Consider the following 288,358-nt stretch of genomic DNA (forward strand, 5'->3'; position numbering starts at 1 on the left):
GTAATAGTTGCCCAAGTTTCCCTTGCTGCAATGCTTACAACTATCATCCAGACCGCTTTTCCTTTTCATTGACTATGTTCATTATTTTTTTTACTGCTGTAGTTTCTATTTTTAATGTCGATGATCGATATAATTCATTAATATAATCAATGAATTGGTAATATTTGTAATGTTTTTTCAATGTAGTGTATGGTATTTGATAAATCTTTAGGTAATAAACTACAATTTCAATTAAATGTACAGTAATACGGCACATAAAGCTGATGTACTGAGAACAAATGAACTTATCCAGCTGCCCACATAGATGATGGAAAGACTAGCACTATTACTACAGTTTAGTGATGAGCGAGTATACTCGTTGCTCGGGTGACCTCCGAGTATTTATGACTGCTCGGAGATTTAGTTTTCATCGTGGCAGGTGAATGATTTACAGCTATTAGCCAGGCTAAGTACATGTGGGGGTTGCCTGGTTGCTAGGGAATCCCCCACATGTAATCAAGCTGTCTAGTAGCCGCAAAGAAAACTAAATCTCCGAGCAGTCACAAATACTCGGAGACCACCCGAGCAACGAGTATACTCGCTCATCACTACTCCAGTTTTTAAACTACAATTTCATTAGAACAATGGCCACTTCCAAGCACACACAATAAGAACATCAGCATTCACTAATGTTCGACGTGAACAATGCCCTACAATGTAATTGCAGGGTGAAGAATTATGACGGACCATGAAAAAAAAAAAAAGCCACATGGCAGCAGGCAGTTCTTCCTCCTTTACCAAACTTTATAAATGGCAGCCTTCATGTCAGCAGGAAGCATTGTCCTGGTGGACAGCGTGTGATTCCTTCCAATGATGGGGTTTACTCCATTATAACAAATAGGGCTCGTGTGGGGCTGCTTGGACATGGAAAAGCAGATTCTTTCAGTTCTAACGAGTAGTGATGAGCGAACGTGCTCAGATAAGGTGTTAACAAGTACGCTCGTGTGCTATCCGAGTGTCTTCGGCATGCTCGAATACTATGTTCAAGTCCCCGTGGCTGCATGATCTGCAGCTGTTAGACACCGCAACACATGCCGGGTTTTCCACATGCAGACGTGGAGACGCCAACATATTATTCAAGACACTCGTGTTATCTGAGCTTGCTCATGTGCTAACCACCTTGTCTGAGCTTTTTCACTCATCCCCTTTACCAGTCTTTTCCATGAATATCGCATAACTGCATATCAAAAAACATGTACTTATTAAAAGTGAATGCAATTAAGATGACTGGCCATTAGTTGGTTCAATTCACATAGTAGTATAGTGGCCATGTCATTTCTGTGGGTCTCTTGACCCAAAAGCACAGCAGCTTATTTCCCAATGATGCTGTATGTAACAGTCAAGAGACAGTGATTGTATTATAGAGGAGACAAACCTAGCCACTTGAATTGGCCCTCACAAAATGTGGACACCACTTTTAGGGCCATTCATTGCAAGTAAAAATCCCTTCATTTGGCTTTAGATATTTTTAACTGGGAATGTGCCAAAAACCTACAGCAGAAGCATGAAAATAAATCTTGGTAAAGAAAAAGTGGAGGAGTTTCACATCTTCCATTTTCCAAGGGGTCTTGAAAAAAGAATAGCTGGAATCGGAGTTGTTGAATTTTGTTAAAAAACAAACAAACAAAAACAACAAGACAAAACTATCAGCTAAGTTCAACGAGTGGAAGAGATGTGGGCAACTTGTGGGCCACTTTCCTTTGCATTGGTTTTGATACATTTTAATGATGTTCACATGCTCGCTTGGGATATGATATATTCGTGCCGATTTGTAATAACCAATAGACGTCTGTCCAAAGAGATCAAACAACAAAATGATCATGACAGATTTCGCTGTTCATGTGTTTTTATTTAAGTCTTGAAATTAACGTAAAAAAAAAAAAAATCTCATGAATCATGAATACCAGAGTTTGTTACATAATGGTTTCTGCATTATTTTACATAATTCTGTTGATAAATGTATATGTATAGCTTTACAGTATACCTGAATAAAAGCATTAAATGCCTGGCACACCATTGTTGATATACAGGTTTGTTTCTTTTGCTACCTGCTGAATAAATTTCTTGAATGTCTAAGCCTGTAATGTAATCTTTTTTTTCTATACATAGAGTAAAGGCAAAAAAAAAACAACAAAAAAACAACATGTAAAAGCAGAACTACTCGATAGTGGAGAGACGTTATTTCCACGGAGGTCAAAAACATAATGCGACTGTCCCTTTAGTATAAAAATGTATTGATCTTAAAAGAAAGCTTGTTTGCTAAATGTAAACTGTACTGTGCAGAAAGCGTAAAAGCTGCTTACATTGGGAAGCATTAAATATACTTATTTTAAACAGTAACTAAACTTATTTCATTTTTTTATATAACAAAAATTTTCAGCATGGAAAGTTATTAGACTTTGGAAAAAACACTGTATTAGGGAATTTGCCTACATTCTTGTATAAAAATTAGATGTGAGTGGCTACTAATCCCCTGCAAAATATGCCAGTCTACTGATGTCAGTATGTACTCATTTGGAGTACAGATGATGGCAGTGAAAGGGTCTGGGGATAAGCTGCTGCAGGACATTGTTCTGATAAGCAGAATAGTAAAATGAGGAGAGGTGCTGATCCTTTCACTGCCAGCATCTGTTCTCCAAATGAGTATTTACTGATCTCAATGACGCATAATGCAGGCAAATGGGTTTGGAACAAACAGAAGTTTGGAAGCCAGTTACATGCAAGGCTTTTTGTTTGCTTGTTTCATTACAGGAATGAAGACAAATTCCCTAATAACGTGATTTGCAAAATGTCATAACTTTCCACGTTGAACAAAATTATTAAAATAAATAAATGACTAGAAGTCAAGTTATTCTTTAAAGTCTAATATTTCGGAATTTGGCAGCAAAATCGAGCCTTCACCAACAGTGTAGGCAGCAAGCGGGATGTAATATTTTGTAACCAATAAATAATTTGATTTAGTCTGAATGATTAAGGCAAGGAGAACTTAAACATAAAATGTTAAAATGTGACAGCTGTAAAATCCTGCTCTTCTGTTTAAAATACCCAGCTAGGCATGCAAAAATCATACCCATCCAAATACCTCACACTATGAAGCACAAAGGTGAATTGGCAGATATACACAGACTGACAGATGCCTTACAGTAACAAATACCATGCGTTAGAAAAAAAAAAAATCATACACAACTCTAAATATCCCCAATTTATAAGACTTCTGTATAAAATAGTTTAGTTATGGGTGCGATTTTTAGAAAATACTGAATTCTGGTGGATACATGACTGGGATCCAGTTTTCTGTAAAAGATGCACAATGGGTCCATCCCAACAACTTCATCAGCTGTAAATACAAAAAGAAAAAAGTCAACCTTCCAACTAAATGAAAAAAAAAATAAAAATGTATCTTTATTTCAATATTTCTTCAAAGTATGCATTCATGAAGAGAAGAATGTGCATTAATGAAATGGAAAGGTTCCCCTCAATAGACAATTTACCAGTTCATGACTCGTACATGTTTACAAGTACATAACATATGTGTCAGTACATTTTTAAGAAACATTTTCCCTCTAATATTCAAAAACTGGAGATCAATGTGTCAAATGTCACGTTAAAGGGGTTATCCGCTACTAGGACGACCCCTTATTGATCAAAATGTTTGGCCCCCATAAAATAATAAAGCCTCTGTCCCTTCTCGCACTGATGCCGTTTCTGTGGTGTTAGCACTCGCGGTCCGATATGTGGATGTTGTGACACCGGCGTCCAATCAGTGGCGGTGTCACTGTCCTGGACAAATCAAATCAGCTGCAGCCCGGACTTCCTCTTCATGTTTGACTTCCTCTCCCTGCTCAGTTCAACAGGAGGCGGGGACAGTGACACCAGCACTGATTGGGCGCCGAAGTCACATGCCACAACAACAGGACGGGAGCCCTGGGTGATGGCGTGCCAACACAGCGGGAACAGTGCCGGCACAGAAGGAGAGCATAACTTTATTATTTTATGGGGACCAAGCGAGGGGTATGAGAAGAAGTTGTCCAAGTAGTGGACAACTTCTTAAATATAGATTTTTTTTAGTAAATTGTAACTTTTTATGCAGGATTAAGATGGTTGCAGTATAAAATTTTGCTACATTGTGTTACTGAAAAACTGATCTAAACCTATTGGAAAGGTAGCTTTAACTCACCTGGACACAGTTTTTCCAGTTTTCTTTAGTTGGCTTCTCCTCTGCAAGCTTTGTTGCTGATTTTATACCTCGCCCATATAATTTATTTGCCAAGGCATGTTTATAGACAAATGGCAAAACCTACAGCAGAAATGAAACAGAAAACTATTGAGATTTTGTAAAAAAGACGATCTGTATAATTAGAGCACAAAGACAAGCTCATTTAACAGGACTAGTTATCGTTTTAGTTTTTTTTTACCGTGTTCACTAAATGCCAAAACTGACCTGCCATTATGGTTCTCCAGGTCATTACGAGTTCATACACACCAAACATGTATAGGCTCTTTTTTTATTTAAGTGGTGAAAAAAAAAAAAAAGGTTCATCTTCCGAGACTCGTAGCGTCTCTGTTTTTCGGGATCTGGGGCAGAGTGAGGGCTGCTTTTTTGGGCGCCAAGCTGATTTTTTTTACTGATACCATTTGGGGGGTAGATATGATGTTTTGATCAACCGTTATTGCATTTGAATGCAATGTTGCAGAGACTTTTTCGTTATGCTGTTTACAGATCAGATTAATTATTTTTATATATTGATAGATCAGGTGATTCTGAATGCAGCGATACCAAATGTGTCTTTTTATTGTTTTATTTTGAATGGGGGGTGATTTAAACTTATGTTTTTATTTTAATATTTTTAAAAACTTTTTTTTTTCTCTTTACTCTGGCTTTAATAGTCTCCATGGGAGGCTAGAAGCCGCAATCATCCGATCGCTTGTGCCAACACAGAGCAGGGCTGCAGATCTGCTTTGTGTGGCAAAAATGCTCACTTGCTATGAGCCTGACCCCTGTGCAACGCTCTTAGCACTGCGACAAAGACAAGCATAGGGGTCTCATGCAGACCCCGGGTTGTCATGTCAACCCATCGGCGAGCCACGCTCATGTGACACAGGCGGCGATGGGCGGGATTAGTGACGTGCTTCTGGCACGATCACGTTAAATGCCACTGTCAGAGATTGACAGCATCATTTAACAGATTAACAGCCATGAGTGGATTGCGATTCCACCCGCAGCTGTTAGGGGCTTATGTCAGCTGTCATGTGCCAGAAAAGATGTGGGCCCAGTGCCGAAGCCCACATCAAAGGGGGAAACCTGACATGTACGGCACATGTCGTGAAGGGCTTAAGAAGCTGCACTGAACTGCAGCTATATCAAGAATTTTTACTCTAACACTATTTTCAAACACTCAGTGTCGGAGCATGGGACACTGAAGTGATTAAGTACAGGTTGTCCAGCAGTGGGCAGCCCTTTAAAAATAAATGTGTAAACTGCAGTCCCAAGAGCAGTTATCAAACCTGGGGTCATGCAGTTTGTAAATATAAAGACTTGGGGTCAAACTACAATATACAAATACGTGAAGGGACAGTATAGAAATCTTTCTAATCTTTACACTCCTAGGCATACAATGATGACAAGGGGGTATTCTCTACGCCTAGAGGAAAGGAGGTTTAATCATCACTATTGCAGACAGCGATTCCTTACTGTAAGGCTGTGTGCACACGTTCCGGATTTTTCACGTTTCTTCGCTATAAAAACGTGATAAAACCGCAAAAAAAAAAAAAAAAAAATAGCTCACATTAAGCATCATATTGAAAGAATGCAATGCACATTTTGTATGCACATGCTGCGTTTTTTTCCTGAACGGAAACGCAATCCGGAAAAAAACGCAGCATGTTCATTAGTTTGCGGAATCGTGGGGATTCCACACACATAGGAATGCATTGATCCACTTACTTCCCGCATGGGGCTATACCCACCATGCAGGAAGTAAGCGGATCATGTGTGGATGGTACCCAGGGTGGAGGAGAGGAGACTCTCCTCCACGGAATGGGCACCATATAATTGTAAAAAAAAAAAAAAAAAAATGAAAAATTAAAAATCGTGATATACTCACGTTCCGATGGCCCCTGGAGTCCTCCCGTCTCAGCGGTGCACGCGGCGGCTGGGATGCTGTGTGCGAAGGACCTGCAAAGACGTCGCGGTCACGTGACCGTGACGTCACCCCAGGTCCTTCGCAAACAGCATCCCAGCCGCCGCGTGCACCGCTGAGGAGATCGGGTGACATCGGAAGGTGAGAATAACTATTTTTTTAATTATTTTTAACATTAGCTCTTTTTACTATTGATGCTGCTATGCAGCATCAATAGTAAAAAGTTGGTCACCTTTGTCAAACACTATGTTTGACAAGTGTGACCAACCTGTCAATCAGTTTTCCAAGCGATGCTACAGATCACTTGGAAAACGCTAGCATTCCGCAAGCTAATTACGCTTGGAAAACGCTAGTGTTTAGCAGGAATACGCATGCCAATTCCGCATGCGATATACCCGCGGCAGGAGTTGCGGAATTGCTGCGGAAATTTCCGCGGCAATTCCGCAACGTGTGCACTTAGCCTAAGAGCTGTGAGATTATTGAACTTTCTACCACATGGTGCTGTAATGATCTGATTCACTAAACAAGTTTAAGGAGGAGCTGGCTAGCATTCTTCATGAATATAATATTACAGGATGTTTGTACTAAATTAAGTAATGGAGCATTGAACCAGGAAACCAGTCTGATTGCCATACATTTGTTGGGAAGGACTTTTTCCTATAATATGGAGATATTAGCATCTGCTCAAGGGTCTTTTTGCCTTCAACATGTTAGAGTATAGGTTGAACTCAATGGCTTGGAGTCTTAACCTTAAATCTTTTGCTTATTTGCTGTAACACAGGGTTCACAGAGGAACAACCATTAAATAGTCCCATTAATGATTAGGAACCCTCCAAGCAGCAGCATCGCTGCTTCCATATCACTATGATGGAGACTGTATTTGTCCATGAGTTACATTTGCTAATTACCTTCGAGTCATATATATCAGCCCATTTAACAAGTTCCCAATAAGTTTCATTTAAGGCTTCTAAAGCAATGTCAAGATCCTCTTCTTTCCCATCAGCATCACATGAAGCAGCACCCTCCTTAGACTGAATGTGGAGCACTTTATCTGCCAAGGCGATGCCTTTTTTACACAGAGCATCAATTAGGGTAGTTTTCTGCTTGTCCATGTCACTGGAAAAAAATACATAAAAGGAAGTTTGTAACAAATATTTATTCAAAGCAAAAAGAAAAAAAAGAAGCAGTCAAGGGTAAGCTTTAAAAACTATAAATCGCTTCAGAGAAAATGGATTTCATGTAATGCATCTTGCAGAAATGTTTGCTACAGTTTTTTTGGACAGCTGGTCAATGTAGTCTATTATATCCCCGATTATAGGTCATTTAGAAGTTTGGTTTATTTCTTTTGCTGGTCTACATTAAATTTTAACGAACCATTAAAATGACATAGGTCAACAGAAAGTGCAAGGAAATATGGACTCAAAAGCTTCTAGAAATGATTTCTAACAAAAGCGGATTTACATTTTTTTGGAACAAAAGCCTGATAACGTTGATTCCAAACCACAGAACTAATGCTCACCATGCAAATCTCTAGTTTACAATCACGGTTTAAATTAAGTTACCAACTTGACAATAACCTAGCTGAGCCTAGGAAAGACAAGTACAAGTCGCATTATAACTATTCTAGAGTTTATTTTATAAATAAAAAAAAAGAAAAATAATTTGCTATTGATTTTTCTTGATTATGGTATTTTCTATGTTAAAAGTTTAAAAAAAAATTTGGTCACAGGTTGCATTTCTTTCCTTTCCCCCATGACAGCACCAAAACAGAGGGGATCTGCTCATAAAGGACAGGATACCTACTAAATAAAAGGGCGGAACCTCTCCCCGGCATCAACATGTCCTCTCCTTTAACCTTCTATAAGCGCTATAGGCTTGATCTGCCCTCCTGTGCTGACCTATTCTTTTGGAGAAGGGTTCTACAGGTGGTGGCTGCTCCCTAGGGTGGATTTAGTTTCTGTAAATCTGTTGTCTTGTCTCCTGTCCTTGACGAGTGGATCCCCTCGTGTGGTGCTGTCGTGCGCTCTGGAAAATCCCATTACTGGTAAGTAATCTTATCTTTTATGGTTACTGTATACCTAATTGCAAAGCAGCTGTTCATTTTATAAGAAAGACAAAATCAATTATACAAAGTTAAATTATTTAATTTGAGAAAGCTAAAAAAAAAATCATTAAAAATGTAAGAAAAATAATCAAAACTTAGACTAAATAATAGAAAAAAAAAATAGAACAGGACAAGTAGCAGTTTTTAAAATATCTTTAAAGGAGCCCTCCTCCCATCAAAGTTTCTATCCTTTTAATATATTGTAATCATATTAGTCTACATTCACACTAGCGTTCGGCGCCGCAGCGTCGCCGCATGCGTCATGCGCCCCTATATTTAACATGGGGGCGCATGGACATGCGTTGTGCTGCGTTTTGCGACGCATGCGGTTTTTTGGCCGCAAGCGTTGGGCGCAGATAACGCAACAAGTTGCATTTTTTTTGCGTCCAACTTTTGGCAAAAAAGGACGCATGCGTCGCAAAACGCAGCGTTTTAGCGTGCGTTTTGTTGCGTTTTTGTTTGCGTTGTGCGCCGCAGCTATGTGAACGTAGCCTTATATGGCACTGTGTACTTACAATTTCTCATTTTGCGTTTCTACCCAGATAATTTTTCTCTTTTCTCTGCTCTATGTAGAAAAAGGAAATCTCTATTCCCTGCATGAATCATTCTGCTTTACAATTCCTGACCCAGCTGCTCTGCCCCATTCCCCTGCCATAGACTTTTGCAGTGATTCATGAATTGTGCAGAAAAAAAATTGACCTACTTCTACATAGAGCTTATATGGTTTCATCTAGTCAGTTTTTAATCACTTTATGTCACAAACCTAATGGAAAAAAGAAGAATTATATGGATAGAAAAGCATAATGAGCAATTGTAAGCACATAGCAATGCAACATGAAGATTGCAAGATATTAAGAGGATAAAGCCGTTGATGGGAGAAGTGCTTCTTTAAAACCAGTCTACTCTGAAGCCCCTTGGGAATTGGAAATTGCAGAACACACCTGTTTACACCAATTCTAGCCATCACATCTGGCTGACGTGGTAAAATAGTACCAGATAACTGTGAGCCCATACTTGGGGGCCATCTGGGAGCACAATTCTACAGATGGACAGTGAATGTTTTGTAAGGAATCAACAAGTTCAAAATGTAACAAGTTTAATGTCTAAACTGCTCACAAACCAAATACCCAGAACAAACAGTCTTGGAACTACAGAAACTGCTCCGTATACAGATGTCCTTTTGCATACAGATAGTACAAAAAGGTCAATAAAGCAAAATATTTACTGGTTAGGTACTTTTTTATAGTGGCGGAATCTGGTCTTGGATCGGTCTTCATGGCAACAAAAAATGCAAGAGCGGTCTGGTCGATTCTAGAGATGACCTCATCAGCAGCAAAAACAATCTCATTGAGCAGTTTGATGCGCTCCTGAAAGAAAATAAAAACGTAACACATTAGAAAGAAAATGTTAAAGTCTCTAAAAAGTGAAACATTACCAGATTTGTGGCTAGATAGAATTTGAGTTACATTAAAATTCTGATCAACTGTGAACCTTAAGTCAGCCACTTAACATTATACAATAGTATATATGGTAGAGTACGTAATGGCTCACTACATTGTCATGCAAAGAAAAAAAATCTTGTGAAGATGGTCAGATTAAAAGTGGCCAGGCTTTGCTCTTGTTTTATTCTTGCTGTACCAGAGTATGTTTTTAATATTTTTACATGGTCTTTGCCAAGGTTTCTGTGTTCACTATGCAGAGCAACCCAAAGACAAGACCCCGGAAAGTTTTGAGAGCAAGGCCCTTGGTAAAGACCAAAAAAAAAGTAGAACTAAACAAATGCAGAAAAGGAAAACAAAAAAAAAGGCGCGTACTTAGTGGAGCAGCAGGAATATTACAAGAGCATAAATTGGCCACTTTTGATCAGGAGGCCGGTTGTTTTTAAATGGATATTTTAACCAATGAAATGTCATAAATGCGATGCGGTAATACCACCAGTGCCAGTAATCTATATCTACATGCACATGTAGTGGATAACGATATGTTACAGGATGTGTACATTTAGGATGCAAAATTGTGGGGGGGAATGGTCACATGCATAGTAAATATTACATGACACAGGTACATGCAGGATTTTCCAACTTCATTTTAGAAGGGATTTAGGGGCATGTTCACACTAAAGGTGAAAAAAAAAAAAAATCTTACTGTATGAAACTGATCAGCAGCAACGATATACAGATGTATATACAGTTGTTGTGACATTGTAGCAATCGATCTTAACTAGTTTAAAATAAAAAGTGGATGGCACAAAAAATGTCTTCATGGGTAGGAAAATGAGCCAGGGTGTCGCTTTTAAAATGTAACTTCATTATTGAATGGTCAGCACTCAGACCCCCACTGAAACTTCTGACAATTCTATAACACGTCAAGAGGTTTCTAAAAAAGCCAAGTGCAGAATAAAAGTGAAACGCCCAAAAAGATGAACAGATATTCTATGCAATGCTTTTGGCAGGACCTGAGAGGGGCGATGCAGGACACAGGAATTGAACGACCACCAGAGAAAACATTAGTCTCACACTGACTGCGAAGGTGATGGAGCAGATATAAGACAAGTGGATCAGCTGTGCCTGGAGGGTTTCTACCGACCAGAAAGTGACCAAACATAAAAGACATAAAAGAGCAAGAACAGAAAGAACACTGAAGAAATCCTGCAGAAATGAATGGAATGGTTACCATTACTGGATATTTTACAGTGAAGTGGACACTTTAATAGTGCTATCAAAGCTGTAAATGCGCTCATTTTATTTTCTAAAATTTTCCTCTCCCAATATTGTGAATATACCACTCATACTTTTTCTGCCTTAAAACGACCTGAGCGTATGATCATGTAAAACCATTAACTGGGAATAGGTTAGTAAAAGCGGAGTTCCATTCTCTGACAGTACCGTCCGTATGAAGAAGAACTTACCTTTATTTTACCCCTCTTCTATAGATTTGCAAAAAAAACAATATGGGTATTTAATATTAAGTACTGCTATAGGAGAGGGCAAGACTATAAATCAGACTTCGTCTGAAGAAAAAAATGCAAAAAATGATCATGGGACAGTTTTTTCTGTTCCTCAGATAGACCAAATCATGGCATTCTTAATTGTAGGCAGCGATCCTGTACGCAACAGGCCGGGCAACACCAAATTCACCAGTCCATGAGACAAAGACCACACTTGGACGGCAACACCCACCACAACAAGTGAGTCTTCTGCCCCAAGCAGACTGCCCATACCACAGAAGCTCAGGAGAGCCAACGGGCAAGTAAAATAGCTTGTTTCATTGGTGTGAAAATTTGGCCTTACCCTGTAAAAAATTTACAAGTCTCTAAATTTTATACAAATTTACTTTGTACTCACTCATATTTTTGACCAACAGGCAACTTCTATAAAAAGGAGGTGCACAACCTCGCTCAGCTATGGAATATTAAACATTTTTGATGGTGTTGAGGAAGAAAAAGAATGTCTAATTATAAATTCATAGACATGGAGGAAAAAAATAAATAAATTAAAAAATTTACAACCGCTACTAAATAAGAACAGATTAAAACAACCAATGCCCCCCCACCCACAAAAAAAAAAAAAGAAAAAAAAAAAAAAGTCAGTGCCAGTAATATTGTGACCTAAATGTGACAACTTGTGTAACTCATCGGACAAAGACATGCTCCTTTTTACCACCACTGTACTGTATGGTCAAGTTGGGCCCTTCAGTGCAAAAGCCAACATATTGATGTATAAATAAGGGTGGTTCAAAGCCAGATAGCTCTAAATACAGACTGGAATAAAATAACAAAAAAGTGTGAGGGAGAGGAGAATGGGGCAGTTTAATTTAAAACACATCTAAAAAAAAAAAAAAAAATTACATCCATAGGGAAGGTGCCTGCGTGGTTTTTTTTTACCTCTAGAAGTAGTGGTTTGACTGAGCAATGGATTGTCCTCCAATAAAAATAAGATATTGTATCTTTACAAAAATGTATCATGAGAAACGCAGCATAGAGGGCAAATGCACCTTACCTTGTCAGAGTCCAGCTGATGAAGCCTTGCCACGTACAGGGGAAGATGATTGGGAAAGGATTCTTTGAGTTCGCTGAAGAGGTCATTGCTTTCAAGTCTGCAGTAACAGGAAATTTTCATTATGCCACAACAACAGCACCGAGCCGACCATAGTACACACATATACAGTACAATATCAGAACTAGAATAACAGAGCGCTGGTCCTTATACGCAGACAAGCTAACCCCTCGCTGTGTGTCAGCCTCAGTTTCCTGCACACCAAAGCATGGTGGACACTGACTTGCAGGCAAACATGCCCCACAGGGTGTATGTTAACAATGGGATGGCTGTGCAGTCTGTCCAGCCGACTGGATTAAACAAGCGGCACCACTCCAAGGAGAACGTTAAGGGTATGTGCACACGTAATCTGGAGGACTGCGGATTTTCCTGCGGATTTATCGCGGTTTCTATTGCGGTTTCCGCTGCAGGTTTACAACCTGCAGTTTTCTATTGGAGCAGGTGTAAACCCGCAGCGGAATCCGCACAAAGAATTGACATGCTGCGGAATGTAAACCGCTGTGTTTCTGCGAGGTTTTTTCCGCAGCATGTGCACTGCGGATTTCGTTTCCCATAGGTTTACATTATACTGTAAACGCATGGGAAACTGCTGCGGATCCGCAGCAAAATCCGCAGCGTGTGCACATACCCTAATATGTAGACAATGAACACAATGGCAGATGATGTGCCTGGTCTTGGAGCCCTCCGAGTCACAGGTCTATCCAAATGAATGGAGCTGCAGTATTAGGCTCAACCACTATAAAATGTAATGCGCTGTGCCTGATAGAGAAGGGACATGGCCCAAACACTACCAAAACCGCCATAATCCATGACTGGATATCCAAGCATCTGTAATTGATGGGCAATATTAAGAATAGTAACAAAAACAAGTGCCGAGTGCCAAGTTCCTTTACTACAATATTAAGAATAGGCCACCTGTATAATATTCTGTATTACGGTGTTAACCCACTTTGTCATCCATTGTATCTTCAAATCTCGGAGAGCTTCGGCAAACTCCTCTTTCACATCCTTTTCTTTCTCCGCTTCTTTTTCCTTATCCTTATTGCCATTCTTTGGTTTATTTACCGATGGTATCAAGTGATAATGAACGGAAACCACATCCTGCAAAACAACAAAGCCATGTTACATGTTACATTTTTTACAGAAAGATATCCTGGTGATACACTGTATATCTATAGAGTTGTAAAGGTTATTCTTGGGCTCACGAGGAAACACATACTTTTGGGATAACCAAGGCATAACAGTGTCAAATGCAGTAGTCATTAAAAAAACAGCAACGCAAAAATATTGATGGCAAAAGATGAGAATAAATTTAAAAAAAAAAGCTCACTTTATTATATACAAAGTGCATCTAATCCATAAGGAGTGTGTGCTACATTGGTATTTTCTACACTATAGGCACAGCTTACAACAGCTCTAAAGACACGATAAATCCAAAGTATCACACAGAGATCATGTCTACATGCAGAGTGCAAAACCAACAGAGGAATCCAGTGCTGACAGCTTTACAGTCACCGTACAGAAGTCACAACCAAACACTACGGCCTCATGGCTGCACATCAATCACAGAGTGATCACACAAACAGGAAAAGTAATCTGATGGAACTACACAAAGTATAAGGGCTTGTGCACACGCTGCGGATTCCATTGTGGAATTTTCCGCAGCGGATTTGATAAATCCGCAGTGCAGAACCGCTGCGGTTTTTACTGCGGATTTATCGCAGTTTCTATTGCAGTTTCCTCTGCGGGTTTTCACCTGCAGATTTCTATTGGAGCAGGTGTAAACCCGCAGTGGAACCCGCACAAAGAATTGACATGCTGTGGAAAATAAACCACTGCGTTTCCGCGTGTTTTTTTCCACAGCATGTGCACTGCGGATTTCACTTCCCATAGCTTTACATGGTACTGTAAATGCATGGGAAACCTCTGCGGATCCGCAGCTGCGGAAACGCAGCGGATCCGCAGAAAAATCCGCAGCGTGTGCACATACCCTAACGTGTGGAGGTAGTACTCCATGGGGGAAGCAAAACAGCCAGAACTTTAGTTGGGGAAGTAGTGCAAAGGCTGTTTAGGTGCTTGGGGGGAAAAGAAAAAAAAAAGTTACATTTTTTATTATTAGAGATCCGATGTACCAAATCTAGTGTAAAGTCAAATAATAATCAGCCCAGACGTGCACGGGCATAGTCTATGCACTTGGAGTAGGCAGACCTGCATCAATGATGCCCCAAATGCGCTTGCAACCTGATTTACATATGATTTCTGTGCTACATTTCTCATGACACATTGGATCTCTACAAAACAAAAAACAGGATTTTTGGTTGCTTACCGTAAAATCTGTTTCTTGGAGCCTCCATTGGGGGACACAGGAACCATGGGTGTATGCTGCTGCCACTAGGAGGCTGACACTATGCAAATAAAAAAAGTTAGCTCCTCCTCTGCAGTGTACACCCCACCGACTGGCATTATACTCTTCAGTTAGTGAGAAAGCAGTAGGAAATAAGTAACAAGGTTGAAAAACCATAACCACAAACTTGAGAATTGTAAACATGAGAACAGTCATAAAACATGTAACAGAAACATTGGGAGGGAGCTGTGTCCCCCAATGGAGGCTCCAAGAAACAGATTTTACGGTAAGCAACCAAAAATCCTGTTTTCTTTATCGCCTCTCATTGGGGGACACAGGAACCATGGGACGTCCCAAAGCAGTCCCAAGGGCGGGAAAAACAGACTTCCATCAGGTCAGATGACTCACCACTGCCGCCTGCAAGATCCTTCTGCCTAGGCTGGCATCCGCCGAAGCGTAGGTATGGACCTTGTAAAATTTGGCGAACGTGTGGATGGAAGACCAAGTTGCCGCTTTGCAAAGCTGTAGGGCGGAAGCCCTGTGGCGCACCGCCCAGGAGGCGCCGACTGCCCGGGTAGAGTGAGCCTTAATCCCAGGAGGGGGCACTCTGTTCTTGACCCGGTAAGCCTCCAAAATTGCCATTCTGATCCAGCGAGCAATAGTCGCCTTAGAAGCCGGTTGGCCTCTGCGCGTGCCATCAGGAATGACGAAAAAGGAATCAGTCTTTCGAAAAGGAGATTTTTGTTTACTTACCGTAAAATCTTTTTCTCCGAGCCACTCATTGGGGGACACAGGACCATGGGTGTATGCTTGCTGCCACTAGGAGGACACTAAGTAGACAGAAAGATTAACTCCTCCTCTGCAGTATACACCCCTTCACTGGATACAATTTCAACCAGTTCGGTAGTAAAGCAGTAGGAGCATGAACAAAGACAACTATGTCAAAACCAAAGAAGTAACAACAAGCCAAAACAGGCTAACAGGGTGGGTGCTGTGTCCCCCAATGAGTGGCTCGGAGAAAAAGATTTTACGGTAAGTAAACAAAAATCTCCTTTTCTCCTACGCCTCATTGGGGGACACAGGACCATGGGACGTACAAAAGCAGTCCCTGGGTGGGGAGCAATATGCTAATACCCCATGTACCACTGGCTTACGGCTCAAGGAACTGCCGCTTGCAGAATGCGCCTACCAAGGGCGGCGTCTGCAGAAGAGATAGAATGAATGTGGTAATGCTTGGTAAAAGTGTGAAAGCTGGACCACGTCGCAGCCTTGCAGACCTGCTGTGCTGACGCCTGGTGTCGAATGGCCCACGAGGCGCCCACCGACCGAGTAGAATGAGCCTTGATCCCAGCTGGGATAGGAACACCTTTGACACGATAGGATTCTTGAATGGCTGACCGAATCCATTTTGCCAGAGTGGCTTTTGAAGCAGGAGAACCCTTCCTGGGCCCCTCTGGAAGTACGAACAGGACGTCTGACGTGCGGAAGGGAGCCGTCCTTGAGACGTACCGACGAAGAGCCCTCACCACATCAAGAGTGTGTAGAGCCTTTTCGATGCGATGGACAGGTGCCGGGCAGAACGAAGGCAGAACAATCTCCTCATTGAGGTGGAAAGAGGAGACGACCTTGGGTAAAAAGGTCGGAGAGGTCCTCAATACCGCCTTGTCCGGATGAAAAATTAGAAAGGGAGGACGGCAGGAGAGCGCAGCCAACTCCGAGACCCTTCTGATGGACGTGACGGCTACTAGGAAGACTACCTTCCAAGAAAGGAAGGTCAAGGAAACGTCCTGTAACGGTTCGAAGGGAGACTCCTGAAGAGCTCCGAGAACTAGGTTGAGATCCCACGGATCCAAGGGTGACTTGTAGGGAGGCGCCACACGGGAAACTCCCTGGAAGAAAGTTTTCACCGGCAACCTATTCGCAATCTTCCGCTGGAAAAGGACTGACAATGCCGAAACCTGACCCTTTAGGGAGCTAAGGGCAAGTCCCGACTCTAATCCGGACTGAAGAAACTCCAGTATGGAAGGAATAGAAAAAACTAGAGGAGATCGTCCCTGTGCCTCGCACCATGAGAAAAAAATTCGCCAGGTACGGTGGTAACTACGCATGGAAACAGGTTTCCTAGCTCTGATCATGGTGGAGGACACTCTGGGAGAGAAACCCGCTTGGCCTAGAATCCAGGACTCAACGGCCAGGCCGTCAGACAGGGCCCTTGAGTTCTGGTGGTAAATCGGGCCCTGTGAAAGAAGATCCGCGCGATCTGGAAGCCGCCAGGGGACGTCGGCTACTAGCTGAACCAGCTCGGCGTACCATGCCCGACGCGGCCAGTCTGGCGCGACGAGAATCACTGGTACCCCCTCTGCCCTGATCTTTTTGATGACCCTCGGTAGTAGGGGAAGAGGAGGAAAAATGTACGGGAAGCGGAATTGGTGCCAAGGCAGGACCAGGGCGTCTACTCCGAGGGCCCGTGGGTCGAGGGACCGAGCAAAGAACTGAGGAACCTTGTTGTTCATCCTGGAAGCCATGAGATCCACATCCGGGGTCCCCCAGCGATGGCAAATCTGCTGGAAGACCTCCGGGTGTAGGGACCACTCTCCGGAGGCGATGCCCTGGCGGCTGAGGAAGTCCGCCGCCCAATTTTCCACACCTGGAATGTGGATCGCCGAGATGGGCGAATGGTTCGACTCCGCCCAATGGAGGATGTGAGACACCTCGAGCATGGCCGTCCTGCTGCGAGTTCTGCCCTGACGGTTGATGTACGCCACTGCCGTGGCGTTGTCGGACTGGATTCTGACTGGATGACCTGCCAGAAGTCGGTGAAACTGGAACAAAGCTAGCCTGATAGCTCGAATCTCGAGGATATTGATGGCAAGGCGAGACTCTTGAATGGACCACCGCCCCTGGGCTGTGTGATGTTTGAAGACCGCTCCCCAGCCTATGAGACTGGCATCGGTGGTCACCACCAGCCACCGTACTGGGAGAAAGGACCTTCCCTGGGATAGGGAGGACTTCAGCGTCCACCACCTGAGGGTCTTCCTGACCCGAGGGGACAGGATGAAACGGCGGTCGAGGGAGGAAGGTTTGCCGTCCCAAGCCGACAGTAGCGCATGCTGCAGGGGACGGAGGTGAAACTGCGCAAATGGGACCGCTTCCATGGTCGCTACCATCTGCCCGAGAACTCGCATGCTGGCGCGAATGGAGGGGGATACTGGACGAGAAAGACGCTGGGCTCCCTGCTGCAAGGCCAAAGCCTTGTCTTGAGGGAGTATGACCAGACCGCGGGAAGTGTCCAGTATCATCCCCAGGAAGGAGATTTGTTGAGCCGGAATTGGAAAAGATTTTTCGAAGTTTATCTTCCATCCCAGGCGAGAAAGAGTATCCACCGTGAGAGCGACGGACTCTTCGCACGCTGGGTAGGAAGGACCCTTTATCAGTAGGTCGTCCAAGTACGGAATTACCACCACTCCCCTGGAATGAAGAATGGCCATGGCAGCCGCCATGACCTTCGTGAAAACTCTGGGAGCGGTGGCGAGACCGAAGGGCAAGGCCACAAATTGGAAGTGTTCCCCGCAAAAGGCGAAGCGAAGGAACTGCTGATGCGGAGGGAAGATCGGTATGTGCAGGTAGGCATCCTTGATGTCTATGGATGCCAGGAATTCTCCCTTTTCCATAGACGCGACCACAGAACGGAGGGATTCCATCCTGAAGTGTCGGATCTGTATGAATCTGTTTAGTAGCTTTAGGTCTAGGATCGGCCGTAGTGATCCGTCCTTCTTTGGGACCACGAACAGATTCGAATAGAAACCCTTGAATCTTTGTTCTAGGGGGACCGGAATAATGACTCCGTCCCTTTGTAGTGCCCGAATTGCCTGGAGAAACGCTGTGGCCTTTGACCTTTGAGGGCAAGACTGGAAGAAGCGTGTAGGGGGGGGGAGGAAAATTCTATTTTGTATCCGGTGGACACCAGTTCTCTGACCCACTCGTCGGAAACGACTGAGAGCCAGGCTTGACGGAACAAGAGTAGACGTCCGCCTACTTTGTTGGAGTCCACCGGATGATGCAAGAAGTCATTGGGCGGAGGATCCATGGGATGCGGATCCCTTAGATCCGGGAGGTTTAGGCCTGGGTCTCCAGTTACGATTACGTCTGTAAGAGACCTGGGTGCCTCGGCCACCGCGCGAACCTCGTCCTGATGCGGGGGTAGGGGATGTGGAAGACCAGCTGGTATTGGGCCGAAAAGGCCGAAATGGAGGTTGCTGTTGGTACCGAAAGGGCCGGGTAGGCTTTTGCTGGGGGAGAAATTTACTTTTCCCTCCGGTAGCATCCGAGATCATTTGGTCCAATTTTTCTCCAAATAACCGACCAGCCTGGTAAGGCAGGGCTGTTAGAGAACGTTTAGAAGCCGAATCTGCTCGCCAATCCCTGAGCCACAGGGCTCTCCTGATGGAGATTGCATTGGCGGCTGCCTGTGCAGCGCAATTGGCTGCGTCCATAGAGGCGTTGACTATGAAGTCTCCGGCTTGCGCTATCTGGTTAACCAGGATGCTGGCTTCTGGAGGTAAATCACTGGCTTGGATGTTAGAGGAAAGAGTCTCGGTCCAAGAGACCATAGCCTTAGCCACCCAAGAGGCGGCGAAGGATGGGAAGAGACGCTCCTGTGGCCTCGAAGGCGGAACGAGCCAGGTAATCAATCTGGCGATCGGAGGGATTCTTAACGGAGGAACCGTCCGAAAGAGACAGGATGGTCTTGGACGCGAGGTGTGACACAGCAGGGTCCACCGAGGGAGACTGCAGCCAGTCTTTGACTAATTCCCGAGCAAAAGGGTATTTGGCCTCGATGGACTTTTGTCCTATGAAGCGTTTATCTGGGCGATCCCTATGTTTTTGTACAATCTCTTTAAAGTGAGGGTGAGTGACAAAAACCTTTTTAACACGTTTAGTTTTTTTGAAAGACACCACATGTTCGGGTTCCGAAGCGGAGTCCTCAGTCACCTTCAGGGTCTGGTTTACCGCCTCAATGAGAGAGTCGAGAGACTCTTGGAAGGAGGGGGGGTCCTGAACGTAGGAAATGTCGGACTCATATTCAGAGTCATCCGAGTTTGGGGAAGGGGACCTGGAAGCGGAGCTTGCAGGTACTGAAGGGCCTGCTAGCTCATGGTCAGGGGATGAAACGTGAACACGTTTTCTCGAGCCCCGGGTAGAAAGTGACCGGGTACGCCCCCTGCTGGTAGACGAATCCATACCGTCGTCTGAATCCTCCACGGTCCGACCTGGAGGGGGGCCCCGGAGGGAGTCAATTGCCCTGGCTAGGGAAGCCACAGATCGTGACAGAGAGGTTGCCCACTCAGGGGGACTAGGCTCTACCGGGTCGACGGCTGCGGCATCGGCAAGGGGCGGCTGCACAGAGGGCGAAACGCAATCTGCACACAAAGGGCTAGTGTGGGCTCGGGGCAGGGCCGCATTGCAAGTGGCACATACAGTGAAAAACACTGTGTGCTTCTTGTTACCCTTTTTTGTCTCCTTGGATTGAGACATAGTGCCTTGGGGACAGAGCGGGCAGTATACGCAGAGAAGGGGTTAAGCTTTCTTGAAACAGCTTACCCACGGTCCTGTGTGTCCCCAGAGAGAGATATGGCGGTTCTTTGTCCAGAAGCTCTCCTTGGAGCGCAGTGGAAGCGAGGGCTCCGTGCAGGGAAAGAGGAAATATGGCCCCCGAGATTTGGAGGGCGCCTCTCGTCCCAGGCGAGAAGCGCCGATGCAGGGGGCGGAGCTACGGCCGTGGGAGGAGATTTTCCCCACTGCGGCCTACTCCGGCTGAAGAAGCCGGGGACTAAATTTTTGGGGCCTGCCGACGATGTGCGGCGGCGGCCGCGACGGAGCGCCGCCGAGCACCACCGACCCCCGGTCGGCGGTGCCTCTCCCTGGGGACCCGGACCGCATCGCTACCGCTAAGGGGGAGCAGGGGGGAGTCCCCTGAAGGTACTTACAGCCACCATAGTCCCGGTTCTCACAGGTCTGCGGGTGCTTCTGTGAGGATGTGAACTCAATCCATGCACCCTGGATGGGGATGGAGAGGCCCCTGATGCATCAAGCTGCTGTAGCAGAGGGGGCTGCGGCACAACATCCCCTCCGGACTGCATTCTTCTCCAGATTACATTGCTGTAATGCAGGGTCCTGGAGGGGGTTGGGGGAAATCGGGACCAAGAGGAACCGTTGCCCTGGCGCAAACTTTTCGTGCGCCATACGTCGCAGGAGAGGGACGGGGAGGTATACTCGCCGTGCTCGCCTGTTGTTAGTTCGGGGGAGAGCGGACCCTATGAAAAAAAAGGACCCGTCGCCCCCTTCACTCCGTTAAATAAAAAATTAAAAATTTACATAAAATTAAAAAATCAAAAATTAAAATAAAGTTGGGGTCTGGGAAAAAAGACCCAAGTGCCTCCTAAGACACTAAGCAAGAACTGGTTGAAATTGTATCCAGTGAAGGGGTGTATACTGCAGAGGAGGAGTTAATCTGTCTACTTAGTGTCCTCCTAGTGGCAGCAAGCATACACCCATGGTCCTGTGTCCCCCAATGAGGCGTAGGAGAAAAGTGGAGGTTCTATCCAGGTAGATCCTCACAGCCCTGACAAGGCCCAGCTTGTTCAAAGAGCGCTCCAGAGGATGAGTCGGAGCTGGACAAAAGGAAGGTAAAATGATGTCCTCGTTGAGGTGGAAGGTTGAAACCACCTTAGGAAGAAAAGAAGGTGGAGGCCGGAAGACCACCTTATCCTGGTGAATGACCAAAAACGGAGGTCGGCAAGACAGAGCCGCCAATTCGGAAACGCGGCGAATAGACGTGATGGCCACAAGAAAGGACACCTACCAAGATAGAACTGATAGAAGGGGCTCAAAGGGAGAAACCCTCAGGACGTCCAGTACCAGGTTCAAATCCCATGCATCCACAGGGGCCCTGTACGGTGGGACAGTGTGGGCCACTCCTTGAAGGAAGGTCTTAACCTGTGGCCGAGAAGCTAAAGTCTTCTGAAAGAGGATGGAAAGTGCAGAAACCTGGCCCTTCAGGGAGCTAAGAGCCAGGCCCGAATCCAGTCCTGCCTGAAGGAAGGCCAAAAGAGAAGGCAGGGAAAAGGTCATAGATGGAACGCGGTTGGACTCGCACCAACGGAAGTAAGCCTTCCAGGTACGGTAGTAGATCCTGGAAGACGAAGGCTTCCGAGCCTGAATCATGGTGTGAATCACCCGGTCTGAAAGGCCGGACGCTCTTAGAACCGCGGTCTCAACAGCCACGCCGTTAAACTGAGCAACCGAGAATTCGGGTGGCAGATCGGACCCTGAGACAGCAGATCGGGCCTGTCTGGAAGGCGCCAGGGAGCGTCCGCGAGAAGGTTGATGAGCTCTGCGAACCAAGCTCTCCTGGGCCAATCCGGGGCGATCAGGATGACCGGCACCCCTTCCGCTTTGATCTTCAACAGCTTGGGAAGAAGTGGAAGGGGTGGGAACAGGTAAGGCAGCCCGAACTGTGACCAAGGGCTGGCCAGAGCGTCGACGCCCACTGCGAGAGGATCGCGAGACCTGGAGACGAACTGCGGAACCTTCCTGTTCATTCGAGACGCCGTGAGGTCCACGTCCGGAGTCCCCCATCGAAGACAAATCTGATGGAAGACCTCCGGATGCAAGGACCATTCCCCTGCCGAGAGGCCCTCGCGGCTGAGGAAGTCGGCGGCCCAGTTGTCCACGCCGGGGATATGCACCGCGGATATCACCGGAACTGTAGCCTCTGCCCAAAGGAGGATCTTGGATACCTCGGCAAGGGCCAAGGAGCTCCGGGTCCCCCCCTGATGGTTGACATATGCCACGGCCGTGGCATTGTCCGTCTGGACCCGGACTGGCAGGCCCCTGAGAATAGTTTCCCAGTGGCGGAGGGACAGAAAAATGGCCCGAATTTCGAGGACATTGATTGGCAGAGACGACTCCTGCGACGACCAACGGCCCTGGACAGTCAGGTGGCGAAACACCGCACCCCAGCCGAGCAGGCTGGCGTCCGTCGTCACCACCTGCCAGTGAACTGGAAGGAAGGACCTGCCCTGGGAGACAAGAGGTGACGTCAGCCACCAGTTGAGAGACCGTTTGACCCGAGAAGAGAGACGGATTGGCCGATCCAGCGAGAAGACAGACCTGTCCCATTGAGACAGAATGGCTTGCTGGAGGGGTCGCGAGTGAAATTGGGCGAAGGGAATCGCTTCCAATGTTGCTACCATCCTCCCCAGAGCCCTCATGGCCGAACGGAGGGAGGGAGGCCGAGGACCCTGGAGCAAGCGCATGTCCCAACAAAGGGTGGATTTCTTGTCTTTGGGAAGGAAGACTCTGGTCTGACGAGTGTCGAAAAGCATGCCCAGAAAGATGATGCGCTGAGAAGGGATAAGGCAGGACTTCTTCCGGTTGACCAGCCACCCGAAACGGACTAAGGTGTCGATAACAATAGACAGGCTTTCGTGAGCCTGAGCAAAGGATGGAGCCTTGATGAGGATGTCGTCGAGGTAAGGAAAAAGGACCAGGCCTCTGACTCTCAAGATGGCCATCAGTGCCGCCATGATCTTTGTGAACACCCTTGGAGCGGTTGCGAGGCCGAACGGCAGGGCGACGAACTGAAAATGTTCCCGGAGCACTGCAAAGCGCAGGAAACGGTGATGTCCGGGAAATATCGGGACATGGAGGTAGGCGTCCTGGATGTCGATTGAGTACAGAAATTCCTGGGCCTCCATGGAAGCAATTACTGAACGAAGAGATTCCATCCTGAAGCGTCTCAGATGAACTCTCCTGTTCAGCAATTTGAGGTCCAGAATGGGACGAACCTTGCCGTCCTTTTTTGGTAACACAAAAAGGTTCGAGTAGAAACCCGTGAAACGTTCTTTTTCTGGTACGGGAACGATAACCCCGGCTTTGAGAAGAGAAGCGATGGCTGCAAAGAAGCCCGGAACTAAAGCGGGATCTCTTGGAGGACGGGATTCGAAGAAACGATCCCGGGGTCGTGAAACGAACTCTATCTTGTATCCCGAGGATACAACTTCCCTGACCCATGCGTCCTCTACTGCGGAAAGCCAGGCGTCCCTGAAAAAGAGAAGACGGCCGCCCAACCTGGGAGTTGGGCTGGAGTCTTGCTGAGAGTCATGCAGAGGTGGATCTTCCGGTCCTGGGCCTGGAAGATCTACCCTGGGAGTAGCGAGGACGCCAGGACGGAGTGGGCCTAAAGGACACCACCTTCTTCTCTTGACGTGCCTGAGGCCTCTGTTGCTGCTGGGCAAAAGAGTTTGACGCCGCGAAGCGTCGAAAAGGCCGAAAGGATCGAAACTGCCGTCTAGGAGGAGGGTGACGAGGCTTAGCCTGGGGGAGAAGAGAACTTGTACCCCCAGTGGCGTCCTTAATGATTTGGTCCAGCTGGGGACCAAAGAGACGAGAGCCCTGGAAGGGCAGACTGGTAAGGGACTTTTTGGAAGATAAGTCCGCCTGCCAGGCCTTGAGCCAAACGGTCCGGCGGATGGCAACAGCATTGCTGGAAGCCTGAGCCGCACTAGACGCGGTATCCAGGGAGGCGGAGACCAGGTATTCACCAGCGTGGGAAATCTGGTTGGCAAGCTCCGCTAGTTGCGCGGGAGGCGCCCCGTCCAGGATACCTCGATGGAGATCTTTGGCCCATTTGGAAATAGATTTTGAGACCCAAGTGGAAGCAAAAGCTGGGCATAGAGCCGCTGCAGCCGCTTCAAAGGCTGACTTCGCAAAGGATTCTATAACTCTCCGCCGGACAGTGGAAGCACCGTGTTGGTGGATAGCCTGGAAACAGGGGGATCCAACGAGGGAGAGACCGTCCAATTGGCGGTAAGTTCTGGAGGAAAAGGATATAACACACCCAGGCGTTTTCCCCTCTGAAAACGTCTGGTCGGGTTCTCTCTCTCTCTGGCCAAGATTTCCACGAATTCAGGATGAGGAGCAAAAAACTTGGAAGGTGGTTTGGCCCGTCTAAACAAAACCGCCTGATCTGCGGGTTCTGTAGAGAGATCCTTGATGCCACAGGTTTGGTTTATTGCCCCAATGAGATTCTGGACCATATCCCTCATGGTGGCGATTTGGTTAGAATCCAGCTCCGAAAAATCCTCCGAGGGCGCATCAGAGAGAGCCTCGCCTGACTCGGGAGGAGGATCGGGGGGACACCGACCGCAGGGGAGGGCCGTGTGGCGAGATAGAACGAGAAGAGGACTCAGACCGACATTCCTGCCTGGACCTTTTGTGGCTTATCAAAGAGGGCTCGTGCGGCGGTTCCTGGGACCCGCTGGCTACTGCTGGAGTCTGCAGGGGTAACCGATCCAGTACGGACACCAGGGTTTGAGACACCCGTGTCAAATCGGCCACGGATTGAGACAGAGAGGAGGCCCAGCCTGGGATGGGGGTATCACTCTCGGGCGGATCAGCCGGGGGATCCTGGGCGGTGGGAACAATCGGGTTGCTGCAGGCCTGACAGAGCGGAGAAGACTGACCTGAGGGAAGTTTGTTGTTACAGGACGAACATGCAAAGTACTTGTCTATGGTAGAAGAGGAAGAGGAAGGAGGACGAGAGCGGCCCCCTTTAGAATTAGACATTCTGGAAAAGGTCCCTGAAGAAAATGCCAGCAGGTTAGGGGACAGTGGGGCAGAGGGGGGTGTCAGTCTGCAGTGCAGCTACTCACGGACCCGGTCCTGGGAGATGTCCGCTTGTCAGTGGAGAACTCCTGCCGCAGATCGTGCTGTGCCCACAGAAGAGATGTGGTGGCGAAGATGTGGAGCGTGCTGCGTGAGCTCCTGCCAGATCGTGCTGTGCCCTGCTGCGAAAAGGTGCGTACACCAGACGAGTGTCCCTGGAGGAAGGGGGCGGAGCCAGACACGGAGGCGCCGGTGGGCAGGGCACATATGTCGGGCGGGAAAAAGCCCGCCCGCAGAAGCGGAAGTGGGGGAGAGTAAAGACCGGAAGTAGGCCCCGGCCGAAGCCGGGGCCTAAATTAGGAGCCGGCGGCCGAGGAAGGAGCCGCGGCGCCTGCACGTCCGAAGTCCCCAAAGGAGTGCCACAAGGCCGGAAGTAGGCCCCGGCTGAAGCCGGGGCCTAAATTAGGAGCCGGCGGCCGAGGAGAGTCGCGGCGCCGAAATGGTGCGCCGCAAGGGAAAACAGGCGGCGCCGCAGCCCACAGGCTGTGCCGCTGAAGGGGCGCCGCAGTGAGCGACAACCTGTGGTGCCAGAGCAGCGCGCCGCAGGGAGGAGCGGCGCAACAGCCTGCAGGGCTGCCGCGCTGTGGAAGTGCCCCATGATAAACCGCAGCGCCGGGTAGTGCGCCGCAGAGAAACGCACGGCAGCCTTAGAGCTGTCCACAGGGGATAGGAGCGCGGCAGCCTTTAAGGGCCCAGTCATAATGCTGCTTGGTGGAAGAAATGCGCGTGCCTACGGAGGTCACTGCGCGAAAAATCAATCCCGGCCGCGCCGCTGCATGTCAGGTATGAGAGGGTTGCCGTCAGGGAGCCCCTAACAAGACACCCCCATGAAAAATCTGGGATGGGATGGAGGAAATACTCACCTAAAACATCCCACGCCGATACTAACCTGAAGAGAAGGTATGAGACATCCAGGGAGCTGATGGACGTCCTCGTCTCCGCAACCGACAGGCTCTGGTGGGCGAGTGGGTGGGGGACGGAGCCAGGACCGGACTTCTGAGCACGCTTGTGTGCTAGGATCTTGGTCCTGGTGAGTGATCTCTGAGGATACGGGGTGGCAGTACACGCCGTACTCATAGTCCGCTTTGTGGGACTACAGGTGTGACTGTTCACCCTGTATCCCTTCCGGAAAACCTGAAAAGAAACGACGCACATTGAGGTAGATAAGGGTCTAATGAAAGACCCGTGTCCACCTCCTACTGACACTAAGCTAAACTGAAGAGTATAATGCCAGTCGGTGGGGTGTACACTGCAGAGGAGGAGCTAACTTTTTTATTTGCATAGTGTCAGCCTCCTAGTGGCAGCAGCATACACCCATGGTTCCTGTGTCCCCCAATGAGAGGCGATAAAGAAATGCATATTTCTACAAATGTAAAAATGTGCACACGAGAAATGTACTAAGTCCTATGCACATCAGGCGGAGCAGGTCAATGCTCTGACTGCTTCTTTTAAGTGCATTGACTGCGCTTCCAGCCTGATTTGCATATGGCTTCTAGTTTAGTTTTCTCATGACTGGTAATTTGCATATGCACAGAAAAAAAATAAATCATTTTTACTGTGTAATAAGCGCCTAAACAGTCAAACCACTACTTCCATATGTAAAAACACGCCAACAGGTTCTCTTCAGTACAGCGCACAGCACTGCCTGCAATAGTATAATTTAAAGGGAATCTGTCACCCCCCAGGACAGACCATATATGACCTATTAATATGGGCATACAGGTAATAGAAATGTTACACTAGTCCTACCTGTATGCCTCATTAACGGTCTTGTTGTGGAGAAATGTTATATTCTATCTTTATGCTACTGATTTCTCCCAGGCTCCGGGGCTGTAAGAATTCCCTGCCTCCTGTCTTCATTGTAATACTACCCTACTCCCTTGCATGTCAGTTATGGCCCCAGAATCCTGTGCTCTGCACTCCCTCCACAATACATACCTCATCCTCCCTACTGTGAGCACTGCATTCAGGGATCTTCTGCACAGGTGAGACACTGACCGCCGGTGTGCGCGACAATAAGGTGCTCTCCCCGCATAGTCATCGCTAGGAATAATGTGTACATAGCAATGACTGTTTAGGGAGGAAGTGGGGAGTGTACCATATTGGCGCACACGCCGGAAGTCGCCTGCGCAGAAGATCCCTGAATGCAGTGCACACAGAAGGAAGGAGGAGGTATGTATTTCTGGGGCCGTAACTGACGTGCATGGGAGAGGGTAAGTATTATAATGAAGACAGGGATTTATTCCAGGCACCGCACGCCCCGGAACCTGGAAGAAACCAGCAGCATAAAGACAGAATATAACATTTCTCAGCAGCAAGACCATTAATATGAGGCATGCAGGTAGGACTAGTGTAACATTTCTATTACCTGTGTGCCCATATTCATAGGTCACATACGTCCCAGGGTGTGACAGATTCCCTTTAAACATGCAAATAACCTCTTCATAAAAGAGAGCAAACAGGAATTTCCATTAAAGGGATCCTCTCAGCAGGACTGTGCACAGTAAACTACAGACAATGTCAGGTAAAATGATACCTTGGCTGATGGAATCTGTCTTGTGGTTGTTCTTTTTAATCTTTATTTTCAGTTTTGAGTTAATGATATGCCCGTGCTCCGGGGCGGCCTGTGGGGGGGGTCTTTATGAGGTGCTCTGATTAGCTGTTCAATATGAAGACTGCTGACAGGTGACTGATCCCTCACTGACCTGCCCCCTAGTTTACAGAATGAATATCTGCACATACTAAAGAAATGTATGTACAGTATTGTACAGGTATTCATTATGCAAACTAGGGGATTGGTCAGTGAGGGATCAGTCACCTGTCAGAAGCCATACTGGTGAATACCTAATCAGAGCTCCACATGAAGACCCCCACCACACAGGCCGCCCCGGAGCACGAGCATATCATTAACTCAAAACTGAAAATAAAGATTAAACAACAACCACAACACGAATTTCGTCACCCAAGGTATCATTTTACTCAGTATAACGGCGCCGACCTGACGCTGTGTGTAGGTTACTGTGCACAATCCTGCTGACAGATTACCTTTAAGGAGCAATCCTAAAAGTCAAAATCAACCCTTTAAATAGGGCCTTGCCACATGATCTATTATAACAAACCATACCAGAAAATCCTTCATTAGTGCAAAGCAGGAGTGCTGGGTAAGAGGCCTTTAAAGAGAAAATATGTCACCAGATTTTTGCTATCCCATACAAGAGCAGCATGATGTAGTGGCCGAGACCCCATTTGCAGCGATGTGTCACTTACTGGGCTGCTTGCTGCAGTTTATTTCAAATGGATTTCTCTGCTGCAGATGTACCAATTTTCTGAATGCGGAGCTTTGCATAACCCTGCCCACATCACTGATTGGCAGCTTTCGGTGTATACTGTGCATAAGCAGAGATCATTGGTGTAGGCATGGTTCAACTACCCAGCAGAAGGCCAAGTACTCCTCTAGAGTTAATTTCCTGCTGATATACCAAAAATTTTATTAAAAACTACCAGTACACTAAGCAGCCCAGTGACATATTGCTGGAATCAGGGTCTCTGCCCCTACATTAAGCTGTTCTTAAATTCAGAAGCAAAAACTTGGTAACAGATTCCCTTTAAAAGGAGCTCTAAGGGGCGGGGAAAAAAAAACAAAAACTGGACAAGAACTGTAGTGACATCTATTGGAAGTAGTAATACTAAAAGTCACTATCAATCCTTTGAAAGGATCTTACCACATGATGTAGGAAAGCATTGTATGGCTTAGAAGTCTTGCTCTCCACAAGGAGAAACGTAACCCTTACAACACTATAGATGTGTTTCCATTCAGCACTTATCACCATAAGGATTTCTTTCGTCTTACCTATCAGTATGCGATTTATGCCATATGCACTGATCCTTAGTTTAGGGGCATATGTAACAGAAAGCCCCATAAAAAAGCACAAGGGGCAATAAAACAGGTGATGGCTCTCTAGACAAAGGCAGGATGGCATTTACCGCTACCTATTCCCCTATTCAGCTGATTTGACTGAGAAGGGATTATTCAGTGCAGGGAAACAACGGACAATGAAATGATCAATAGACAAAACACAACGTTATCAAGGGAGATTTTCATATTTAGAGCGGATTTATAAAGCATGTCTGAATATCAGCTAATCCTGGCTAGATTAACAGGAAAGTGGGAAAAAGGTTATAAGGACCGGGCATATGGCATTATGGAGAACTTCAGAAATCAATCATATAATAGAAGATCAAAACATATCTGTCCTACACCTGCTGTGCGACACTTCCAGATTAACAGTATATGCATCATCATGAAGTTAAGAGGAACCAACATCAGTACCTTTTTATATTTTCCTTGGCGTTTTGCTGCAGACTGCCCCTGGGAGTTAGAACAACATACTGTAAGAATACATGCACTCTACAAGGAACGGAAAAACCCTCTCACTTCTTATTAACAGAGGTGCGAGATCTGCTACCCTGAATACTTGACAGTTTAATGTCTACATAGTTATGCCTTGCATATTAGTGGGGTTGTCAGATACAACACAAATCAGAATGATGGGGACATTGTGGCTTGGGCCCACATTAATTTCAAGCATAAGGAAATAGAAAGTGGTCCCGCCATCCATACTTGGGACTAGTTTGGGATGCATTACCGTAGCTGGACCCCACCAATATGACCTGCCGGAATGAGCTACTTACTAACAAGATTCAAACAAACACGGAGCATTAACTTCTTGGGTCTTATATATATCAGAGAAGACGTTTCCTATTTCGTACTCGCCAATATTTTCTGGCTTTAAAAACAGTCAAGATTATTGTACCGAACCAGTTATTAGTACCAATATTGGTAAGTAGAGACAAAACGTATCCTTGTTTAAAAAGGACTTAATCTTTGTCTGTATAATCACTACGATGCCAGTCTTTACAATCCAAGGTCTGCGCATGGGCATAGCTGTAGGAGGTGCAGAAGTAGCAGGAAAAACGTGGGCCCCACTAACACATTCGGATACCAGTATTATTAATCATACATTGTAGCTGAAGGGCTGCGTTACAGATTTTACATTGAGACCTTTAAATTGCATCTCTGCATGTCACTGACAATTTTAAGAAATTACAATTTTGCATGTGTCAGCCATAAAAACAAAACAAAAAAACAGATAGCCTAATGGTGAATCAAGCTGGACTACACACAAGAATCCTCAAAAAGCCAAGTATAATTATTTCTAGAACAGTTTGGTAGAGTTAGACTAATAACATGCACAGTGCTAATTGGCTAGTGCTGAATAAATGTGGCGTATCTGGATACAATTGGAAAAGGCATTTGACATTGTCCATCATAGACATTGGATGTGCAACATAAAAAGAAGCCATCATTAGAAAATGGCATTGTATAAATCAGGTATATATGATACATGCATAAAAAAAAAAAAGTGGTCATTTCTTATCACAGCCTTTATATGGGGAGGGGGGTTACTGGTAACCTTCACACTGACTAGAAAGGCTTTCTTAGGGTAGGTTCCCATTGCGTTTTAGTGTGAGCGCTAACGGACAGCGTTGCACTGCGAAATTAACGCAGCTCAACGCGTCCGTTAGCGCTCCCATTGCCGGCAATGTTAAAGCGCATTGCTAGCGCGTGTCATTTTCGGCACGCGCTACCGATGTGCCGTTCTTTTGTAGCGCGCCTCGGACGCTGCTTGCAGCGTCCGCGGCACGCCCGAGGTCCGTTCCCCGCTCTCGCAGATCGGGGATCTGCGCTAGCGGGGACGTTTAACGCAACCCCTTAAAAGACATTGCGTTAGCGCAATCCGCTAGCGCTTAGCGCTAAACGGATTGCCCTAACGCAATGGGAACCTAGCCTTAGACTCATTTCTTCCTCATCATCAGGGGCAGGATTACAATGGCAGGTACGGTAACACCATCCAGCGCTGCGGATTCAGTAAGCCAAACCTCCGACCCCACAGCAGCACTGGTCACTACTGAGCATGTGAATAAACTGCAGCACAGAATCAGCTCAACTAAAAGCCGAGATCTTTAGATTAGGAGCAGAAATTTATAGGACATTTCAAAACTTTCACAAATATCTTATGCACGTCCTGCATTGTACTACTGTACCCAATTTATTATAGAGTGGGTTCATTTTATACCAACGCCAACAAAATGTACTCAGACTCCACAGCCCTGCCTCTATACACAGCTGATAACACAGGATCCACCAATCACAATAGGCGGTGTTTTCTGAAGCTACAGAAAGTTGGAGTCTATAAAAGCCCCTGTGGCCATTGTGACAATTGTAAGATTTCATTTTTTTTCCCATTCAGATTGTGAGACGTGTAAAAAAATAAATAAAAATACACTTGACACAAAATCCTGATTTATATACTAGATTATTCTCCAATAGCTTCTCTTTAAGGGTCTATTATAGTTTAGAAAGTAGGTTACAATTAAGTGGATGACTGGCTCCAGGACCATATAACTTGTCATTCATGCACTGTCTTGCTCTCGGTCTATGATGAGGAACATGTTTGTGCTTCGGGCAGGCCTGTGAGCAGGGCTTTCCTTGGTTTCTCTGGCTTAGAGCAGGAAGATAAAACTCTGCCTATATTCCTGCCCCAGATCACAAGCATATCATTAACTGAAAACTAACACTAATTACACAAGAAACACAAGAAGGATGTCTTCACTCCAGGTATAATTTTAATCAGTATAACGGAGCCAACATGACAATGCCTGTAGTTTACTCAGCAAAATCCTGCTGACAGGCTCGCTCTAAGGGCCCCTTCACACTGGTCGATTCTGCTACGATTACGACGCATTTGCGTCATATTCGACATCGCAGTACGAGCTCGTAGCCAGCGGTCACACTCTACGATGTTAACGCTTTTTCTGACGTAGTTGCGATGTGAACGTCACGCGTCGCAATCGTACGCTACCCTTCACACCGCCATAGTCCTACGACTCCGAGCGTGACGTATTACCAGCATGGGCGTGCTAAAACGTCACGCCCAATCAGGAGACAGGTATGCGGAAGCCCAACCCACGTAGTCGCATTACGAGCTCGTATGACCGCCGTCACATACTACGATTTCGACCGCCACAGCGAGACATTTACGACGAAAGAAAGTTCTGCTCTTTCTTTCACATCGTACGATGCTGGGCTGCGTCGCAAATCGTAACGCCATGTCACACTTTGCAACCTCGGAACGAGGACGGATAAACGTCACAAATCGAACGCTCGTTCAGACTTTGATTGCACAGTGTGAAGGGGCCCTAAGTCTGGACCACTGTATTATACAGATTATTTCAAATGCCCTATGGAGAAACCTGGCACAGCTGAGCGGCAGGTGGGACCTGGCATTGGTTGCTACAATTTCTCGAAGAAAAGTAATGGAAAATGGAAACAAATAACTCAGACACTTGACCACAATTTGCTGAAATTACAAGCAAGGTCTTTATAACTATAGTGCCATAAATACATTAATAAATCTACTCCATTGTGGGTATCCACTCGGTAAACCGGATTTAAACAGAAAACACGTCAGGCTACGTAACCAAACACTAATTTACAATAGCAGTGTGTCCCAATTCGTGGTTCAGAAGACATGTGGGGTTCTTTGAATGCGGCTCTCCATGTGTTCTAGAAACCTTTCTACGTGAACTAAGGGGGCCACTGAGCTAGAGGCACTAAATATGGTAAAGTCACTGAGATGGATCCAGGAAGAGCGGCAGAGACGAAGAAAAAGAAAGAAGAAGAGAATGCTATCAGCGCGGCGTCAGTGACTGCTCGGTACATGCACAGCCCTGCGGTGCATCAGTATAGAGCTGGCTGTCAGTCAGTGCCGATTACAGCCAATGCTCACTATATACTGAGCGGTGACTGATGCCTCTATGACTGAAAGCTACAGGCTGCCAGGAGGAATAAAGTTAATTTCTTCCTGGTGATCAGGCTAAGGCTAGTTGTGCGGACGCCACATTGTAAGGCTAGTTTCACATTAGCGTTTAACCGGGCAGCCGTAGGCGGAGCTGAACGAAGAAGCGCGGCAGTGGGCGGGGCTTCATGGAGGAAGTCCACATTCCTCCGCAGCCCGGATAAACGCTAGTGTGAAACTAGCCTTACATTGTGGCGTCCGCACAGCTTTAGAACGCCATCAACCTGCAGATTATAGTATTTTTTTGACATGACAAGTTCCCTTTAAAAAGGATGAATTAATGTTTGTTGAATGATTATTCTGAAGACTTAGCCATGCACATCTTAATTAGCCATTGCAGTTGTTCACAGTGGCCATACATGTTCAGTTACACAGGGAGATATAGATCACAGGAAGCAAAATTTGTAAAAAGGCGCTATGCCCTTTAACAGCGGTTAGCCAAATGAGTTAGGCTAGTCTCCCCCCTTCCCCTATGCACAAGAATGCTCGATTTGGCAGAGCATGCAGGGGGTTTTATTAGGAAGAGTGGAGTGAGCTGCTATAAACATGTCTAGTAGTTGATTATCCAACATAAGAACAAGAAAATCATGAAGAGTCTGTAGACCCCAATAATCACTGGATAGTCAGCAGGCCGACCCATAAAATAGGGATTTTTGTGTACTCACCATAAAATCCTTTTCTCCGAGTCAATCATTGGGGGACACAGAACCATGGGTGTTATGCTGCCGCCACTAGGAGGACACTAAGTTAGCATAGAAAGATTAACTCCTCCCCTGCAGTATACACCCTCTCACTGGTCAATATTCAACCAGTTCGGTAGAAAAGCAGTAGGAGTATTAAACGAAAGACAATAAAAGTATATCAAACCCAAAGAAGTAACGACAAGCCAATAGGCTAACAGGGTGGGTGCTGTGTCCCCCAATGATAGGCTGAGAGAAAAGGATTTTACGGTGAGTACACAAAAATCCCTATTTCTCCTACGCCTCATTGGGGGACACAGGACCATGGGACGTCCTATGGGTGGGGAGCAACATAGCTGCTAATACCCCATGTACCCTAGGCTTACAGCTAAGGTACTGCCAACTGCAGAATGCGCCTGCCAAGGGCAGCGTCTGCAGAGGATAGAGAATGAATGTGGTAGTCTTTTGTAAAAGTATGCAAGCTGGACCAAGTCGCAGCTTTGCAGACCTGTTGTGCTGACGCCTGGTGCCGAGTGGCCCACTGACCGAGTAGAATGGGCCTTAATCCCTGTTGGGTTAGGAGCACCTCTGACACGATAGGATTCCTGAATAGCCGATCAAATCCATTTGGCTAGAGAAGGCTTGGAAGCGGGTAAGCCCTTCCTTTGTCCCTCTGGAAGTACGAATAGGACATCCGACTTGCGGAAGGGAGCCGTCCGTGAGCTGTACAGTCGAAGGGCCCTGACCACATCCAGAGTGTGCATAGCTTTCTCAATGCGATGGACCGCTGCCGGACAGAATGAAGGCAGAATAATCTCCTCATTGAGATGGAAGGAGGAAACGACTTTGGGTAGAAAGGAGGGAGAAGTCCTCAAGACTGCCTTTATCTGGGTGAAAAATCAGAAACGGGGGTCGGCAGGAGAGAGCCGCCAACTCAGAGACTCGCCTGATAAACGCAATAGCCAATAGAAAAACTACCTTCCAGGAAAGGAAGGTCAGAGAAACATCCTGCAGTGGCTCGAAAGGAGCCTCCTGAAGAGCTCCAAGGACCAAATTAAGGTCCCATGGATCCAAAGGCATTTTATAGGGAGGCGCCACACGGGAAACTCCCTGAATGAACGTCTTAACCGGTAATTTGGTGGCAATTTTCCGTTGAAATAGGACTGACAATGCTGACACTTGTCCTTTGAGGGAGCCAAGTGCGAGACCCAACTCTAGTCCTGATTGGAGAAATTCCAATATGGAAGGGATGGAAAATACCAGAGGAGATCGTCCAAGGGCGTTGCACCACGCAAAGAAGATTCGCCAGGTATGGTGATAAATGCGCATGGACATGGGCTTTCTAGCACTAATCATGGTGGAGGACACATCAAGGGAGAATCCAGCTTGGGCTAGAATCCAGGATTCAATGGCCATGCCATCAAAGACAGGGCCCCGGAGTTCTGGTGGTAAATCGGGCCCTGGGAGAGGAGATCCATGCGATCTGGAAGCCGCCAGGGGACGTCGGCGACCAGCTGAACCAGTTCCGCGTGCCATGCCCGGCGTGGCCAGTCCGGCGCAACTAGGATCACTGGTACCCCCTCTGCCCTGATCTTCTTGATGACCCTCGGTAATGGGAAGAGGAGGAAAAATGTACAGAAGGCGGAATTGATGCCACGGTAGGACCAAGGCATCTGCTCTGATGGCGCGTGGATCAAGTGATCGGGCAATGAACTGGGGGACCTTGTTGTTTAACCTTGAGGCCATGAGGTCCACATCCGGGGTCCCCCAATGATGGCAAATCTGCTGGAAAACTTCTTGGTGGAGGGATCACTCGCCCGAGGAGAGACCCTGGCGACTGAGGAAGTCCGCTGCCCAATTCTCCACACCTGGTATGTGGATCGCCGAGATTGGTGAATGGTTGTGCTTGGCCCAGCGGAGGATGTGGGTCATCTCGAGCATGGCCGTCTTGCTGCGGGTACCCCCTTGATGGTTGATGTACGCCACTGCTGTGGCGTTGTCGGACTGGATTCTGATGGGGTGACCTGCAAGGAGATGGTGAAAACTGAGCAATGCTAGTCTGATCGCTCGTATCTCCAGGATATTGATGGGGAGATGCAACTCTCGAGTGGACCACCGCCCCTGAGCTGTGTGGTGACTGAAGACTGTACCCCAGCCCAAAAGGCTGGCATCAGTGGTCACCACCCGCCAGCGCACTGGGAGAAAAGACTTTCCCTGGTTCAGGGAGGACTTCAGCGTCCACCACCTGAGGGTCTGCCTGACCTGCCAAGACAGGCTGAAGCGGCGGTCGAGAGGACGGGTTCCCGTTCCATACCGACAGCAGAGCATGTTGTAAGGGACGGAGGTGGAACTGCGCGAACGGAACTGCTTCCATGGCTGCTACCATTTTCCCGAGAATGTGCATGCTGAAACGAATGGAGTCAGAAACTGGGCGGGAAAGACTCCGTGCTCCCTACTGCAAGGCCAAGGCCTTTTCTGAAGGGAGAATGACCAAGCCGTGGGAAGTGTCCAGGGTCATTGCCAAGAAGGAAATCCTCTGAGCCGAGACCGGGGAAGATTTTTCGAAGTTTATCTGCCATCCCAGCCGAGAAAGAGTATCCACCCTTATTGTTGGCGGACTCCTCGCAGGCTGGATATGACGGGCCTTTTATCAGCATGTCGTCCAGGTACGGAAGTACCACCACTTCCCGAGCATGAAGGATAGCCATGACCTTGGTGAAAACTCTGGTAGCGGTGGCAAGGCCGAAAGGTAAGGCCACAAACTGGAAGTGTTCCTCGCGAAAAGCGAAGCGGAGGAACTGCTGATGAGTAAAAATTGGGATGTGGAGGTAAGCATCCTTGATGTCTACGGATGCTAGGAACTCCCTTTTCCATGGATGCGACGACAGAGCGGAGAGATTCCATTCTGAAGCATCAAATTTTTACAAAGTGGTTCAGAAGCTTTAGGTCCAGTATCGGTCGTAGCGATCCATCCTTCTTTGGGACCACAAATAGGTTCGAGTAAAACCCCTTGAACCTTTGGTCTAGGGGAACCGGAATGATGATTCCGTCCCCTTGTAGTGCTCTTATGGCCTGGAGAAAAGCCATTGTCTTTGTTTTGGAAGTTTTAAGAAAACTCGATTTTATATCCGGAGGGCACCAGTTCTCTGACCCACTCGTCGTGGACGACCGAGAGCCAGGCTTGTCGGAAGGAAAGTAAATGGCGGCCTACTTTGTCAATGTCATCCGGATGTTGCAACGAGTCATTGAGTGGAAGATCTAAGGGATCTGGGTCCCTTAGATCCAGATGATCTCGGTCTGGGTTTCCAGCTACGGTTAGGTCTGTATGAGACCTGGGAACCTCTATCCCCGCGAACCTCGTCCTGATCCGGAAGAGGTAGACGACCAAATGGGATTGTTGCGAAAGGGCCAGAATTGAGGTTGTTGTTGAAGCCGAAACAGCTGGCAAGGCTTTTGTTGAGGAAGAAATTTACTCTTTCCCCCGGTGGCGTTAGAGATAATTTGGTCCAGCTTTTCTCCGAATAAGCGACCAGCTTGGTATGGCAGAGATGTCAATGATTTTTTGGAAGCCGAATCTGCTCGCCAATCTCTGAGCCATAGGGCTCTTCTGATGGAGATTGCATTTGCGGCTGCTTGTGCAGCGCAATTGGCCACGTCTATTGAGGCGTTAACTACGATGTCCCTGGCTTGAGCTATCTGGTTAGCCAGGTTGGTCGCCTCTGGAGAGAGATTACTGTCGTGGATGGTTGAGGTTAGTCCCTCAGCCCAAGCGACCATAGCCTTAGCCACCCATGTAGCGGCGAAAGATGGAAAGAGTGACGCTCCTGTCGCCTCGAAGACAGAGAGAGCCAGGTAGTCAATTTGGCGGTCAGAGGGGTTTTTGACTGAAGAACCATCAGACAAAGAAAGGAGCATCTTGGAGGCGAGATGCTATACCGCAGGGTCCACAGACGGAGACTGCAGCCAGTCCTTCATTAGTTCCTAAGCGAAGGGGTATTTGGAGTCAATGGGCTTTTGACCCGTGAAACGTTTATCAGGCTGGTCCCTGTGTTTCTGGACAATGTCCTTAAATTCAGGATGAGTGACGAATACTTTTTGAGTGGATACGGATTCCTTGTCCACCTTCAAGGTCTTGTTAACCACCTCAATAAGAGAATCAAGCGTCTCTTGAGAAGTCGAGGAATCCCGGACTAAAGATGCATCAGACTTACATTCAGAGTCATGCGCATTGCGGTTCTCAGGAGAAGGGGATCGAGAAATTGAGCTCGCGGAAGCTGAAGCACAAGCGCGGCCATAGTCAGGGGATGCGACATAGGTCTGTTTTCTTGAGCTCTGAGCTCTTAGGGACAGAGAACGCCCCCTGCTGGTGGACAGATCCGTACAGTCGCCAGAGTCCTCTGCGGCAGGCAACATGGCGTTCTGACTTAAAGAGGGACCCCGAAGGGAATCTATTGCCTTGGCCAGGGAAGCCATAGAACGTGACAGAGAAGCGGCCCACTCAGGGGGACTAGGCTCTGCAGGGTCAGAGGCGGCTGCGGGAGGCGGCTGCACACAGGCCGGATCACAATCTGCACATAATGGGGTATTGTGAGCTCGGGGCAAGGCAGTGTTACAAGTGGCACATGAGGTAAAAAATAGAATTATTCTTACCGTTAATTCGGTTTCTAGGAACTTTCCACGACGGCATATGGAGGTTGCCTCTTTGCCCTAATGGGGAACAGGAAATGGAGAGGTTAAAAGGCCCTCCCACCTCCCTCTCACCAGTGACTTATAACTGAAAACCATAGCACCGGTTTACCTTGAATCCCAGAATTAAATCCAGGAGTATAGGGAGGGAACTAGCGCCGTCGTGGAAGGTTCCTAGAAACCGAATTAACGGTAAGAATAATTCTATTTTCTCTAGTCACCTTCCACGACGGCATATGGAGGAATACCAACTAATTTGGCACTAGGGAGGGACAACGGCCTGGAGTACTTTCCGGCCGAAGACTAAATCTTTGTTGGGCATTATATCCAGTCTGTAATGTCTGGAGAAAGTATGCAATGAAGACCATGTGGCTGCCCTGCAGATTTGCTCTGCTGATGCACCTGCTCTTTCTGCCCAGGAGACTGAGGTTGATCTAGTGGAATGAGCCTTGATTCCTACTGGAGGAGTTTTGTCCTGAGCCAGGTATGCTTCTGCTATTGCTCTCTTAATCCAGTTGGCAATAGTACTTTTGGCTACCTTTTTTCCTTTGTTCTGTCCTGATGGATGGACAAATAGATTGTGGTCGATTCTGTAAGAACTGGTTTGTTCTAAGTAAAATAAGACAACGCGCCTGACGTCCAGCATATGGAATTTCTCTTCCTTTGGATTTGCAGGATTTTGGCAAAAAGAAGGTAGAATAATTTCCTGGGAGCGATGGAAATCTGATACGACCTTTGGAAGAAAGGAAGGGTCTAGGCGTAGTATTATAGAGTCATCTCGGATGGACAGGTATGGCTCTCTTATTGAGAGGGCTTGCAACTTTCCCACCCTCCTTGCTGATGTAATAGCCACTAGAAAAATTGTTTTATAGATTAGATTTTTCTGGGAGCAGGAGGATAATGGTTCAAAGGGGGGACCCGTGAGCCCCTGTAACACCAGGTTGAGATCCCACAGTGGTACTGTTATTTGCTTCTTTGGATTCATTCTGGAAGCCGATATCATGAATCTTTTTACCCAGCGATGATTTGCCAGATCTTGATCAAATATTGAGCTGAGGGCGGACACCTGGACTTTTAAGGTGCTAGGTCTGAGGCCTATTTCTAAGCCCTTTTGTAAAAAATCTAGAATTTTTGAAATGTTCGGGTTGAAGGGATCTGGCACCTCAGGAAGACAAAAGGATGAAAATTTCTTCCAGATTTTATTATATATTGCAATGGTTACCGGTTTCCTAGATTTTTGAAGTGTGGAAACCACTGCATCTGATAGTCCTCTGGCTCTTAATATTTGGGCTTCAGTAGCCATGCCGCCAGATTCCACTTGTGGGCATCTAGGAGATGGATTGGTCCCTGAGAAAGAAGGTCTTCTTCCATCGGAAAGTGGAACGGCCCATCCACCTGAAGGTCCACTATCAGGTTGTACCAACTCCTCTTGGGCCACAGCGGAGCTACCAATATGGTAGGCGTTTGTTCTTCTCGCACTTTCTGTAAGACTTTCGCCAGTATTGGGATTGGTGGAAACGCATAAGCCAGCCGGAAATTCCACTTCTGGACCAGTGCATCCACACCTTTGGAGCCGTCCCTGGGGTTCAGAGAGAAGAATGCTTCGACTTTCGCATTTCGGCTGGATGCAAAGAGGTCGATTTCTGGGAGACCCCATTTGTTCACCAGCATCTCGAAACCTCGGTTGCTCAGGCACCATTCCCCCGGATGTATGTCCTGGCGACTTAGATAGTCTGCCTGAATGTTGGACGAGCCTTTCAGGTGAACCGCTGTCAGAGATAAGAGATGTCTTTCTGCCCAGGAGCATAGTCGGGCAGATATATTTTTCAGGCAATTGTTTTTTGAACTGCCCTGATGTCTGATGTGGGCCACCGTGGTCACATTGTCCGAATATATCCGAACGTGATGTCCCTTGATCAGATGACCTCCTACTAGTAGGGCTTCTTCTACAGCTTTTAGCTCTCTGTAGTTGGAAGATTTCTTGCTTGTTGACTGGTCCCAGAGACCTTGGAAAGGGGTGTGATCTATCATGGCCCCCCAGCCTCTCTGGCTGGCGTCTGTTGTAACTGAGGTCAGTGGGACTTGCGTCCAGCTGACCCCTTTTTGTAAATTTTTTGGGGACATCCACCATGCCAGGGAGGCTTTGACAAGGCCTGGCGTGTACAGTCTTTTGTTCAAAGAACTGGGAAGGCCGTCCCAATTCTGCAGGATATGTGCCTGAAGAATTCTGGAATGGGCCTGGGCCCATGGTACCGATTGAATGCAGGCTGTCATCGAGCCTACAAGAGACATGCCTTCTCTGATTGTAGGGGATCTGGTGTCCCTGAACGTTTTGACCTTTGATAAAAGGGTTAGACGGTGTTCTGATGGGAGGAAGGACATCTGTCTTGTAGAGTCCAGGAGGACTCCCAGGAATTTCCTGCATTTGGAGGGTCGTAGGTGAGATTTTTCCAGATTCGGCACCCACCCAAGAGATGTCAGGATTTCGAGAGTCTTGGATACATGAGATTCCAGGCCCTGTTTGGTAGGCGCTATTAACAGAAGGTCGTCTAGATACGGCACTATACAGACGCCTTGCCTCCGGATAAAGGAGACTACTTCCCCCATTATTTTGGAAAATACCCTTGGAGCAGAGGAGATTCCAAATGGGAGGACGTTGAATTGATAATGCTCTATCAGATGTCCTCTCTGTACAGCAAATTTGAGGTAATGGCGATGTCTTGGGTGAATGTGGATGTGAAAGTAGGCATCTTTCAGATCGAGAGTGGCCATGAAGGAGTGTGGACCTATCAAGGGAATGGCATTCTTCACTGATTCCATCTTGAATCTTCGGTACTTGATATGCCGATTGAGATTCTTTAGATTTATAATAACACGGGACTCGCCCGATGGTTTGGGAACCAGGAATAGGCGAGAGTAATGCCCCCGATCCCTCTCCCATTCTGGTATTTGGGATATCGCACCCGACATCTTTAGGGTCCTGAGACCGGACTCCAGATTGGATTGATCTTTCAGGGAAGGTAGGGAGGTGACTTTTAGACCCCGTGGGGGGGGGGGGGGAAATGAATTCTATTAGGAGACCCTCTTTGATGACATTGAGGATCCAGGGGCAAGAGGTGATGTTTTGCCACTGGGAGTAAAAATTTGAAAGTCTCCCCCCCACCGGATCGGAGTCACCGTTTTTCCTGTTGAGATTGCTGTTGTTGTTGTTGAGGGATAAGGATGTTTCTCCCTCCTCCCTTCGGGTAACTCCACCTCCCGGACTTGCCTTTTCCTCTCTGAGAGGTTTGGGCCTGAAAGGGACGAAAAAACTTCTTTTTGGGAGTTTTTTGTTCTGGGAGGGCTTTCTTTTTATCGGTAGCTTTCTCCAAGATGTCGTCAAGAGCAGGCCCGAAAACGTAGTTACCTTTAAATGGTATGGCGCATAATTTAGCCTTAGAGGTGATATCACCAGACCACATTTTTAACCACAGCGCCCTTCTGGCCGAGTTAGTTTGTACTAACGACCTTGCAGCAATTCTGATAGTTTCCATCGAAGAATCTGCTAGGAAACCCGTGGCTCTAAGGAGACTAGGAAGGGAGTCTAATAATTCAGCTCTTGAAGTGCCCTGGGATATGTGAGACTCCAGTTCACCTATCCAGCGGAATAGAGCTCTAGCCACGCATGTTGATGCGATATTAGCTTTGAGGGCTACCGAGGAGGTCTCCCATGATTTCTTTAATAGACTCTATCTTCCTGTCCATCGGATCCTTTAATTGTGACGAGTCTTCGAATGGAAGAGCCGTTCTTTTAGCCACTCTTGCTACCTGAGAGTCAACTTTAGGGACATCCCATTTGGTCAATTCGCCTTCTAAGGGGAATCTACGCTTCATCTCGGATGGAGTACTGAGGCGTTTTTCAGGTAATTCCCACTCTTGGTCAATCATATCAGAGATATTCTGGTGGATTGGAAACCCCACCCGTTTACCCTTAGTTATGCCACCAAACATCTGGTCCTGTATGGACTGGGGTTCCGGCTCCTCCTCCAGCCCCATAGTACTGCGTACTGCAGCTACTAAGTCCTCAACCCAGTCTGAAGAAAAGAGATATTTTCTGGCCTCCGATGTAATAGAGGATGCAGATTCCTCCTGACGACCTGAGGATGAGGCATAAGAGAGGTCTGACTCAGATTCAGAATCCTCTTCCTGGATCTTCCTTTTTTTGGCTGGAGAGGGTGGCGGAGGGGGTGGAGGGGTAAAGGCTGCTAGGGAGGATTGCACCTCTTGCTTGACCAGGGATCGGATTTCCTCTAGTAAAGAAGGTTGCTCTGCCCTGACAACTTTGTCAGTACAGGTCCTGCAGAGTTTTTTCTCCCATGAAGGTGGCAGCTTAATATTACAGATGGCTCACTTCTTTTTAACGGTAGTTTTGGGGGTAGACCTTTCTCCCTGCAATGAGAGGGGAGAGAGAGAGAGAATGACCAAGGATACCCCAAAGTTACTATCTAAGGACCCCTGTCTCTGCGGCACTTACTGTGGCAGGGGCAGCGCTGGGCTCTGCAAGCGCAGGGCAGGTACTGCTCTCCATGATAGGAACGGTCTTACCTGCGACGTTTTCTGGCAGGTTTTATACACAGCGGTATGCACCTGCCCCCAGCGATGTGGATACACCTCCTCCTCCCCTCCATGGTCCAGGCGTGGAGGACGCCGTCCTGCACGAGACGCCGCCGGCGGAAGTGCCTCCAGGGAGCGCAGAAAGGACCGGAAGTGATGCGCGCGACCACTTCCGGGTTGCCAGCGGCATGTTTGGAGGGGAAGGAGACCGGAGAGCTCCAGGAGGACTCCGGTTGGGAACACTAGCCTGCTTTGCCCTCACGGGGGCGCGGGAAGGCTAGGCACAGGTCCCGAGGACACCGCAGCGCGGTGCGACGGGAGCAGCATAGGCGGGGAGGTAAGATACGACCCCATGCTGCCCGGTTATACACAAGCCGACGCTTGTGAGATGCAGTAGTTACCGGCCACCACTGCATACGAAGTAAACCTCTCCTGTCCCATGGGGAACAGGAAAAGACACTGGTGAGAGGGAGGTGGGAGGGCCTTTTAACCTCTCCATTTCCTGTTCCCCATTAGGGCAAAGAGGCAACCTCCATATGCCGTCGTGGAAGGTGACTAGAGAAAACAGTGTGCTTTTTGTTAACCTTTTTGGCTTCTTTAGGGTGAGGCAGTGTGTCTTTAAAGATAAGGGCCAGATAGGCAGGGTATGCGCTTGCAGGGAATGGTTAAGCTCTCCTGGCACAGCTTACCCACGGTCCTGTGCCTGTGTCCCCAGAGAGGAATAGGAGAAGATCGGCGCCTAGAGAGCTGTCAGGTCAGCATTTTCGTCCGGTTTCCCCGCAGAAGTGGAGTCCCAAGATGGCCCCCGAGATTAGCAGGGCGCTTCTCGTTCCAAACGAGAAGTGCCTAGATAGTGGGCGGAGCTTCGACTGTGGGCGGGTAATTAACCCGCAGCCTAGTCCAGCTGAAAAGCAGGGGGCTAAATTTGTGAAGCCTGCCGGCGCTGAACGGCAGCAGACCGCGACGGAGCGCTGGCTGTCCGCCGCTGGGGTCCGACCAGCGGCTCCCCTCCCCGGGGACCAGGACCGCACCTTCCCACGCAGGCAGCGTGAGGAAGGGAACTACTCACCGCCACCGCTGCAGGGATGCAGCGCCTCCTTTGCGATGCATCCTTCCTGAGTCGGGTGATGGAGAGGATCCTCCGGCCATCTTAATCCTGTGCCTGCCGCAAGGGATTTGCAGCTTTCGTGGGGACTGCATGACGCCATCAGGTGGGGGCCTTAGTGATATGTGGTAGGGCCCAGGAGAGGAACATAAGAGCCAGAACTCTATGTGCTCGCCATCTTACAGGGGGGAGATCGGGACCGTAAAGGAACCTTCGCTCAAGCACAGATTAGGAGTGCCCCAGTCGTCGCAGGAGAGGGTACGGGGATACGGGGAAGTATACTCCGAGTGCTCGCCTGTTGATGGTTCGGGGGAGAACGGACCCTTGAAAGGAATCAGGAGAAATTTACAGAAAAGAAAATAAAAACGTTGGGGTCTGAAACTGACCCAAGTGCCTCCTACAGACGCTAAGCAAGAACTGGCTGAATACTGACCAGTGAGGCTGTATACTGCAGGGGAGGAGTTAATCTTTCTATGTTAACTTAGTGTCCTCCTAGTGGCGGCAGCATAACACCCATGGTCCTGTGTCCCCCCATGAGGCGTAAGAGAAATGAAGGTTTGGCCTAGTTTACTATGAACGGAGGCCCAGCTTCACAACAGGTTTTCTTCTTAAGCAAGATATCAAAAGACTACAGTGGATGTGTCAGCAGAATTCACAATGAAAACTACATACAGTAGTCTCACGTTTGTTCCTTACTACAGGAAACCAATGTCTAAGAAAGCCCCAGAAAAATGTGTAAAGATTGCAAGATTTCCATTATTAATTTCAGTCATTCCATACAAACATGGAAAAAAAAAGGGAAATAATTCATGTAAAACAAAAATCTGATTTATACAATAAATATAAATAGTTTAAAATAAGATAGAATACTATTGCAGTGCTATACAAATGATTTGTACTATGCACAGTGTGCACTGTATACTACGTACCCCGAAGTGGAGGACTGACTTGGCCATGCGCTCAGGAAGATTAACAGCTCGGGCTGATGGCATAGTTGTGCTGCTAGCCCCAACTCTGCGCTCTCTCACAGTTAGCAGGGGCAGCAAAGGAGTGTAGGGACAATTGAGCAGGAAGGATTCCGCGGTATGGCCAGCTTCATTGCAGCACCTCTGGTACAATGCAGGTGGGGCCGGTAACAAGTAAACTATACAATTCAGTAATTCTCTCTGCTCTTAAAGTATTTTAAATAAGAGGTTAAATGCAAAGTTGCTCGTTTTACAAACAATTTGCAATTGTATCCATTTAACAAGTGGAGAATAACCCTTTAAAAAAAAAGATCTCTCACATCTGATGAGACTGGAGTACTTTTACTTATTTTTAATAGTACTCCAAATCTATTAAAAATAAAAACATGTGCATTTGTCAGTAAATGCAAACCGAGCCAAAGACCAGGAAACAATCTACCATTGGATATAATGACTTCACAGTAGGCCTTTTCAGGAAGTCTGCCCTATACATTTTACACTATTTGTCCCCCACAAATCACTAAATGATCCCTGGAGAACATTTTTTTATTACGCTTTTGTTCCACTGTAGCTTCAATATCCAAAGGAGCCCAAAATTCCAGGGAACAACAGCTCCCTATAGTCACAGGAAAAGATGATCTGGATCTGCTATGACTCAGCAGCTCAACTACGCAGGGGTTGAGTCCTGGCATCGTGATCACTAGGTCCTACCAGTGCGGCTGGAACTTTTATTCTCTGCATAGAGCAGTATTTCCCAAACTCCAGTCCTCACGGACCCCAACAGGTCATGTTTTCAGGATTTCCATAGTGCTGCAGTGAGAGAACGAACTCCTGATACTTCCATCACCTGTGCACTACTAAGGAAATCCTGAAAACATAACCTGAACCTGTTGGGGTCCGGGAGGACTGGAGTTTGTGAAACACTGGCATATACGGTAGCTTACAGAGCTGGCAAATCCTGCTCCTCAAGACTGCAGCAGCTTTACCCCCACCATAACTTTACAATGATGTGGAGTTACGCCCAGGTCCATGGGTAGTACATTTTTTCCAATTACTACATCTTTGATGGTTTGTATCCTATATCTTGTTTTGGAATCTACTGGATATCACAAATGACACATTGCTGCAGTAGTACAATCCTAAACTTAAGAAATGTGGAGAGTTCACGGAAAAAAAGACAATTTTTGTACAACTCTGTATTACATTTAAAGGGAGAGTGTTGCCAAGTCTTTGCTACCTTGAGAGAAGCATGATGTAGGGACAGATACCAGAATTCCAACAATGTATAAGTTACTGGGCTGCTTACTGCAGTTTGAGTAGTGTCAGCGTTATCGGCTGCAAAAGTAGGTGTTCTCTGAATGCTGAGCTCTGTATAACCCTGGCCCCACCCGTTTCTACCTATGCACAGCATACACAGCTGCTGTGATGGGGGCAGGGTTATACAGCGCTCAAGAATATGGAGGACTACTATGGAGAACTTCCTGGCAGCAGGTTCACTTGGCCTCTAGTGATAATCTCCTGCTGATAAAACACTGGATTTTATATAAACTATACTGAGCAGTCCAGTAAGTGACATCACTGGAATCTGGGTCTCTGCCCCTGAACCGTACTGCTCTCAGATTAGGTGGAAACTAACCTAGAGACAGATACGCTTTAAGATGAAGGTAACAGTAGAATTTCAGAGATACAGGATACTTTTAAGATTCAGCAGATTGAATGCAGAAATCTATCTTGCATTTTACAATCTAAGGTATCAGTGGAAAGATGCTATGCTTCCTTTGCCATTAGGACAACCCCTTGCAAAGTCCTATTGAGACATGTAGATATCATAGAGGGAAGTCACTTGCTTGGGACATTTTATGAGCAGAGCAGACCCATTCTAAGAGCACCTCATGTTTTTGATGCACTTTAGCCAAGCATTTATTACATGAAGAGCCAATGACCTAAATGGCTGCCATGGTACACTACGTTTCCTGGCATATTTGGTACAAGTGAAATGCATGACTATCCCCAGCATTATCTGCTCTTTAGGGGTATGTGTCAGCTGCAATTTAAATGGGGATTTGCACAATAAGGTGACCCCTTTAATTAAAGAGAATAAATAGCCGTCTAAACTTAGTCTGTGTCACAGCTAACCCACATACTTGTGTTAACTCACGCCAGGAAGGTGCTGCATCACTCTCCAACAATATTACTAGAAGTGCAGCGATTACTACATAAAATAGGTATTATTGTAATATTGGACATAGTCGTTTCAAAGCAAAAGTCTAAGTCCAAAACATACTAACCAGTTGCCTTACAACTATGCAAAAAGAAATGGATGGAAAGAGCAAGGCTGGCATGGTTATATTGAATGAAGGAGGCAAAAATACTTCTCATAAGGGCAATACTATATGAAGTGCAAAGGAAGCTAAAAGCAAGTGACGGATCATCAGTGGAGGTATAAAAAGGAGATACGAAATACTTACAGCTTTCTTGCCCAGCTCTGTCTTAGACAGTGTCAGCGTGCCACTTAGATAGCAGCCTGGACCAGCGCCCTTGGGTATTCTGTTAAACAGATTCATAGAATGACAGTGGTTCTCAAAGGAACTGGAAATACCAAATATATTTCATGGATTCCTTTAAGCAAGGCCAACCATGACGTTAAAGAGCACAATATACAACAATACCTAGAGGCACAGAAATGGGTTTAGCTTTTAACATTGAATTTGCTGATTGTTAATTTTGCCAAAGAAAAGTTTCAATGACTGATCTAAATACTGACAACAACCTGTATGACAGAGATCTTAGTAATTTGCAGAACTAAATTACCATATTATATATATATATTAAAAAAAATCTCATCACATCCAGTGCAGCCAACGCCTTGGGTTAAGAAAGCGAGGGTATGTGGTCACTTCTCCTTTCCCAGTGAAGCGAGAGCTCCATCCGAGATCCTGTGCAGGTCTTTGGTAATTACGGCATACAGAGTGACTATACAATGGGTGTTCCAGATGGGAATACCTCTTCAAAATCTACATTCACCTTTGGACCAAGCGCAGACATTTTCTCCACATACCCAAACAATAATTCCGAATATAAAAGTAGGTTGAATGTTTCCACAAGTTACTTACTTATCATCAGGTAGCATTGTAATAAAGAAAGGCTGGCTGTGCTTTGGAGCCAAGGTTATAGTGTTTGCCTTTTTCTTCCCTAAGAGGGCCATGCTGTGACTTTCATATATATCTAGACTCAATGTGTTTGCCATCCTGTGAGAAATCACAAAGGGAAGATCCTTCAAACGCTCCAGCTCATTTAAATGCTCATGACGAACCTGCATCCTTATAGTATAATCTCCCTTTTCAAGCTTCACAGAGTACTGAAAGAAAAAACAATAAAAGACATTAATCTCTATGAAACAACACAATGGTGCAATGCATCACGACGACATACAGGCGGTGAACGGCTGCCCTCACCTCACCATAACTGCGTGGAATGGGGTCCCATGATATCTTTAACTTACAAGCTATGATTGGAATTTTTGAAGTCACAAAATATCTTAAATGGGTTGTCCGCTACAGGACAAGACCCTCCTAAAGGCTTCAGAACCCTATATAAAATGTAAAAAAAAAAAAATCCACATAGCCCTAGTTACGTTGTCAGTGGAGAGGTGATGAAAATGCTTCATTTGTCAGTGAATTCTGACCAAGCCATGCATTTGAATGAGTAAATAAATGTGGGTCCCATCTATTATACATTAGTGGTGTATCCTGTCAGTAGGCCATAAATGTACAAGAGGAATGGGAATGAGCTCCTCAAATACGAGTCAAAACTATTTATGAGGCCAGAATAAGTAACATCCCAAGTGTCACAGAAATCCTATGCAAAACCAAAGAAATGAGCTGGAACAAATGTTGGTATTAGGCTACGTTCACATTTGCGACGTGCGCCGCAGCGTCGGGCGCTGCAGCGTCGCCGCATGCGTCATGCGCCCCTATATTTAACATGGGGACGCATGGACATGCGTTGTGTTGCGTTTTGTGATGCATGCGTCTTTTTGGGCGCACGCGTCAGGGCGCAGAGGACGCAGCAAGTTGCATTTTTTTTGCATCCAAAATCATACAAAAAAAGGACGCATGCGTCACAAAACAATGCGTTTTGCATGTGTTGTGGGTTGCGTCGCCGATGCGTCGCCGACGCAACACACAACAACGCAAATGTGAACGTAGCCTAAGTGCAATGTGTAGGGGTACACTCTCACACTGGCCATATAGCAAACGGAACCTAAGATGAAAACAAAATTGAGCCAATACCCTGCAGTAAGTCAATAGTAATAGTGCAGATAAATAACAGGGCACTGGGTTAACACTATTTTGATCAAAACAGTGTAAAAGCCGTCCTACCACGTCAAGGTGTTCCAATCGATTGCACCTTGTCGTGGTGTTAACCAATACCCGGTGTTATGTATAGGAAACATTACTATTTATTTCCTTACTATAGGGTATTTGCTCATTTTGTTTTTATCTTAGGTTCAGAAATCCTATGCAGTATATATAGCCAAAACATTTTTAGCCTTCATTTCTTCTTCTACAGGACAACACACATCATTTCAAGATAGTACACTACCTGATGGGGGTATGCATCTCCTGAGCCCATGTGTCTTTTGTTCTGGTCATAAATAATCCAAAGCTGGCTATCATATTCCGATTCATACAACAGCTCACAGAGTAAGGGGCAGCTCGGTGTTACTTCTCCACATTTAGGCTTTCAAATGGAAAAAAAAATGAATAATTTCTATATTTCCTCCGTATTTAAGCTTTAAATAAAAGAATTGCAAAGAAAGGATTTGAATATTTATGTTGCATTGTTTCATTCACTTTTCACATTACATACTTCCGTCATGTAGTGGTACTGAAAGTTTTAAAGGAACATAACTAAGATTTCCATTTCAAAGGCATGTTTCTTGTGTTTTATGGTTTGTTTGTTTTTAAAAAAAAAACAAACATTTTTCTGTACGACTTCTGGAGACTTCCCAAATGCCACCAGACAAAAATGTTACAAAAAAATAAAGGATCAGTTGTGTCACCAGTTTCATTCTGGTGCATAAGTCCCCAACGTGTCTCACCGCTTTCTGCCAACTTGGTGCATAAACATAAGGACAACTATGAAGAGCACGATTCCAGATGGCGACTTGTGAGCCATCCTGCACAGATGGGCAGTTTTGGATGTTCATGTACTGTGGGGGACAGGCTAATTATGGGTATCTGGAGAATATCATCCTATGCACAGAGGTGTTGAAGCTGGATGAAATTGATTGTTGTCACTACTTCCCAAGACAATCCCAAATGGGGTTAAAGCGGGTACCCATGTAAGTATACCATCTATATGGGCGGGGGCACAAGGTGCTTTTCATGGGGACGCTTTGCCTGTCATTATACCAGTAATCGGGTCACTGATTGTGGCTCATGACCATTTCTCACAACTAAATGTGGCACTCAAGGAAAGAGGTTGGTGACAACTGGACTGCTTGAGTGTGTTTTTCTATGCTGAAAAAGTCATCACGTAGGGACAGACATATGAGGGTGTCACACATGAATAATTATACTAGAGGAACAATGTTGTAATAACCTTACAGCCATGACAAAATCCATTTTTTTTGTATTTTTCCACAGTCCAGGTGCTGTAAATGCCAACAGTAATACAGCACCAGGAGGTGCAAACATAGAAAAATGATCACTATTAAAAATGCTCATAGGAAACCCATGGTTGTGAAGAGAGGTCTATAAGTTAACAAAACACGATCTAACAGGTATTTCAAAGTATTAAAACTCACCTGATGAAAGTTATATGTTAAAACAATTTCATATAGTTGGCGGTTATTTGGCAAAACATCGCGGGCACCCAGTGGTCTTGTCTTGGCACTTACGGGCCTGCATGATATAACAGATTTTTTATACGTGCATGTAGATCCCCACAGTACACATATACTGTAATCTTTCTATAGCATATACCATTACTCCCCCTATGCAAATTGATGCTTTATAAAAACTGCCAAAGCCTGTTGTGAATGAAAGCACACTGCACAATATACACTGCTTCTATGTGAGGCTACCACCAGCCTTTGTTGTGCCCCGCCAGCCCATGTGACACTTGGCCACCTGCAGTCACTGGACATTATTAATGGAGGATCTAGCCAGTTAACCAGTTCACAATCAGGCACATTTTTGGGTCAATTTTTACATACTGTTGTAAAAGTGGAAAGAAAAAGCCCACTTAACTTTTTACCTACAACCACAAGGGAAGTCTAAAATATATATTTTTTATTCAATTGACACACTGTCCCAAATTACCGTAGGTCATAAAGGGCCTTTGGGAAATAATTTTAGTTATCCAAAACAAATATATGAGAAATATGGCCAAGAAAACATATAAAAACACTTGATAGTTTATGCCTACCGTTTGGTGGGCTAAGTGGTAAGGGTCAAAATAAACCCTCCCCATAGAACAACACAACCACCCAAGTAGCAGATAAGCTGAGCAATACCCACTGAGACAAAATTATATTGCCACTCAAAATAAAAGTGAAACCTAAAATGTTGTAAAGAGAATTCAAAAAAGCAAAATGGTAGATCAGTGGCATATAAAATGTACTTAGCAGTGGTCCATAAGTGTGGGAGACCTCACACATATCACTGGTGTATGAGCAGCTGACTTCAGGGGTATTTACATTCCTAAATATTTAAATACCCCTGAGGAAGCAATGTTAGAATTGCTATTGTTAAGTCAACTTGCATCAAAAAAGCGGCAATACAAAAGGAATACAAAGTCACATAGAGCGCAAAATGACACTAAAAGTGAAAAGTAAACCCTCATACAGCTCAAAAAAAAAAAAAAAAAATTTTGTCTACCAGAATCTGCCAATTTTTTTTTCTTTTTCTGTCTAAGAAATTTTAATGTGCAAGCTTAGGAAAACAAAACAAATGTGTTATCTTGTAAACAGAACAAAAATATTAGATCACTTAAACCGTAAATTCAATATAAAAAAATAATCTAATTGGGAGAGAGAAAAAAAAAAAAAGGATTTTTTCTTTTCACTTTGTGTCAGATCATGTGCAGCATAGAATAAAAATTTTTATTCTGTAACATATGCATTTTTAAAATTGAGTAATTTATGTGGAAGGGGTTAATATAGAGGCCCTTTGAGGACTGATTTGGACCCTAAATATCAGGTTTCTGATAGAGCTGTTAAACTTAAAAGCTGTCTCGTACCAAAAAAGTAAAAGGACATACAAAATACGATGGCAAAATAAAGTAGACATATGAGACATGTTAATAGTTATTCAGGACAGATATTAACCCCCTTTTTTTTTTCCCCACACACAAGAACTTTATTTCAAACTAGCTGAGGAGCCCGGTGTTGCCCAGGCATCATAACTAACTGTGGTTAGTAAAAGCACCTCACATCTCTAATTTTCACCTCACAGCTGTCATTTTCCCCTCAGTATATACCTGTATGTCATCTCCCCTGTATATAGTATATACCTGTATGTCATCTCCTCCTGTATATAGCTGTATGTCATCTCCTGTATATAGTATATACCTGTATGTCATGTCCTCCTGTATATAGCGGTATGTCATCCTCCTGTATATAGCTGTATGTCATATCCTCCTGTATATAGTATGTACCTGTATGTCATCCCCTCCTGCATATAGTATATACCTGTGTGTCATCTCCCCTGTATATAGTATATACCTGTGTGTCATCTCCCCTGTATATAGTATATATCTGTATGTCATCTCCTCCTGTATATAGTATATACCTGTATGTCATCTCCTCCTGTATATAGTATATACCTGTATGTCATCTCCTCCTGTATATAGTATATACCTGTAGGTCATCTCCTCCTGTATATAGTATATACCTGTATGTCATCTCCTCCTGTATATAGTATATACCTGTATGTTATCTCCCCTGTATATAGTATATACCTGTCATCTCCTCCTGTATATAGTATATACCTGTAGGTCATCTCCTCCTGTATATAGTATATACCTGTATGTTATCTCCCCTGTATATAGTATATACCTGTCATCTCCTCCTGTATATAGTATATACCTGTAGGTCATCTCCTCCTGTATATAGTATATACTTGTATGTCATCTCCTCCTGTATATAGTATATACCTGTATGTTATCTCCCCTGTATATAGTATATACCTGTCATCTCCTCCTGTATATAGTATATACCTGTATGTCATCTCCTCCTGTATATAGTATATACCTGTATGTTATCTCCCCTGTATATAGTATATACCTGTCATCTCCTCCTGTATATAGTATATACCTGTAGGTCATCTCCTCCTGTATATAGTATATACCTGTATGTTATCTCCCCTGTATATAGTATATACCTGTCATCTCCTCCTGTATATAGTATATACCTGTAGGTCATCTCCTCCTGTATATAGTATATACTTGTATGTCATCTCCTCCTGTATATAGTATATACCTGTATGTTATCTCCCCTGTATATAGTATATACCTGTCATCTCCTCCTGTATATAGTATATACCTGTATGTCATCTCCTCCTGTATATAGTATATACCTGTATGTCATCTCCTCCTGTATATAGTATATACCTGTATGTTATCTGCCCTGTATATAGTATATAACGGCGGCAGTTAAGGGGCCTTATTCCTCCTGCACTTCAGGCTCCTCCTTTATACACAGTATTTTTCTGCAGCACAGCTTTTCTTTTTTAGGGTATGTGCACACATTCAGGATTTCTTGCAGAAATTTCCTGACAAAAACCGGACATTTCTGCCAAAAATCCGCATGCGTTTTTTTGCGCGTTTTTTTTCGGAGCTTTCCCAATGCATTAAATAGCGGGAAAAACGCAAAAAATCCTGAACGTGTGCACATACCCTTATAGTCGCCTCCTCCAGCAGCACCGCACACTCCTATTCCATATGCAATTGGAAACAGTTGATCCCGAGAGAAATTGCACTAATTGCAATAAAGCGTATCGTATACACAGCCTACTTCTGTAGCACCACACTTTTCTCCTATAGACCTCGTTCACACATTATTTAGTTAGTATTTTTACCTTCCTATTTGTGAGCTAAAACTTGGGAGTAAAACAAAATCAGAGGAAAAGCATATTAGAAACACATCACCACTTCTGTTTTTTTCTCCCATTCCTGGTTTTGGCTTATAAATACTGAGGTAAAATACTGACCAAACCCTGAACGTGTGAATGTGGCCTTATACACAGCCTCCACCTGCAGCGCCTCAGTCTTCTCTATACACAGCCTCATACTGCAGCAGCACTGCTATCATTTACCTCCTCACATCTCTATCCATGAGGCTCCTCCCTTTCCCTCGATGTCATACGTCACAGGAGCAACTCCATTCAAGACACGACAGCTAGATGTGGCCTGTGCCAGCTATGCGGTGTGGGCATGGCTTGATACATACACACTCAAATATACTCGTTTTCCGAGCATGCTCGGGTGATCACCGAGTATTTATGGCGTGCTCGGAGATTATGTTTTAGTCGCGGCAGCTGCATGATTTGCGGCTGCTTCACAGCCTGAATACATGTCAGGATTCCCTAACAAACAGGCAACCCCCACATGTATTCAGGCTGTCAAGTAGCCGCAAACCATGCAGCGGTGGCAACTCAAACAATCTCCGAGCACGCCATAAATACTCAAGAGACCACCCAAGCATGCTCGCAAAACCTGAATAATGAGCACACTCGCTTATCACTAGTCTCCATTTTTCGTGATCTGGCGTTGGGTGAGGGCTTATTTTTGGCATGCGGAGCTGACTTTTTAGTGATACCATTTTGGTGTAGGTACAATCTTTTAATCGCCCGTTATTGCAATGCAACGGCGACCCAAAAAAACGCAATTGAAGTTTTGAATTTTTTTCTTGTTAAGACGTTTAGCGATCGCGTTAATTCTTTTTTAATATGGATAGATTGGGCGATTCTGAACGCGGCGATATCAAATATGTGTATATTTTAATTTCACTTAGACACAAATGTGATGCAAGATTACAACAGTAAATAGGTTTATTTTGATTTTATACGCCACCTTAAGGTTTGCACCCAATTCTTTAAACTTATGCTGGGAGACAGATCTTCATACTTCACTGTAGACTGCACATCAAAACGGGTGATCCCTTCAGATGCATGCTGGCAAGAAAACACAAAAAGAAATTGTACAACAGCAGTGATGTCTGTGGTGGGAATACCTCCTCGACCCCTTCATCCAGAGATGGCTTTCACCTTCCTGACCAGACCAAATATTACAATTCTGACCAATGCCACTTTACGGAGGTAATTACTCGGAAATGCTTCAATGGCCCCCACTGTTTAGGAGACTGGTTTTTCGTGACACGTATTTCATTGTAGTGGTAAATTTTGGCTGATATGATCTGTGTTTTTGAAATTATTATAACATTTGAAAAAAATGGAACGTCACAATTTGCAATATTTTAATTTTTTGTATCTTTAAAAGCAGGTAGTTTCACCACACAAAATAGATCATAAATAACTAACCATATGTCTACTTTAGATCAGCATCATTATGTAAACAATTTTCTTTGTTCGGTTAAAAATTAATCAACAATTTTTCTAACAAAGTACAAAACTAATTTTTTTGAAAGACCACATCACATATGAAGTGACTAAGGGGTTTGTGTGACAGAAAATACCCAAAACTGACACCATTTCAAAAACTTTTAAAGTGCTCAAAACCACATACAAGAAGTTTATTAACCCTTTAGGTGCTTCAAAGGAATTAAAATAATGTAGAAGAAAAAAGAAAAAAAAACATTTAATTTTTCTCAGAAAAAAAAAAAACCCACAATGTTGCTAGAGCCCCAATTTTTTTTTCTTTTTTCACAAGGCTAAAAGGAACAAAAATGGACCCCAAAATTTGAGTACACCAATATCCTATCTGTGGTGAAAGACTACTGTTTGGGCGCACGGCAGGGCTCAGAAGGGAAGGAGTGCCAATTCAATTCTAGAGTGCAATTTTTGCTTTAATTGATTGAGGATGTTATGTCACATTTGTCAAAGCAGCAGAAACCCTCAAAAGTGACACCATTTTTTAAATTACCCCTCTAAAAATTCATCTAGTGGTGTAGTGAGCATTTTTTTAACCCTCATGCAATTCACAGAACCATCATTTGGCTGAGTAAATGAAAAATACTTTTTTACCACTAAAGGAGGGATTTTTGGTTCTTTCCGTAAAATCTCTTTCTTGGAGCCTTCATTGGGGGACACAGGTTACCATGGGGTGTATGCTGCTGACTGTAAGAGGCTGACACTATGCAAATAAGGAAAAAAATAACTTCTCCTCGGCAGCATACACCCACCGACAGGCACAAGTCAACTCAGTTGGTGCTAAAGCAGTAGTAGGAGCAAGTATAAACAAACAACCAAAAACAACGGCACATTGGCCAACACGGTGCAACATAAAGGGAGGGTACTGTGTCCCCCAATGAAGGCTCCAAGAAAGATTTAACGGTAAGAACCAAAAATCCCTCTTTCTTTCTCACTTTATTGGGGGACACAGGTTACCAAGGGATGTCCAAAAGCAGTCCCACAGATGGGGAAAATATTCAGAGAGAAGGAGACTTAGGTCGGCCGGTGGGAAACCGCTGCCTGCAGCATCTTCCTACCCAGACCTGCTTCAGCAGAAGCCCGAGTATGCACCTTGTAAAACCTTACGAAAGTGTGAAGGGACGACCAGGCTGCGGCCTTGCAAATCTGCAAAGCCGAAGCCTGGTGACTAACGGCCCAGGAAGCTCCCACAGCCCGGGTAGAGTGAGCCCTCTCCCCCAGAGGAGGCTGTTTGTTTTGAACACGGTATGCCTCCAGAACCGCCAAACGAATCCAACAAGCAATTGTGGATTTAGAGGCGGGGAGCCCCTTCCGAAGACCTTGAGAGACGACAAACAGAGGATCGGACTGGCGAAAAGAAGCAGTTCTGGAAAGATAGACTCTGATAGCCCTGACCAAATCCAGTTTTTGGAGAGATTTCTCCAAGGGATTAACCAGGGAATGGCACAAGAAAAGGACGATATCCTCGTTTATGTGAAAAAAGTCGAAACTACCTTTGGTAGAAAGGAAGGAACAGGTCGAAGGACCACTTTATCATGGTGCAGAATCAGGAAACGAGAACGGCAGGACAATGCCGCTAACTCGGAGACTCTCCTAATAGAGGTGATGGCGACCAGAAAGGCCACTTTCCATGAAAGAAGGGAGAAAAATGTCCAGAAGTAGTTCAAAAGGCGCGCGCTGGAGGTCGCCAAGAACAAGGTTGAGATCCCATGGATCGACCGGAGAATGGTAAGTAGGCACTATGTGGGCGACGCCCTGAAGGAAGGTCTTCACCTGGGGAAGGAAAGCCAGATCCCTTTGGAAGAGAAAGGAAAGAGCGGACACCTGACCCTTTAGGGTACTTAGGGAAAGGCCCGAATCGAGACCCATTTGAAGGAAACCAAGGACTGAAGGAAGGGAAAAAGACATAGGGAACTAACTGCTGTCTTCGCACCATCGGAAAAAGGCCTTCCAACACTTATGATAGATGTGTGAAGATGTCGGTTTTCTAGCCTTTATCATGGTCTGTATGACGCTGTGAGAAAAACCTGCGTCCCTTAGGACCGCGGCCTCAACGGCCATACCATTAAATTCAGAGACCAAGAATTCGGGTGGAAGAGGGGCCCTTGCGATATAAGATCTGGACGGTCTGGGAGCCTCCAGGGGATGTCCGACAGCATGTTCACTAGCTCCGCATACCAGGCTCTGAGGCCAATCCGGAGCCACTAACAGAACGGGGACTCCCTCTGCCTTAACCTTTTTTTTTTTACGATCCTTGGAATCAAGGGAAGAGGCGGAAACAGATAAGGCATCTGGAACTGGGACCACGAGATCACAAGTGCGTCGCAACCGACGGCCATCGGGTCCCGGGACCTGGATACGTACTGTGGAACCTTGTGGTTTGTTCGGGAAGCCATTAGGTCGACATCCGGAATGCCCCACCTCTGACAAATTTGGTTGAAGACAGTGGGGTGGAAAGACCACTCGCCTGACACGAGCCCCTGACAGCTGAGAAAATCGGCTTCCCAATTGTCCACCCCTGGAATGTGGACATGGTTTTCTGCCCACCGCAGAATCTTCGCCACCTCCCTCATGACCTGCTAGCTGCAGGTCCCGCTCTGGTGGTTTATGTAAGCCACAGCCGTGGCGTTGTCCGACTGAATGCGGACCGGTTTTCCCGTGAGGAGGGACTTCCAGCGGAGGAGGGCCAGAAAGATTGCCCTGATCTCCAAGAGATTGATCGGGAGAAGGGCCTCGAACATTCCAGCGACCGTGCGCTGTGAGATGGAGAAAGACAGCACCCCACCCCTGAAGACTGGCGTTAGTGGTGATGACCTGCAGCGGAGGGAGAAATGACCTCCTGCGCAAGATGGAGGTGGATAGTGTCCACCAAGTGAGAGACTGCCACACATGGAGAGGTAGGCAAACTGGGCGATCCAGGGAAAGTGGGCTCCTGTCCCAGGCAGACAGGAGGAAGGCCAGCAGGAGAGGGTGAGAATGAAACGGAGCATAAAGTACTGCTTCCACGGAAGCGACCATCGTCCCTAGTACTCTCATGCAGAGCCGTAGAGGAAGGAGGACAGGGCGCTTTAGGGCTTTGATGCCCTGCCGTAGAGAAAGGAACTTCTCCTTTGGGATGAGGACCTGGGCTTGAATGGTGTCGAATTCCATGCCCAGGAACTCGAGGCGTTGAGTTGGAATTAAGGTCGACTTGTCTTTGTTGATTATCCAACCGAGTTGGATCAGCGTGTCCAGAGTGATCCCGGCGAGACGGACCCTTGACCAGGAGGTAATCGAGATAGGGGATTCTCATTCCCTTTGATCGAAGGATGGCCATGACCACCGCCATTACTTTCGTGAAGACCCTGGGGATGGATGACAGGCCAAACGGGAGAGCTGTGAACTGGTAATGTTGCTCCTGGATCGCGAAACGAAGGAACCTCTGATGCTGTACACAAACAGGAATGTGTAGGTACGCATCCTGAATGTCCACAGAGCACAGATATTCCACCGGTTCCATGGAAGTGATCACTGAGCGCAGGGAATCCATCTTTAAAGGGCCACTGTCACCCCCTCCAGCCGTTATAAACTAAAAGAGCCACCTTGTGCAGCAGTAATGCAGCAGTCTATCAAGGTGGCTCTTTTAGTTTTTGATTCATTTATTACCTCAATAAAGCGTTTTAAAAATTGGCCACAAATACCAAATATTGTACCAGGAGGCGGTCCGAAGCGTCCTCTATGAATCTCCCAACTGCCGTCACTCTTCTCTTCAGGGGCGATGGTCGCCGCCCCCTGAGCGCTGTTATCTTCTGAAATCCGGCGCCTGCGCTGTGCGTGCCTGCCTGGGGCCTGCGCAGTGTACTTTGTCAGTCACAGCTCAGATGCCGGGTGCCTGACTGCGCCTGTGCGGGCAGTGCGGCCACCCTGTTACTGAATCCCCGCCCCGCACTGTGTTATTCATTATGCACAGTGCGGGGCTGGCATTCCTGGGCATGCGCACTGCGCTGTTCAGGCGCTCCCCCATCTCGGACGCTCTCCCATCTCTGACGCTCCCCCGCCTTCCCAGGAACCCCAGCCCCGCACTGTGCATAATGAATAACAGTGCGGGGCGGGGATTCAGCAGCAGGGTGGGCGCACTGCCCGCACAGGCGCAGTCAGGCACCCGGCATCTGAGCTTTGACTGACAAAGAACACTGCGCAGGCCCCAGGCAGGCACGCACAGCGCAGGCGCCGGATTTAAGAAGAAACAGCGCTCAGGGGGCGGCGACCATCGCCCCTGAAGAGAAGAGTGACGGCAGTTGGGAGATTCATAGAGGACGATTCGGACCGCCTCCTGGTACAATATCTGGTATTTGTGGCCAATTTTTAAAACGCTTTATTGAGGTAATAAATGAATCAAAAACTAAAAGAGCCACCTTGTTAGACTGCTGCATTACTGCTGCACAAGGTGGCTCTTTTAGTTTATAACGGCTGGAGGGGGTGACAGTGGCCCTTTAAGTGTCGAATCCGAAGGTGGCGGTTCAACTGCTTGAGATCCAAAATCGAACGGAGTGAGTAGTCTATTTTTTTTGGAACTACGAACAGATTTGAGTAAAAATCCGAAAACCGCTTGTGGTAAGGAACTGGGACGATTACCCATGAGGCGAGGAGGGAAGCGATGGTCTGGAGAATCCTTGGGTGGACGAGAGAGGAAGAAATGTCTTCCTGGGGGCAAAGAAAATTCTATTTTGTAGCCTGATGTGACAATATCCCTGACCCAGGCGTGGTCGACCACCAATAACCAAGCCTCCGTGAACAGAAGAAGCCGGCCTCCCACCCTGGAAAGATTTCCAGGTGGGGGTGACTCGTCATTTTGAAAGAAAATCTGTGGCTGCGAGATCCGGAGGGTTTAGAGATGCGGCTCTTAGGCCTCCAGTGAGGGGTAGGCATGAAAGACTGTTTTCTTCTTTCCCCTTGAGCGGAAGAACAGTCCTGCTGAGAGGAACCGCTTGAGGAAGAGAAAGGCCGGAAGGGGCGAAAGGACTGGGGTCACTTTCTATTGAAGGGGCGCCTAGGTTTGAATTGAGGTAGAGAGGTGCTCTAACCACCAGTGGCGTCCGAGATGATCTGGTCCAGCTTTGTGCCAAAGAGCCTGGAGCCCTGGAACGGTAGGCTAGTGAGATTTTTTTTAGAAGCGGGGTCTGCGTTCCACGCCTTCGGCCAAAGGACCCGTCGAATTGCAATGATGTTGCTGTTTGCTCTTGCGGAGCAAGCGGCTGCATCCAAGGAGGCATTTAAGAGATATTTCCTTGCGTGGGCAATCTGGTCCGCTAAATCTGCTAGCTCCTTTGACGGAGCCGAAGCTACAATTCCCCTGTGAAGTATCTTGGCCCAGGCAGATACGACTTTCGCCACCCAAGAGTAGGCGAAATTGGGGCAGCGAGGCTCCGGACGCCTCAAAGGCTGATTTGGTTAAAGCCTCAATTTGTCTGTCCGTAGCGTACTTGAGAGACGCCGCATCAGGAATGGACAGAACTGTCTGCGAGAATAATCTTTATACCGGTGGATCTACCTTAGGGGATTCCAACCATTTGCTGACAAGGTCTGAACTTAAAGGGTATAAAATGTCCAGACGCTTTCTTCCTGGAAAACGTTTTCCAGGTTGTTCCCAGTGTCTAGAGGTAGTATTCTCAAACTCTCTGTGATAGGGAAAAACTCTGGAGGGCCGTTTCACTCGTTTGAATGAAAGGGAGTAGTCCTGGGTAGCCGCGTCTTCCTCCTTAAGTTCGAGGGTTTGAATAATAGCCGAAATAAGGCTACCATATCTTGTGTCCCAGAGGTCTGATCTGCATCAGAGTCAGAGTCCGACTTTGAAACTATGTCAGACCCGATGTCCGCCTCCGAGGAGGGGGAACGGGTAGAGAGGGGTATTCAAGCTGACACAGCGGGGTCCGGTGAACTGGATGAGGAGCTAGACAGAGTCCTCTTCCTGGATCTTTTCTCTAATCTGTCCCTGTAAGAGTCGTGGTCAGATGCATGCGAATCACCACGGGAGACGTTCGTGGCACTGGTGGCAGCAGATAGAAGTGGCATGCGTTCCAGGCCCTGTACCATGGACTGCGACACTTTAGTCAGATCTAAGACTGATTGAGACATGACAACAGCCCACTCCGGGGGAGTGCACTCAATCCGAGCATTAGGGATTTCCCGAGGGATGGACATCATGGAAGGACTGCAGGACGGGCAAAAGGGCAACGGCTGGCCTGAAGCCCACTTTCTCTTACAGCGGGCACAAGCGTAGTGGGTCACCGTAGGATTGTAGCCGGAGGTCCCTGCGGGTTGGACATAGGTAGAGCCTGTGTGACAACTGCAGCAGGACGCTAAAAAAGCGATACTGCTGAGGGGAGCTAAGCCGAAATAAAGTGGCCAGGGGTGGAGTGTGCAGAGCCTACTAGACACCCAGCGATCATGCAGCGGCAGCGCAGGTAGCCGTGTCACCCTGGAGCTCGGCTGCCAAGATGGACGCTGTGTTCCCTGTGGCCACGCGACGCGCTGAAACGAGCGGTGGGCGGGGTTATCATCCTGAGGATACAGGAATGGCAGAGCCTCCCTGTAATTGGCCTGATCGTCCAGGCATGCAGAAAGATAGCGTTACCGGCCAAAGAAAGTGAAACCTGCATTCTGATAAGCTGACATGCCTGAGGGGGCGTGTCCAGCCTGAGAGTGAGCCCAACGCCAGTGCCGGGACAAACACACAGGCAAGGGGGGTGTGCCCGGTGCTGGAAAATTGAAGTGCTGTGGTGATTGGCTAGACCAGCAAAGGGGGACGTGGCCTAAACGGAAAACAGCCGATGGAAGAAGGATGCAAAATGTCGGGTACAGCGCGCTACAGAAGAAAAAGGGCCCGAAACTTGAAAAAGTGTTGTGAAAGGAGGAGAAGAGGGGGCTGCAGGGGCCTGTATACAGGTGAGCAGGGGAGGAGGGGGTCATACTACCTTGCTTGTGAATCTGGTTCCTCTTCATGGATGAGGATCGCGCCAGAAGCCCTCGGGAGAGAGGGTCCTGGGAGAGAAGATCCTCCTTCCCACACAGTCACCGGACGGCGCAGAAGACGGCATCAACCCCTTCCGAGAAGTGGGGGCGGTCACCGCACCGTCTTCCTCTCAGCCCTCTCCGAGGAGAGGGGTGAGGAGGGGAAAAGGCGAGGACTGGCCACCAAGAGTCACCCTGAAACACCCGTAAGAGTGACAGGGGACAGAGTCCCGCCAGCGGGTCAGAGAGTGGGCGATGTGGGTAATACACTGCTCTCTCGGCCGCGTAAACTTGGGAAAACCAGGGTGAGAAGCTGCACCCTGTTACCCGAAGAAATTAATCAGAAAGAGAGGGAAAATGATTAATAAACAGACAAAAACCCTGTAAAAGAAAATAATGTGAATCTGGTGTTAGATCCAGGTCCGCCTCCTACAGACACATGTATACCTGTGTATACTGCCGAGGAGGCAGTTATTTTTTCCTTACTTGCATAGTGTCAGCCTCCTAGCAACCGCAGCATACACCCCATGGTAACCTGTGTCCCCCAATGAAGCGAAAAAAATGTCGTTTTGCGGCTGCCCCAATTTTAATAAATGCTAATAGATGAAATTGCATAATTTCTTCTGAGCCCAGGTGTCAGCCACCGACAACAGGCATCTTGGAAGAGAAGGTGTCGGGCCTTCCAGCCTGGAGAGATTCCCGGGTGGGGGCGATCGGTCACGCCGAGGAGTACATGTTGAGGGCTTGGAGACCCTGAGGGCTTGGAGGAGCGACTCTTTGGATGCCAGTGAGGAGCTGGCTTGAAGGACGGTTTCTTCCTTTCCCTTTGGGCGGAAGAGCAGTCCTACTGGAAGTCCCTGAAGGAAAGAAGAGCGAAAAGGAACTAAACTGGAGTGATCTCTTCCTATTGAAAGGCCGTTTAGGTTTAGACTGGGGAAGGGAAGTGCTGTTGCCACCGGAAGCATCAGAGATTATTTGATCCCATTTGGATCCATGCAGTCTAGAGCCTTGGAAGGAGAGATTAGTGAGGGATTAGACAGTGGATCCGCATTCCAGGCTTTAAACCAGAAAATGCGGCGTATAGCAACAATGTTGCTGATAGCCCGGGCGGAACAACTGGCCACATCCAAGAAAGCTGTCAGGAGACATTTGTCAGCATGGGCGGCAATCTGGTCTGCCAAGTCTGCCAGCTCATCCGGAGAAGATGCCACTAGGATACCCTGATGAAGCATTCTTGCCCAGGCAGACATGGACTTTGCCACCCAGGTAGAGGCAAAAATGGGACAGAGGGAGACGCTAGCTGCTTCATAGGCTGACTTAGCCAAGGATTCAATGTGGCTATCCGTAGAGTCCTTGAGAAAAGCTACGTCCGGCAGAGACAAAACTGTCTTGGCAGACGAGAATTCGTCTGATCAACCATTAGGGGACTCTGTCTTTGTATTAACAAGGTCTGGACTAAAGGGATAAAGAATATCTAGCTGCTTCCTTCCTGGAAAGCACTTTTCAGGGTGTCCCCAGTGCTTAGACACGATTGCTTCAAATTCCCTATGGTTGAAAAAGGTCCGGGAAGGACGTTTCACTCGTTTGAAAGAAATCTTGTTCTCTTTCAGATTAAGACTTTGGCTAATCGTGCCAAGATAATGCAATTGGCCATATCCTGCAATTTTGAGCTCTGTTCCGTATCAGACTCAGACTCTGACTGGGAATTAACATCCGACCCAAAAGCCACCTCCGAAGAGGGGGCATGAGATAAGGAAGGCATCCTGGAGGATGCAGAGGGGCCCAGGAAACTGGACGAGGAACTGGAAAGAGCCCGCTTTGTTGACTTTGTACCCGATGTGACTCTGTGAAAGTCATGGTCAGGTGTGTGAATCACCGTGAGAGATGTACGGAGCACTGGTGGTGGCGGACAGGTGTGGTAGTTGCTTTAGGACCTGGACCAGGAACTGTGACACCTTTGTCAGGTTGGAGACCGATTGGGACATAGAAACAGCCGACTCCGGAGGAAGGGGCGTGCTCTCATCCCGGCTGGTTGGGGGCTCCTGTGGTGCAGACATGGTAGAAGTACTGCAGGACTGATAGAAAGGAGAAGGCTGACCAGATGACCAATTTTTTTGCAGAAGGCACAGGCGTAATGAATAATAGTAGGCAAAGAGACCTCTCTAGGGTTGGGCATAAGTTGAGCCTTAGTGATAGTGCTGTGGAGGGCTATATGCTAGAGCAGAGGAAAGAGGGGGGAAAAAAAAAAAAAAGGGCAGAGCCTACCCGATGTCAAAGACGACCCAGCAGATGACAGTGTGGCTGGCTGTGTACCCCTGTTGCAGGTGTCCGCAGGTCAGATGAGAACACAGGGTATGGAAGTGTGTCATACAGGCACTTCAATCTGCTGAGGCAAAAGCCCTGATTGAGCATCGGCTGTGCTGTGTTACAGCAAGTACGATGCACTGCGGTGGGCGTGGCTGATCTGTCGGTAAAAAAAATGTAAGTATCCCTCCGATTGGATGGTCTGCCAGGGAGGTATACAGCCAATAAGAGTGATAAGTGCAAAAACACGCCGAGTAGATGTGCGCTGCGATGTGAGGGGCGTGGCCCAGTCTGAGCAGCACAGGAGAGAGGCAAGCTCTCTTACTGGGCCAAAAGAGAGCGATTTGAAAACATCAGCAGTGAATGGCCAAAGGAAGCCGGGAAGAGGTGCGGCCAGAAAAAAAGGGGGTGTGGCCACAAAACCCGAGACCGGCCAGGAAGAAATGGCCGCGGCGGTGAGGGATCACCCTATGCACTAATGCCACCCTGTCCTGTGCGGTGGCAGTTGGAGGGACAGTAACCCTTCCCAGACCTGCCAAGTGCAGCTGCTAGAGAAAAAAGGGGGAACCTACCTGCAAGGCGAGTCCGGGTCCCTCTTCACCGATGAGGATGCCTTCAGGAGCCCTCGGGTGGATGTGGGTCACTGGTATAAGCGATCCAGACAGTGCAGAAGACAGTGCCAACTCCTTACAAGAAGGGGGAAGGCCACCACCGGTGACCACCTACTTCCTCCTAACTCTCTCCGAAGAGAAGGGTGGGGTGGAGAAAAGGCTAGGACCGGCCACCGGTAATTACCCTGAAGCACCTGTGTAAGGTGTCAGGGGATTAGGTCCTGCCTTGTGGGTCAAGGCGTGAGCGATGTGTGCGACACCACATTACTCTCTCTTTTGCATAAGTACGGGAAAACAAAGTGAGAAAATACACCGCTACCCTAAGGAAAAAGAACCCAAAAAACAAAGGGAAAAAAGACTAAAAATACAACAGGTGACCTGAAAGAAACAAGCGGATCTGGGATCAGATTCAGGTCTGCCTCCTACTGACACCAAGCTGATGTGCTTTGTGCCAGTCGGTGGGTGTATACTGCTGAGGAGCTATTTTCCTTTTTTTGCCTAGTGTCAGCCTCCTAGCGACAGCAGCATACACCCATGATTACCTTTGTCCCCCAATGAAGCGATAGAGAGGAAAAAAAAAAGTGTGCCGACTGTTTCAATAATTTCTCTCTTTTTTGACATAATAGAAAGGTCAGATGAGAGAGATACGATGTCTCTGAGACACCCCGGTAATCGGCAACTATTAGAAATTTGATGAGAAGGGGGCCCACTGCCTCTCCATTTGTAAGAGAATGCCTAATTTGATTTCCTTTGCTTTTCTATGGACTCATCACACTTCCCACCCCCTAACAAATGTCCTCCTGTAGTATTCTTTAACTGTTTTGCTTTCTTCTTACTAATCTATTTGTAACCTGCCTGAAGGAGCCACTGTGCTCTGAAAGCCTGCAAACATATACTATTTTCTGGTTAGCCAATAAAGGTATCACTCCCAGAATACTTTTGTCGTCATTGGGCAGTAAAGTATTCACACCTAAATTTTACCCAAATTTAATTTTTCTTTCATAAATAAACACAAGTCATATCAAATAAGTAACACCACTATCATGAAGTATAATATGTTACGAAAAAACAAACTCAATCAGTGGGATCCGTTGAAGCGTTGCAGAGTTATAACCTCAAAGTGATAGTGGTCAGAATGGTAAAAATTGGCTTAGTAATTAAGGTTTAAATTGGCTCAGTCATTAAGGGGATAAAATGTCAAATTAGTATAAGCATACGGGCAATATTATGGAGGTGTATTAATTTATTGCCAATGTCAAACTTACAATATTTAGCTGTGTCAATCCACAAGCAACTCCATGAAAAGAAATGGAATAGTCAATATTGACATCACTGAGACTTGCCCACCAACGTGCAATGCAAAATTCAATGGTCCTGCCACCCTGCAGTGCAAAGAAAAAAAAAATAGTCAACAAACAATTTAAAGAAAGGTATAATAAACAATACTTAAAAGGCATTGAACAGTTTCAGAAAACTTTGCTGCAGAAGCTAATAAAAAAAAAAAACCTCCAAAACAAAACAGAACATCATAACATGACTTGCACGCTTCTACTCCAGAGCCAGGACATCACTGCAGCCAATGAGCTCAGTGGTTCATGCCGTCTACATCGCTGAGGCACTGAGCTCACCGATTAGCTGCAGCGCTGTCAACTTGAGCTACCGCAGCCTAAAAGAGGATTTCTGAAAGGCAAAAAAAACACTTTAAATCAGGTTTACACGCTAAAGAATTAAAGTATTATAAAAATAAGAATAAATAAATATTACAATTGGACACTAGGCTAGACACAATCCTCCAACCATTCACATTTTCTATAGCTTACTTGACAGCTTTACTGTGCAGACTGAGGACCAAACAGCAAAGGGCAGGGTATTTATAAATACAGGATAGAAAAGGATACTCCGAGCTAAAGAATAGTACATGTCACTACCCCGACACTCACTAGTCTTGAGATAGGAGGATGTAACCTTATTGTTAAAATCCATGACATATCTTAGGCAATTTGAGCTGGCACGAAGTCTATAGAGAAAGGATACAAGGCCCCTACTTGAAAGCACACACACTACAAGTGTAAGAACGTATTAAACAGTATGCAATTAATTTGCCAAGGATGATACCTCCATTTTAAATCAAATGTGAAAGCGCACCAGATTTAGGCTTTTTTTATTTCAGAAATTACATTTTCTGAGAACATAAAGCGGGAATATCCCACTTAAGCAGAAGTAGGTTGGGGGCAAAAAGGAGATTTTTGTTTACTTACCGTAAAATCTTTTTCTCCGAGCCAATCATTGGGGGACACAGACCGTGGGTGTTATGCTGCTGCCACTAGGAGGACACTAAGTGATACAAAGAAAGTTAGCTCCTCCCCTGCAGTATACACCCTCCTGCTGGCCCTCAGCTAACCAGTTCGGTGCAAAAAGCAGTAGGAGAGCAGTAACAACATATTAGCTTACAGCATGTCATATTATATATGAGAGTATAGCATATCGGATTGTAAAAACAAGCATAAGCCAATACTAGGGTGGGAGCTGTGTCCCCCAATGATTGGCTCGGAGAAAAAGATTTTACGGTAAGTAAACAAAAATCTCCTTTTCTCCTACGCCTCATTGGGGGACACAGACCGTGGGACGTACCAAAGCAGTCCCTGGGTGGGGACAACATCAGATCAGGCTCTGTGTAACCGCTACTTACAAGTGCGCCACCGCGGCCTGCAGAGTCCGCCTGCCCAGAGTCACATCTGTGGAAGTCTGGGAATTATAATGCTTCAAGAATGCATGCGGACTGGACGAATCCGCAAGCTTGCAGGCGTGTCTTGTTGACGCCTGGTGCCTGGAACCCACGATAGACGGGGAGATAGGCTGTCATCTAACACGGAAGGACTACTGGATGGTGAAAGAATACACCAGGCTAAATGGCCGATGGAGACGGCCAAACCCTTCCTGTAAAAGTCAGGAAGCCTTCCTCTTACCGGTAGGAAACCCAAGATACAGTGTCCAACCTTCGGAAGGACGCCGTCCTCAAGACATACCTACTCAGAGCACTTGCTCTGTCCGGAATATGGGGACCTCATTCCATTTTGTGGAGTGATGCCAAAAGAGATGAGGGAGGAACTATGCCCTCATGACAGTAGTAATACAATACCACCGAATACCACCTTGGTAACTAGGGACAGGGAAGGCTTGAGGACAACCTTGAAGGAAATAAGAGAAAAAAGACTGAAAAAGACCCGTTAGCACCGAAGACTCGTCAGGATGAGGATATCGCCGAGAGAAAAGGGGGGCAACCTTCCCTAAGAGAATAGATCCCAGTGATCTAACGGTATGCAAAAGGGAAGAATTACATGTGAAAAACATCCTGCGAGGTGGTCCCTACTTGCAGTTTTGTTGCAGAAATACAGAAAGCTACCAGCTCCGCAAGCGAACTGACGTGGTCAGTACGGATTTCCGAGGATCACTGGGGCCCTTTCTGCTTCTGAAAAGCTTTCGGAAGTGGAAACTGGTACCACGGAATAACCGGAGCATGCAGTGCGAAGGCTCCTGGATCTCGAGGCCGAACAACCAACTCCAGTACACCGGCGATCAGTCAGGACGCCATCCGAGCTACAACTGTAGAGCTCCAGTGAAGGCGGGTCTGATGGAATACTTCCGGTGAAGTTCCCACTCACTTGAGGTGAAACCCTGACGGCTAAATATGTTCGCAGCCCAGAGTTCTACTTCTGGGATATGAACTGCCAAGATCACCGAGTGATAGATCTCGGCCCATGTGAGGTACTTTGGCCATGGTGCTTGAACGTGGGTACTCGCTAGATGATTGACGTATGACAGACGTGGCGTTGTCCAATTGAATTCGGATGGGTTGACCCGCCATAAGGAGTGGACCTACTATAGGACTACCCCTGAGATCTCCAGAGCAATGATCGGGAGAAGAGGACTGGCATTGGAAGTTACTAGTAACCATGGAACCGGGAGAAAAAACTCCGGATGAAGAAGGAGCTCAGAGACTATCGTCTGAAAAGCTGCTTGACTTGCTGAAAACTAACGAAGCAAAGGAAACTGTTTCCATTGTCGTCTCCGTTGTTTTTTTTTTTTTTTTTTTTGGAACCCTCCCAGTAAATCAAATGAAATGAGGGGGGGGAGTGAGCAAGAGCGCGAGCTCCCTGTTGAAAAACCATGACCTTGTCTGGAGGGAGATTTACCACCCTTCTGGAAGAATACTGGATCATCCTCAAAAAAGGATATCTGCTGGGCTGGAAATGAGGAGTAGTCTAAGTCTAGCCACCAGCCCAGGTGAGAGGGTATCGCAAGTGATATAGACGACTTAGGGTAGTCCTGCAAGGGTGGGTAAACAGTCGGTCAAACAGGATAGGACGATCACGCCTCTAGGTGCAAGATGACAGCCACCATGACCCTTGCGAACACCCTGGATGCGGTAGCAAGGCCGAAGAACAAGGTCGTGACCTAAATGCTGTTCACGAATGGAAAAGCAAAAGGAATTTTCGAAGAGGTTAGGCATCCCGAATGTCGATGGATGCCCGAAATTGCACCTTTTTTGTTGAAGTAATGGCTGAGCGGATGAAACTCCATTAGAAGAACCTTGTGAAAAGATTGTTAGAAGTTTGAGGTCCGGAATCGGTCCTTCTTATCGTTCCACCTCTTAGTAACCAAGATCCCTTAGATCTAGACTGTCCTGGACAACCCTTTCATTGTTGGTCGGGGCTGCGGAAACGTACGATTGTTCGTTAGTCTCCCGCTCAAAAATATGATTGACCAGCTGAACTGTCTTCAGGAAAGGGATCAGGAAAGGGATACTGGTGTGAATCGAAGTAGTTAAGGGCTCTAGCATCCATGCGGCGGATAGGGAGATTAAAGGGCTGGACCCGTAGCTGCCAAACGGAACAAACCAGATGTGCTATTTGACAGATCGTGGCATTTTTAATTGAGGACATATCGGGCAGGGATACTGGTAGGTAAACCACAGGAGATTGTACCCGGTTAATCTGCCGAGTGGCAGAATGCGCCGCTGCTTCCAGCAGGTCATTGCAGAGTTAAAAATTAGGAGCCTCGATCCACCATCCTCTTAACAAGGAAGTGGAGAGGGAAATACGCCTACTTGCATCTTCTGTTAAATAGTGGTGATGCAGAGGGGGGTGCTCAGACGCCCGAAAAAAGGGATGCCTCTGTACATCCACAGAGTGCAAGTCTCCGGGTGGACAGAACAGGCTGTCTGGCGTTAGGCCTGGACCTTCGAGTGCCCGTCTGTTGATGGTGTGGGGAGACCGGCGCCCTTTAAAGTGCCTGTCGCCGTTAAAAATCAGACCAGGCATAGCGTCCCGCGTAGAGGCTTCTGTCCAGTGAATCGCATATCCGGACTGGATGGCAAAAGCTCTACGAGGGAGTTTAGGCTGAGGGAACTAGTTACACTGGGATAAACTGGGATCAGCGGCAGAGGGCTCCTCATTTATGACCAGTTTCGGATTGGTCATGGTGCCCTCAAGACCAGGGAATACTGGTCGTGTGCCGTTAAGACCAGGGAAAACTGGTCGTGTGCCTTTAAGACCAGGGAATACTGGTCGTGTGCCTTTAAGACCAGGGAATACTGGTCGTCTGCCTTTAAGACCAGGGATTACTGGTCTGTGCCTTTAAAACCCAGAAATTCTGGTCACGCGCCCTTAAGACCAGGGAATACTGGTCACATGCCTGTAAGACCAGGGAATACTGGTCACGTGCCTTTAAGACCAGGGGATACTGGTCACGTACCCTTAAGACCAGGGGATACTGGTCACGTACCCTTAAGACCAGGGAATACTGGTCACGTGCCTTTAAGACCAGGGAATACTGGTCACGTGCCTTTAAGACCAGGAAATACTGGTCACGTGCCTTTAAGACCAGGAAATACTGGTCACGTGCCTTTAAGACCAGAGAATACTGGTCGTGTGACTTTAAGACCAGGAATACTGGTCATGCGGGTTAGGTAAAATCTCGCAGCGAGCGAGAGCGCCAATTTAGGGGGCGGAGCTACAGGCACGACATGGGCGGAGCCTCGAAACTTCCATGATAGGCCCCAGCCGGGGCGTAAATTTCTGCAGCCGGCGTCAGCGTAAAAGTTAGGGGTGGTCACCCGTTGCTCGAGAAAATTGAGCGCTTCTGCGTCAGGCGCTAAGCGCCAGGAAAAAAGGCTAAGCCGCCTTGAGGCGACACAGTGCGCTTCTGTACTACACATCGGCCGAAGCCGGGAGCAAAATTTGTTAGCCGACTGGAGCGTTACCTCAGGGAGGTGGCCACAGGGAAGTCTGAGACTGCCTGTCAATATCCCGCTGCAGAAGCCCATTGCTGGCAGAATCCACTTACCAACGGTGCGCGTCCCGGCATGGAGCCGCCGCGGATGTCGGGTATTGCAGCGTGGACGGTGCAGGGATAGAGAGATAAACCTCAATCCATCATCCCTTTGTTAAGGAGGTGGAGAGGAACCGTCCGCCTCCTTGTCCGCTTTCACAGTGGTGGAGGAGGCTGCCCGGACCATGGAGGGGGGCTTCTGTACATCCACGAAGTTCAGCCCATCGGGACCATGAAAGCACCTCCGCTCCTGAAAAGGATTTCAACTGCGGCCTAGTCCGGCTGCAAAAGCCGGGGACTAAATTTATGGAGCCTGCCGGTGGAGCGCGTCGGCGGGCCGCGCGCCGAATGATTGCCGCTGGCGTACTGGCCAGTGGCACCCCCAGGACCGCATCTTCCAGGCAGGCAGCGTGAGGAAGCATGGCCCCCGAGATCTGCAGGGCGCCTCTCGTCCCAGACGAGAAGCGCCGATCTAGGGGGGCGGGGTTACGGCCGTGGGAGGGATCTGCCCACTGCGGCCTACTCCAGCTGAAAAGCCGGGGGCTAAATTTCCAGCCTGCCTGGGGATGCGCGGCGGCCGCAACAGAGCGACGCTAACCGCCGCAGTTCCCGACCGCCGGCGCCTGTCCCCAGGGGCTCTGCCGCAAGTACTGCCGGCGCCTACCCCATAGAGGCCACTGCGGCCTACTCCGGCTGAAGAAGCCGGGGCCTAAATTTATGGGCCCTGCCGACGATGTGCGGCGGCGGCCGCGACGGAGCGCCGCCGAGCACCACCGACCACCGGTCGGCGGTGCCTCTCCCTGGGGACCCAGACTGCATCGCTGCCGCTGAGGGGGAGCAGGGGGGAGTCCCCAGAAGGTACTTACAGCCGCCATCCCGGATCTCACAGGTCTGCTGGGCGCTTCTGTGAGTCTGTAAGCTCAATCCATGCACCCTGGATGGGGATGGAGAGGCCCCTGATGCATCTCTGTAGCAGAGGGGGGCTGCGGCACAACATCCCCTCCGGACTGCCTACGTCTCCAAATTACATCGCTGTAATGCAGGGTCCTGGAGGGGGTTGGGGGAAATCGGGACCAAAAAAGGAACCGTTGCCCTGGCGCAAACTTTTTTCGTGCGCCATACGTCGCAGGAGAGGGACGGGGAGGTATACTCGCCGTGCTCGCCTGTTGTTGGTTCGGGGGAGAGCGGACCTTATGAAAAAAAGGACCCGTCGCCCCCTTCACTCCGTTAAATAAAAAATTAAAAATTTACATAAAATTAAAAAATCAAAAATTAAAACAAAGATGGGGTCTGGGAAAAAAGACCCAAGTGCCTCCTAAGACACTAAGCAAGAACTGGTTAGCTGAGGGCCAGCAGGAGGGTGTATACTGCAGGGGAGGAGCTAACTTTCTTTGTATCACTTAGTGTCCTCCTAGTGGCAGCAGCATAACACCCACGGTCTGTGTCCCCCAATGAGGCGTAGGAGAAATAAGGCTTCATGCATAAAGCGGTATTATTCCTCTACACACCTTAGAGTACATGGAGTCTCAATTCTTTATGGATGATCGGCTGCTTTGGTTGTGTTCAAGCCTGTCAGCAGGATTGTGCACAGTAACGTACAGACAGTGTCAGGTCGGCGCCGTTATACTGAATAAAATGATACCTTGGATGATGAAATCCGTCTAGTGGTTGTTGTTTAATCTTCATTTTCAGTGTTGAGTTAATGAGATTCTCGTGCTTCGGGCGGCCTGTGTGTGGGTCTTTATGTGGTGCACTGCTTAGATATTCATCTGTATGGCTTAGTGACCTGTCCCCTATTTTACACACTGCATATACTATTGTGGGGTTAGAAAAATGTAAATGTAACATCTATCGCGTTCTAATAGAGGCTACTGGGCAAGCACCGCCGCTGGTGCTATTTTGCTGCAGTCACATTCTTTTTTCTCCAGCAAAATGATGCAGGCGCCCGAGCTGTAGCATCTATTGGAACGCACACAATAGTAAAGGCAAATAGGCATGTAAAGGCACAAAGCATAAATGCATAAAGGCATGAACCACGCTAGAGCGCAGGTGCCGCTGCCATTTTGTTGAATCTCAAAAAAAATTTTTCCGAACCCCTGAGGGATCAGTGAACTGTAAGAATCCATACAATATGTAACCAGAGCACCACATAACACCCCCCCACACACACACAGGCTGCCCCAGAGCACGAGAATCTCATTAACTGAAAACTACAACTACAGATTAAACTACCACAAGACGGATTTCATCAACCAAGGTGTCATTGTTATCAGTAACACGGTGCTGACCTGACACGGTCTGCAGGTTACTGCGCACAATCCTGCTGACAAGTTCCCTTTAATATACAATAATGCACATTACAGTCGCTCACTACCCTGGGATCCCATCTTAGAACCAAAGACTTGTCCATATGGAGTATTCAGAATTACTGTACTTTTACATTAATGTTGAATTTAATTTGAAAATATTTACATAAAATGTATTAATCTGCTATAATGAAAGCCCAAAACACAACTCACCAGCACCGGAAATGCTTCTGTCACAGATCCATTCTCAGGCAAAGATGTGAATTTGTAAAACTCATGACTTCTGTAAGCCTTCTGCTTCACCAGCTGAACTGCATGAAGAACAAACTTGGAAGCAACATCTGCAGAGCGAGAATTCACTGTAACCTCTGGTAGACATAGGGAAAAAAAAAAAAATTACCAAACCTTTGAAATAAAAATGTTCAAAGCGCCTCCATTATATATGTCCTCCTGAATCTACAAGACATTAATAGTTTACATATTTTAACTTACCAGCCCACGTGGAACCTTGAGGAACTTCAATAAAATGGCGCTGAATCTGACCAGGTTTGAACCTAATATCTTTGCACTCCATGTCGTATGAAGAATCACTGAGCCTGAGAAATGTAAAGAAGAAGTCACAACACCGTACATAACCTCCATGGGATACAATGAGAATTAGGACTCAAAATGAGAAATAGGGATTTTTGTGTACTTACCGTAAAATCCTTTTCTCCGAGCCATTCATTGGGGGACACAGACCATGGGTGTATGCTGCTGCCACCAGGAGGCTGACACTAAGTATTACAAAGAAAGTTAGCTCCTCCCCTGCAGTATACACCCCTCTGCTTGCTCCCAGCTAACCAGTTCGGTGCAAAAGCAGTAGGAGATCAATAACATATAAGCGTATAGCATGTCACATCATATATGAGAGTATAACATATCAAATGATAAAAACAAATACAACTAATAATAGGGAGGGAGCTGTGTCCCCCAATGAATGGCTCGGAGAAAAGGATTTTACGGTAAGTACACAAAAATCCCTATTTCTCCTTCGCCTCATTGGGGGACACAGACCATGGGACGTCCCAAAGCAGTCCCTGGGTGGGGACAACATCAGATCAGGCCGTGTAACCGCTACTTACAAGTGCGCCAAGGCGGCCTGCAAAGTCCGCCTGCCCAGACTCACATCTGAGGAAGTGTGTGAATTATAGTGCTTCAAGAATGCATGCGGACCTGAGACAGGGAGATAGGCTGACATCTAGCACGGAAGGACTCCTGGATGGTGAAAAGAATCCACCAGGCTAACGTGGCCGATGAACCCGGCTAAACCCTTCCTGTGACCATCGGGAAGCCTACTTACCATCGAGAAGCCCAAGCAAAGTGTCCAACCTTTGGAAGGACGCCGTCCTCGATAGGTACCCACTTGGAGCACTCACTTCTTCCAGATTATGGAGAACCCATTCCGATGTGTGGACTGGAGCCGAAAGATGAGAGGACGATGCCCCTGCAACAGTGGGAATACAAAACCACCTTGGCAACGAGGGAATGGGATGGCTTGAGGGCAACGATGCATAGATGGTAATAAGGAAAAAAGACTGAAAGGAACAGAGTGGGAAGCTCTGAAGACTCATCAGGATGACAAGAACGCATAGAAGAAAGGGGAGTGATGTTCCCTTATCGTAAAGTCTTTCTGGATCGAAAAAGGAGTGTACTGTAAGATCCCCAGGACCATTAAGGTCCCCCAGATCTAACGGTACGCGGTAGGGAAGAACTACAGGTGGAGACTCCCTGCGAGAAGGTCCATATTTCCAATTTTGACGAAATAAGACGGAGAAATACTAGTACCGCAAGCGAGAAAACCTGACATGGTCAGTGCGGGTCTCCCAGGATCACTGGGGGCCTTTTTCGCTTCCAAAAAGGTCTCAGACGTAGTGGAAGAGGAGTTATGGAAATTGGTACCGTGGAAGAAACGGAGTATGCACTGCGATGGACTTGGATCTTGCAGCCAAACCATGAACTGGAGTACATAGGCGTTCAGCTTGGACGCCATCCGACCTACATCTGGAGTACTCCAGTGAAGGCAGATGTGAAGGAAGACTTCCGAGTGAAGTTCCCACTCACTTGAGGAGAAAACCCTGACGGCTGAATATGTCAGCCGCCCAGTGTTCTACTCCAGGGACATGTACTGTTGAGATCACCGAATGATAGATCTCGGCCCATCAGAGAGTGCGAGGTACCTCGGCCATGGCGCTTGACTGTGGGTACCTGCGAGATGATTGACGTATGGCACAGCCGTGGCATTATCCAAATTGAAGACGGATGGTTGACCCGCCTAAGGGCAGTGGACCTGCTGTGGGATTGGCCGTACTGTTCAGATCCCCAGAGAAATGATCGGGAGAAGAAGACGGGCATTGGTATCCCTAATAACCATTGGACCAGAAGAAGGCTCTGGATGAGGAAGGAGCTTAGAAACTACCTTTTGAAAGCCTGATTGACTTGCTGAAAACGAGCGGAGCAAAAGAAAACTACTTCCGTTTTCATCTTATTGCTCGGAACCCTCCTAGCTAATTGAATGAACCGAGGGAATGAGTGATCAAGTGCACAAGCTCCGTGTTGAAGGGCCACGACCTTGACTCGAGAGAGAGAATTACCATCCTTCTTGTGCAGGATCATCGTCAAAGAGGATCTGCTGGGCTGGGAATGAGGAAAAAACTTGTCTAAGTTTAGCTGCTAGCCCAAGAGAGAGGGTATTGCAAGTGATATAGACGACTTAGCGTAGTCCTTGTAGAGCGGCTAGAGAGTCGACCGAGTAGGGCAGGACGACCATGTTTCTAAGGTGCAGGAAGCGCATGACAACCGTCATGACCCTTGCGACCACTCTGGTGTGGTAGCCAGGCAGAAGGGCCAGGTCGTGAAAATACTGTTCGCGAATGGAAAGGCGAAGAGATTATAGTAGAGAGGAGAAATAGGTATGTGAGGGAAGAATCCCGGATGACGATGGATGCCAGAAAACAACCACGTTTTTCTGTTGAAGTAGTGGCTGAGCGGAGGAACTCCATCCGAAAAAAGAGAGGGCCCTGTCAAAGGTTGTTAGAAGTTTGGGGTCCAGAAATGGAGATACTTTTCATTCCCTCCATTTTGGAACCAAGATCCCTCAGATCTAGACTGTCCTGGCCAATGCTTCCACTGCTGGTTGAGCTTGAAGAAGAGATACGATCCCTTGCTAGTCTTTCGCTCAGAAGATTTGATTGGCCAGCTATACTGTGGAACGAAGTAGATAAGGTCTGGGACCCGGAGACTTTCATTCTCTCCCTTTGGTCAAGCAACCCATGTGGCGGCTAAGGAAGGGTAGAGCGCTAAACCCGAAACCACAGGACGGAACTAACTAGACCTGCTATCCGACCGTCTGTGGAATCTTAATTGATGATACACCGGCCAGGATACTGGTAGGAATACCGCAAGAAATTCTGCCCGGCGAGTCTGACAAGTGACAGAATGCGGGACTGTAACCAGCAGGTCTCTGCCATCGTGCAGAGAAGAAAATAAGGAAAAAAAATAATAAATAAAAAATAAAAAACCTCGATCCACCATCTCTTAACAGGGAAGTGGAGAGGAATCGTCCACTTTCTTGCATCTGATACAAAGGGGGGAAAAACCTTCTTGTTGGGACGCCACAAATGTGTGCCTCAGTACATCCCCAGAATTGAGGTTTCCGAGTGGACAGGGCAGGTTGTGGCGATAGACCTGGATGCAGAAGAAGATACATGGAGGCGACACTCCGTGTGCTCGTCTGTTGAAGGTGTGGGGGGAAATCGGAGCCCTTAAAGGGACCCGTCGCCCATAAAATTCCGACCAGGTATGGTATCCTACTTAGAGGTCATCCAGTGCATCACCGTCAAATGTTGATGGAGATTTTCTAGAACCTGTACGTTTTTCTAGAATACTTGCGGCCCCTGCTAGCCGACGGCTCCTATTGTAGGAAAGGGAGCATGTGAGTGCTCCAGAGCTCAGTTAGGGTGACCAGCTTAGGATAGATGTCTTTAGAAATATAGCAGCTGACCGACAGCACAGCAGATAAGTGGATGCACGTCCTAATTCCACTGGACCCCCATGGAAGATACACATACCATATAGAAAAGGAAGGACAGCATCCAGTCCAGGTGAAAGTGTTCAAAAACGAATTTCTTTATTAGCCACGATGCATCGTGGCTAATAAAGAAATTCGTTTTTGAACACTTTCACCTGGACTGGATGCTGTCCTTCCTTTTCTATATAGGATAGATGATGTGCCCTTAAGACCAGTAAATACTGGTCATGCGCTTTTAAGGCTAGGGGTTACTGGCCATGAGCCTTTAAGACCAGGGAATACTGGTCTTGTGCCTTTTGTAAGATGAAATACTGTTCATGTGCCTTTAAAAGCAGGGCATGCTGAAATCCAGGAGATAATGGTCATGTGCCCTTAAAACCAGGGTATGCTGGTCATTTGCGTTTAAGACCAGGGCGTACTGGTCCTGAGCCTTTAAGTCCAGGGCATAATGGTCACGTGCCTTAAAGACCTGGGCATACTGGTCGTGTGCCTTTAAGACCAGGGCATACTGGATATTGCGTTTAAGACCAGGGGATACTGGTCACGTGCCCTTAAGACCAGGGCATACTGGTCATGGCCTTGAAAAACCAGGACGTACTAGTTATGTGCCTTTAAGACCAGGGCATACTGGTTATTGCGTTTAAGACCAGGGGATACTGGTCACGTGCCCTTAAGACCAGGGCATACTGGTCATGGCCTTGAAAAACCCAGGACGTACTAGTCATGTGTCTATAAGACCGGGGCATACTGATTATAGCGTTTAAGACCAGGGGATACTGGTCACGTGCCTTTAAGACCAGGGCATACTGGTCATGTGCTTTTAAGACCAGGGTATACTGGACACGTGTCTTTAAGACCAGGGAATACTGGTCACGAGTCTATAAGACCAGGGCATGCTGGTCACGTGCCTTTAAGACCAGGAATACTGGTCATGAGAGGAATGTAGGAACAAGTGCCTTAAAGACCAGCAAAGCTGGTAATGTGCCTTTAAGAACAAAAAAGCTGGTCATGCTCCTTTAAGACCAGGGAAGCTGGTCATGTGTCTTTAAGACGAGGGCACACTTGCCATGTGCCTTTAAGGCCAGGGCCTACTGGCCTGATTAAGTACTAAGGAAAAGGAGACCGGCTTCTGGCAGAGCAGAGAATGCTGGGGATGTGACCCTTTTAAAACTAGGGGACCCTTAAGACCAGGGAATGCTGGTCCTGGGTTTAATAAAAAGGCATGGAAAGCTGGGGATGCACCTATGGGCCCAGCGACTACCGAGGCAGAGTAGCAAATACCAGGGAATGAGTCACCAGGGAATGAGTCACCAGGGAATGAGTCACCAGGGAATGAGTCATGAGAGCTTCGTTGCTGGGAACTCACAGCTCTCCGTTTGCAAGCCTGCATACTGTACTATACATTCTGTAGTGTGCAGGAGCACCAGAAAATTGCAGCCTTAAGTACATAAAAAAACAGGGAAAGCTAGTCCCTTAATGCTGCCGGGATGCGTGCCAGGGGGGGGGGCCGATTCACCTTACTCAGGTTCTGAGTCCCCCGACTGGAATAGCGCTGACTTCAGCGCTGAAAAACCGCCGGCCGCAGCCCCCTCCAGAAGAAATAGTGACCGCAATGGAGGAGGAAGATGGCCGCCGAGATCTCGTCTGGAACGAGAAGCGCCTGAATAGGGGGGGCGGAGCCGCTAGAAGGGAGCAAGCGGTGGGCGGGGCCTCCCGGGCTGCGGCCTAAATAGGGCCGAAGCCGGGGACTAAAGTTATGGCTTCGGCCGGCGCGCACCCGCAGACTGAGGGGAAAAGTGCCGCGAAGCTCTGTGGGGACCCAGTCGCTATGGAGCCCTCCTCTGACCGTCGGAACACCCAAATCTCACGGAGCACTTACCCCAATATGGAGGGGGACCATGGCAGATGCTGCAGGTAGGAGCTGTGCCCGGGTAGATAGGACGATGCAGGGTTGGGGAGCCTCCATCCACCATCCCTGCAGAAGAGGGGTGGAGAGGAACCGTCTGCCTCCTTCCATCATCCGCTTTTTCAGTGGTGATGCAGTGGGGGCTGCTCGGACGCCACGCTGGAAGGTGCCTCTGTACAGCCGAGGGTAAAACCTGGTGGACAGGGCTGAATGTCCGGCAATAGGCCTGGCTGCAGAAGAGGATACTGAAGGTAAAACTCCAGTGCTCGTCTGATAAGGGAGGGGGGAGATCGGTGCCCTTGAAGGGGCCCGTCGCCCCTAGAATCAGCTCAGGCAGTGGCTTCCCACGTCGCAGGAGAGGATACGGAGAGGTAAAACTCCCGTGCTCGCCTGTTGATGGTTCGAGGAGATCGGAACATGAAAGAATCCGTCGCCCCATTCGACCGTAGTAAAAAGTAAAAAACGGAAAAAAAGAGTTCTTTGGGTCTGAATAGCAGACCCGTCCGTGTGCCTCCTACGGACACTAAGCAAGAACTGGTTAGCTGGGAGCCAGCAGAGGGGTGTAAACTGCAGGGGAGGAGCTAACTTTCTTTGTAATACTTAGTGTCAGCCTCCTGGTGGCAGCAGCATACACCCATGGTCTGTGTCCCCCAATGAGGCGAAGGAGAAATATTTGCTTATTTTTCTGTTGCACTTGAAAAAAGTGCAACTTCTTCCCAGAGCCATAACTATTATTTTTCCGTTCCCATAAAACTAAGAGGGCTTGATTTTTTGTGGGACGAGTTGTACTTTTGAATGACATAATTGATTTTACCATATAGTGTACTGGAAAATGGGAAAAAAAGTACAAAGAAAAGTTAAATTCCACAATTCTATTGAGTTTTTATATTTGCCATGTTCACTATATGGTAAATCTGACCTGGGAATGTGATTCTTCAGGTCATTACGAGTTCACAGATGCCAAACGTGTATAAATTCTTTTTTATTTAAGTGGTGAAAAAAAAATTCAAAGTTTGTAAGAAGAAAAAATAGTCGCCATTTTCTGACACCCGGAGCGTCTCCATTTTTCGAGATCTGGAACTGGGTGAAGGCTTATTTTTTGCATGCCAAGATGGCATTTTTATTGATATAATTTTGGGGTAGGTATAATGTTTTGATTGCCGGTAACTGCAATGTTGGGAGTGACCAAAAAAAAAATATCTAAAACTAGAGTTTGGATTTTTTTTTCTGGTTACACAGTTTATTGATTGAAATAATTTACTTTATATTTTGACAGATTGAACATTTCAGAACCAAATGTGCATTTTTTATTGTTTTATTTTGAATGGACCAAAAGGCAGGTGATTTGAAATTATATGGTTTTTAGTTTTAGGTTTGTTTTTTGTTTTTTTATTTTTCTTTACTTGCTTCACTAGTACCCTTAAGAGAGTTGAAGTGATTTTCCAATCACTTGTGCTATAAATAGCAGGGTTATTGTAGAATAAATGCTGATCTATGAACGCCAGCAGTGAGCAGGCATTCAAGGAGGTTATCAATGACAGGCATGGGTTTCTTCTGCAGACCGAGCGCTGTCATGACAACCCATTGGCGCCCCGTGATCACATGACATGGGGTTGGCGCCCTGTGATCACACGACATGAGGCACCGATGGAAAGTCTTATGACACTTCTGGTTTGTACGAGATTAAAAGATTGACAGGCATTTAACATGTTAACAGCTGTGGGTGGATCAGAGGCACGTGTGGAGCCCCTAAAGGCAGGGAGACGACCTTAGAAATTCCTATAGCATACAAGCCATGAGTTATTGTTAATACCACTCACTTTGCTGGAATGACTACGGTTACTGGAACTCTGAATAACGGACCAGAATTTGGAGAAGATACATCATAACCACAAATCTGCAAATAAAAAAAAGTTATCAGTTAATGAGCAACATGCTGAATACTTTGTACACAAGAATGGACACTTTTTGGCAATATTCCAACTGAAGGGTAATGTGGAATAGGTTGTCCCCTTTCAGAAAAAAAAATTGGTCCAGGCTTTAATCACCCTCTCTGGGTCCACTACCGAGTCTCCTGCACTGCCACCAGTATCTGCAGCACTGAAATCACGTAGCTTTAGCACCGCAGCCAAAATGAAATATTGGGCGCAGGGACAGAGACCCAGCACTGGACTCTATCAGGGTGAGAAAAGACTTGTTTGTTTGTTTTTAATAACAAGTAGCTCCGGGGCCAAGGATTTTCTGAATAGGGACAACCCCAATTTAAAAAAAAAAAAAAAAAAGGAGTGGAGATTTTTTTTTTTTTTTTCTTATAAATACTGCGGAGCTTCTGGCCCAAGGGAAAATTTCTTCCAGCACAGTTTCACACCAAATGTTAGAGCGGTCATCACGTAACTGCTCATAATGGAATTTACAGCAATTTTGAGTCTCATGCAGACTGGCCTCTTTTCCTGCTTATATAGAATACTGAGAGGCTGGAAACGTAGCTAGTCGGCAAGTGACCATAAGTGCGCAAAGGATTGGGTGGGCAAATGATGACCACTCAAGCGGAATCCTAATAGTGTGACTATTACTTAAGAGTCAGCATGAGGAGTATCTTCAGTGTGCTTCGAGTCCCCACTGTTGTGTGTCACGTGGGGGTTCCCACAGCTGTGAGACATGCAGCCGTGGGGACTCCAACATAGTCTTCGGTGTGCTCTAATACTATCAGCACACGAGCATGCTGGGATCACACCTCATCTGAGCACGCTCGATCATCACTAATCAGCACCAGTCTGTTGCAAGCAGCAGCCCGACGAGCCAGGTTCTCAGCACAGAAAGATGACATTACTTTTCCATGAGACGTCCAGCTGTGACTAATCAGCGTTTGTCACACAGGTGCCGTGAAGAAAAAAAAAAAAAAAAAAGCACAGTAAATGTACAGACCCCCCCGCTTGGGCTACTTTCACACTAGCGTCGTACGATGCACGTCGCAATGCGACATACCGACGCATACTGTGAAAGCGCCGCACAACGGGGGCAGCGGATGCAGTTTTTCAACGCATCCGCTGCCCCATTGTGAGCTCCGGGGAGGAGGGGGCGGAGCTCCGGCCGTGCATGCGCGGTCGGAAATGATGGACACGACGCACCAAAAAAAACGTTACATGCAACATATTTTTGTGCCGATGGTCCAACACAACCATCGCACGACGGTTGCGACGTGTGGCAATGCATCGCTAATGTTAGTCTATGGAGAAAAAAAACACATCCTGCAAGCAATTTTGCAGGATGCATTTTTTCTCCAAAACGACGCATTGCGACGTGCGTCGTACAACGCTAGTGTGAAAGAGGCCTTAAAACTTTGTACCCAGTACCGCCATGTAGAATCGTGTCCTCCACCCTCTCTCAGCCAGTAGTCACAGCAAGCCCCATCATCCATATAATCCCATCATTGCAATAGATTCAACCTCCCACCCAAGACATCAATCAGGTGTCCTTTTTCCATATTTATGTTCCATTTTTTTTTTTTTTTTTTTTTTACACCCATTATAGTCTAACATGCGTGTTAGTTTGTGGATGGAGCGTCAGCATTGGGGAGAGAAAAAAAAAAGTCAATTTTTCATCTGACTCATGGATCTAATGCCTCTACTCAAATCTATAGGTCTGTGAAGAGAAACAAAGCATATGGATGCCGTCTATGTGCTACCTATTGCTTGCCATTAACCCCTCGCCACTAGTGTCAATTTTTTATTTTTTTTCTCCCCTTATTCAAAGAGCCATAAAAATAATTTTTTTTCTGTCTTCAAACATATGATGGCTTGCTTTTTGTGGGGCGAGTAGTACTTTTAAATGGACACCACTCGTTTCATCACTTAAAAAGTAGTGGAAAACGAAAAAAAAAATAAAAAAATTTAAGTGCGGTAAAATTGTGAAAAAAAAATCCCAATAATTCTGATATTGTTTTTTGGGAATTGCCATAAAGGAGCACAATGTGTGCTAAAAATGATCAGCATTACGATTATCCTCATTAGTACGATTATTATGGTGATACTAAACTGCAAGCTTTTTTTTTTTTGCTATTTTAGAGGTTAACAAAAAACAAAAAACAGAAATTTGAAAGAAAAAAAGTTTTTTTTATTGGCTTGCAATTTTTTGAGACCCGTAACGTTTTCACTTTTCGGTTGACTGTGTGACCACTCACTTTCAGAATTGGCGAGAACTGTAATACAAATTGTGGGATAGATATGACATTTTGATCGCCTCTTGTAACATTTATTGTGAATAGCAGAGATAAAAAAAAAAAAAAATTAGCGGTTTGAATTTTTTTTGTTTATGATGTTTACTAATTGGGTTAATTATTTTTACATTTTGATAGATCAGACTTTTCTGGACATGGTGAATTATTTCTTTTAGGGAACTTGAAACTGCCATTGTCTGATCGCTTGTGCTGCATACGGAAATACCACAGTATTGCTAAATATAGCAAACCCAGGCTTGATATTAAGGGAGCTCGGTAATGTAGGTATGGAGGGTTCTTGAACTCCCGGCTGTCAAAGCAACATATGCAATTGCGTCACAGGAGTGTGGATGGTCGTATAGAATGATGTGCCCCCACACCGGCACACTGATAATGCCATTGTATGACAGCTGTATTTAACAGGTTAACAGTTGTGGGCTTTACTCGTGGCAAGTCCTGGTCGTAACACAGCAATTATTTGCCGGTATTGAGCTTTCAATACATCTGTGCCATATGGAAAATAAAAAACCTGAACATTATAATTGTTACTGGGGGGTGGGAGGGATTTGCATTTTTACCTCAGTGTAATGCACCCCTTCACGTAAACCACGAGGATCCACGCGGACATTAATATGTCTGCACTGGTTCATGAGCTCCAAGTGACTGGGATACTGAAGCCAGGAGGCATTCGACACAAGCGCCAAGTGAAGCTGAAGAGAAATCCTTTCAGAGTTATCTGTCAGAGGAAAAAAAAAAACATTTATAGGGACAAGCAGAATTTGCAGTCTGAGAAGCAATGCTATATTTCCAATATGGCCCTGTGAGCCCTTCTTACCGGTGTTTTCTGGGAACACTGGCTCAATGCCGACACCATGGTCTGATGGGGCAGCTACCTGGACTGGATCCCTGAGGTAAATTCCACGGCCATTTCCCACAGTAACTGTGAAGCCTATCTTACTCGTTAGCGAATCATTCTGCATGAGGTAGTCATAAGCTTTGTCAACCTGGAAAGAGATTATTAGTCCACATAGCCTTCAGGGACATTTTATTTTAGTTAAAATGCCTCTTTTTGAAGCAACAGTAATGTTTTGCAGTTGGGTTTCATTACAATGTTTGCACTGTCTGACTTTTACTGGCTTTTTGTTTCACTTCATACACAATTGTGATGTGGTCTGTGGTAATTAATCAATGGAGAAGGACTCAGAGACGGATTAAAAAGTTACCCATTCTACAGTCATTCAATCTGGCTGAGCTCACGGACAGATTCTCAGGTAATTCATCCTGTACCCAGCAATATAGAAGCTTCAGAAAGCAAACAGTGCAACAATTTTTAACCCCTTTCTGACATTAGACGTACTATCCCGTTGAGGTGGGGGTGGGCCCGTATAACTACTGACGGGATAGTATGTCATATGTGATCGGCCGCGCTCACGGGGGGAGCGCGGCCGAGTGTCAGCTGACTATCGCAGCTGACATCCGGCACTATGTGCCAGGAGCCGTCACGGACCGCCCCCGGAACATTAACCCCCGGCACACTGCGATCAAACATGATCGCAGTGTTCCGGCGGTATAGGGAAGCATCGCGCAAGGAGGGGGCTCCCTGTGTGCTTCCCTGACACCCCCGGAGCAACGCGATGTGATCGCGTTGCTCCGAGGGTCTCTTACCTCCTCCTCGCTGCAGCAGGCCCGGACTCAAAATGGCCGCGGCATCCAGGTCCTGCAGGGAGGTGGCTTCACAGCGCCTGCTCAGAGCAACACGCGATCAAAAAGACGGATATAAATAACCATGGTACCGCTGAAAACGTCATCTTGTCCCGCAAAAAACGAGCCACCATACAGCATCATCAAAGAAAAAATAAAAAAGTTAGTCCTCAGAATAAAGCGATGCAAAAATAATTATTTCTTCTATAAAATAGTTTTTATCGTATAAAAGCGACAAAACATAAAAAAATATAAATGAGGTATCGCTGTAATCGTACTGACCCGAAGAATAAAACTTTTTTATCCATTTTACCAAACGCGGAACGGTATAAACGCCTCCCCCAAAAGAAATTCATGAATAGCTGATTTTTGGTCATTCTGCCTCACAAAAATCGGAATAAAAAGCGATCAAAAAATGTCACGTGCCCGAAAATATTACCAATAAAAATGTCAACTCATCCTGCAAAAAACAAGACCTCACATGACTCTGTGGACCAAAATATAGAAAAATTATAGCTCTCAAAATGTGGTAACGCAAAAAATATTTTTTACAATAAAAAGCGTCTTTCAGTGTGTGACGGCTGCCAATCATAAAAATCCGCTAAAAAAAAAAACGCTATAAAAGTAAATCAAACCCCACTTCATCACCCCCTTAGTTAAAAAAAAATTAAAAAATTTAAAAAATGTATTTATTTCTATTTTCCCATTAGGGTTAGGGTTAAGGCTACAGTTAGGGTTGGGGCTAAAGTTAGGGTTAGGGTTTGGATTACATTTACGGTTGGGAATAGGGTTGGGATTAGGGTTAGGGGTGTGTCAGGGTTAGGGGTGTGATTAGGGTTACCGTTGGGATTAGGGTTAGGGAGGTGTTTGGATTAGTGTTTCAGTTATAATTGGGGGGTTTCCACTGTTTAGGCACATCAGCGGCTCTCCAAACGGGACATGGCGTCCGATCTCAATTCCAGCCAATTCTGCGTTGAAAAAGTAAAACAGTGCTCCTTCCGAGCTCTCCCGTGCGCCCAAACAGGGGATTACCCCAAAATATGGGGTATCAGCGTACTCAGGACACATTGGACAACAACTTTTGGGGTCCAATTTCTCCTGTTACCCTTGGGAAAATACAAAACTGGGGGCTAAAAGATAAATTTTTGTGGAAAAAAAAAGTTTTTTTATTTTCACGGCTCTGCGTTATAAACTGTAGTGAAACACTTGGGGGTTCAAAGCTCTCAACACATCTAGATGAGTTCCTTATGGGGTCTACTTTCCAAAATGGTGTCACTTGTGGGGGGTTTCAATGTTTAGGCACATCAGTGGCTCTCCAAACGCAACACAGCGTCCCATCTCAATTCCTGTCAATTTTGCATTGAAAAGTCAAACGGCGCTCCTTCCCTTCCGAGCTCTCCCATGCGACCAAACAGTGGTTTACCCCCTCATACGGGGTATCAGCGTACTAAGGACAAATTGTACAACAATTTTTGGGGTCCAATTTCTTCTCTTACCCTTGGGAAAATACAAAACTGGGGGCTAAAATATTTTCGTGGAAAAAAATATATTTTTTATTTTCACGGCTCTGCATTATAAACTGTAGTGAAACACTTGGGGGTTCAAAGTTCTCACAACACATCTAGATAAGTTCCTTGGGGGGTCTAGTTTCCAATATGGGGTCACTTGTGGGGGGTTTCTACTGTTTAGGTACATTAGGGGCTCTGCAAACGCAATGTGACGCCTGCAGATCAATCCATCTAAGTCTGCATTCCAAATGACGCTCCTTCCCTTCCTAGCTCTGCCATGCGCTCAAACGGTGGTTCCCCCCCACATATGGGGTATCAGCGTACTTAGGACAAATTGTACAACAATTTTTGGGGTCCAATTTCTTCTCTTACCCTTGGGAAAATAAAAAATTGGGGGCGAAAATATCATTTTTGTGAAAAAAATATGATTTTTTATTTTTACGGCTCTGCATTATAAACTTCTGTGAATCACTTAATGGGTCAAAGTGCTCACCACACATCTAGATGAGTTCCTTAGGGGGTCTACTTTCCAAAATGGTGTCACTTTTGGGGGGGGGGGGGGGTTTCAATGTTTAGGCACATCAGGCGCTCTCCCAACGCAACATGGCATCCCATCTCAATTCCAGTCAATTTTACATTGAAAAGTCAAATGGCGCTCCTTCGCTTCCGAGCTCTGCCATGCACCCAAACAGTGGTTTACCCCACATATGGGGTATCGGCGTACTCAGGACAAATTGTACAACAACCTTTGGGGTCCATTTTCCCCTGTTACCCTTGGTAAAATAAAACAAATTGGAGCTGAAGTAAATTGTGTGAAAAAAAGTTAAATGTTCATTTTTATTTAAACATTCCAAAAATTCCTGTGAAACACCTGAAGGGTTAATAAATTTCTTGAATGTGGTTTTGAGCACCTTGAGGGGTGCAGGTTTTAGAATGGTGTCACACTTCGCTATTTTCTATCATATAGACCCGTCAAAGTGACTTCAAATGAGATGTGGTCCCTAAAAAAATGGTGTTGTAAAAATGAGAAATTGCTGGTCAACTTTTAACTCTTATAACTCCCTAACAAAAAAAAAATTTGGTTCAAAAATTATGCTGATGGAAAGTAGACATGTGGGAAATGTTACTTATTAAGTATTTTGTGTGACATATCTCTGATTTAATTGCATAAAAATTCAAAGTTGGAAAATTGCGAAATTTTCGCCAAATTTCCGTTTTTTTCACAAATAAACGCAGGTAATATCAAAGAAATTTTACCACAATCATGAAGTACAATATGTCATGAGAAAATGTCATAATCACCGGGATCCGTTGAAGCGTTCCAGAGTTCTAACCTCATAAAGGGACAGTGGTCAGAATTGTAAAAATTGGCCCGGTCATTAACGTGCAAACCACCCTTGGGGGTAAAGGGGTTAAATGAAGCCCAATGCAAAAATGATTTTTTATTCCAAATACATTTGGATGAAGAAAAAAAATAAATAAAGGAAGAAGTGTCCCCAAAGTGGACAATCCCTTTAAGTACACTCCCCCACAATAACCATAAACCTTCACAAACCTGAATAATTCCATGCCCTTGCGCAAACACTTCAATGTTTTCTGCCTTCATAGCAGTGTTTTCAAGAGCTCTTCTGACCGAGTGTACAGTGTATGGGACTCCATTTGCTTTTAGACCTAAATTAAGGTGGGAAATTTAACAAAGAAAACAAAAAAAGTGCAATAGTCCAACATACAGCCTTACGTGAGGAGCACAGACTTCGAGGAATCTCAGAATAAGCAGGCCTAAATTTACCTGATAAAATGAGAGCAATGCCTCCACAAGCATTGGGAGAAGACATGGACGTTCCATTCATCAGCTGGGTGCCACGCAGGGTCCAATTCGGAACAGATGCTATGGCTCCTCCTGGCGCACTTATACTGACTGCAAGGCATCCATCAGTACTGATTATTCAAGAAAAAGCACAAGGTCAAGTTATTTCTTTAAAAGCAAAATTATAGGACGCTAGGTATGTTGTGCAGCTCTAAAGTTGGACAACGTCAAGGGAAGCCACCTTGGATGTCTCCATCTAGACCTCCAGAGGCACGAACTTTACTCTCATAAGTGTTGGTAACCCCTTTTTCATTTTGACAAGTCAGTAGTTTTATTAACTATTAACTGGCAGTCTTATTCCACTAACCCATGCCTGCAAACTGACATACAGTTATGTCGCAGGGATAACATGAGCACAAAGAGTTGTGCCTGGAACCAGACCCAGCTGCCACTGTCAGTAGTGACAATGGCAAGTGAAGAGTTAAGACAAACTGAGATCACTACCTTTGTCACACCCACAGCATTATCACGAGGTGCCAGTGGTTACTAGGGCAAAAAAGAAGACTTACAATAGCCTCTTTGCCTACCATATGTCTTATTGAATGAGATCCTGCAGAGGGTGGCAACAGACTGATAATGCCATGTACACCCTTAGCGATTAAAGAATCACATGATTGAGTCCCCACACATACATACATACATAGTGGGGAAAATAAGTGCTTGATACACTGCCGATTTTGCAAGTTTTCCCACCTAAAAAGAATGGAGAGGTCTGCAATTTTTATCGTAGGTACACCAGAAAAATCACATTATATGATTTTATCCGCTTTCCCACCTAAACGTATATAAGTGAAAGGTCGCCTCCACGTATTTGCTGCGCGTTCAGACGATGAGCCCACAACTTTTCTGCCACATATCAGCTGACTAAATTAGCTGACATGTGCCCCTAACAGCCGCAGGTGGTATCGCGATCCACCCGCAGCTGTTAACATGTTAAATGCCGCTGTCAGTCTCTGACAGAAGCACTTAACATGCTTGTGCCTGAAGGGCTTCGCTAATCATGCCCACTGGCGCCCGTGTCACATGACCGTGGGTCGCTGATGGGTTTGCATGACAACCCCGGGTGTGAAGGAGAACCCTGTGGTTGTCATTGCCGAATCACTATAAACACCCGCCGCCCAGCAATGTTAGCAAGTGAGCATTTCTGCTACACAAAGCAGTGGGATGGGCTACAGGACAATAAGCAAGCAGCTTGGTGAAAAGGCAGCAACTGTCAATCTTCCTAGGTCTCGGGCTTCATGCAAGATCTCGCCTTCTGGGGTAAGGATGATTCTCCGTAAGGTCAGGAATCAGCCCAGAACTACATGGGAAAACCTGGTCAATGACCTGAAGAGAACTGGGTCAACAGTCTCAAACATTACAGTTAGTAACACTATGCCGTCATGGATTAAAATCCTGCAGGGAACGCAAGGTCCACGCCAGCACATGTCCAGGCCCGTTTGAAGTTCGCCAATGACCATCTGGATGATCCAGAGGTATGGGAGAATGTCTTGTGGTCAGATGAGACCAAAATAGAACTTTTTGGTATCAACTTCAAATCCGCCATATTTGGAGGAAGAAGAAAGGACGAGTACAACCCCAAGAACACCGTTCCAACCATTAAGCATGGTGGATTAAACAACATAATTTGGGGTTGTTTTTCTACAAAGGGGACAGGACGACTGCACCGTATTGAAGAGAGGATAGTTGGGGTCATGTATCGCAAGATTTTGGCCATTAACCTCCTTCCCTCAGTAACAGCATTGAAGATGGGTCATGGCTGGGTCTTCCAACAGAACAATGACCCGAAACACACAGCTAGGGAAACTAAGGAGTGGCTAAGTAAGAAGCATTTCAAGGTCCTGGAGTGGCCAAGACATTCTCCGACCTGAACCTAATAGAAAATCTTTGGAGTGAGCCAAAAATCAATGTTCCCTAGCGATAGCCCTGAAAGATCTGGAGAAGATCTGTATGGAGGAGTGGACCAAAATCGCTGCTGCAGTGTGTGCAAATTGGTCAAAAACTACAGGAAACGTCTGACCTCTAATTGCAAACAAAAGGTTTCTCTACCAAATATTAAAGTTATGTTTTTCTATAGTATCAAATACTTATTTTGTGCAATAAAATGCATATTAATTACATAAAAATCATATGTGATTTTTTAAGATTCTGTCTCACAAATGAAAGACCTCTCCATTCTTTGTAGATGGAAAAGCTTGCAAAAATCGGCAGCGTATGATGAAATATTGATCTTCTCAACTGTGTATGTATATATATTTATGTATATAATCATAAAGTGTTGGAAGGGACCTCAAATGGTCATCGTGTCCAAATTATTAAGATTTTTTATTTTATATATATAAAGAAAAAAAAAAAATCACATACTCTACAATGTGCACAAAAACAAAAATGACGTCTTTACAAACCTCCTAAATCTCATAATCTAAGTGAAGATTGAAAACAATGAGAATCTTACCTAGGACCTCTTGAAGACCAAGTATATTGATTAGCAGGTAGTTTTTCGCGGAGGGAATATTCGGCAACCATCATATCTGGAGAAACATATGCCCCAACACCTGAAGCGAGAATGAAACAATAGGCATGAGTCCACAATCATCGATAAATTATTGCACACTAAAATCACTTAATCCAGTACATTAGTTCTCCATTATTAGTCTCATTTAATAAATCATCAAAATGAAAAAAAAAAAAGTTTAGTTTTTTTTTGCTGGGCCAGAGAGCGCATACAATGGGTGTACAGCACAGACCAAAGGTTTGGACATACCTTCTCATTTAAAGATTTTTCTGTATTTTCATGACTATGAAAAATGTAAATTCACACTGAAGGCATCAAAACTATGAATTAACACATGTGGAATTATATACTTAACAAAAAAGTGTGAAACAACTGAAATTATGACTGATATTCTAGGTTCTTCAAAGTAGCCACCTTTTGCTTTGATGACTGCTTTGCACACTCTTGGCATTCTCTTGATGAGCTTCAAGAGGTAGTCACCGGGAATGGTTTTCACTTCACAGGTGTGCCCTGTCTGGTTTAATAAGTGGGATTTCTTGCCTTATAAATGAGGTTGGGACCATCAGTTGTGTTGAGCAGAAGTCTGGTGGATACACAGCTGATAGTCCTACTGAATAGACTGTTAGAATTTGTATTATGGCAAGAAAAAAGCAGCTAAGTAAAGAAAAACAAGTGGCCATCATTACTTTAAGAAATGAAGCTCAGTTAGTCCGAAAAATTGGGAAAACTTTGAAAGTGTCCCCAAGTGCAGTTGCAAAAACCATCAAGCGCTACAAAGAAATTGGCTCACATGAGGACCGCCCCAGGAAAGGAATACCAAGAGTCACCTCTGCTTCTGAGGAGAAGTTTATCCGAGTCACCAGCCTCAGAAATTGCAGGTTACCAGCAGCTCAGATTAGAGACCAGGTCAATGCCACACAGAGTTCTAGCAGCAGACACATCTCTACGACAACTGTTAAGAGGAGACTTTGTGCAGCAGGCCTTCATGGTAAAATAGCTGCTAGGAAACCACTGCTAAGGACAAGCAACAAGCAGAAGAGACTTGTTTGGGCTAAAGAACCCAAGGAATGGACATTAGACCAGTGGAAATCTGTGCTTTGGTCTGACGAGTCCAAATTTGAGATCTTTGGTTCCAACCACCGTGTCTTTGTGCGATGCAGAAAAGGTGAACGGATGGACTCTACATGCCTGGTTCCCACCGTGAAGCATGGAGGAGGAGGTGTGATGGTGTGGGGGTGCTTTGCTGGTGACACTGTTGGGGATTTATTCAAAATTGAAGGCATACCGAACCAGCATGGCTACCACAGCATCTTGCAGCGGCATGCTATTCCATCCGGTTTGCGTTTAGTTGGATCATCATTTATTTTTCAACAGGACAGTGACCCCCAAACACACCTCCAGGCTGTGTAAGGGCCATTTGACCAAGAAGGAGAGTGATGGGGTGATACGCCAGATGACCTGGCCTCCACAGTCACCAGACCTGAACCCAATCAAGATGGTTTGGGGTGAGCTGGACCGCAGAGTGAAGGCAAAGGGCCAACAAGTGCTAAGCATCTCAGGGAACTCCTTCAAGATTGTTGGAAGACCATTCCCGGTGACTACCTCTTGAAGCTCATCAAGAGAATGCCAAGAGTGTGCAAAGCAGTCATCAAAGCCAAACGTGGCTACTTTGAAGAACCTAGAATATAAGACATAACAAAAAAGTGTGAAACAACTGAAATTAAGTAAATTAAGTATATAATTCCACGTGTCAATTCATAGTTTTGATGCCTTCAGTGTGAATTTACAATTTTCATAGTCATGAAAATACAGAAAAATCTTTAAATGAAGGCGTGTCCAAACTTTTGGTCTGTACTGTATAACGAATCACAATCTCACCTATGACACTAGAGGTAGTTCCTCCCGGACAGCCAACGGTGGACAGACATGGGCCATTATTGCCAGCACTTGAGACATATATGATGTTGTTTTTCCATACTGCTTCATTAATTGCTTCACAGATTCTCCTATATATATAAAAAAAAAAAATCCAAAAAGACAAAGCACTGAGAGAAGGTCTAAAGTTTATATCGGAAAGTCTATTTGTGTATTGTTTCTGTACAAGGGTCAGTAAAGAGGCACAGACGTACCCAGAGTTTGGCCAGTGTGTCGCTTCACCGTAGCTGTAATTGACAAGGTCACATTTATATTTTATTGCTTCAATCATCTGTGAAATAAATACCAGAATTTATGTTCAATATTACAAAACTAATTACATGCTGATGACAGAATTGTAAAAACAAAAGATTAGGTCATACGCATGGCCAGATACTATGGAAATAAAAATTGTTTAAGCGGGCACCATCCATACAATTACTCTACTGGGATCACCTAATGCATAACAATATAAATATATCACAAGAAAAAGAAAGTATATGCAAAACAACCAGGGATCACCAAGAAAATTCAAAAGTTTAAAAAGGAGATTTTTGTGTACTCACCATAAAATCTTTTTCTCCGAGCCAATCATTGGGGGACACAGGACCATGGGTGTTATGCTGCTGCCACTAGGACGACACTAAGTAGATAAAAAAGATTAACTCCTCCTCTGCAGTATACACCCCTTCACTGGATACAATTTCAACCAGTTCAGTAGTAAAGCAGGAGCATGAACCAAAGACAAACTATGTCAAAAAACCAAGAAGTAACAACAAGCCAAACAGGCTAACAGGGTGGGTGCTGTGTCCCCCAATGATTGGCTCGGAGAAAAAGATTTTACGGTGAGTACACAAAAATCTCCTTTTCTCCTACGCCTCATTGGGGGACACAGGACCATGGGACGTACAAAAGCAGTCCCTGGGTGGGGAGCAATATGCTAATACCCCATGTACCACTGGCTTGCGGCTAAGGAACTGCCGCTTGCAGAATGCGCCTGCCAAGGGCGGCGTCTGCAGAAGAGAGAGAATGAATGTGGTAATGCTTGGTAAAAGTGTGCAAACTGGACCATGTTGCAGCCTTGCAGACATGCAGTGCTGACGCCTGGTGCCGAACAGCCCACGAGGCGCCCACCGACCGGGTAGAATGGGCCTTGATCCCAGCTGGGATAGGAACGCCTTTGGCACGATAGGATTCTTCAATGGTCGAACGAATCCATTTAGCTAGAGTAGCTTTGGAAGCAGGAGAACCCTTCCTGGGCCCCTCTGGAAGTACAAACAGGACATCCGATGTGCGGAAGGGAGCCGTCCGCGAGACTTACCGACGAAGAGCCCTTACCACATCAAGAGTGTGTAGAGCCTTTTCAATGCGATGGACTGGTGCCGGACAGAACGAAGGCAGAACAATCTCCTCATTGAGGTGGAAAGAAGAAACGACCTTGGGCAAAAAAGCGGGAGAGGTCCTCAATACTGCCTTGTCCGGATGAAAATTTAGAAACGGAGGGCGGCAGGAGAGTGCAGCCAACTCCGAAACCAGTCTGATGGACGTAATGGCTACTAGGAAAACTACCTTCCAGGAGAGGAAGGTCAGGGAAACGTCCTGTAGCGGTTCGAAGGGAGTCTCCTGGAGAGCTCCGAGAACTAAATTAAGATCCCACGGATCCAAGGGCATCTTGTAGGGAGGCGCCACGTGGCGCCACGTGGGAGACTCCCAGGAAAAAAGTCTTCACCGGCAACCTATTGGCAATCTTACGCTGGAAAAGGACTGACCATGCCGAAACCTGACCCTTTAGAGAGCTAAGGGCAAGTCCCGACTCTAGTCCAGACTGAAGAAACTCCAGTATGGTAGGAATAGAAAATACCAGAGGAGATCGCTCCTGTGCGTCGCACCATGAGAAGAAAATTCGCCAGGTACGGTGGTAACTGCGCATGGAGACAGGTTTCCTAGCCCTGATCATGGTGGAAGATACCTTGGGAGTGAAACCCGCTTGGCCTAGAATCCAGGATTCAACAGCCAGGCCGTCAAAGACAGGGCCCCTGAATTCTCGTGGTAAATCGGGCCCTGTGAGAGAAGATCCACGCGATCTGGAAGACGCCAGGGGGCGTCGGCGACCAGCTGAACCAGTTCCGCGTACCATGCCCGGCGCGGCCAGTCCGGTGCGACTAGAATCACTGGTACCCCCTCTGCCCTGATCTTCTTGATGACCCTCGGTAGCAGAGGAAGAGGGGGAAAAATGTATGGGAGGCGGAACTGGTGCCAAGGCAAGACCAGGGCGTCTGCTCCGATGGCCCGTGGGTCGAGTGACCGAGCAAGGAACTGTGGAACTTTGTTGTTCAATCTGGATGCCATGAGATCCACATCCGGGGTCCCCCAGCGAAGACAGATCTGCTGGAAAACTTCCGGGTGAAGGGACCTCTCGCCCGAGGCGAGGCCCTGGCGGCTAAGGAAGTCCGCCGCCCAATTCTCCACCCCTGGAATGTGGATCGCCGAGATGGGCGAATGATTGGATTCCGCCCAGTGCAGGATGTGGGACACCTCGAGCATAGCAGTCTTGCTGCGGGTTCCCCCTTGAAGGTTGATGTACGCCACGGCCGTGGCGTTGTCGGACTGAATTCTGACTGGGTGACCCGCCAGAAGGTGGTGAAACTGGAACAATGCTAGTCTGATAGCTCGTATCTCCAGGAGATTGATGGGAAGGCGAGACTCTCGAGCGGACCACCGCCCCTGAGCTGTGTGATGTTTGAAAACCGCCCACCAGCCTATGAGGCTGGCATCGGTGGTCACCACAAGCCACTGCATAGGGAGAAAAGATCTTCCCTGGGTTAGGGAGGACTTCAACGTCCACCACCTGAGGGTCCTTCTGACCCGTGGGGGCAGGATGAAGCGGCGGTCGAGGGAGGACGGATTGCCGTCCCACGCCGACAGTAGCGCATGCTGGAGGGGACGGAGGTGAAATTGTGCGAACGGAACCTCTTCCATGGCAGCTACCATCCGCCCGAGAACGCGCATGCTGAATCGGATGGAGTGGGAGACTTGGCGGGAAAGACCCTGAGCACCCTGCTGCAAGGCCAAGGCCTTGTCGTGAGGGAGGATGACCAGACCGCGAGAAGTGTCCAAAACCATCCCAAGAAAAGAGATCCGCTGAGCCGGAATCGGAGAGGATTTCTCGAAGTTTATCTTCCAACCCAGGCGAGAAAGAGTATCCACCTAAGGAGCGACGGACTCTACGCAGGCTGGGTAAGAAGGACCTTTTATCAGTAGGTCATCCAGGTACGGAAGTACCACCACTCCCCTGGAATGAAGAATGGCCATGGCAGCCGCCATGACCTTCGTGAAGACCCTGGGAGCAGTGGCGAGACCGAAAGGCAATGCCACAAATTGGAAGTGCTCTCCGTGACATGCGAAGCGGAGGAACTGTTGATGCGGAGGGAAAATTGGGATGTGGAGGTAAGCATCCTTGATGTCTATGGACGCCAGGAATTCTCCTTTTTCCATGGACGCGACCGCAGATCGGAGGGATTCCATCCTGAAGTGACGGATTTTTACAAATTTGTTTAGCAATTTTAGGTCCAGAATCGGACGGAGCGATCCGTCCTTCTTTGGGACCACGAATAGGCTCGAGTAGAACCCTTTGAACCTTTGGTCTAGGGGAACCGGAATGATGACTCCGTCCCCTAGAAGTGCCCGTATGGCCTGAAGAGGGGCTGTTGAGTTTGATTTTGGAGGGCAAGACTGGAAGAAGCGTGTCGGGGGGGGAGAAAATTCTATTTTGTATCCGGTGGATACCAGTTCCCTGACCCATTCGTTGGAAACGACTGAGAGCCAGGCCTGGCGGAACAAAAGTAAATGCCCTCCTACCCTGTTGGTGCCCCCCGGAAGGCGCAAGGAGTCATTGCGTGGAGGATCTATGGGATGTGGATCCCTTAGGCCCGGGTGGTCTCGGTCTGGGTTTCCAATTACAGTTAGGTCTGTAAGAGACCTGGGAGCCTCGGCCACCGCGCGGGCCTTGCCCTGATGCGGAGGTAGAGGGAGTGGAAGACCAGTTGGTATTGTTACGAAAAGGCTGAAATCGGGATTGTTGTTGATACCGAAACGGCCGGGTAGGCTTTTGTTGGGGAAGAAATTTGCTTTTTCCCCCGGTGGCATCCGAGATCATTTGGTCTATCTTTTCTCCAAACAAACGACCAGCCTGGTAGGGCAGAGATGTCAAAGAGCGTTTGGAGGCAGAATCTGCTCGCCAATCCCTGAGCCACAGGGCTCTTCTAATGGAGATTGCATTCGCGGCTGCCTGTGCCGCGCAATTGGCTGCGTCTATTGAGGCATTGACTACGAAGTCCCCCGCCTGGGCTATCTGGTTAGCCAGGTTGACCGCTTCTGAAGGTAAGTCACTAACTTGCATGGTTGCGGAAAGCGACTCGGCCCAAGCGACCATAGCCTTAGCCACCCAGGAGGCAGCGAAGGATGGAAAGAGGGAGGCTCCTGTGGCCTCGAAGACGGAGCAAGCCAGATAATCAATCTGGCGGTCAGAGGGGTTCTTAACAGTGGAGCCGTCTGACAGGGATAGGATGGTTTTGGAAGCGAGGTGTGACACAGCAGGGTCGACTGAGGAGGACTGCAGCCAGTCCTTGATTAGGTCCTGAGAAAAAAGATATTTGGCCTCTATGGGCTTTTGACCCATGAAGCGTTTATCGGGACGATCCCTATGTTTTTGTACAATTTCCTTGAACTCAGGATGAGTGACGAAAAACTTTTGGACACGTTTAGTCTTTTTGAACGACACCACGTGTTCGGGGGTAGGTACGGATTCCTCGTTCACCTTCAGGGTCTGGTTAACCACCTCTATGAGAGAGTCGAGTGTCTCTTGAGAGGGGGAAAAATCCTGAACGTAGGAATCGTCGGACTCATTCAGAATCGTTCGGGTTGTCTGGAGAAGGGGACCGGGAAGCGGAGGTCGCCGACGCTGAAAAACCAACTTGCCCGTGGTCAGGGGATGGAACATGGACCCGTTTTCTAGAACCCCGAGAAGGAGGAGATAGAGTACGCCCCCCTGCTGGCGGACGGATCCGTACCGTCTCCCGAATCCACCGCGGGCTGACCTGAAGGGGGGCCCCGGAGGGAATCAACCGCCCTAACTAGTAAATCCATAGATCGTGTCAGTGAAGCTGCCCACTCATGGAAACTAGGCTCCACAGGGTCGGCGGCAACGGCGGCGGTATCGGCGGGAGGCGCCTGCACAGAGGCCGGGACACAATCCGCACACAAAGGACTAGTGTGAGCTCGGGGCAGGGCCGCATTGCAAGTGGCACATACAGTGAAAAATACTGTGTGCTTCTTGTTACCCCTTTTAGTCTCCTTGGATTGAGACATAGTGTCTTTGGAGACAGAGCGGGCAGTATACGCAGGGAAGGGGTTAAGCTTTCTTGAAGCAGCTTACCCACGGTCCTGTGCCTGTGTCCCCGGGGAGGAATTAGCCGTGGCGGTTCTCTGGAGTGCAGTGGACTCCTTGCAGGGAGAGAGGAACAATATGGCCCCCGAGATCTGCAGGGCGCCTCTCGTCCCAGACGAGAAGCGCCGATATAGGGGGCGGGGTTACGGCCGTGGGAGGGATCTGCCCACTGCGGCCTACTCCGGCTGAAAAGCCGGGGGCTAAATTTTCGGCCTGCCCGGCGATGCGCGGCGGCCGCCGCAACAGAGCGACGCTAACCGCCGCAGTCTCCCGACCGTCGGCGCCTCTCCCCAGGGACTCTGCCGCAAGATAGGGACCACTGCGGCCTACACCGGCTGAGAAGCCGGGGGCTAAATTTCCGGCCTGCCCGACGATGCGGCGGCCGCAAGAGTACCGGAGCGCAGGAGGAACTCCTGTGTACTCACAGTGCGGCCTCCATGGCTGCCGGTGCAGGTCCCCCTGTCCCTAAGCGCTCCCTCCATCCTCGGATCCTCTTCTGGAACTGGTACGTTCCCTTTGTGCAACGCCGTGTAAAGTGGGCCTTGTATGTCGGGCCCCCGGAGAGGTACAGTAGAGCAGGCTCTATGTACTCGCCGTCTTGTAGGGGGAAGGGAGATCGGGACCAAAGATGGCAGACCGTCGCCCCAGAAGAGAATTGGCGTGCTCCCGCGTCGCAGGAGAGGGACGGGGAGGTACACTCGCCGTGCTCGCCTGTTGCTGGTTCGGGGGAGAGCGGGCCCTATAAAAGGGATCCGTCGCCCCTTCACTCCGTTGAATAAAAAATAAAAATTTACGGAAAAATAAAAATTAAAATAAGAAAATTGGGGTCTGAAAGACCCAAGTGCCTCCTACAGACACTAAGCAAGAACTGGTTGAAATTGTAGCCAGTGAAGGGGTGTATACTGCAGAGAAGGAGTTAATCTTTTTTATCTACTTAGTGTCCTCCTAGTGGCAGCAGCATAACACCCATGGTCCTGTGTCCCCCAATGAGGCGTAGGAGAAAATTCTTTATTTTTAATAAGGTTACAAAACCAAAGGCAAATAATTAAAAACGTTAAAAATCCACTAGGGATAAATCGCACAGAAGAGATCCAAAAAACATTATAAAAACTGCGCATGCGCTCCTCCTGTACAAAGATGGCGGGGTCAGTGAATCATTCGGTTGATCCCGGCGGCGGTGAGTTCGCGACGGTGTCCCGCTGGTGGTACTGAGCAAAAGTCTGGTACCACCAGCAGTTTCGATATTGACAAACCCATCACTTGGGTGTCCCAATATGGAGGCCGGTGAACTTCCGCCGCTTGGAAATCTGGGATCCGGACACATCTGGACGGAACAGGATGTGAAGACACTACAAGGTAAGTACACTGCTCAAAAAAAATAAAGGGAACACTTAAACAACAGAATATAACTCCAAGTAAATCAAACTTCTGTGAAATCAAACTGTCCACTTAGGAAGCAACACTGTTTGTCAATCAATTTCACATGCTGTTGTGCAAATGGAATAGACAACAGATGGAAATTATTGGCAATTATCAAGACACTCAATAAAAGAGTGGTTTTGCAGGTGGGGACCACAGAACACATCTCAGTACCAATGCTTTCTGGCTGATGTTTTGGTCAGTTTTGAATGTTGGTTGTGCTTTCACACTCGTGGTAGCCTGAGATGGACTCTACACCTCACACAAGTGGCTCAGGTAGTGCAGCTCATCCAGGATGGCACATCAATGCGAGATGTGGCAAGAAGGTTTGCTGTATCTGTCAGCACAGTGTCCAGTGGCTACCAGGAGACAGGCCAGTACACCAGGAGACATGGAGGGGGGCCGTAGGAGGGCAACAACCCAGCAGCAGGACCGCTACCTCAGCCTTTGTGTAAAGAGGAACAGGAGAAGCACTGCCAGAGCCCTGCAAAATGACCTCTAGCAGGCCACAAATGTGCATGCATCTGCACAAACGGTTAGAAACCGACTCCATGAGGATGGTCTGAGTGCCCGACGTCCACAGATGGGGGTTGTGCTCACAGCACAACAACGTGCAGGACACTTGGCATTTGCCACAGAACACCAGGATTGGCAAATTCGCCACTGGCGCCCTGTGCTCTTCACAAATGAAAGCAGGTTCACACTGAGCACATGTGACAGATGTGACAGAGTCTGGAGATGCCGTGGAGAGCGATCTGTTGCCTGCAACATCCTTCAGCATGACCAGTTTGGCAGTGGGTCAGTAATGGTGTGAGGTGGCATTTCTTTGGAGGGCCGCACAGCCCTCCATGTGCTCGCTAGAGGTAGCCTGACTGCCATTAGATACCGAGATGAGATTCTCAGACCCTTTGTGAGACCATATGCTGGTGTGGTTGGCCCTGGGTTCCTCCTAATGCAGGACAATGCCAGACCTCATGTGGCTGGAGTGTGTCATTAGTTCCTGCAAGATGAAGGCATTGAAGCTATGGACTGGCCCACCCGTTCCCCAGACCTGAATCCGATTGAACACATGTGGGACATCAAGTCTCGCACCATCAACAACTTCACGTTGCACCACAGACTGTCCAGGAGTTGGCAGATACTTTATTCCAGGTCTGAGAGGAGATCCCTCAGGAGACCATCCGCCACCTCATCAGGAGCATGCTCAGGTGTTGTAGGGAGGCCATACAGGCACGTGGAGGCCACACACACTACTGAGCATCATTTCCTTGTCTTGAGGCATTTCCACTGAAGTTTGATCAGCCCGTAACTTCATTTTCCACTTTGATTTTGAGAATCATTCCAACTCCAGACCTCCGTGGGATATTAGTTGCGATTTACGTTGATAATTTTTAGGTTTTATTGTTCTCAACACATTCCACAATGTAATGAATAAAGATTTACAACTGGAATATTTCATTCAGTGATATCTAGGATGTGGGGTTTTAGTGTTCCCTTTATTATTTTGAGCAGTGTATATAGATAGAGATAAACATACCGTAAATGGTACATGGAGACCCAGTAGAACTTAACACAATAATATGAAGAGGGAAGGTACGAAATAGTAATATATGGGAGCAAAATACTTCACCCTAATTCAGTCACATAGTCGCCCCCCTTGAGCAAGCAGTCCGGCTAAGTAGATACAAGGATTAAGTGACTGCAGATTTTCTACCATGCATGACTAAGTGCTGATATGTATTTTTACAGTGATAGCAGCATGGGTACAACAGACAGCCCATAATGTGTCTGATTGGTATTTGATATTGATTTAGCAAGTTTTTGTCAATAGTCCACGACCTGTTGTGTATTATACACTATATAATGTTTTTGGGATCTCTTCTGTGCTATTTATTCCTAGTGGACTTTTAATGTTTATAATTATTTGCCTTTGGTTTTGTTACACTATTAAAAATAAAGAATTTTGGCACTTTTGAATTTTCTTGGTGATCCCTGGTGGTTTTGCATATACTTTCTTTCCCCATCGCTTCAATGGGGACACAGGAACCATGGGGTGTATGCTGCTGCCATTAGGAGGCTGACACTATGCACAAAAAATGTTAGCTCCTCCTCTGTAGTATACACCCCACCGACTGGCATTCTGATATTCAGTTTAGCTTAGTGTCAGTAGGAGGTGGACACGGGTCTTTAATTAGTCCCATATCTACCTCAGTGTGCGTCGTTCCTTTTCTGGTACCGCTGAGGAATACAGGGTGAACAGTCACTACTGTAATCCCACAAAGAGACTGAGTACGGCGTGTACTGCCACCCCGTATCCTCATATGTCTGGCCGGCAGGACCAAGACCCCTAACACAGAAGCATGTTCAGGAGATACGGACCGGTCCTAGCCCCGTCTCCCACCCACTCGCCCACCAGAGCCTGTTGGTTTGAGGAGACGAAGATGTCCAACAACAGGTTTTTTTCTGCAGGACGTCCCTTACATTCCTTGGATGATGAGGTAAGCATACAGATGATGAAAGGTGAGTGAGTATTTTCCCCCCTTTCATCTAGTATCCTCATAACATAGTTACATAGTTATTAAGGTTAAAGGAAGACTTTAAGTCCATCTAGTTCAACCCATAGCCTAACCTAACATGCCCTAACATGTTGATCCAGAGGAAGGCAAAAAAACCATGTGGCAAAGAGTAAGCTCCACATTGGGGAAAAAAATTCCTTTTTGACTCCACATACGGCAGTCAGACTAGTTCACAGGATCAACACCCTAACAAGGAATCTAGTGTATATACCCTGTAACATTATACTTTTCAAGAAAGGTATCCAGTCCCCTCTTAAATTTAAGTAATGAATCACTCATTACAACATCATACGGCAGAGAGTTCCATAGTCTCACTGCTCTTAGGGTATGTGCACACGATGCAGATTTAGTGCAGAATTGGTGCAGATCTGCAGATTTTTCTGCAGCAGAAACGCTGCAGAACTGCACTGTGATTTACAGTACAATGTAAATCAATGTGAAAAAAAAAAAGCTGTGCACATGGTGCAGAAAAATCTGCGCAGAAACGCTTCAGATTTCAAAGAAGTGCATGTCACTTCTTTTGTGCAGTTCTGCAGCGTTTCTGCACCCCTCTATTATAGAAATAAAATCTGCACAAAAAAACGCATAAAAAAAACGCAGCTGCGGATTCTGCCAGGAGATGCAGATTTTGTGCAGAACATTCTGCACCTCTTTTCTTACGTGTGCACATAGCCTAACAATAAAGAATCCACGTCTGTTATTATGCTTAAACCTTCTTTCCTCCAGACGTAGAGGATGCCCCCTTGTCTTTGTCTCAGATCTACGATTAAAAAGATCATCAGAAAGGTCTTTGTACTGTCCCCTCATATATTTATACATTAAAATAAGATCACCCCTTAGCCTTCATTTTTCCAAACTAAATAGCCCCAAGTGTAATAACCTATCTTAGCATTGCAGACCCCCCAGTCCCCTAATAACCTTGGTCGCTCTTCTCTGCACCCGCTCTAGTTCAGCTATGTCTTTCTAAGGCTACGTTCACATTTGCATTGTGCGCCGCAGCGTCGGCGACGCAATGCACAACGCAAACAAAAACGCAGCAAAACGCATGCACAACGCTGCGTTTTGCGACGCATGCGTCCTTTTTTTGGTTGATTTTGGACACAGCAAAAATGCAACTTGCTGCGTCCTCTGCGCCCGGACGCGTGCGCCGCAGTGACGCATGAGTCACAAAACGCAAGTGCAACGCATGTCCATGCGCCCCCATGTTAAATATAGGGGCGCATGACGCATGCGGCGACGCTGCGGCGCCCGACGCTGCGGCGCAGACCGCAAATGTGAACGTAGACTTATACACCGGAGACCAGAACTGTGCACAGTATTCTAAGTGTGGTCGAACTAGTGACTTGTATATAGGTAAAATTATGTTCTCCTCATGAGCATCTATGCCTCTTTTAATACATCCCATTATTTTATTTGCCTTTGTAGCAGCTGCCCGACACTGGCCACTGAATATGAGTTTGTCATCCACCCATACACCCAGGTCTTTTTCATTGACGGTTTTGCCCAGTGTTTTAGAATTACGCACATAGTTATACATCTTATTACTTCTACCCAAGTCCATGACCTTACATTTATCCCCATTAAAGCTCATTTGCCATTTATCAGCCCAAGCTTCTAGTTTACATGAATCATCCTGTAATATAAAATTGTCCTTCTAAGAGTGGGACTCTGGGTTTTTTTGTATGGAAAAGGCACTGTGTGTCTCAGTTTGGGGGTCCAGGGCTCTTACCTCACCCTGGATCTCTTTTGCAGCTTCCCTTGTGCAGATAGCTCCCCGTTTCTCAGGATGAGTCCACCAGGGAGAGGGTAATCGCTGCGGTAGCGCCGAGGCCTTCTAGGGCCTCTGCGCCGCTTCTCCCCTCCCGGCAGATGCCAGCCTAGGCAGAAGGATGTTGCAGGCGGCAGTGGTGAGTTCTCCGACCTGACGAAGTCCGTCTTTCCCTCCCCAGGGACTGCTTTGGGACGTCCCATGGTTCCTATGTCCCCCCAATGAAGCAATGGAGAAAACAGGATTTTTGGTTGCTTACCGTAAAATCTGTTTCTCTGAGCCTTCATTGGGGGACAACACCCTCTCATGTTGATCCGTTCTTTTGTTTTTCTGTGTTCTTTAATTAGTTTTTCTGTGTTCTATCACTACAGTTAAAGTTGAGTTCTTTCAACTTTGTTGTTTCTCCTACTGCTTTCTCACTAACTGAAGTATACACCCTATGGTTCCTGTGTCCCCCAAAAAAGGCTCCGGCGGAGCCCGCATGAAAGCAGGGGATCTGACCTCGGACTTACTATCCCGTCCGAGGTCAGAAAGGGGTTAAAGAGAAAGGAAAAAAAAAAAAAAAACCTTTTGATCGCTTCCTTTCAAAGGCCAGTGAACCATCAGTAAAACAGAGGCAAGTGGCCCGAATTAAACTACATTGTGTACCCTTTAAAAAAAAAAAAAAAAAAAATCAACTTCCATAGCCGCCAAGCAAACCAAGCCATCCTGTCAGAGACTACAAGGAAACCTTTTGGCTATATGGGTTCTTACAGTCACATAACAGTAACCAAGACATTGTTCCAACATTAGCTTTGACAGAATAGAATCCATACCGCTCTTATAAGCCCTGTGCCTGTCTCCATTGTGCTCAGTCTTGTGTCACCAATCTTTATTGCTAGAATCTGAGCTCCAGGAGCAACACCGTTTCTTTCGGGTTCATCAGGAAAATACCCGGCAGCAATACTGGCCACGTGTGTTCCATGAGCACCTGTAATACACAATGACCCATTCATCAGCAGGCCTGAAAACTACTTTGTGGTCCATGTCACATACACAAATGAAACTACAAGCATCAGTGGTTACTATGGACAATTGCTGTTTTGTTGGACTGAGCTGGGGCTAGTTCAATCGTGTACGAGTAGCCAGGGTCTGTTCTGTTTAGATAGCTCCTGAACAAGGCTAAGGATTTAAGTTTACAAGTATTTTAGTGCTGTGGAAAGTAATACAAACTGCATGCGTTTGGATCAAAACTGCATTGCCTGTGTGAATGCTACCTAAGGTGTCATGCCTAGCACCTACCAGACAGAGTGATACCCTACAATACATACACATGGTACTGTGGAGATTTAAGCAGGTGTGAAAAAAATGCTACAAAGTGAGAATGCTTTCAAGTGTGGAAGTGTTAGTTTATTTTTAACGCAAATCAAAATGTAAAGTGAATGAACAAAAGTGAAATCCTAATCTATTCCATAATTGGTGGGGGGTTTTTTTTACCAAGCTGACTAAATGATAAAAATGACCTGCCATTATGATTCTCCAGGTCATTACGAGTTCATAGACACCAAACATGTCTAGGTTCTTTTTTTAACTGGTTGAAAAAAAATTCCAACGTTTGTTAAATAATTAGTGTCATTTTCCAAGACCAGTAGTGTCTCCATTTTTCATGATCTGGGGTTGGGTGATGGCTTATTTTTTGCATGCCCAGCTGACTTTTTAAATGATGCCATTTTGGTGCAGATACTGTCTTTTGACCGTCCGTTATTGCATTTTAATACAGTGTTGCAGTGACCAAAAAAAAAAAAAAGTAGTTCTAGCGATTTAGTGATCAGGTATTTCTTTTTTTAATATTTTTTTTTCACTTTTGGAATGCTTCAATAGTCTCCATGGGAGAATAGAAGGTGTCATAACCCGATCGGCTCTGCTACATACAGGCGATGATCAGATTGCCTGTATGTAGCAGAATTGCTGGCTTGCTATGAGCGCTGACCACCAGGTGGCGCTCATAGCAATCTGGCATTGACAACCATAGAGGTCTGCTGGAGATGAGCAATGAGCATGTTGTAGCAAGTTGATCGCTCTGGTGACCCGGATGTCACCATGACAACATCGGGTCGCCACGGCAACGATCAGTCCCCGGTGATTACGTCGCTGGGTCGCCGATCAGAGCAGAGGTGGCACCCTCCCTCTGCTTGCCTGCTAAATACTATGATCGATTTTGATTGCAATATAAAGGGGGTTGAAGTGCACGGAGTGGTGCGGGCGGGCAATTGTGCGCACAGCCCGTGAGTGGGAGATCGCCATGATTATCTATACGTCAAAAGTCAGCAAATACCAGCAGACCATGAAGTATGGATACGTTCCATGTCGGTAAGGGGTAAAGAACTTTCATATGTAGGATGAAACAATGACGTACATCACCCCCTGCTTGGTGGAATTCATTACTTATGCACCTAACTATAAGGGTATGTGCACACGTTGCAGATTTCCTGCAGATCTGCAGCTTTGTTTTGAGCGCAGAAACGCTGCAGATCTGCAAGTGATTTACAGCACAATGTAAATCAATGGCAAAAAAAGCTGTGCTAATGGTGTGAAAAAATCTGTACCGAAAACACAGCAGATTAAAAAAAAGGACCATGTCAATTCTTTTTGCAGATCTGCTGCGTTTCTGCACCCATTCCATAAAAGAAATCTGCAGGGGGAAAAAAAGGAAGAAATCTGCACAAAAATCTGCAATGTGTGCACGTACCAAAAAAAAGGCGCAGATTCTGACTTGCGTTTTCTGCCAAGAAATACAGAATCTGCACACAAAATTCCACAGTCAAATCTGCAACATGTGCATTATACTACATAACCCTCAAGTTTGTGCAAGTGTACCTAGAAGAATTTAAGAGAAAGATTGTCACACCAAATATTGATTTGAATTTCTCTAAAGCATGACAAAGGCGCAGAAAGTCAGATTCCAGTTGTGTTCCTGCATTATTTGCTGTAGTTTTGACAATCACCTGCTGATAAAGCATTGTTTTTATTGCTAGAGGACTAGTAAACCTGCTGCCATGTAGTCATCTATATTCATGAGCTGTGTGAACTTCGACCCTGATTGGCAGCTTTTTTGTACACTGGATAGGCAGAGAACTGCCAATCAGTGGTGAGGGCAGGGTTATACAGAGAACTTGTACATCTGAAGCAGATAAAACGGGGATTTTAGCAAAACTGCAGCCCAGTAAAGTATATATCTCTGGAATTGTGGTTTCTGCCCTTATATTATTCTGCTGATAGATCAGTAATAAATCCCCGATGACAGATTTATCTGGGAGCCTCAAGATGTCACTATGAATAAGGAAAACTATGATGATAACTTACCACCACTTGTTACAATGGAAAGCAGGTTGCCATCATCATAAATGTTGACGGAGTAATTCAGCATTTCTGTTGTGCCAAATGATGCGTACTCCTGGGCTTCTCTGTAATTTCCCAGCACAGTGCAGGTATCCAGATCTCCACTCTCACTGGTGTCCATACATGCTCTGCAAGAGGGAATAAGTGTGAACACTCTTACAACTGGGCATGTAGCTGTGTTCAGAATCAGCCAATCAAATCTAAACTCATTTTAAATAGTACACAGCTGCCATCATATAAATGGATTCTGATTAACCCCATATAAAAGTTTAGCTGTTCTGTTAGGATTCGCTTGACATTTTCTTAGTTGCATTTTACAGCAATAGCCATGGTTAATTAACAGCATACAACGCAGCAAAGGGATCTCATTGTTTAAAGTTGTCAGAAGTGTACAACTTTTTTTTTTTAAAGAATTAGGTATACCATGGGACAATGAAGATGGTCAAGAAAGTGCTTAAGTTTGGCACAACAGTAACATTACCTAGACCTGGAAGGTCCTCAGAAATTGATAAAAAGACAAAATGAAAATTGGTACGGAAGGCTGCCAAGAGGCCTACAGCAACATTATAGGAGCTGCAGGAATCTGGCAAGTGCTGGCTGCATACTGCATGAAACTATAATATTTTATATTCTTTTTATGTCTGGCCTGTCGGGTAAGGTGACAAGATGAAGGCGCTCCCCCCCTTCACATAGACAAACATTCATGCCTGACTAACTATATTTAGCCAAAGCAATGCGGGAAGAAGTTTTCAGGTCTAATGAAACCAAGATTTAACTTTTTGACCATAATTACAAGAAGTATGTTTGGCGCAAAGACACCATTACACATCCCAAAAAGGACACCATACCCACAGCGAAGCATGGAGGAGGCAGCTTCATGCTTTGGGTTTTTTCTCTCAAAAGCAAAGCAGGAATTGGGGCTTTAAGCAAGGTGGAGAGAATTCTGAACAGTTTTAAATATCAATTTTTTAACATAACAGTCAGGTTTTTGCTAAAAACTAGAAGATGAACTTCACCTTTCAGAATGGCGATGTCCCTAAGAATATCTCCAAATCAACAAATGAATGGCTTTGCCAGAAGATCAAAGTTTTGGAATCGCCCAACCAGAATCCAATTGAAAATGTGCGGGTGACCTGAAGAGGGTTATACACTTGAAATCTGACAGATTTGGAGAGCTACTGCAAGGAGTAGTGGGCAAAGATTGCCAATTCTTGATATGCCACACTCCTATCCAAAGAGGTTGAATGCTGTCATAAATTCAAAAACTTTTTCAACAAAGTGTTAGTTTTTAGTTCATTATTTTTCCCCACTATGAAACATTTCAGTATGTTTTTCAATTGAATTGTATAGTTTATATGACATTAAAGGTGCAACTTATGGGGCCATCATAAACTTTATGGAGCATTATATGGGGTTCCTGATTCAATATGGATATTCAAAAACACTTAACCTACTGATGTCTCAATTAATTTTACTTTTATTGGTATCTATTTTTACTTTTGACATTTACCGGTAGCTGCTGCATTTCCCACCCTAGGCTTATACTCGAGTCATTAAGTTTTCCCAGTTTTTGTGTGGCAAAATTAGGGGGGTCAGCTTATACTCAGGTCGGCTTATACTCGAGTATATACGGTAATGTAGAGAAGGCATGACTTACCTCCATGTCTCCCCATCGTGCCACACTAAGCAATCATATACAGGGCCAGGATCCCCAAATTTTTTTTCAAATATGTTTAGTATTTCAACTTGGCTTTGAATATCTTCTTTAATCAATTTTCCCATCTATTTAAAAAAGGAATAGTCATTAAAAGTTAGGGAGGTACAAAAAAGTCAAATGGTAATGTATTTGAGGAGGAAAGAAAGTTGGAAATATTAAATACCAAAGTCTGAGTATTAGAACTCGAGTCTATGTCATCCTGCTTCCTGCAAGCTTCTGCTAGAACAGCTCTGTGGACGGGATCCCATAACTTCTCCTTCCGCTCTTTCTATATATGGAGACACAACATTAATGTTAGACAGTAAAATGATGGACTACCTAATGGATTTATATTACCGTGAAGATCTGCACAGAAATCACTGAAAACTCTGTCCTATTGTCATATGAAATAAATGCACAGGTCACATAACTTATCATCCATAGCTTATACTTCACAATGCATGTCCCAAATAACCGAATGCAAGTTTTCTGTGCAAACATTTACCATCATTATCAATGATTACCTGTAGTCGTTCTTTTAGTGCCTTTGGATAAAAATCAAAACCATTCTTAATGCCTATGTGATATCTGCCAGATGGATTTTGCCAGTTTGTGGGAACCTACAGTTAAAAAACACAAAAGGAGTGTCTTGTTTTGCCAATTATCCAAAAATAACAAAGAGCAATGATTAACATCAATTTACTGGAAGGTTTTTAAGAAAGTCGATGATTGGATTGCATCTGCTAGTTGTGGGGTCTGTAAGAAAAAACTCCGACTCCTCAATTTCCCTGACTCCAACCCCACAGCACTAGTCACTACTGAGCATGTATATAAAGTGCAGCACAGCTTCAGCTCAGCTACAACTCCACAGCACTGGTCACTACTGAGCATGTACAGGTCCTTCTCAAAAAATTAGCATATAGTGTTAAATTTCATTATTTACCATAATGTAATGATTACAATTAAACTTTCATATATTATAGATTCATTATCCACCAACTGAAATTTGTCAGGTCTTTTATTGTTTTAATACTGATGATTTTGGCATACAACTCCTGATAACCCAAAAAACCTGTCTCAATAAATTAGCATATTTCACCCGACCAATCAAATAAAAGTGTTTTTTAATACCAAACAAAAAAACCATCAAATAATAATGTTCAGTTATGCACTCAATACTTGGTCGGGAATCCTTTGGCAGAAATGACTGCTTCAATGCGGCGTGGCATGGAGGCAATCAGCCTGTGACACTGCTGAGATGTTATGGAGGCCCAGGATGCTTCAATAGCGGCCTTAAGCTCATCCAGAGTGTTGGGTCTTGCGTCTCTCAACTTTCTCTTCACAATATCCCACAGATTCTCTATGGGGTTCAGGTCAGGAGAGTTGGCAGGCCAATTGAGCACAGTAATACCATGGTCAGTAAACCATTTACCAGTGGTTTTGGCACTGTGAGCAGGTGCCAGGTCGTGCTGAAAAATGAAATCTTCATCTCCATCACTGACTGTGGGTACTTGACACTGGACTTCAGGCATTTTGGCATTTCCTTCTCCCCAGTCTTCCTCCAGACTCTGGCACCTTGATTTCCGAATGACATGCAAAATTTGCTTTCATCAGAAAAAAGTACTTGGGACCACTTAGCAACAGTCCAGTGCTGCTTCTCTGTAGCCCAGGTCAGGCGCTTCTGCCGCTGTTTATGGTTCAAAAGTGGCTTTACCTGAGGAATGCGGCACCTGTAGCCCATTTCCTGCACACGCCTGTGCACGGTGGCTCTGGATGTTTCCACACCAGACTCAGTCCACTGCTTCCTCAGGTTCCCCAAGGTCTGGAATCGGTCCTTCTCCACAATCTTCCTCAGGGTCCGGTCACCTCTTCTCGTTTTACAGCGTTTTCTGCCACATTGTTTCCTTCCAACAGACTTACCATTGAGGTGCCTTGATACAGCACTCTGGGAACAGCCTATTTGTTGAGAAATTTCTTTCTGGGTCTTACCCTCTTGCTTGAGGGTGTCAATGATGGCCTTCTTGACATCTGTCAGGTCGCTAGTCTTACCCATGATGGGGGTTTTGAGTAATGAACCAGGCAGGGAGTTTTTAAAAGCCTCAGGTATCTTTTGCATGTGTTTAGAGTTAATTAGTTGATTCAGAAGATTAGGGTAATAGGTCATTTAGAGAACCTTTTCTTGATATGCTAATTTATTGAGACAGGTTTTTTGGGTTATCAGGAGTTGTATGCCAAAATCATCAGTATTAAAACAATAAAAGACCTGACAAATTTCAGTTGGTGGATAATGAATCTATATATGAAAGTTTAATTGTAATCATTACATTATGGTAAATAATGAAATTTAACACTATATGCTAATTTTTTGAGAAGGACCTGTATATAAAGTGCAGCACAGATTCATCTCTTCTACGACCCCACAGCACTGGTCACTACTGAGCATGTATATAAAGTGCAGCACAGATTCATCTCATCTACGACCTCACAGCACTGGTCACTACTGAACATCTACATAAAGTGCAGCACAGATTCATCTTAGCTAAAAGCCGAGATCCTTAGATCAGGAACAGAACAGACATTTATAGGACATTTCAGAACTTTATACAATTCTTATGGAAACATTTACAGCAATGAACTACTGAACCCAATTATATATTCATATATATTTTATACTGACTCCACAGCCCTGAGTATAGCACCACTTTAAATATATGTACACATCCGAGATTTTTATATCTTTGTCGTTATTGTTTATTTGATTTCTAAAATGCAAAGTAAATCAACTTTCTAAATAGTCTTCATTAGTGAGGTTTTTCGGAAAAAGCATGAATTATCAGCAGTCACTAATTGATTGCATCTTGCAGAGCCCTAGATGTGTGCAAAATGCACAGTCAGGATTCTTCTCTGTTTGCCTGCTGGACACGTGGTCATGTTACAATCACAAGCTGACTGGCTCCTCTACATAAATCTGAGAGCAGGAAATATAGCTAGTCAGCAAGTGACTGTAGGTAATCACAGCTGTCCAGATGGCAAACAGGCAGTGTTTGTATGCAAAAACCAGAAGTGGAACTTGCAGAGAATAACTTTAAATGAAAGATTGACACCTGTTTTGTGTTTTGGAGATACTCCTGGCTTAAGGTACCGTCACACTAGGCGATATCGCCAGCGATCCGTGACGTTGCAGCGTCCTGCATAGCGATATCGCTATGTTTGGCACGCAGCAGCGATCTGGATCCTGCTGGGATATCGCTGGTTGCAGGGAGAGTGGACGAACTTTCTTTCGTCGCAACTCTCCCGCTGACACCGCTGGATCGCCGTGTGTGACGCCGATCCAGCGATGTCTTCACTGGTATCCATGGTAAACATCGGGTTACTAAGCGCAGGGCCGCGCTTAGTAACCCGATATTTACCATGGATACCATGGTAAAAGTAAAAAAAAAAAAAAACTACTTACTCACCGTCTGTTGTCCGTCATGTCCCCTGGAGCTTGCCGTACTGACTGTCTCAGCGCCGTCCGGCCGTAAAGCAGAGCCCAGCGGTGAACCTGCAGTAACAGCGGTTCACCGCTGGGCACCGCTGTTACGGCCGGCCGGCGCTGAGACACAGTCAGTGCGGCAAGCGCCGAGGGACATGAAGGACGACAGAAGGTGCGTATGTAGTGTTTTGTTGTTTTTTTTACATGGGGACTTCGGCATCGCTGAAGACAGTTTCAGCGATGCCGAAGTCGCTTGGTCGCTGGAGAGAGCTGTCTGTGTGACAGCTCCCCAGCGACCACACAGCAACTTACCAGCGATCACGTCGCTGGTCGCGATCGCTGGTAAGTTGCTTAGTGTAACGGCACCTTTAGGCATACAAATACTGATGTGTGAATGAGGCCTTAGAGTGACTACAGAAAGTAATGCCTGGCAAACACCTTCAGAAATTTTCTACCATTTTGCCATAGCTGAGATGTAGATCTACACTGGTTCAGCTGCATAGAAATACATGCAGCCACACATTCTGGTCCTGAGTGCCGGGTATTGAGGCACAAGTCACTCGCAAGTGTGACCCCGGCCAAACACAGACTTTGCACTAAAGTCAATGAGAGACAGACACGTCTCCCAATCATTATAATCAGAGTATCCATGCCTCCTGTCCAGTGTGGCCCCAGACTGTGCCATAATTGTATAGGCTAAGAAAGGCTGGATTTTAGATTCCCTTTAAGGGGATGTCTACAAGTGTGTGCCTGTTCTATAGATAAACCCAGCCTTCATTTCAGCTGCAGCTGGTATTTGACTGAAATATACAATAGTGCTTTATGACATCTGACGATAAAGACACTCACCTTTAAATTCCTACCAGACAGACCGGCTATCACCCCTTCTTTGGGTTCCACTACGGTGCTGGTGTTGACATCACCACTTCCGGTTGTATCTATAATGTCTATAATCTTTGGCTTTCCATCTGATGCTTGCTATAAAGAAGAAAAATGGATTATTTAAAAAAACATTTCCACAGAATAGGGTTTGCTGAGGCGCTCAGACACTATGGAGCGTATAAGCTTCAGAATCCGTAGACATCAATACTCCAGTAGAAAATATGTCTGGATTGTCCTCTCCTTAAATGCTGTTCTAGTTTCTAATGAACTTATCTCAGCATTATATGACTACCTAATGGGATTATTCCTGTAAATGCCTGCATCCCTGTCCTTGTGAAAAGGGATAACTTACTGATCTCTGGGGGTCTGAAAGATAGTAACTACAGCAATCACAGAAAAGAGGTTCCAAAATCATGAGCACCAGGCTCTGCCTTGGATGCAGTGTGCTGCTATATGACTACTGAGCAGTCTATGGGAGTGCTGGAAATAGACGATTAATGGAACGGATCAGGCATGAGCAGCTCTGCTCCTTCCAAAATGGGGCTCTACACATCCTCACTCCCATCTTTCCAGGCCCCATTCTCAGGATCACCACGCACCCAGTAATGAGTAAGATATCCCCTACCCGAGGGCTTCTCATACGGTGAGGTGACCCCAGACGCTAGCCAGAAATCAATGTTATCATATTATAGGTTGCACAGTTCTTTCCATTCTTAGAGCAATCTTTAGTTTGATAACATAAAGGAAGCATTTTCTTATTATAACATTATATTGGGTGTTGATTTATAAAACAAACTTTAATTGCCATAAATAGTACAAAAATATATATCAAAACATTACATTATTTAATGACTAGAGCACAGGATGAATGTCCCAGGAATGCTGGAAAAGCGCCCCATCCCCCCACTCCCCCAGATGCAAATACCCTTGTAATGGTATGCATAAGGAAAAGCACCTACACTATCCAACCAAGGTCACCCCAAAACAGTGGGATTCTATAGTAATGCCATTAAGTATGGTGGTGGAAAGAGGGTGCTAGCACTTACCACTACACAGAGGTAGGAGGGGGCGGTTGGGCGATGGACCATAAATAGTTGCAGAGAAATAAAACGGATTGCATACAGATGTCATACGGATGTAAAACGAATGGTGCGATTAAAAATCGCATTGCACTCGCATTACACTCGCATGACAATCGCATACGCTACATCCCTTTTTTCGGTCCAGATTACGGACCGATTTGTCTCTCGCCAGTGGAAATGAGCCCTTACTGCCAGAATTGGAGGAGAACAAGCGATGATTTTACTTCAGGAGAAATTGTTTTGCTTTTCATATTAACAGGTTATTCCCTGTCACCCTTTCCATTAAATTTCTCCTGCACCTGCAATTTGGTGAAAAAAACAAAAAAACAAAACACTGTACTCACCTTCCCCAGGTCCTCTGACAAGTCTCCCCCACTGTTCCTGGTGTCCGACAATGGCCCTGATACAGTGGCTGAGCTCACAATCAACCGTCACCCCGAGAAGGTAATAACAGCGCTGCAGCCAATGCCAGAAACAGCGGGGACAGAAGGGCGCACAATGGGGTTTGTGGCTTGTTTGTTTTGTGAAAGAAAATTTCAATCAGAAGATGATTTTACCAGGAAGAAAACAACCCCTTTAGGGGAAAGCAAGCTTCTCCTGTGGAGACAGACGAGGGTCCTACTGCTGACACCCCCACACCATCCCAACATTCTGGATATAGGAACCCGCAGGAATGGAGGCTCAGGACTTGCGCACACAGCCTCCGGGAGGGACGCACACAGCCTCCGGGAGGGACGCACACAGCCTCCGGGAGGGACGCACACAGCCTCCGGGAGGGACGCACACAGCCTCCGGGAGGGACGCACACAGCCTCCGGGAGGGACGCACACAGCCTCCGGGAGGGACGCACACAGCCTCCGGGAGGGACGCACACAGCCTCCGGGAGGGACGCACACAGCCTCCGGGAGGGACGCACACAGCCTCCGGGAGGGACGCACACAGCCTCCGGGAGGGACGCACACAGCCTCCGGGAGGGACGCACACAGCCTCCGGGAGGGACGCACACAGCCTCCGGGAGGGACGCACACAGCCTCCGGGAGGGACGCACACAGCCTCCGGGAGGGACGCACACAGCCTCCGGGAGGGACGCACACAGCCTCCGGGAGGGACGCACACAGCAGCAATACGCAAAATGCTCGTGTGTGTGACCCTTCTGCACCTCAGATCTTAGGCTAGTTTCACATTTGCGGTTAAGTCCGCAGCGTATCGTCCGCAACCACATGCAAAAACGCATGCAAACGTCTGATAACGCAGCGTTTTTTATCCGCATCAGCTTACACATGATGGTTAAAAAAAACGCAGCGTTTGCATGCGTTTGCGCTTTTTATGTGCATGCGTTTGATATTTCCAGGAGGGTGTGTCTTTAATGGGCATGTGTAATCAGTTCCTGGACATGCGCAGTCCGTAGTACGCAAGCGCATGCGTACACAAAGACATGTGTACGCATGCGTTCCTATAGACAGTAATGTGATTTTTTGCCGCATTCCTTGTGCCAACAACCGCATACGTTTCTAGGCGGCAAATTGACGCCTCTAAAATTACTACATGTTGCGTTTACAGCGCCAAACCGCAGACGACGAAACAAGGCATGCGTCAAACGCAACCGATCGCAGACACATGCGTCCCTAATGTTAAATATAAGAATACACGACGCATGTGGATATTTGCGGAACAAACACTGCGGACACAACCGCAAATGTGAAACCGGCCTTATCTGGACGCATTTATCAGAGGTGACAATATATAGTATGAAACACTGCCGGATCTGTCCATACTACAGCACCACAGTGTCCGATATCCTCACCATAGGGTGCAGTCTGCCCACTGGGATAATCCCCGGCCGCCAGCTGTAGATTAGAGGGGTTAGACGAGGGTACAGGTTGGCTAAAGAGGAGCACTTGAGGACCAAGTGGCACCAATTGTCACTTCACAGGTGCCAGGCGTGCCCCCCAGGGCAGGGGCGGAGCGCAGACGTGCCCCCCTAGGGCAGGGCGCAGGTGTTCCCCCCCCAGGGCAGAGCACAGGTGCCAGGCGTTCCCCCCCCCCCCAGGGCAGGGGCAGAGCGCAGGCATGCCCCCCAGGGTAGGGGCAGAGCGCAGGCATGCCCCCCAGGGTAGGGGCAGAGCAGGCGCCAGCCTTGCCCCCCAAGGGGCCGAGCGCAGCAGGTGCCAGGCGTGCCCCCCAGGGCAGTGGCGGAGCGCAGGTGCCAGGCGTGCCCCCCAGGGCAGGGGCACAGTAGGTGAGCCGCCCCACTATATACCTGTGCAGGATAAATACACACAGCCCTTGTGGGCTAAGACGACACGCAGGTGCCCGCTGCCCCCATACCACTGAGGGGTCTCACATTGGGGCGTCTCACATTGGGGCGTCTCACATTGGGGCGTCTCACATTGGGGCGTCTCACATTGGGGCACACCGCCGGTAACACAAGCCTGTATATTATTTAGTGAAACCTGAGAACATGGTGCTGCCGGGCTGCAGCAGACAGGAGAGTCATCCTTGCGACCAGCCCCTGGCACTGCCCCAGCACCCACACAGGACATGCACTATGCCCAGCACCAAGCAGACATGGCTGCCCTCATGTACCTGCATCCCAGGGGCTCCCGGGTCCACCCCGGTGTCCAGCACTGCGATCAGAGTCCCGCGCCCATCATAGTGCGGGTACCGGGACAGGAAGGACGCGGCTCCGGTCTCCTTCTTAGGGAGCAGCCCATGGAAGGGGAAAGGTTCCTCACAGCCGGCAGCCATGATCGGGAGCAGAAGAGGGGGAGGCGCCTGCTGCAGGTTGTGAAAGAAGGCACCTACGAGGATGGGCGGCCGAGAGGCGGAAGTGAGGGACGCCACGCCTCCTTGATTCTGATTGGTCTGCGGTTCCCAGTCTGTCTGGGATGTCTGGAGCGCCCCCTGCAGGTCGGCAGGGTATCATCAAAGCGGCGGCCAGTTCCGGGAATACACACCGCCCTGGTATACGTGGGAGTGATCGCATAACCTGAGAGGAAGAGCCTGTGCTGTACGTGCTGGGCCGGCAGCCGGTGTCCCGGTATCTGCAGGCCATGTGTAGGGGAGCAGCGGACCAGCACAACACGGATCCCACTGGTCAATTCTGGGTTCCCCATAGATCTGCTCTCATTAGTGACAGTTTAGGCTGGGTGGCATACAGTCACCTGATGTGTCATGTGATGGGACGCTGTGTAACAGATCATGTGGTGAACACACGGGTGGTCTTGTGTGCATTTGCAGATGAAAGGCCATAAAGAGAGCGGCACACTAAGCACTATGCCAAATTATTTTATTTACATCACTATGTATAACAAGATGGTTAGAATTGAGAGTCCTCAGTGGTTGATACCTTTTAATGGCTAACTGAAAAGATGGTAACAAATTGCAAGCTTTCGAGACTACTCAGGTCTCTTCATCAGGCAAAGACTAATACAAATTGTGAAGAATCACATATTTATACACAACACAGAACAAAACAAAAACAAACCATGGAAAAGACAGGTGGCATGAAGCAGAGTTACCATGAGTGATAAACGGTTATGTCCATAAATATTGGGCCAGTTCTTAGATAAGGAATGTTTTATTGTCCTCTGATTGGGGTCTCTGTTGTGATGACCCCTCATAGTCTGAGGGGCAAGTTCCTTAGTTGATGTAAAAAGTCATAAATCGATGTGACATATTAATTCCACCACTATACACACTACAGATACCTCACACACATGTAACACATACACACTACAGATACCTCACACACATGTAACACATACACACTACAGATACCTCACACACATGTAACACATACACACTACAGATACCTCACACACATGTAAGGCCGGTTTCACATTAGCGTTTGAAGGGGCTGCGGACTTCCTCCGTGAAGCCCCGCCCTCGGCGGCACCTCCGCCTCTAGCTCCGCCTACTTCTGCATGCGGCCTGCGTACCTATCTTTAACATTAGGTACGCAGGTCGTGCCGCTGTATGCGGATGCTTCCGCATGCGTCGTTTTGACGGTGTGGCGACCAGCGTAGGACGCAGCTTGTAGCAATTTCTTTTTTTTTTGTCCGCATCGTCAAAACGACGCATGCGGAAGCATCCGCATACAGCGGCATGACCTGCGTACCTAATGTTAAAGATAGGTACGCAGGCCGCATGCAGAAGTAGGCGGAGCTAGAGGTGGAGGTTCAGCCTAGGGCGGGGCTTGACAGAGGAAGTCCACAGCCCTCCACAGCTCCTCAAAACGCTAGTGTGAAACTAGCCTAACACATACACACTACAGATACCACACACACATGTAACATACACACACATGCAGCATCGGACTGGAGCACCTTGGGCCCACCAGAGAAAATCATTCTTGGGGCCCACTATGTAGCTACATAGAAATAGATACAAGACCACCAATTGTGCGGTAAAAAGCGCTAATATCAGGGTATAATACAAGGTAGTTCACGTCTTAATTATGTAGCAAGGGTTGGGGTAGCCCCCTCACAGAATATAATGTAGCCCCCTCATAAGATATAATGCGGTCCGCTCTCAGAATATAATGAAGCACCCCACAAAATATAATGCAACCCCCTCAGGTATGACGCAGTCCCCACCATAGAATATAATGTAGCACCCCCATAGGATATAATGCAGCCCCCCTCATATAGTATAATGCAACCCACCACAGAATATAATGTAGTCCCCTGAGAGAATGCAGTTCCACCACAGAATATAATGCAGCCCCCCCATAGAGTATACTGTAGCCCCCTCATATAGTATGATGTAGCCCCCCATAATATAATGTAGTACCCTGAGTATAATGCAGTCCCCCCACAGAATATAATGTAGCCCCCCAGGGCCGTATTTAGAGTTTCTGCTGCCCTAGGCACTTTTAGTGCTGCCTCCCCCTTTGGTGAGTATGACACTATCGGCAGTGACTTTGGCAAGAATCGCTGATGTGAAAGTCGCCTTTTGCAGCAGATCCGGCAGTTTTTCTGCATCTGCCGCGTAACGGATCACTTACAGCAACACTGCGTTCGGCCTCATTCATTCCCTATGGGATTTGCGGCACTTGCTATGATCTGGCAAATACGGTACCATACCTCCCAACTTTTGAAGAAAGGAAGGAGGTATAAAGTTTGCGTCGCGCGCCGTGGAAAATTTTAGGCCACGCCTCTGACCACACCCATTTCACAACTAGTCAAACCCATATCCACGTCCCAACCACAGCCATTTAGCACTGCTGATCACACTGTTTTATATACAATAATTATAAACAAAAAAATATGGCCACACAGTGCTCCATACTGTATAATTGCCACACATGATACTCAATACTGTATAACGGCCACCACACATGATGCTCCATACTGTATAATGGCCACACACAGTTCTCCATACTGTATAATGGCCACACATAGTGCTCCATACTGTATAACGGCCACACACAGTTCTCCATACTGTATAATGATCCCACATGATGCTCAATACTGTATAATGGCCACAAATGATGCTCCATACTGTATACCGGCCACACACAGTTCTCCATACTGTATAATGATCCCACATGATGCTCAATACTCTATAATGGCCACACATGATGCTCCATACTGTATAACGGCCACACATGATGCTCCATACTGCATAATGTCCATTGGTCACACATGATGCTCAATACTGTATAATGGCCACACAGTTCTCCATACTGTATAATGGCCCCCCCTCCTGTATGCATGGCTCATCTCCCTCCCATCCCATATGCATGGCTCATATTCCCCCTGTATGCATGGCTCATTCCCCCCTGTATGCATGGCTCATCTCCCTCCCATCCCATATGCATGGCTCATATTCCCCCCCCCCCCCGTATGCATGGCTCATACTCCCCCTCTTTATGCATGGCTCATATTCCCCCTGTATGCATGGCTCATATTCCCACCCTGTATGCATGGCTCATATTCCCTCGTGTATGCATGGCTCATATTCCCCCCCTGTATGCATGGCTCATATTCCCCCCCCCCCCTGAATGCATGGCTCATATTCCCCCCCCCCCCTGAATGCATGGCTCATATCCCCCCCTGTATGCATGGCTCATACTCCCCCCTGTATGCATGGCTCATATCCCCCCCCCCCCCCGTATGCATGGCTCATATTCCCCCCTGTATGCATGGCTCATATCCCCCCCCCGTATGCATGGCTCATATTCCCCACTTGTATGCATGGCTCATATTCCCCCCCCCGAATGCATGGCTCATATCCCCCCCTGTATGCATGGCTCATACTCCCCCCCCCGTATGCATGGCTCATATTCCCCCCTGTATGCATGGCTCATATTCCCCCCTGTATGCATGGCTCATATCCCCCCCTGTATGCATGGCTCATACTCCCCCCCCCCCCCCCCCGTATGCATGGCTCATATTCCCCCCTGTATGCATGGCTCATATTCCCCCCTGTATGCATGGCTCATATTCCCCCCTGTATGCATGGCTCATATTCCCCCTCCTGTATACATGGCTTATATTCTCCCCCCTGAATGCATGGCTCATACTCCCCCCTATATGCATGGCTCATATCCCCCCCCCCCCCGTATGCATGGCTCATATTCCCCCCTGTATGCATGGCTCAGTCATATTCCCCCCTGTATGCATGGCTCATACTCCCCCCGTATGCATGGCTCATATTCCCCCCTTGTATGCATGGCTCATACTCCCCCCCGTATGCATGGCTCATATCCCCCCCCCAGTATGCATGGCTCATATTCCCCCCTGTATGCATGGCTCAGTCATATTCCCCCCTGTATGCATGGCTTATCTCTCCACCCCCCCGCTCCTGTTCCCGCTCCCGCCCCTGCTCCCATCTTGCATGGCGCGCCGGCTTAAGTCCTCCGTCCCCCCGTCCCTCATACTCACCTGTCCCACACTGCACGGCCGCGCCGACATCCCTCGCGATCTGTCCCGACTCCCGGCGGCCGGCGCAGCACCTTCTTCCTGCCTGAGCAGTCATGTGATACCGCTCATTAAGGTCATAAATATGCGCATATTCAAGACCTTAATGAGCGGTACCACGTGACCGCTCATTCAGGACAAGCTGCAGTGCAGACACCAAGACCAGGCATCGCTGGAGCAGGGTGAGTATCGTTCAAGCAGGGTGGGAGGCGGGTGGCCGGGGGGAGCTCTGGAGCAGTGGGGGCCCTAGGCAGCTGCTGGCCAGTATGCCAGCAGGTGTCAGTGCCAGGGCCCACCGGAGAATCCTCCGGTTCTCCGATGGGCCAGTCCGAGCCTGCACACATGTAACATACACACACTACAGATAACACACACATGTAACATACACACACTACAGATAACACACACACAGTGCTGCAGCAGAGGCTGATATACATGTACAGCTCCTTCTGCTCACAGCAAGCACTTTCCCAGCACCTCCCCCACTCTCTCCTTCTCTGTCGGGGCTGTGGACCAGAGCAGGAGAAGATGTGACGGTGGTAAATTGAGCTGCTTCTCTATCTGTCCCTCGGAGCACACACCGGTAGATATTCCTGACCTTGCAGCTTGATTGCAGGCTCTCTCCCTCAGAGGCGCCCAGTGCAGGGGGACAGGAGCATTGGCCAATCAGCTCTTCTGTCAATCTGATGCTCATTGGCCAGTGTTCTTCTCCAGCATGGCACGCCCCTTTTTTTGAATGGCTGAACTTGGCGCAGCAAAAAAAAAAAAATCAGTGTATAGAAAAGTGTTTGCACCCCCTCATGCCCTGTCTCCTCACTAGACAGGAAGAAGTGGGCGGTCTGATGTCCTGATCACAAGCTGCAGTGGGAGGCATGGCCGGAGCAGCACAGCACAGCGCGGCCCCCATCCTATTTCTATGTTACCTCACTGCAGCACTAGTGATCAGGACATCAGACCGCCCACTTCCTCCTTTCTAATACGGCGCGATCAAGTGCTCAAGGAAAGCAAATGATGCCTGGCGTGCTGGCTGCTGAAGTGAACTCTGGAATGCCCACTGACAACGTGGACGGGGTGATATGTCTAGCGGCCCATTACAAGGACCGGCCCTTCTGGCATTTGCCAGAAATGCCCGATGGCCAGTCCGGCCCTGCCAGGATTGCTGGGGCAGGTTTCTTATTGCCAAATGGTGTCCTTTCCTATCCTCCTTCTGTAACACACTAGCCACCTTTTTTGTGACCTTGCTTTCTTTGAGGGTGGAGGGACCTCAGCGGGGAAATATTGGCCTGGTACGATACGTGCACCTTCAGTTCCAGAAGTACTAGGCCCTGCTCCTTCCTGACTTCCAAATATTAGGGCCTTGATCACTACCTCCTACAACTGACGGTACGTACCATTCTGGCCTGCACATCGTGATTGAATGAAAGCATGTACATGTTGTACATTGCCATCTGTACGATGTAAACAGCCAGCTTCTTGTAGCACATCTTGTCTTTTCTTATGGCACTGTAAGGCTGGAAGACTTGATCAGTGAGATCTACTCCAACTATGATCTTGTTGTACCCCAGGACACAGTCAGGTTTGTGGACCTATGTAGAGATACCTTGTACAGCCATGTGGGATCTGCCATCCCCATGTATGGTGGTCAGGAAAAGAACATCCCTCTTGTACTTGACCATCAGCATGCTATCGCTACATTGGGCTCTGCTTTCATACTCTCTGAGCAGCTGCCCAATTAGGGAGGCCTCTTTGATTTTTGTGGATAGTACTGCATGATGCGCAGAGAGGGATTTGAAGAGTGTGATGCTGCTATAAAAGTTATCGACATAGAGGTGATAACCTTGATCCAGCAGTGGGTGCGCCAAATCACACACAATTTTCTCTAAAGTTGTTGGTGTACCCTGAGGTACTCTCACACAGCTTACCGAGTCTAATTCCATACCTAGCCTTCTTACTGGGCAGTTAGTGTGGGAATTTGAGCCTTCCCTTGAAATGGATTAGGGACTCATCCTTGCAGATATCCCTTTGGTGATCGTACACCTCAGCAAAATGACCGGCCGAACTTTGAAAAGTTGGTCAAAATTGAGGTCATCTTGTTGTAATGCGAAAATTTGTGGCTTGCCTCAAATCGTTCACGGGTCATAACCATGCAGAACAATCAACACCCCAATATTGCTCAAGTTCTGGCTTCTTTACTATCCCCATGTTGTTGTACAAATGAGAAATCGCTGGCCAACTTTTAACCCTTATAACTGCCTAACAAAAAAAAACATTTGTTTCCAAAATTGTGCTGATGTAAAGTAGATATGTGGGAATTGTTATTTATTAACTATTTTGTGTGACCTACTGTATCTCTCTGATTTAAGGGTAGAAAAATTATAAGTTTGAAAATTGTGAAATTTTAAATTTTTTTGCCATATTTCCATTTTTTTATAAATAAATGCAAGAAAAATCGAAGAAATATTACCACTAACATGAAGTACAATATGTCACGAAAAAACAGAATCTGAGAATCAGTGGGATCCGTTAAAGCGTTCCAGAGGTATAACCTCATAAAGTGACAGTGGTCAGAATTGTAAAAATTGGCTCTGTCACTAAGGGGTTAAAGTAATGGAAGAAGACAAGCCAGTGGAGGTAGTGTAAGGGTACTGTCACACTAAACGATTTACCAACGATCACGACCAGCGATACGACCTGGCCGTGATCGTTGGTAAGTGATTGTGTGGTCGCTGGAGAGCTGTCACACAGACAGCTCTCTCCAGCGACCAACGATGCCGAAGTCCCGGGTAACCAGGGTAAACATCGGTTAACTAAGCGCAGGGCCGCGCTTAGTAACCCGATGTTTACCGTGGTTACCAGCGTAAAAGTAAAAAAAAAAAAACAGTACATACTTACATTCCGGTGTCTGTCCCCCGGCGTTCTGCTTCTCTCCACTGTGTCTGCGCCAGCCGGAAAGCACAGCGGTGACGTCACCGCTGTGCTCGCTTTCCGGCCGGCCGGCGCTCACAGTGCTGAGAAGCAGAACGCCGGGGGACAGACACCAGAATGTAAGTATGTACTGTTTGTTTTTTTATACTTTTTATACTTTTACGCTGGTAACCACGGTAAACATCGGGTTACTAAGCGCGGCCCTGCACTTAGTAACCCAATGTTTACCCTGGTTACAAGCGAACGCATCGCTGGATCGCTGTCACACACAACGATCCAGCGATGACAGCGGGAGATCCAGCGACGAAAGAAAGTTCCAAACGATCTGCTACGACGTACGATTCTCAGCAGGGTCCCTGATCGCTGCTGCGTGTCAGACACTGCGATATCGTATGGATATCGCTGGAACGTCACGGATCGTACCGTCGTAGCGATCAAAAGTGCCAATGTGTGACAGTACCCTAAGGCCATGTGCACACGTTAAGTATTTTTCGAGTTTTTTTCGCGTTTTTTCGCTATAAAAACGTGATAAAAACGCGAAAAAAACGCTTACATATGCCTCCCATTATTTTAAGTGTATTCCGCATTTTTTGTGCAAATGTAGCCTTTTTTTCCGCGAAAAAATCGCATCGCGGAAAAAAAAGCAACATGTTCATTAAAATGCAGAATTGCGGGGATTCCGCACACCTAGGGGTCCATTGATCTGCTTACTTCCCGCACGGGGCTGTGCACACCATGCGGGAAGTAAGCAGATTATGTGCGGTTGGTACCCAGGGTGGAGGAGAGGAGACTCTCCTCCACGCACTGGGCACCATATAAGTGGTCAAAAAATAAGAATTAAAATAAAAAATAGCGATATACTCACCCTCGATGTCTTCCCGCCTCCACTGCATGCTGTCGCTTCGGTTCCTGTAGCTGATGTGCGGCGAAGGACCTTGCCGATGACGTCACTGTCCTGTGATTGGTCGTGAGCGGTCATGTGACCGCTCACATGACCGTGACGTCACGGAAGGTCCTGTGCGCACAGACCAGCTATAGGAAGACGAACGGACGCCGCTGATGAGATGTCTGGGTGAGTATAAGCATTTTTTTATTTTTTTTATTATTTTTAAACATTCTCTCTTTTACTATAGATGCTGCATAAGCTGCATCTATAGTAAAAAGTTGGTCACACTTGTCAAACAGTATGTTTGACAAGTGTGACCAACTTGTCAGTCAGTTTTCCAAGCGATGCTACAGATCGCTTGGAAAACTTTAGCATTCTGCAAGCTAATTACGCTTGCAGAATGCTAAAAAAAACGCGAAAAAAACGGAAAAAAAACGCAAAAAAAAAAATGCGGATTTCTTGCAGAAAATTTCCGGTTTTCTTCAGGAAATTTCTGCAAGAAATCTGCAACGTGTACACATACCCTAAGTCTTTGAGTAATGTTCTGCTAGGAAATCTTAGATCCTCACATTTATGTGACTTTTTTGTTTTGACAAGTACCATCTACCTAAAGATTCTTAAAGATAAAAAAAAAAACCTTGATGGCAGTGGTATTCCCTAATCTCTTTCAGCAGGACCATTCACACTGCCATGCTGCATAGGACAAATATCTCATTGTGATACTGCATCCAGGGGATGTCCTGGGGGAAGGGGGGGACAAGCACAATATTGGAGATGTGGAGTGATACGTTGGGTATACGTTGCAATATAATGCTCAGATGTTTTATATAGAGGCCAGATAGGTATTTTCATACATGTGATCAGATTATGTTAGATAGACATTGCCATATTGCACTCACATAAATATTACCATAGAGTACCACTATAAATATTGCTACACTGTGACCCATACATATTATCATCAATTGTGCACACTGTTCTTGGAAAATGCCTAACTGTGGTCAGATAAACACTGGCATGTACTGTGCAGATAAATTGTAGGACTGTAAAACAAAGACCAGCAAAGACCACCAGGAGGCGGTAGCGCTGCAAGGCTTTGAATGGGTTGCTACAGTGGTTTTCTCCTTCTTTATGCATATCATTTTTCAGTTTTGTGTTCTTGAAATTTTCAATTCTCATACAATATTTTCTGAAGAAGCAGCAAACATTGAAATACCAGAACATTTTAGGTATGCTTTTACTTTATTGCATAAGCATAGAATACATTTATAGTATGACTCAAAGCATTTTAAATGAATTCTGCTCATAGAGGATCAGCCTCTCTAAGGGTATGGCTCCACGGTCCGGAGGGGCGGCGGTATCGCCGCAGCGGCGAAGCCGCTTGGCGCTAAGCCCCGCCCCCTTTCTGGGACGCGATGGTGCCGGATGTGTACAGTACACATCCGGGATCATCGCACCCCTCGCCATAGGGCCCTGTGATATGCCTTGCGGGGACGCTGCGTCCCCGCAAGGTGTACGGACATGCTGCGTTCTGAAAAGACGCGCAGCATGTCCGGAGTCGCAGGGCCGCCGCGTGCGGGTTTCCACGCATAGTGGAGACGGGATTTCATAAAATCCCCTCCACTATGCTGGAACATCTGGACGCTGCTTGTTTGACGCTGCAGCGTCAAACAAGCAGCGTTTACTTACCGTGGAAACATACCCTTAGGGTATGTGTCCACGTTCAGGATTGCATCAGGATTTGGTCAGGATTTTCCATCAGTATTTGTAAGCCAAAACCAGGAGTGGGTGATAAATGCAGAAGTGGTGCATATGTTTCTATTATACTTTTCCTCTAATTGTTCCACTCCTGGTTTTGGCTTACAAATACAGGTCCTTCTCAAAAAATTAGCATATAGTGTTAAATTTCATTATTTACCATAATGTAATGATTACAATTAAACTTTCATATATTATAGATTCATTATCCACCAACTGAAATTTGTCAGGTCTTTTATTGTTTTAATACTGATGATTTTGGCATACAACTCCTGATAACCCAAAAAACCTGTCTCAATAAATTAGCATATCAAGAAAAGGTCCTCTAAACGACCTATTACCCTAATCTTCTGAATCAACTAATTAACTCTAAACACATGCAAAAGATACCTGAGGCTTTTAAAAACTCCCTGCCTGGTTCATTACTCAAAACCCCCATCATGGGTAAGACTAGCGACCTGACAGATGTCAAGAAGGCCATCATTGACACCCTTAAGCAAGAGGGTAAGACCCAAAAAGAAATTGCTCAACAAATAGGCTGTTCCCAGAGTGCTGTATCAAGGCACCTCAATGGTAAGTCTGTTGGAAGGAAACAATGTGGCAGAAAACGCTGTACAACGAGAAGAGGTGACCGGACCCTGAGGAAGATTGTGGAGAAGGACCGATTCCAGACCTTGGGGAACCTGAGGAAGCAGTGGACTGAGTCTGGTGTGGAAACATCCAGAGCCACCGTGCACAGGCGTGTGCAGGAAATGGGCTACAGGTGCCGCATTCCCCAGGTAAAGCCACTTTTGAACCATAAACAGCGGCAGAAGCGCCTGACCTGGGCTACAGAGAAGCAGCACTGGACTGTTGCTAAGTGGTCCCAAGTACTTTTTTCTGATGAAAGCAAATTTTGCATGTCATTCGGAAATCAAGGTGCCAGAGTCTGGAGGAAGACTGGGGAGAAGGAAATGCCAAAATGCCTGAAGTCCAGTGTCAAGTACCCACAGTCAGTGATGGTGTGGGGTGCCATGTCAGCTGCTGGTGTTGGTCCACTGTGTTTCATCAAGGGCAGGGTCAATGCAGCTAGCTATCAGGAGATTTTGGAGCACTTCATGCTTCCATCGGCTGAAATGCTTTATGGAGATGAAGATTTCATTTTTCAGCACGACCTGGCACCTGCTCACAGTGCCAAAACCACTGGTAAATGGTTTACTGACCATGGTATTACTGTGCTCAATTGGCCTGCCAACTCTCCTGACCTGAACCCCATAGAGAATCTGTGGGATATTGTGAAGAGAAAGTTGAGAGACGCCAGACCCAACACTCTGGATGAGCTTAAGGCCGCTATTGAAGCATCCTGGGCCTCCATAACATCTCAGCAGTGTCACAGGCTGATTGCCTCCATGCCACGCCGCATTGAAGCAGTCATTTCTGCCAAAGGATTCCCGACCAAGTATTGAGTGCATAACTGAACATTATTATTTGATTGTTTTTTTGTTTGTTATTAAAAAACACTTTTATTTGATTGGACGGGTGAAATATGCTAATTTATTGAGACAGGTTTTTTGGGTTATCAGGAGTTGTATGCCAAAATCATCAGTATTAAAACAATAAAAGACCTGACAAATTTCAGTTGGTGGATAGTGAATCTATAATATATGAAAGTTTAATTGTAATCATTACATTATGGTAAATAATGAAATTTAACACTATATGCTAATTTTTTGAGAAGGACCTGTACTGATGAAAAATCCTGACCAAATCCTGATGCAATCCTGAACGTGGACACATACCCTTAGGTGTCGAGATAATCTGTCATTATGGCATAAGAATTCTTTAGTTAGAAGATATAATAGATATCTTATAAGATATAAGATTATAAGATATAATAATGATAGAAGTAGTAATAATTAGGAATTATGCTTTCGAATGCTCGTTTCGAGTAACGAGTATAATGGGAGTCAATGTGAAATCCAAGCATTATTTTGGCAGATCTTACAAGGAGAACAGCATGGGCAAGACCCCTAAAAAGCATCTCTGACTCCGAGATTGCTGCTGAGAACAATGGTGTCACACTTTTACTCCACTTTAAGGACTGACAATAAAATGTTCAAAATCGAAGAGAAATTGAAGTTTACAAGAAAAAAAATGTTAAGAAAAATTATTTTCTGCATAATGACTTGTATATAAGGCAACATTTTAAAAGGAATTAAAAAAATTATAATTTAAGTAAACCAAATTTGAGATTTGCATAAAAAAATTGGAAATGTCAGTGTAATTTATGAAGGAACACATAAAGGCTATGAACTAAGTGCAAAGCTTGCCATAGACCCTTGAAGGCAACAACTGGAGAGCCTCATTCAGATTTTCAAGATTAAAAACACTTTATGTGCTGCTGTCATCTGGTGCTGTAGAAAAGTCGGGGTTAATCCAGGCTTTGTTCATTTTTATCAGAGTGAGCCCATCAGCATTTTCTGTTAACAGGTGAAAACACCTGTCTGTTATGACCCTCTCAGCGGCACAAAAAATCAGCTCAGACAAGACGCTAGTGGTAGGACAGCACAGCACTTCCAAGGTATAGATGGACAGCTCATGCCAGGTGTCCAGCTTTGAGACCCAAGAGTTAAAAAAAAATAATAATTTAAGTAAACCAAAATTAAAATGTTTATTAAAAAATTGGAAATGTCAGTGTATTTTATGAAGGAAGCCAGAACTGCCAAAAAATTGATGGAAGAGGGACTCAGATATACCCCGTATTAGACATAAAAGGAGGGCCTAATACACATTCTGTTCAAATTGTCATGTAGTGGCACTCCTAGACTCATAAAGACTATGCACTAAGTGCAAAGTTTGCCAAAAATTACAAACAGAGTCATCCATACACCCTTGAAGGCAACAACTGGAGTGCCTCATTTAAATATTGTGAACAAAGTGTAGTTGGTACTTCTACACTCATAAAAGCCCTGCACACGTTTCAAAGCCTGCCAAAACTAGCAGGACCATCCATACACTCTTGAAAGAACCAACTGGAGTGCCTCATTCAGATATTAAGAAAGTGTAGTTGTGGTAATCTACATTCGTAAAGGCTCTGCACACAGTGCAAAGCCAGATCAAAATGATAAGGAGGATCATCCATAGACCCTTGAAGGCAACAACTGGAAAGCCTCATTTAGATATTGAAGATTAAAAACACTTTATGTGCTGCTGTCATCTGGCGGTGTGGAAAAGTCAGGGTTAATCCAGGCTTTATTCATTTTTACCAAAGTGAGCCTGTCAGGAATTTCTGTTGACAGGTGAAAGCGCGTGTCTGTTATGACCCACCCAGCGGCACCAAAAACACGCTCAGACAAGATGCTATTGGCAGGATAGCACAACACCGCCAAGGCATAGAGAGACAGCTCATGCCAGGTGTCCAGCTATGAAACCCAAGAGTTGAAGGTCACAGAAGAATTAGGGATTAAGCTGGTTTTGTTGGCCATTTATTGCTTGACCATCTTTAAAAACTTTTTCCTCCTTGTCAAAAATACTCGGTCATCAGGGCCTGAACGCTGGGAGGGTGTCAGGAAATTGGCCTTTGACAGTGTACCTCTGCCTCTGCTGTACCTGGTGTGTGTCTCCCTTACTTCTCCTCTTTGGTTGGGCAAGGAAGCTTGCCCCCTGCCGCTAGTGTTGTCTGACAGTTGGAATTTTTTCAACATATTTTCCACAATGATACAATGATCTTCTGGTTTAGCACCATTTTATTAGACCTCTCCGCCTCCGGAAGGAGAGATGCAAGCTTGTATTTGCAGCATGGGTCTAGCACGTGACTAATCAGTACTCTTTTTAGTCCAAGATGAATATTATACGAGGGTCACGGGAAAGTTAGACAACATAGCTATAAGAGTCCTGACTACATAAAGATAAAATGTAACTTTTAATAATAACCTTTAAAAATGAATCCAGACCATCCACATTTGTGACACAAAATACTAAAAAACATATAAACTGCTCGTGCTTAACAGTGCTCAAAAAAAAAAATGGTTTGGTCTCACCACATCTCATTGTCCCATATCGAATCCACCATGGACAGGAGCATCTATAGCTATTCATAATTGGAGAAGGAAAAATATCTAATCTTCCCTGTCGTGCCCATGCATTCCCCAGATAGTCCCCAGATATTTCTATTATGGGGTACCCACCACCACCTAGAATAATGTATGCAATTCCTATGAGTTTCCTCCCTGATAAGGGGCATTCATCAGGGGAATCTAATCTAATAATAAGTATCCAAAAAGTGGGAGTTCTATATATAAGATATAGTAATAGGGAACTGCAGTGGCAGGTTTCCCCTATCCAGGCATGACCATTTGTGTCATTTCGTCACATCCGGTTTTCGGATATGCATGGAGCGCCTGCGTAGCGGTTCACCGTTTGGGACGCACAGGAGGCAGAAGTGCGTTCGATAGCTTCTATTGCATCATATCCGAGGTTAGGTGTCCTCGGAGTGCCCGATATGCATCACACCCTTGTGACCACATCCCCTCCGGTCATGTGAGGGGGAAGATATCATACATCTACAACTAGACCCGGTTTTTTAGACCGAGCGTATCCCCTGAGAAATCGAAGTGGTTTCAACAGGGAGGAGAGTCACAGGTCATATATATCTCTAGTAGTAGTATCAGTCCCACTGAACTATCAGTTTTAAATAAGGGCCTATCGTTCATACCAACAACAGATTTTGCGATGTTTGATAAGAGAAAGGATGTCAATTTGTTTATTAGGAAGTTGAGGTGGCACAAATTTTTTAAGGACAAGGATAGGAGGGCGTGTGCAGACCTCAATATTCCTTCGGATATGTTGCAGGATGTTCAATTACTGGTAGGACTTGAGGAGACCCCGGAGATAAACTTGGGGTGGGGCCCGATTACTACATTGAGAAATCCAAGCACCAAGATGCCACTAGTAGGGGGAGACTTATCGGCTATAGACATTTTTTTGAACTTAGTAACAGATGACATCAAAAGATGTACACAGGTACAACATAGACATAATCTCACTGGGGAACAGATGGGGGCCCTCCGTGATCTGGAGAGTGGTCCATTGTTTTGAAACCCTCCGATAAGGGGGGAAATGTAGTAATGATGAGTACTGAACAGTATAGTGATATGTGTTTCTCTATACTGAATGATAAGGATACGTATACTAGAGTTAAGCATAATCCAACAACAACAAAATGTGTTAAAGATTTACAGGTGATATTGGAAGGAGCTAGGTCAGATCATCTGATCAGCCAAGAGGAATATGAGTTCCTCCTCCCTCAGCACCCGGATATGGCTACCTTTTATGCACTTCCTAAGGTGCACAAGGGACTGGACCCTCTGAGAGGTAGGCCCATCGTGTAGGGTGTAGGGAGTATAGGCTAAAATATAGGTGTCTATATAGATAACATCTTTGTCACGGGGGTACTGGGTAGACTACAGCTGATTACCCGGGCCCCTGCAATATCCCTCAAACTAGGGAAACCCTGTCTGTCCCTCTCCCAGAGTTTACACTGAAGGTGTGCATGTCTAGGCCGCCAGACCTGACCCTGAGTCCTGTTTCAGTACTAATCTGAAACCTCCACCCGCCACCCAGTGATAAGACCTCTCACCAACCCCTACAGAAAGCACAGACAGGGAAAACTAAAAAACGCACCACGCCGCAGAAACACACGAAAACACTATAATGTGCACAGGGCAAAACAATACAAATATAGGAAGGAGAAATATAACGAAGGATAATACACCACCAGATACGATATTTCCTCTCCTAGACCACCACTCCAGACCGAGATCACCAGGCACAAGACACAAGCTATAATCGGCGACGCCCAAAGCCCAGCAAAACTATTTAAAGGCAATGAGTGTGACTAAGCCTCCAACCCGAGTACCAGATTAACCCCGGACAATCTGGATCAATCTAGCCTGCGCCACTGAGCATATAGTGGACGAATGAGAAATTACCGCTGTCTGTCGGATGTCCTAGTGTGAACAGCGTCCGACATGACAGTACCCCCGCCTTCTACGAGGGACCCCAGGGCCCTCACGACTTATAGGACCCGGCTTGTCCAGATGGCGGCGGTGAAACATACTGACCAGCCGGTCCGCATGTATATCCGAGGCTGGTACCCAAGACCTCTCCTCCGGCCCATAACCACGCCAGGTACTGTAACGTGCGGCGCACCACTCGAGAGTCAACCACCTTGGAAACTTCAAACTCTAAACTGCCATCCACCAAGACTGGAGGAGACATCGGTGCAGCGTCCACAGAACCCACCACCTTTTTTAATACCGATCTGTGGAACACGTTGTGAATCTTATATACCGTAGGGAGCTCCAATCGGTAGGCAACCGTGTTAATAATGGCGGCGACCCTAAATGGACCAATAAACCTAGGACCCAATTTAAGGGATGGTATTTTGAGTCTTATGTTTTTTGTGGACAACCACACCCAATCACCCACACTCAGGTCCGGACCTGGCACACGTCTACTGTCAGTCACACGTTTGTACCTTGCACCCACGCTCAGCAGGTGCTGTTTCACTTTCCTCCAGACGGAAGACAGTTGTGCTCCTAACAGGTCCTCCTCCGGGACGCCGGAAGAGCCCCCCTGACTCAAAGTACAAAATTGAGGATGGTGCCCGTAAACACAAAAGAACGGAGACTCCCCAGAAGATTCCTGGCGGTGATTATTTATGGCAAACTTAGCCAAAGGAAGGAACGTCGACCACTCCTCCTGGTTGTCAGAAACAAAACAACGTAAGTACTGCTCCAAATTTTGGTTCATACGCTCGGTCTGACCATTTGACTGAGGATGAAATGCCGAAGAATGCGACAACTTGTTCCCCAGCCGTGAGGAAAATGCTTTCCAAAATTTTGCCACAAACTGAGTACCCCTATCAGACACGATGTCAGACGGGACCCCGTGAAGTCTGACCACCTCCTGCACAAATGCCTGAGCCAGAGTCTTAGCATTAGGCAACGAAGGCAAAGACACAAAGTGCGACATTTTTGAGAACCGATCAACAATCACCAAGATGACCGTGTTCCCAGCTAAGGAGGACAAGTCCGTGATAAAATCCATGGAGATCTCCGTCCATGGCCTACTGGGTACCTTGAGAGGGAGTAGTGTGCCAGCAGGACTGGAGCGGGGCGTCTTAGCCCTAGCGCACGTGGTGCATGCTGACACGTATGAGACCACGTCCTGTCAGATTTTGGGCCACCAAAACCGACGCGACACCAACTCCAAAGTACCCCTAAGCCCTGGGTGACCAGCCAGGACAGCACCATGATGCTCTGCCAATATCTTTAGGCGAAGATGGAGCGGTACAAACGATTTGTTAATGGGAAGTTCTGGTGGTACTTCCTCCTGAGCCTCGGCAATCTCAGCCTCAACCTCTGTCGTGAGAGCCGAGACTACTACACCTTTTTGGAGGATGGGTACCGGTTCTTCCCGAGGTTCTCCCCCCGGAAAACACCTGGACAAAGCATCCGCCTTAGTGTTCTTAGACCCAGGTCGGTAAGTAACAAAAAAGTTGAACCGCATGAAAAACAATGCCCAGCGAGCCTGCCTGGGGGACAGATGCTTGGCTGACTCCAAATAAAGCAAATTCTTATGGTCGGTAATAACAGTAACCTGGTGAACCGACCCCTCCAAAAAGTGTCGCCATTCCTCAAAAGCCAACTTGATAGCCAACAACTCCCTGTTGCCGATATCGTAGTTACGTTCGGCGGGCCACAGTTTCTTGGAGAAATAGGTGCATGGACGCAACTCGCTCAAGGATGAGCCTTGAGACAGCACCGCCCCCACTCCAACCTCAGACGCATTGACTTCCACGGTAAATGGTTTCGATACATCCGGTTGCACCAGAATGGGAGCTGAAGCAAAACTGTTCTTCAGAAACTCGAATGTGCGCACAGCAGGCTCAGACCAGGCGGAGAAATCTGTACCTTTTTTTGTCATGTCAGTGAGTGGTTTAGCAATGGTAGAAAAGTTTTTGATAAACTTTCTATAATAGTTAGAAAACCCAAGGAACCGCTGGAGCGCTTTGAGGTTATCAGGCCGTTCCCAACGCAGCACCGCTTGCACCTTAGCGGCGTCCATTTTAAACCCAGAAGCGGACACAATATAACCCAAGAAAGGCAACTCCTGAACCGAAAATACACATTTCTCCAATTTAGCATAGAGCTTATTCTCTCTGAGTAGCTGTAACACCTGCCTAACATGCTCTAAATGAGTATCACGGTCGCATGAATAGATGAGAATGTCATCAAGGTACACAATAACGAATTTTCCCAGGACATGAGAGAACACATCGTTTATGAAATGTTGAAATACAGCAGGCGCATTTGTCAAACCAAATGGCATCACCAGATTTTCAAAATGACCCTCAGGAGTATTAAAAACCGTTTTCCACTCATCCCCTTGACGGACTCTTATGAGGTTGTATGCCCCCCTGAGGTCAAGCTTAGAGAACCACCTAGCACCAGCCACCTGATTGAACAGATCGGGTATCAGCGGCATAGGGTATGGGTCACGAACCGTAATCTGGTTTAACTCCCTGAAATCCAGACACGGGCGTAAACCGCCATCTTTATTCTTAACGAAGAAGAACCCTGCTGCCACAGGCGAGGACGAAGGCCTGATGTGCCCTTTGCTCAGACTCTCAGCAATGTAGTCTTTTAAGGCTTGCCTCTCAGGACCAGAGATGTTAAACATCCTAGCTATCGGCAATTTGGCCCCTGGTTTTAACCTAATAGTGCAGTCATAGGGATGATGTGGTGGCAATTCTGAACAACCCTTCTCAGAAAACACGTCTGCGAAATCCAGCAGAAACTCAGGAATACTAGGAGTCACAGCGGACACACACGTGGCCAGGCAATTCTCCTGGCAGAATCCGCTCCACTGGATGATGTCCTGGGTTTTCCAGTCAATCACCGGGTTGTGCATAGCCAACCATGGAAAACCCAGAACCATTTGTGCAGGCAGATTACTGAGCACCCTACATGTAACTTGCTCCGAATGTAGGACCCCATTGTGGAGTTTAACCTCAGCCACAAACTCAGTAATCTCCCCCTGTGGGAGAGGAGCGGCATTGATGGTGACCACCCGGATAGGATGAGGCAGTTTTTCGATCCTGAAACTGGCTGTGCGCGCAAACTCCTCATCAATAAGATTAGTGGCAGAACCACTATCCACAAACACAGTGATTGGCAGCTCTCTGCCAGCGACCATAACTTTGGCAGGGAGCATGCATTGAGAAACCACAATGAAGGATATGCATAAGTTCAGATTGGCCTCCTCCACACCCTTTGAGCTAGTAGTTTTTCCGCCGTTGCGCTTTTCCTAGATAGCAGAGGACAAGTATTAACATAATGACCAGTTTTACCACATCAAAAACAGGCTCTCTGCTTCCTGAGCAAAGGGGCACGATGCTTCACATGTGACACCCCTGCGATTTGCATAGGCTCCGTGGGCTCACCTGCAGCAACCTCACGTGTACCTACGCTCTCTCCCATAGGCGGCGTCTCTTGCACCCCCTGACGTAGATGGCGATCAATGCGGATAACAAGACTCATAGCGGATTCTAGAGAAGCAGGAATCTCGTACATCAGAAGGGCTTTTTTAACCCTTCCTGAAACCCCATGAACAAACTGACTCTGCAGCGCGGGATGATTCCACTGTGTATCTACCGCCCAGCGGCGAAATTCAGAACAGTAATCCTCTGCCATACGCTCCCCCTGGCGGATAGTGCGAATTTTAGATTCTGCTAGACCCATTCTGTCAGGATCCTCATAAATGAGTCCAAGAACAGAAAAAAAACTCTCCACTGAGTTATATGCAGCAGAATCAGATGGTAAAGAAAACGCCCATGCTTGAGGATCCCCGTTCAGTAATGACAACACCAGGCCCACACGCTGAGCCTCATTACCTGAGGATATCGGGCGCATACGAAAGTATAGTTTACAAGATTCACGAAAAGTAACAAATTTACTGCATTCCCCAGCAAACCTTTCAGGTAAAGGAAACTTTGGCTCAGCAACTCTGCCTGCAGATTCAGCTTGCACATTAGATACTACTAGACCCTGTTGCTGTACTGCCCCCTTCAGCTCAGTGACCTGCAGGGACTGCGCCTCCAACTGGCGGGTTATGGAAGTCATGGGATCCATGGAATACAAAAAATATGGCCAATTATAATGTCACGGGGGTACTGGGTAGTCTACAGCTGATTACCCGGGCCCCTGCAATATCCCTCAAACTAGGGAAACCCTGTCTGTCCCTCTCCCAGAGTTTACACTGAAGGTGTGCATGTCTGGGCTGCCAGGCCTGACCCTGAGTCCTGTTTCAGTACTAAGCTGAAACCCCTACCCGCCACCCAGTGATAAGACCTCTCACCAACCCCTACAGAAAGCACAGACAGGGAAAACTAAAAAATGCACCACGCCGCAGACACACAGGAAAACATTATAATGTGCACAGGGCAAAACAATACAAATATAGGAAGGAGAAATATAACGAAGGATAATACACCACCAGATACGATATTTCCTCTTCTAGACCACCACTCCAGACCGAGATCACCAGGCACAAGACACAAGCTATAATCGGCGACGCCCAAAGCCCAGCAAAACTATTTAAAGGCAATGGGCGTGACTAAGCCTCCAGCCCGAGTACCAGCCAGATTAACCCCGGACAATCTGGATCAATCTAGCTGGCGCCACTGAGCATATAGTGGACGAATGAGGAATTACCGCTGTCTGTCTGACGCCCTAGTGTGAACAGCGTCCGACATGACAATCTTGAGGCCATTTGTTATATCACTTCCGTCATACATCAGAGACACGATGGACCTTCTCAGAAGACTAGAGGAGATCTTCTTTGAGCCGGAGGTGCTTCTAGCAAGTATTGATGTGGAAGCTCTGTATTCATCGATTCCACATCAATTTCGAATACAGGGAGTGAAATACTTTCTCGCAACAAGGGGGCCACAGTACATACCCCATAGTGAGTTGGTTGTAACCCTCCTCGACAATGTACTCAGGAACAAATATTTTTCCTTTGATGGTAAAACCTTCCACCAGCTCAGGGGCATGGCTATGGGCAATTCTTATGCCCTCAGCTATGCAAACCTGTTCCTGGGCTGGTGGGAGAATACCATTGTCTTCTCAGATGCCAATCAGAAGTATACATCAAATATCGACATGTGGGTGAGGTTCATAGAGGTTCATAGACGACATATTCGTTATATGGAAATTCATCTCATCCCTTAATAAAAACGAGGTGGGGCTGAGATTTACTTTCGAAATTGGAGAAGAACAACTCCCATTTCTATATGTGATGATCGCAAAGTCGAGGAGAGGGGATAGTTTGGATACTACCATCTATCGTAAGCCAACGGCCACCAACGCACTTTTGAGATGGGAAAGTCACCATCCATATTCCCTGTGGAAAGGTATACCAAAAGTACAGTACCTCAGACTAAAACGAAATTGTTCTAACAAGAGAGATTTTAAAGCTAAAGCTGATGATATGAGATTAAGATTTCTCTCGAGGGGGTACCCTGACCGGGTGCTGAGGGAGGCATTCCATCATGCTAAGGGACAGGATAGAAGCACATTATTGGTGCCATGAGAAAAAGACACATTAAGGGGGAAAAATGCTAGATTAATATGTGAATTTGATAATGGAGCACCTTTGATGAGACTAATTTTGATGAATCATTGGGGTATCTGTTATGACCCCAATGGCAGAGGGTCTCAGAAGTAAATACCAAGTCTGCAAACACAAAAAACCAGCTGATAGGGCAGTGGTAACTGGGCTGACCATATATCTAATCCTAGCACCACAAATAGCAGCAGCCGGGGAACGTGCCTACGTTGGTTCTAGACGTCTCGCGCCAGCCGGAGAACTAACTAACCCTAGAAGGGAAAAGATAGACCTTTCTTGCCTCCAGAGAAAAGACCCCAAAAGTGGATACAAGCCCCCAACAAATAATAACGGTGAGGTAAGAAGAAAAGACAAACGTAAGAATGAACTAGGTATTTAGCAAAGAGAGGCCCACTGACTAATAGCAGAATATAGTAAGATGACTTATACGGTCAGCAAAAACCCTATCAAAATTTCCACGCTGGATTTTCAAGAACCCCCAAACCGTCTAACGGCCCGGGGGGAGAATACCAGCCCCCTAGAGCTTCCAGCAAAATCAGGAATCACATTTAGTACAAGCTGGACAAAAAATAAGAGCAAAAAACAAGGAAGCAGGACTTAGCTTAATTTTGCAAGAACCAGGACCAGCAGACAGGAGCAAACAGAAAGGACTGATTACAACGATGCCAGGCACCAGACTGAGGATTCAGGAAGTTCATATAGCAACACCCCTGGACTAACGACCCAGGTGGGTGCCAAACTGAGGAAAGACAATCCCAGAGTCATATCACTAGTGACCACAAGAGGGAGCCAAAAAAGTCTAATTCACAACAGTAACCCCCCTTTAAGGAGGGGTCACCGAACCCTCACCAAGACCACCAGGGCGATCAGGATGAGCAGCGTGAAAGGCACGAACTAAATCGGCCGCATGCACATCAGAGGCAACCACCCAGGAATTATCCTCCTGACCATAGCCCTTCCACTTGACCAGATACTGAAGCCTCCGCCTGGAGAGACGAGAATCCAAGATCTTCTCCACCACGTACTCCAACTCGCCCTCAACCAATACCGGAGCAGGAGGCTCAACAGAAGGAACCACAGGTACAACGTACCGCCGCAACAAAGACCTATGGAACACGTTGTGAATGGCAAACGACACCGGAAGATCCAAGCGAAAGGACACAGGATTAAGGATTTCCAATATCTTGTAAGGACCGATAAAGCGAGGCTTAAATTTAGGAGAGGAGACCTTCATAGGAACAAATCGAGAAGACAGCCATACCAAATCCCCAACACGAAGTCCGGGACCCACACCGCGGCGGCGGTTGGCAAAACGCTGAGCCTTCTCCTGTGACAACTTTAAGTTGTCCACCACATGATTCCAAATCTGCTGCAACCTATCCACCACAGAATCCACCCCAGGACAGTCAGAAGGTTCCACATGTCCCGAGGAAAAACGAGGATGAAAACCAGAGTTGCAGAAAAATGGCGAAACCAAAGTAGCGGAACTAGCCCGATTATTAAGGGCAAACTCAGCCAACGGCAAGAAGGTCACCCAATCATCCTGATCTGCAGAAACAAAACACCTCAAATAAGCCTCCAGAGTCTGATTAGTTCGCTCCGTTTGTCCATTAGTCTGAGGATGAAAGGCAGACGAAAACGACAAATCAATGCCCATCTTAGCACAAAAGGATCGCCAGAACCTGGAAACAAACTGGGATCCTCTGTCAGACACGATATTCTCAGGAATGCCGTGTAAGCGAACCACATTCTGAAAGAACAAAGGAACCAGATCGGAAGAGGAAGGCAGCTTAGGCAAAGATACCAAATGGACCATCTTGGAAAAGCGATCACATACCACCCAGATGACAGACATTCCTTGAGACACCGGAAGATCTGAAATGAAATCCATGGAAATGTGTGTCCAAGGCCTCTTCGGGACAGGCAAGGGCAAGAGCAACCCGCTGGCACGAGAACAGCAAGGCTTAGCTCGAGCACAAGTCCCACAGGACTGCACAAATGACCGCACATCCCGTGACAGGGAAGGCCACCAGAAGGACCTAGCCACAAAATCTCTGGTGCCAAAAATTCCCGGATGCCCTGCCAACACCAAGGAATGAACCTCGGAAATGACTCTGCTGGTCCACTTATCAGGAACAAACAGTCTGTCAGGTGGACAAGAGTCAGGTCTACCAGCCTGAAATCTCTGCAACACACGTCGCAAATCCGGAGAAATGGCTGACAAGATTACTCCCTCTTTAAGAATACCAACTGGTTCTGCAACTCCAGGAGAGTCAGGCACAAAGCTCCTTGAAAGAGCATCAGCCTTCACATTCTTTGAACCTGGTAAATACGAGACCACAAAGTCAAAACGGAAGAAAAACAATGACCAACGGGCCTGTCTAGGATTCAGGCGTTTAGCAGACTCGAGATACATCAGATTTTTGTGATCAGTCAAGACCACCACACGATGCTTAGCACCCTCGAGCCAATGACGCCACTCCTCAAATGCCCACTTCATGGCCAACAACTCCCGATTGCCAACATCATAATTCCGCTCAGCAGGCGAAAACTTCCTAGAGAAAAAAGCACATGGTCTCATTACAGAGCAATCAGGGCCTCTCTGCGACAAAACGGCCCCTGCCCCAATCTCAGAAGCATCCACTTCAACCTGAAAGGGAAGTGAGACATCAGGCTGGCACAAAACAGGCGCCGAAGTAAACCGGCGCTTCAACTCTTGGAAAGCTTCCACGGCTGCAGGAGCCCAGTTAGCAACATCAGAACCTTTCTTGGTCATATCCGTCAAAGGTTTAACAACGCTAGAAAAATTAGCGATAAAACGACAGTAGAAGTTAGCAAAACCCAAGAACTTCTGAAGACTCTTAACTGACGTGGGTTGAGTCCAATCATGAATAGCTCGGACCTTGACTGGGTCCATCTCCACCGCAGAAGGGGAAAAAATAAAACCCAAAAAGGGAACCTTCTGTACTCCAAAGAGACACTTTGAGCCCTTAACAAACAAAGCATTCTCACGCAAAACCTGAAACACCATCCTGACCTGCTCCACATGCGAGTCCCAATCATCAGAAAAAAACAGAATATCATCCAGATAAACAATCATAAATTTATCCAGATACTTCCGGAAAATATCATGCATAAAGGACTGAAACACTGAGGGAGCATTAGAGAGCCCAAAAGGCATCACCAAGTACTCAAAATGACCTTCGGGCGTATTAAATGCAGTTTTCCATTCATCTCCTTGCTTAATGCGCACAAGGTTGTACGCACCACGAAGATCTATCTTGGTGAACCACTTGGCACCTTTAATCCGGGCAAACAAGTCCGACAACAGAGGCAAAGGATACTGAAATTTAACAGTGATTTTATTCAGAAGCCGATAGTCAATACAAGGTCTCAAAGATCCGTCCTTCTTGGCCACAAAAAAGAATCCCGCACCAAGAGGGGAAGAGGATGGACGGATATGCCCCTTCTCCAGAGATTCCTTGATATACGAACGCATTGCGGTATGCTCAGGTATAGACAGATTAAATAATCTTCCCTTAGGAAATTTACTACCTGGAATCAAATCTATAGCGCAGTCACAGTCCCTATGAGGAGGAAGAGCACTGGACCTGGACTCGCTGAATACATCCTGATAATCAGACAAATACTCAGGAACTTCCGAAGGAGTAGAGGAAGCAATAGACACCGGCGGGGAATCACCATGAATTCCCTGACAGCCCCAACTTGACACAGACATTGCCTTCCAATCCAAGACTGGATTATGGGTCTGTAACCATGGCAGACCCAAAACGACCAAATCATGCATTTTATGCAGAACAAGAAAACGAATCACCTCCCGATGTTCAGGAGTCATGCACATGGTTACCTGTGTCCAAAACTGCGGTTTATTTTCCGCCAATGGCGTAGCATCAATACCTCTAAGAGGGATAGGATTTACCAAGGGCTCAAGAACAAAACCACAGCGCTTGGCAAATGACAGATGCATAAGACTCAGGGCAGCACCTGAATCCACAAACGCCATAACAGGGTAGGAAGACAATGAGCAAATTAAAGTCACAGACAAAATAAATTTAGGTTGCAAATTACCAATGGCGACTGGGCTAACAACCCTTGTTAGGCGTTTAGAGCATGCTGATATAACATGTGTAGAATCACCACAGTAAAAACACAACCCATTCTGACGTCTATGATTTTTCCGTTCATTTCTAGTCTGAATTCTATCACATTGCATTAAATCAGGTGTTTGTTCAGACAACACCACCAGAGGATTAGCAGTTTTGCGCTCCCACAAACGCCGGTCAATTTGAATAGCCAGCGCCATGGAATCATTCAGACTTGTAGGAATGGAGAAACCCACCATCACATTCTTAATGGCTTCAGAAAGGCCATTTCTGAAATTTGCAGCCAGAGCACACTCATTCCACTGAGTAAGCACGGACCATTTCCGAAATTTTTGGCAATACACTTCAGCTTCATCCTGGCCCTGAGAAATAGCCAGCAAGGCTTTTTCTGCCTGAATTTCAAGATTGGGTTCCTCGTAAAGCAATCCGAGCGCCAGAAAAAACGCATCAATATTCGCCAATGCCGGATCTCCTGGCGCTAGCGAGAAAGCCCAATCCTGAGGGTCGCCCCGCAAGAAAGAGATAACAATTTTAACTTGCTGAGCTGAGTCTCCAGACGAACGGGGTCTCAGAGATAGAAACAATTTACAATTATTCCTGAAATTCCTAAACTTAAATCGGTCTCCAGAGAACAGTTCAGGAATGGGTATTCTAGGTTCAGACATTGGACTACTGATAACAAAATCTTGTATGCCCTGCACACGAGCAGCAAGCTGATCCACACTTGTAATCAAAGTCTGGACATTCATGTCTGCAGCAAGCTTAAGCCACTCAGAGGTAAAGGGGAGGAAGAAAGAGCGGAAAAAAAAAAAAAACCTCAGAATTTCCTTTCTTATTATCCCACTTCTGCAATGCATTAAACATTCAACTTTGGCCTGGCATACTGTTATGACCCCAATGGCAGAGGGTCTCAGAAGTAAATACCAAGTCTGCAAACACAAAAAACCAGCTCATAGGGCAGTGGTAACTGGGCTGACCATATATCTAATCCTAGCACCACAAATAGCAGCAGCCGGGGAACGTGCCTACGTTGGTTCTAGACGTCTCGCGCCAGCCGGAGAACTAACTAACCCTAGAAGGGAAAAGATAGACCTTTCTTGCCTCCAGAGAAAAGACCCCAAAAGTGGATACAAGCCCCCAACAAATAATAACGGTGAGGTAAGAAGAAAAGACAAACGTAAGAATGAACTAGGTATTTAGCAAAGAGAGGCCCACTGACTAATAGCAGAATATAGTAAGATGACTTATACGGTCAGCAAAAACCCTATCAAAATTTCCACGCTGGATTTTCAAGAACCCCCAAACCGTCTAACGGCCCGGGGGGAGAATACCAGCCCCCTAGAGCTTCCAGCAAAATCAGGAATCACATTTAGTACAAGCTGGACAAAAAATAAGAGCAAAAAACAAGGAAGCAGGACTTAGCTTAATTTTGCAAGAACCAGGACCAGCAGACAGGAGCAAACAGAAAGGACTGATTACAACGATGCCAGGCACCAGACTGAGGATTCAGGAAGTTCATATAGCAACACCCCTGGACTAACGACCCAGGTGGGTGCCAAACTGAGGAAAGACAATCCCAGAGTCATATCACTAGTGACCACAAGAGGGAGCCAAAAAAGTCTAATTCACAACAGTAACCCCCCTTTAAGGAGGGGTCACCGAACCCTCACCAAGACCACCAGGGCGATCAGGATGAGCAGCGTGAAAGGCACGAACTAAATCGGCCGCATGCACATCAGAGGCAACCACCCAGGAATTATCCTCCTGACCATAGCCCTTCCACTTGACCAGATACTGAAGCCTCCGCCTGGAGAGACGAGAATCCAAGATCTTCTCCACCACGTACTCCAACTCGCCCTCAACCAATACCGGAGCAGGAGGCTCAACAGAAGGAACCACAGGTACAACGTACCGCCGCAACAAAGACCTATGGAACACGTTGTGAATGGCAAACGACACCGGAAGATCCAAGCGAAAGGACACAGGATTAAGGATTTCCAATATCTTGTAAGGACCGATAAAGCGAGGCTTAAATTTAGGAGAGGAGACCTTCATAGGAACAAATCGAGAAGACAGCCATACCAAATCCCCAACACGAAGTCCGGGACCCACACCGCGGCGGCGGTTGGCAAAACGCTGAGCCTTCTCCTGTGACAACTTTAAGTTGTCCACCACATGATTCCAAATCTGCTGCAACCTATCCACCACAGAATCCACCCCAGGACAGTCAGAAGGTTCCACATGTCCCGAGGAAAAACGAGGATGAAAACCAGAGTTGCAGAAAAATGGCGAAACCAAAGTAGCGGAACTAGCCCGATTATTAAGGGCAAACTCAGCCAACGGCAAGAAGGTCACCCAATCATCCTGATCTGCAGAAACAAAACACCTCAAATAAGCCTCCAGAGTCTGATTAGTTCGCTCCGTTTGTCCATTAGTCTGAGGATGAAAGGCAGACGAAAACGACAAATCAATGCCCATCTTAGCACAAAAGGATCGCCAGAACCTGGAAACAAACTGGGATCCTCTGTCAGACACGATATTCTCAGGAATGCCGTGTAAGCGAACCACATTCTGAAAGAACAAAGGAACCAGATCGGAAGAGGAAGGCAGCTTAGGCAAAGATACCAAATGGACCATCTTGGAAAAGCGATCACATACCACCCAGATGACAGACATTCCTTGAGACACCGGAAGATCTGAAATGAAATCCATGGAAATGTGTGTCCAAGGCCTCTTCGGGACAGGCAAGGGCAAGAGCAACCCGCTGGCACGAGAACAGCAAGGCTTAGCTCGAGCACAAGTCCCACAGGACTGCACAAATGACCGCACATCCCGTGACAGGGAAGGCCACCAGAAGGACCTAGCCACAAAATCTCTGGTGCCAAAAATTCCCGGATGCCCTGCCAACACCGAGGAATGAACCTCGGAAATGACTCTGCTGGTCCACTTATCAGGAACAAACAGTCTGTCAGGTGGACAAGAGTCAGGTCTACCAGCCTGAAATCTCTGCAACACACGTCGCAAATCCGGAGAAATGGCTGACAAGATTACTCCCTCTTTAAGAATACCAACTGGTTCTGCAACTCCAGGAGAGTCAGGCACAAAGCTCCTTGAAAGAGCATCAGCCTTCACATTCTTTGAACCTGGTAAATACGAGACCACAAAGTCAAAACGGAAGAAAAACAATGACCAACGGGCCTGTCTAGGATTCAGGCGTTTAGCACACTCGAGATACATCAGATTTTTGTGATCAGTCAAGACCACCACACGATGCTTAGCACCCTCGAGCCAATGACGCCACTCCTCAAATGCCCACTTCATGGCCAACAACTCCCGATTGCCAACATCATAATTCCGCTCAGCAGGCGAAAACTTCCTAGAGAAAAAAGCACATGGTCTCATTACAGAGCAATCAGGGCCTCTCTGCGACAAAACGGCCCCTGCCCCAATCTCAGAAGCATCCACTTCAACCTGAAAGGGAAGTGAGACATCAGGCTGGCACAAAACAGGCGCCGAAGTAAACCGGCGCTTCAACTCTTGGAAAGCTTCCACGGCTGCAGGAGCCCAGTTAGCAACATCAGAACCTTTCTTGGTCATATCCGTCAAAGGTTTAACAACGCTAGAAAAATTAGCGATAAAACGACGGTAGAAGTTAGCAAAACCCAAGAACTTCTGAAGACTCTTAACTGACGTGGGTTGAGTCCAATCATGAATAGCTCGGACCTTGACTGGGTCCATCTCCACCGCAGAAGGGGAAAAAATAAAACCCAAAAAGGGAACCTTCTGTACTCCAAAGAGACACTTTGAGCCCTTAACAAACAAAGCATTCTCACGCAAAACCTGAAACACCATCCTGACCTGCTCCACATGCGAGTCCCAATCATCAGAAAAAAACAGAATATCATCCAGATAAACAATCATAAATTTATCCAGATACTTCCGGAAAATATCATGCATAAAGGACTGAAACACTGAGGGAGCATTAGAGAGCCCAAAAGGCATCACCAAGTACTCAAAATGACCTTCGGGCGTATTAAATGCAGTTTTCCATTCATCTCCTTGCTTAATGCGCACAAGGTTGTACGCACCACGAAGATCTATCTTGGTGAACCACTTGGCACCTTTAATCCGGGCAAACAAGTCCGACAACAGAGGCAAAGGATACTGAAATTTAACAGTGATTTTATTCAGAAGCCGATAGTCAATACAAGGTCTCAAAGATCCGTCCTTCTTGGCCACAAAAAAGAATCCCGCACCAAGAGGGGAAGAGGATGGACGGATATGCCCCTTCTCCAGAGATTCCTTGATATACGAACGCATTGCGGTATGCTCAGGTATAGACAGATTAAATAATCTTCCCTTAGGAAATTTACTACCTGGAATCAAATCTATAGCGCAGTCACAGTCCCTATGAGGAGGAAGAGCACTGGACCTGGACTCGCTGAATACATCCTGATAATCAGACAAATACTCAGGAACTTCCGAAGGAGTAGAGGAAGCAATAGACACCGGCGGGGAATCACCATGAATTCCCTGACAGCCCCAACTTGACACAGACATTGCCTTCCAATCCAAGACTGGATTATGGGTCTGTAACCATGGCAGACCCAAAACGACCAAATCATGCATTTTATGCAGAACAAGAAAACGAATCACCTCCCGATGTTCAGGAGTCATGCACATGGTTACCTGTGTCCAAAACTGCGGTTTATTTTCCGCCAATGGCGTAGCATCAATACCTCTAAGAGGGATAGGATTTACCAAGGGCTCAAGAACAAAACCACAGCGCTTGGCAAATGACAGATGCATAAGACTCAGGGCAGCACCTGAATCCACAAACGCCATAACAGGGTAGGAAGACAATGAGCAAATTAAAGTCACAGACAAAATAAATTTAGGTTGCAAATTACCAATGGCGACTGGGCTAACAACCCTTGTTAGGCGTTTAGAGCATGCTGATATAACATGTGTAGAATCACCACAGTAAAAACACAACCCATTCTGACGTCTATGATTTTTCCGTTCATTTCTAGTCTGAATTCTATCACATTGCATTAAATCAGGTGTTTGTTCAGACAACACCACCAGAGGATTAGCAGTTTTGCGCTCCCACAAACGCCGGTCAATTTGAATAGCCAGCGCCATGGAATCATTCAGACTTGTAGGAATGGAGAAACCCACCATCACATTCTTAATGGCTTCAGAAAGGCCATTTCTGAAATTTGCAGCCAGAGCACACTCATTCCACTGAGTAAGCACGGACCATTTCCGAAATTTTTGGCAATACACTTCAGCTTCATCCTGGCCCTGAGAAATAGCCAGCAAGGCTTTTTCTGCCTGAATTTCAAGATTGGGTTCCTCGTAAAGCAATCCGAGCGCCAGAAAAAACGCATCAATATTCGCCAATGCCGGATCTCCTGGCGCTAGCGAGAAAGCCCAATCCTGAGGGTCGCCCCGCAAGAAAGAGATAACAATTTTAACTTGCTGAGCTGAGTCTCCAGACGAACGGGGTCTCAGAGATAGAAACAATTTACAATTATTCCTGAAATTCCTAAACTTAAATCGGTCTCCAGAGAACAGTTCAGGAATGGGTATTCTAGGTTCAGACATTGGACTACTGATAACAAAATCTTGTATGCCCTGCACACGAGCAGCAAGCTGATCCACACTTGTAATCAAAGTCTGGACATTCATGTCTGCAGCAAGCTTAAGCCACTCAGAGGTAAAGGGGAGGAAGAAAGAGCGGAAAAAAAAAAAAAACCTCAGAATTTCCTTTCTTATTATCCCACTTCTGCAATGCATTAAACATTCAACTTTGGCCTGGCATACTGTTATGACCCCAATGGCAGAGGGTCTCAGAAGTAAATACCAAGTCTGCAAACACAAAAAACCAGCTCATAGGGCAGTGGTAACTGGGCTGACCATATATCTAATCCTAGCACCACAAATAGCAGCAGCCGGGGAACGTGCCTACGTTGGTTCTAGACGTCTCGCGCCAGCCGGAGAACTAACTAACCCTAGAAGGGAAAAGATAGACCTTTCTTGCCTCCAGAGAAAAGACCCCAAAAGTGGATACAAGCCCCCAACAAATAATAACGGTGAGGTAAGAAGAAAAGACAAACGTAAGAATGAACTAGGTATTTAGCAAAGAGAGGCCCACTGACTAATAGCAGAATATAGTAAGATGACTTATACGGTCAGCAAAAACCCTATCAAAATTTCCACGCTGGATTTTCAAGAACCCCCAAACCGTCTAACGGCCCGGGGGGAGAATACCAGCCCCCTAGAGCTTCCAGCAAAATCAGGAATCACATTTAGTACAAGCTGGACAAAAAATAAGAGCAAAAAACAAGGAAGCAGGACTTAGCTTAATTTTGCAAGAACCAGGACCAGCAGACAGGAGCAAACAGAAAGGACTGATTACAACGATGCCAGGCACCAGACTGAGGATTCAGGAAGTTCATATAGCAACACCCCTGGACTAACGACCCAGGTGGGTGCCAAACTGAGGAAAGACAATCCCAGAGTCATATCACTAGTGACCACAAGAGGGAGCCAAAAAAGTCTAATTCACAACAGTAACCCCCCTTTAAGGAGGGGTCACCGAACCCTCACCAAGACCACCAGGGCGATCAGGATGAGCAGCGTGAAAGGCACGAACTAAATCGGCCGCATGCACATCAGAGGCAACCACCCAGGAATTATCCTCCTGACCATAGCCCTTCCACTTGACCAGATACTGAAGCCTCCGCCTGGAGAGACGAGAATCCAAGATCTTCTCCACCACGTACTCCAACTCGCCCTCAACCAATACCGGAGCAGGAGGCTCAACAGAAGGAACCACAGGTACAACGTACCGCCGCAACAAAGACCTATGGAACACGTTGTGAATGGCAAACGACACCGGAAGATCCAAGCGAAAGGACACAGGATTAAGGATTTCCAATATCTTGTAAGGACCGATAAAGCGAGGCTTAAATTTAGGAGAGGAGACCTTCATAGGAACAAATCGAGAAGACAGCCATACCAAATCCCCAACACGAAGTCCGGGACCCACACCGCGGCGGCGGTTGGCAAAACGCTGAGCCTTCTCCTGTGACAACTTTAAGTTGTCCACCACATGATTCCAAATCTGCTGCAACCTATCCACCACAGAATCCACCCCAGGACAGTCAGAAGGTTCCACATGTCCCGAGGAAAAACGAGGATGAAAACCAGAGTTGCAGAAAAATGGCGAAACCAAAGTAGCGGAACTAGCCCGATTATTAAGGGCAAACTCAGCCAACGGCAAGAAGGTCACCCAATCATCCTGATCTGCAGAAACAAAACACCTCAAATAAGCCTCCAGAGTCTGATTAGTTCGCTCCGTTTGTCCATTAGTCTGAGGATGAAAGGCAGACGAAAACGACAAATCAATGCCCATCTTAGCACAAAAGGATCGCCAGAACCTGGAAACAAACTGGGATCCTCTGTCAGACACGATATTCTCAGGAATGCCGTGTAAGCGAACCACATTCTGAAAGAACAAAGGAACCAGATCGGAAGAGGAAGGCAGCTTAGGCAAAGATACCAAATGGACCATCTTGGAAAAGCGATCACATACCACCCAGATGACAGACATTCCTTGAGACACCGGAAGATCTGAAATGAAATCCATGGAAATGTGTGTCCAAGGCCTCTTCGGGACAGGCAAGGGCAAGAGCAACCCGCTGGCACGAGAACAGCAAGGCTTAGCTCGAGCACAAGTCCCACAGGACTGCACAAATGACCGCACATCCCGTGACAGGGAAGGCCACCAGAAGGACCTAGCCACAAAATCTCTGGTGCCAAAAATTCCCGGATGCCCTGCCAACACCGAGGAATGAACCTCGGAAATGACTCTGCTGGTCCACTTATCAGGAACAAACAGTCTGTCAGGTGGACAAGAGTCAGGTCTACCAGCCTGAAATCTCTGCAACACACGTCGCAAATCCGGAGAAATGGCTGACAAGATTACTCCCTCTTTAAGAATACCAACTGGTTCTGCAACTCCAGGAGAGTCAGGCACAAAGCTCCTTGAAAGAGCATCAGCCTTCACATTCTTTGAACCTGGTAAATACGAGACCACAAAGTCAAAACGGAAGAAAAACAATGACCAACGGGCCTGTCTAGGATTCAGGCGTTTAGCACACTCGAGATACATCAGATTTTTGTGATCAGTCAAGACCACCACACGATGCTTAGCACCCTCGAGCCAATGACGCCACTCCTCAAATGCCCACTTCATGGCCAACAACTCCCGATTGCCAACATCATAATTCCGCTCAGCAGGCGAAAACTTCCTAGAGAAAAAAGCACATGGTCTCATTACAGAGCAATCAGGGCCTCTCTGCGACAAAACGGCCCCTGCCCCAATCTCAGAAGCATCCACTTCAACCTGAAAGGGAAGTGAGACATCAGGCTGGCACAAAACAGGCGCCGAAGTAAACCGGCGCTTCAACTCTTGGAAAGCTTCCACGGCTGCAGGAGCCCAGTTAGCAACATCAGAACCTTTCTTGGTCATATCCGTCAAAGGTTTAACAACGCTAGAAAAATTAGCGATAAAACGACGGTAGAAGTTAGCAAAACCCAAGAACTTCTGAAGACTCTTAACTGACGTGGGTTGAGTCCAATCATGAATAGCTCGGACCTTGACTGGGTCCATCTCCACCGCAGAAGGGGAAAAAATAAAACCCAAAAAGGGAACCTTCTGTACTCCAAAGAGACACTTTGAGCCCTTAACAAACAAAGCATTCTCACGCAAAACCTGAAACACCATCCTGACCTGCTCCACATGCGAGTCCCAATCATCAGAAAAAAACAGAATATCATCCAGATAAACAATCATAAATTTATCCAGATACTTCCGGAAAATATCATGCATAAAGGACTGAAACACTGAGGGAGCATTAGAGAGCCCAAAAGGCATCACCAAGTACTCAAAATGACCTTCGGGCGTATTAAATGCAGTTTTCCATTCATCTCCTTGCTTAATGCGCACAAGGTTGTACGCACCACGAAGATCTATCTTGGTGAACCACTTGGCACCTTTAATCCGGGCAAACAAGTCCGACAACAGAGGCAAAGGATACTGAAATTTAACAGTGATTTTATTCAGAAGCCGATAGTCAATACAAGGTCTCAAAGATCCGTCCTTCTTGGCCACAAAAAAGAATCCCGCACCAAGAGGGGAAGAGGATGGACGGATATGCCCCTTCTCCAGAGATTCCTTGATATACGAACGCATTGCGGTATGCTCAGGTATAGACAGATTAAATAATCTTCCCTTAGGAAATTTACTACCTGGAATCAAATCTATAGCGCAGTCACAGTCCCTATGAGGAGGAAGAGCACTGGACCTGGACTCGCTGAATACATCCTGATAATCAGACAAATACTCAGGAACTTCCGAAGGAGTAGAGGAAGCAATAGACACCGGCGGGGAATCACCATGAATTCCCTGACAGCCCCAACTTGACACAGACATTGCCTTCCAATCCAAGACTGGATTATGGGTCTGTAACCATGGCAGACCCAAAACGACCAAATCATGCATTTTATGCAGAACAAGAAAACGAATCACCTCCCGATGTTCAGGAGTCATGCACATGGTTACCTGTGTCCAAAACTGCGGTTTATTTTCCGCCAATGGCGTAGCATCAATACCTCTAAGAGGGATAGGATTTACCAAGGGCTCAAGAACAAAACCACAGCGCTTGGCAAATGACAGATGCATAAGACTCAGGGCAGCACCTGAATCCACAAACGCCATAACAGGGTAGGAAGACAATGAGCAAATTAAAGTCACAGACAAAATAAATTTAGGTTGCAAATTACCAATGGCGACTGGGCTAACAACCCTTGTTAGGCGTTTAGAGCATGCTGATATAACATGTGTAGAATCACCACAGTAAAAACACAACCCATTCTGACGTCTATGATTTTTCCGTTCATTTCTAGTCTGAATTCTATCACATTGCATTAAATCAGGTGTTTGTTCAGACAACACCACCAGAGGATTAGCAGTTTTGCGCTCCCACAAACGCCGGTCAATTTGAATAGCCAGCGCCATGGAATCATTCAGACTTGTAGGAATGGAGAAACCCACCATCACATTCTTAATGGCTTCAGAAAGGCCATTTCTGAAATTTGCAGCCAGAGCACACTCATTCCACTGAGTAAGCACGGACCATTTCCGAAATTTTTGGCAATACACTTCAGCTTCATCCTGGCCCTGAGAAATAGCCAGCAAGGCTTTTTCTGCCTGAATTTCAAGATTGGGTTCCTCGTAAAGCAATCCGAGCGCCAGAAAAAACGCATCAATATTCGCCAATGCCGGATCTCCTGGCGCTAGCGAGAAAGCCCAATCCTGAGGGTCGCCCCGCAAGAAAGAGATAACAATTTTAACTTGCTGAGCTGAGTCTCCAGACGAACGGGGTCTCAGAGATAGAAACAATTTACAATTATTCCTGAAATTCCTAAACTTAAATCGGTCTCCAGAGAACAGTTCAGGAATGGGTATTCTAGGTTCAGACATTGGACTACTGATAACAAAATCTTGTATGCCCTGCACACGAGCAGCAAGCTGATCCACACTTGTAATCAAAGTCTGGACATTCATGTCTGCAGCAAGCTCAAGCCACTCAGAGGTAAAGGGGAGGAAAAAAGAGAGGAAAGAAAAAAAAAAAAAACTCAGACTTTCCTTTCTTATTATTCCACTTCTGCAATGCATTAAACATTCAACTTTGGCCTGGCATACTGTTATGACCCCAATGGCAGAGGGTCTCAGAAGTAAATACCAAGTCTGCAAACACAAAAAACCAGCTCATAGGGCAGTGGTAACTGGGCTGACCATATATCTAATCCTAGCACCACAAATAGCAGCAGCCGGGGAACGTGCCTACGTTGGTTCTAGACGTCTCGCGCCAGCCGGAGAACTAACTAACCCTAGAAGGGAAAAGATAGACCTTTCTTGCCTCCAGAGAAAAGACCCCAAAAGTGGATACAAGCCCCCAACAAATAATAACGGTGAGGTAAGAAGAAAAGACAAACGTAAGAATGAACTAGGTATTTAGCAAAGAGAGGCCCACTGACTAATAGCAGAATATAGTAAGATGACTTATACGGTCAGCAAAAACCCTATCAAAATTTCCACGCTGGATATTCAAGAACCCCCGAACCGTCTAACGGCCCGGGGGGAGAATACCAGCCCCCTAGAGCTTCCAGCAAAATCAGGAATCACATTTAGTACAAGCTGGACAAAAAATAAGAGCAATGCAAATAACCAAAAAACAAGGAAGCAGGACTTAGCTTAATTTTGCAAGAACCAGGACCAGCAGACAGGAGCAAACAGAAAGGACTGATTACAACGATGCCAGGCACCAGACTGAGGATTCAGGAAGTTCATATAGCAACACCCCTGGACTAACGACCCAGGTGGGTGCCAAACTGAGGAAAGACAATCCCAGAGTCATATCACTAGTGACCACAAGAGGGAGCCAAAAAAGTCTAATTCACAACAGGTATCTTGAGGATGGATGATGACATTAAGGAGTTTGTGGGAGATAGACCACATATTACTTATAGAAGACGTAAAACATTGAAAGATCGATTAGTGCACAGTCACTTCTGTCCTCCTCAGAAAGAATCATGGCTCCCCAAAAAACCGGAGGAGTGCTTTAGGTGTGGAAATTGTGTTACTTGTGATTCCATGCGAACAGGGAAGCAATTCTTTAATGAGCCTACAGGGGAAACAATTAAGATTAATGACTTCATCAATTGTAAAACGAAAGGGATAATTTACCGGGTAAATTGTGAATGTAATATGACTTATATAGGAAAGACAACTAGGGAATTGAGGAGAAGAGTAGGTGAACATTTGGGAGACATCCGTAACCAAAGAGAAACACCATTGGCCAGACATGTGAATATGTTTCATGGGGGTAATGAAAAGGTGGTCAAATTTATGGGTATATACAGTACAAGGTTAAGGCACAAAAGAGGGGGGAAAACTTTGATAAAATAATGTTACAAAGAGAAGCAAGATGGATCTTTAGGCTGGATACATGCCATCCCCGGGCCTTAACGAACAGCTAAATTATGGGTGCTTTTTGTAAGGTCTCGATATATGTACTCATAGTATACCCCCCCCAACTACCCCTTGTATATTCTGGACCAGTATTTCCCTCTTGGATATGCCTGGTGTAGGACCAATAAGAAAGATATTGAGTAAATATTGATGTAAGGTGTAGGATAGGAATTTTATACCTCCTCATGTATATACACAGGAAATAGTCCCCCCACCTCAGTCCCCTCTCTCTAAGCCTCTGCTCAATCTGTTACACCCTCAAATTTGGGTAACATGGAGGGTTTGGTCCCACTATTGTGATTTCATTTAGGAAGAAATATATGGTTTGGATACCCCCTTCTTTGGAAGGTGTAAATTTGGTATAGGCAGGCCAATGTTTCAGGTGTCTACTGCCTATAGAGATCGCCATTTAAATTAAGGAAGTCATCTGTTATGACCCCAATGGCAGAGGGTCTCAGAAATAGTTACTAAGTCTGCAAACACAAAAACCAGCTCATAGGGCAGTGGTAACTGGGCTGACCATATATCTAATCCTAGCACCACAAATAACAGCAGCCGGGGAACGTGCCTACGTTGATTCTAGACGTCTCGCGCCAGCCGGAGAACTAACTAACCCTAGAAGGGAAAGGAAAGACCTTTCTTGCCTCCAGAGAAAAGACCCCAAAAGTTGGATACAAGCCCCCAACAAATAATAACGGTGAGGTAAGAGGAAAAGACAAACGTAAGAATGAGCTAGGTATTTAGCAAAGAGAGGCCCACTAGCTAATAGCAGAATATAGTAAGATAACTTATATGGTCAGCAAAAACCCTATCAAAATATCCACGCTGGAAATTCAAGAACCCCCGAACCGTCTAACAGCCCGGGGGGAGAACACCAGCCCCCTAGAGCTTCCAGCAAGGTCAGGAATCACATTTAGTACAAGCTGGACAAAAATGAGAGCAAGCAAATAACTGAAAAAACAAAGAAGCAGGACTTAGCTTAATTTTGCACGAACCAGGACCAGCAGATAGGAGCAAACAAAAGAATCTGATTACAACGATGCCAGGCACTGGACTAAGGATCCAGGAGGTTTATATAACAACACCCCTGGACTAACGACCCAGGTGGGTGCAAACTGAGGGAAGGAAATCCCAGAGTCATATCACTAGTAACCACAAGAGGGAGCCAAAAAGTCTAATTCACAACAGTCATCTATTAAGATGAATGCTATGGGTGAGAGTAATTACTCTCCCTGGATGAAATATGAGGTATCCCATTAGCCACCAATTTGGGAACTGGCTTATAATGTGAGATACAGTACTAGTGTTTTTAATATGTTTCTGGACCCTTCTCTATGTCAATATGGGCCTTGGATATTAATGTAAAATGTGGCCAGGTTTTGAGAAATGGAAGAGATGTTCTTTAGCGATAGGTATAATATATTAAGACCACAAATAAAGGATATGAAATAATTTACTGTGGTAGTGATGACTGGTGGTTTGCAGGTGTATGTAGTAACGATATCAATATCGGTGTTGGACATGGGCAATTCCGACTATGAACTAGCATAGTTATAGGCTTGATGTAGTACATCGCACGTACGAATTGATCACATGACCAGAGGGGATGTGGTCATGAGGGTGTGATGCATATCAGGTCCACCGAGGACACCTAACACCGGATATGATACAATAGAAGCTATCGCGCGCACTTCCGCCTCCTGTGCGTCCCAAACGATGAACCGCTTACGCAGGCGCTCCATGCATATCCGAAAACCGGATGTGACAAAATGAAGATGGCGCCCACACTTCCGCCTCCTGTGCGTTCCAAGCGGTGACCCGAAAGGAACTTGTACAGGGGGTATGGAGATGTTATACACGTTTGACTTTATCCCTCAATATGCTCCAGGTGACAAATAACGGTGAACCTGTGAGGGAGGGGGGATAAAATAGTAAGGAATGGTAATGCCACCCGTAAATGAGTATGATAAATAAGGGGGCAAAGCGGTGGGTGACCGGAAGTGAGGTAAGACGCCGGAGGAGGAGTAATGAAAGAGTTTTCTATTTAAGGGTTATAGCTTTGAATGACCCTCTTATGCCGCATTTGCAATAGGGCCAGTGACACAAATGGTCACGCCTGGATAGGGGAAATCTGCCACTGCAGTCTCCTATTACTATATCTTATATATACAGGTCCTTCTCAAAAAATTAGCATATAGTGTTAAATTTCATTATTTACCATAATGTAATGATTACAATTAAACTTTCATATATTATAGATTCATTATCCACCAACTGAAATTTGTCAGGTCTTTGATTGTTTTAATACTGATGATTTTGGCATACAACTCCTGATAACCCAAAAAACCTGTCTCAATAAATTAGCATATTTCACCTGACCAATCAAATAAAAGTGTTTTTTAATACCAAACAAAAAAACCATCAAATAATAATGTTCAGTTATGCACTCAATACTTGGTCGGGAATCCTTTGGCAGAAATGACTGCTTCAATGCGGCGTGGCATGGAGGCAATCAGCCTGTGACACTGCTGAGATGTTATGGAGGCCCAGGATGCTTCAATAGTGGCCTTAAGCTCATCCAGAGTGTTGGGTCTTGCGTCTCTCAACTTTCTCTTCACAATATCCCACAGATTCTCTATGACATTCTCTATAACATAGAGTGTAGCAGAGGAGTGAGGAGAGGAGAAGGACGTCTGGAACAGACAGAGGGGCCGAGCAGCCACGTGGGAGCTGCGACCCCTGGAAAGAGTGAGAACTTGAAGGAGTTGAATAGTGGAGGAGCTTAGAGAGAAGAAGCACAGAGGAGGAAGAGGCTCAGGAGGGGAACAGCGGAAGGACACCCTAGGAGCCAGAGCTCGGAGACCGGGTACCGGGAGCCCGAGGTCGTTTTGTCCTCTAGGACGCGCGACAGAACCGGAGCATCAAGTCTGAGGTGAAGCAGTAAACTGAGAGCCTGGGTCATGATAGAGACCCTATAAACAGGCTCGCACTGCCTATCATACAGACATCTGTCTTAGAACAGGAGAGAGGGGACTTGCAACTAAGCTTCAAGCGGCAGGGACCCCACCAACTAAAATAGCACAAGTAGGAAAGGCTTAAAGACCTCACCTGGGGGAGGGATATCCTATTGCCTCCAAGCTGGCTGGACCACAGCTGTCCTGCACTTGGTACCCTGGACTGAGGACTGCTATCATCAGTAAACCAGGTAAAGACTGCAAACTTGTGTCCTCGTTCTTTGCCATACCATCCACCACACCATTGGTGCCCTACACCTGGGAAGCCCTGGGGACTCCGCTTCACCTGTGGGAAGCGTCACTACCTTGCTGCATACCATCGCCCCAGAGGACCCCTTTAAGCAGCGTTGGTCCCAACTGTCCGAACACCACAGGTGGCGTCACAAACTTTATTCACAATACCACGAACAGGATGAACCTACCCAGCGAGCTGGGTCATGTGCGCCTAGGGACTGTGATTTTCTGAGAGACTGTGCACTATAAATTGTGCCAAAACTGCCGCCATTATAGCACCATGTGGCGTGCAGGAGGAAATGGGCGTGTTTTCTTGGGCGGCACCTGGAGGAACAGCGCAAAAACCATGGCCACCCCTCATCAGTATTACTATGTCCAAGAAATATGCCCATCAACTAGAGAGGTCCGCCTCCTGATCTGGGATGGCAGAGAGAAGAAAAGGAACCACCCACGAAGACGGGTGTGGTACAGCAAAACCGCGGGAAGCAACACCGAGGAGGCAGAACCGGTAATCAACATGGCGGAGGGAGGTGAGCGGACACAGGAGCGTGGGATAGAGCAAGAGGACTCTCCCAGCCGGGACCTGCAAGAATTGTCAACATCGTTGATGGATCCGGACCTCTTGCGGAAGGAAAATGAGGAACTCACCTGGCAGCTCGTGCAGATCCAGTTGGAAGCTGTAGTCGGGTGGAAGAAGGCCATCATCGTGAGTCTTACCGGGCGTCCATCAGCAGCCTCGTCTGGTCCGGAGCGGGAAGGAAGATCCGGCGCTCTGGAGCCAGAAAGAGCGGTACTGCTGAAAAAGGAGGCGGCGGCGACAAAAGACCTGCAGCCCACACCTTTGACCCCAGCAGAGCCGGAAAGTGAGACGCTGCTGAAGAAGACGACAACACTGCGGCCTGTCCAGCGACTGCAGCTTCAGCAGCGGAGCAGAGCGGCACTGGAGGGACCGCATCTGAAGCAGGTATGAAGAACGACCCTGCCCCGGTGACCGACCCGCTCCAGCAACTGCTACTGACCCCGCTGCAGTGACCGATCTTACTGCAACCACCTCTGAGCTAGATGACTGTCATGTTCCCAATGGCAGGGAATTAAACACATAACACGGGCAAAAACAGGACGAGCTCTAGGGTGATGGAACCTGAGCTGACCGCGATCCTGAACCTCAACACTCAACTAACAGCAGCCGGGGAACGTTCCTGGGGGGACTCTAGACGTCTCGCGCCAGCCGGAGATCTAGCTACCCCTATCAGAAGAATCACAGACCTATCTTGCCTCCAGAGAAATATTCCCACAGAAATAGCAGCCCCCCACATATAATGACGGTGAAATGAGAGGAAGGCACAAACGTAGTTATGAAAACAGATTCAGCAAAATGAGGCCCGCTAAAGCTAGATAGCAGAGGATACAAAAGGTGAACTGCGCGGTCAGCTTAAAACCCTTCAAAATACCATCCTGAAATTACTTGAACTCATGTGCCAACTCATGGTACATGAGTGGTAATTTCAGCCCACTAGAGCAACCAGCAGCAGAGAATTACATATCTGCAAGCTGGACTAAAAACATGAAAGCAAACATGAAACAGGGAAATCCAGACTTAGCTTGTCTTGAAGGCCTAGGAGCAGGTAGCAAAGGTAACAGAGACACACAGATACATTGATAGCCGGCAAGGGAATGACAGGAAAGCCAGGTTAAATAGGAAACACCCAGCCTCTGATGGACAGGTGGAAACCAGAGACCGCAACCCACCAAAGTCACCCAGTACCAGCTGTAACCACCAGAGGGAGCCCAAAAACAGAATCCACAACAGTACCCCCCCCCTTGAGGAGGGGTCACCGAACCCTCACGAGAACCCCCAGGGCGATCAGGATGAGCTCTATGGAAGGCGCGGACCAAATCAGTCGCATGAACATCAGAGGCGACCACCCAGGAATTATCCTCCTGACCATAACCCTTCCACTTAACCAAATACTGGAGTTTACGTCTGGAAACACGAGAATCCAAGATCTTCTCAACAACATACTCCAATTCTCCCTCCACCAGCACCGGAGCAGGAGGCTCAACCGAAGGAACAACGGGCACCTCATACCTCCGCAATAACGACCGATGGAACACATTATGAATAGCAAACGATGCTGGGAGATCCAAACGAAAAGATACAGGGTTAAGAATCTCCAAGATCTTATAAGGACCGATGAACCGAGGCTTGAACTTAGGAGAAGAGACCTTCATAGGGACAAAACGAGAAGACAACCACACCAAGTCCCCAAGAAGAAGTCGGGGACCCACGCGGCGACGGCGATTAGCAAACTGCTGAGTCTTCTCCTGAGACAACTTCAAATTGTCCACCACCTGATTCCAAATCTGATGTAGCCTGTCCACCACCACGTCCACTCCAGGACAATCCGAAGGCTCCACCTGACCAGAGGAAAAACGAGGATGAAACCCCGAATTACAAAAGAAAGGAGAAACCAAAGTAGCAGAACTAGCCCGATTATTAAGGGCAAATTCGGCCAGTGGCAAAAAGGCAACCCAGTCATCTTGATCAGCAGAAACAAAACACCTTAAATAAGTTTCCAAGGTCTGATTAGTTCGCTCCGTCTGGCCATTCGTCTGAGGATGGAATGCAGACGAGAAAGACAAATCAATGCCCATCTTAGCACAAAACGTCCGCCAAAATCTAGACACAAACTGGGATCCCCTGTCAGAAACGATATTCTCCGGAATCCCATGCAAACGAACCACGTTCTGAAAAAATAAAGGGACCAACTCAGAGGAGGAAGGCAACTTAGGCAAGGGTACCAAATGAACCATCTTAGAAAAGCGGTCACACACAACCCAGATAACGGACATTTTCTGTGAGACAGGGAGATCTGAAATAAAATCCATGGAAATGTGCGTCCAAGGCCTCTTCGGGATAGGCAAGGATAACAACAACCCACTGGCCCGAGAACAGCAAGGCTTAGCCCGAGCACACACTTCACAAGACTGCACAAAGGTGCGCACATCCCTTGACAAGGAAGGCCACCGAAAAGACCTGGCCACCAAGTCTCTAGTACCAAATATTCCAGGATGACCAGCCAACACAGAAGAATGGACCTCGGAGATGACTCTACTGGTCCAATCATCCGGAACAAACAGTCTTTCTGGTGGACAACGATCAGGTTTATCCGCCTGAAACTCCTGCAATGCACGTCGCAAGTCTGGGGAGACGGCGGACAATATTACCCCATCCCTAAGGATACCAGTAGGCCCAGAGTCTCCAGGAGAGTCAGGCACAAAACTCCTGGAAAGAGCATCTGCCTTCACATTCTTTGAACCTGGCAGGTATGAAACCACAAAATTGAAACGAGAAAAAAACAATGACCAACGAGCCTGTCTAGGATTCAGACGCCTGGCAGACTCAAGGTAAATCAGATTTTTGTGATCAGTCAAGACCACCACACGATGTCTAGCACCCTCAAGCCAATGACGCCACTCCTCAAATGCCCACTTCATGGCCAAAAGCTCCCGATTACCCACATCATAATTGCGCTCGGCGGGCGAGAATTTTCTAGAAAAGAACGCACATGGCTTCATCACCGAGCCATCGGAACTTCTCTGTTACAAAACCGCCCCTGCTCCAATCTCGGAAGCATCAACCTCAACCTGAAAAGGAAGTGAAACATCTGGTTGACATAACACAGGAGCAGAAGAAAACCGGCGCTTAAGTTCCTGAAAGGCCTCCACAGCCGTAGGAGACCAATTAGCAACATTAGCACCCTTTTTAGTCAAATCAGTCAAAGGTTTAACAACACTGGAAAAATTAGTAATGAACCGACGATAAAAATTAGCAAAACCCAAGAACTTCTGAAGACTCTTAACAGATGTAGGTTGTGTCCAGTCACAAATCGCCTGAACCTTGACGGGATCCATCTCAATAGTAGAAGGAGAAAAATGTACCCCAAAAAAGAAATCTTCTGGACTCCGAAGAGACATTTTGAGCCCTTCACAAACAGAGAATTGGCCCGCAGGACTTGAAACACCTTCCTGACCTGTAGAACATGAGACTCCCAGTCATCAGAAAACACCAAAACATCATCGAAATACACAATCATAAACTTATCCAGATATTCACGGAAAATATTGTGCATAAAGGACTGAAAGACTGAAGGAGCATTAGAAAGTCCAAAAGGCATTACCAAATACTCAAAATGGCCCTCAGGCGTATTAAATGCGGTTTTCCACTCATCACCCTGCTTTATCCGCACAAGATTATACGCACCGCGAAGATCTATCTTAGTGAACCACCTAGCCCCCTTAATGCGAGCAAACAAATCAGTCAATAATGGCAATGGATACTGATATTTGACTGTAATCTTATTCAGAAGGCGATAATCTATACAAGGCCTCAGGGAACCATCTTTTTTTGCCACGAAAAAAAAACCTGCTCCCAGAGGGGACGAAGATGGACGAATATGTCCCTTTTCCAAGGACTCCTTAATATAATTCCGCATAGCAGTATGCTCTGGCACTGACAGATTAAATAAACGACCCTTAGGGAACTTACTGCCAGGAATTAATTCTATAGCACAGTCACAATCCCTATGAGGAGGGAGCGAATTGAGCTTAGGCTCCTCAAAAACATCCCGATAGTCAGACAAAAACGCAGGGACTTCAGAAGGAGTAGATGAAGAGATTGAAATCAGAGGTGCATCATCATGAACCCCCTGACATCCCCAGCTTAACACAGACATTGTTTTCCAATCCAGGACTGGATTATGAGTTTGTAACCATGGCAGACCAAGCACTAGTACATCATGTAAATTATACAGTACAAGGAAGCGAATCACCTCCTGATGAACGGGAGTCATACGCATGGTCACTTGTGTCCAGTACTGCGGTTTATTCATAGCCAATGGTGTAGAGTCAATTCCCTTCAAAGGAATAGGAACTTCCAGAGGCTCCAGACTAAAACCGCAGCGTTTGGCAAATGACCAATCCATAAGACTCAGGGCAGCGCCCGAATCCACATAGGCATCGACGGAAATGGATGACAGTGAACAAATCAGAGTTACAGACAAAATGAAATTAGACTGCAGAGTACTAATGGCAAAAGATTTATCAACCTTTTTTGTGCGTTTAGAGCATGCTGATATAACATGAGCTGAATCACCACAATAAAAACACAATCCATTTTTCCGCCTATAATTTTGCCGTTCACTTCTGGACTGAATTCTATCACATTGCATAGTCTCAGGTGCCTGTTCAGAAGACACCGCCAACTGGTGCACAGGTTTGCGCTCCCGTAAACGCCGATCAATCTGAATGGCCATAGCCATAGACTCATTCAGACCTGTAGGCGCAGGGAACCCCACCATAATATCCTTAATGGCCTCAGAAAGACCATCTCTGAAGTTTGCAGCCAGGGCGCACTCATTCCACTGAGTAAGCACCGACCATTTCCGAAATTTTTGACAATATACTTCCGCTTCATCATGCCCCTGAGAGAGGGCTAATAAAGCCTTTTCAGCCTGAATCTCCAGGTTAGGTTCCTCATAGAGCAATCCCAGTGCCAGAAAAAACGCATCCACACTGAGCAATGCAGGATCCCCTGGTGCCAATGCAAATGCCCAATTCTGACGGTCGCCCCGCAGGAAAGATATTACAATCTTGACCCGCTGAGCAGGGTCTCCAGAGGAGCGAGATTTCAAAGAAAGAAACAATTTGCAATTGTTCCTGAAATTCAGGAAGGTAGATCTATCTCCAGAAAAAAACTCTGGAATAGGAATTCTAGGTTCAGACATAGGAGTGTGAACAACAAAATCCTGTATGTTTTGAACTTTTGCAGCAAGATTATTCAGGCTGGAAGCCAAACTCTGGACATCCATGTTAACAGCTAAGGTCAGAGCCATTCAAGGGTTAAGAGGAGGTAAGAAGCAGCTAGACAGCAATTAAGGGCTAGGCAGCAAAACTCTGAGGGAAAAAAAAAAAAATTCCCTTCAACACTTCTTTTTCTCCTGCTTCAGCCCAAACAATTAACACTTTGTGGGCCGGCTATACTGTCATGTTCCCAATGGCAGGGAATTAAACACATAACACGGGCAAAAACAGGACGAGCTCTAGGGTGATGGAACCTGAGCTGACCGCGATCCTGAACCTCAACACTCAACTAACAGCAGCCGGGGAACGTTCCTGGGGGGACTCTAGACGTCTCGCGCCAGCCGGAGATCTAGCTACCCCTATCAGAAGAATCACAGACCTATCTTGCCTCCAGAGAAATATTCCCACAGAAATAGCAGCCCCCCACATATAATGACGGTGAAATGAGAGGAAGGCACAAACGTAGTTATGAAAACAGATTCAGCAAAATGAGGCCCGCTAAAGCTAGATAGCAGAGGATACAAAAGGTGAACTGCGCGGTCAGCTTAAAACCCTTCAAAATACCATCCTGAAATTACTTGAACTCATGTGCCAACTCATGGTACATGAGTGGTAATTTCAGCCCACTAGAGCAACCAGCAGCAGAGAATTACATATCTGCAAGCTGGACTAAAAACATGAAAGCAAACATGAAACAGGGAAATCCAGACTTAGCTTGTCTTGAAGGCCTAGGAGCAGGTAGCAAAGGTAACAGAGACACACTGATACATTGATAGCCGGCAAGGGAATGACAGGAAAGCCAGGTTAAATAGGAAACACCCAGCCTCTGATGGACAGGTGGAAACCAGAGACCGCAACCCACCAAAGTCACCCAGTACCAGCTGTAACCACCAGAGGGAGCCCAAAAACAGAATCCACAACAGATGACATCCTGGTGGGCCCCTTTCCGATCCCGCCGACGCTGGACTGCAGAGAGTGCGTACTAGTGCAAAAGCAGTCAAAGCAAACAGGCCAGGCTGTAATGTCAGTCACTGTAGAGGCAGTAGGCCAGGCCAGGCCAACTTCTAAATGTGATCAATCCACTCAGACACCAGTGGTGGATCCAGCCAGCAGGCCCTGGTGTGCATTACCCAAGGAAAAATGTGATCCAGAATATTCACGGCCAGGGAGTAGCAATCCTTCCCAGCAACCCTGGAAAAGGAAGTAAACAGTTTTTTCAAAGTTTGATTATGACTGCAGAAAGTTGCTCTAGTCGCACTAGCTCATTGTCCCATCGTCTCCTTTACTGTAGTTCACCCAAACAGCAGCACTGCACACTTGTCACTTCTTCAAACTCTAACTCCTCTCTGACTAACTTCAGGAAGCAGGTCACTTGCCCTAGCACTAAGCCCTCACCCTGTGGGCTGGTCCCAACATTAACTATCTCCCTGACCCTGCAGTCTGTTGCTAGGAAAAGGTACCCTTTCACCTACTTTCTATGCAAACACTACCTTATGTCCTTAGTCCTAGCCTATGTCTTGCGTGCATCACATTACTATCTATAGATTATAATACCTTACATTCGCACCAGGGGCGTAACTACCACGGTCGCAGCGGTCGCCATTGCGACCGGGCCCCGCAGGTCAGGGGCCCAGGGCCGGCCCCTGACCTGCGGGGCCGGACTGGCCATCGGGCACTTCTGGCAAATGCCAGAAGAGCCGGTGCCAGTAGTGGGCCGCCCGCTGCACTGTTCCCCCCCGCCCCCCGCCAGTGCCGCCGCCGCCGCATTTAACTATACCGGCGTCTATGACACCGGTACAGTTCAATGCAATGATGGAGGAGAGAGCGTCACCTGACGCTCCCGCTCCCATCATTCCCCGCTCTGCCTCTGACAGTACACTGCGGGTGCACGATGACGTCATATCATCGCGCACCTGCTGTGTCCTGGGCAGACTGCAGCCGCCGGGAGCAGCGCGGGCAAAAGGAAAGGTGAGGAGAGTTTTTTTTTTTCTTTTTAACTGGACTGTGGGGCCATTATCGTGGGGGGGATGAGATGTGGGCTGTGCTCTATATACCCCTGTGCGGGCTGTGCTCTATATACCCCTGTGCGGGCTGTGCTCTATATACCCCTGTGCGGGCTGTGCTCTATATACCCCTGTGCGGGCTGTGCTCTATATACCCCTGTGCGGGCTGTGCTGTATATATCCCTGTGCGGGCTGTGCTCTATATACCCCTGTGCGGGCTGTGCTGTATATATCCCTGTGCGGGCTGTGCTGTATATATCCCTGTGCGGGCTGTGCTGTATATATCCCTGTGCGGGCTGTGCTCTATATACCCCTGTGCGGGCTGTGCTGTATATATCCCTGTGCGGGCTGTGCTGTATATATCCCTGTGCGGGCTGTGCTGTATATACCCCTGTGCGGGCTGTGCTCTATATACCCCTGTGCGGGTTGTGCTGTATATATCCCTGTGCGGGCTGTGCTGGATATACCACTGTGTTGGCTGTGCTCTATATACCCCTGTGCGGGCTGTGCTGTATATACCACTGTGTGGGCTGTGCTGAATATACCACTGTGCGGGCTGTGCTCTATATACCACTGTGCGGGCTGTGCTCTATATACCCCTGTGCGGGCTGTGCTCTATATACCCCTGTGCGGGCTGTGCTCTATATACCCCTGTGCGGGCTGTGCTGTATATATCCCTGTGCGGGCTGTGCTCTATATACCCCTGTGCGGGCTGTGCTGTATATATCCCTGTGCGGGCTGTGCTGTATATATCCCTGTGCGGGCTGTGCTGTATATATCCCTGTGCGGGCTGTGCTGTATATATCCCTGTGCGGGCTGTGCTCTATATACCCCTGTGCGGGCTGTGCTGTATATATCCCTGTGCGGGCTGTGCTGTATATATCCCTGTGCGGGCTGTGCTGTATATACCCCTGCGCGGGCTGTGCTCTATATACCCCTGTGCGGGCTGTGCTGTATATATCCCTGTGCGGGCTGTGCTGGATATACCACTGTGTTGGCTGTGCTCTATATACCCCTGTGCGGGCTGTGCTGTATATACCACTGTGTGGGCTGTGCTGGATATACCACTGTGCGGGCTGTGCTCTATATACCACTGTGCGGGCTGTGCTCTATATACCACTGTGTGGGCTGTGCTGGATATACCACTGTGCGGGCTGTGCTGGATATACCACTGTGCGGGCTGTGCTGGATATACCACTGTGCGGGCTGTGCTGTATATACCACTGTGCGGGCTGTGCTCTATATACCCCTGTGCGGGCTGTGCTCTATCTACCCCTGTGCGGGCTGTGCTGTATATACCACTGTGCGGGCTGTGCTGGATATACCACTGTGCGGGCTGTGCTGGATATACCACTGTGCGGGCTGTGCTGTATATACCACTGTGCGGGCTGTGCTGTATATACCACTGTGCGGGCTGTGCTCTATATACCACTCTGCGGGCTGTGCTGGATATACCACTGTGCGGGCTGTGCTGGATATACCACTGTGCGGACTGTGCTGTATATACCCCTGTGCGGGCTGTGCTCTATATACCCCTGTGCGGGCTGTGCTGGATATACCACTGTGTTGGCTGTGCTCTATATACCCCTGTGCGGGCTGTGCTGTATATACCACTGTGTGGGCTGTGCTGGATATACCACTGTGCGGGCTGTGCTCTATATACCACTATGCGGGCTGTGCTGGATATACCACTGTGCGGGCTGTGCTGGATATATCACTGTGCGGGCTGTGCTGGATATACCACTGTGCGGGCTGTGCTGGATATACCACTGTGCGGGCTGTGCTGGATATACCACTGTGCGGGCTGTGCTCTATATACCACTGTGCGGGCTGTGCTCTATATACCACTGTGCGGGCTGTGCTCTATATACCACTGTGCGGGCTGTGCTGGATAAACCACTGTGCGGGCTGTGCTGGATATACCACTGTGCGGGCTGTGCTGGATATACCACTGTGCAGGCTGTGCTGGATATACCACTGTGCGGGCTGTGCTGGATATACCACTGTGCGGGCTGTGCTGGATATACCACTGTGCGGGCTGTGCTCTATATACCACTGTGCGGGCTGTGCTGGATATACCACTGTGCGGGCTGTGCTGGATATACCACTGTGCGGGCTGTGCTGGATATACCACTGTGCAGGCTGTGCTGGATATACCACTGTGCGGGCTGTGCTGGATATACCACTGTGCGGGCTGTGCTGGATATACCACTGTGCGGGCTGTGCTGGATATACCACTGTGCAGGCTGTGCTGGATATACCACTGTGCGGGCTGTGCTGGATATACCACTGTGCGGGCTGTGCTGGATATACCACTGTGCGGGCTGTGCTCTATATACCACTGTGCAGGCTGTGCTCTATATACCACTGTGCGCGCTGTGCTGGATATACCACTGTGCGGGCTGTGCTGGATATACCACTGTGCGGGCTGTGCTGGATATACCACTGTGCGGGCTGTGCTGGCACCCAACACCATGTTGCAGTGCAGGAGATTCCTGCAACAGTCCGAGGCGTATCTAGGGGAAGGTGGGGGGGGGGGGTGTGGGGGGGGGCCCCATTTGGAAGTTCGCACCGGGGCCCATAACTTTGTAGTTACGCCACTGATTAGCACATTACATAGGCGAACATCTTCACTTTACATGACATGAGATTTACACAAGGCACTGGACATTATTAAGATTACACATCACATTATACACAGTAGTGATCTCTTCAAGTACGAGCAGGGCAATATGTCCATCTCCTTACAACTGATTGAACAAACAGGCTCATTTTGACCCTTTATTGGGGTTACCTAATGCAGAGACACTCTCCAGGTTGTTTATTAGTCATGTTGTGAGATTGCATGGAATTCCTCTTACATTGTGTCTGATATTGGAGTGCAATTTGTCTCCAAATTTTCGAGTCTACTGGAACCTCTCCTTTTTTTTGTAATTATGGTTTTCATCCCCATTTTGGTGAATTCTCTACGATAAGTTCTAAGTGTCTTGGGGTGGAGGTTGCTATAAAGAATCTCAGGGATATCTGGAGGGAGGTTTAAAAGAATATTGGGACTGCTCAGATTTGTCAAAAATGGAAGGTCAATAGAAAATGTTTGTGGGTCCTGTCGTTAAAGTAGGTGATAAGTTTTGGTTGTCATCCCAAAATATTAAACTTGAAGTACGATCTGCGAAATTGGATTCTACGTTCATTGGCCCTTATGAGATTCTGGTAGTACACCATGTTCCAAATTATTATGCAAATTATATTTTTCTCGGGTATTCCTAAATGGTCGATGCAAATGACAGTCTAATAAAAGTCATCACCCGCTAGACTATACATCGAACTTTATTGAAGAAACCTCCAAATGATGACAGTATAATCTCAAAAATGAATAAAAACTCAAAATGAACAGTTCCAAATTATTAGGCACAGTAGAATTTCTAAACATTTGATATGTTTTAAAGAACTGAAAATGCTCATTTGTGGAATTTGCAGCATTAGGAGGTCACATTCACTGAACAAAAAAGCCATTTAACGCCAAAACATCCCAACAGGCCAAGTTACATGTTAACATAGGACCTTTGATGTCACCTTCACAATTCTTGCATCCATTGAACTTGTGAGTTTTTGGAGAGTTTTTGCTTGTATTTCTTTGCATGAAGTTGGAATAGCCTCCCAGAACTGCTGTTTTGATGTGAACTGCCTCCAGCCTCATAGATCTTTTGCTTGATGATACTCCAAAAGTTCTCTATAGGGTTGAGGTGAGGGGAAGATGGTGGCCACACCATGAGTTTATCTCCTTTTATGCCCATAGCAGCCAATGACTCAGAGGTATTCTTTGCAGCATGAAATGGTGCATTGTCATGCATGAAGATGATTTTGCTCCTGAAGACACGTTTCTGCTTTTTATACCATTGAAGAAAGTTGTCAGTCCGAAACGCTATATACATTGCTGAGGTCATTTTCACACCTTCAGGAACCTTAAAGGGCCCTATCAACTGTTTCCCCATGATTCCGGCCCAAAACGTGACTCCTCCACCTCCATGCTGACGTCGCAGCCTTGTTGGCACATGGTGGCCATCCACCAACCATCCACTATTCCATCCATCTGGACCATCCAGGGTTGCTCGACACTCATCAGTAAACAAGACTGTTTGAAAATTAGTCTTCATGTATGTCTGGGCCCACTGCAACCATTTCTGCTTGTGAACACTGTATAGGGGTGGCCAAATAGTAGGTTTATGCACAACAGCATTGAAGGATCCTACACCTTGAGGTTCGAGGGACTCCAGAGACACCAGCAGCTTCAAATAACTGTTTGCGGCTTTGTAATGGTATTTTGGCAACTGCTCTCTTAATCCAATGAATTTGTCTGGCAGAAACTTTCCTCATTATGCCTTTATCTGCATGAACTCTGTCTGTGCTCTGTTTCAGTCACAAATCTCTTCACAGTATGATGATCACTCTTAAAGTTTCGTGAAATATCTAATGTTTTCATACCTTGTCCAAGGCATTGCACTATTTAACGTTTTTGTCATGTCGGACACTGTTCAGACCAGGTCGTTTGACAGACAGCGGTAATTCCGCTTTTGACCACTATGCGCCCATTGGCGTCGGCTAGATTTCATCTAGCTGGTCCGGGGTTAATTTACCTGGTGCTCTGATTGGTAGCTAGGCCATGCCCACTGCCTTTAAATAGTTCTCCTGAACATTGGGCGTCGCCGATTATAGCTTCTGTCTTGTGCGTTGTTATCTCGGTCTGGAGTGGTGAGCTAGTAGTTGGAGTATCGTTGCTGGTGGTGTATTTCCCTTTGTCTTATTTACTCCTTCCTATATTTGTATTTATTTTGCCCTTTGCACTTATTGTGTATTCCTGAGTGACTGCGGCGTGGTGTATATTTTCTGTTATCCTTGGCTGTGCTAACTGTGGGTATTGGTGTATAATCTTTTTTCTTGGTGGTGGGCGGTGGTTTCAGCCTAGGGTTGAAACAGGAGACAGGGTGAGGTTCGAGGCCTAGACATGCACACCATCAGTGTAAACTCTAGGTAGAGGGTCAGTCAGGATTTCCCTAGTCTGAGGGAAATTGCAGGGGCCCGGGTTATTAGCTCTTGCCCACCTAGTCTTCCCGTGACAGTTTTTCAGCAGCAGAGAGATCCTTTTTATTTCCCATATTGTTTGAAACCTGTGCCCTGCTTAATAATGTGGAACATAATTTTTAAGTAGTTTTCCTTTAATTAGAATCACCTGGAAAACTAATTATCACATGTGCTAAGATTAATTTCAGTGCTCCATTGAGCCCTGAGACACAATACCGTCCACGAGTTTATTTGAAAAACAAAACAATTAAATCTTTATGACACTTAAATCCAATTTGCATAATAATTTGGAACACTGTGTAGTGGCTTTTAGATTGAAAATTCCTCTGTCTCTTTGTATTCCTCATGTTTTCCATTGATCCCTATTAAAGAAGTTTGTCCCTTCTGTATTAGCTCCCTTGTCCCTGCCGTCTCCGGTTTCAGTCAATGGAGGTTTGGAGTATGAGTTACAGCGGATCGTTGATTCTCAGAGGGTCCGAAATTCACTACAATATCTTGTTCAAAGGAGGGGATGGGGACCCTATAAGAGATCTTGTGTCCCAGCTTGATCTGTGAAGGTGGATCGCTCGGTGAGGGCCTTCCATTTAAGGTTTTCTGGGAAACGTGGTGGTCCGGTGGCCCACCATAGAAGTACTGTCTTGAATCCACCACTCACTGTGTCCCAGGGACACAGTGAGTTCCAATAGATATAAGGGATCTCCTGGGTTGCCAGAAGTATTTTTAATAGCCCAGCCCAGGACTGGAGCGTGCTGATTATCCTCATGCTAATTAAGGATAGTCCAGCTGCCCAATTGGGCTGGGGTGTACAAATTTAGGGATTTGTTAAATATTAATTATTGATTCTTGACTTATTCTTATTCTCAATTCTGTACTGTGCACATTGCCTTTTGCTGACATTGCATTAGCTACATCTGTATATTTAGCTCAGAGTAAAAGTTAACACCATATAGAGAGAACACATGCTCTATGGTACATACAGTGCCTTGCGAAAGTATTCGGCCCCCTGGAACTTTTCAACCTTTTCCAACATATCATGCTTCAAACATAAAGATACCAAATGTAAATTTTTGATGAAGAATCAACAGCAAGTGGAACACAATTGTGAAGTTGAACGAAATGTATTGGTTATTTTATATTTTTGTGGAAATTCAAAAACTGAAAAGTGGGGCGTGCAATATTATTCGGCCCCTTTAACTTAATACTTTATTGCGACATCTTTTGCTGCAGTTACTGCTGCAAGTCGCTTGGGGTATGTCTCTATCAGTTTTCTACATCGAGAGACTGAAATTCTTGCCCATTCTTCCTTGGCAAACAGCTTGAGCTCAGTGAGGTTTGATGGAGATCATTTGGGAACAGCAGTTTTCTGCTCTTTCCACAGATTCTCAGTTGGATTGAGGTCTGGACATTGACTTGGTCATTCTAACACCTGGATACGTTTATTTGTGAACCATTCCATTGTAGATTTTGCTTTATGTTTGGGATCATTGTCTTGTTGGAAGACAAATCTCCGTCCCAGTCTCAGGTCTTTTGCAGACTCCAGCAGGATTTCTTCAAAAATGGTCCTGTATTTGGCACCATCCATCTTTCCATCAATTTTAACCATCTTCCCTCACCCTGCTGAAGAAAAGCAGGCCCAAACCATGATGCTGCCACCACCATGTTTGACAGTGGGGATGGTGTGTTCAGGGTGATGAGCTGTGTTGCCTTTATGCCAAACATATCGTTTGGCATTGTTGCCAAAAAGTTCGATTTTGGTTTCATCTGACCAGAGCACCTTCTTCCTCATGTTTGGTGTGTCTCCCAGGTGGCTTGTTGAAAACTTTAAACAACACTTTTTATGGATATCTTTGAGAAATGTCTTTCTTCTTGCCACTCTTCCATAAAGGCCAGATTTGTGCAGTGTTCGACTGATTGTTGTCCTATGGACAGACTGTCTCACCTCAGCTGTAGATCTCTGCAGTTCATCCAGAGTGATAATGACCCTCTTGGTTCCATCGCTGATCAGTCTTCTCCTTGTTTGAGATGAAAGTTTAGAGGGAAGGCAGGGTCTTGGTAGATTTGCAGTGGTATGATACTCCTTCCATTTCAATATGATTGCTTGGCATGTTTAAAGTTTTGGAAATCATTTTGTATCCAAATCCGGCTTTAAACTTCTCCACAACAGTATCACGGACCTGCCTGTTGTGTTCCTTGGTCTTCATGATCCACTCTGTACTTCAAACAGAACCCTGAGACTATCACAGAGCAGGTGCATTTATTCGGAGACTTGATTACACACAGGTGGATTATATTTATCATCATTAGGCCTTTAGGACAACATTGGATCATTCAGAGATCCACAATGAACTTCTGGAGTGAGTTTGCTGCACTGAAAGTAAAAGGGCCAAATAATATTGCACTCTCCACTTTTCAGTTTTTGAATTTCCACAAAAATTAAAAAAAATCAATACATTTCATTCAACTTCACAATTGTGTTCCACTTGTTGTTGATTCTTCACCAAAAATTTACATTTGGTATCTTTATATTTGAAGCATGTTATGTGGGAAAAGGTTGAAAAGTTCCAGGGGGCCGAATACCTTAGCAAGGCACTGTATATAATCACTTGAGGGCTGTCACTTGCAGGCTCCTCCTGCCTTCTCCTATTGTATGTCACCTATTTTATGTTTTGCTGAAATTATTTTTTTGATGGACAATCCAATAAACCACTACATTTTTTATGAGGCATCTTGTAAAGAGTCCTGATTAAATAAATATATGAAATAAGGATATTTAACAGGATTGCCCAGCAGCCCATTCACAGGTTGCGTGTGTTGGGCATCCTACAGGTTTCACCCTTTCAGGGTAATGGCTTGGCTATTTAGCTGGTTGACAATGGTCAGATCATTTTCAGTTGTAGCTTTGCTTGGTGGAGTGCATGTCTTGTGCTTTAGTGTTCTGCTGTTCTGATCTTTTGCAGTCTGACCATGGACCTTGCCTTTGACCATGGACCTTGCCTAGCCCTTTGTCTCTATTCGCATCATTTTGGATTGCCAACTTTGGACTGTGGCCTGTTTACTCTTTTTGTCTTGCCCTTCTGCCTTTGACGTACATTCTTGGTATTTGTCCCCAGTTTTTTTTACTCCTCTGCCTCACAGCTTGTCCGTAAGAAGTGATGATAACCAGCGTCACATGCAGCCTTCATATTTCATCTGAACAGGAAGAAATATCTCACTTCCTGTGAAGTTTAAGTTTTAAAGTAGGGGACAATACCTTTTTAGGCCTTTGGGTTCTAAAACATAGTCTTTGTAAGGACCCCCAACTGCAATGTGTCATTTATAGGTCTGCCTTATTCTTATGTGTCCCAAGCACTATGATTCAGGTATGATTGTGCAAATTGCCTCTTCTGAGAAAAAGATGATTTAACTCTATAGCGCCACCTGTTGGAAGTAGCGATCCTACAAGTTGCAACTTTTGTACTTTCCCCTCTGTAGGGCAATTGCAGAGGATCCCCCCTCCTTGGGGTTCTTGAAGGAACATGAGTTTAGGATTGACACTCAGTCCCACAGCACCACGGATTGTGAAATAGAAAAGAAAAAATAATTCAAATGGCAAACAGTGGATTTTATTTTTTGTTTTCCAAGAGCTTCATTCTATATGAAGCCAGCCCTGCCCTTCAGGTCCACAAAATAACCTAAGCGTCATATGAAATACTAATGACTTGTCATTAATGTGTTCCGCAATGAGATCCTTGTGAATTTCTGGGTCAAAAATTATTTGTGTGTCAATAATTATTTGTGGAAAATGACGTGTTCTTGCTGCAGAACCTGTTCTATAAGTTTAAGCCGCAAATATGGCTCAAGTTTTATCAGTGTTTTGGATCCGAATTTCATCAGGGTTTGGTTATCGGTGTTTCAATTTTTACCATCAGTGTTTTGTTAGTGATTTCCTCATACAAAAAAATAAAGAAATTGCAAGAGCTTCTCTTACCAATTTCAATATTAATTCAAGTTAGCACATGTATAGAATAAAAACGACATCCGTGTGCTGTTCATGGTTTTCATGGACCCCATAAACTTGTTTGGGTAATTTTGATCTGTAACTTGAATCAAAAACATGATGTTTTGCAGATCATTACAAAATGTAAAACAATAAAAAAAATGAAAATATCCCCATACACTATTAAGGATATGTGTTTCATACGGGAAACATAAAAGGCATACGTGACGTGACTCAGAGACATCTGAATGATGCTTTAGTGGGCATGAATTTACACTGAGGATTATTCAGAAATTATAGTTATTAATATTCAGCATTTAAGAATACATTTCCCTTTGCAGATGATAGATGGTGGAATATACCGTAGTTCATAGATGTTGAAAGACACAATGGAAAAGAGGACACATACTGATTGAATTCTCTTAAAAAAGTCAAACACAAGAGTCTGCTTTTTACTATTTGCACAAATGAAAATCAAGATATTAATTTTATGTCTCATTAGGATGAGGTGACTGTTAACATGTTCAATGTTTGATGATAGTTGGAATACGCAGCATCCTAACAGCTCTGATAACAGTTAATGAACACCCCGTTGTTTGAACATTTCCATGCAGCCAATCGTGTTTTCTTCCATTCCATCTTCTCCCTAGGACATTCTCAAAAGCCAGGAAGCTCACATTACTGGATGTAATTTGAGTTACAACTCTGTTATGTGCCTCTAATTCACTGATCTGAAGCTCATTCCCTGCTGTTGAAAGCACTCACAGTCATGGGGATAGCTGCCTGTCATTGGCTGGTGTACCGGTGGCATAATTACCCAGTTTTCAGAACTGCACATGTAATTAAGTCCTATATTCTGTAATCACCAAGCCACATGTCAAAGCAGAACAATGGTGAACTCATTGGGCAAAACTCCAAGACTGGAAGGAACAGTATCTGAAAAGAAAACATATTTTTCTTAGGATTTAGATGAGTTATAATGACTACAGATTTATCAGCAAGATATGTCTCCATCAACTTCAAAAGCTAAATCACTATAGTAAGTGGGAAAGCAATACAATTAGCATAAGGCATCCATTAGGGAAGAGCGAACCTGAACAGTAAAGTTCGGGGTCCGATACCAAACCCAGAACACTTGCATTTTAATATACGTCCAGTTTCCTGTTTGGGTTGGCCAGTCTAATAAAGCTTGTTGAAAGGCTGCTGTCATTCTGCTCTCATTAGTATAGGGATAGGATGCAGCTGGAGTGAGGGACAAATTCTGACTGCACAAAAAAGCCATTGTGTGTACTCTGCAACCCATATATGCGGGACTACTGTATCTTTAAGCCACTGTGTGTACTCTGCACACCCCAACTCTGGGAGTACTGTGCCTTTAAACCACTGTGGGTACTCTGCTCCCCACCTGTAGGAGTACTGTGCCTTTAAGCTGCTGTGTGTGTTTTATAGTAGTCTGAGAAACAAATAATTGGCATCAGCCGTCTCTTGCCATTTCCAGGCCACAGATATATTTTTTATGGACTGCTGTGTGTTTTCTAGTAGTGTTGCCAATAAATAATTGGCATCAACATCTCATTGCCATTTATCCGTCAAAGAAATAATTTTTCAGGACTGCTGTGTGTTTTCTAGTAGTTTTGCAAATAAATACTTAACCATCTTGTTGCAATTTCTAGGCCAAAGAAATAATATTTCTGGACCGGTGTGTGGTTTTTAGTAGCCTGGAAAATAAGTAATTGGAATTAGCCATCTCGTTGCCATTAGTAGGCCCCAAAAAAAATTTTCAGGACCACTGTGTGTTTTCTAGTACTGTTGCAAATAAATAAATAGCAACAATTGCAACACGTCTATTTGTGAATGTTACACTCTGCTCTCCTTCCCTGTGGCCACCACCCTTTGCTGTGCAAGGCACTTTGTTTCAAAAGTTGCTCGGGTGCATCACTGACATCATCCTCCAAGGCTTTATAAAATTCTCTTAGACACACATAAAGTGTCTAAGTATTCAAGCATTGTCTTCTTCAGTTACTATTTGTTTGGAGTTATACAGTATCCAGTTTTTCAGCCACAGTCATCTCTTCAAATTCTATAAACTCTTCAAATACCGGTGCTTCTACAACCTGGTTCTCCTGATCAGACCTATTATTATTATTATTATTCATTTTTATAGCGCCATTTATTCCATGGCGCTTTACATGTGAAAAAAGGGGGCATACATAGACAAGTACAATAAACATGAGCAATACAAGGCACACACAACTACAGAAGGAGGGAGGACTTTGCCCGCGAGGGGTCACAGTCTACAGGGGGTGGGTGAGGATACACTAAGAGAGGGTAGAGCTGGTCGTGCAGCGGTTCAGTAGACTGAGGATCACTGCAGGTTGTAGGCTTGTCGGAAGAGGTGGGTCTTCAGGTTCCTTTTGAAAGTTTCCGTTGTAGGCAAAAGTCTCATGTGTTGGGGAAGAAAGTTCCAGAGTATGGGGGAAGCACGGGAGAAGTCTTGTCTGCAATTGTGGGAAGAAGAGATAAGGGGGTTTTGAACTGGAGCCTCTGGACAATAGGAAGCCAGTGATGGGCTTGGCAAAGAGGAGAGGCTGGGGAATAATGAGGAGACAGGTGGATTAGTCAGGCAGCAGAGTTTAGGATAGATTGGAGTGGTGCAAGAGTGAAAGAGGGGAGGCCAGAGAGTAGGAGGTTGCAATAGTCAAGGCGGGAGATGATGAGGGCGTGCACAAGCATTTTTGCAGTTTCTTGGTCAAGGAATGCATGCATCCGGGAAATGTTTTTTAGTTGGAGTTGGCAGGAGGAGGCAAGGGCTTGGATATGGGGCTTGAAAGAAAGGGCAGAGTCGAGGATCACCCCGAGGCACCGAACATGTGGGACTGGGGAAAGTGAGCAGCCATTGATATTGATGGACAGGACTGGTCGAGGGGTAGAGTGAGATGGGGAAAGATGATGAATTCTGTTTTGTCCATGTTCAATTTTAGAAAACGAGTAGAAAAGAAAGATGAAATAGCGGATAGCAGGGCCGGACTGGCCATCGGGCACTTCTGGCAAATGCCAGAAGGGCCGGTGCCAGTAGTGGGCCGCTCGATCCACCTCCCCCCGCCCCCGCCGACTCCCCCCTCGCCGTCGCATTCAACTATACCGGCGTATAGAAGCCAGTACAGTTGAATGCAATGATGGAGGAGAGAGCGTCTACAGACGCTCCCTCTCCCATCATTCCCCGCTCTGCCTCTGACACTGCGGGTGTGCGATGACGTCATATCATCGCGCACCTGCTGTGTCCCGGGCAGACTGCAGCTGCTGAGACAGGAGCAGGAACCAGGAAGCAACGCTGGCAAGAGGAGAGGTGAGGAGAGTGTTATTTTTTTTTTGACTGGACAGTGGGCCATTCTCGGGGGGGGGGGGGGGGGAGGAGGAAGAGAAGAGATGCGGGCTGTGCTCTGTGCTGTATACTACTGTGTGGGCTGTGCTATATATAGTACTCTGTGGGCTGAGCTATATATAGTACTCTGTGGGCTGTGCTGTATATAGTACTCTGTGGGCTGTGCTGTATATAGTACTCTGTGGGCTGTGCTGTATATATTACTCTGTGGGCTGTGCTGTATATAGTACTCTGTGGGCTGTGCTGTATATAGTACTCTGTGGGCTGTGCTGTATATATTACTCTGTGGGCTGTGCTGTATATATTGCTCTGTGGGCTGTGCTGTATATATAGTACTCTGTGGGCTGTGCTGTATATATTACTCTATGGGCTGTGCTGTATATATTACTCTGTGGGCTGTGCTGTATATATTACTCTGTGGGCTGTGCTGTATATATATTGCTCTGTGGGCTGTGCTGTATATATAGTACTCTGTGGGCTGAGCTATATATAGTACTCTGTGGGCTGAGCTATATATAGTACTCTGGGCTGTGCTGTATATAGTACTCTGTGGGCTGTGCTGTATATAGTACTCTGTGGGCTGTGCTGTATATATTGCTCTGTGGGCTGTGCTGTATATATTGCTCTGTGGGCTGTGCTGTATATATTGCTCTGTGGGCTGTGCTGTATATATTGCTCTGTGGGCTGTGCTGTATATATTGCTCTGTGCGCTGTGCTGTATATAGTACTCTGTGGGCTGTGCTGTATTTAGTACTCTGTGGGCTGTGCTGTATATATTACTCTGTGGGGGGCTGTGCTGTATATATTACTCTGTGGGCTGTGCTGTATATAGTACTCTGTGGGCTGTGCTGTATATACTACTGGGTGGGCTGTGCTGTATATATCGCTCTGTGGGCTGTGCTGTATATAGTACTCTGTGGGCTGTGCTGTATATATTGCTCTGTGTGCTGTGCTGTATATATTGCTCTGTGGGCTGTGCTGTATTTAGTACTCTGTGGGCTGTGCTGTATATATTGCTCTGTGCTGTATATAGTACTCTGTGGGCTGTGCTGTATTTAGTACTCTGTGGGCTGTGCTGTATATATTGTGCTGTGAGCTGTGCTGTATATATTGCTCTGTGCTGTATATATTGCTCTGTGCTGTATATAGTACTCTGTGGGCTGTGCTGTATATATTGCTCTGTGCTGTATATATTGCTCTGTGCTCTGTGCTGTATTTAGTACTCTGTGGGCTGTGCTGTATATATTGCTCTGTGCTGTATATATTGCTCTGTGCTGTATATAGTACTCTGTGGGCTGTGCTGTATATATTGCTCTGTGGGCTGTGCAGTATATATTGCTCTGTGCTGTATATATTGCTCTGTGCTGTATATAGTACTCTGTGGGCTGTGCTGTATATATTACTCTGTGGGCTGTGCTGTATATAGTACTCTGTGGGCTGTGCTGTATATAGTACTCTGTGGGCTGTGCTGTATATAGTGCTCTGTGGGCTGTGCTGTATATAGTACTCTGTGGGCTGTGCTGTATATATTGCTCTGTGGGCTGTGCTGTATATAGTACTCTGTGGGCTGTGCTGTATATAGTACTCTGTGGGCTGTGCTGTATATAGTACTCTGTGGGCTGTGCTGTATATATTACTCTGTGGGCTGTGCTGTATATATTACTCTGTGGGCTGTGCTGTATATATATTGCTCTGTGGGCTGTGCTGTATATATAGTACTCTCTGGGCTGAGCTATATATAGTACTCTGTGGGCTGAGCTATATATAGTACTCTGTGGGCTGTGCTGTGTATAGTACTCTGTGGGCTGTGCTGTATATATTACTCTGTGGGCTGTGCTGTATATATTGCTCTGTGGGCTGTGCTGTATATATTGCTCTGTGGGCTGTGCTGTATATATTGCTCTGTGGGCTGTGCTGTATATATTGCTCTGTGGGCTGTGCTGTATATATTGCTCTGTGGGCTGTGCTGTATATAGTACTCTGTGGGCTGTGCTGTATATATTGCTCTGTGGGCTGTGCTGTATTTAGTACTCTGTGGGCTGTGCTGTATATATTGCGCTGTGAGCTGTGCTGTATATATTGCTCTGTGCTGTATATATTGCTCTGTGCTCTGTGCTGTATATAGTACTCTATGGGCTGTGCTGTATATATTGCTCTGTGCTGTATATATTGCTCTGTGCTCTGTGCTGTATTTAGTACTCTGTGGGCTGTGCTGTATATATTGCTCTGTGCTGTATATATTGCTCTGTGCTGTATATAGTACTCTGTGGGCTGTGCTTTATATATTGCTCTGTGGGCTGTGCAGTATATATTGCTCTGTGGGCTGTGCTGTATATATTGCTCTGTGAGCTGTGCTGTATATACTGCTCTGTGCTGTATATATTGCTCTGTGGGCTGTGCTGTATATATTGCTCTGTGGGCTGTGCTGTGTATACTGCTCTGTGGGCTGTGCTGTATATATTGCTCTGTGGGCTGTGCTGTATTTAGTACTCTGTGGGCTGTGCTGTATATATTGCTCTGTGGGCTGTGCTGTATATATTACTCTGTGGGCTGTGCTGTATATATTACTCTGTGGGCTGTGCTGTATATATTACTCTGTGGGCTGTGCTGTATATATTGCTCTGTGGGCTGTGCTGTATATATTACTCTGTGGGCTGTGCTGTATTTAGTGCTCTGTGGGCTGTGCTGTATATATTACTCTGTGGGCTGTGCTGTATATATTACTCTGTGGGCTGTGCTGTATATATTGCTCTGTGGGCTGTGCTGTATATATTGCTCTGTGGGCTGTGCTGTATATATTGCTCTGTGGGCTGTGCTGTATATATTACTCTGTGGGCTGTGCTGTATATATTACTCTGTGGGCTGTGCTGTATATATTACTCTGTGGGCTGTGCTGTATATATTGCTCTGTGGGCTGTGCTGTATATATTACTCTGTGGGCTGTGCTGTATTTAGTGCTCTGGGGGCTGTGCTGTATATAGTACTCTGTGGGCTGTGCTGTATATAGTACTCTGTGGGCTGTGCTGTATATATTGCTCTGTGGGCTGTGCTGTATATATTGCTCAGTGGGCTGTGCTGTATATATTGCTCTGTGGGCTGTGCTGTATATATTGCTCTGTGGGCTTTGCTGTATATAGTGCTCTGTGGGCTGTGCTGTATATAGTGCTCTGTGGGCTGTGCTGTACACTGTGTTCCAAATTATTATGCAAATAATATTTCCTCATATTTTCTCTAAATTACCTATCTGAATTGCAGTCATTGTTATTTTCCAGTCATCTACTATTCTAGTATAATTGCAATGTTTTGGAACAAACTGCCTATGAAAACAGTATCTTTAAAAAAAAATAAACACTCAAAATGCATGTTCCAAATTATTATGCACAGCAGAGTTTTCAACCTTTTTTTTTATTATTTTGACCAAAAAAATGGTCAATTGTGAAGTTATAAGCATTATCAGCTTATTACAAAATGAAATCAAACAGTTTTCAAGTGAAAACTTTATTCTAGGTGATGTTACATTTGCACATAGGACCCCTTGTTCGAAAGAAGCTTCTGAACTCTCTTGTCCATTGAATTTGTCAATTTTTGGATGGTTTCTGCTTCAATTGTTTTGCATGTGGACAGAATACCCTCCCAGAGCTGTTGCTTAGATGTGAACTGCCTCCCGCCATCATAGACACTCCTTTTGATGATGCTCCAGAGGTTCTCAATGGGGTTGAGGTCAGGGGAAGATGGTGGCCACACCATGAGTTTGTCCTCTTTTATGCCCATAGCAGTCAGAGATGCAGATGTGTTTTTTTGCAGCATGAGATGGTGCATTATCATGCATGAAAATGATCTTGCTGCGGAAAGCACGGTTCTTCCTCTTGAACCATGGCAGGAAGTGTTGTTTTAGAAACTCCACATAGATTATGGAGTTGATCTTTACCCCTTCAGGGATCATAAAGGGGCCGACAATCTCTCTTCCCATGATTCCAGCCCAAAACATTACTCCACCTCCTCCTTGTTGGTGCCTTAGCCGTGTTTTCATGGGGTGTCCATCAACCAGCCATCCTCCACTCCATCCATCTGGACCATTGAGCGTTGCACGGCACTCATCGGTGAACAAAACAGTTTGGAAGTCAGTCTTCATGTATCGTTTGGCCCACTGGAGCCGTTTCTGCTTGTGTGCAGTGGACAGAGGTGGTCGACAGGATGGCTTATGCACCTCTGAATACCCTGCATCTTGTTGTTCTGGGGACATTGGAGGCACCAGCAGCTTCAAAAACTTGTCTGCTGCTATGACAAGGCATTTTTGCAGCTGCTCTTTTAACCTTACGCAATTGCCTGTTGGAAAGAGTCCTCAATTTTTCCTTATCAGCACGCACACGTGTGTGCTGGGAATCAGCTACATACTTCTTGATTGTGCGATGATCACGATGAAGTGTCTTGGCAATGTTGATTGTAGTCATGCCTTGACCTAAATACTCCACAATTTGTTGCTTCTCAGCAGCCGACACATCCTTTTTCTTTCCCATTTGTCAAAAAATGTAGGCTGCCTAATAATGTGGAACAGCCTTATTAAGGAGTCTTGCCTTTATTTGGACACACCTGCCAAACTAATTTGCACAGGTATCTGCAATTGCTTTCAGTGATATAAAGAGCCCTGACACACATCACCATCAATGAGTTTAAATGACAAACAAAAAAATTCTAACCTTATCACTCCTAAACACTTTGTGCATAATAATTTGGAACACAGTGTATATAGTGCTCTGTGGGCTGTGCTGTATATAGTACTCTGTGGGCTGTGCTGTATACTACTGTTTGGTCTGTGCTGTATACTACTGCGTGGGCTGTGCTGTATACTACTGCGTGGTCTGTGCTGTATACTACTGCGTGGGCTGTGCTGTATACTGCTGTGTGGGCTGTGTTATCTACTACACGCGCTGTGCTATATTATGCAGGCTGTGCTATATACTATACGGTTTGTGCTATATACTATGCGGGCTTTGCTATATACTATGGGGAGTATATTATATTCTATGGGGGAGGCCATGTTATGTACTATGTGGCTGTGTTATATACTATTGTGGGGGTATATTATATTCTATGGTATATTCTATGGGGGAGGCTGTGTTATATACTATGGGGGCTGCATTATATCCTATGGGGGGCTACATTATATATTATGGGGAGGTGGGCTGTATTATATTCTATGGGGGGTTACATAATACTCTGTGGGGTGGCAGCATTATACTCTGGGGTGGCTGCATTATACTATATGTGGACTGCATTATACTGTATCGAGGACTATGGGGAATACGTTATACTATATGAAGAACTATGGGGTGCATTATACTATGGGAAGTGAATTGTAGTACATGGATGACTATGGCGGTGCATTATACTATATGGAGCACTATGAGGAGTGTATTATACTATGCGGAGGACTGAGCAGTGTATTTTAATATGGAGGACTATAGGAAGTGTATTATACTATATGGAGGACTGTGGAGCACATTCTAATATATGGAGGACTATGGGGTGTATTTTACTAAACAAGTAAAATGCTGCATATTCAGATTGTTTTTGCTGGAACAAAAATCATTGTTCTCAGCAGCACATCGTGGGTGTAAACTGTAGATGTGCTGCTTATAACATGATACTGTATGGTGATCTGTTAGTGATCTATTAGTGATCGTTCTGTCCCATCATTATTCCTTATTTCCTTGGTGGAAAGAGGCCGGGAAACAAGCGTTGAACAACTTCCGTATTGTCGATCAAACTCATTTAGCGGCCTGAACTCAGCGCACGTAAATACAACAGAAATGCTTTTGTGTGATGTGCAATATGTTAGCATTTGGGGCCCCATTTTAAACTTTACCTAGGGCCCCACTTTGCCTAAAACCGGCCCTGCCTACAAGTGTACAAAGATATTATACAGTCACCATGTGACAAGTGGGCCTGTGTGACTTCAAATGCCAGGGCTGAATTTTAGTCCCAGTCCGGCCCTGGCGGATAGGCATTGTGGGATTTTAACCCCTTTCTGACCTCGGACGGGATAGTACGTCCGAGGTCAGAAGCCCCGCTTTGATGTGGGCTCCGGCGGTGAGCCCGCATCAAAGCCGGGACATGCCAGCTGTTTTGAACAGCTGACATGTGCCCGTAATAGGCGTGGGCAGAATCGCGATCTGCCCGCGCCTATTAACTACGGTAGTTAAATGCAGCTGTCAAACGCAGACAGCGGCATTTAACTACCGCTTCCGGCCGGGCGGCCGGTAATGAGCGCATCGCCGACCCCCGTCACATGATCGGAGGTCGGCGATGCTTCTCCATTGTAACCATAGAGGTCCTTGAGACCTCTGTGGTTACTGATCGCCGGTAGCTGTGAGCGCCACTCTGTGGTCGGCGCTCACAGCACACCTGCAATTCTGCTGCATAGCAGCGAACATCAGATTGCTGCTATGTAGCAGAGGCGATCGGGTTGTGCCTGCTTCTAGCCTCCTATGGAGGCTATTGAAGCATGGCAAAAATAAAAAAAAAGTTCAAAAAAATGTGAAAAAAATAAAAAAAATATAAAAGTTTAAATCACCCCTCTTTTGCCCCATTCAAAATAAATCAATAAAAAAAAAAATCAAACCTACACATATTTGGTATCGCCGTGTTCAGAATCGCCCGATCTATCAATAAAAAAAAGCATTAACCTGATCGCTAAACAGCGTAGCGAGAAAAAAATTCAAAATGCCAGAATTACTTTTTTTGGTCGCTGCGACCTTGCATTAAAATGCAATAACGGGCGATCAAAAGAACGTATCTGCACCGAAATGGTACAGGGTGGAGCGCGGTAATTTGCTTTTTTGCACTGCATGCTGTGGCGGCACTGTCGGTCGAAGAGAGGGGAGAGTGGGTGTGGCTTACAGTGGCTGATGGGAGATTTGTATTCCTCCGCCTTTCAGTTGCCATCATGCAGTGGACACGTGAGGAGAGGTCATTTTGTGTTGAAGCGTATTTTTCAAATGCCCACTCGATCATTGCAGTGCAGCGTGCTTTTCGTTTACAATTCGCTGTTCCTCCACGCAGACGTGTTCCTGGACGGCAATCAATTGTAAATTGGGTGAATGCATTCAGAACAGCAGGGAATGTGTCATGTGTACGAAGGGGACCTGAGAGAAGGATTACAACACCACAAAACATCGAGAGAGTTAGAGCAGCAGTACTGCAATCTCCGAAACGCTCTGCTCGGAAGCAATCATTTGCTCTTGGCATTTCAAGACGTTCTCTCCACCGGATTCTTCATGATGAACTGAATTTTCACCCGTATAAAATGTGCGTGGTCCAACAATTGTCAGCACGGGACTATTTGACACGGCGGACCTCTTGTGAAGACATGTTAGCAATGATACCCCGTGACGCAATTGTGTTTTTTTCTGATGAGGCACATTTTCACCTCAGTGGGTGTGTAAACAAACAAAATATGCGTTACTGGAGTGAAACAAACCCCAGAGAAGTTCATGAGAGACCTCTGCATTCGGACCGCGTCACTGTGTGGTGCGCCATATCACGAGTAGGCATCATTGGTCTTTACTTTTTTCAGGATAACGGTCGTGCCATAACTGTGAACTCCCAACGGTACTTGTCTATGATACAGGATTATTTTCAGTCGGCTCTTGAGGCAATGGAACTAGAGGATACATGGTTCCAACAGGATGGTGCCACTGCACACACAGCGAGGGTTACCATGAATTGTTTGAGGCAAATGTTTCCTGGACGGCTTATCTCTTTGAGGGGAGATGTGAACTGGCCAGCACGCTCACCAGATTTAGCCCCATGCGATTTTTTCCTTTGGGGTTACCTGAAGTCTAAGGTGTATATCAACCGTCCCAACACCTTGGAAGACCTAAGGAACAATATTGAAGCTGAAATTGGCAGAATACCAGTGGACATGCTTGTTAGAGTTCATGAAAACTTCAGAAAACGTATGCAGCAGTGTGTGGATAGCGAAGGTCGACATTTGCCAGATACACTATTTAAAACCATGTAATTTAAAAATTCCATTAATGTTCAGTATAATTAAAATATAAAATAAATTTTTCTAATGATCATAATTTTTTTATTTCATTCCCAAATCAGCAAATTACCGCGCTCCACCCTGTATAATTAAAAACGCCAGCTAGGTACGCAAAAAATAAGCCCTCAACCGACCCCAGATCATGAAAAATGGAAACGCTACGGATATCGGAAAATGGCGCAAATTTTTTTTATTTATTTATTTTTTTTTAGCAAAGTTGGAATTTTTTTTCACCACTTAGATAAAAAAGAACCTAGTCATGTTAGGTGTCTATGAACTCGTACTGACCTGGCGAATCATAATGGCAGGTCAGTTTTAGCATTTAGTGAACCTAGCAAAAAAGCCAAACAAAAAACAAGTGTGAGATTGCACTTTTTTTGCAATTTCACCGCACGTGGAATTTTTTTCCCGTTTTCATGAAGGGGTTAAGTTTCAATGAGTTTGATTTTCATAAACAAAGTAAATTTGAAACAGATCCCGCGCAAGGGAGCGCTATATACTTACATCAGAGAAAATATACTTATATAAACACATCTTCACAGACATAAACACGACAAGACAAAGACAAAGGGTCAAATACATAGGGGGGAAACAGAATAGAAAAATAGATTCCACACCGTGCCTTACATTTATAAGCAGCGAAGTAGGAAGACGAGGCGGAGAAGAATAACCTCCCCCCTCCCCTCCGCAACCGCCACGGAGACACAACCCGAACATGGGTCCCGTAATAATTATTTTTTCTTCTTCCAGTTTTTTTTTTTTTTTTCCTTTTTTTTTAAATTTCCCCTTCTTTCTCCCCTTGCTATATTAGGTCTTCTCCATGAAGTCTAGTTATTCAAGTTCCATTATTTAGGTGTTAAAATCTTTATCAGGACGCCGATTGCCAGTAGCTTCATATAGACAAGGTTAAGGCCTGACTTAGATTTAGATTAGAGTCTAATTCCATCCATGGTTTCTAGACTTGGTAGAATGTGTCCCACGTGTCATTTCTTGTAGCTTGGATACGCTCGTATAGTAGGATTGTATTCATCTTGTTCCTAACCAGCGGCATAGAGAGTGAAGGCGATTTCCACTTGGCTGCTATATGGAGTTTAGCGGCCATGCAAAGCTGGCTTACCAATTTATGAAGTTTATTAGAAAAGCCTGGGTATTTAGCCCGCATTAGAAAGATAGAAAGAAGTCTGGCTCAAGCTGTATTGCTTTGCCATACATTCGTTCCACTGTGAATTTAACCTTTTGCCATAGGGCTGAGACAACCGGACATCCCCACCATATGTGCTTCATGTCTCCTAGGGAACCACAACCTCTAAAGCATTTATCTGTTATATTTGGGTATATGACGTGGAGTCAGGGTCGGACTGGAGCACCTTGGGCCCACCAGAGAAAATCTAGAAATAGATACAAGACCACCAATTGTGCGGTAAAAAGCGCTAATATCAGGGTATAATATAAGGTAGTTCACATCTTAATTATGTAGCAAGGGTTGGGGTAGCCCCCTCACAGAATATAATGTAGCCCCCTCATAAAATATAATGCGGTCCCCTCTCATAGAATATAATGCAGCACCCCACAAAATATAATGCAACCCCCTCAGGTATGACGCAGTTCCCACCATAGAATATAATGTAGCACCCCCATAGGGTATAATGCAGCCCCCCTCATATAGTATAATGCAACCCACCACAGAATATAATGTAGTCCCCTGAGAGAATGCAGTTCCAACACAGAATATAATGCAGCCCCCCATAGAGCATACTGTAGCCCCCTCATATAGTATGATGTAGCCCCCATAATATAATGTAGTCCCCTGAGAGAATAATGCAGCCCCACCACAGAATATAATGCAGCCCCCCATAGAGTATACTGTAACCCCTCATATAGTATGATGTAGCCCCCCATAATATAATGTAGTACCCTGAGTATAAAGCAGTACCCCCACAGAATATAATGTAGCCCCCCAGGGCCGTATTTAGAGTTTCTGCTGCCCTAGGCACTTTTAGTGCTGCCTCCCCCTTGAGGTGAGCATGACACTATCAGCAGTGACTTTGGCAAGAATTGCTGATGTGAAAGTCGCCTTTTGCAGCAGATCCAGCAGTTTTTCTGCATCTGCCGCGTAACGGATCACTTACAGCAACACTATGTTCGGCCCCATTCATTCCCAATGGGATTTGCGGCACTTGCTGTGATCTGGCAAATGCGGTACCATACCTCCCAACTTTTGAAACAGGAAAGGAGGTATAAAGTTTGCGGCGCTATTGCACCGTACCAAATTTTAGGCCACGCCTCTGACCACACCCATTTCTCAACTAGTCACACCCATATCCACGTCCCAACCACAGTCATTTAGCACTGCTGATCACACTGTTTTATATACAATAATTATAAACAAAAAAATATGGCCACACAGTGCTCCATACTGTATAATGGCCACACATGATGCTCAATACTGTATAATGGCCACACACAGTTCTCCATACTGTATAATGGCCACACATGATGCTCCATAGTGTATAATGGCCACACATGATGCTCCATAATGTATGATGGCCACACAGTGCCCCATACTGTATAATGGCCACACAGTGCTCCATAAAGTATAATGGCCACACATAGTGCTCCATACTGTATAACGGCCACACACAGTTCTCCATACTGTATAATGATCCCACGTGATGCTCAATACTGTATAATGGCCACAAAGAATGCTCCATACTGTATAACGGCCACACATGATGCTCCATACTGTATAATGTCCATTGGCCACACATGATGCTCAATACTGTATAATGGCCACACACAGTTCTCCATACTGTATAATGATCCCACATGATACTCAATACTGTATAATAACCCCCCTCCTGTATGCATGGCTCATCTCCCTCCCATCCCATATACATGGCTCATATCCCTCCTCCTGTATGCATGGCTCATATTCCCCCTCCTGTATGCATGGCTCATATCCCCCCCTGTATGCATGGCTCATATTCCCCCTCCTGTATGCATGGCTCATATTCCCCCTCTGTATGCATGGCTCATATTCCCCCCCTCCTGTATGCATGGCTCATATTCCCCCTCCTGTATGCATGGCTCATGTTCTCCCCCCTGTATGCATGGCTCATATTCCCCCCTGTATGCATGGCGCATATTCCCCCCCCGTATGCATGGCTCATATTCCCCCCCTGTATGCATGGCTCATATCCCCCCGTGTATGCATGGCTCATATTCCCCCCCCTGTATGCATGGCTCATATTCCCCCCCTGTATGCATGGCTCATTCCCCCCCTGTATGCATGGCTCATTCCCCCCCTGTATGCATGGCTCATTCCCCCCCTGTATGCATGGCTCATTCCCCCCCCCTGTATGCATGGCTCATTCCTCCCCCTGTATGCATGGCTCATTCCCCCCCCTGTATGCATGGCTCATTCCCCCCCCTGTATGCATGGCTCATTCTCCCCCCTGTATGCATGGCTCATTTCCCCCCCGTATGCATGGCTCATTTCCTCCCCCCCTGTATGCATGGCTCATTTCCCCCCCCCCTGTATGCATGGCTCACTTCTCCCCCCTGTATTCATGGCTCATTCCCCCCCCCCTGTATGCATGGCTCATTTCCCCCCCCCTGTATGCATGGCCCATTTCCCCCCCCCGTATGCATGGCTCATTTCCCCCCCCCCCCTCATACTTACCTGTTCCTCACTGCGCGGCCATCCCTCTCGCTCTGTCCCAACTCCGGCTCAGCAGTGCACCTTCTTCCTGCCTGAGCGGCATGTGATACCGGTCATTATAGGTCATGAATATGTGCATATTCATGACTCTGATAAGCGGTAAAACGTGACAGCTCATTCAGGAGCGCTGCAGAAGCCGGAACCAGGCATCGCTGGAGCAGGGTGAGTATCGTCTTCAAGGAGGGTGGGTGGGAGGTGGGTGGGAGGCGGGCGGGGGGGCGTAGTGGGGGGGCGAGGAGGGGGGCGAGGGGGTCGGGCGGGATGTGGCCCAGCTTTTATAAAAAAAAAAACAGCAACAAACCTTGCGTAGTGCGGGACAACTAATGTCCCTCCCGGGATCGCGGGGCTGACTGTCAAAATCAGGACAGTCCCGCGGGATCCGGGACGGTTGAGAGGTATGAGTTTCCCAGCCACTGAGGAAGTTATGGGAGGGGGCCTCATGCAGTCTAAAGGTGACATAGGGTGTGGGGGTCACACAGTAAATTTCTAACTTCCTGTGGGCCCCCTCCCCCACTGTATCACCTAAATTCCTGTGGGCCCCCACCCAGTCACAGAAATTCCTGTGGCCCCCTCTTCTGGGGAAGGGGACCTTCAGGAAATTAGGTGACACAGTGGGGAAGGGGCCCTCAGGTATTAGACTCCTTCATAACATCTGCTTTATATGTATGGTGCATGTTAATTGCTACTGTCAATCTCTGTAGTAGTATATAGAGGATGAGTCCCGTGTGGTGCAGTATATAGAGGATGTGTCCTGTGTGGTGTAGTATATAGAGGATGTGTCCTGTGTGGTGAAGTATATAGAGGATGTGTCCCGTGTGGTGCAGTATATAGAGGATGTGTCCCGTGTGGTGCAGTATATAGAGGATGTGTCCCGTGTGGTGTAGTATATAGAGGATGTGTCCCGTGTGGTGTAGTATATAGAGGAAGTCTCCTGTGTGGTGCAGTATATAGAGGATGTGTCCCGTGTGGTGCAGTATATAGAGGATGTGTCCTGTGTGGTGCAGTATATAGAGGATGTGTCCTGTGTGGTGTAGTATATAGAGGATGTGTCCCATGTGGTGTAGTATATAGAGGATGTGTCCCGTGTGGTGTAGTTTATAGAGGATGTGTCCCGTGTGTAGTATATATTATATTATTTCTATATAACTGCATGGTGGGCCCCAAGAATGACTTTTCTCTGGTGGGCCCCAGGTACACCAGTCCGAAGCTGATACTGTATGTATATAGTGTTGATCTGTTTACAGTATAGTGCTGTGCTTACACTTCATACAGCCCCTCTATTCTATATACAGCCAGCACAGCAACAGCCTCTGATATATACAGCCAGGTAAACAGCCTCTGATATATACAGCCCGGCAGCAGCCCTATATATATATATATATATACAGCCCAGCAGCTTCTAATATATACAGCCCAGCAGCAGCCCCATATATATATATACAGTATATACTGTATATATATATATATATATATATATATATATATATATATATATATACAGCCCAGCAGCAGCCCCTCATATATATACAGCCCAGCAGAAGCCTCTCATACATATACAGCCCAGCAGCAGTGTTTGATATAGACAGCCCAAATTTCTAAATATACATACATACATATGTACATATTTTAATATTTAATTCCCTTTCAGGACTTCAAGGGTTGACAAGATCATTTTGATACTTTTAGATTACCATCATGGACAATCGTGAAGGAGTTAGGCACAGACATCGCACAAGAATTTGGGAGTCTGGGGCTTCTAAAAGACGTAGGGCAAAAGAAGCAACAATGAAATCAACAGAAGAGATAGCGAAGACAAGAAAATTGGACAAGTTCTTCACTGTTCATTCAAGGCAAGTGTCGGAAAGGAGTAATGACCTTGTAGAATCTGATCAACCTGACAATACTTCAGTGGAAATGGTTGTTGATCCTGGCAAAGAAAAGGTTGAAGTAGTAACGTTTACAACTGAAGAACACAAAGAAAAGGAGACTGATAGTGGCACATCTTATGAAGAAGGTGAAGTTGAGGGCCCACCAGGGGGCGATGACATTGGACTTTGACCAGCCATTATTTCAGAACAGATGCGAGATTACTGGTTGAAAAGGGGTGTATCAACAATCCAGCACTGTGATGAAAGTTTGTTCATTGCACACTCAGTTCAGCAACGTAGAAAGGACTGCAATATTCCAAGAATGTGCACACTTGGGCTTTTCCGTCGTCAAAATCATAATGGAGAAGTCATAACGAGGAATTGGTTATGCTTCTCTCCCTCTAAAGGACGCATTTACTGCTTCCCGTGCAGATTGATGTGCTTTATTACAGCATCTGAGTCTTCTCAGCTTTCGTATAATGGATTCTGTGATTGGAAACATTCACAAGAAAGTATAAAAAGGCATGAGCTGTCAGCGGAACAACTGAACTCTACAATTGCTTTCAATATGAGGTTAAAAACGATTGGGCGAATTGATACCGAGTTAACACAACAGATCGAGGCTCAGGAGCATTATTGGAGGTCAGTATTGAAACGAGTAGTAAATGTTATTCAGTTTATTGCCGAGCGTGGCTTAGCATTTAGAGGAGATAACAAATTGGTTGGATCACCTAGAGATGGAAACTTTCTGGGCATTCTTGAACTCATCGCCCAGTACGACAACTTTCTTGCACAGCATATCAAAACTCAAGTCAGTCACAGCAAGGGTCATACAAACTACCTGTCATCTACAATTATGGAAGAAATTATCAATGTAATGGGCGAACAAGTCCTCAGAGAAATAATTTCTCGAGTTAAAAAATCAAAATACTACTCCATCTCTTTGGACTCCACACCCGATGCAGCTCACGTTGACCAACTGACCCTTGTATTGAGGTATATGGAGAAATATGGCCCTGTGGAACGCTTTGTAACATTCATGGCAAATAAAGGCCATGGCGCTCAAGACATGTTCAATGCCTTGTTGGAATTTTTGAAGAGACATGACCTAGACTTGGGAAATTGCCGCGGTCAAAGTTATGACAATGCATCTGCAATGAGTGGCAAATAGAATGGCCTGCAAGCCAAAGTACGAGAGAAGAACAATCTTGCATCCTGGATTCCTTGTACGGCACACTCTTTAAATCTGGTTGCTAAAAATGCTGTAGAAAGCTGCTCAAGTGCTGTACATTTTTTTTACTTCCTTGAAAAGCTGTTCCTCTTCTTCACAGTTTCAACGCACCGGCATCAGCTCCTGACTGAGGCTTTGACAAATATTGACTCAGCAACAGCATTGACTCTCAAACGTGTCACAACAACGCGTTGGTCCTGCAGAGCTGACGCTACTAAAGGTACCTTCACACGAAACGATATCGCTAGCGATCCGTGACGTTGCAGCGTCCTGGCTAGCGATATCGTTTCGTTTGACACGCAGCAGCGATCAGGATCCTGCTGTGATGTCGCTGATCGCTGAATAAAGTCCAGAACTTTATTTGGTCGTCCGATCGCCGTGTGTCGTTGTGTTTGAAAGCAAAAGCAACGATACCAGCGATATTTTACACTGGTAACCAGGGTAAACATCGGGTTGCTAAGCGCAGGGCCGCGCTTAGTAACCCGATGTTTACCCTGGTTACCAGCGTAAAAGTAAAAAAAACAAACAGTACATGCTCACCTGCGCGTCCCCCAGCGTCTGCTTCCTGACACTGACTGAGCACCGGCCCTAAAGTGAAAGTGAAAGCACAGCGGTGACGTCACCGCTCTGCTGTTAGGGCCGGCGCTCAGTAAGTGTCAGGAAGCAGACGCTGGGGGACGCGCAGGTGAGCATGTACTGTTTGTTTTTTTTACTTTTACGCTGGTAACCAGGGTAAACATCGGGTTACTAAGCGGGGCCCTGCGCTTAGCAACCTGATGTTTACCCTGGTTACCCGGGGACCTCGGCATGGTTGGTCGCTGAAGAGCTGTCTGTGTGACAGCTCTCCAGCGATCAAACAGCGACGCTGCAGCAATCGGCATCGTTGTCGCTATCGCTGCAGCGTCGCTTCGTGTGAAGGTACCTTAAGGCCCTTAAGCATGACTATCAGCAGATTAAAGATGTACTTAAACAGATTGCTGATGACTTTGAAGAAAAAAGCTGTGTACGGTGTGAAGCAGAAGGACTGTTAAGACAAATGAATCAGCTTGAAATTGGTATGAACACCACCTTCTGGAATGATATCCTGCAAAGAACAGATGCTACTAGTAAAAATCTACAACACGCAAAACTCGATCTAAACACTGCTGTGGCATCACTGACCAGCTTAAAAAACTATGTCGCATCAAAGCGTGACTCCTTCAAAATTTATGAGAAGCAAGGCGAAGAGCTGTCTGGTTCATCTGAGTATGTTCAAACGATAACTCGACACAGGCGCCGAAACGTGTGTATTAATCCATTGGATTATGGCCATACGGAAGAAGTACAACTCAGCCCTTCTGAAAAATACAGAACAGAAACTTTTTTTGCCTATCGTTGATCAGTTTATCGCTTCTCTTGACCAACGTCTTCAAGCTTAAGGCCACAGCAGAGCAACTCGTCAGGTCTTATTCAGATGACTTGGACATTACATTTATCGATGAACTGTGTCAGTTTGTAACATTTGCCAATTTATTCACAGACGAGGAGCCAAAAGATATCAGCACTGAACTTTTCATGTACAAGCTTATTATGGAAAAGGGTGTGCAGGACACTTTCCCAAATATTGAGATAGCTCTAAGGATATATCTAATTTTGATGGTAACAAACTGCAGTGGTGAGCGTTCCTTCTCAAAACTCAAATTAGTTGAAAACCGATTAAGGACATCCATGGAGCTGGCTATCATGAGCATCGCGTCAGATATACTGCGTGAATTGGACTTTAGTGACATCATTAGTGATTTTGCAGCACGAAAATCAAGGAAAGTGCCTGGATTGTAAAAAATGAATGATTTTTCTCTGAATTACTGTGCGTAAATGATTTTTGTAAATAAACTTACATTCATTTCATTTTGCGTTTTTGCATTATATATTGCAACACCTTGAAAAATGGGCCTCCCACCAAAATGGGCCCCGGGCCACCCACCTCTTAAATCCGGCCCTGCCCTGGTGTGTCCCTTCACATATCTGTCATGTTGTGGCATCACAGAGGAGGCGGCGCTCAATGCATGCGTCATCCGGTCACATGATCTGGTGGTCAGTGGACAGGACCCGTTGCCCGGATGACGCGTCACATTTGCATAGTGCCCCTTCACTGCAAGACAGCAGTGCATGTACGGTACGCGCACGCAAACCAGCATGCTATACTTCAGAGAATGATAAGTATGATGGAAAGATTAAAAAAGCTAGTGACTCTATACAGGGTTTCTTTCCGTGTACATTTTGCAAAGGGTGCCAAAATCATGTGAAGAGCAAGGATTTTTCTAATCCCCAAGATGGCCGCGTTTTTAAAATTCGCCACAGACTTACATGTGCCTCAAAAGGGGTAATTTACCACGCACAGTGCCCATGTAATAAAGTTTACATAGGGATGACTACCCGTGAGTTAAAGATTAGGACAAGAGAGCATGTCCGTGATATAGAGAAAGCAAAAACATCTAAAGACCCTAGCTCATTAAAAACGTTACCTCGTCATTTCTTTTTGCACCATGAATGTAATGCCAGTAAGCTCAAAATTAAGGCTATTGACCAAGTATCACTTGGGCCTCGAGGTGGTGATTTATTTCGAGCCTTGGCCCGTGTTGAAAGCCGGTGGATATATCGACTTAAGACGGTTACCCCGGGTGGCCTTAACGAGGGGTTTGGTTTCGGTTCATTTCTATAGAGACATCATTCACGTTTTTTAGGGGGTGGGGGTTTTGTTATCCATTTTTATATTGTTTTTAATAATGTGTATTTTTTGTATTTTTTATTTATGTTCTGTTTTTTCATTTTCCTATATTCTAGTTCTGATTTTGTTGTGCGCACTCTGCCCATTATATTGAACTTCTATCCGTGTTCATGAAGATCTTGAGGTTTTTATCGCAGGAAGTCTTCCACTCTTCAATTGAAAACACCATCTATGTTTTATGCGCGTCTATCTATGTATTCACACCCATTTTTACTAGGTTTTTTCGGTTGATTGTGAGGAGTTTTTCCTCTTTATTGTTTCACAGTTTTTATTTGTTCTGCACTTATTTTTACCCATTTATGTTATGTCATTGTTCAGTATTTTAATTTTTTTGTATTTGGTGAGATTATCTATGTATGCACATTAGTTTTATATCTACCTTGTATTTTTATCTTGTTTATGTGTTTTAGTATTGTAATGTGCTTTATTCACTTGCTCATATTTAGATTGACTGTTTTATTATGAGGTTCTCACTCACACTAATTACTATTGGATGTATTGCACATAAGTTCATGAGCATTGGCTAATTATTTATTTTTTATTTATCTTCTGCACACCAGCATCAATATGCACACAGTCACTTTCACTTCAGGTTAGCGCTATGTCTTCTCTGTACTACGATACATTTACCTCAATGTTCATCTTCTCCTTTGATTGCCCGTTATCCGGTGTGCGCATGCGCCGCTTCCATGGCGCCGGATCATCTGGTGGGCGGCGCCCGGCGCGCGGCATGCAGAGCCGTCTCCATGACGGCCCTTCCTGCTTGCGTTCCACCGCCGCTTACTGGATGGTCCTTTGGTTGCTGTGGCGGCCGCGCATGCGCCGTCATTACCGGATATCATCAGATGTTAATATGGGCAGCGCACATCTGTTACACGTTTTCAATTAGGCTTTGTCTTATGTTGTGATTGGCTTGACATTGTATAAATGGTTGAAACCCTCCCCCCAATGCACGCCTCCTGAGGAAGTCTCTACGAAACGTGCGTTGGGGCGGCAGGGACCCACGTGGTGCCGGCACTTAACCTTTATAACATTCAGTGAGTATATCATGCCTCTTTCCAATATATTTTCTTATTTTAGGCTTACGCCTGTTGTTCTATCTAGCCACATTATACATTGATTTCAATGTGGGATAATGCTAGCTATCTGTTACTTATTATCTAGCAGCATATATACCCTCTTCACTGGGCTTAGCTATTACACATATTATGTACCATTTGGTTGTCTTTGACACCATATATAGTTTTCATGGTGTGATCGCTGTAGCGTGTACTATTTAGATATTCACTTTCTTTATGATTAAATCACTATTAGCACTTTATGGGGCAGTGAATTTCTACTCTACTGTTACAGGTTATATGTGCCAGGCACTCTTTGTGTCCTGTTATTGGTCATCCAGTTTTTTCTCATTTTAATATGTATTTCATGTTCATTTTATTGTTCCTTCAATAAAAATATTTGATAAGGATTATACTCTATTGTGCTGTGGTTTATCCACTTGTGGTTGCTAATGTTCCTTGAGTTTTTTGTCCTTTAATATATTTCTGGGCATTTGTTGGTTTTGATACTAATTGTTACTGTTTTTTGAACAGAATATTCAAGTGTCCGATTTTTGATCACTATGGATCATAAAGCCAGGGAAAAGTCCTGGCAAGACCGCCTTGGTGATGTTTTTAAATTGAGAATTACTGGAGCCACTAATGATGTCTCAAATAATTTTAAGGATTCTACCAAGAAATATCGAAACCTAATACATAAAAAAATACGGATATGGTGGACAAGGGCCTCATTACAGAATTATCACAAATGTAACATTATCCCTAGGGGTTTACGAGTCCAGTTATATCCAATGTTTGAACTGGGTGATGCTGCCCTTAACAGCAGGTGGGAAGAAACCGCAACAGCTTGCTCTCTAAAATTTATAGAAATTATAAATGATAAAAATACAGCATTATTGAGCGATCTTGATTCACAAATCAGTGCTATGCAAACACAAATGGTGCTAGATTTTTCTAAAGAACAGATGAATCAATTTTTTTTGGATATTGATAAAGATATGGAGAGATGGGAGAAAGATGTGTGTGATACTAAATCTAAAAAATTTGAAAGAGATCTCAATGACTATGAGACAGGAAGAATATTTAAATGGCAATTTCGTAAAGAAAAGAGAGACACTTTATCTAGAAGTTCGTCTACTACGTCTATCTCATCCCAGTCCAGTCAATTTTCCACACATGACATGGATAGGATAAGGTCTCCAAATATGAAAACCAGGTTTGGTGGTAAATGGAACAACTATGGTCCTCCAAGACAGCAAAGGAAACAAGGCCCAAAAAATGACCAACCTAAGGTAATTAATTTGTCTAACCATATATTGACTTCTGAACAGGAAGAGCTGTTACAACGTGGCTTAACCTTTTCTCCTGCGAAATCTTTAGATCAATTCACGGTAGTGAAGGATGTTCACCTATTTGCCCGTAAACTTATCTTGAAGAGATACCATGAAAGATCTACCAACAATCTTCAGTCTGAAGTAACTGAAGATCAACAAGTACTGGCAGTGTTAGAATCCCTATTGGAGGAACAATATCCTAGCTCGGTGAGTAATTTTCCCACTCACCTTTTCAATAAATCCAAAAAGTTTCCCCCTCTCAGCACATGTCCTGCAGTGGATGTTTTTGTAAAAATGGTCTCCAATGATATAGAACAGCTTTGCTCTTGTAAATATTTTTGCAAGAATCGTAGGGATTTTGAAACTATCAATGAAATCCAGCAGTGGACAGATGTGACCATCAAACAGGCCGATAAAGGGGGTAATGTGGTAATATGGCCCAATTGTCAATATGAAAAACAGGCTCAAAAGCTATTGGCTGACAAAGCGTGCTACAAAAAATTACATTATAACCCCCTCAACGAATTTAAACAAGATCTTGAAATTATTGTCACTCATGCATTCGAGATAGGAATTGTTCCAAAGAAATTGCTTGATACAGTGATCCTTATGAAACCTAGGATGTCTACCCTATATCTTATTCCCAAGATTCACAAAGATCCTACTAACCCCCCAGGGAGACCAATTGTCTCTGGCAATGAGGGAATCTGTGAATTGGCTTGTAAAATTGTTGACTATTATCTTAAGCCACTTGTCCATACATTGCCATCCTTTATCCAAGACACTACAGCGGCCCTACGCAGTTTTGATGGTCTCTCAATTCAACAGAACATGATTCTTGTTACAGCAGATATAGAAAGCCTATATACGTCTATCAGGCATTGTGATGGGCTCAGGGCAGTCTCCTGGTTCCTTGAGGCTGGAGATGTTGATAAACCCATGGCAGATTTTATATTACAACTGCTGCAATTCATACTTACTCATAATTGCTTTATGTTTGCAGATCAGACATATCTCCAGCTTCAGGGGACCGCCATGGGGGCTGCCTGTGCCCCATCTTACGCAAATTTATTTTTGGGTGCCTGGGAGAGGGACATTTTCCTTTGCAATCCAGTGGTGCACATTGATAAGGTGCATCACTGGATTCGCTATATTGATGATGTATTTTTTATATGGGAAGGCACTGTGGAACATCTTAATGAGTTCATGGATGAGCTCAATATCAATGATCTCAATATCAAACTTACCTTTGTACATGGTCAACAGGTTAATTTTTTGGATCTGGATGTCAATATTTCGCCTCAGGGAGTAATAGAGACTACTGTATTTCGTAAACCAACGGCTACTAACACGTTACTACATGCAAGTTCATCACACCGTCAGTCAACCATTAATGGTATCCCAATTGGACAATTTCTACGTGTAAAACGCATCTGTTCAAGTCAAGACAAATTTGAAAAACAATCTCGTGATCTATATGGCCGCTTTAGAGAACGAGGTTATAGCCATCGACAAATACGTAGGGGCTACAAGAGAGCATGTTCTACATCACGTAATGACCTTCTCTATCAAACTCCAAGGAAAAATAAAGAAGATACGCAGGTGAGACTTATTACCCCATTCAACAGCCAGTGGAATGATCTGGTTGGAATTGTCACCAAACATTGGGGAATTTTACGCTCAGATCCAATTCTCAAATCTCTCCTACCTGATAGACCATCTATAACGGCTAAGAGGTCTGACAATCTTCGTGACCTGCTAGTTCATAGCCACTATTCCCCAAATGATGGAAAGATTAAAAAAGCTAGTGACTCTATACAGGGTTTCTTTCCGTGTACATTTTGCAAAGGGTGCCAAAATCATGTGAAGAGCAAGGATTTTTCTAATCCCCAAGATGGCCGCGTTTTTAAAATTCGCCACAGACTTACATGTGCCTCAAAAGGGGTAATTTACCACGCACAGTGCCCATGTAATAAAGTTTACATAGGGATGACTACCCGTGAGTTAAAGATTAGGACAAGAGAGCATGTCCGTGATATAGAGAAAGCAAAAACATCTAAAGACCCTAGCTCATTAAAAACGTTACCTCGTCATTTCTTTTTGCACCATGAATGTAATCCCAGTAAGCTCAAAATTAAGGCTATTGACCAAGTATCACTTGGGCCTCGAGGTGGTGATTTATTTCGAGCCTTGGCCCGTGTTGAAAGCCGGTGGATATATCGACTTAAGACGGTTACCCCGGGTGGCCTTAACGAGGGGTTTGGTTTCGGTTCATTTCTATAGAGACATCATTCACGTTTTTTAGGGGGTGGGGGTTTTGTTATCCATTTTTATATTGTTTTTAATAATGTGTATTTTTTGTATTTTTTATTTATGTTCTGTTTTTTCATTTTCCTATATTCTAGTTCTGATTTTGTTGTGCGCACTCTGCCCATTATATTGAACTTCTATCCGTGTTCATGAAGATCTTGAGGTTTTTATCGCAGGAAGTCTTCCACTCTTCAATTGAAAACACCATCTATGTTTTATGCGCGTCTATCTATGTATTCACACCCATTTTTACTAGGTTTTTTCGGTTGATTGTGAGGAGTTTTTCCTCTTTATTGTTTCACAGTTTTTATTTGTTCTGCACTTATTTTTACCCATTTATGTTATGTCATTGTTCAGTATTTTAATTTTTTTGTATTTGGTGAGATTATCTATGTATGCACATTAGTTTTATATCTACCTTGTATTTTTATCTTGTTTATGTGTTTTAGTATTGTAATGTGCTTTATTCACTTGCTCATATTTAGATTGACTGTTTTATTATGAGGTTCTCACTCACACTAATTACTATTGGATGTATTGCACATAAGTTCATGAGCATTGGCTAATTATTTATTTTTTATTTATCTTCTGCACACCAGCATCAATATGCACACAGTCACTTTCACTTCAGGTTAGCGCTATGTCTTCTCTGTACTACGATACATTTACCTCAATGTTCATCTTCTCCTTTGATTGCCCGTTATCCGGTGTGCGCATGCGCCGCTTCCATGGCGCTGGATCATCTGGTGGGCGGCGCCCGGCGCGCGGCATGCAGAGCCGTCTCCATGACGGCCCTTCCTGCTTGCGTTCCACCGCCGCTTACTGGATGGTCCTTTGGTTGCTGCGGCGGCCGCGCATGCGCCGTCATTACCGGATATCATCAGATGTTAATATGGGCAGCGCACATCTGTTACACGTTTTCAATTAGGCTTTGTCTTATGTTGTGATTGGCTTGACATTGTATAAATGGTTGAAACCCTCCCCCCAATGCACGCCTCCTGAGGAAGTCTCTACGAAACGTGCGTTGGGGCGGCAGGGACCCACGTGGTGCCGGCACTTAACCTTTATAACATTCAGTGAGTATATCATGCCTCTTTCCAATATATTTTCTTATTTTAGGCTTACGCCTGTTGTTCTATCTAGCCACATTATACATTGATTTCAATGTGGGATAATGCTAGCTATCTGTTACTTATTATCTAGCAGCATATATACCCTCTTCACTGGGCTTAGCTATTACACATATTATGTACCATTTGGTTGTCTTTGACACCATATATAGTTTTCATGGTGTGATCGCTGTAGCGTGTACTATTTAGATATTCACTTTCTTTATGATTAAATCACTATTAGCACTTTATGGGGCAGTGAATTTCTACTCTACTGTTACAGGTTATATGTGCCAGGCACTCTTTGTGTCCTGTTATTGGTCATCCAGTTTTTTCTCATTTTAATATGTATTTCATGTTCATTTTATTGTTCCTTCAATAAAAATATTTGATAAGGATTATACTCTATTGTGCTGTGGTTTATCCACTTGTGGTTGCTAATGTACCTTGAAAAATGGGCCTCCCACCAAAATGGGCCCCGGGCCACCCACCTCTTAAATCCGGCCCTGCCCTGGTGTGTCCCTTCACATATCTGTCATGTTGTGGCGTCACAGAGGAGGCGGCGCTCAATGCATGCGTCATCCGGTCACATGATCTGGTGGTCAGTGGACAGGACCCGTTGCCCGGATGACGCGTCACATTTGCATAGTGCCCCTTCACTGCAAGACAGCAGTGCATGTACGGTACGCGCACGCAAACCAGCATGCTATAATTCAGAGAATGATAAGTATGGTGTCTATCACGGCTGTAGCATAAGTTGACCAGGAGACTAAGTTACACAGGGGCATTAATTACACATTTACAGTCATTGTACCGACTGCAGCTTTGGTGACCACAAGAGTTAAATCTTGATCAAAGTCATATGTGCCACCAACTAGTCCCATTAAAAAGAGGCATATCACAGTAAAATGTGGGCCAATGATATACTATGGTTTAACAGCAAGACATCAATATGGATATCTGGTTATGTTGAGCTGAGCATACATGTAAGCCAATGATATACTATGATTAGACAGCAAGACATTTATATGGATATCAATCTATGCTTAACATCATACTTAACAGTATGATTACAAAAAAATAAAGATTGAATATAAAGATTATGTCGTGGGTGTACATATTACTGGTAGTAGTCAGAATAGCATACAGTTGTGGCCAAAAGTATTGACACCCCTGCAATTCTGTCAGATAATACTCAGTTTCTTCCTGAAAATGATTGCAATCACAAATTCTTTAGTATTATTATCTTCATTTAATTTGTCTTAAATGAAAAAACACAAAAGAGAATGAAGCAAAAAGCAAAACATTGATCATTTCACACAAAACTCCAAAAATGGGCCAGACAAAAGTATTGGCACCCTCAGCCTAATACTTGGTTGCACAACCTTTAGCCAAAATAACTGCGACCAACCACTTCCGGTAACCATCAATGAGTTTCTTACAATGCTCTGCTGGAATTTTAGACCATTCCTCTTTGGCAAACTGCTCCAGGTCCCTGATATTTGAAGGGTGCCTTCTCCAATCTGCAATTTTTAGATCTCTCCACAGGTGTTCTATGGGATTCAGGTCTGGACTCATTGCTGGCCACCTTAGAAGTCTCCAGTGCTTTCTCTCAAACCATTTTCTAGTGCTTTTTGAAGAGTGTTTTGGGTCATTCTCCTGCTGGAAGACCCATGACCTCTGAGGGAGACCCAGCTTTCTCACACTGGGCCCTACATTATGCTGCAAAATTTGTTGGTAGTCTTCAGACCTCATAATGCCATGCACACGGTCAAGCAGTACAGTGCCAGAGGCAGCAAAGCAACCCCAAAACATCAGGGAACCTCCGCCATGTTTGACTGTAGGGACCATGTTCTTTTCTTTGAATGCCTCTTTTTTTCTCCTGTAAACTCTATGTTGATGCCTTTGCCCAAAAACCTCTACTTTTGTCTCATCTGACCAGAGAACATTCTTCCAAAACGTTTTAGGCTTTTTCAGGTAAGTTTTGGCAAACTCCAGCCTGGCTTTTTTATGTCTCAGGGTAAGAAGTGGGGTCTTCCTGGGTCTCCTACCATACAGTCCCTTTTCATTCAGACGCCGACGGATAGTACGGGTTGACACTGTTGTACCCTCGGACTGCAGGGCAGCTTGAACTTGTTTGGGTGTTAGTCGAGGTTCTTTATCCAACATCCGCACAATCTTGCGTTGAAATCTCTTGTCAATTTTTCTTTTCCGTCCACATCTAGGGAGGTTAGCCACAGTGCCATGGGCTTTAAACTTCTTGATGACACTGCGCACGGTAGACACAGGAACATTCAGGTCTTTGGAGATGGACTTGTAGCCTTGAGATTGCTCATGCTTCCTCACAATTTGGTTTCTCAAGTCCTCAGACAGTTCTTTAGTCTTCTTTCTTTCTCCATGCTCAATGTGGTACACACAAGGACACAGGACAGAGGTTGAGTCAACTTTAATCCATGCCAACTGGCTGAAAGTGTGATTTAGTTATTGCCAACACCTGTTAGGTGCCACAGGTGCTACAGGGTGTTACAGGTGCTGTTAATTACACAAATTAGAGAAGCATCACATGATTTTTCGAACAGTGCCAATACTTTTGTCCATCCCCTTTTTTATGTTTGGTGTGGAATTATATCCAATTTGGCTTTAGGACAATTCTTTTTGTGTTTTTTCATTTAAGACAAATTAAATGAAGATAATAATAACAAAGAATTTGTGTTTACAATCATTTTCAGGAAGAAACTGAGTATTATCTGACAGAATTGCAGTGGTGTCAATACTTTTTGCCACAACTGTAAATGTAGCTCAGTATGTTCATATTGAAACAGTCATAATAAAACTAATAACATATAAACCAGGAACACTCAGATCATATTATTATCAGATAAAAAAAACTAAACATTTTTGAGTACATATAATAGGCAAAACTCCCCAATTTACACTCAAAATAAGATGCATAGTTCCCCATAATGACTGGATATCAAGATCAAATAAATCTTTCAGCAGTTGTTATACATGGATTATTTTCACATTGATAAATTCTTCATAGTTAGGATGAGAAGTGAGTATACAGCACATATCTAATACTAATGTCACGATAGGACTGGCGAGTAAACTGGGACCAGGGGCACCTTTCTTGGCCCTAGCACTAGGGGGCGCCTAGCTCGCCCTGTTCCCCAGGATACCTCAGATGGCGAGGATGCCGGGGCCTCCACCCTTGCCCTGATGCAGCCCTACTTCTGTCCCCTTCCCTACCCGAGGAAAAGAGGCGCAACCGTGTACCACAGTACACCAACCCGACAGGGGAACAAAGACAAGGGTAAAAGAAAATTCCACTCACACAAATAACAGAGGTATTCACAAGGGTGTGGTATGGGGAAGAAAATAAGGCAGATAAGAATGAGGAATTTCCAAGCGTACAAACCAAGCAACGGTCGCACAATAAACTCCTCCAGCTCTCCAGACACCAGCTCCTCAATCTCCAGGTCTATCTAGCAAGTGCTAACTCAGACAAGGATCTGGCCAGAAGGCCTAGCTTTTATAGGAGAGAGGAGTGGCTAACCGAGCACAGCTGAATGCAGGGATTTCCACATGGCTGATTAACCCCTGTCCTGCTGAAAGAAAACAAACACATTTAATACACTGGAGAAGTGCTTCTTCTCAGTGGCAAGGCAGGAGCCATCACATGCTGCGGTCTTCTGGCACTGCTCTGTCGTGGTAACTCCGTGACAACTAATCATAGCCATGGCTATATGATGTCATGCCCGTCAAACTTACAAAACAATAATAAAATATCACACAGAGAGTATGTCCATCTTGAAGTTGTTCATGGATAATCTTTTTGGACCCTATTTGCTTGACGTTGTTTCTTGACAGTGTACCATAATAGAAGGATATCTAACTTCAGCTACTGCCCACACACAGTCATCAAAGATTCCTTCTATGATAGATAAACAAATAATGGGCAAGTATGCTGGTTTGAGAGATGAAAAACTATAAAGCCATCAATAGGGACACTGTCCTGTTAGCACTAGACTAATGGACATATGCATAGTGTAATAAAAACATATAATGTGAAAATTCGCGCTAATCGATATAGGGTTTGAAGCTCACATTTTCATTAAGACCTCTAGGAGTGATTGTGTTTAGAGAGACTATCCATTTTGCTTCTTTCTTGTGGAGTTCTTTGTTGTAATCACCTCCCCTAATACCTAGTTGGACCCTGTCTATTCCCTTCACTTTTAAAAATTTTGGGTTGCTATTATGGTGGATTTTAAAATGCCTTGGGATGGTCTTAAAAGTTTCCACAATTTTCACTAGGGCAGCAATTCTGACATGTTCCAACTTTCTGACATGGAGCTGGTGGGTAGTCATCCCTATGTAGCAGTAGCGTAGCTACCGAGGGGGCAGAAGGTGCAGGCGCCCTGGGCCCGGTGCTCAGAGGGGGACCACCCGGAGCTACGCTACTGCTACGCGCCGATACAGTTACCTTCTGCGGCAGAGCAGGGAGAATCGATCCGTCAGCCGCTATGGGGCCCCTGAGCAGGCCGGGGGCACCAGTGCCAGCAGTGGGCCCCCCGCCTGTCATCGCAAGGTCAGCTGTAACGGCATTTAGCCAATACAGATGACCGCAATGATGAGGGAAGGAGCGCTGCGCTGCTTCCCCCATCATCCCCCTGTCAGCGTCTGACTTCGGCGACGCTGACAGCGGGCGCGATGACGTCACTGCCTGGCGCCTGCTGTTAGGAGATGAGCGGGCGCTCAGAGCAGTGCAGGAACCAGGAAGAAGAGAGGTGAGTATTTTTTTATGGGGTTCTGCCTATGGGGGGGTCTGCCTTATACTACAGGGTCTGCCTATGGGGGGGTCTGCTTTATATAACAGGATCTGCCTATGGGGGGTCTGCCTAATACTACAGGGTCTGCCTATGGGGGGTCTGCCTTATACTACAGGGTCTGCCTATGGGGGGGTCTGCATTAACCCCTTTCTGACCTCGGACGGGATAGTACGTCCGAGGTCAGAAGCCCCACTTTGATGCGGGCTCCGACGGTGAGCCCGCATCAAAGGCGGGACATGTCAGCTGTTTTGAACAGCTGACATGTGCCCGCAATAGGCGCGGGCTGAATCGCGATCTGCCCGCGCCTATTATCTAGTTAAATGCCGCTGTCAAACACAGCGGCATTTAACTACCGCATCCGGCCGGGCGGCCGGAAATGACGGCATCGCCGACCCCCGTCACATGATCGGAGGTCGGCGATGCTTCTGAATGGTAACCATAGAGGTCCTTGAGACCTCTATGGTTACAGATCCCCGGCAGCTGTGAGCGCCACCCTGTGGTCGGCGCTCACAGCCCACCTGATTTTCTGCTACATAGCAGCGAACAGCAGATCGCTGCTGTGTAGCAGAGGCGATCGTGCTGTGCCTGCTTCTAGCCTCCTATGGAGGCTATTAAAGCATGGCAAAAGTAAAAAAAAATATGAAAAAATAAAAGTTTAAATCACCCCCCTTTCGCCCCAATCAAAATAAATCAATAAAAAAAAAAATCAAACCTACACATATTTGGTATCGCTGAGTTCAGAATCGCCCGATCTATCAATAAAAAAAAGCATTAACCTGATCGCTAAACAGCGTAGCGAGAAAAAAATTTGAAACGCCAGAATTACGTTTTTTTGGTCGCCGTGACATTGCATTAAAATGCAATAACGGGCGATCAAAAGAACGTATCTGCACCAAAATGGTATAATTAAAAACACCAGCTCGGCACGCAAAAAATAAGCCCTCAACCGACCCCAGATCATGAAAAATGGAGACGCTACGAGTATCGGAAAATGGCGCAATTGTTTTTTTTTTTAGAAATGGAATTTTTTTTCACCACTTAGGTAAAAAATAACCTAGTCATGTTAGGTGTCTATGAACTCATAATGACCTGGAGAATCATAATGTCAGGTCAGTTTTAGCATTTAGTGAACCTAGCAAAAAAGCCAAACAAAGTGTGGGATTGCACTTTTTTTGCAATTTCACTGCACTTGGAATTTTTTCCCGTTTTCTAGTACAAGACATGCTAAAACAAATGATGTTGTTCAAAAGTACAACTCGTTCCGCAAAAAATAAGCCTTCACATGGCCAAATTGATGGAAAAATAAAAAAGTTATGGCTCTGGGAAGGAGGGGAGTGAAAAACGAACACTTAAAAATGAAAAATCCCAAGGTCATGAAGGGGTTAAACTACAGGGTCTGCCTATGGGGGTACTGTCTTATACTACAGGGTCTGCCTATAGAGGTGCTGCTTTATAGTACAGGGTCTGACTATGGGGTGCTGCCTTATAGTACAGGGTCTGCCTATGGGGGTGCTGCCTTATAATACAGGGTCTGCCTATGGGGGTACTGTCTTATACTACAGGGTCTGCCTATAGGGGTGGTGCCTTATAATACAGGGTCTGCCTATGGGGGTGCTGCCTTATAGTAGAGAGTCTGCCTATGGGGTACTGTCTAATACTACAGGGTCTGCCTATAGGGGTACTGTCTTATACTACAGGGTTTGCCTATAGGGGTGAATCCCACTGATTCTGAGTTCGTTTTTTCGTGACATATTGTACTTCATGCTAGTGGTAAAATTTCTTCAATATAACGTGTTTATTTATGAAAAAAATTGAAATTTGGCAAAAATTTTGAAAATGTAGCATTTTTCAAACTTTTAATTTTTGCACACTTAAATCAGAGAGTGGTGCCACTCAAAATAGTTAATAAATAACATTTCCCACATGTCTACTTTAAATCAGCACAATTTTGGAAACATCATTTTTTTGTTAGGCCATTATAAGGGTTAAAAGTTGACCAGCGATTTCTCATTTTTCCAACAAAATTTACAAAACCATTTTTTTAGGGACCATATTTGAAGTGAGTTTGGGCTCAATATAACAGAAAATAGCCAAAAGTGACACCATTCTAAAAACTGCACCCCTCAAGGTGCGCAAAACCACATTCAAGAAGTTTATTAACTCTTCAGATGCTTCACGAGAACTAAAGCAATATGGAAGGAAAGAATGAACACTTTACTTTTTTCACTAAAAATTTACTTTGGAACCAATTTTTTTATTTCCACAAGGGTATCAGGAGAAAATGGACCACAAAATTTGTTGTGCAATTTCTCTTGAGTACGTCAATACCCCGTATGTGGGGGAAAGCTACTTTTTGGGCGCATGGCAGGGCTCAGAATGGAGGGAGAACGGTTTGACTTTTTGAACCCAAAATTGGCTGGAATCAATGATGGTGCCATGTCGCATTTATGTACCTAAACAGTGGAACCCCCCCAATTCTAACTCAAACCCTAACCACAACCCTAACACACCCCTAACTACAACCTTAACCCCAACACACCCCTAATATTAATCCCAACCCTAACCACAACCATAACCCCAACACACCCCTAACCCTAACCATAACCCTAATCCCAACCCCAACACACCCCTAACCCTAATCCCAACCGTAACCACATCCCTAAACTCAACACACCCCTAACCTTAACCATACTAACTTTAACCCAACCCTAACTTTAGCCCAACCCTAACTTTAGCCTAACCCTAACCCTAATTGAAAAATGGAAATAAATCCTTTTTTTCTATTTTATTATTTTTCCCTAACTAAGGGGGTAATAAAGGGGGGTTTTATTTACTTTTATTTTGATCACTGTGATAGGTTCTATCTTGGTGATCAAAATGAACCAACAGGAAAAATTTCCTATTGTTGCCGGGTGACAACCGGAAGATCTCGGGGGGCGCACTGCGCATGCGCCCTCCATTTTCTTCCCGGAAGAAGCTGACTGCTCAGGGGACTTCATGGGGGATGCAGGGACTCCGGAGGTACAGGGAGGGCAGGGGATTGAGGGGCCCAATTTCTCTCTCCTCCTATGTGCAATCACGTCAGGGGAGAGAGAAATTAAATGGGAAATCTGTTTTCTTTGCGGTTGCCGTTATTCCGTTAATAACGGCGATCGCAACACTGAGGTCGGAAAAATTGACCTGAATCATGTTCTCTGGGGTCTCAGCTGCCACCGGCGTATTTGCGGTTGTTAACTCCTTAACCCCCACAGCTTTTTTCGGTTTTCGTATTTTGCTCCCCTTCTTCTCAGAGCCATATTTTTTTTATTTTTCTGTCAATATAGCCATGTGAGGGCTTGTTTTTTGTGGGACAAGTTGTACTTTTGAACAACACAATTGGTTTTACCATGTTGTGTACTAGAAAATGGGTAAAAAATTCCAAGCGCGGTAAAATAGCAAAAAAAGTGCAATTCCACACTTGTTTTTTGCTTGACTTTTTTACTAGGTTCACTAAATGATAAAACTGATCTGCCATTATGATTCTCCAGATCATTATGAGTGCATGTACACCAAACATGTCTAGGTTCTTTTTTATCTAAGTGGTGAAAAAAAATTCCAAACTTTGCGAAAAAAAACCCCAAAAATATTGCACCATTTTCCGATACCCGCAGCGTCTCCATTTTTCATGATCTCGGGTTGGGTGAGGGCTTATTTTCTGCATGCTGAGCAGAAGTTTTTAATGATACCATTTTGGTACACATACGATTTATTGAAAACCTGAAAAACATAATTCTGTTTTTTTTTTTTACTTTTTTTCCTTGCTACGCCATTGAACGATCAGGTTAATCCTTTTTTATTGATAGATCGGGCAATTCTGATCGCGGCAATACCAAATATGTGTATGTTTGAATTTTTTATTGTTTTATTTTGAATGGGGTGAAAGAAAGGGGGGTGATTTGAACTTTTATTTTTTTTATATTTTTAAAAACATTGTTACTCTTGGCATGCTTCAATAGTCTCCGTGGGAGACTAGAAGCTGCCACAACCAGATCGGCTCTGCTAGAGACCATGATCAGATCGCCTATATATAGCAGAATTGCTCACTTGCTATCAGCGCCGATCACTGGGTGGCGCTCACAGCAATCCGGCACTGACAACCATAGAGGTCTCCAGGAGACCTCCGGTTGTTATTCCAACACACCTGTGACCTGCGATCACGTGATGCGGGTCACCGGTGGACGTATTTCTGGCGCGATTGCCTGAGGCACTTGTTAAATGCCGCTCCTTTGCTAGATGAAGGGAATGGGGCATCAGACTGCGCTGCTCGCCTGTCAGGATAATGTACCAGAGAAGTCCAAGTAGATGTAATGGAGAATAAACTTTATTTCTACGCGTTTCGTGGTGATCACACCACTTCCTCAGGACAGTCTATACACATACAGGGTCTGGCATTTATAGCAAAAGAAAACACATGGAGATGCCTCCTTTCAAAAAAACGCTACACCCAGTGGGCGGGGAATCCGACTTAAACACATATTCAAATGCATATGTACATCATAAAACACACACAAAACAATCATAAAACATAAACAAGTATATCACTTAAAACCACTGCTCATACATTTAAAAATCTAAATACAGAGAAACACAATAAAAACGTAGTTAAATAAATGAATACATTTTGCAAGCTGGGGGAGTGCTTGAACCTATGGTGTTAACCCATTTATTCTTTGTCAGGACCCTGCTACTGATGCTTTAAAATATTGAGCCGTGGGTGGATTTGATTGGATCACTTTATTTTGTGGTAGTTTCACAAGAGTCTGTGAAATCAAAGAGATAATAGTGGAAAATAATAATAATAGTGGGAAAAAATAATAATTTTTGAAAAAAATAATAATTTTTGAAAAAAAAATTGAAAAATGTTTTTGAAAAAATTAAAATTATAATAATAAATAAAAGCAACCAGAGAATAACCACAATGAATGGACACAACCTCTTCATAACAAGGAGCAGTTGTTTGTCAGATCTTTACCATTATAAAGTGCAGAGGAAAAGTGAGGTTCAACAGGGGAACTTGAGCAGAATCCACAGAAAAATCCAAATCCATTGAACAAATCAGTTGTTTTGTTGAGTCCATGGGGATTTATAGTGTTCAGCTTGTGAATCAAGAAGATCTCTTTCCTGTTAAGAGTCTGGACTCGATTAGGGTTATCAAGGGGGGGGCATGGTCAATAGGGATAGCCCTGAAGAAGATCCTTTTGTTGTGATATATCACATAATGCCTGGAAAGGCCATGCTGTAAAAATCCATCTTTTATATTATACCTGTGTGAGTTTATTCTTTTATGCAGCTGTTGCTTTGTCCTGCCCATATATAATTTCTTTCATTTGCATATAATGACATAGATGACAAAACTGGATTAGCAAGTCAAATGGTAATTGATTTGAAACTGAATTTTGAAACTTTCCACTGTCTGATGAAAACGTTTTTGCATCATGAATGATGCTGGAGCAACATAGGCATCTCAGGATGCCACATCTACACTATAGGAGCCTTGTCTGGGCTTTTTGCAGAGGGATTCAAATCCTCATTTTTCTGTAGCCGGCTGGGGGCCAATATGTTTTTTTAATTTTGGGGCCGTTTGGAAAGTTATCAGGGGATTGTTGGGAAGAAGCTTCCCCAATATGGGATCATTAAGAAGTATGCCCCAATGTTTTTTCAGAACCTGACGAATTCTCTTGTTCTGGGCTGAAAAAGTGGTAATAAAGTTGAAGCTGTACTTAGTATCTATGAATGTTTTAAAACACACCAGTCCCGAATAATGTGGGATGCTGGAATAGAGGGCGGATACATGCATGGAAATGAAAACAAAAGTGTTCTTCCATGGGATGTCCTTCGTAAGTCGGATTAGATGACTGGAGTCCTTCAAGTAACTGTGTAGTTGGTCTACATGTGTGTGCATCACTACATCCACATAATTTGCAAGGTTTGATGTCAAGGACCCTATCCCTGAAATTATTAGTCTCCCAGTCTTTTAGCATCCTTGTGGATTTTGGGGAGGTGATAGAAAAAGGCAATCAGGGGATTGACAACTCTTAAAAAATTTTTCTCTGATTTATTCAGAATATTCTATCAGCTTTTGATATTAAAGCGTATAAGTAAATGTTCCCTAAAATCCCTAAAGAGCAGACCAGACCTTGTCATCCACATGGCAGACGAGGGAGGGGGATAGTGATACAGGAGCGGGGGGGGGGGGGGGGGATATTATCTGGCAGAAGCATTTGGACTATTATCTGACCCCAAGACTTACAATAAGGTTGATAACACTCAATATAATAATGCTGTGATTACTTATAACGCTTTAATATCAAAAGCTGATTATTGGGTATTAGAGTAGCAGTTAGTCTCCTGTAGCCAATCTATCACATGTCTAAAAAGACTTGCTATGTTGTAGGCTCTGACATTCGAAAAATTTATCCCACCTTCACTCCTACTTAGCATCACTTTTCTCAATGCGATTCTGGGCCTTTTACCCACCCATATAAAATGGGTAAAAGCGCTATTCATTTTGTTTATATCTAGATGTTTGAGTATCAGGGGTAATGTCTGTAGTGGGTATAGTAGTCTGGCAAAGCTGATCATTTTAATTAAATGGCATCTTCCCAGAAAAGATAGCGGTAGATTCTGCCATCTCCGAAGTTCTCCTAGTATTTTTTCAATGAGTGGTGTATAATTTAGCAAAAATAGTTGTACCGGGAGCCTGCCTATCTTAATTCCCAGGTAGGTGATATGTGTCTTTGCAATATGTAGTTCTAAACCTAGTTTCTTCCATTGTTCTGCAGGCATTTTGTCACCCAATTCCAAGAGTTCGCTCTTGGCGATACTGACCTTATAGCCCGAGTATTCACCGAATTTCTGGATAAACTGAAAGATATTTCCTAATTGTTCCAGTGGGCAGGATAAAAACAAGATGACATCATCTGCAAATAATGCTATTTTAGTGCTGCTAGCGCCCACCCCGATTCCTTCAAATAAATCTGACTCTTCCATATACCGAGCAAAGGGTTCCAAAGCCAAGTTGAACAGTAGTAGTGACATCAGGCACCCCTGCCTGGTCCCTTTATATAAATGAAATGGCTCAAACAGGAAGCCTGGAGTGTGTATTCTAGCTGTCGGGTCCCTATACACCCCCTCCAGGTATATTCTAAAATTGCCCTTTATGTTGAACGAGTCCAGAGTTGCCCTCAGCCAGTCCCAGCTAACATTATGAAAAGCTTTTTATGCATTCAGAGCTAGCAAAGTCGGTTTCTCTCCCGACTGGCTGCGGCAACCCACTCCGTCCAACACAGTTAGTACCTTTCGTATGTGTTTCTCCGTCGCCCTACTCTTAACGAATCCCACTTTTGCAGGGTTCACCAGTTGGGGTAATACTACTACCAATCTGTCCTACAGTATTTTTGACATAATCTTCTGGTCTACATCAATAAGGGAAATAGGTCTGTAAGAGCAGGCTTCAAGGGGGTCCTTGCCTGGTTTGGGTATGACTTTAATATGTGTTTCTTTAGATCTTTCTGGTATGACTCCCGTTAAGAGAATGGTGTTGTAATAGTTTGTTAGCAGTGGGGAGATATGTTCCATGAGGGCCCTATGAAGCCAAATCTATCTGGGCCTGCTGTTTTCCCATTTTGAAGATGACTTATGGTTTGTCTCACTTCTTCTGTTATTTCTGCATTAATTGCATTTTGTTGTTCTTGTGTTAGTTTTGGAAGAGTGACTTGGAGGAATTTTTTACCCTCTGCCAAATTAGTATGAGGGTTTATACAATTCTTTGTAAAACTTTTGTAGTGTTTCATAGATTTTCCTGGGGTCGGAGGTTATATTTCCCTGGCCATCTCGTAATCTACCTATTGGATTCACCTGCAGTCGCCCTTTTGCCAGTCTTGACAGCAATTTCACCACTCTGTTCCCATATCTCAACAATTCAGCCTCCTGCTTAGAGCGGAACATCTGCGCCCTCCTATTAATCCAGGTTTCAAACTCTTGTTTGGCCAGCTTCCATTGTTCCCTGTTTTGAGCTGTGGGGCTCTGCAAGAATTCTGTTTATAGATTTCTAAGCTTCGCACTAGAATCTGAGTATTTTTTTTACGCTACTCTTTTCTTGAGTGAGGCCACAAACATCATAATTTTGCCTCTTAGCACCGCTTTTGCTGCATTCCAGTACAAAGCGTGTTGGTTTGTTGTCCCATTCAAATTCCTCCTGCCAGCTCCGAGTTTGTCATTAAATCTCTCATCTTTTGTAAGATAAGCTGGAAATTTCCATATGTAATGTGTTCCTTTTATCTGGTTATCCACCAATTCCATACCCACCGGAGCATGGTCAGATATGACCAGGTCGTGGATCTCCACTGACTTCATTCTATTTAATAATCTCTCCGAGATCAATAGATAGTCTATCCTTGACCAGGATTGGTGGGCTTGAGAGAAGTGGGTAAACTCTCTATCCTCTGAATGGAGCTAGGAAGGAAGGGAGAATAGTCTTTTCTGTAGGGATCAGACTCTGGCTCTTTCTGTCCTCCTCTCCATTGTCAGCCATATTCAAGTCTCCCCCAGTAATTATCAGTGGTGAGTTGTCCAAGACAATTTTCCTCTCCAAGTCATCAAAGAAGACTTTGTTTGAACCATTAGGTCCATATACATTGTAGATTGAATAGACTTCTCCATGCTCTATGGTGACCCAAACCCATCTTCCCACTCCTGGGACAGCAGATTAAATACAAAATTATGATGGAATAGTATCACTATCCCTGCGTGTCTACCTCTTCCTTTAGATGGGTTTCTTAAAGCAATACAATATCTAGTAAGTACCTTTTCAGATATCTCAGTATCTTTACTCTTTTATTCGGGGATCTTAGGCCTTTCACATTCCAGGAGATGATCTTCATAATCACTGTCACTACTGCCTATTGCTTTGTTTTCCTTCTAAGGGTTCTGGGGATTAAAGGGAGATTCTCAGGTGGTTAGAGAAGGGTAGAAAAGAAAGAAAAAATGATTACTTGATGTGTTCTTAATGTCCGGTCACTCGATCCTTGGTTCTGAGATTGTAGATCTGGCCCAACTCTGTGAGCCTTTTCAACCCTACCCCCATGATTAATTCCCAGGGCCATTGGTAGGTCTCTTTCGCAGAGTCTTTGCAGTTCAGCTGCAGGGATCGACTCCGAGAGCCCCACTAGCCTTAAGTTGCTGCGCCTTGACCGGTTTTCCAGGTCCTCGACCTTCTCAGACAGGTGTTTTGTTTCTGTAGTTGTCTCTTTCAACTGTGAGAGCTGCACATTATCACCCTCCAGTTGTGAGACCCTCTGCTCCAGCTCCTCTTTCTGTTCTTTCTGTTTGCTCAATTCCTCTTAAATATGCTGGTGGGCCTTCTTGATAGCCTGTTCCAGGTCTTTTGGATGCCTGGCATGATGCTACTTGCAATGTCAGCCGCCAGTTTGTTAGTCTATTGTTATAAATCTTGAAGGGTCTTCCCTGCTACACTTAATTAGGTCTTCAATGCCCTCCCTACCAAGGGTTTTCTGTTGCGAGTGTGTTGCAGTAGCATCCTCTCCTGTGGGGCTTGGGTCCATGATGTCTTCCCTCTTACTGTGGTTCCCACTGCTTGTTTGCCTAGGGCTCTCCAGCTTTTGTGAGCTACATAACATGTTGAGATCTATTTGCTGAATTAGTGATGTAAATGGAGTCAGCCTCCAAATAGATGAACAGCGCTCCAACCGGGTGTGGTAATATCAAAGTGAAAAATTTATTAAGCCATGGTACAGCAACATTTCAACCAAAAATGTGGACTTTTTCAAGCATACATATCAGCACAACATGCTGGCTTAAATAGTGTGGATACCACGCAGGGCACCAATCACCATCCGGCCATCAATTACATAAAAACATAACACAAAATATACATCAAATAACCATATAATAATTAAACATCCATAAAATCCAATTCCCCACATAATTTCGATATACAGTCGTAAACATAAGATAGATAGTGTGTTTATCTTCTGCTCAACGAATAGAAGCAAGGCATCCTCGTTTCCATAGTAATATTCATCCAATGTCCATGTCCATGTGGAGATCCACAAAGCCAATCACATATCAGCATAAATCGGCGCCAAAAAACAACGACAGCGAATGATAACGACACACACATAAGTGTGCTCCCTAGAACGCCAAACACTCCAGAACATAGTACCTCCATACCTTCATTGTACAAGTGCGTCCTTCCCCAGGTTACACCACCGGGTCATTGGTCCAGTGGGCACCGCACCGTGAGAGCGCAAGCGCACCATCCACCAGACATGCCCACAACACATGACCGCGATGCGAACATGCCCAGCGACGCAGCGAAAGCCACTTCCACCACCCGGAGCCCACGTGACCAAGACTGGAAGCGGTAACCTAGGTAACCTAATCGCAGGCTGTCACATCAAGTTGCAGGTCTTGCAGGCACCGCAACATGCAGGCGCCCGCACATCAGCAGCTCGACGAGCCCACACTGTGAATTCACGAGGTGGACAGATCAAGCAAAGATGCGCACGCAACCCCCAAACGCGGACCTACGTGACCGCGACAGAAGACAGCAGCCTAAATGTTACTAGAGGGAGAAAAAAATTTTCTTCAGAGCAACCTTCAAATATAAAGATGGCATACAATATACAAATTGTGTCAAAACGAGCTAAACCCAATCACATAACACACCCTATACCCATATAATGAGGCAGTCGGAAGACAATATACCAGAGGCCAATATTCAAAATCCATGTATTCTTCATTGCGTAGAAGACATAATCTTAAATGCAATTTCCAGAGAACTCCAATGGTCTGTCCACCGACTGTCCATTACCTATTGGAAAAATAAAATAAAAAATATACAAGCAAAAATGTGTGAGTAAAAACAAGAACACTGACGACGACAATACAACAACCAAGAAGAGCACAGCTATTCTTTGGGGACACATACTTGTAAATTAAAGTCTAAATTCAGACCCCTGGGATGTAAGGACCCCAATTCATAGATCCATCTCATCTCCTTTCTTTTTAACAATGTTAATCTATCACCCCCTCTTCTCAGAGTAGGGACACTGTCTATCACTCTAAAGCGTAACTGATTAACCGAATGTTTATTGTCCAAAAAATGTTTGGGAATTGGCAGATCAGTAAGACCTGTTCTGATGGTGCTCTTATGCTTGCTGATACGGGCCTTCACCTCCATTGTGGTCTCACCCACGTAAACCAAACCACATGGGCAAACAATCAAAGTGGACACTACACCAAATGATTGAAGAATATTCCACTCAACCAATACAAAAGAATCATGAGGAACTGTAGTATGGACATAGATTTCACAAGTGATTAAGCTCCGGGCGCATGCTGGGATTACGATCCACACAATGGGGTGTAACCACGCAGCAGACTGACCTCACAATGGGGTGTACCCACGCACCAGACTGGGATATATGCAGACTAATAGCAAGCAGTTATATTACAAGTAATACTTGTAGTTAATACTGTTTGGGTAGAGCTATCCAATAGCGTTATCCATGAAGAAAGTGAACTGGTAGAGCTATCTGTAAGAGTCATGTCGGTCTGGTAGTCGGGGGCAGGTATATCTCACCCAGGTATTTGTCCTATGTGAATTAGGCCGCTCAGTATCTTCAGGATACCGAGGGGTTAATAAGTGCAGGAATAAAGGCTGACCAGCTGGAGGTTTCAGGTGTCAGCCTGGGGCACACAGAATGCCTGTCTGTGTGAGACAAACGTGAGTGGAGCTGTGCTCGTGATCTGTGTAATGTTAGCTGGGTGGGAGAAGCCCCCCAGTTGTTAGATAGGAACGTATTTGTATAGTTAGCGCCGGACAGGCAAGGATTTTTGTTTATGTTTTGTTTTGTATACTTTGCTTTCACTTAAATAAACCTGACCAAGGGTCAGCCTACTAAGAGACCTGCTGTCGCCTCAGAGTTCAATGCACAAACCACGTGACCTTTGACCCCAGCAAAGGCGACCCCGGAGTGTTTTGTCACATTGTGGTGGAGAACGCGGGCATCGCGTGGCACAGGCGACAGTATGGAAGACGTGGTGAAAGCCCTGGTACAGTCCACTGCCGTACAGCAGCAAGCTACTGCCGCACAGCATGAAGCTAATCGCTTGATGGCCGCACAGCTGAAGGAGTTAATGGACATGACGGTTGCAGACCGCCAGCTTCTCCAACAGGTGGCGCAGCGCCTGGTGAGCATGCCTGAGGTGGACCCGGAAGCAGAGTTCAGAAGGATCCATGTGAGTCGATACTGGCAAAAGTTGACCGCAGAAGATGACGTCGAGGCGTACCTGACAACGTTTGAGCGGACGGCGCTGAGGGAGAAGTGGCCGAAGGCACGATGGGCCGATTTGATTGCTCCGTTTCTCTCCGGCGAGGCCCAAAAAGCTTACCATGACTTGGACTCGGAAGTCGCTCAGGACTTTGAGAAGCTGAAAGTTGAGATCCTGGCCCGGCTAGGTGTGACGACGGCTGTCCGTGCGCAGAGGGTACACCAGTGGACATACCAGCCAGATAAACCGCCGCGGTCTCAGATGTTCGACCTGATCTACTTGACAAAGAAATGGCTGCAACCCGAGGTACTGACAACCCCAGAAATAATCCAGCGGGTTGTCCTGGACAAGTATCTGAGAGTGCTACCTCCAGCGCTGAAAAGGTGGGTAAGCCAAGGAAATCCCACGACAGCGGATCAACTTGTGGAGTTGGTCGAGCGTTATTCCGTGGCAGAAGGACTCCCCGACGAAACCGCTAGCACCCGGTCTGTGCCTTCTCCTCGTGGAACCGGTAAGACTGTTCCAGCAACTATGGGTGAAGGAAAATTGCCAAAAACTGTGGGGGAGGAACCCGGGACTGCTCGCACTCCGAGACCGAGAGTATGGGACGGTGGTCTCAGTAGGGGGCCTGTTAGGTGTTTCCGTTGCCGTGAGAAGGGCCATGTTTCTGCGAACTGTCCTGTTACCACTGAACCCATGCAGTGCGATGTTATAGACTCTAAGAAACGCATGTCTTTGGTTACACGGCTGGTGAATGTGAATGCGGGCCAAAATGATACAGCAAAACACCTGTGTGAATTATCTGTTGATGGGAAAAGTGTTGTGGCGTTACTAGACTCTGGAAGTGTGGTGACTCTGGTGAAAGCTAGTCTGGTGGCACTTCCGTCTGGTTCGTCTGATAAATTCTCTGTAACGTGTGTGCATGGTGACACCTGCTCATACCTAACAGCGGTCATACCGATTTCCACTCCCTATGGGTCTGTGCAACACAAAGTGGGACTCGTTCCCGCATTGTTACATGATATAATCCTGGGTAGGGATTTTCCCCATTTCTGGCAGTTATGGGAGAATCAGTTGCTTCTTCACGGTAGCTGTGAACCTTCTCCCATGCCGTCTGGAGGTCCCGAGTTCCTAGACGAGACCCCACAGGAAGATGTTGCTGGGGAGGTTATTGAATCTAACCTTCAGTTCCCCTTCTCAGTTATGGCGGGGGAAACTGAGGAAACTGAGGAAACTGAGGAAACTCAGCGAGAGGCGGAGGCAGACAGCCATCCAGCACCCTGCCTACCAGATTTGGGAGTTCAGTTGGATGACTTCCACAGCGAACAAATGAAAGATCCTACCCTGACTCAGGCTAGGAAAAATGTAAAAGTGATAGATAGCGTACCCCTAGAACCTGACACTAGGCTAGCGTACCCGTACATGGTTCTTGAGAATGATTTACTCTACCAGATAGAAAAAAAAAGGGCAAGACACTGTGCAACAGTTAGTGGTACCCAAACCTTATCGGCGGAAGGTACTGGACCTGGCCCACGGACATATAATGGGGGGACATCTGGGGGTACAAAAAACCACAGAAAGGATATTGCATTGTTTTGTGTGGCCTGGAATACACAATGATGTGCGTAACTATTGTGAGTCCTGTCCAGAGTGCCAAATCTCGGCACCTAAGCCTCGGTTCTGTAGCCCTTTGGTACCCCTCCCTATTATTGGGGTCCCATTTGAGAGAATTGGGATGGATTTGGTTGGGCCCCTTCCCCGGTCCGCACGTGGGCATCAACATATCCTCGTCATCATGGACTATGCCACTCGTTACCCAGAAGCCATCCCTTTGAGTAACACTGCTACCAAAACGATCGCCAAAGAGTTGGTACAAGTGTTTAGTCGGGTGGGAATTCCAAAACAGATACTCACCGACCAGGGGACTCCCTTTATGTCAAGGGTGATGAAGGAGCTCTGCAGGCTCTTACAAATAGACCAGTTGCGTACGTCTGTCTATCACCCTCAAACAGATGGCCTGGTTGAGCGGTTCAATAAAACCTTAAAACAGATGCTCCGGAAGGCGATAGACAAAGATGGGAAGAACTGGGATTACTTGTTACCCTATTTGCTGTTTGCCATTAGGGAAGTTCCCCAGTCTTCCACAGGATTCTCGCCTTTCGAGCTATTATATGCCCGTCGTCCCCGTGGACTGTTGGACGTCGCAAAAGAAACCTGGGAAGGTCAAGTCACTCCCTTTAAAACGGTGATAGACCATGTAACGCAAATGCAGGACCGGATTGCTGCTGTCATGCCCCTTGTTAGGGAACATATGTTACAGGCCCAGGGAGCCCAGAGGCAAAGTTATGATAGAGGCGCCAAGGTCCGTACGTTTGCACCCGGGGATAGGGTGTTGATCCTAATCCCTACGGTGGATAGTAAATTTCTGGCGAAATGGCAAGGCCCCTTTGAGGTCATGGAACGAGTTGGAGAAGTGAACTATAAAGTGCACCAGCCTGGTAAGAGAAAACCAGAACAGATTTATCATGTGAATCTGATAAAACCCTGGAAAGACCGCGCTGCCCTAACAGCGGATCTGCCCCGTCCGGTTTGCTCACCTACCGTACCGGAGGTGCAGATTGCCGAGACTCTCTCTGAACGACAGAAATCTGAGGTTAAGCAGTTTTTGTTACAGAACCAACAGTTTTTCTCGGAAAAACCTGGCCAGACTAGGCTAGTGAAACATGAGATTGTCACAGAGCCTGGTGTCACAGTTCATGTGAAGCCATACCGGATTCCGGAAGCACGCCGTGAAGCCGTCTCCCAGGAGGTGAAGGCAATGTTGGACTTAGGAGTCATTGAAGAGTCGCACAGCGCCTGGTCCAGTCCAATCGTGTTGATACCTAAGCCGGATGGCTCTATACGGTTTTGCAATGACTTTAGGAAACTGAATGCGGTTTCTAAATTTGATGCCTATCCTATGCCCCGGGTCGATGAGTTGATCGATCGGCTGGGTAAAGCCCGATATATTACGATCCTGGATCTAACAAAGGGGTACTGGCAGATCCCTCTGGCTGAGGCGGCCAGAGAGAAGACGGCATTTGCTACACCGGAAGGGCTGTTCCAGTATATCTACATGCCGTTTGGACTTCACGGAGCCCCAGCAACGTTCCAGAGGTTGATGGATCGAGTCTTGAGGCCCCACAGGCAGTACGCTTCTGCCTACCTAGACGACATCATAATTTACAGCGTGGACTGGGAAGCTCACCTCCGGAAGGTACAGGCAGTGATTGACGACCTGAGAGACGCAGGCTTAACGGCGAATCCCAAGAAATGTCACATCGGCCTTGAAGAAGCCCGATACTTGGGCTACGTGATTGGCAGAGGAGTGGTTAAACCCCAGATCGACAAAATACAGGCAATTCAGGGCTGGCCGCAACCAGTGAACAAGAAACAAGTTCAAGCTTTCCTGGGCATTGCAGGCTATTATCGCCGGTTCATACCCAACTTTGCGGCCATGGCTACCCCCTTGACGGATCTTACCAAAGGGAGGGATTCCGTCATGGTAAAATGGACCTCAGCGGCTGAAGAGGCCTTCCACAGTCTGAAACGGGCTTTGTGCTCTCAGCCCGTACTAGTGACTCCTGATTTCAGCAGCGAGTTTGTGGTGCAAACTGATGCTTCTGATACTGGTGTCGGAGCTGTACTTTCCCAGGTAAGGGACGGAGTTGAGCACCCGGTCCTCTACCTCAGTCGGAAACTGAATGTACATGAGCAGAGGTATGCCGTGATTGAAAAAGAGTGCCTAGCCATCAAATGGGCTCTCGACTCCCTCAAATATTACCTGGCAGGTAGGAAGTTTAGGCTGGTCACGGACCATGCCCCTCTCAAGTGGATGCACCTCCACAAGGACCGTAATAGTCGGGTAACCCGGTGGTTCCTTGCCCTGCAGGCTTACTCTTTCACGGTGGAGCACCGCCCCGGGGTGCAAATGGGGAACACTGATGCCCTGTCCCGCGTGCACTGTTTCGAGAGTATTCTTGCTCGACCTGAGTGGTCTGAGCAGGGGGGGAGGATATGTAAGAGTCATGTCGGTCTGGTAGTCGGGGGCAGGTATATCTCGCCCAGGTATTTGTCCTATGTGAATTAGGCCGCTCAGTATCTTCACGATACCGAGGAGTTAATAAGTGCAGGAATAAAGGCTGACCAGCTGGAGGTTTCAGGTGTCAGCCTGGGGCACACAGAATGCCTGTCTGTGTGAGACAAACGTGAGTGGAGCTGTGCTCGTGATCTGTGTAATGTTAGCTGGGTGGGAGAAGCCCCCCAGTTGTTAGATAGGAACGTATTTGTATAGTTAGCGCTGGACAGGCAAGGATTTTTGTTTATGTTTTGTTTACTTTGCTTTCACTTAAATAAACCTGACCAAGGGTCAGCCTACTAAGAGACCTGCTGTCGCCTCAGAGTTCAATGCACAAACCACGTGACCTTTGACCACAGCAAAGGCGACCCCGGAGTGTTTTGTCACATATCCCATAGCCCAATTCCTAAAGGAAATGAAAGGGTAGAGCTATCCGATAGCGCTATTCCTCAATGTTCCTGAGCGTAAGCTATTTCAAATGGTTGAGTGCACTTGGGATCTGCCCCCAAGGCCCTGCCCATTCCCAATGTTTGGTTCGTAGACTGCGGCTAGGAGTTAGTCCCGCTTTTGTGTACAAACTTTTTTGTCTTTTACAATTGATAAAAAGCTTAATAAAAGACATCTTTGTACACACAGTTGACAGTAAACAATTTGTCAACATTAGGAATAAGTTTACCTTGCTTCTGTGTCTCAAATATTTTGATCCTTATTTGTTGGCTTTTCCTTCCCCTGGAGAAAGCCACATATAGCTGCCCATGTGAAAACACTGGGAGAGGCAAATAAATTCCTACAATATCCAAGGACTGTCCCTGAGATTTATTGATGGTCATTGCAAAAGCCAACATGATAGGAAACTGACGCCGTAGCATCTGGACTGGCAAGTTTTTATCTTTGGAAATCAGGTCAATTCTTGGAATCAGAACTGTCTGACTCTTTGCTTTTCCGTTTAAAGCAACGGCATGAATAACGATTGCTTTTAAGCTTTTCACATAAAGCATTGATCCATTACAAAGGCCACGTTTTCTGTTAAGATTACGCAGGAGCATAATTACAGCTACTGGTTTCAGCTTTAGTTCCTGAGGAGGCATCCCAGTGGGATTCAAAAAGTTAAGAAACTCTACAGGGTAATCCGTGAGAATCACACCCTCCTCTTCCGCAATTGTGTCCAGGGAGTGATATGTTGAGTGTTCACCTTGAACTTGACTATGAATTTTGTCGTTCAAGGCGTGAACGTCATCATTCAGTGGCGTAAGAATTGCTTTATTGGCAATTGCTTCATCTGTTGCATCAGTAATCTCAATTGAGTCACCAAAAATAGCTGAAATTAAATCACCCTCTTCAATAAAAGAATTTGGGATTTCAATTGTGTCTTCTGGTAGACCATATACATTTGACAACTCACCATTGCCAAGTTTCAGTAACCATGAGTTGTACTCAACTTTGTCCTGAGACGTTCTCATATTCTGTTGTAACTGGAACCATGAAAACTGATTCCAGGATTTTGAGTATTTAATGGTGGACTGTACAATTTGGGCCCTTTTTCCACCTTCCACTATTGGTAGAGTTTGATGAAAGTCACCACCGTTTATGAAAACTTTTCCACCAAATGGTCTTTTTTTCCACATATGTCTTGGAACAAATTACCCACAGCGTTCATCATATTAAAACAGGGAGTCATTGTTACTTCATCCAAAACAACAACAGATGACTTCCTAAGCTCCTTTGCTTGAAGTGAGCTTGGCTTAATCTTTGACACTGTGGTCTCATTTGTTGTAATTCCAAGACCAAACTTGGAATGGTAGGTGGTAGGTGCTACCGTTTTGTAGTAATGTAGCTGCCAATCCAGTGGAGGCTACTGAGCAAATAGACTTTTTTTCTGCTTGTAGTGTCTTGTGTAAGCAGTTGTACAAAAATGTCTTCCCACTGCCTCCTGGGCAGTCCAGAAAAAAACAGTGTGAGCTAGTGTCATCTGGCTGTGATGCAGCATTGACTGCTTGCATAATTGCATCGAAAGCTGATTTCTGAGCTTCACTAAGCATAACTTTCAATTGCTCAGCATCCTGCTTTATTATTACAGCATAATAAAGTTGGTCCTGTATTTCATCTGGAACATTTACTGGAGTTGGAAATCCGTAGTCAGCACAGGACTTTTTATTGCTTAAGAGCACTTCATTAATATCACGAAGAGCCAGTTGCTCAGCAATTTCTGGAGTATACCGCCTGGTGTAATCCTCCATAAATTTGGTTTTATATTTTTGCCATAATGCCAATGGTTTAGCTGGTTCCCCATATATACAAATTATAGCAAACAATTTGCAAAGTTGTTAGGGCATTTGGAAAGTGATGGCATCTGTTATACCCTCTTCCCATTGGGAATCGTCTTCCAAAAGATGAAGATCAATGCACGCATTTTTATACGTGTCATATACGACTCCATTGACAGTCCTTAAGTCAGCATAAGACTTTGCTCCTCTTACGTGAAGTAAAAGGAGTCTTAGGTAATACATCTCACCATCTGTTAAAGAGACTGTATACATTCAGGCAATTGTTTTCCCAAATTGAGCCCATCATTTTTTTCATTCTTCTGGTACAGCTTTTCTACCCCAGACATAGTGTTCAGGGATTTCACTGTACAAGTCAAGTACTGACAGGCGGAAGCGTCAACTCTGTTTAGCTCATAATAAGCCTGCAGAGTAGAGGCTTTTGAGTCCAAAATAACCATATCCACATTACCAGCTTCGAAAAACACTTGCTGCATGTTTTCAAGGTGAACAGCAAACCTTTTAATGGTATGTGAAGCATCATGCATTTTATTTTTTCTGATTCTTCACATGCCCTCAGGGGCGCTTATATACTGAGAATCTAGGCACGTCGCTAGTTCATTCCAGTTTAATGTATCAAACTTGATATTGGCACAGTCATGTCCTTTGTATACATATTTGAAAAGATATTTAACATTGTTTAATGAGGCACATATCTCAGCACTGATATGGCAATTGTACTTGAGTAATATATAGGGGTTGTATGGAACAACTTATTTATTGTCAATTTCTCGCATTCCTCATCTGGTTTTCCCAGTACTGCATCTACGGTACTGTGGGTAACCATCAACATTGGGGTTTGTCTCTGCATTAAATTCCTTTGGGAATTTTTTTGCTCCTTGACCATCTGTTATGCATATAGTACCAGGTTTATCATTGCCGTATGGGCCTTGAATCATGTGCTTCATCACTGCCTCATGCAGTTTTGGATTTGCTGTCTCATTTGGGATTTCAGCAAAGACCAATTCGTCAATTATTTCTTTGTCCCTCGGTTTATCTTCCTCTCCGAGGATTAGGAGCATGTGAGCGTGTGGTAGTCCACGCTTTTGAAATTCTATTACATGTGGAGCGCCCCCACACCGCCGCAGGGCCGAGGGGTACCCGGAGCCGGGCCTCTGGGATCTCAGTCCTGGGGTTGTCACGGTGGCTAGACCCGGTCCGTGGCCCTGTCTGTCAGTGGAGGACGTCCGGTGCAATAAGTGGTGTTGTAACGGTGCAGTTGTGGGGTGCAGGTCGCGATAAATAATGAGGACACCAGGTTGCAGTCTCTTTACCTACCTCTTTACTGAAGATCTCTGGGTCCTCAATCCAGAATACGGCTCACCAGGCTGCGCAAGTCCGGCCGGTCCAATGACACTTCCAGAGTTCTCTTCACAGGAGGAAATCTGTGCCTTCCCCCTAGCGCTATGTGTTGTAGTCCTTCCCTGCTGTGCTTACGGAAAGTACCCCACAACTGTTGTGTCTGTTTCTGATGTTCCCTCACAACTCAACTAGATGATGTTCTGCTAATCCTCCGTCCCTCCCTGAGGTTCGGGTAGGAACGGCACCCGTTTGACGGGTAGGCCTGGAGTTCTTCCGGGACCCTAGAGACGCCCCTCTCCCACAATTGCCTCCCAAGACTTCATAGGTGATTTGAGTTAGACAGCCCGCCTGAGACTGACTGTCCTGCCGCTGTTTGGAGTATTGCTTGAAGCTGAATGTTGTTCTACTCCCTCGGCGTTCCGGCCACCGGTATTGCGCCTCAGTAGGATGTTGCTTCGGTCTTACAGCACGACTCCTACTGGTATTTCTCCTTTGCGTGATCCCGTTTCTCACTCAGCACAATCTATCTCTCTTCTAATCCTTTCTTGGGCACCGCCGCTACCCAGAGCAGGCACGGTCCCGTTACGTTCGTTCTCGTTGCCAAGCCTCTGTCAGGATCCCACCCCCGACAGAGACCCTACTGTATCTTCCCCTACAACACCCGCTGCCACAAGGTGTTGCCTGGTTCCAACCCAGTCAGCTTTCTGATCTAACTTCCTGCCTGACCCCCAGTTTACCCACTATGGTGGGGAGTGGCCTAATGAATAGCACCCTTAGCTCCCCCCGGAGGCCCGGCTGTGAAATGTATTGGTGTCTGTGATACCTGATCAGATGAACTCCTTCAGTGCCATCGGACGCACCATAGCTCCCCATAGTGGCGGAGCCACAGTACTGCAACGACCAGGACTCTGGGGCGCTGCACATGCACATAGGCAACTACACAGCCAAAAATTAGTTTTTTCAAAATCTCGTTAAGCACGGCTTGCAGCTTGATTTTAAATACTCGTGCAACCAAATCTGGTCTGAACTCTGGCCTTTGCCATGGTTCTAAGTTTTCAGCAATTTCTTTCCACTTTGGGTTACAGGCCATCGTAACAAAAAGATCTGGCTTTACGAATTTTCGGACAATTGTCATGGCGTCTTGGTAATTTTGCTGCATAGCTCTTGGGCTTCCAATGAAAGTGGACGGTAAAATTACTGGTGTCCCAGCTCTTAGCCCTTGATGTAATGCAGCATTATGGATATGATCCATAAAGCCAGCATTACTGTCGACGTGTAATGCCTTTTGATTTTGTTTTATATATTCGATCCTGTCGGAATCAATTTTGACGTAACTGTCAACGATAAATTGTTGTGTCAACTTCCCAGCATTTAAAAGGGGATTGAACTCATCACGAATGGCAAGCCTGTATGCATAGTACTACAACAGGGTGATTTTTTCTTGTCGATCTTGATCCACTGGTATGGATGGTAGATGAATGTCACCAATTCTTTGATGTTGCACACTTAGGGCAATTGGAGTTGTCAAATTTATTGTCCATCCACTGTCCCCATATGGGAATAGAAGTGGATGTCATTGCATCACACTTTCTGTGAAGAAAGCTAATTTGAACAGTTTGGTTTTCACTTTTGAGGTGAACTCTGATGTCCCTATTAAATGGGGGTTCACCCATTGCATTTTGATAAATTATAGCTACTTCATTGCACCTTGGTGCATTGTAGCACCTCTGGTCATCATTGTAGTCATTTATAATGGACATTGTTATTTCGAGCGAATCGCGATTTTCTAATTCAGCACTCCTCTCTTCCTCTATTTCAAATTCCCTCATCATTATGAAGGCTCGTTCGAGTGGGTTAATTGCTTTCATTTTCTCTCTAAGACATGATAGCAGTGCTGGGAGGCACTTTTTATTTGCTTGACTTCTTGTACTTAATGCTTCTTCACTATCCAAGATATAAATCTGGGCAAACTTGGGAGTACTACCCACAGCGGGATGCAATGGGGCAGTTCTGTGGTAAATTTGTCCATGAATTTGAAAACAGTATGGACCATGCTCAGGAGGTGGCGCTACTTGTGCGCCCATTGATGTCAAAGCAAGCGAGCTATTGTACTGCTTTATATTAGCCATAAAGTTATTGGAGTGCTGATGCTCTCCTTTCATCAACTTGACTAATTGATCATCCATACAAATGGGATGTAATTGGATGCACTCTCTCTTGTTTTGTCCTGCGCCATTTCGTCTTTGAAATTTTTAGATTGGCAGAACTGACATCGAAATATCAGTTCGCCAGCATAGTGCTCTTCAATACGTGTCTCATCAATTTGATTGAGAAGTCCTCTAGCGGCAAATGTAACTTGCTGTCGTTGAGTGGCTCTTGCATTTTGGACACGTATTCTATCTTGTTCTCTTTTTTGTGAAATATGTGTATCACTTTGTGCATTGCGCGTTGCTCATTGTCGTGCAGCATTAGATGCTCTACGTGATTAAGTTACTTCATTCGTTTCTCTTGCTCTGGTGGCCCTCCGTTGGGCAGCATCAGCAGTTCTTCGACACTTTCATTTGTCTTTTGTTTCATTAAGACGCAGGTTGCGCATCTGTATGCAATTCGCTTTTCTATGTGCAGCAGCGCGCTCAATTTGATCCATCTTTGCAATGCTGCCTCACACTGTTGCCTCACAGTGTTGCCTCACAGGCTAACGTTCAACAAAGGCTTATGCCTTAACTCACCACCAGGGAGAGCTCCTCTCCTTAGGTATCCAGGGTTACGCCCATGCAGTTAGCTGCTAGTGGTAGTAACTATTGGGAGTACCTAAGTTACTGTTCAGCTGTGGATGACTCATTGCGCACAGACACACGGTTGAGCTGTGGATGACTCATTGTGCAGACACACGGACACGTCCAAATTAGGTATATTGATTAACCTGTCAAAAGTTTTATCACATAGATTTCTTGAAAGAAGTTACCCAAAAATATTGATCCATAGAGCCTTCTCTGAAAGTAAAAAAATAGAATAGACATACTTATTCTCTAATAATATAAAAACAAAAAAATCACCATCTGATACTAAGTACAGCTTGAATTTATTACTACTTTTTCAGCCCAGAACAAGAGAATTCGTCTGGTTCTGAAAAAACATTGGGTCATACTTCTTAATGATCCCATATTGGGATAGCTTCTTTCCAACAATCCCCTGATAACTTTTCGAAGGGCCCCGACATTAAAAAACATGTTGGCCCCCAGCCGGCTAAAAAAAAAGAGGATTTCAATTCCTCTGCAAAAAAGCCCAGACAAGGCTCCTATAGATGTGGCATCCTGAGATGCCTATGTTGCTCCAGAATCATTCATGATGCAAAAACATTTTCATCAGACAGTGGAAATTCAGATGAGTTTTAAATCAAATACCATTTGACTTGTCAATCCAGTTTTGTCATCTATGCCATTATATGCAAATGTAAGAAATTATATGTGGGCAGGACAAAGCAAGAGCTGCATAAAATAATAAACTTGCACATGTATAATATAAAAGATGGATTTTTATAGCATGGCCTTTCCAGGCATTATGTGATATATCACAACAAAAGGATCTCCTTCAGGGCGATCCCTATTGACCATGCCCCCCCTTGATAACCCTAATCGAGTCCAGACTCTTAACAGGAAAGAGATCTTCTTGATTCACAAGCTGAACACTATAAATCCCCATGGACTCAACGAAACAACTGATTTGTTCAATGGATTTGGATATTTCTATGGATTCTGCTCAGTTCCCCTGTAGAACATCACTTTTCCTCTGCACTTTATAATGGTAAATGTTACAGTTCTGACAAACAACTGCTCCTTGTTATGGAGAGGTTGCATCCATTCATTGTGGTTATTCTCTGTTTGCTTTTATTTATTTTCCCACTATTATCTCTTTGATTTCACAGATTCTTGTGAAACTACCACAAAATAAAGTGATCTAATCAAATCCACCCAAGGCTCAATGTTTTAAAGCATCAGTAGCAGGGTCCTGACAAAGAATAAATGGGTTAACAACATAGGTTCAAGCACTCCCCCAGCTTGGAAAATGTATTCATTTATTTAACTACTTTTTTATTGTGTTCCTCTGTATTTAGATTTTTAAATGTATGAGTAGTAGTTTTAAGTGGTATACTCCATTATATGTTATGATTGTTTTGTGTGTGTTTTATGATGTCCATACGTATGTGTTTGAATATGTATTTAAGTCTGATTCCCCACCCACTGGGTGTGGCGTTTTTTTGAAAGGAGGCGTCTCAATGTGTTTTCTTTTGCTATAAATAACATATCCTGTATGTGTAGGTTGTATAGACTATCCTGAGGAAGTGGTGTGATCACCATGAAATGCGTAGAAATAAAGTCTATTCTCTATTACCTCTACTTGGACTTCAATGGTACATTATCCTGACAGGCGAGCAGCGCAGTCTGATAACCCATTCTCTTCACCTAGCAAAGGATCATCACATCGGGGCTTGCAGCAGCCGCCAATACTAAGTGCAGTGGTTGTGTCTCACACAACCATAATAGGTGAGTGAATTTATATTATCTCTCACAAATATACCCTTTATCTCGGATAAGACCCTATGTGCGCTCTATATTCCTTCTAGCTACCTTGTTAAATGCCACTGTCAGAGTTTGACAGCGGCAATTAATTGGTTAATAGCCGCAGGTGGATCGCGATTCCACCTGTGGCTATTGCGGGCACATGTCAGCTATTCAAAACAGCTGTCATGTCCCGGGAAAGATGTGAGCTCACCGCCGGAGCCCACATCAAAAGGAGGGTGTCCGACATCGGCGTAAATGTACGCCAGATGTCAGAAAGGGGCTAAGGGGTTAATATTGCAGCCACATATCAAGTAGCTTTAATTATCTTACATATGCAGTGGGGAAAATAAGTATTTGATACACTGCCAATTTTGCAAGTTTTTAAAGAATGGAGAGGTCTGTAATTTTTATCATAGGTACACTTCAACTACAAAGAATTGAGAAAATCACATTGTATGATTTTTACATAATTCATTTGCATTTTATTGCATGAAATAAGTATTTGATACAATAGAAAAGCAGAACTTAATATTTGGCAGTGTTGAAAGCCAAAGGTGGATTTATGAAAAACTAACAAAATAGAAAATTAACCCCTTTCTGACCTCGGACGGGATAGTACGTCTGAGGTCAGAAGCCCCGCTTTGATGCGGGCTCCGGCGGTGAGCCCGCATCAAAGCCGGGACATGTCAGCTGTTTTGAACAGCTGACATATGCCCGTAATAGGCGCGGGCAGAATCGCGATCTGCCCGCGCCTATTAACTAGTTAAATGCCGCTGTCAAACGCAGACAGTGGCATTTAACTACCGCATCTGGCCGGGCGGCCGGAAATGATGGCATCGCCGACCCCCGTCACATGATCGGAGGTCGGCGATGCTTCAGAATAGTAACCATAGAGGTCCTTGAGACCTATATGGTTACTGATCCCGGGCAGTTGTGAGCGCCACCCTGTGGTCGGCACTCACAGCACACCTGATTTTCTGCTACATAGCAGCGAACAGCAGATCGCTGCTATGTAGCAGAGCCGATCGTGCTGTGCCTGCTTATAGCCTCCTATAAAGGCTATTGAAGCATGGCAAAAGTAAAAAAAAAAAAAGTTAAAAAAAATGTGAAAAAATTAAAAAAAATATAAAAGTTTAAATCACCCCCCTTTCGCCCCAATCAAAATAAATCAATTTAAAAAAATCAAACCTACACATATTTGGTATCGCCGCGTTCAGAATCGCCCGATCTATCAATAAAAAAAAGCATTAACCTGATTGCTAAACGGCGTAGCGAGAAAAAAATTCGAAACACCAGAATTACGCTTTTTTTGGTCGCCGCGACATTGCATTAAATTGCAATAACGGGTGATCAAAAGAACGTATCTGCACCAAAATGCTATCATTAAAAACGTCAGCTCAGCATGCAAAAAATGAGCCCTCAACCGACCCCAGATCATGAAAAATTGAGACGCTACGAGTATCGGAATATGGCGCAATTTTTTTTTTTTAGCAAAGTTTGGAATTTTTTTCACCACTTAGGTAAAAAATAACCGTGTCATGTTAGGTGTCTATGAACTCGTACTAAACTGGAGAATCATAATTGCAGATCAGTTTTAGCATTTAGTGAACCTAGCAAAAAAGCCAAAACAAAAAACAAGTGTGGGACTGCACTTTTTTTGCAATTTCACTGCACTTGGAATTTTTTTCCCATTTTCTAGTACACGACATGCTAAAACCAATGATGTTATTCAAAAGTACAACTCGTCCCGCAAAAAATAAGCCCTCACATGGCCAAATTGACGGAAAAATAAAAAAGTTATGGCTCTGGGAAGGAGGGGAGTGAAAAACGAACACGGAAAAAAGGAAAATCCCAAGGTCATGAAGGGGTTAAAGTAAAAATTAAAACTCAGATTATTAGGAGCATCTGCATAACTAATTATACGCAAAATAGTTGCAAATTTCTGCATGAGATAGCCAAAATGAAGATGGTCTGATGTTTGAAGCAGTAGTGGATGGTGAGATATGGAGCCTGAAAGTCAAAAATTCAGAGCATTATTACCCTTTTGCTCATCAGTGTGGGATGGGGGAAATCGCATATTCTTATAGGATTTAGAACGCTGCAAGGGCAGCGGGCTCATACATCTGACCAACATGCGGGGGCGGATGGAGCGAGGGTGGTGGGTGATTGTATGTTGGGAGGCACTGGCAGGGCTGGCTACAGGTTTTTGAGGGCCCCGGGCGAAAGAGTCTCAGTGGGCCTCCCCCTTTAAGGCCGGGGTCACACATGCGTGTTTTACGTACGTAAGAGCGCAAAAACTACGTACGTAAAACTCGCATTACATACGGCACAATGCTTCTCAATGGGGCTGCTCCTATCAGCCGTATATTACGGTTCAGTATTATACGGCTTTCTACGGCCGTACAAAATCGCAGCATGCTGCGTTTGTCAGCGTATTGCGCAAAAAAATCGCCAATGAAAGTCTATGGGGGCGAGAAAAATACGGATTCCACACGGACCAGCAGTGTGACTTGCGAGAAATACGCAGCGGTGTTAGTGAAAAGCCGGTAATTCAATTGCCGGCTTTTCATTTCTCCTGCACAAACCCGACAGGATATGAGACATGGTTTACATACAGTAAACCATCTCATATCCCCTTTTTTTTTTGCATATTCCACACTACTAATGTTAGTAGTATGTATGTGCAAAATTTCAGCGCTGTAGCTGCTGAAATAAAGGGTTAAATGGCGGAAAAAATTGGCGTGGGCTCCCGCGCAATTTTCTCCGCCAGAATGGTAAAGCCAGTGACTGAGGGCAGATATTAATAGCCAGGAGAGGGTCCATGGTTATTGGCCCCCCCGTGGCTAAAAACATCTGCCCCCAGCCACCCCAGAAAAGGCACATCTGGAAGATGCGCCTATTCTGGCACTTGGCCACTCTCTTCCCACTCCCTGTAGCGGTGGGATATGGGGTAATGAAGGGTTAATGCCACCTTGCTATTGTAAGGTGACATTAAGCCAGATTAATAATGGAGAGGCGTCAATTATGACACCTATCCATTATTAATCCAATTGTTTGAAAGGGTTGATAAAGACACACACACATGATTTAAAAGTATTTTAATGAAATAAACACAGCGGTTGTTTTAATAATTTATTGCTCTCTCAATCCATTTCCAGGCCCTCGCTTGGCAAAATAATAAACGCACAAGATACATACCTTCTGATGTCAGATCACTTCCCACGATGTAATCCATCTGAAGGGGTTAATAATTTTACAGGCACGAGCCCTGCTATAATGCAGCTGTGCTCGTGCCTGTAATCCCCGGTGAATGAATGAAATGTAGGTCATTGACCTACATTTCCTTCAGTCGCGGTGATGCGCCCCCTGGTGGATGTCCTCATATGACCTGGAGCGTGGGAAAAAGTTCCCAGGCTGCAGTTTATGAGAACATCCAGCAGGGGCGCATCACCGCGACTGAATGTAAGTACAGATCCAGCTTTCCTTTCAGCACTCGGGGATTACAGGCACGAGCGAGTGGTTTATCGCAGCTCGTGCCTGTAATATTAGTTAACCCCTTCAGATGGATTACCTCGTTGGACATGATCTGACATCAGAAGGTATGTATCTTGTGCGTTTATTATTTTTCCAAGCGAGGGCCTGGAAATGGATTGAGAGAGCAATAAATTATTAAAACAACCGCTGTGTTTATTTCATTAAAATACTTTTAAATCATGTGTGTGTGTGTTTATTAACCCTTTCAAACAATTGGATTAATAATGGATAGGTGTCATAATTGACGCCTCTCCATTATTAATCTGGCTTAATGTCACCTTACAATAGCAAGGTGGCATTAACCCTTCATTACCCCATATCCCACCGCTACAGGGAGTGGGAAGAGAGTGGCCAAGTGCCAGAATAGGCGCATCTTCCAGATGTGCCTTTTCTGGGGTGGCTGGGGGCAGATGTTTTTAGCCACGGGGGGGCCAATAACCATGGACCCTCTCCTGGCTATTAATATCTGCCCTCAGTCACTGGCTTTACCATTCTGGCGGAGAAAATTGCGCGGGAGCCCACGCCAATTTTTTCCGCCATTTAACCCTTTATTTCAGCAGCTACAGCGCTGAAATTTTGCACATGCACACTACTAACATTAGTAGTGTGGAATATGCAAAAAAAAGGGGATATGAGATGGTTTACTGTATGTAAACCATGTCTCATATCCTGTCGGGTTTGTGCAGGAGAAATGAGAAGCCGGCAATTGAATTACCGGCTGTTCACAGATATCGCGCTGAATGAAATCTAAATACAGAATATATATATATATGTGTCTCAATGACATATATATATATATATATACACTCACCGGCCACTTTATTAGGTACACCATGCTAGTAACGGGTTGGACCCCCTTTTGCCTTCAGAACTACCTCAATTCTTCGTGGCATAGATTCAACAAGGTGCTGGAAGCATTCCTCAGAGATTTTGGTCCATATTGACATGATGGCATCACACAGTTGCCGCAGATTTGTCGGCTGCACATCCCAAAGATGCTCCATACAAGGCAGGATGGATCCATGCTTTCATGTTGTTTACGCCAAATTCTGACCCTACCATCCGAATGTCGCAGCAGAAATCGAGACTCATCAGACCAAGCAACGTTTTTCCAATCTTCTACTGTCCAATTTCGATGAGCTTGTACAAATTGTAGCCTCCGTTTCCTGTTCTTAGCTGAAAGGAGTGGTACCCGGTGTGGTCTTCTGCTGCGGTAGCCCATCTGCCTCAAATTTCGACGCACTGTGCATTTAGAGATGCTCTTAGGCCTACCTTGGTTGTAACGGGTGGCGATTTGAGTCACTGTTGCCTTTCTATCAGCTCGAACCAGTCTGCCCATTCTCCTCTGACCTCTGGCATCAACAAGGCATTTCCGCCCACAGAACTGCCGCTCACTGGATTTTTTTTCTTTTTCGGACCATTCTCTGTAAACCCTAGAGATGGTTGTGCGTGAAAATCCCAGTAGATCAGCAGTTTCTGAAATACTCAGACCAGCCCTTCTGGCACCAACAACCATGCCACGTTCAAAGGCACTCAAATCACCTTTCTTCCCCATACTGATGCTCGGTTTGAACTGCAGGAGATTGTCTTGACCATGTCTACATGCCTAAATGCACTGAGTTGCCACCATGCAATTGGCTGATTAGAAATTAAGTGTTAACAAGAAGTTGGACAGGTGTACCTAATAAAGTGGCCAGTGAGTGTATATATATATATACACTGTATATATGTTTTCCCGAACATTTGAGCACATAAATCCATTAGATGTCGGTTTTGCAAGCCTGCGCGAAAATCTCGCAGTACGGATGCCATACGGATTACATACGGAGGATGCCATGCGCAAAATACGCTGACACACCCTGACCACGGATCACTATTTTGGGAACATTTCTCCGTATTACGGCCGTAGTACGGACGTATAATACGTGGCGTATTGTCTTACGCCAAGTGTGACTCTAGCCTCACACATACCACGATTCATGATGCACAGATACAGCAGAGAAATATAGGTAATTGCACAGTCACAACCAACAAACCAAAATACCACAGCCAAGGAGAACCACGGTCTCGCTCCCGTAATAAATGCATTAATGCACTATATATGTAGATAGATGGAATACTCCCATAGAATTAGAAACAACAAAAGGTTTGGAGTACATAGACCATCACAAAAAGACTAAAATGTAAGAAATTTTATTAAGTCAATACAATCAGTGAAAAAAAAGGAGGAAAAATAAGTGTAGAGACACACTTGTACAGCAAAGGAGATAAGCAAAGACTCATAAATAACCAGGGGTGTAGTAAGACAAAAACTTATAATAAATCCATATAATCAGCAGGATCAATGGGTGGATCACCCACACCATAAACATGTAATTTAATCAGTTAGTCCTGCTCATCCATAATCACTGGCACGGTCCCTGCGTCTCCTTTGCTGTACCGGTGTGTCTCTACACTTATTTTTCCTCCTTTTTGCCAATATGTATGGCTTTTACTGATTGTATTGACCTAATAAAATTTCTTACATTTTAGTCATTTTGTGGTGGTCTATGTACTCCAATCCTTTTGGTGTTTCTAGAGAAATATAGGTATAGTACAATGCCAGATTTCACTTCTTACATGAGTGATAGCTATTGTAAATTCTACAATACCATACAGCAGAGGGGCTTTATATAAGTCAACCCCTTATATGTCAATTTTTGTGACCTACTCCCTTTTCCTCAGTTACCAGTAGGCATTTTGTTAGCTGAACTTGCTGCAAAGAAAAAACTGCATATATTGAATATGACAATTTTTTAATGGAAAACTTTTTAAAGTAAGCATTAGAAAGTATTAACGTAGAACATCTATAAAAGTGCAAAATGGGTAGTATATAGCACAGCCACGTAGTATATAGCACAGCCACATAGTATATAGCACAGCCACGTAGTCCATAGCACAGCTCACGTAGCATATAACACAGCCCACGTAGTATATAGCACAGCCACGTAGTATATATCACAGCCACGTAGTATATAACACAGCCCATGTAGCATATAACAAAGCTACGTAGTATATAGCACAGCCAAGTACCGTATATACTCGAGTATAAGCCGACTCGAGTATAAGCCGACCCTCCTAATTTTGCCACAAAAAACTGGGAAAACTTAATGACTCAAGTATAAGCCTAGGGTGGGAAATGCAGCAGCTACCGGTAAATGTCAAAAGTAAAAATAGATACCAATAAAAGTAAAATTAATTGAGACATCAGTGGGTTAAGTGTTTTTGAATATCCATATTGAATCAGGAGCCCCATATAATGCTCCATACAGTTTACGATAGCCCCATAACATGCTCCATATTAAAATATGCCCCATATAATCCTGCATAAAGGTTAATAATGGCCCCATAAGATGCTCCATAGACACATTTGCCCAATATAATGCTGCACAAATGTTGATTATGGCCCTATTAGATGCTCCATAAAGATATTTGCCCCATATAGTGCTGCACAAACCTTGATTACGGCCCCATAAAATGCTCCATAAAGATATTTGCCCCATATAGTGCTGCACAAACGTTGATTATGGCCCCATACAGACACTTGCCCCTTATAGTGCTGCACAAACGTTATGGCCCCATAAGATGCCCCATAGACACTTGCCCCATATAGTGCTGCACAAACGTTATGGCCCCATAAGATGCTCCATACAGACACTTGCCCCATATAATTCTGCACAAACGTTATGGCCCCATAACATGCCCCATACAGACACTTGCCCCATATAGTGCTGCACAAACATTATGGCCCCATAAGATGCCCCATACAGACATTTGCCCCATTTGCTGTTGCTATGATAAAAAAAAAAAATCACATACTCATCTCTCTGTTGCTCAGGCCCGGCACTTTCAATATTCACCTGACTTTGTTCCGGCGCCGATCCATCTTCAGCGTCTTCAGGCAGAGGGCGCGCACTAACCACGTCACCATGCCTTTTGACCTGAGCGTCACTGCAGTAGACGCTGAAGACGGAGCAGTGCCGGAACGAGAAGGTGAATATCGCGCAGTGCTGCGCTTCCCCTCCCCATTATACTCACCTGCTCCTGGTGCTGTGCAGTCCCTTCTTCCCCACAGCCGCAGCTTAATCCTGTACTGAGCGGTCACCGTTACCGCTCAATACAGTAATGAATATGCGGCTCCACCCCTATGGGAGGTGGAGCCGCATATTTATTACTGTAATGAGCGGTACCATGTGACCGCTCAGTACAGAAAAAAGCTGGGGCGCCTGGGAGCCAGGGACCTGCAGGGACCGCGCCAGGAGTAGGTAAGTATAATTAGACAGCCCCCGCTCCCCCTCCCCTGCCAACCCCTGGGAATGACTCGAGTATAAGCCGAGAGGGGGACTTTCAGCCCAAAAAATGGGCTGAAAATCTCGGCTTATACTCGAGTATATATGGTAGTATATAGCACAGCAACGTAGCATATAACACAGCCCACGTAGTATATAACACAGCCCACGTAGCATATAGCACAGCCATGTAGTATATAGCACAGCCACGTAGTATATAACACAGCTCATGTAGCATGTAGCACAGCCACGTATATAGCACAGCCCACATCTCCCCCTCGAGAATAGCCTCACAGTCCAGTACTCACTGTTATAGTAAAAAAAACCCCACACTCCTCACCTCTTCTCGTGCCCGCGCCGTTCCCTGCTCCCGTCTCAACGGCTGCACTGCCCGGCACACAGTGAGTGCGCGATGATGTCATCGCGTACCCGCAGTGTCAGAGGCAGAGCGGGGAATGATGGGAGAGGGAGCATCAGCTGACGTTCTCTCCTCCATCATTGCTTTGAAATGTAATGGCAGATGTCGGTATGTCAATTCGGCGGCGGGGGAGTCGGCGCTGGCAGCAGGGGCCCCATAGCGGCTGCGTGATGTGCCACTAGATGAGGGCCCCTGGGGCAGCTACCTGCCCCTAACGCCAGCCCTGCCTTCAGGGGCCCCCCTAGAGCCTCAGTGTACCGTACCGTGAATGGGCCCCCCTTTTCACCAGGGCCCCAGCACTTGCCCGGGTGCTGACGCTGGCCCTGGTCCACATTTTCCATTGCCCATCAGACTTAAGTTTCACCACTGGTCACATCTATCACCAAATGTCTTAACCCTCCATCAGGAACAACTGATCTGACAGCGCTGATATCTCATCTCACAAGATCTTGGTGCCGAGATCTCCATCTGCGCATGCGCCGCCACCGGCAGCCATTTTCCTGGAGTCCACCGCATAGGAAACCATGTAAGTGCGGGGCTCTGGGCTTTCACAAAATGTCGGCAGAGCCCCCGCAGCACCAAACAACCGCAGCAGCCTGCCGCACATCGGAACACTCCCTCATCCCAGCCTGTGTCTCCAGCAACGCTCCACTCTTGCCTCCTCCAGCAGTGACCATGGGACCCCGCTTCACCGCAGCCACCACCCCGGTAAGCAATAAGATGCATGAATTATAAGAAGCACCACCATTTTAACCCCTTCAACCCCAAGGGTGGTTTGCACGTTAATGACCAGGCCAATTTTTCCAATTCTGACCACTGTCCCTTTATGAGGTTATAACTCTAGAAAGCTTCAACGGATCTTGGCGATTCTGACTTTGTTTTCTCGTGACATATTGTACTTCATGATAGTGGTAAAATTTCTTCGATATAACTTGTGTTTATTTGTGAAAAAAACGAATATTTGGTGAAAATTTTTAAAATTTTGCAATTTTCCAACTTTGAATTTTTATGCCCTTAAATCACAGACATATGTCACACAAAACACTTAATAAGTAACATTTCCCACATGTCTACTTTACATGAGCACAATTTTGGAACGAACATTTTTTTTGTTAGGGAGTTATAAGGGTTAAAATTTGACCAGAAATTTCTCATTTTTACAACACCATTTTTTTTTAGGGACCACATCTCATTTGAAGTAATTTTGAGGGGTCTATATGATAGAAAATACCCAAGTGTGACACCATTCTAAAAACTGCACCCCTCAAGGTACTCAAAACCACTTTCAAGAAGTTTATTAACCCTTCAGGTGTTTCACAGGAATTTTTGGAATGTTTAAATAAAAATGAACATTTACCTTTTTTTCACACAAAATTTATTTCAGCTCCAATTTGTTTTATTTTACCAAGGGTAACAGGAGAAAATGGACCCCAAAAGTTGTTGTACAATTTGTCCTGAGTACGCTGATACCCCATATGTGGGGGTAAACCACTGTTTGGGCGCATGGCAGAGCTCGGAAGGAAAGGAGCGCCATTTGACTTTTCAATGCAAAATTGACTGGAATTGAGATGGGACGCCATGTTGCATTTGGAGAGCCCCTGATGTGCCTAAACATTGAAACCCCCCACAAGTGACACCATTTTGGAAAGTAGACCCCCTAAGGAACTTATCTAGATGTGTGGTGAGCACTTTGACCGAACAAGTGCGTCACAGAAGCTTATAATGCAGAGCCGTAAAAATAAAAAATCATATTTTTCCACAAAAATGATCTTTTTGCCCCCAATTTTTTATTTTCCCGAGGGTAAGGGAAGAAATTGGACCCCAAAGATTGTTGTGCAATTTGTCCTGAGTACGCTGATACCCCATATGTGGGTGTAAACCGTTGTTTGGGCGCAGGGCAGAGCTCGGAAGGGAAGGAGCGCCATTTGACTTTTCAATGCAAAATTGACTGGAATTGAGATGGGACACCATGTTGCGTTTGCAGAGCCCATGATGTGCCTAAACATTGAAACCCCCCACAAGTGACACCATTTTGGAAAGTAGACCCCTTAAGGAACTTATCTAGATGTGTGTTGATCACTTTGACCCAACAAGTGCTTCACAGAAGTTTATAATGCAGAGCCGTAAAAATAAAAAATCATATTTTTTCACAAAAATGATCTTTTCGCCCCCATTTTTTTATTTCCCCAAGGGTAAGAGAAGAAATTAGACCACAAAAGTTGTTGTGCAATTTGTCCTGAGTACGACGATACCCCATATGTGGGGGTAAACCACTGTTTGAGCGCATAGCAGAGCTCGGAAGGGAAGGAGCGCTATTTTACTTTTCAATGCAAAATTGACTGGAATTAAGATGGGACGCCATGTTGCGTTTGGAGAGCCCCTGATGTGCCTAAACATTAAAAACCCCCACAAGTGACACCATTTTGGAAAGTAGACCCCCTAAGGAACTTATCTAGATGTGTTTTGAGAGCTTTGAACCCCCAAATGTTTCACTACAGTTTATAATGCAGAGCCGTGAAAATAAAAATTATTATTTTTTTTTCACAAAAATGATTTTTTAGCCCCGTTTTGTATTTTCACAAGGGTATCAGGATAAATTGGACCCCAAAAGTTGTTGTCCAATTTGTCCTAGTACGCTGATACCCCATATGTGGGGGGGAACCACTGTTTGGGCGCATGACAGAGCTCAGAAGGGAAGGAGCGCCATTTGGAATGCAGACTTAAATGGATTGGTCTGCAGGCGTCACGTTGCATTTGCAGAGCCCCTGATGTACCCAAACAGTACAAACCCCCCACAAGTGACCCCATATTGGAAACTAGACCCCCCAAGGAACTTATCTATATGTGTTGTGAGAACTTTGAACCCCCAAGTGTTTCACTACAGTTTACAACGCAGAGCCGTGAAAATAAAAAATCTTTTTTTTTCCCACAAAATTTATTTTTAGCCCCCAGTTTTGTTTTTTTCCCAAGGGTAACAGGAGAAATTGGACCCCAAAAGATGTTGTCCAATTTGTCCTGAGTACGCCGATACCCCATATGTTGGGGTAAACCCCTGTTTGGGCACACGGGAGAGCTCTGAAGGGAAGGAGCACTGCTTTACTTTTTCAACGCAGAATTGGCTGGAATTGAGATCGGATGCCATGTTCCGTTTGGAGAGCCCCTGATGTGCCTAAACAGTGGAAACCCCCCAATTATAACTGATACCCTAATCCAAACACACCCCTTACCCTAATCCCAACAGTAACCCTAACCAACCCAGACACACCCAACCCTATTCCCAACCGTAAATGTAATCCAAACCCTAACCCTAACTTTAGCCCCAACCCTAACTGTAGCCTTAACCCTAGCCCCAACCCTAGCCCTAACCCTAGCCCTAACCCTAACCCTAGCCCTAACCCTAGCCCTAACCCTAGCCCTAACCCTAATGGGAAAATGGAAATAAATACATTTTTTTTATTTTTTTATTTTTCCCTAACTAAGGGGGTGATGAAGGGGGGTTTGATTTACTTTTATAGCAGGTTATTTAGCGGATATTTATGATTGGCAGCCGTCACACACTGAAAGACGCTTTTTATTGCAAAAAATATTTTGCGTTACCACATTTTGAGAGCTATAATTTTTCCATATTTGAGTCCAGAGTCATGTGAGGTCTTGTTTTTTGCGGGACGAGTTGACGTTTTTATTGGTATCATTTTCGGGCATGTAACATTTTTTGATCGCTTTTTATTCCGATTTTTGTGAGGCAGAATGATCAAAAACCAGCTATTCATGAATTTCTTTTGGGGGAGGCGTTTATACCGTTCCGCGTTTTGTAAAATTGATAAAGCAGTTTTATTCGTCGGGTCAGTACGATTACATCGATATCTCATTTATATCTTTTTTTATGTTTTGGCGCTTTTATACGATAAAAACTATTTTATAGAAAAAATAATTATTTTGGTATCGCTTTATTCTCAGGACTATAACTTTTTTAATTTTTTGCTGATGATGCTGTATGGCGGCTTGTTTTTTGCGGGACAAGATGATGTTTTCAGCGGTACCATGGTTATTTATATCTGTCTTTTTTATCGCGTGTTATTCCACTTTTTGTTCCGCGGTATGGTAATAAAGCGTTGTTTTATGCCTCGTTTTTTTTTTTTTTTCTTACGGTGTTTACTGAAGGGGTTAACTAGAGGGGCAGTGTTATGACCCCAATGGCAGAGGGTCTCAGAAATAGTTACTAAGTCTGCAAACACAAAAACCAGCTCATAGGGCAGTGGTAACTGGGCTGACCATATATCTAATCCTAGCACCACAAATAGCAGCAGCCGGGGAACGTGCCTACGTTGATTCTAGACGTCTCGCGCCAGCCGGAGAACTAACTAACCCTAGAAGGGAAAAGAAAGACCTTTCTTGCCTCCAGAGAAAAGACCCCAAAAAATTGGATACAAGCCCCCAACAAATAATAACGGTGAGGTAAGAGGAAAAGACAAACGTAAGAATGAGCTAGGTATTAAGCAAAGAGAGGCCCACTAGCTAATAGCAGAATATAGTAAGATAACTTATATGGTCAGCAAAAAACCCTATCAAAAATATCCACGCTGGAAATTCAAGAACCCCCGAACCGTCTAACGGCCCGGGGGGAGAACACCAGCCCCCTAGAGCTTCCAGCAAGGTCAGGAATCACATTTAGTACAAGCTGGACAAAAATGAGAGCAAGCAAATAACTGAAAAAAACAAAGAAGCAGGACTTTATATAGCAACACCCCTGGACTAACGGCCCAGGTGGGTACAAACTGAGGGAAGAAAATCCCAGAGTCATATCACTAGTAACCACTAGAGGGAGCCAAAAAGTCTAATTCACAACAGTACCCCCCCTTAAGGAGGGGTCACCGAACCCTCACTGCGACCACCAGGGCGATCAGGATGAGCAGCGTGAAAGGCACGAACTAAATCAGCCGCATGCACATCAGAGGCAACCACCCAGGAATTATCCTCCTGACCATAGCCCTTCCACTTGACCAGATACTGAAGCCTCCGTCTGGAGAGACGAGAATCCAAGATCTTCTCCACCACGTACTCCAACTCGCCCTCAACCAACACCGGAGCAGGAGGCTCAACAGAAGGAACCACAGGCACAACGTAGCGCCGCAACAAAGACCTATGGAACACGTTGTGAATGGCAAACGACACCGGAAGATCCAAGCGAAAGGACACTGGATTAAGAATTTCCAATATCTTGTAAGGACCGATGAAGCGAGGCTTAAATTTAGGAGAGGAGACCTTCATAGGAACAAATCGAGAAGACAGCCATACCAAATCCCCAACACGCAGTCGGGGACCCACACCGCGGCGGCGGTTGGCAAAACGCTGAGCCTTCTCCTGTGACAACTTCAAGTTGTCCACCACATGATTCCAGATCTGCTGCAACCTATCCACCACAGAATCCACCCCAGGACAGTCAGAAGGCTCCACATGTCCCGAGGAAAAACGAGGATGGAAACCAGAGTTGCAGAAAAATGGCGAAACCAAAGTAGCGGAACTAGCCCGATTATTAAGGGCAAACTCAGCCAACGGCAAGAAGGTCACCCAATCATCCTGATCTGCCGAAACAAAACACCTCAAATAAGCCTCCAGAGTCTGATTAGTTCGCTCCGTTTGTCCATTAGTCTGAGGATGAAAGGCAGACGAGAACGACAAATCAATGCCCATCCTAGTACAAAAGGATCGCCAGAACCTGGAAACAAACTGGGATCCTCTGTCAGACACAATATTCTCAGGAATGCCGTGTAAACTAACCACATTCTGAAAGAACACAGGAACCAGATCGGAAGAGGAAGGCAGCTTAGGCAAAGGCACCAAATGGACCATTTTAGAAAAGCGATCACATACCACCCAAATGACAGACATGCCCTGAGACACCGGGAGATCAGAAATGAAATCCATGGAAATGTGTCTCCAAGGCCTCTTCGGGACAGGCAAGGGCAAGAGCAACCCGCTGGCACGAGAACAGCAAGGCTTAGCTCGAGCACAAGTCCCACAGGACTGCACAAATAACCGCACATCCCGTGACAAGGAAGGCCACCAAAAGGACCTAGCCACCAGATCTCTGGTGCCAAAAATTCCCGGATGACCTGCCAACACCGAGGAATGAACCTCGGAAATGACTCTGCTGGTCCACTTATCAGGAACAAACAGTCTGTCAGGTGGACAAGAGTCAGGTCTACCAGCCTGAAATCTCTGCAACACGCGTCGCAAATCAGGAGAAATGGCTGTCAAGATAACTCCCTCTTTAAGAATACCAACAGGTTCTACGACTCCAGGAGAGTCAGGCACAAAGCTCCTTGAAAGAGCATCAGCCTTCACATTCTTTGAACCTGGTAAATACGAGACCACAAAGTCAAAACGGGAGAAAAACAATGACCAGCGGGCCTGTCTAGGATTCAGGCGTTTAGCAGACTCGAGATACATCAAATTTTTGTGATCAGTCAGGATCACCACACGATGCTTAGCACCCTCGAGCCAATGACGCCACTCCTCAAATGCCCACTTCATGGCCAGCAACTCCCGATTGCCAACATCATAATTCCGCTCAGCAGGCGAAAACTTCCTAGAGAAGAAAGCACATGGTCTCATTACCGAGCAACCAGGGCCTCTCTGTGACAAAACGGCCCCTGCCCCAATCTCAGAAGCATCCACTTCGACCTGAAAGGGAAGTGAGACATCAGGCTGGCACAAAACAGGCGCCGAAGTAAACCGGCGCTTCAACTCTTGGAACGCCTCCACGGCTGCAGGAGCCCAGTTAGCAACATCAGAACCTTTCTTGGTCATATCCGTCAAAGGTTTAACAACGCTAGAAAAATTAGCGATAAAACGACGGTAGAAGTTAGCAAAACCCAAGAACTTCTGAAGACTCTTAACTGACGTGGGTTGAGTCCAATCATGAATAGCTCGGACCTTAACTGGGTCCATCTCCACAGCAGAAGGGGAAAAAATAAACCCCAAAAAGGGAACCTTCTGTACTCCAAAGAGACACTTTGAGCCCTTAACAAACAACGCGTTCTTACGCAAAACCTGAAACACCATCCTGACCTGCTCCACATGTTAGTCCCAATCTTCAGAGAAAACCAGAATATCATCCAGATAAACAATCATAAATTTATCCAGATACTTCCGGAAAATATCATGCATAAAGGACTGAAACACTGAGGGAGCATTAGAGAGCCCAAAAGGCATCACCAAGTACTCAAAATGACCTTCGGGCGTATTAAATGCAGTCTTCCATTCATCTCCTTGCTTAATGCGCACAAGGTTGTGCGCACCACGTAGATCTATCTTGGTGAACCACTTGGCACCTTTAATCCGGGCAAACAAGTCCGACAACAGAGGCAAAGGATACTGAAATTTAACAGTGATTTTATTCAGAAGCCGATAGTCAATACAAGGTCTCAAAGATCCGTCCTTCTTGGCCACAAAAAAGAATCCCGCACCAAGAGGGGAAGAGGATGGACGGATATGCCCCTTCTCCAGAGACTCCTTGATATACGAACGCATTGCGGCATGCTCAGGTACAGACAGATTAAATAATCTTCCCTTAGGAAATTTACTACATGGAATCAAATCTATGGCGCAGTCACAGTCCCTATGAGGAGGCAGAGCACTGGATCTGGACTCGCTGAATACATCCTGATAATCAGACAAATACTCAGGAACTTCCGAAGGAATAGAGGAAGCAATAGACACCGGCGGGGAATCAGCATGAATTCCCTGACAGCCCCAACTTGACACAGACATTGCCTTCCAATCCAAGACTGGATTGTGGGTCTGTAACCATGGCAGACCCAAAACGACCAAATCATGCATTTTATGCAGAACAAGAAAACGAATCACCTCCCGATGTTCAGGAGTCATGCACATGGTTACCTGCGTCCAAAACTGCGGTTTATTTTCCGCCAATGGCGTTGCATCAATACCTCTAAGAGGAATAGGATTTACCAACGGTTCAAGAACAAAACCACAACGCTTGGCAAATGACAGATCCATAAGACTCAGGGCAGCACCTGAATCCACAAACGCCATAACAGGGTAAGAAGACAATGAGCAAATTAAAGTCACAGACAAAATAAATTTAGGTTGCAAATTACCAATGGCGACAGGACTAACAACCCTTGTTAGGCGTTTAGAGCATGCTGATATAACATGTGTAGAATCACCACAGTAAAAACACAACCCATTCTGACGTCTATGATTTTTCCGCTCATTTCTAGTCTCAATTCTATCACATTGCATTAAATCAGGTGTTTGTTCAGACAACACCACCAGAGGATTAGCGGTTTTGCGCTCCCGCAAACACCGGTCAATTTGAATAGCCAGCGCCATGGAATCATTCAGACTTGTAGGAATGGGGAAACCCACCATCACATTCTTAATGGCTTCAGAAAGGCCATTTCTGAAATTTGCGGCCAGAGCACACTCATTCCACTGAGTAAGCACGGACCATTTCCGAAATTTTTGGCAATACACTTCAACTTCATCCTGGCCTTGAGAAATAGACAGCAAGGCTTTTTCTGCCTGAACTTCAAGATTGGGTTCCTCGTAAAGCAATCCGAGCGCCAGAAAAAAACGCATCAATATTTGCCAATGCCGGATCTCCTGGCGCTAGCGAGAAAGCCCAATCCTGAGGGTCGCCCCGTAAAAAAGAGATAACAATTTTAACTTGCTGAGCTGAATCTCCAAATGAACGGGGTCTCAGAGAAAGAAACAATTTACAATTATTCCTGAAATTCCTAAACCTAAATCGGTCTCCAGAAAACAGTTCAGGAATAGGTATTTTAGGTTCAGACATAGGACTACTGGTAACAAAATCTTGTATGCCCTGCACACGAGCAGCAAGCTGGTCTACACTTGTAATCAAGGTCTGGACATTCATGTCTGCAGCAAGCACAAGCCACTCAAAGGTAAAGGGGAGGAAGAGAGGAAAGAAAAAAAAAAAAAACCTCAGAATTTCCTTTCTTATAATCCCACTTCTGCAATGCATTAACATTCAATGTTGGCCTGGCATACTGTTATGACCCCAATGGCAGAGGGTCTCAGAAATAGTTACTAAGTCTGCAAACACAAAAACCAGCTCATAGGGCAGTGGTAACTGGGCTGACCATATATCTAATCCTAGCACCACAAATAGCAGCAGCCGGGGAACGTGCCTACGTTGATTCTAGACGTCTCGCGCCAGCCGGAGAACTAACTAACCCTAGAAGGGAAAAGAAAGACCTTTCTTGCCTCCAGAGAAAAGACCCAAAAAAATTGGATACAAGCCCCCAACAAATAATAACGGTGAGGTAAGAGGAAAAGACAAACGTAAGAATGAGCTAGGTATTAAGCAAAGAGAGGCCCACTAGCTAATAGCAGAATATAGTAAGATAACTTATATGGTCAGCAAAAAACCCTATCAAAAATATCCACGCTGGAAATTCAAGAACCCCCGAACCGTCTAACGGCCCGGGGGGAGAACACCAGCCCCCTAGAGCTTCCAGCAAGGTCAGGAATCACATTTAGTACAAGCTGGACAAAAATGAGAGCAAGCAAATAACTGAAAAAACAAAGAAGCAGGACTTAGCTTAATTTTGCACGAACCAGGGCCAGCAGATGGGAGCAAACAAAAAGGATCTGATTACAACGATGCCAGGCACTGGACTAAGGATCCAGGAGGTTTATATAGCAACACCCCTGGACTAACGGCCCAGGTGGGTACAAACTGAGGGAAGAAAATCCCAGAGTCATATCACTAGTAACCACCAGAGGGAGCCAAAAAGTCTAATTCACAACAGGGCAGTTTTATAGGTTGGGTCATTACGGACGCGGCGATTCTAAATATGTGTGCTTTTATTGTTTTTTTTTTATTTAGATAAAGAAATGTATTTATGGGAATAATATATATATTTTTTTCTTTATTTAGGATTTTCTTTTTTTTTTTTACACGTGGAAAATTTTTTTTTTTACTTTGTCCCAGGGGGGGACATTACAGATCGGTGATCAGACAGTGTGCACAGCACTCTGTCAGATCACCGATCTGCCTCACAGCACTGCAGGCTTACCAAGCGCTTGCTCTGAGCAGGCACTCGGTAAGCCACCTCCCTCCCTGCAGGACCCGGATGCCGTGGCCATCTTGGATCCGGGACCTGCAGCGAGGAAGGAGGTAGGAGACCCTCAGAGCAACGCGATCACATCGCGTTGCTCCGGGGGTCTCAGGGAAGCCCGCAGGGAGCCCCCTCCCTGCGCGATGCTTCCCTATACCGCCGGCACACCGCGATCATGTTTGATCGCGGTGTGCCGGGGGTTAATGTGCCGGGGGCGGTCCTGGCACATAGTGCCAGATGTCAGCTGTGATATGCAGCTGACACCCGGCCGCGATCGGCCGCGCTCCCCCCGTGAGCGCGGCCGATCGCGTATGACGTACTATCCCGTCGGTGGTCATACGGGCCCACCCTACCTCGACGGGATAGTACGTCATATGTTAGAAAGGGGTTAAAAAAAACAAAAACTTTTTTTTCCCTATTTTTCTCCTCAAAATGTGGGGTGCGTTTTATAATCCAATGCGTCTTATATTCAGTAAAATAAATTTAAATTTATACACTTGTTGATGCTAGGAAGACCTACACATACAACCTTGAAATTTATGCAGGAAAACAGCAAGAAGGTCCATACCATGTCAGCAACAAATAATGTAAAAAGGATGGCTGAGCCCTTATTTGGATCAGGCCACAATATAACAGCAGACAATTTGTTTTCAAATTGTGATCTGATTGATTATCTGGAAAAGCAGAATCTTTCACATGTAGGTACTGTAAGAAAAAATAAAAAAGAATTGATGCCACAGTTTGTAAATGTGAAAGGGAGAAAACAGTACAGCAGGATGTTTGCATTCAATAAAGGCTTTGGTTTCCTATGTACTGAGCGAAAAGAAAAATGTAATTCTTGTCTCAACGCTTCATGATGATGATGCCATCAATCCTGGGTCTGAAGCACAAAAAAAATGGAAAGCATTACATTCTATAATGCAACCAAAGGGATTGTTGATACAGCTGATCAGATGTGCTCAACTTTCAGCATCAGCAGAAACTCCAGGCGCTGGCCAATGGTCATATTTGTCACTATGTTGAATTTGGGTGGTATAAATTCATAAATTCAGAAGTCATTTACCTTGGAAACCAGTTTGAACCACTCCGTAGAAGAGCCTATCTGAAAAAATTGGCCCATGAACTAGTGGTTGGAGAACTAAGCAGGAGAAGTATGAAATTTATCAGTATCCCCTCTAGCCTTCAAAAGAGCATCCTGTAGTGCATCTGTTCAGAGACCTAGGCAGCTAAGACGTGCTGCCCCTTTTGCAGCTGTATTTTCAAAAGATTCCGCCCAGAAGATGATAGTGAAAATCTACCACCTCACAAAAGAAGATGCACCACCTGCACCATGAAAAGCAGACACAGAAGGCTTTCTAATTGTGACTGTCACAAACGTCATAATGCAATCTGCCGGACACATGCAAAAATGATGTGCAATTCTTGCTCTTTGCTCTGCAAATGTGTTTTTTTCTGGTGAACCTTTAACATCTAATTTTAAATGAATATGTGTCTAATACCATTTTAGTTAGCTTAAAATTAAGCTTTTTTCCCCTATATTCACTTTTTTAATAATGGTTATGAGTAGTGTTGAGCGATACCGTCCGATACTTGAAAGTATCGGTATCGGAAAGTATCGGCCGATACCGGCAAAGTATCGGATCTAATCCGATACCGATACCCGATACCAATACAAGTCAATGGGACACCAAGTATCGGACGGTATCCTGTATGGTTCCCAGGGTCTGAAGGAGAGGAAACTCTCCTTCAGGCCCTGGGATCCATATCAATGTGTAAAAGAAAGAATTAAAATAAAAAATAGGGATATACTCACCCTCTGACGCGCCCTGGACTTTACCGCCGTAACCGGGAGCCGTTGTACCTAAGAATGCACGCTTGAAGGGCCTTAGATGACGTCACGGCGCTCTGATTGGTCCGTAGCGGTCGCGTGACCACTTCGCGACCAATCACAAAGCCGTGACGTCACCTAAGGTCTTTCAAGCGCTTGAAATACCTTAGAAGACGTCTGCAGCTTCTGATTGGTCGCGTAGCGGTCGCGTGACCGCTACGCGACCAATCACAAAGCCGTGACGTCACCTAAGGTCTTTCAAGCGCTTGAAAGACCTTAGGTGACGTCACGGCTTTGTGATTGGTCGCGTAGCGGTCACGCGACCGCTACGGACCAATCAGAGCGCCGCGACGTCATCTACGGCCCTTCAAGCGCGCATTCTTAGGTACAACGACTCCCGGTTACGGCGGTAAAGTCCAGGGGCCGCCGGAGAGGTGAGTATATCCCTATTTTTTATTTTAATTCTTTCTTTTACACATTGATATTAATCCCGATACCGATTCCCGATACCACAAAAGTATCGGATCTCGGTATCGGAATTCCGATACCGCAAGTATCGGCCGATACCCGATACTTGCGGTATCGGAATGCTCAACACTAGTTATGAGTTGAAAACTGGGGGCTATTTGACGGGAGTTGTGAAATGTGTGTACTTTTAGAGTTTTTACTTTTATGGTAATTGTTTTGGTTTTTTTTGCACCTGATTATGTGTACTCTCTTTTATTACATCCCTATGAAGGTCACTGATCACTTTTAGAGCACTGAAATTGAGAAAATTCGATATTATGGGCATTTTTCTAGCCTGCGCCTGACAGGCGCATTGATTCTGAACCCATTAGTGAAGGCATTGTTTCTGACAGAGGGTTAATAAAGTTGGATTCTGGTTGTCCTTGTTTGGAAGAAACCCACCCCGAACTCTGAATCCCTTTGACCTATATGAAGTGAACATAGCCTATGTAACAACTCTGCCAGCATCACTGCATGGCCTCCCATCCCCCACCTGCATTACACACCAACTTACTCACTACTCCGGGCCATAATGTGACTTCTGTCTGCTGCAAGCTCCATGCTGTGTGCCTCATGTCTCCAGCTTGCTCTTTGCATTCTTCCTGGCTATGTGCTTAGGGCGGCAGCCCCGGCACTTCCTGATTCTTGTAGTGTCTGTGTGCACCTTCCTAAGGTGTCCCCAGCCAATTGCTAAGAGGCCTCAAGTACTTAAGGCATTCCCACCTAATTCCCGATACAAAATACATACTCACCGAACACCTAATCCCCCAAGGGCCGTGTGTCCTACAAACAATCAAAAATAATAAACCAACATATACTCACCCTTCCGCCATAGTCCACTTAATACCGAGTGTCCCAGGTCGATCTTACCCGACCGCCGGCGATACACTGACAGGAGGTAATAGCTCCCGCAGTGTATCACTGAGCCGCCGTGAGAGTTCACCGGAGTTCATCAGCTGATCAGCTCTGGTGCTCTCTCAGTAGTAAATGGACTATGGCAGAAAGGTGAGTACCTCCTGTCAGGGTATCGCCGGCGGCCAGGTAGAGAAGTCACATCTCCCGATGTGACTGTTCTACACGTGAGATCGCTGTGAGACACTCAATATTAAATGGACTACATCAGACAGGATAGTATTATATGTTGGTTTATTATTTTTTGATTGTTTGCAGGAGATGAGGGCGTCCGGGATTAGGCATCCAGCAAGTATGGTAAAGTCGTAGTTACTCACCGATAACGGTGTTTCTCAGAGCCCATGACAGGCACTACCAGAGAGAGGGGATCCGCCCTTCAGGGACAGGAAACCTACAGGATAAAAGGGCGGTACCTCTCCCCTGCATCAGTTTTGTTTACAGAGCATCGGAGGTCCTCCAGGTTAGTCACAACAACAAAAAATATACAATTTTATCACATTGCTTAACTGCTTAACAAGTAAACACCGTGTCTATATGGAAAAACACTTCACACAAAATAATGTGCTCACCGCACACGTGATGAGGGGGGGAATAAGCAGGTGCTGTCATGGGCTCTGAGAAACACCGTTATCGGTGAGTAACTACGACTTTCTCAGTCGCCCATGACAGCACTACCAGAGAGAATTGCAGAGATTATTGCTTAGGGAGGGACCACAGCCTGCAGAACCCTTCTTCCGAAGGTTAGGTCAGATGAAGAGGCTAGGTCTAAGCGGTAGTGTCTGAAAAAGGTTGAAGGTGATGACCAGGTGGCCGCCTTACAAATTTGATCTAATGGTACCTCCGACCTTTCGGCTCAGGAGGTCGCCATAGCCCTCGTAGAGTAGGCCTTCAGTCCCTATGGAACGGCGTTTCCGGTGGATGAGTACGCCAAGGCTATTGCGTCTGTTACCCATCGAGCAATAGTGCCCTTAGAAGCTTTGAGTCCTTTTCTGGGCCCCTGGAAGCAGATAAAAAGAGACTCTTCCTTCCTATGCTGCTGGGTGATTTTAAGGTATTGGACTAGACACCTCACATCTAGTGTGTGGAATTTCTCTTCCTTCTTATTTCTAGGGTCTGGACAAAAAGAAGGAAGGATTATTTCCTGAGATCTATGGAATGTGGACGCAACTTTTGGCAAATAGGCAGGGTCTGTTTTTAGTATAACCTTATCGTCCAGGATTTGTGTAAAGGGAGGGTTTGCAGATAGGGCTTGGAGGTCACTTATCCTACGGGCCGATGTCAGGGCTATTAGGAGGGTCGTTTTAAGTGAAAGAATCTTAAGGGGTAGCGATTCTATAGGCTCGAATGGGGATTCTGTTAGAGCTGACAATACTAAGCTCAAATCCCAGGATGGTAACCTTCGTATAGTTATGGGTTTAGACCTTGCGGCTGCTCTGACAAACCGTACTACCCAAGGGTTGGCTGCTATGTTTTCAGAGTATAATGCTCCTAGAGCTGCTATTTGTACCTTTAATGTACTTACTGAAAGGCCTAGGTCTAACCCCTTTTGTAGAAACTCTAATATTTCAGCAACTGGAACCCCATCCTGCAACCTTACCCCAGAGGAGGATAGAAATTTTTTCCAGGTTTTACCGTAAATTTTTGTGGTCACAGGTTTTCTACTTTTCATTAGAGTAGACACTAGTTTGTCAGAAAACCTCTTTCCCTCAATAGTGACCTCTCAAATTCCACGCTGTCAGATGGAGATTCTCTGACTGAGGGTGGAACACCGGTCCCTGTGACAGGAGGTCCGGAAGATCCGGAAGAACCCAGGGATCGGTGATCGATAGCATCCTCAGCCATGAGAACCAGGCTCTCTTGGGCCAGAAGGGGGCTATTAAGATGAGTCTGGATCTGTCCTGCCTGATCTTCCGTAGGACTACTGGAATGAGAATAGTGGGGGGAAATGTATACGCAAGTGTTTGTGTCCAGGGAATTGTAAATGCATCCACAGCCTGAGGGTTCCCCCTGGAATCTAGGGAGCAGAAGGTTTCCACTTTCCTGTTGTGGACATTGGCAAAGAGGTCTATCATAGGGATTCCCCATAGATCTGTGATTTTGTTGAAGATACCCTGATTTACAGACCACTCTCCCTGTTTTAATTGGATACGACTCAGGAAGTCCGCTTTCTGGTTTTCTACCCCCTTTATGTGTAGGGCCGATAGGGAAAGGAAGTTGTTTTGAACCAAGCTGAAAATTTCGGAGGTGGTTTTCATTAATGTTTGGGATCTGCTTCCCCCCTGGTGGTTTAAGTAAGCTACCACTACTCTGTTGTCCGAGAATACTCGGACATGATGTCCTTGTAGCTCGTCTAGAAAGTACAGTAACGCATGATTTACCGCTCTCAGTTCTTTTTGATTTGAGGAAGACCTGAGCTCCTGATTTGTCCATAACCCCTGAGCGACTTTGTTGTCCAGGTGAGCCCCCCACCCTGTGGGACTTGCGTCTGTGGTAACTATCTGAGTCGCTTCTATCACCCAGGGAACCCCTTTTGATAAGTTGCTGGGATTTAACCACCAAGCTAGGGAACGAATAGTAGGCAAACCTAGAGTCATGCGACCCTCTAACCGCCCCCCCAGTAGTTTCTGGTTTCTTAAAACGTCCCACTGGAGAGGTCTTGTGTGGAGCTGTGCCCACTGAACTGCTGGGAGACAAGCAGAGAGGGACCCCAGCAATGACATCGCCTTCCTTAGGGTCATGGTAGGGTTTGCACGTGCTTCCGATACTAAGTGGATTATCTTTTGTTTTTTCTTGTGTGGAAGGTAACACATTTGAGAATTTGAGTCCAAGGTGAGACCCAAAAATTCTTGAACCCTGGTTGGTTCCAGCTTTGACTTTTGGAGGTTCACTAGCCAGACCAATTTTTTTAAAACGTCTATGACTCTGTTGCATTGCTGACGGCAGAGCTCGGCCGAATTGCTCACAATCAGAAAGTCGTCTAGATATGGAATAATCAAGACGTTTTCCTCTCTCAGATGCGCCATCATCTCCGCTATCAGCTTGGTGAAGACACGGGGTGAAATTGATATGCCAAAGGGAAGAGCCCTGTATTGATATTCCCTTGGCTGTCCTTCCATGACTACCGCCAGTCTGAGGAATTTCTGAGAGGTCTTGTGGATGGGGACGTGATAATACGCGTCGCTGAGATCTAGAACTATCATAAAACAGTTTGGAAACAGATTTTTTATCGTTGACTTTATTGACTCCATTTTTGAATCTTTGTTTTTTTACATAAGTATTCAACTTCTGTAAGTTTATTATGGTCCGGAAGGTTCCGTCTGGTTTGGGAACCAGGAACAATGGAGAGTAAAATCCCTTCCCTCTCTCCAGAGGGGGGACCTCTTGGATGACAGCTTTGTCTATCAGTTTTACGATTTTTAGTTCCATAGCTTCTTGTTGTAGAGAAGACAATCATAGTTTCGTGGGGGTAAGGATAGAAAATCTATGTGAAGCCCTTCTCGTATCAATTTTAATATCCAAGGGCTCGAAATTTTCTCCCAGGCCGGGAGGAATTGAGATAATCTCCCTCCCACCCTGGGAAGGATGTCACTTGGGGGGGGGTTCTATCCCGAGGGGAGTTACCAAAAAGGAACCCTCTATCCTTCCTTCTCCCGTCATCCCATCGGGTTTGTTCCCTTGGCGGTCTCCTTTTAAAAAAATTCCTATTCCGAAAGGGCCGCTTATTATATGTTGGGGCCAGAATGGGAAACCCTTTCTTTTTATCACCTGCTTTTTGCAGGATATCGTCCAGAGTCTCTCCAAAAAGAAACTTGCCCTCACATGGGATGGAACAAAGTTTTTGCTTAGTTTGTAAGTCCCCCGGCCAACTCTTTAACCATACAGTTCTATGCGCTGCATTTGAAAGGGCTGCAGATTTAGACGCTAATTTAATTGAGTCGGCCGAAGAATCTGCCAAGAATGCAGCGGCTCCTCTAATCATAGGGATAGACTCTAAGATTTTATTTCTGGGGACCCCATCCCTGAGCTGTTTCTCTAGGTTATCAACCCATATCATTAAAGACCGTGACGTGCAGGCTGCCGCTATGGTAGGCCTTAAGCATCCTCCTGCTGACTCCCAGGCCCCTTTAAGGAAAGTATCTGCTCTCTTATCGAGAGGATCTTTCAGGGTTCCCATGTCCTCGAATGGTAAGGCGAACTTTTCCAAGGCTTTAGCCACCGCAACGTCTAGTTTGGGGGCTTTATCCCATGAGACAGAAGCCTCATCTTCAAAAGGGTATTTTCTTTTAATAGAGGGAACCGATGCGTTTTTCCTTTCTGGTTTCTCCCACTCCTTTTTAATTAATGCTTGTATATTTTCATTAAGGGGGAACACTTTACGCTTTTTCTGGGATAGCCCCCCAAACATAATGTCCTGCAGTTTTGTCAGGACGAGGGTCCAGCACCCCCATTGTTGATCTTACCGCCTTAACAAGGCTATCAACCTCATCTAGGGGGAAACAATGACGACCTCCACTCTCATTATCCGAAGAAGAAAATGAGGAATCTTGTGTATCTGAGTTCTTACTCTCAGAGCTGGAAGGGTCAGAATTTTCAAAGGGAATAGGTTGTTTCCTACTAGCACTCTTCCCACTTTTAAGGGAGTTAAACACAGTCGAAGTTTGGCCTCACAGAGGACTCGTTCTATACAGGAGTTACATAGCTTCTTATCCCACATCTGTGTCAGAGCTTTTTCACATAAAGGGCAGGCTCTATGTTTTATCTTCCCCATTCTCTTCCTTGCCTAAGATAAATGGAGAAGGGGAACCCCAATTACAAAAAGGTGAACTTCCACGAAGATCACTCACCAATCTGACGCAGCCACAGGTACCGGTTCTGGAGGAGGGGTAGGATCTTGAAGTGTGAGATCCGTAGATGGTAGCTGATTCACCACGCTGGAGTTCTTGCTATGTTGCGTGGAATGGCTACCAGACCGAGAACTCCGGGTGCCAGAAGTTTGCTTCTTCTGTGCGTCCGGCTTCGGTTGTTGATGGTGGCGCTGCTGCTGCTGTGGCGGCGGCTGGAGCTGCTGATCGCTGTCTTCCATGGTATTACCTTGGGACAGCATGCAGCAAGGAGTCTCCATGTCCACCTTCTTTTAAGCAAGGCGCTCATTATTAGCCCCTCCTCTGTGGCTGCATCATTGAGGAAGCGTTCATTTCATTTTATTTATTTATTTTAGAAAAACTCTACTGCGCATGCGCGCGCAGTCAGGGACCCGGAAATGAAGCAATCCGGTTCTGGGGCAGCGCCATCTTGGTACACCTTAGTTACTGCACCGCCCCCGAACCGGAAGCTCTCTTACCACTTCCAGTGCAGCGCCATCTTGGAACGCCGGCATCCTGTGCGTGGGCGAATGCCGGGAGCCCCAAACTCCTATCCGGAGTGGTGGCTGCGCTTCCCCCGCTCACGCTCCGGACCCATCGGTTGTAGCCGTGGCGGCCTCGGACACCGCACCAGCCGTGGCAGGGGCCTCCCCGCTGCCAGGACTCGGACTGGCCGGTTCCGGATTCTTCAGTCAGCTCCTTCACGGTTCTGGTCTTCCTCAAGTACCGTCCTAGAAGGTTCCCCGTCAGGGACAGGAAACCAAACTGATGCAGGGGAGAGGTACCGCCCTTTTATCCTGTATGTTTCCTGTCCCTGAAGGGCGGATCCCCTCTCTCTGGTAGTGCTGTCATGGGCGACTGAGAAACTTAGATTCAATAATGGAGTCTGTGTGATTATTTCAAATAAAGGACTTTATTCTGTCTTTATTTACCATAGATGCCTCTCCATTACTAACCTGTGGGCTTGATGTCACCTGACAATACAAAGGTGGCATCAACCTCACAAATATGAACCCCACTTGCCACCACTACAGGACAAGTGGGAAGAGCGAGGCTAATTGCCAGAATTGGCGCATCTATAAGATGCACCATTTCTGGGGTGGCTGAGATCTGATGTTTTTAGCTTGGGGGGATGCCAATATCCATGGCCCCTTCCCAGGCTATTGATATCAGTTGTCTGCCTAGCCTTTGCTGGTTCGATTTTATAGGGGGACCCCATGTCAATTTTTTTCTGGGGTTCCCCTGTAAACTAGCCAGTAAAGGCTAAGCAAACAGCTATGAGCTGATATTAATAGGCTGGGAACCTTTGGTTATTGTCTCCTTCCCAGAATATTAACATCTGCCCTCAGCCGTCGGCTTTCCCTCTGCTGGTTATTAAAAGTATGCGGGAGCCCACGCAATTTTTTTAATTTTTTTTTAATAAACAGATATTGCATTTCACGCAGATTTTTGACAGTTGCATTTTTGTTACGGCATATGCAGGTTAATTATGTTAATGCTCCTACATAGGGTGGTGTGTGTGTCTTTATTTAATATTAATGAGGGTATCTGGCTGAAGAACAAGGAAATTACATCATAATTCTTTTTTTTTTAAATAATATATCTTTATTTAGCTCTATGGATTTATATAAACGCATAAAAAAGTGCATATTCCCAGCTGCGATTTTCTGCCAAGAGATGCAGAAATCTTGCACGCATCATGCGCACATGGCCTAACATGTACCTCTATTCAATGTATAGCAACAGCTGCCAAAAGCTGCAGAAACAATCCTGTTCTCTGCAGTTGGATGCAAACACACTGAACGGTGCAGCTTCATTCAATGTGCAGCAGCTGCTGTCCATTTCTTTAGAATATTTGCTATTCTTGGCGGCCAGATGTAAACACATTGAATGGAGCTACACTGAACAGCTTCATTTAATGTGCAGCAGCTCCAGAACAGCTCCTGATAAAGTAAATAGAAGCTGTTCTGCAGTAGCCTGCAACAACGAATGAAGCTTCCCGTTGCAGCTCCGAGGAAGATATTTACATTTGGGCGCATGTAGAGTTTATAACAGCTAATTTGTGTCCAGACACCTCTCTTAACAATTTAGATTCCACTCTCAATCCTACATGTAAAATGTGCATCTTGTGCCAATGAGTTTGTGGCAGCCAGTGGCTTTCTAAAAGTCTCCATTGCTGCAGTCTTTGCACTCCCATGAAGCTCAGACTGTGACGGAGCTTCTAAGAGATTTTTACTATCAAATCGAATACTAAAAGGGGCATTCTGTTTTCCAAGATCCTTAGAAATGCAGTATAGTTATTTGGATAAGCTATGTCACTTACCCCGGGTGCAGGCCATTGCAATAGCTTAGGTCGAGTTCACATTAGCGTTTCTGTGCACTGCGTATGATCCGCATACATCCGAATGCTTCATGCATACATATCTTTAACATGGTGTACGCAGGGACATGCGTTCGCATGGGGTGCGTACGCAAGCGTTGTTTTAGGGAGTGTGACGGTGTCCGGCGAACGCAACATGTTCCTTTTTTTTTGAGGCGTCAAATATTGCGCAATCATCAATATTGAAGCATGCAAAAAGTATAAAAAAAAATGTAAAAATTATAAAAGTTCTACTCATTCCCTTTCGCCTCATTCAAAATAAAACAATAATAAAAAAAATCAAACATACACATATTTGGCATCACAACGTTTAGAATCGCCTGATCAATCAATATAAAAAAAGAATTAACCCAATCGGTAACGAGAAAAAAATAAAAACAGCAGAATCAGGTTTTTTTTGTCGCCGCCACATTGCAATGAAAAGCAATAACAGGCGATCAAAACATCTTATCTACACCAAAATGGTATCAATAAAAACGTCAGCTCAGATCGCAAAAAATAAGCCCTCACCCAGCCCCAAATCATGAAAAGTGGAGACCCTAGAGTTCTCGGAAAATGGCGCCTTTTTTTTTTTTTTTTTTTTTTTTTACAAAAGTTTGTATTTTTTTTTTTCACTACTTAAATAAAAAAGAACCTAGAAATGTTTGGTGTCTATGAACTCGTAATGACCTGGAGAATCATAACGGCAGGTCCGTTTTTGCAATTTCACCGCACGTGAAATTTATTTTTACCGTTTTCCAGTACACGGTATGTTAAAACCAATGGTGTATTTCAAAAGTAAACGTTGTCCCGCAAAAAACAAGCCTGCACATGGCCATTTTGACGGAAAAATAAAAAAGTTACGGCTCTGAGAAGAAGGTGAGCAAAAAACGAAAAAAGGTCAGGGGTTAAGGGGTTAACGACCGCCAATACACCTTTTAATGGCGGCAGTTTTAAAAAAAAAAAATAAAAAAAGTTATGGATCTGGGAAGAAGGGGAACACAAAACGAAAACGCAAAAACAAAAATACCTCCTGTCTTTAAGTGGTTTAGTATTAGATTACATAGTTAAAATGTCTCCACTGTTTGGGTGCACGGCAGAGCTCGGAAGGGAAGAAGCGCCAATGACTTTTGAAATGCAAAAATTGGCTGAAACAGATAGCAGACGTGATGTGCCTAAACAGTAGAAAACCCCTACAAGTGACCCCATTTTGGAAACTACACCCCTCAAGGAATTTATCTAGTAGTGTGGTGCGCATCTTAAACCCACGGGTGCTTCACAGAATTTTAAAATGTTGAGCCGTGAAAATAAAACAAAAAAATTTCCCACAAAAATGTTGCTTTAGCCCAAAATATTTTTTTCACAAGGGTTACAGAAAAAAAATGGATCTTAAAATTTGTTGAGCCTGAGTATGCTGATACCCCATATGTAATGGAAAACTAGTATTTGGGAGCAGGGCAGTGCTCAGAAGGGAAGGATCGCCATTTGACTTTTGGAGTGCAAAATTGGATGGAATAGATAGTGGATACCATGTTGTGTTTGCAGAGTCCATGAGGTGCCTAAATAGTGGAAACCCTCACAAATGACCCCATTTAGAAACTACAGCCATTAAGGAATTTATCTAGAAGTGTGGTAAGTGCCTTGAACCCATAAGTGCTTCACAGAATTTTATAATGTTTAGCCATGAAAATGAAACAATACATTTTTCACACACAAAATTTGGTGTTGCCCCAAATTTTTCATTTTTTGTTGGGTAATAGGAGAAAATGGACTGTACACTTTTTTGTGCATTTTCTCCTGAGTACAGTGATACCCGATATCCCGATAATAAACTGCTGTTTGGATGCACGGAAGGATTCAGAAGGGAAGGAGAACCATTTGGATTTTGGTGCTACATTTTGGCTGGAATAGATTGCGGACACCATATCACATTTGAAGAGCCCCTGACATGCCAAACAGCAGAAACCCCCACAAGTGACCTCATTTTGGAAACTACACCTCTTGAGCAATTAATCTAGGGGTGTAATAAGCATTTTTTATTCAGGCGATTTACAGATTTGTGTAAGATTGGGCTGAATAAATGGAAAATTACTAGTTTTTCCACTAAATGTTGCTTTGGCCCAACATTTTTAATTTTCAGAACGGACAATAGGAGAAAACTAAAGTTACAATTTGTTACGCAATATCTCCCAAGTATGCCAATACCCCATGTATGGTCAAAAACTACAGCGCAGTGCAAAACTCAAAAGGGAAGGAGCGCCATGTCGAAGTCCAGATTTTGCTGGAATAGTTTGAGGGTTCACATTGGCAGAGCCCCTGACATGCCATTACTATTATTATTATTTATTTATTTATATAGCACCATTAATTCCATGGTGCTGTACATGAGAAAGGGGTTACATACAGGGTTATAGATATCGTTTACAGTAAACAAGTTAACAGTGACAGACTGGTACAGAGGGGAGAGGACCCTGTCCTTGCGGACTTACATTCTACGGGATAGTGGGGATAAAAGCAGACCCCAAGGTAAATAGCCCCACTTTACAAACTACAATCCTCAATTAATCTAGAGGTGCAGTCAGCATATTGACACCGAATGTGCTTCAAAGAATTTTATACCATTAGGCAGTGAAGAAAGATTACATTTTTACCACCAAAATGTTGCTTTAGTCCCAAGTTTTTAATTTTTATAAGGGCTAATAGGAAAAAATAGATCTCAGTTTGCTGTGCAATATTTTCCTGAGTGCACCAATACCCTACATGTAATCGGGAAATACTTGTCAGGCACAGTGGAAAGCTTTGACGTAAAAGAGCACCATTTTACAGTGCAGATTTTGCTGTTATGGTATATGGATGGTGAGACTCGAACGAAAAGGAGCGCTATTTGACTCTTGGAGAACAAATTTTCTTGGAATAATTTGCAGACTCCATATACAGAGCCCCTAACTGCCAGAAGAGCAGAATCCTCCACTCAAGTGACCATATTTTGGAAATTACACCTCACTGCGAATTTACCTGCAGGTGTATTGACAATTTTGGGTGTTTTCCAGAAATTAACAGTAGTAAATGTTGCTGAGTGAAAATTGCAAATCTGCTATTGTAGTGAGCATATGTTTTAGTGCCTAGTACATTGTAGTGCTCATATATTGTGCTCAGCTTGTGCTTCTGGAGACATGGACCCCAAAAATTCATCGGGCTCCCATCATTATAGAAATGCCAAACGTCAATAATAACTGCAGTTTAGGCATTCTGGGGCTCAGAAAAGAGGGGGCATTAGGATTTGGGAATGCAGAATTCACTGGATTTCTTTTGGAGGGGTGAAGAGCCATTTTGCTTTTCCAGAGCCTTTGTGCTAACAGTAAAGTGGAAGCCCCCTATATTTCTATTGACAGGTGACGGACACAACTCTTGAGACATGAGTTGCTTTTTTGTGGATTGAGTTGAAATTTTATTGAGAACACTTTACATAATATTTTGGATCACGTTTATCCTGTGCTCTACTCTGAGCACATGCATCAGGGTTTCCATCTAAATCTTCAAATTATGTGATTCAGATAAAACCCCTGATGGGTCCATTCACCATAATAAGGCAGCAGTTACTCAGGACTCGGTCTGGCCTCAGCGTTTCAGAGGTGTCCTTCTTTTTAGACGTACACAAAACTGTGGTCAACCAGAGCGCAGGATAAACGTGAGATTATTTGAGCTAAGCCTTACTACGAACTTTTGGAAGGCAGAATGAGCAAATCAACAGCAGGTGAAGAATTAGCTTTATTTTTTACGCCATTCCTCATATTGTATAAGTGATTAGACAACTTTATTATTTGGGTCGGTGCGATTACAGTGATACCAGATTTATATTGGGTTTTTCTATTTGGCTGCTGTCACATACTAAAAAACGATTTTTTGTGCATAACTTTGGCATCGCCATATTTTGAAAGCTGTAATTTTTCCATATTTCTGTCGACAGAGTCAGATGATGGCTTGTTTTTTACGGAATGAGTTCATATTTTTATTGGTAACATTTTCGGACACACGACATTTTTTGATCATTTTCTATTCAATTTTTGGGAGGCACAATGAACAAACGCCAGCAATTAATTAACAGTGCTGTGGAAAAAGTGAAAAGCGCCCCCCAGAGTCGGATTTTCTCTGGGGTCTTGGTTGCCGGGGGTAGCCAAGACCCCAGAGAACATGATTCGGGTTTTTTTTACTGACCCCGGGTTGCGATCGCCGGTAATTAACCAATTACCGGCGGTCGCAAAAAAAAAAAAAATGCGATTTCCCATTTAATTTTTCTGTCCTCCGACGTGATCGCACATCAGAGGACAGAGAAATGGGGTCCCCGATTGCCCCCTGATACTCTCCTGTTTCCCCCGGTGCTCCTCGTGACTCCTGATGGGCGCCGTCATCTTGTTCTGGCCAAAAAATGGCGGGTGCATGCGCAGTGCGCCCGCCAGCCGGCACCTGGGAGATCTTTGGGGTCTCGGCTGCCGGGGTAGCCAAGACCTCAAAGAACATGATTGGGGTCGGTTTTTACCGACCCCTGTTTTGTGATCGCCGGTAATTGTTTACCGGCAGCTGCAAAAAAAAAAAAGTGATGTGTGATTCTCTGTCCTCTGATGTGATCGAACATCAGAGGACAGAGAAATAGGGGGATTCGGGACCCTATCATACTTACCGGTCTCCCTGGGTCCTCCTGCATCCCCTCCTGCCCGCCGGCTTCTTCATCCGGTAAGAAAATGGCGGGCGCATGCGCAGTGCGCCCGCCATGATCTGCCAGCCGGCAGCTAGAGGAGTTGGGACTAAATTTAGGGTTAGGGTTGGGGCTAAATTTAGGGTTAGGGCTAGGGTTGGGGTTAGGCTTCTTTCACACTTGCGTCAGTACGGGGCCGTCGCAATGCGTCGGCCCGACGTACCGACGCATGTTGTGAAAATTGTGCACAACGTGGGCAGCAGATGCAGTTTTTCAAGGCATCCACCGCCCAGTCTATGTCCAAGGGAGAGGGGGCGGAGTTACAGCCGCGCATGTGCGGTCGGAAATGGTGGATGCGACGTACAAAAAAAGTTACATTGAACGTTTTTTGTGATGACGGTCCGCCAAAACACAATGGATCTAGTGCACGACGGACGCAACGTGTGGCCATCTGTCGCGATCCGTCGGCAATACAAGTCTATGGGCAAAAAACACATCCTACGGGCACATTTGCAGGATCCATTTTTTGTCCAAAACGACGGATTGCGACGGATGCCACACAACGCAAGTGTGAAAGTAGCCTTAGGGCTAGGGTTGGGGATAAAGTTAGGGCTAGGGTTGCGGCTAAATTTAGGGTTAGGGTTGGGGCTAAAGTTAGGGCTAGGATTAGGGCTAAATTTAGGGTTAGGGCTGGTATTAGGGTTAGGGTTTGCATTAGGGTTATGTTTGGGATTAGGGTTAGGTTTGGGATTAGGGTTAAGGTTAGGGTTGGGATTAGGGGTATATTGGAATTAGGGTTAGGTTTGAGGTTAGGGTTGAAATTAGGATTAGGGGTGTGTTGGATTTAGGGTTTTGATTAGGGTTATGGTTAGGGTTGAGATTAGGGTTGTTTTGGGGTTAGGGTTGTGATTATCGTTAGGGTTGTGATTAGGATTATGGATCGGGTTGGGATTAGGGTTAGGGGTGTGTTGGGGTTAGGGTTAAAGTTAGAATTGGGGGGTTTCCACTGTTTAGGTACATCAGGGAGTCTCCAAACACAAAAGCCAATTTTGCGCTCAAAAAGTCAAATGGTGCTCCCTCCCTTCTGAGCTCTGCCGTGCTCCCAATCAGTGGTTTACCCACACATATGGGGCATCAGCGTACTTGGTATAAATTGGACAACAACTTTTGTGGTCTAATTTCTCCTGTTACCCTTGTGAAAATAAAAACTTGGGGGCTAAAAAATCTTTTTTGTGGAAATTTTTATTTTTATTTTCAGGACTCTGCATTATAAACTTCTGTGAAGCACTTGGGCATTCAAAGTTCTCACCACACATCTAGATAAGTTTTTTGGGGGGTCTAGTTTCCAAAATGGGGTCACTTGTGGGGGGTTTATACTGTTTAGGTACATCAGGGGCTCTGCAAACGCAACATAACGCGTGCAGACCATTCTATCAAAGTCTGCATTCCAAAACGGCGCTCCTTCCCTTCTGAGCTCTGCCATGCACCCAAACAGTGGTTACCCACACATATGCAGTATCAGCCTACTCAGCATAAATTGCACAATAAATTTTGGGGTCCAATTTCTCCTGTTACCCTTGTACATTCTATGGGGGCTGTGCTGTATTACATTCTATGGGGGCTGTGCTGTATTACATTTATGGGGGCTGTGCTGCATTACATTCTATGGGGGCTGTGCTGCATTACATTCTATGGGGCTGTGCTGCATTACATTCTATGGGGGCTGTGCTGTATTACATTCTATGGGGGCTGTGCTGTATTACATTCTATGGGGGCTGTGCTGCATTACATTCTATGGGGGCTGTGCTGCATTACATTTTATGGGGCTGTGCTGCATTACATTCTACGTGGGCTGGCTGCATTACATTCTATGGGGATTGTGCTGTATTACATTCTATGGGGGCTGTGCTGTATTACATTCTATGGGGGCTGTGCTGCATTATTTTCTATGGGGGCTGGCTGTATTACATTCTATGGGGGCTGTGCTGCATTACATTCTATGGGGGCTGGCTGTATTACATTCTATGGGGACTGAGCTGTAATGCTGGATACAGCTGTAATTATATGTTATATAGTCGTGTTACACTCCCCTCACTTCTTGTAACCTACAAGTGTACAAAGATATTATACAGTCACCATGTGACAAGTGGGCCTGTGTGACTTCAAATGCCAGGGCTGAATTTTAGTCCCAGTCTGGCCCTGGCGGTGCGCCCAAACAGTGGTTTACCCCCACATATGGGGTATCGACGTACTCAGGAGAAATTGCACAACAAATTTTGTGGTCTAATTTCTCCTGTTACCTTTGTGAAAATAAGAATTTGTGGGCGAAAAGATCATTTTTGTGTAAACAAATGCGATTTTTTATTTTCACGGCTCTACGTTATAAACGTCTGTGAAGCACTTGGGGGTTCAAAGTGCTCACCACACATCTAGATAAGTTCCTTAAGGGGTCTAGTTTCCAAAATGGTGTCACTTGTGGGGGGTTTCCACTGTTTAGGCACATCAGGGGCTCTCCAAACGCGACGTGGCATCCGATCTCAATTCCAGCTAATTCTGCATTGAAAAAGTCAAACGGCGCTCCTTCTCTTCCAAGCTCTGCGGTGCGCCCAAACAGTGGTTTACCCCCACATATGGGGTATCGGCGTATTCAAGAGAAATTGCACAACAAAATTTATGGTTAAATTTGTGTTTTTACATTTGTGAAAATAAAAAAATGGTTCTGAAGCAAAATGTTTGCAAAAAAAGTTAAATGTTCATTTTTTCCTTCCACATTATTTCAGTTCCTGTGAAGCACATAAAGGGTTAATAAACTTCTTGAATGCGCACCTTGAGGGGTGCAGTTTTTAGAATGGTGTCACACTTGGTTATTTTCTATCATATAGACCCCTCAAAATGACTTCAAATCTGATGTGGTCCCTAAAAAAAAATGGTGTTGTAAAAATGGGAAATTGCTGGTCAACTTTTAACCCTTATAACTCCCTAACAAAAAAAAAATTTGTTTCCAAAATTTTGCTGATGTAAAGTAGACAAGTGGGAAATGTTATTTATTAACTATTTTTGTGACATATCTCTCTGATTTAAGGGCATAAAAATACAAAGTTTGAAAATTTGCAAAATTTTACACATTTTTGCCATATTTCCGTTTTTTTCATAAATAATCGTAATATCGAAGAAATGTTACCACTAACATGAAGTACCATATGTCACGAAAAAACAATCTCTGAATCAGCGGGATCTGTTAAAGCGTTCCAGAGTTATAACCTCATAAAGTGACAGTGGTCAGAATTGTAAAAATTGGCTCGGTCATTAAGTACCAAATTGGCTCTGTCACTAAAGGGTTAAAAAAAAATATTTTTACAATCCCTCTATGGGAGTTTCTGCAGTCTGATTGTAGTTCTAATGCATTGCAATGCACCAGCACTGCAATGCATTAGAAATGACATCCCTGCATACACAAGTTAGTTAGATCATACACAGCGTATTTATTTAACTTGCTAGTGCCTGGTGACCTGGATGTCGTTATGACATTGGGTCATCATGACAACAATCGGGACCCCGCAAAGGATTTCAAGGGGGGGCCAGATCGGAGTGCCAAGGGAGTTCCCTCCCATTGCATGCCTGCTAAATGCTGCAATAGCTGGTGAGCTCAGTATTTAGGGGGTTAAAGTGTCAGGAGCAGTGCTGGCACCACTCCTGGCAGTGAGTACCAGGTGTCAGCTGTCAGAATCAGCTGACACCCAGTGGTGTTCATGCGCGCACAGCCTTATGCCATAACGTATCCATACATTCAAGGTCCATAAGCACCTGGTGACCTGGATGTAAGGATATGTCAAAGGTTGTGAAAGAGTTAACTTTAATCGCTTGTATAATGCATTGCAATGCACTAGCACTGCAATGTATTATACCTGTGAGTGCTGCACTGGAAGATGCCTCTTAGGCTGCTTTCACACTAGCGTCGGTATGAGCCCATCGCAGTGTGTCGGGCCGACGTACCGACGCATGCTGTGAAATAAATGCCAGACGTGGGCAGCGGAAGCAGTCTTACGACGCTTCCGCTGCCCCATTGCAAGGTCCGGGGAGGAGGGGGCGGAGTTTCGGCCGCGCATGCGCGGTCGAAAATGGCGGACACGACGAGCAAAAAGTTACATGTAACGTTTTTTGTGCCGATGGTCCACCAAAACACGACGCAACCGTCGCACGGCGGTTGCGACGTGTGGCAATACATCGCAATGCGTTGGTAATGTTAGTCTATGGGGAAAAAACGCATCCTGCAGACAACTTTGCAGGATGCGTTTTTTCTCCTGAAAGAGGCATTGCGACGTATTGCAAACGACGCTAGTGTGAAAGTAGCCTTAGGCCGGAGTCACAGTGCAGCGAGATACGGCCGAGTCTCGCAGGTTAAAAAGAAGCTCTGGCACCGGCACTCCGGAGTGGAGCGTGCGGCTCCATGTATTGCTATGCGGCCGCCCTCTGGCGTGCCGGTGCCAGAGCTTCTTTTTAACCTGCGAGACTCGGCCGTATCTCGCTGTGTGTGATTCCGGCCCCAGACCTTTTAGACATGGACTAACAGGCTTGCCATAGCTGCAGACCCAGAGGTCATTATGACGACTTCATGTTGCCATGGCAACAATCGGTCAATCACGATGATGTAGCGGGGGTGTCGATCAGAAGGGAAAGGGAGCTCCCTCCCTCTCCTAGCCTCCTAAATGTTGAAATTGATATCAATTGCGGCCTTAAGAGGGCTAAATGGGCCGAGGCGGCGCAAGCACTGCTCCTGGCAGTGACAGCAGTGCGTCGGCTACTAGTTAAGACGAGATCCCGGCGGCGATCGCATGGACACTGTTCATGTGTCTGCACAATCGACATGGCGTAATTTTACATCATAGATCAGGAACCCCTATCCGGCTCATGTTTCCACACAATCACTATGACATAAACTTACGCCAAAGGTCGTGAAGGGGTTAATATTAAAAAAATATAAAAATATGAATACCTCCCTAAAAATAAACAACATAAAAAATACCCACATTTGGTATCTCTGCATCCATAAAATTCTGCTATATCAATATGTATATGACATTAATTAGCCCTAACATGAAAAGCTCTCATGAGAAAAAATCAAAACGCCAGAATTGAGTTTTTTTGGTCTGTATATCACCAAAAAATGCAATGAAACACCATCAAAACATCACATCTACCCCAATATTGTGTGAATAAAATATCAGCATGTCACTTAAAAACAAGCTGTCACACAGCTCAAATGCCAGAAAAATGAAAACGTTACAGGTCTTGGAAAGTGGAAACATAAGCCAAATGTATACACTCACCGGCCACTTTATTAGGTACACCATGCTAGTAACGGGTTGGACCCCTTTTGCCTTCAGAACTGCCTCAATTCTTCGTGGCATAGATTCAACAAGGTGCTGGAAGCATTCCTGAGAGATTTTGGTCCATATTGACATGATGGCATCACACAGTTGCCGCAGATTTGTCGGCTGCACATCCCAAAGATGCTCCATACAAGGCAGGATGGATCCATGCTTTCATGTTGTTTACGCCAAATTCTGACCCTACCATCCGAATGTCGCAGCAGAAATCGAGACTCATCAGACCAAGCAACGTTTTTCCAATCTTCTACTGTCCAATTTCGATGAGCTTGTACAAATTGTAGCCTCAGTTTCCTGTTCTTAGCTGAAAGGAGTGGTACCCGGTGTGGTCTTCTGCTGCTGTAGCCCATCTGCCTCAAAGTTCGACGCACTGTACGTTCAGAGATGCTCTTAGGCCTACCTTGGTTGTAACGGGTGGCGATTTGAGTCACTGTTGCCTTTCTATCAGCTCGAACCAGTCTGCCCATTCTCCTCTGACCTCTGGCATCAACAAGGCATTTCCGCCCACAGAACTGCCGCTCACTGGATTTTTTTTCTTTTTCGGACCATTCTCTGTAAACCCTAGAGATGGTTGTGCGTGAAAATCCCAGTAGATCAGCAGTTTCTGAAATACTCAGACCAGCCCTTCTGGCACCAACAACCATGCCACGTTCAAAGGCACTCAAATCACCTTTCTTCCCCATACTGATGCTCGGTTTGAACTGCAGGAGATTGTCTTGACCATGTCTACATGCCTAAATGCACTGAGTTGCCGCCATGTGATTGGCTGATTAGAAATTAAGTGTTAACAAGAAGTTGGACAGGTGTACCTAATAAAGTGGCCAGTGAGTGTATATTTTGTTCTACAAATTTCAGATTTTTTTTCCATTCCTACATGTTGTATATATCACTTTTATGCTATATTTGATCAAAAACAGTATTATCAAGAACCCTGTGTTTGCTTTTTTACTTACAGTATATACTTGAGTATAGGCTGAGATTTTCAGCCCATTTTTTTAGGCTGAAAGTGCCCCTCTCGGCTTATACTCAAGTCATTAGTGTAAATAAATAAGCGTGTGCACAGCCGTTTAAGGGAGATGCCAGAGTAGGTTCCCACACTAAGATATATAGCAAAAAAGACTCGGACTCAGCTTAACGTGATCAAGTGAGGTTTTAATGGTGTCCACAAGGTAGTTGTTACTACATGGTGGACACCATTAAAACCTCACTTGATCACGTTAAGTTGAGTGCCAAGTTTTTTTTGCTATATACTCGAGTCATTGTCCCAGGGGTCGGCGGGGGAGAGGGATCGGCAGGAGTGGCGGGCGTCACATCATACTCACCCTCCCAGCACGGTCTCTGCACGACCCTGCTTCTCTGATGGTCTCCGGCACCAGCAGCTCATTCCTGTGTTTAGCGGCCACGTGGTACCACTCATTAAAGCGATGACTATGGAAGCGCCTCCACTCCCATAGGCGTATTCATTACTTTAATGAGCAGTACCATGTTACCGCTGAACACAGGAACAAGCTGCCGACGCATGCCGGAGACCATCGGAGAAGCGGGGACTTGCAGAGATCGCGTCGGAAGGGTATGACGGGGGAGGGTGAGCCATGCAATATTCACCTGTCCCTGTTCCACCACCGGGCTCCGTCTTCCGCGTCCTCTGGCTGTGACGTTCAGGTCAGAGGGCGCGGTGACTAGGTTAGTGTGCGCCCTCTGCCTGAAGTCACTGCAGAGACCCGGAAGACACAGCAGCACGCGGCAGTGGAATGGGGACAGGTGAATATCGCAAGTGCCGGGGGCCTGAGCCAGCAGCGACTCCGTCACCTGGCCCCCATAGCACGCCGGAGTCCCTGCCTGCTCAGGACACTGGCACCTGGCTCCCAGCGAGGAGAGGTATGTCATTTTTTTTAATCGCAGCAGCATATGGGGTTATATTATTCTATGGAGCATCTTATGGGGCCATCAACTTTTATTGAGCAGCATATGGGGTTATATTATTCTATGGAGCATCTTATGGGGCCATCAACTTTTATGGAGCAGCATATGGGGCATATTATTCTACGGAGCATCTAATGGGGCCATCAACCTTTATGGAGCAGCATATGGGGCATATTATTCTATGGAGCATCTTATGGGGCCATCAACCTTTATGGAGCAGCATATTGGGCATATTATTCTATGGAGCACCTTATGGGGCCATCATTAACCTTTTATGCAGCATTATATGCAGGGCCGTATTTAGAGTTTCTGCTGCCCTAGGCACTTTTAGTGCTGCCTCCCCCTTTGGTGAGTATGACACTATCGGCAGTGACTTTGGCAAGAATCGCTGATGTGAAAGTAGCCTTTTGCAGCAGATCGGGGATTTTTTCTGCATCTGCCGCATAACAGATCACTTACAGCAAAACTGCGTTTGGCCTCATTCATTCCCTATGGGACTTGCGGCACTTGCTTGGATCTGGCAAATGCGGTACCTCCCAACTTTTGAAGAAGGGAAAGAGGTATAAAGTTTGTGGTGCGCTTAGTGCGCCGCGGCAAATTTTAGGCCACGCCTCTGACCACACCCATTTCACAACTAGTCACACTCATATCCACGTCCCAACCACACCCATTTAGCACTGCTGATCACACTGTTTCATAAACAATAATTATAAACAAAAAAATATGGCCACACAGTGCTCCATACTGTATAATGGCCACACATGATGCTCAATACTGTATAATGGCCACACATGATGCTCCATACTGCATAATGGCCGCACACAGTTCTCCATACTGTATAATGACCCCACATGATGCTCAATACTGTATAATGGCCACACACATGATGCTCTATACTGTATAATGGCTACACACGATGCTCCATACTGTATAATGGCCACCCATGATGCTCCATACTGTATAATGGCCACACTTGATGTTCCATACTGTATAATGGCCACACATGATGCTCCATACTGTATAATGGCGACACATGATGCTCCATACTGTATAATGGCCACACATGATGCTCCATATTGTATAATGGCCACACATGATGCTCAATACTGTATAATGGCCACACATGATGCTCAATACTGTATAATGGCCACACATGATGCTCCATACTGTATAATGGCCACATATGATGCTCCATATTGTATAATGGCCACACATGATGCTCAATACTGTATAATGGCCACACATGATGCTCCATACTGTATAATGGCCACACATGATGCTCCATATTGTATAATGGCCACACATGATGCTCAATACTGTATAATGGCCACACATGATGCTCAATACTGTATAATGGCCACACATGATGCTCAATGCTGTATAATGGCCACACATGATGCTCCATACTGTATAATGGCTCTACATGATGCTCCATACTGTATAATGGCCACACATGATGCTCAATACTGTATAATGGCCACATATGATGCTCCATGCATACTGTATAATGGCCCACCCCCCCTGTATGCGTGGCTCATTTCCCCCTCCCTGTATGCATGGGTGGCTCAGTCATCTCCCCCCCTCCCTGTATGCGTGGCTCATCTCCTCCTCCCTGTATGCATGGGTGGCTCAGTCATCTCCCCCCCTCCCTGTATGCGTGGCTCATCTCATCTCCCATCCCCCCTGTATGCGTGGCTCATCTCCCCCTCCCTGTATGCATGGGTGGCTCCGTCATCTCCCCCCCTCCCTGTATGCGTGGCTCATCTCATCTCCCATCCACCCCTGTATGCGTGGCTCATCTCCCCCTCCCTGTATGCATGGGTGGCTCAGTCATCTCCCCCACCTCCCTGTATGCGTGGCTCATCTGCCCCTCCCTGTATGCATGGGTGGCTCAGTCATCTCCCCCCTCCCTGTATGCATGGCTCATCTCCCCCTCCCTGTATGCATGGGTGGCTCTGGCTCATCTCCATTCCCCCCCTGTTATGACCCCAATGGCAGAGGGTCTCAGGAATAATGCTAAGTCAGTAAATACAGAAAACCAGCTCATAGGGCAGTGGTAACTGGGCTGACCATATAACTAATCCTAGCACCACAAATACCAGCAGCCGGGGAACGTTCCTACGTTGATCCTAGACGTCTCGCGCCAGCCGGAGAGCTAACTACCCCTAGAAGGGAAAAGAAAGACCTTTCTTGCCTCCAGAGGAAATACCCCAAAAAGTTGGATAGAAGCCCCCCACAAATAATAACGGTGAGGTAAGAGGAAAAGACAAACATAAGAATGAGCTAGGAATTTAGCAAAGAGAGGCCCACTAGCTAATAGCAGAATATAGAAAGATAACTTATATGGTCAACAAAAAATCCTATCAAAAATATCCACACTGGAAATTCAAGAACCCCCGAACCGTCTAACGGCCCGGGGGGAGAACACCAGCCCCCTAGAGCTTCCAGCAAGGTCAGGAATCACATTTAGTACAAGCTGGACAAAAATGAGAGCAAGCAAATAACCCAAAAAACAAAGAAGCAGGACTTAGCTTAATTTAACACGAACCAGGACCAGCAAACAGGAGCAAACAGAATGTGTCTGATAACACCGATGCCAGGCACTGGACTAAGGTTCCAGGAGGTTTATATAGCAACACCCCTGAAGTAACAACCCAGCTGGGTGCAGACAGAGGGAAGGAAATCCCAGAGTCAAATCACCAGTAACCACTAGAGGGAGCCAAAAAAGTCTAATTCACAACAGTACCCCCCCCTTAAGGAGGGGTCACCGAACCCTCACCAAGACCACCAGGGCGATCAGGATGAGCAGCGTGAAAGGCACGAACCAAATCGGCCGCATGCACATCAGAGGCAACCACCCAGGAATTATTCTCCTGACCATAACCCTTCCACTTGACCAAATACTGAAGCCTCCGCCTGGAGAGACGAGAATCCAAGATCTTCTCCACCACGTACTCCAACTCGCCCTCAACCAACACCGGAGCAGGAGGCTCAGCAGAAGGAACCACAGGCACAACGTAGCGTCGTAACAAAGACCTATGGAACACGTTGTGAATGGCAAACGAAACCGGAAGATCCAAGCGAAAGGACACAGGATTAAGGATTTCCAATATCTTGTAAGGACCGATGAAGCGAGGCTTAAATTTAGGAGAGGAGACCTTCATAGGAACAAATCGAGAAGACAGCCACACCAAATCCCCAACACGAAGTCGGGGACCCACACCGCAGCGGCGGTTGGCAAAACGCTGAGCCTTCTCCTGTGACAACTTCAAGTTGTCCACCACATGATTCCAGATCTGCTGCAACCTATCCACCACAGAATCTACTCCAGGACAGTCAGAAGGCTCCACATGTCCCGAGGAAAAACGAGGATGGAAACCAGAGTTGCAGAAAAATGGCGAAACCAAAGTAGCGGAACTAGCCCGATTATTTAGGGCAAACTCAGCCAACGGCAAGAAGGTCACCCAATCATCCTGATCTGCCGAAACAAAACACCTCAAGTAAGCTTCCAGAGTCTGATTAGTTCGCTCAGTTTGTCCATTAGTCTGAGGATGAAAGGCAGACGAGAACGATAAATCAATGCCCATCCTAGCACAAAAGGATCGCCAGAACCTGGAAACAAACTGGGATCCTCTGTCAGACACAATATTCTCAGGAATGCCGTGTAAACGAACCACATTCTGAAGGAACACAGGAACCAGATCGGAAGAGGAAGGCAGCTTAGGCAAAGGCACCAAATGGACCATTTTTGAAAAGCGATCACATACCACCCAGATGACAGACATACCCCGAGACACCGGGAGATCAGAAATGAAATCCATGGAAATATGTGTCCAAGGCCTCTTCGGGACAGGCAAGGGCAAGAGCAACCCGCTGGCACGGGAACAGCAAGGCTTAGCTCGAGCACAAGTCCCACAGGACTGCACAAATGAGCGTACATCCCGTGACAAGGAAGGCCACCAAAATGACCTAGCCACCAGATCTCTGGTGCCAAAAATTCCCGGATGACCTGCCAACACCGAGGAATGAACCTCGGAAATGACTCTGCTGGTCCACTTATCAGGAACAAACAGTCTGTCAGGTGGACAAGAGTCAGGTCTACCAGCTTGAAATCTCTGCAACACACGTCGCAAATCAGGAGAAATGGCTGACAAAATAACTCCTTCTTTAAGAATACCAACAGGTTCTGTGACTCCAGGAGAGTCAGGCACAAAGCTCCTTGAAAGAGCATCAGCTTTCACATTCTTTGAACCTGGTAAATACGAGACCACAAAGTCAAAACGGGAGAAAAACAATGACCAGCGGGCCTGTCTAGGATTCAAGCGTTTAGCAGACTCGAGATACATCAAATTTTTGTGATCAGTCAAGACCACCACACGATGCTTAGCACCCTCGAGCCAATGACGCCACTCCTCAAATGCCCACTTCATGGCCAGTAATTCCCGATTGCCCACATCATAATTCCGCTCAGCAGGCGAAAACTTCCTAGAGAAGAAAGCACATGGTCTCATCACCGAGCAACCAGGGCCTCTCTGTGACAAAACGGCCCCTGCCCCAATCTCAGAAGCATCCACCTCGACCTGAAAGGGAAGTGAGACATCAGGCTGGCACAAAACAGGCGCCGAAGTAAACCGGCGCTTCAACTCCTGGAACGCCTCCACGGCTGCAGGAGCCCAGTTAGCAACATCAGAACCTTTCTTGGTCATATCCGTCAAAGGTTTAACAATGCTAGAAAAATTAGCGATAAAACGACGGTAGAAGTTAGCAAAACCCAAGAACTTCTGAAGACTCTTAACTGACGTGGGTTGAGTCCACTCATGAATAGCTCGGACCTTGACTGGGTCCATCTCCACAGCAGAAGGGGAAAAAATAAACCCCAAAAAGGGAACTTTCTGTACTCCAAAGAGACACTTTGAGCCTTTAACAAACAAGGCATTCTCACGCAAAACCTGAAACACCATCCTGACCTGCTCCACATGTGAGTCCCAATCTTCAGAGAAAACCAGAATATCGTCCAGATAAACAATCATAAATTTATCCAGATACTTCCGGAAAATATCATGCATAAAGGACTGAAATACTGAGGGAGCATTAGAAAGCCCAAAAGGCATCACCAAGTACTCAAAATGACCTTCGGGCGTATTAAATGCAGTCTTCCATTCATCACCTTGCTTAATGCGCACAATGTTGTATGCACCACGAAGATCTATCTTGGTGAACCACTTGGCTCCCTTAATCCGGGCAAACAAGTGCGACAAGAGAGGCAAAGGATACTGAAATTTTACAGTGATTTTATTCAGTAGCCGATAGTCAATACAAGGTTTCAAAGATCCGTCCTTCTTAGCCACAAAAAAGAATCCCGCACCAAGAGGGGAAGAGGATGGACGGATATGCCCCTTCTCCAGAGACTCCTTGATATATGAACGCATTGCGGCATGCTCAGGTACAGACTGATTAAATAATCTTCCCTTAGGAAATTTACTACCTGGAATCAAATCTATGGCGCAGTCACAGTCCCTATGAGGAGGCAGAGCACTGGATCTGGACTCACTGAATACATCCTGATAATCAGACAAATACTCAGGAACTTCCGAAGGAGTAGAGGAAGCAATAGACACCGGCGGAGAATCAGCATGAATTCCCTGACAGCCCCAACTTGACACAGACATTGCCTTCCAATCCAGGACTGGATTGTGGGTCTGTAACCATGGCAGACCCAAAACGACCAAATCATGCATTTTATGCAGAACAAGAAAACGAATCACCTCCCGATGTTCAGGAGTCATGCACATGGTCACCTGCGTCCAAAACTGCGGTTTATTTTCCGCCAATGGCGTAGCATCAATACCTCTAAGAGGAATAGGATTTACTAACGGTTCAAGAACAAAACCACAGCGCTTGGCAAATGACAGATCCATAAGACTCAGGGCAGCACCTGAATCCACAAACGCCATAACAGGGTAAGAAGACAAAGAGCAAATTAAAGTCACAGACAAAATAAATTTAGGTTGCAAATTACCAATGGCGACAGGACTAACAACCCTTGTTAGGCGTTTAGAGCATGCTGATATAACATGTGTAGAATCACCACAGTAAAAACACAACCCATTCTGACGTCTATGATTTTTCCGTTCATTTCTAGTCTGAATTCTATCACATTGCATTAAATCAGGTGTTTGTTCAGACAACACCACCAGAGGATTAGCGGTTTTGCGCTCCCGCAAACGCCGGTCAATTTGAATAGCAAGCGCCATAGAATCATTCAGACTTGTAGGAATGGGGAAACCCACCATCACATTCTTAATGGCTTCAGAAAGGCCATTTCTGAAATTTGCGGCCAGAGCACACTCATTCCACTGAGTAAGCACGGACCATTTCCGAAATTTTTGGCAATACACTTCAGCTTCATCCTGACCCTGAGAAATAGCCAGCAAGGCTTTTTCTGCCTGAATTTCAAGATTGGGTTCCTCGTAAAGCAATCCGAGCGCCAGAAAAAACGCATCAATATTCGCCAATGCCAGATCTCCTGGCGCTAGCGAGAAAGCCCAATCCTGAGGGTCGCCCCGCAAAAAAGAAATAACAATTTTAACTTGCTGAGCAGAATCTCCAGATGAACGGGGTCTCAGAGAAAGAAACAATTTACAATTATTCTTGAAATTCCTAAACCTAAATCGATCTCCAGAAAACAATTCCGGAATAGGTATTTTAGGTTCAGACATAGGACTACTGGTAACAAAATCTTGTATACCCTGCACACGAGCTGCCAGCTGGTCAACACTTGTAATCAAGGTCTGCACATTCATGTCTGCAGCAAGCACACGCCACTCAAAGGTAAAGGGGAGGAAGAGAAGGAAGGAAAAAAAAAAACCTCAGAATTTCCTTTCTTATTATCCCACTTCTGCAATGCTTTAAACATTCAATATTGGCCTGGCATACTGTTATGACCCCAATGGCAGAGGGTCTCAGGAATAATGCTAAGTCAGTAAATACAGAAAACCAGCTCATAGGGCAGTGGTAACTGGGCTGACCATATAACTAATCCTAGCACCACAAATACCAGCAGCCGGGGAACATTCCTACGTTGATCCTAGACGTCTCGCGCCAGCCGGAGAGCTAACTACCCCTAGAAGGGAAAAGAAAGACCTTTCTTGCCTCCAGAGGAAATACCCCAAAAAGTTGGATAGAAGCCCCCCACAAATAATAACGGTGAGGTAAGAGGAAAAGACAAACATAAGAATGAGCTAGGAATTTAGCAAAGAGAGGCCCACTAGCTAATAGCAGAATATAGAAAGATAACTTATATGGTCAACAAAAAATCCTATCAAAAATATCCACACTGGAAATTCAAGAACCCCCGAACCGTCTAACGGCCCGGGGGGAGAACACCAGCCCCCTAGAGCTTCCAGCAAGGTCGGGAATCACATTTAGTACAAGCTGGACAAAAATGAGAGCAAGCAAATAACCCAAAAAACAAAGAAGCAGGACTTAGCTTAATTTAACACGAACCAGGACCAGCAAACAGGAGCAAACAGAATGTGTCTGATAACACCGATGCCAGGCACTGGACTAAGGTTCCAGGAGGTTTATATAGCAACACCCCTGAAGTAACGACCCAGCTGGGTGCAGACAGAGGGAAGGAAATCCCAGAGTCAAATCACCAGTAACCACTAGAGGGAGCCAAAAAAGTCTAATTTACAACACCACCCCCCGTATGCATGGCTCGTCATCTCTCCCCCCTGGCCCCCTCCATACATGGCTCATCGGCTCCCCGCCTCTCCCATCTTGTATGGCTCCGCTCCCCGTCCACGGTCCTCTTTCATCCTCCCCCCGTCCTCCCTGGCTGTCATTATACTCACCGCGCAGAACGGAATCCTCCACCTCTGTCCCAGCGCAGCACCCTTGTCCTGTGTGAGCGATCAAGTGGTACCGCTCATTAAGGTCATGAATATGTCGCATATTCATGACCTTAATGAGCGGTACCACCTGACCGCTCACACAGGATGAGCTGCTGTCGCTGAGACCAGACCAGGCATCGCTGGAGCCCTGGAGTAGGTGAGTATGAATCATACTGATGTCTTCAAGGGGGGCAAGGAGGCAGGCAAGCGGGCGGGTGGGCGATTTAAGGTGACCCGGGCCCGGACTTTCTTAAAAAAAAACCCTGCTCAGGTGCCGCACCCCCCCCGCATCGTCCCGCCCTAGGCACGTGCCCTCAAGTGCCTAGTGGCAAATATGGTCCTGATTATATGGGGCATATTATTCTATGGAGAATCTTATGGGGCCATCATTAACCTTTTATGCAGCATTATATGGGGCATATTATTCTATGGAGCATCTTATGGGGCCATCATTAACCTTTTATGCAGCATTATATGGGGAATATTTTAATATGGAGCATCTTATGGGGCCCAGCATGAACTGTATGGAGCATTATATGGGTCGTATTTTGTATGGAGCATCTTATGGGGTCCATCATAAACTGTATGGAGCATTATATGGGGCTCCTGATTCAATATGGATATTCAAAAACAACCTACTAATTTCTCAATTAATTTTACTTTTATTGGTATCTATTTTTATTTTTTAAATTTACCAGTAATTGCTCCATTTCTCACCCTAGGCTTTTACTCGAGTCAATAAGTTTTCCAAGTTTTTTGTGGCAAAATTAGGGGTCTTGGCTTATACTCGAGTATATATGGGTATTTAGTTACAGTAGGGTTTTTGCTCATTTTGTTTCTTGTAGGTTTTGCATGTTTTATGGCCAATGTGAACATGTGTTTATGTGAGTATACTGGGTTAAAACAGAATACTTTATTAATAAATCCGTCAAGTGACAAACAGTACAAAAAATTATTTATATTCAAAGACAGGACAGGATGTATGGAAGATCCCCGGCACCTTGAAAAAGCTGTATACTAAAGAAGCGAAAAGTGCGTTGGGGCGTCTTCAAGATCCTACCCGGTACCACCACCTATCCAGTGTTTGTTACCTTGGCATATCTCGTTTGGGTAAGCGCGGCTCTAGTATATTCATTACTTTTGTATAAACCACTTGGTTATTGTATGCGCTGTAGCGTGGCTAAAGGTTGGATAGTCGACGGGAGGTATGTATCGTAGAGAAGGCTTGTCGCTGTGATGTGACCCGGAGTGTTTTCTGTAATGCACATAAAGCAATAAGGAAGTGTTTAAGTATATTTGGGTCCGGGTTACGGGTAGCTATGAGAGATGGGAGGGTCTGGCTACCCATATACCTCACCCCTGGGTAAGGGGCATAACCATGCCTATCTATGTTTGTTTCAGGACCTGTGGTGATGTCAGAACCACATGTCTAATCATGTGACAGGTACCTGGGTGTGGTTTCAGGCTACATAATGGAGGTGTGTTTGGCACATGTGAGTGTGGGACTCTGTCATGGTGGACAGATTTCCATGTGTCCAGGGCGGACACTACAGACAGGAGTCTGTGTGTGTGGAGGGGCAAGCCTCCACAGTGAGTTAAGGCTTCAGGACTGAGCCTGAAGGAACGGACATTTGCTTCCCTATGCCTGAGCCAAAGGCTATTTGTAAGACTGTTTACCTTTATTTTGCTGACTTAAATGGTTTATGGAGTGAATAAACCTACATGAACACTGAAGAGAATCTGCCTCCTGTTTCATCCTACGCATCTGAGCGAGTGAATCCCTACAGCGCATACTTTATGGAGGGCTGGTGTCTTGCCACTTAGAATCTTTCTATACTAATGGAGGGCTGATGGTGCTGGGGATCTTCCATACATCCTGTCCTGTCTTTTAATATAAATAATTTTTTGTACTGTTTGTCACTTGACGGATTTATTAATAAAGTATTCTGTTTTAACCCAGTATACTCAGTTTGTCTCCGAATTCTCAATGTAGTAGTATGGAGTGGGTTATTAGGTGGCTCCTTTTGGAGTGGTATTGTCTAGCGTAATTTACGTAGGACACATTCATTATGTGGGCTTCTGGCATTCTGATGTTACATGTGTTTATGTGTTGCATGTATTTCAACTCAAACCAAACTCAATTGTTGTGTTTTTTTCTTTGTATTTTTGCATTCTGTGCAAGCCGGGGTGTGGCCTTTCTTTCCTGAGCTGGAAATTACACTTAAAGGCTTCCCCAGACTGGTGTCCATTGATCGGGACCCGTTCCTTTTATCCGCCCTTATTCACACACTAAGGTCAACTCTGACACATAGTAAGCTTTTAATATTAGACAGTGTAGGATCATCCTGATCAGAGTCACCTTGTCGAGGTGGAATGGCTTTTATGCTATTTTTGATCAAAAACAGTATTACTAAGAACCCTCTGTTATTTCAATGCACTTGCTTTTTACTTATTTAGTTACAGCAGGGTTTTTGCTCATTTTGCTTTTTGTAGGTTTTGTAAGTTGCATATATTGCTGTAGTTGTACTAACCAAAAGAATCATGTTGCCTGCGTATTTTTACTGCACAATGAATGCTGTTTAAACAAAACTGGACCACCGTAGACTACCATAGGTAAGCATGCTATGCATGAAAAACATGGACAGCACTCGTACACAGAAAACTGACATCTGAATGAGCTCTAAATGACAGTTCACATGACGAAAGTTACACCTGTGTCTACCTCTCAGTAGGGATTCTCCGCTTTCAGCTTTCTCTTTAAAATTCAATAAGGCCATAACAGAACTTTAGGGGACGTTTCTATATTTAAATATTTCCAATTTCACCTCATTTCTTGTGTAACTTGGGTTTGTATATTAGCTCCATTTACAAGGGAAATACAGCCTGCTGGCTCCATAGCAAAGGTATCTGGGTCCCCTATGACCCAACAGCTCCTGATACCTCCCTATACACAGAGATCACATGTATGGAATAGGAAGCGCCATCAGAGCTTACCATTACTGCATGCACAACACTTGTTTAGCACTGTGTATACAGAGATCGAGAATGTGCAGACAGTAATAAACCATCTGTGCATTCTCTATGGGGAATCTGGCTGTCTCTGATCACTTGTAGCTGTGTTACTATATCACTGAAGAATAGAAGCGGGACCGCCCAGACGTTTATAGTCTATGGGACATCATAAAAAGGGGGGGGGGGAAAGCAGCCCTGAAGTAGAGAATTAGTTCTTAGTATTGTTCACCACTTTTATTGGATCAACTAACTCAGATTACAAGGTTATGCGTTTCAGCGTTGTAGTGGCACCTTCTTCGGTTGTGAGATTATCCTCGGCCTGAGAAAGGTGTTGGTATAATACTGAAATGCGTAGCCTTGTAATTAGAGAAGAGCAAATTTGATCGGGTCCCTGCTTATTCGGCAAGCTATAGTGCTTACCGAATAAGCTGCAGAGGGGATCCGAATACATGGAGCACGCTGGCTAATCTGCTGTTCAGCTCCGCAGCTGCATGTGCAGTTTATTCGGTAAGCGCTATAGCTTGCCGAATAAGCAGGGACCTGATCAATAGCTTGCCGAATAAGCAGGGACCCGATCAAATTCGCTCCACTCTACTAAGAACCTGATTTTGTTGATCCAATCCAGTAACAGTGGTGAACAATATCGGCCAGATTCTCACTCTGCTTACATCGTTCAGGTGTAGATGTGTAGCGAGCAATGTCAGCAGAAACGTCAGTGATGTGTGCATTCACTATTGCCTGCCCTAGACCAGGGGCAGTGGCATACAGGCGGCAGGCCACGCGACCACTATGGGGCCCGATGCCAGCACCCGCACTGGGCCCACCTCCATCTGTCATCACAAGCAATGATGATGGAGAAGAGAGCGACAGCTGAGGCTTCCTTCCACATCATTCTTCCTTGGCGTCTGACGTCTCAGCGCGTGATCCTTTTCGTCAGACTCCGGGTGGAATCTCCCTTCCAAGACACAACGTGCACATTAGCCTTAGACGGCTCTGGATTACATTGGAAATCTGCATATTTGATTGTATGTTCCTTTTTTATCCTTCAATAAAACAAATTCTAATCCCAATGCCTAGATACATGGCCCCTAACTACAACCTTCTAATCTTCATACAAGCTGTGACAGATTGCCTTACTACCATGGGTAATAATAAATGTCCCCCTTCTGGCTCGGGATGTGACGTGTGTACGTTATACGCGCAGCCTGCGGCCAATGTGCCCCAAACCTGCAGGGATGGCCGCGTATTAGCCCATCGTCACCCTGGCTCGTCACAATAAGGACTTGTTGGGGCTAATGATGGGGCTACTCTGTAGCATAGGCCACCAGTATCTGCAGGGATGGCCGCGTATTAGCCCATCATCACCCTGGCTCGTCACAATAAGGACTTGTTGGGGCTAATGATGGGGCTACTCTGTAGCATAGGCCACCAGTATCTGCAGGGATGGCCGCGTGTTAGCCCATGGTCACCCAGGCTCGTCACAATAAGGACTTGTTGGGGCTAATGATGTGGCTACTCTGTAGCATAGGCCACCAGTATCTGCAGGGATGGCCGCGTGTTAGCCCATGGTCACCCAGGCTCGTCACAATAAGGACTTGTTGGGGCTAATGATGTGGCTACTCTGTAGCACAGGCCACCAGTATCTGCAGGGATGGCCGCGTATTAGCCCATCGTCACCCAGGCTCGTCACAATAAGGACTTGTCGGGGCTAATGATGGGGCTACTCTGTAGCACAGGCCACCAGTATCTGCAGGGATGGCCACGTATTAGCCCATCGTCACCCAGGCTCGTCACAATAAGGACTTGTCCAGGCTAATGATGTGGCTACTCTGTAGCACAGGCCACCAGTATCTGCAGGGATGGCTGCGTATTAGCCCATCGTCACCCAGGCTCGTCACAATAAGGACTTGTCGGGGCTAATGATGTGGCTACTCTGTAGCACAGGCCATCAGTATCTGCAGGGATGTCCGCGTATTAGCCCATCGTCACCCAGGCTCCTCATAATAAGGACTTGTCGGGGCTAATGATGGGGCTACTCTGTAGCATAGGCCACCAGTATCTGCAGGGATGGCCGCGTGTTAGTCCATCGTCACCCAAGCTCCTCACAATAAGGACTTGTCGGGGCTAATGATGTGGCTACCCTGTAGCACAGGCCACCAGTATCTGCAGGGATGTCCGCGTATTAGTCCATCGTCACCCAAGCTCCTCTCAATAAGGACTTGTCGGGGCTAATGATGGGGCTGCTCTGTAGCATAGGCCACCAGTATCTGCAGGGATGTCCGCGTATTAGCCCATCGTCACCCAGGCTCGTCACAATAAGGACTTGACGGGGCTAATGATGGGGCTACTCTGTAGCACAGGCCACCAGTATCTGCAGGGATGTCCACGTATTAGCCCATCGTCACCCAGGCTCGTCACAATAAGGACTTGTTGGGGCTAATGATGTGGCTACTCTGTAGCACAGGCCACCAGTATCTGCAGGGATGTCCGCGTGTTAGCCCATCGTCACCCAGGCTCGTCACAATAAGAACTTGTCGGGGCTAATGATGTGGCTACTCTGTAGCACAGGCCACCAGTATCTGCAGGGATGTCCGCGTGTTAGCCCATCGTCACCCAGGCTCGTCACAATAAGGACTTGTCGGGGCTAATGATGTGGCTACTCTGTAGCACAGGCCACAAGTATCTGCAGGGATGTCCGCGTATTAGCCCATCGTCACCCAGGCTCGTCACAATAAGGACTTGTCCGGGCTAATGATGGGGCTGCTCTGTAGCATAGGCCACCAGTATCTGCAGGGATGTCCGCGTGTTAGCCCATCGTCACCCAGGCTTGTCACAATAAGGACTTGTCGGGGCTAATGATGTGGCTACTCTGTAGCATAGGCCACCAGTATCTGCAGGGATGTCCGCGTATTAGCCCATCGTCACCCAGGCTCGTCACAATAAGGACTTGTCCGGGCTAATGATGGGGCTGCTCTGTAGCACAGGCCACCAGTATCTGCAGGGATGTCCGCGTATTAGCCCATCGTCACCCAGGCTCGTCACAATAAGGACTTGTCCGGGCTAATGATGGGGCTACTCTGTAGCACAGGCCATCAGTATCTGCAGGGATGTCCGTGTGTTAGCCCATCGTCACCCAGGCTTGTCACAATAAGGACTTGTCGGGGCTAATGATGGGGCTACTCTGTAGCACAGGCCATCAGTATCTGCAGGGATGTCCGCGTGTTAGCCCATCGTCACCCAGGCTCGTCACAATAAGGACTTGTCGGGGCTAATGATGGGGCTACTCTGTAGCACAGGCCACCAGTATCTGCAGGGATGTCCGCGTGTTAGCCCATCGTCACCCAGGCTCGTCACAATAAGGACTTGTCGGGGCTAATGATGGGGCTGCTCTGTAGCACAGGCCACCAGTATCTGCAGGGATGTCCGCGTATTAGCCCATCGTCACCCAGGCTCGTCACAATAAGGACTTGTCGGGGCTAATGATGGGGCTACTCTGTAGCACAGGCCACCAGTATCCTGACTACCACTATCACCGGCTGGCCCTTTAACCCCTTCACCGCTCTGGAGCAGTCACACCGCAGATCCAGCACTTTGGCCAGAAAGCGGTTAACCCCTGTATTACCAGTATGTGCCGTTACGGCGGCCACCCCCTCGCGCTCCCATTAGCCCTGGCACCTCTGCACCGGCAGAGTCACTTACAGGGGGAAGTGCCAGTGTCAGGGGCAGCAATATAGTGGGGTGGGACTGAGCTGTAGGAAGGTGGTCCCGGACCACTCAGAGGGTACTCCA

The 288,358-nt window shown here is 45.7% G+C and overlaps 2 protein-coding genes across 5 annotated transcripts in view; one reads left to right on the forward strand and one right to left on the reverse strand.

Moving 5' to 3' along the window:
* Positions 1-1,870: 1,870 nt before the first annotated feature.
* Positions 1,871-119,107, reverse strand: TPP2 (tripeptidyl peptidase 2). Of its 4 annotated transcripts, XM_077297062.1 has the most exons (30): positions 118,520-119,107; positions 114,819-114,947; positions 111,019-111,114; positions 110,679-110,783; positions 110,456-110,580; positions 108,763-108,926; positions 106,236-106,390; positions 94,427-94,503; positions 94,176-94,303; positions 92,238-92,337; positions 89,705-89,853; positions 89,471-89,586; positions 85,542-85,710; positions 85,285-85,442; positions 82,311-82,387; positions 75,008-75,111; positions 74,729-74,883; positions 67,145-67,261; positions 55,439-55,539; positions 51,171-51,267; positions 49,964-50,101; positions 48,472-48,716; positions 47,827-47,905; positions 29,741-29,779; positions 13,288-13,439; positions 12,282-12,378; positions 9,520-9,650; positions 7,088-7,295; positions 4,217-4,336; positions 1,871-3,376 (listed from the first exon to the last, which is right to left on the reverse strand). In XM_077297062.1, exons 1-30 carry the CDS (start codon positions 118,679-118,681, stop codon positions 3,287-3,289), a joined length of 3,783 nt encoding a protein of 1,260 aa, XP_077153177.1. In that variant the 5' UTR covers positions 118,682-119,107; the 3' UTR covers positions 1,871-3,286. The 4 variants fall into 4 exon arrangements, with proteins under 4 accessions (XP_077153177.1, XP_077153178.1, XP_077153179.1 ...); XM_077297063.1 differs by lacking the exon at positions 29,741-29,779; XM_077297064.1 differs by lacking the exons at positions 1,871-3,376; positions 4,217-4,336 and having other exon boundaries at positions 7,166-7,295; positions 9,509-9,650.
* Positions 119,108-288,296: 169,189 nt separating this feature from the next.
* TM9SF2 (transmembrane 9 superfamily member 2) overlaps positions 288,297-288,358 on the forward strand; it is a 77,537-nt gene continuing 77,475 nt past the window's right edge. The window contains exon 1 of the mRNA XM_077297068.1: positions 288,297-288,358. This exon is cut by the window's right edge and continues 578 nt beyond it. The gene's annotated coding sequence lies outside the window, so the exon portion shown is untranslated.

The sequence above is a fragment of the Ranitomeya variabilis genome, chromosome 3, assembly GCF_051348905.1.
Source record: "Ranitomeya variabilis isolate aRanVar5 chromosome 3, aRanVar5.hap1, whole genome shotgun sequence".
NCBI lineage: Eukaryota > Metazoa > Chordata > Amphibia > Anura > Dendrobatidae > Ranitomeya > Ranitomeya variabilis.

What these genes read in the sequence shown, in the direction of transcription:
- TPP2 (XM_077297062.1), bottom strand. Translation starts at nt 118,681, where the DNA reads ATGGCTGCCGGCTGTGAGGAACCTTTCCCCTTCCATGGGCTGCTCCCT. An exon ending in CAGAAGCATTTCCGGTGCTG is followed by an intron (nt 67,262 to 74,728) that starts GTGAGTTGTGTT and finishes TTTGCACTGCAG; the next exon opens with GGTGGCAGGACCATTGAATT. An exon ending in AATTGGGTGCAAACCTTAAG is followed by an intron (nt 51,268 to 55,438) that starts GTGGCGTATAAA and finishes TATATCATGCAG; the next exon opens with GCCCGTAAGTGCCAAGACAA.